We start from the raw sequence: 288,358 nt of genomic DNA, 5'->3' as shown, positions 1-288,358 counted from the left end.
CCACAAATTGTGTTAAATCATGTTTAATGAAAAGGTAGCTCCGCAAGGCAGTCAAGTTAGATTACATAATTACAGGAAACTAGGGCATCAGCACAGCAGTGGCAACGCACACGGCATACACCAGGAGACAAACACCTCAGGGGATGAAAGGCCCAGAAAACAAACAATGATTTATCATCCTTTCTCAATATTGCTTTTCTTCTCTTGCCTTTGCAGATTTTCATTAATAATCAACATGAAGTCAAAACTGACCCTATTTACTGTCTTAATAAATGTCTCCAGTCTCATTGTGTGCAATTTGTCTGTTAAAAAAAAAAAAAACTATGTTCATGATCTTTCATCTAAATGCAATTGCTTCAGCCTCTGCAACATGTGGATGACATCAAGAAGCCTTTTTCTTTGCCGCCTCCAACCACCTGTCTCAATTCTGGTGGTTAGCGTCTACTTTCCCATGATCCAATGAATTCTCAATGGGTAAAATCACCCTACAATATTTCTATCTTTTTCTGTTTCAATCAAAAGTACTTATAGGGTTAGTTCACCCAAAAATGAAAGTTCTGTCATTAATTACTCACTCACGTCGTTCCACACCCGCAAGACCTTCGTTCATCTTCGGAACACAATTTAAGATATTTTCGATGAAATCCGAGAGGTTTCTGATTCCCAAGAGAAAGCAATGTAATTACCACATTAGAGGTCCAGAAAAGTCATAAAGACATCGTTAAAATAGTCCACGTGACTACAGAGGTTCAAACTGAATGTTATGAAGCGACGAGAATACTTTTTGTTCACAAAAACAAAGATAACGACTTTATTCAACAATTTCTTCTCTTTCCTATCAGTCTTCTACGCTGTTTACGTTGTAAACACAGTGCAGCACTTCCGAGTTCTACGTCAGAATGCCGACTCACTATTGGCCGGCTCCTGTTTCAGCATCACATGTGTTGTGCTGCTCACAATGTACAGCTTTGGCCAATACTGAGTCGGCGTTCTGACTGGGAAGAGAATAAATTGTTGACTAGTCGTTATTTTTGTTTTTGTGCACAAATAGTATTGTTGCTTCATAACATTAAGGTTGAACCACTGTACACTGTAAAAAAAAATAAAAATAATAATAATAAATTTTACAAAATAATTATGGCAGCTGTGGTTGCCAGAATAATTTTATAAAAAATACAGAAAAACTGTAAACACATTTACAGAACAAACTGTAAATTTTACAATATAAAACTGTAATTTACAAACAAGAAAATTTGAATGCAAACCAGTAAATTCAACAATGCACACTAGTACTAAAATCTGTTTTGTACCTTTAACATATACTGACAACCACCATAATAATGCAGGTGGTAAAAGAGAAAGCCACATGAAGAATCAGAGTTCATCACAAGTAGATTTTCCACAAGCTGAAGTATATATACTAATATAAAGAAGGTGCAAAGAGTAATTCACGCAAACGCAAAACACCATCATGGTAACCCACAACACTTACATAATGCAATAAACATTCATTAAACAACAGAAGATGTAACATAAAACCCTAATGTACATAACTCATAACAAAAACTATTAAGAAACATGATTATTTAAGCAAATTACTTTCAAATGTGGAGGGAATTGTGGGAATATCAGTTTACAGTTTTTGACTGTAAATTATATATTGATTTGTTCTTTTTATAAAAATTGTAAAACTTACAGCATTTTACTGTGAAAATTACATAAAATGTCTGGTTAGAGCTTTTACAGTTTTTCCCTGTATATAACTTACTGTTAACCTATTTACAACTTTTTTTCGTAGCGTTTTTACAATATTTTACCATTAAAATCACATTCATTTTTTACAGTATAGTCACATGGACTATTTTAACAATGTCTTTATTACTTTTCTGGACCTTGAATATGGTAATTAGCTCAGAAACATAAAAATGGCACTTCATGACAAAAGGTTGCCGAAGGTTTTATAATAAATGAAAAAAAAAATGCATAAAGAGTGTTACTTTTTATTTCATCTTTAACTGGCTACTCAGACTGACCCATTTCAACAACAGTCTGACGGTTTTACATTACATTACATTGTGCTGGACATGTCATACCTAAGCATGCCTATAGGCATATGCAGGCTCTGTTTCACAGGAACTGCAGATCAAGGCTTTTATTTTAAAAGCACTCCGTTAGATTGAGCTTTCCAATCCTCTGTGAAATTGGCAACATGAAGGTGGGCAGGTGCTCTCAAATCAACCTCCCTGCTGCTTATACCAGCTTAGACCCCATAATGAGCTGATGATAGACATGTCCAACTACTCAGAGGGGTATAATCCCAGTTAGAATTGGATAAATTAAGCTCTCACAACGGTCTCTCTTCCATTGCCCACTGTTCCCATCAGGTTTTCCTCGGCTCAGGTTTTCTACAATCTACACTTGCCTGTCATAATAACATGATTAGTCTTTTTTTAGCAAGTCGTAGGTGTTCTTTGATAGTTATGTGCTTTTCTACTGCCTCTTTGGTCTTCGAATAAACAATTTTCACAAAAATGAATATAATTTACTCACCCTCATGTTGTTGCAAAACATGTTAAACCAAATGTCAGTGCTGCTCTTTCATACAACGAAAGCCACAAAATATCCTGAGTATTCAAAGGTTCAATGACCAATGCATTGCAGTATTTGTAGCACGCTTCCTATCCAATAATTGCAATGCACTATGAGCTTTGTTATTTTTGATAATAAACAATAGCCACTTTTCCGGCTAAACCATTCTCATTGCTTAACCGTTCCATTCCGTACCGATCTAGCCCAGCCAGTACGTTTTCCAAAGCTGGTATGTTTACTAATTTTACACTGTGGGACTCATAACAGAGCTTTTTAGAATGTAATGCAAATGCGTCAGCCGTTGCCTTGGTAATGCAAGAGTCTGAGATGTAAGTAGCGATCGTGTTATGGAGGATGATCAGATATTTCTATTATTAAATTGTTTACTAAGATCAAAGGGGCAGTTGTGGCCTAATGGTTAGAGAGTCAGACTTGTAACACAAAGGTCACAGGTTCAAGTCTCAGTACTTGCAGGAAATGTAGGTGGGGGGAGTGAGTGAATGAAAAGCGCTCTCTTCCATTCTCATTACCCACAACTGAGGTGACCTTGAGCAAGGCACCTAACCCCCAATCGCCACAGCAAAAAATGGTTGCCCACTGCTCCGGGTGTGTGTTCACGGTGTGTGTTCAATACTCACTGCTGTGTGTGTGCACTTGGATGCAGAGCACAAATTCCGAGTATGGGACACCATACTTGGCCACGTCACTTTACTTCACTTCAAATAGCACGCTTATCCAGTTACAGAGAAACTGGTAAGTGACAAATCTTGAGTGGTGACGTCACTACACGTATTCTACCAGCACAGTTCACAGTTCACAGCCCAGTACAGACTGCACGATTTTAGCAATTCTATAAGATCATTACAACTCAAATTGTGTGACATGAATCTATTAAACTTGGGTACGACATGCATGTAGACTGTACGATGATGACATCTGTTGACTCGTAGGCTACGATGCAAGTCTCTAATAAAATGTCATCAGTATGCACTTATGGTAAACAAAAAGACCATGATGAATCGCACTTCGGAAGTTGTGGTTTTTATGTGTGCTGAAAAAAAGCGGCGAATGAGGTAGGGAAAAGAGCTTGAGGTAAGCAGTTTTAAGTTGTAGCGCCGTGTCGCGTTGATTTCATATCGCATTTTTATTGGCTGGTTAGTAGACGTAGGTCGTAGCAGCAAACACACTATGCGCTGATCATGCTGAAATTTTGGACACTGTCAGAAAATTATCATAGGCTGTCTTTGGTCGCAAGACTGTGACAATGGCCGTCATTGAACCTCTCTCACTGTGCAACATAGGACCACCGATTAGAGCCACAATCACAGAAATTGCCACGATTGCTTCATGATGCAATCTTTCGTCTGGGATAGCCAAAAATCATGCAGTGTGTCCCGGGCTTTAGCCAACCATGCTGGGAATTCCAAACCAAGCTCTAGTGGAAATACAGCTGTAAAAGTTCCTTACCGTTCTTAGAACTGTTCGGCCCGATGGTGGAAAAGTGGTCAAAATTCTCCAGATTTTAAATTCTGTCAAATGTATCATCAAATTTGTTTGAATTTGACAGAATTTGATAAATGCTGTTTTGACGTTCTTTAGTGTTGCATGACAGATCGCTGTAGCTGCCGGAGCGCCAATAAACTGATCATCTCTCCTTCTTTACTACTAGTTATAGTACAAAATAAACAGGAATGAACATCAGCAGGTATGTTAAAACAGCTTGTGAATAATCAAAAAAATGGCCATAGTTCGTTAGTTAGAAAAAAAATCTAGAGAGGAGCATTTTGCTAAATATGTACTAAATTTTATTCATTATTTATTTATTTATTTATTTATTTTTGAATAAATTTGTCATAAGTACAAGTTTTTAAGAAACCCACCTTTTGTATAATTTTAATGTTTGTATACAAGCAATGTTGATTATGTCTGAAGTATAGCAAGTGAATTTAAAGGTGCCATCGAACGTTTTTTTACAAGATGTAATATAAGTCTAAGATGTCCCCTGAATGTGTCTGTGAAGTTTCAGCTCAAAATACCCCATAGATTTTTTTTTTATTCATTTTTTTAACTGCCTATTTTGGGGTATAATTACAAATGCGCCAATTCAGGCTGCGGCCCCTTTAATTGCTCACGCTCTCCGCCCCCTCCCGAGCTCTCGACTCTATCACTGCATAAACAAAGTTCACACAGCTAATATAACCCTCAAAATGGATCTTTACAAGATGTTCGTCATGCATGCTGCATGCATACATCGGATTATGTGAGTATTGTATTTATTTGGATGTTTACATTTGATTCTGAATGAGTTTGAGGTTATGCTCCGTGGCTAATGGCTAATGCTACACTGTTGGAGAGATTTATAAAGAATAAAGTTGTGTTTATGCATTATACAGACTGCAAGTGTTTAAAAATGAAAATAGCAACGGCTCTTGTCTCCACGAATACAGTAAGAAACGACGGTAACTTTAACCACATTTAACAGTACATTAGCAACATGCTAACGAAACATTTATAAAGACAATTTACAAATATCACTAAAAATATTATGTAATCATGGATCATGTCAATTATTATCGCTCCATCTGCCATTTTTCGCTATTGTTCTTGCTTGCTTACCTAGTCTGATGATTCAGCTGTGCACAGATACAGACGTTAATACTGCCTTGTCTAATGCCTTGAACATGGGCTGGCATATGCAAATATTGGGGGCGTACATATTAATGATCCCGACTGTTACGTAACAGTCGATGTTATGTTGAGATTCGCCTGTTCTTCTGAGGTCTTTTAAACAAATGAGATTTACATAAGAAGGAGGAAGCAATGGAGTTTGAGACTCACTGTATGTCATTTCCATGTACTGAACTCTTGTTATTCAACTATGCCGAGCTAAATTCAATTTTCAATTCTAAGGCACCTTTAATAGTTTGGGGAAAAGAAAAAAATGTTCCTGAAATATTAACAAATAAGTCAACGTCGAATTGAGAGCTTGTGGATCAGAATTGAATTGTGAAATCTGCATCAAAACCCAGCCCTTGGCCTACTAATTATCATTATGATTATTGTTATTATTAGCTTACTTTCACTGTTTATTTGCAATTGATGTGATTCACATCCAATATTAATCAATGACTGATTATTTTATTTTGCACGATTTGAACCACATGGACCACATGATGTCTTCTTTGGGACTCGACCCTCTTCTGATCTCAGTCTTGCCTCAGACTCGACCAACTCAGGTCTTGGGCTGGACTCGAATAAGCTGATCTTGACTATACAACAGTGTTCAAAAAGCTGCTGTTTCCTGAATTTAATTAAAATATCTTCTAAATGTCGGCTTGTTCCACCCACAGATTCACCTCCTACTGCTTCACTTCATCATGTCCTCTGTTCATTTAGAAAGAAGAGAAGCACACAGAGTAGAGGCAGACTTCTAAACAAGCATTGGTATTCAGTTCAGATAGCAGCTGCATCCCCTCTGGTCCAATCGCCCACTATTCAATTTATACAAACACTAGGTTGCAGGGGTTACAAAAATTGTCAGATCTCCTGCTTCTCAAACACAGCTTTGTCAGATGTAAATGACAGACCGGCATTAGATGTCTGCCTCGCAGCATCACGCATCCAGTAGCACCTCTTTCAGATGCTGTGATGTTTAATGGAGTGTAGAACATCTCAACAGGTCACTCAAAGCAAAGCATTGTGAGCTAAATATTAGGGTGTGTTTAATCTCACATACAGTGGATACAGACAGTATTCAGACCCCCTCAAATTTTTCACTCTTTGTTATATTGCAGCCATTTGCTAAAATCATTTGTTCATTTTTTTTTCCTCATTAATGTACACACAGCACCCCATATTGACAAACACAAAATTGTTGACATTTTTGCAGATTTATTAAAAAAGAAAAACTGAAATATCACATAGTCCTAAGTATTCAGACCCTTTGCTGTGACACTCATATATTTAACTCAGGTGCTGTCCATTTCTTCTGATCATCCTTGAGATGGTTCTACACCTTCATTTGAGTCCAGCTGTGTTTGATTATACTGATTGGACTTGATTAGGAAAGCCACACACCTGTCTATATAAAGACCTTACAGCTCACAGTGCATGTCAGAGCAAATGAGAATCATGAGGTCAAAGGAACTGCCTGAAGAGCTCAGAGACAGAATTGTGGCAAGGCACAGATCTGGCCAAGGTTACAAAAAAAAATCTGCTGCACTTAAGGTTCCTAAGAGCACAGTGGCCTCCATAATCCTTAAATGGAAGACATTTGGGACGACCAGAATGGACACCATACTTGGCCACGTCACTTTACTTCACTTCAAATAGCACGCTTATCCAGTTACAGAGAAACTGGTAAGTGACAAATCTTGAGTGGTGACGTCACTACACGTATTCTACCAGCACAGTTCACAGTTCACAGCCCAGTACAGACTGCACGATTTTAGCAATTCTATAAGATCATTACAACTCAAATTGTGTGACATGAATCTATTAAACTTGGGTACGACATGCATGTAGACTGTACGATGATGACATCTGTTGACTCGTAGGCTACGATGCAAGTCTCTAATAAAATGTCATCAGTATGCACTTATGGTAAACAAAAAGACCATGATGAATCGCACTTCGGAAGTTGTGGTTTTTATGTGTGCTGAAAAAAAACGGCGAAAGAGGAAGGGAAAAGAGCTTGAGGTAAGCAGTTTTAAGTTGTAGCGCCGTGTCGCGTTGATTTCATATCGCATTTTTATTGGCTGGTTAGTAGACGTAGGTCGTAGCAGCAAACACACTATGCGCTGATCATGCTGAAATTTTGGACACTGTCAGAAAATTATCATAGGCTGTCTTTGGTCGCAAGACTGTGACAATGGCCGTCATTGAACCTCTCTCACTGTGCAACATAGGACCACCGATTAGAGCCACAATCACAGAAATTGCCACGATTGCTTCATGATGCAATCTTTCGTCTGGGATAGCCAAAAATCATGCAGTGTGTCCCGGGCTTTAGCCAACCATGCTGGGAATTCCAAACCAAGCTCTAGTGGAAATACAGCTGTAAAAGTTCCTTACCGTTCTTAGAACTGTTCGGCCCGATGGTGGAAAAGTGGTCAAAATTCTCCAGATTTCAAATTCTGTCAAATGTATCATCAAATTTGTTTGAATTTGACAGAATTTGATAAATGCTGTTTTGACGTTCTTTAGTGTTGCATGACAGATCGCTGTAGCTGCCGGAGCGCCAATAAACCCATTGGGTTGATCATCTCTCCTTCTTTACTACTAGTTATAGTACAAAATAAACAGGAATGAACATCAGCAGGTATGTTAAAACAGATGTTTAATGGAGTGTAGAACATCTCAACAGGTCACTCAAAGCAAAGCATTGTGAGCTAAATATTAGGGTGTGTTTAATCTCACATACAGTGGATACAGACAGTATTCAGACCCCCTCAAATTTTTCACTCTTTGTTATATTGCAGCCATTTGCTAAAATCATTTGTTCATTTTTTTTCCCTCATTAATGTACACACAGCACCCCATATTGACAAACACAAAATTGTTGACATTTTTGCAGATTTATTAAAAAAGAAAAACTGAAATATCACATAGTCCTAAGTATTCAGACCCTTTGCTGTGACACTCATATATTTAACTCAGGTGCTGTCCATTTCTTCTGATCATCCTTGAGATGGTTCTACGCCTTCATTTGAGTCCAGCTGTGTTTGATTATACTGATTGGACTTGATTAGGAAAGCCACACACCTGTCTATATAAAGACCTTACAGCTCACAGTGCATGTCAGAGCAAATGAGAATCATGAGGTCAAAGGAACTGCCTGAAGAGCTCAGAGACAGAATTGTGGCAAGGCACAGATCTGGCCAAGGTTACAAAAAAAAATCTGCTGCACTTAAGGTTCCTAAGAGCACAGTGGCCTCCATAATCCTTAAATGGAAGACATTTGGGACGACCAGAACCCTTCCTAGAGCTGGCCGTCCAGCCAAACTGAGCTATCGGGAGAGAAGAGCCTTGGTGAGAGAGGTAAAGAAGAACCCAAAGATCACTGTGGCTGAGCTCCAGAGATGCAGTCGGGAGATTGATAAAGTTGTAGAAAGTCAACCATCATTGCAGCCCTCCACCAGTCGGGGCTTTATGGCAGAGTGGCCCGACGGAAGCCTCTCCTCGGTGCAAAACACATGAAAGCCCGCATGCTAACTTGAGGTAATTTTTAAATATAAAGTCCAAATATTTTTATTCAACCACCTAGTTAAATTACATTTGATGGAAAATAAACAACATATTTGATGTTCAGAACATGGTACTGTAACTACAGTAATTATGATGGGGGTTTGAAAATAAAAATTCTGTCATTCTGAAAATATAATTATATTTTCCTTAAATAACATGTTCTCCCTAACTGCAGGCCTTACTATTCTCATATTGTACACTCAAAAAAAGGATTTGTTGATGCTGTTCACTTTATTTAAACAACTTATTTTGATTCAACACCATTGTATTAGGTTTCTGGTTCAAATTTAATTGCTTCATGTTAAACTGACTTAAAACGATTACTTTTTTACTTAACTTACTGTTTTCATATTAAAATAACATGTTTCAATCAAGTAACCTCAACCAGGACTCAATCAAACAGGACTTTCACTTCTCATCATGCTTTGCAAAGGGGCTGATCTGGGAGAGTAAATGTTGAAATAAAGTGTTATTTTAAGCAGTTTTTAGAAACATGAGAAAATGGAGGGACTTTTTAATGTTTACTTTCTATTATGTTGGTATTTAAAAGTTTCTGTTATGTTAATAGTTTTGGGGTTACCATTGTGGTGAAGTGTAGAACATGTGCTTGGGTTATCTAACAATAACTAAAGTTGTTTAATAATAATAACAACTATATTGGGTATCCCACAGATGGAATAAACCCATCTTCTGGCTAACACTTAACAATAAGAGTCTGTACAGAGTAAAGATTTGTGAAAATTGTTCTTGAATGCATCCACTAAATAAACTAATCCATTAAACTGGGTTACTTTTTTAAATTTCTGTTTGATATTCATTTTAGGATAATTAAACTTAATGGTTTTGGACAAAATTAAGAATGTTAACCTGATTCAACTAAATGGCATTGAGTTAACCTTATGTAATAAATTTAAGTTAACTGAAATAAATAATGTTAATTAAATTCAACATAACCAAATTATGTGGAACCTGTTGACATAAAAAAATTAAGTAAATCCAACGTATCATTTTTTTGAGTGTATATAACTGTGATATTCTGCAAAACAGCAAACTTTAAAACACTTTTTTTTCTTGCTGTTTAAAATTCTATCACTTAAAAATCTGTGAAAACCGTTTTCTCTCAGGTACGTCGCCAGTGTAAGCTTCAAAGTGAATACTTCGACATCACTCTCATCAACGCAGTCCATAGCAACAACAGAAACGTATCTTGACTTTATGGTTATTTTGGGAAAAACAGAAGGGGGTGTTTTAGCACACTCTACCCTACTAGGCAATATAAATATAAATATAAAGTAAGAGTATAAAGTACTTATGTCAACAACATGCATCAGACAGTCACTGAACGGACGGAGACTATGTTTTATGCGGCTCTTTCGATTCAGAGCCGAGAGGTACTTTTCATGGAACGCCAGGAGCATGTCGATCAGTTACTCTGTTGGCTCTGGGAACCCTAGAGAACCGTTCACTGGGATGAAAACCAACAATTGCATTGTGTATCATGCCATTTACTTACTTTTGAGAGCTCATCTCTCCCAAAGGCTCACCGTGGCTTTGTTCCAAAACCTACTGAGCTGCCTTGCTATCTACTGCCTGTTTAAACAGCTGCTGTTTAAGGAAACATCCTGACTTAAACAGAACCTCAGAAGTGACTGATTTGGAGCACTCTACATAGGGAACAACACATACAATTAGGACACAGGACATTAACATGTTGCTAAGTTAATGAAGTAACACTCTCTAAGCATAAAACATATAAGTAAAATAGCCTTTTTTTTTTTTTTTTATTAAACTTTACCATAATTTCCCAGTAGTGGGACATTTATGATTTTTTATTTTTAAGATATGTCAGTGCCAGTTGCTTTCAGTTAAAGGTGCTAAAGAGGATGTTTTGTTTTATACATTTTTGCAATATTACTTGAAACTGTCTTTACTAACTGATAAAAGACTATTTATTAGGTGCACTGAAAGGAATAATATTAATATACGTCATCTGTGCACGAGGTAAGGCCTTAAAAACATCAGCCAATCGTTTACGCGATCATCGCGTAAACGATTGGCCCTCTGGCTTGTCAATCACTGCCGTGACGTTCCTTGTGAGAGACGTGCGCGGATTGGCCCTCTGGCTTGTCAATCACTGCCATGACGTTCCTTGTGAGAGACGAGCGCGGCTGCGCGCTGCAGTAACTTTCCACACTCCACAGGCGCTGCATGCAATGTTTTTGTCCGGAGACAGGAGTAACAACTGCAGATTATGAGTTACCTGCGGTGAGTCCGACATAATGAATCCACTAACACAACACAGCGAATGCCGGTGGTAAACACTCGTGTTCCAATACGAATGTTTACGAGTTTTGGGAGGCGTTCCTTCGAAGGAGGGGAGTTGTTCTTACGCATGCGCTCATTTCAAAAACTCAGTAACAGTCTTTGGATTCTCAGTCGACGAAAAAATCCTCTCTATCACCTTTAAGATAGCTCAAACATGCATTTAGTCTGGGACTAGGCTTAAGCCTTGTCTGTGATACCAGGCATTGGTTTTAGAGGCTCTTTCTGACAGTCAAGCTCTTCTCTGTTCTCTCTATACTGCGATATCCTCTTGTTATCCTTCCTGTCTCCTGTGGTGAAACCAATACGAGGCCTCTTTGATTTCACATTCAAACATATAAAAATCCGAGCTGCGATAACCTACCCTCTAAACAATATTGTGTCTCATAACATCATGGCAGGACTGCGGTAATGGCTTGAACCTGTGTCAGTTAAACCTATTAGTCACACTTAATGGAACAGAAAGGAGATAAAACAGGGGAATCGTTTATTCATATCCTCTGCGGACTATATGAAAAAAATCCAAGCTCTTTTTTTATTTGATTTGACTATGTGATATTGCATTTAGAAAGCAGCCAACCCTTTCTTTTTTTAATATCCATCTCCTATCTATGTTTGCAGTGCTGTGAAAGCATTTCTGCAAACATCCTGTGGATATTTGTTCTGGGTCACATTTTGTGACTTCAGATATTGTGTCTACGTGGTGTGCTGTAAACTGTGAAGTCACTGGTGGATAGGCGTGAGTATACAATTTTGAATCTGTTAAGGCTGTGTCATAATGTTTCTGCCTTTATCTAGACTGCAAGTATTTGCTTGGCTATAATATTTTGTGTATTTTCATTTTTATACTAAAAAACTGCTTTGACTTTTTAAAAGGATTTAGTACATTAGCATTGCATTTCTTCACAGAAATTTGGCAACTGAGCACTTTCCATCCAAATTCATTATCCTGCTCTAATGTGTCTGAATGTTTTACTTTTTGAAAGAGAATTAGGTGCATAAGGGCATGTTTAGACTACCAAAATGTACTAAAAATGAAAAAGTTGTTCCTTTGCGTTTTTCTCATACAGATGGCAATGTTGTCAAAACTATCCCGGTTCACACGGATCCGCAAAAACTTAAAAACGATATATTATGCTGCCAGGCCAGTAGTTGGCGATGTCACTTTGTAAAGAAACACTATACGCCTAGAAAATGAATGCGCATGACATAACCATTTTCACAAATTTGCATTTTTGTAGTATCAAGTCAATAAAGGCGCTTTTCCACTGCATGGTACGGTTCGGTATGGCTCACTTTTTGACGCTTTTCCACTGCATGGGATGGCTCGGTACGGAAAGGTACGGCTCGGTTAAATAGTACCACCTCGGTTGAGGTTCCAACTGAGTCGTACCGATACTAAATGTGATGTTTAAACACTGCTTGAGCCCCTGCCCCTTTGATCGCGAAAGTGAAAGTACCCTTTGCCGTTGCATCACGGTGTCCCCGCGTTCCCATTTCTCCCGCGATTTCTACCGTGGGAGGACAATCTGTTCTCCCCCCCCCCAAAAAAAAACAAAACCAAAAACGATTTCGGCCGATGGAGAAACCCAAATTTGTGAAAATGGTAACGCCATAAGCATGCGTTTTACCTGTTCAGTTTATAGCAGCGTAGGTTTTATTTACAAAGTGACATCGCCATCTGCTGGCCTGACAGCATAGTACAGCTTTTTGAATCGTTTTTGCAGATCAGTGTTAACGGGGATCGTTTTGACAATGCTTTTGTCTGTACAAAGAAAAACTTTTAAGTTTTTAGTACATCATTGTCATGTAAACATGCCCTAATTCTGTAAATCAAAATACACCACCGTTCAAAAGGTTGTGGGCCGGTAAGATTTTTTAAGTGTTTTTGAAAGAAGTCTATCACACCAAGGATGCTTTTATTTGATCAAAAATACAGTGAAACAGTAATACTGGAAAATATTATTACAATTTAAAAGAACTGTTTTCTATTTTAATATATTAAAATGTCATTTATTTCTGTGATGCAAGGCTGAATTTTCAGCATCATTACACAGTCAAGTGTCACATGATCTTTCAGAAATCATTCTGATATGCTGATTTGGTGCTCAAGAAATATTTATTATTATTATTATTATTATTATTATTATCAATGTTGAATATAGTTGTACTGCTTAATATCTTTGTGGAAACGGTGATTTATTTTTTATGATTCTTTAATGAACAGAAAGTTAAAAAGAACACAATTTTTTGTAACATTATAAATGTCAAATTGAATCAACTTAATGCATCACTTTCTTTCTTAAAAAAAGGACTGACCACTTTTGAATGGTGGTGGAAGTTCTTTTCTTTTTTCTTTTTCTTTTTTGATTGCTCAGTGTATAAGCAATGAAATTTATATTTAATACTTGTTTTTGCTCTCCAGTCGATTCAAGTATATTTCTCAAAATACATTCAATGCACTTTATGCAATGGTAAAATGTAGCAGATCAGCTCTTTATGGAGATACATTAAAGAAACCTACATTATGTTGTTTATCCAGTAGTTCACATTCAACAGCACTTAAGGAACATTAAATGTGATGTAACTTGTATTGCAAGTTCAGCAGGAGCTTTAATCTTTGTCTGCTGCAGTGAGCAGCTCTGTGCCTGCTGCTTCTGATGCCTCTCGATAGAATGAACAGTCTTTGCAGTGGCACATGTTAAGCATAATATGACACAAAGTGAGGCAGCCTGTTCAGGGTCAATGACAGGATACTCATTTGACCTACTGAGTTATTTAAATTACATTAAAATACAAGACAATGACTTGGATGCTTCTTTTCAGTATTGAATGTTTTCAACTGATTAAACTGATGTCTTGATGTTTGTTGATTTTTGAAAGCTAATTTATAAAATCTATAATAGAGAAACATTTTCAATATAGGAAAAAAAAAAATTACCTTTTACTGTTACACCACTTTATTTTATTTTAAAACTTTAGTAACAATACAAAGATTACACTTCAGTTAAACTGGATTTTTAAACAGAATCAAATCTTTAGCTCTCTAGAGCCTTATCAGGTGTTTTGAACATTTTCAGTTAAAGTTCATTTTTACAGTACGTATTGTTTTAAAGCAGCTTCACAGAAAATGCATGTTTCAGTGTTACAATCAGGAAGCCTACTGTAGGCTAATGTCCATATATGGCAGTAATATGCAGCTATAAGATATAAGATACATCATGTATTCAGTTATTCATTGTGTATTGAATACTGTTGTTTTAATATTTTAATTGTTTAAATACATTGTTTCTGCTCTAATTTTGAATGAGATGTATGAAGTCGAGTCAATGAATTGTTTGAAGTACCAGTGGAGGGCAGTATTGTCTTTCTAATCGGAGATTCAGTTCATGTGTATATGAAAAGAGAGGGAAATATTTGACCTCACATTGGTTTTAACTCACTTTAAATAATGAAAACAGTTTACAATAATACCAAATTGAGACTAATAGTGAAAATGCTTCTATTTTGCATTCTTTTTTAATTTAATACAAAAAAAAAAATGTCTTTACAAATTTGTATTATCATCAGCATAATAATTTGAGTGAAAATTTATTTGAAAATGTTAACATTATGAAAAATAACATTATATGAAAGCAAGACCATATATGTAAATATTTAATAAATTTCTATATCTGTTGTCCAAATAATGGTTTGTTACATTTTTACCTATCAGTTTACTCAAATTATTATGTTGATCATGATTTTTTTTTATTTTTATCAATTTCTAGGACAGGAAGTGTTAGAGAGAGAGAGATGGGGGGAGGGGATCGGGAAAGGTCCGCGAGTGGGACTCCAACTCGGGTCACCCGAAGCACAACTATATGTCGGCACGCTGCCCACGAGGCTATCGACACTGACAAATGTTAATATTTGTTGATTAGAAGCAAGACTTCAATTAGTGTAAATCATTAATAAATAGTATATGTGTCGAAAAGAATGGTTTGAGATTTTTGGTGTATTTTTACTTGTTACATATTAGCCTTTACCTATTATTGTTATGTGATCAATTATTTTGTGCTTCATAATTGTTTTACTCTATACATTTTACCAAAAAAAAAAAAAAAGTGTGACTATTCCCTACAGCAGTCTTCTATGTCCTCTCCCACACTTCATTCTGAAATGTTCAGTCTCGAGTAGCCTGAAGCCTGGCACAGATATTTTATGTCCCTTGACATTCACGCTTTTGCAGACTAAGTGCTTTGAGAGAGTCAGAGGTGGAAATAACAACAGCAGCAGGGAGGCAGTTCAGGTCACTTCACAACGGACGTGTCGTTTCGGTTAAAGAAAATGTCACATAAGCCCTTAAACAAAAAAATGAGGGAAAATAAACCCCCTCTGGGACGAAATAATATTTAAACAAAACCACTGTCTTAACCTTTACTACACAAGAGCTGGATGGGTCAGGAATGCTTCACATGTGGTTGTTGAATGTTTATGAATAGTTTTTCTTTGTCATTATATTATGTGCAGACAAATGCAGCTTGTTTACAGTGTCAAACACATGGTTTGAAACCAGGTATTTTTAAAAGCACAAGCTATTCATGACTCATGCAGTGTGAGCGGAATGATGCTTCTAGGAAAACACACAGTCTGTGCAAACTGACTGTCAATAAACACACGAATTTGTAAAGTAATGCAACCTTTTCAATGATTCATATAAACAATTAGATTAGATTAGATTCAACTTTATTGTTATTGTGCAGAGTATATAATTACAGAGCCTGTGGAAAATATGAGCATTGTGTCATGGTCTATAACAAAATTACACTTTCTCTTCATGGATATACACAGCATTTGTTCTGTTTTGCTCAAGGGACTTTTTCATGTGCCTTTATGATGAGAGAAAGGAAATTAACCAGGTCAGTGATGTATCTGTGGGAAAGCTCTTCCTGATGTGACCTACAAAAATAGAACTGAAAAGGGCATTTTATAGGATAAATTCTTCACTGCTATTTATGCATAATAGCTTAAGCTTCAGATGCATTTATTATTCATTTACAATGGAGAACAACATATTCATGTTTTCTTTGTACTTCAAAAAAAAAAAAAAAAAAAAAAAAAGGACAAAAAGGAACATCAGTTAATGTGAATAATGTTCATAATGTATGTGATTTGTCAATTAGACGATTTTAAAGGAAATAATTTCAAAAGTTTCAAATCATAAATTATAATAGTCAATTATTGTCCCTTTTTTAAAGGCATTTAAATTTCTTTGTTTTGGGATTGTGCTCTAACCTACTTTTAAACCCCCCATAATAAATGGATACAAATTGTAAAATAAAAAAGGAAATTCTAATTTTTTATCTATTTTTTTTGCCAAGTAAGCGGAGGGACCAATTATAGATTAGAAATAATATTCACTTCACAATCAGTTTTGCATCAAATAATTAATTAATGGATTTAAAAAAAGAAGAAGCTCCACACTACACACTTAAGAATTACACCAAAAATAAATAAATAAATAAATAAAATACTCATTTGAAGGCTGAAGGCTCTAAGATGTTTGATTAAAAAAATAAATTCTGATTTTTTTATGTTTTTATTTTTATTCACTTCACAATCGGTTTAGCATCAAATAATTAATTAATTGATTTTTTAAGAAACTCCACACTAACATATTAGCCTACACAAAAAAAAAAAAAAAAAATTAAAAATAAAATAAATAAATAAATAAATTTTCTAAAATGTTTGATAAATAAATAAAAAAGGAAATTCTGATTTTTATTTTATTTTATTTTTTTGCCAAGTAAGCAGAGGGGACAATTATAGATTAGAAATAATATTCATTTCATGATCGGATTAGCATCAAATAATTAATTAATTGATTTTTTTAAGAAACTCCACACTACACACTTACATATTACACCAAAACAAACAAACAAACAAACAAATAAATAAATAAAATACTCGTTTGAAGGCTGTTCTAAGATTTGTGATAAATAAATAAAAAAAAGGAAATTCTGATTTTTATTTTATTTTATTTTATTTTATTTTTATTCCCTTCACAATCGGTTTAGCATCAAATAATTAATTAATTGATTTTTTTTAAGAAACTCCACACTAACATATTAGCCTACACAAAAAAATAAATAAATAAAAAAAATAAAAGTAAATACATAAAATACTCGTTTGAAGGCTGTTCTAAGATGTTTGATAAATAAATAAAAAAGTAAATTCTGATTTTTTATTTTATTTTATTTTATTTTATTTTTATTCACTTCACAATCGGTTTAGCATCAAATAGTTAATTAATTGATTTTTTAAAGAAACTCCACACTAACATATTAGCCTACACACACACACACAAAATTCTGATTTTTATTTTTTATTTTATTTTATTTTATTTTATTTTATTTTTATTCACTTCACTATCGGTTTAGCATCAAATAATTAATTAATTGATTTTTTTAAGAAACTCCACACTACACACTTACATATTACACGTAAATAAATAAATAAATAAAAATAAATAAATAAAATACTTGTTTGAAGGCTGTTCTAAGATGTGATAAATGAATAAAAAAGGAAATTCTGATTTTTATTTTTTATTTTATTTTATTTTATTTTTATTCACTTCACAATTGGTTTAGCATCAAATAGTTAATTAATTGATTTTTTAAAGAAACTCCACACTAACATATTAGCCTACACACACACACACACACACACACACACACACACACACAAATAAATAAAAAAATAAATAAAAATAAATAAACCTCCTTTGAAGGCTGTTCTAAGATGTTTGATAAATGTTAACACAGTTGAAATAGACACCAGTGCCACTAACTGAGAAATCTGACATATACATCTGTGATTCCTGGAAACAATAAGTCTTTTTTTTTCTCACTAATCATTACATTTCAGTTACTTTTCCCTGGCCTGGACAAAACATTAAATTAGCCTCAAGACATTAATATAATGTAAAAATAATATCAAGACATCTGTTTCCTGGAGCTTAGTAGTTTTTTTTTCCATCAGTGATGATCATCCAGCATATGCTCAGTAATGCAGTGTGACTGTTGACGGAAAGCGCGTTTCGCTCCTCTTTGGAACCTCGCGGGCATCCGTAGCATCACTTCCGGAAGACGGCGGGAAAGATGGCAGCCGAGTCAAACGAGTCCGAGACGGCATTGAATATGAGTCCTACAACCAGAGATGAGGTAGGAACATCATCTTTCTACCCGCGTTAAAACACTAGTATGTATGTTTGACTGCGCAGGACAGTTTAAAGCGGGTTATGGATGTCTTTGGCTGGGTTTTACGAGGAAGGCCTGCACACATGGAGCAGATGGCGCTGCTTTAGTCTGTTTGAGATCAGTTGTGTGTAACATGGATATAAACACTTACATAAACCAATAATAAACTCTTGTGTTGTTTCGTACAGTCATTTTTGAGTCTCTTCATTCTCTCTAAAGTGAAATTAGGTTTCCTAGACTAACGTTAGTTATTAAAAGGACAAGGTTAAAAACAATAACATGTGGTCAAGTCACAAAAATAAATAATTATAGACATGTTCTGTGTTTTCTAGAAAATGTTAAGCAATGTATAGCCAGCTTATTTATTAAGCAGATCTAATTATTTCATATATAGTGGAAATACATTTGAAAACAATCAGATTACAAGTATAGACCATTATGGAAGGATAATTGGTCTTTTTAAATTATTGTTCTCATAATGCAGGTTAAATTTCATTATGAGTAGATCCTTGTATGCATTATTATATTTATGCATGCATACGTCGTTATATTTTCCTGGCACTTCTCAGTGCAGTGTTTCATTTAGTTATTGTTCATAACTTCATTCATGTCGTTTCAAAGCCTTTTGACTAGACAAAACTTACTGTTTGCATGTAAATAATTACAAATTTTGACTGAATTGTCCTTATGTGATCAACATATTTACAGAATACCCTTAATTTATTAGCTTGGCACAAACTATGTTAGTGTTTTATTGTTGATTATGCTTGTTTGTACTCTATTTTTTCAGGGCTCTTAAAAACATCAAGCTAGGGGTCCACAGTGAGACCATCTTATGTCACATCACCACTATGTTTGTGCCACAGTAATGGTACACTACAGTGCAAAAGATTAAAGGGTTAGTTTACCCAAAAATTAAAATTCTGACATTTATTACTCACCCTCATGCCATTCCATACCCGTAAGACCTTTGTTAATCTTCGCAACACAAATTAAGATATTTTAGTTGAAATCCAATGGCTCCGTGAGGCCTGCATAGGGAGCAATGACTTTTCCTCTCTCAAGATCCATAAAGGTAATAAAAACATATTTAAATCGGATCATGTGAGTACAGTGGCTCAATATTAATATTATAAAGCGAGAATATTTTTGGTGTGCCAAAAAAAACAAAATAACGACTTGTTTAGTGATGGCCGATTTCAAAACACTGCTTCAGGAAGCTTCGGAGCATAATGAATCAGCGTGTCGAATCAGCTGTTCAGCATGAATGGAGAATATCTCGTGTTTTTCTGCGGCTGCTCGAGCCCTCAGGATCGGCGCTTAAGGTTTTTTTAAGCAAGGCCCAGTTCCACACTGGATTTACAGATCATTTGAAACTGAAAGATGGAACGGTCACAGCGGTAAAAGATCTCGGTCATGAGTCAGAACCGCAGGTGGTAAGTAAAACTCATCAAATGTCTGTTTTGTTGGCAGTATGCGCGTAAGTGCATATAATGTAAACAACAGGAATGTATAATGAATCAGAAGTTATCCAGGGATAATATGATGGTGTATTATGTGTGTGTTTAAATACATTTGTTTGGCTGACCATTGATGGCTTTGCTACGCAAAAGCTGCGCATGCTCGTCACTCTTTAGCTCCGCTCATACGGCACGCCTCCAGGAGCTCAGCTGTTTTCGGAAAGACTTGGTACAGCTTATCTATCTTTTATAAATCTGATAAAACTAAAGACTTTTTGGAGATATGAAGGATGCTATACTACTCTATAGGCACTCAAGTCGTGAGATTGGCCGAAACTGTGTGTGTTATGTACACTTTAATTACAGGAAAAACTAAATAATGTAAAATATAATTGCAATTTAAAATAACAAGTAATATTTTTTTTTAAGTGTAATTTATTCCTGTGATGCAAAGCTGAATTTTCAGCAGAATCATCACTTTAGTCATCACATGATCCTTTAGAAATCATTCTAATATGCTGATTAGCTGCTCAAGAAACATTTTATTATTATTATAATCATCAATGTTGAAAACTGCTTAATAGTTTTTGTGGAGACTGTGATACATAGTGGCCCTTCAGGAGCAGGTTTGGACACCTCTGATATAAACCATGATCCAGCTTTTGATTATTTGCTATAATATTTATTGTTTACTCCTGCAATAATATCATTGGCTACGTTTACATGAAGTCATGCACCCAAATAATCCATTTGTAATCAGATTGACTGCTCAGTTGGATTGAAAAACGTTCATGTAAACACCATAATCGATCCAATTGAGCTCGATCCGAATTACATTTCGGTCGGATTGGAAGGGGTGGTTTATTCCTTTTCTAATCTGATCCAACAGGAAAAAAAAATGGTAAACGCTTGAATGCGACTACTTTCTTAATCATATTCAGAAGTCTCTGGGACACATGTGCAGTGCAGTGTTGACACGCATTACACAGTGCGCAAGTTCACGTTCACGTCTTTAGTTGTAAAGATTTACGAACGTGTATGCCAACAGGGCAAAAATAACGATGAGCTCTGTTGGTGTCACGTCCATGGTTGTCTCCGCAAGTGTGATTGATATGACGTCACACGCAGAGCGTGTGCGCAGAAGTTTTAATCGGAATGTATATAAAACGCATATAAACGGATATTTGAATCAGAATACAATGAGTATATGTAAACAGATCTGCTGTCAGATTCAATTCATTCGGATTGACGAAAATTGGTGCATGTAAACATAGCCATTGGCATTTAAAGAAACTCCAGTCTAGCTTTTATGGGTTTATGTAAAGTGCTGATATGGCTCTCGTTCCCCTCTCTCCCTTATCCTTTCTTGTTGTCGGACAGGCACTGTGTTTCTGAATGATTTATTCCTCGAGCGCTCAGCATTCTCAGTGTATGAGTAACTCTGAAATACCAGCCTACCTGCTGAATGGCAGATCCGTGTTTGAAAGACCAGTTTCCCATAAGCTTGCAGAAATCTCTCGAGTCGCCCACTGCGTACGGCCTGGGATTAGGCTCAGTGGGCACAGATAGGATGTCGAGAGGGGGAGACTGTTTTTTATATGGAGGAAAGCAAGCTCATGGCTATTCTTTGAGTGTCTGCGACCGATGCAGGAACAGCATGAAGAGTTTCGCATTATCAACACCCTAGAAAACGCACATCTGCTTCGTGCCTGTCCTGCTGAAACAGCAAATTGAATTTTGATTGAAACGGTGGCAGTGGCAGCTGTGAGTGGCATATTCAGGGAAATCGAATTGAGAGAGGGATGCTTTACGACTGCTGAGAGAGAATCAGGCCGTTCCTGCAGCTCCAGATGTTAATTCACTGATAGTTCGTCTGCTGTTCGTAATTGAAGTTTACCTCTGTACTGCGGAATGCTGTATAACTGTCTGAAGTGTTTTGCATCTCCTCCAATTCTGCAGTAAATGCTGTCATTTTGGCTTGGTTATTTTGTAAAACAATGCTTGTGATTGCATGATATTTACATTTAAGCTATTCTGGTCACGACTGGACAGTTCTTAAAGGGATAATTCATCCAAGAAAGAAAATTCTGTCATCATTTACTCACCCTCATGTTATTCCAAACCGGTATGTATTTCTTTCTTCTGTTTACACAAAAGAAGAATGCTGGGAACCATATAACATAGGAGCCCATTAACTTCCATTGTATGGACAAAAACTACTTATACATTTCTCAAAATATCTTCTTTTATGTTTCACAGAGGAAAGAAAGTAATAAGGTTTGGAATAATCTGAAGGTGAGTAAATGACAGACTTTTCATTTTTGAACTATTCTTATAAATATATATATATTTCAATATAGGCCTAGCATTTTGTAATAAGCACTTAGGAAAAATAACAAAAAAGCAAATGGCTATGTAAAAAAAACATCATTACAGACTGAGAACAATTAACCACAAAGTGCGTAGACATATTAGTCAAACCAAAATTTATTCAGACACCTTGAACATTTCAATCATTATTACAGTTTATTCAATATAGCTAAAAAAAAAAAAAGGTAATTAAATATGACAAGGTCTCAGAGATAAACTGTGTCAGAAAAATTAATCTTAATTATGTCAGATAACACTTAAGCAAAACCTGGTCAGTTCAGAGTGTCTGAATAATTTTTGGTTCCAAATTTTTATCAGTTTTACTCGTAGTAGAAGAAGAATTTTTGGGTATAATATGTCACAGTTTACTTTATTTTTGCTATCCTCACTTACATAAATGAACTATAGTGTCCTGCACCCACTAATAAAAATATATCCAAAATGTCTGAATAATTTTTGGTTTGACTGTAAATATAAATAGTAGACATGCATTATGATAATACAAAAATAAAATTTACTAAATTATGTTATATAAAACCATACTGGTCCAATAGATAGTAAAATCTATTGGCTAGAAGATTGTTCGATATTTTAAAGATGCAGTTGAGGTGTTATTTTTGTATTATTTATATGGTTGTAGTATTTATTAATATTTTGAATTAGCTTTTATTTGTGTACTAGAAGAGATTTACTAGGGCTGGGTAAAAAATATTGATTTCTCGATTTTAAACTATTCTTATTTTTATGGACCGATATCGATTCTTAAATCCCAAGAATCAATTAGTCTAGTCTGTTTTCAGTTGATGAATGAACAGAATATGTAGTGCCTCCCATCCAATAAATCGCAATAATCTTTGTGCTTTGTTACTTTTGATATGAAGCAAAGTCTCCGATTTCAAATCACGTCCATCTTATTATGAAATTCAAAAAATGAATTGTTTTGGCGCTGTTTACTGTGGCGTAACAGATCGCTGTAGCACCTCAGTTAAAGAGAAACAGCAGCACGGAGCGCATGTCAACATCCTCTCCGCTTTAATATCAGTTACAGCGTGAAATAAACATCTGAAGGTATGTTAAAAGATACAGTACAACTTAGGGCTGGACGATTATGGCCTAAAATCAAAACCTCGATTAATTGAACATTTTACCTCGATTACGATTAATGAACGATTATTTTATTTCTGATTTTTTTTTTTTTTTTTGCCCTCATAGTTCACTGACAAGATTTGTACTGTAAATAGCCTATGATTGACTATTAAGGTGGGATATTTTTTTTCCTGTTGAAAGAGTGATCTGACATCATAGCTCACTATCAGCAGTTATTTTATCTATGGTTTGTAACATTTCTTACAGGTTTCTGCTCGTTGTAAATCAGATAAAGATAAATTAGCACAGTACCAGTAGTGATTGCGTGTGTGAATTAGTCATACCGTCTCTCTATTAATTGTGAAGCTGTGGGTTGTAAATAGTTCCTTCAAAAGTAGAAAAAATAGATGCTATAACTTTTGAGTTTCTAATAGTGTTGTCACGATACCAAAATTTTGACTTCGATACGATACCCAACTTAAATATCACGATACCGATACTTAAACGATACTATGGCAAAAACCTAAAACAGCAGGAAAAGTAAATAAATAACATATGACAGAACTTCTTTCTTCACCAGTGTGCAGGCTGATACTTCTGGATTTGAGCTTCATTGCCATGAAGATAGAGTTAGATTTAATATAATTTTTAATGTTTATTATTTTCACGCTCAATACAATTGTAAATTATTTGCTGTTATGCTTTTTTATACATTTAAGTGTTTTTGACAGTAAGATTATTGTAAAAATTATATTACTGTAAATAAGTCAAGCAATGTTATTAAAGCATAAATTGGTTTAAAATAACTGTATATACCCTTCAAATATTTATGTATTTTTAAATTAAATTTTTTTTTGCAACCAGATATCACTTATTAAACTTAGAATCAATAATACACCTCTTTGCGAGAGTTCTGCTTGCACGAGTAAAATAAATAAATAACACTCATTTAATGTTTGAGAGCATAAACATAATGCTGGTATCACATTCACTAACCTGTCGCTCTTTAAATTCTTTGTACAAATCGGGATGTTTGACGGCAAGATGCTTTTGACTCCCTTCGCTTGCGTTATTTTGTAACATCTTTTGCAGTCGGGCTTTGTGGTGTCCGTGGGCTTGCCCTGACTGTCGGCAATGTAAGCAAAATAATGCCATATATTGCTTCGTGCATCTGCTTTTTTTGAGAAAGCAGATGCACAAAGTGATATATGGCATTATTTTGCATTGTTTCGTCACCATAAAAGCCGTTGCGCAGTTGAGAGGAATAAATGTTTAAAGCCCACTGCCCCCTGCTGTCGCACATTAGGAAATACAGCTGGCACTCAAAGTACCGGTACTAATAAAATGAAGAACCGGACCGTTTTTAAAAGCAGGGTATCGCGATACCTTTCTAGTATCGGTATATCGTGCAACTAGTTTCTAAGCTATTTTAGTGATAAATCACAGGACAGCGCTGACAACAAGTTTCTGCGTTCCTCTGTGTGCGCGCGATCTTCACGTTTTGCGCAGCTGTTTGTATGAGTGTTCGTGCCACATGCAGCTGCGCGAGCGCGGCATAGATATATGTATATATCTATGCGAGCGCGGTAGCTCGATATAATACACATCCGATCGTCTAATCGCTTGAATGTCCAAACCATAAAACAAATACAACTGACAAAGTTTAGTCAAGACGCAAGGCTGACCGCTCGCGCGCCATCACTATGTGTTGAACCGGCGTTCACCTCCGTGTTTTGCTTTTATGCCACTGACTGGAGGGGGCGGAGTCACGTGGCTACACACGCAGTTATGTTTTTAAGGGGGAAGTATTAACAGGATTAAAAAACCGAAATAACCGACATGGGAAAATTACGTCGGTTTCGATTACTTTTCGGTTAACCGTAGCCCTAGTAAGTTACAACTTACCGAAATCCGTATCATGTCTCGTGTAATCGCTCAATCAGTGTTTCAGCTGCGGAAATACGTCATTAAAACAGCTTGTAAACAATGTCATGTAACGTCACATTTACCTCATTTACCACATTATATACCTCATAAACTCATTAGTCAGCTAGAAAAGTGAACTCTAGAGAGTAGCATTCTCATAAATATAGCTATGCACCGTTACATATTTATTATAATTTTTAATGTTCCTCAATATTTAGTGCATGTTTGTATAAATCAGTTATGACAGCCACGATTTAAATGTTTGAGTAGAAATATGATTATGTAATTCTAAACTTTATTTATTATAAAAAAAACATCATTGAGTGTAATTTAAGTGTTTATATATAAAGTTAATTTTAACCTTCAATATTATTATAGTAGTACCAACTGACTCCCATGTGTAGTTTACAGCATTAGTTGAGAGATTTTTTTTCTCTAGAAAATATGCATTGAATCTGATGTACATCCAAAATAATCGAATCGGAATTGAATCGAATCGCGAACAAGCAACAATTTCTAATAGTTTTAGTTAGCAATAACAATCATGAAGAAAAATAAAAAAAAATTTTGGTTTAAAAAATTACATTTTTTATAACCAATTTTATTTTCATTTTCCATTATTAATCAACTTTCCACAATATCCCATTTAATAATCAGTTGAATAATCGTTTGTGCTATAATTATGTAGATATTCTTCATAAATAGAGGTTTAAATTGAGTCCAAAATGATTTCCCAATAGCTCAAACCACATTCGGAGGTCATCAGAGACCCTCGACTCAAAATCCAAACACGAGTGGTCACTGGAGACACATGCATGTTAATACAAGATATAAATAGCAATATTTTTCGCTTCTTGTCCGATCACCTGAGACAAATGTACACGGTATAATCAGGGTTGTACAGTGACACACAGATTTTGGGCTTTATTTAGAAATCCATTCCTCTGCCAGTGGCCTTCTTTTCTAGCACACTGCTCTTACTGCACACCCACATACGCTTACACCTACTGTACATGTACTTTACAGCACTAGTTCTTACACCATGTCCTCTCTCTGTCTTCCAGCCTCCCAGCCCAGGAGAAATGGAGCAGCGACAGAGGAAGGCCAGCACAAGTTCATCTGAGGATGGAGACAGTGATGGTGATGAACGCAGGGGAGTTGTTGGTAAGCTTGTGCTTTTGATCTTGTTAGTCAATAGTCACATACTAAGGATTTCAGCATCACGCTTTATAATGTTTGAAAAGGCTCTAATCGTGAATCAATTTCTCATACATTGTTAAAGGGATAGTTTACCCAAAAATGAAATTTCTGTTATGTATTCATCTTTATTATTCTGTAAAAGACAAAAGAAGATATTTTTAAGAATGTTTTAAATGTTTTTGTTCTTACAATAAAAGCCAATGGGGTCCAAAACAACATTAGGCCCCATATTGACTTTCATTATATGGACAAAAAACACATTTCATACAAGTCATACTGGTTTGGAACGACATAAAGGTAAGTAAATGATGACAGAATGTTAATTTTTGGCTGAACTGTCCCTTTAAATCATAATGTCACTGAACCTATATCCTCTGAATATTATAGTTAAAAATAATCTAAAGTTTAGCTCCGGTAGAACAAACTGTACAGGAATACTGTTGGCTCAGCACTAAATTGGTACATAAGCTTGCTTGTTTCTTCACAGCTGAGACCTACTTCCAACATTTTCTAAGTCAGCACAAGGACAAACACGGTGACAAAGTAATGCTTCACTGTAGATGCACCTGTTGTGGGTGAATGTGTGGTTTGTGTAGCTAGAACGTTTCGGTTGATGTGAAAAATTACCTCAAACAAAAGGCTCATTTATACCAACTATGTGGAATTTTTTTTTTTTTTCTGTAAAATTGAGATTCAGTATGATGCTTTTCAAGTTCTAGGGGACTATTTAATAAAACATAATTTTATTTTTATTTTTTTTTTGTTTTGTTTTTGGATACTGGGCTCTATGGGTCTTGCTGGTAATGAATAGGCAGAAATGAATAGGAAAATTATCCTAGGAAATTATTTGTATTATATTCAATCTACCCTGTGTGATATTAGTTTTAAGTGTCAAAGGAAAGAAAACAGTGAATTGCCAGGCAAAATGTCATAATTGTGGCAGTGTTGGAAGCGAGCCTTTCCTTTTTGTGATGGATAAAATTCAGAAATTGTAAAGATATTTATTATGAAATTTATCACATTACATCCTGGCATTGCATGTTAGTGTGGAAAACAATGCAGCTGTTAAATGACTTCATGTTAGAACTTTTGAACTACTGTTTGTATGATTTTTTTTAAAGAAGTCACTAAGGCTGCATATTTCATCAAATTCATTAAAAACATTACAAAATACATTAAAAATGGTTATGTTTTGGATAGGGATGTCAATATATTAAAATGTTTAATCAACGCATTTAAAGGGATAGTTCACCCAAAAATGAAAATTTGATGTTTATCTGCTTACCCCCAGAGCATCCAAGATGTAGGTGTCTTTGTTTCTTCAGTAGAACACAAATGATGATTTTTAACTCCAACCGTTGCTGTCTGTCAGTCAAATAATGCTAGTGGATGGGAACTTCTACAATAAGAGTAAATAAAACTTGCTTAGACAAGTCCAAATTAAACCCTGCAGCTCGTGACGACACATTGATGTCCTAAGACAAGAAACGATCGGTTTGTGTGAGAAACCGAACATTATTTATATCATTTTTTACCTCTAATACACCACTATGTCCAACGGAATTCATCACTCGATTCGTTTGGTCTGATCGCGCTCTGACAACGGTGATGTCTCGCTCTCATTGAAGTATATGCGCGAGACATCACTGCCGCTGTCAGAGCGCGATCAGACCAAACGAATCGAGTGATGAATGCAGTTGGACATAGTGGTGTATTAGAGGTAAAAAAATGATATAAATACTGTTCGGTTTCTCACACAAACCGATCGTTTCGTGTCTTAAAACATCAATGTGTCGTCACGAGCCGCAGGGTTTAATTTGGATTTGTCTGTCGTGTTTTATTTACTCTTATAGTCCAAGTTCCCGCTGACTTGCATTATACCACTGACAGACCGCAACGGTTGCAGTTAAAAATCATCATTTGTGTTCTACTGAAGAAACAAAGACACCTACATCTTGGATGCGCTGGGGGTAAGCAGATAAACATCAAATTTTCATTTTTGGGTGAACTATCCCTTTAATCGCACCCTTATGGTGAAATTAAGCATACACCATTCATCTTGTTTAACATGTTTATTTTATCATCATTTGCTATATCCAGCAAAGAAAATCATCAATTTGAAGGTTGATTCACACAAAACTGTATTTTCTATAAGCTTTTTTCAAAGTAAATGTTTGTGTCTTTCCAAAAACACTTGGATACTCCAAAAGGACACCAAATAACCAAATGATAAAAGGAGTCCATATAATTCATAAATTTATGCACACCAAAGCACCAATGGAGAGAGAGAAAAAAAACATTCAGAACTTACAGTGCTACAGCAATTATTATTATTAATTAGCAATTACTATTTATTATTTTATCAATGCTGAAAACAGTTGTGCTGCTTAATATTTATGTGGAAAAGGTCACTGACTCTAAACCTTTGAACTGTAGTGTTAATATTATGTGTTAATATTATGCTACTATTTGCCTCGGGTGGCTCCAAAATCAGCCTTGTCCGACAATGTCAAGTCAATAATCTTGTTTTCCCATAGAGGTTTTTTTCTCAGGGCTCCTCTGCATCCGGCCTCGGTGTAGCGCTGCGGACGTGTGTAACCTCGCTGCTCCTGCCTGTTTATCTGATCTATTGCGCCCTAGTCTCTAGAGCTCATCACTAACAGTCTCACTTCACTAGCGCTCATAGTCCACGTTATCATCCATAAAATGCTTTCAATCATCCCTTCTGCTGAGCTGTTGCACATCCAAAATCTGCCCGAGTGAAAGCAACACGAGTATCCTCCAGGCTCCTGCACAAGGATACTTTCCCACATATAAGTCTGATTTTTATAATTTGCGCAAAAAAGCCCAGAGGCACGTCACATATTAGGAAGCTGTGTTATTCAGTGGTCAATATGTATATCACTACATCACATTTTATATTTGGCATGAAATTGAGGCACATCTATTCACTAGTGTGTTCTTTTTTTCAATGTAATATTGAAAAACAAAACGGCAAGAATGTCATGAGCGAGAATGGCACATCTGACTTATCTCCAATAGGAAAAGCAGTTTTCTAATAGCATCTCTCACTTCAGCCTGTACTGTTGTGACTTGTTAAAAGTCAGTGCAGTAAAGGCATGTATAATGTTACATAAGATTTCTATTTCAAACTGAAATTTCTATACATTAAAGATTCTGGAAAAAAATGTATCACAGTTTCAATAAAAATATTAAGCATCATATTTGTTTTCAACTTTCATAATAATAGTAATAATAAAAAAATGTTTCTTGAGCACCAGATCATCATATTAGATTTAGTCTTGCGTAGCCAGACCTTCAGATTGATGGCAGAAGGTCTGGACTCTATCGCAGCTTTCATTGGCCAAGGACTGCCCAAAAGGACTTTTGACTGATATGTAAATCAACCAATCACAGTTCATTTTGTTTCGCATCATCTTTAAGGGCGTAAAAAATATAAAGTCACTGTCCCTACAATAACAGACCGGCATGCATCAAAAAATTATTCATTCAAGAACCAAGAACATTGTGCAAGTTTACTGCAACAATGGAGCCACGAACTTGACATAATTTTGAAAATCCTACGTTTAGTTGATCCTGGTAAGTGCTTATTGTCACAGTTGTAAACACGACGAAGTTCTTCTTCCACAATGGGGTTAGGCGTCATGGCATTTGTTTCCAGGCGGACCATTAAAGAATGCAACGCACACGTCGCCCAGACATCCAGTTGAATTCAACCAACCAGATGACGACTTTGAAAATCCCGAAGTGTTTCCAGTTAAGTGTGCCATATGCATCAGACGTTCAGCCAACGGTCCGTGGGCGTGACGTATGTGCCTGAGACTATATTAGAGTGATTTCTGAAGGGTCACATGACACTGGAGTAATGGCTGCTGAAAATGTAGCTTTGCCATCACAGGAATAAAGGATATTTTAAAATGTTAAATTTAGTGCTGCTAATAGATTTTAATTTTTTTTAATCATGATTAATCGCACCTTTTTTTTTTTGCTCGACGTTAAAAGAGAAGCTGCTGCAGAGATTGAGCTCCTTATTGGGAAATGATACCAGCTGTCTGGGAGCCGCTTCACACTGTGACTGCAGCAATTACGCATTTCAAGATCATTTAACAATAATCGTCCCATCATGCATTTTTTAAACCTCTGCACTGTTGTGTACGTGTTGTGATAAGTCATTATCGTAAATGCCTTCGAAGAAAGAGTGAAAACTGCATTGATAAAGGCTTCAATGTTTTTGTTCTCTTTATTTGGTGCATGTGTTTGAACTGACAAAAGGATCTGCAGGAAAACAGCAGGTGTTGAGTCACAGGCCCAATCGTGAGCTCGGCAGAATGATCTGCTCTTTATGATTATTTCATGGGCTTTTATGCTCCCTGGCAGCTTTGGCTTCTGTTGGTTTGAATGTCACTTCAGGTTTGAGAGAATCATCGTATGAATCATTCTTAAATATAAATGTAAATCAGCATTTGACTCCAAGCATTAACCAGCTTTGGTACGATGCATCATTGGAGAAACTGTAGCAACTCTGTTGTTCAAACCACATCAGTTCAACAATATAGTTAATGACGTCACACAGGTGGAGGAGTAGTAACGTCTGCTAATTAATTCGTTCAGATAATTAATCGTAATGTCAGATTATTGCTGTTAATAACGAACGTGGCATCTGAGGACCACTATTTTTGTTCTCGGTTGTTTTGCTTTGTTTCCAGATATTTAATTCAATCACAGGTTCCCTATTAAGTCACTCCGGGTTCCCCTGGCGTACCAGAATGGAGCATGTATGCACATGCATGCTCTTCAAAAATTCAGAAAACACTGAATCATTAAACTATGCTGGTAATGTCAGAACTTGCAACCATAAATGGCTAACAATGCTTTTAGGAAACATACCCTTGGGCGGTTTGATGTGTACCTTGAAACAGTAACAGAATACTTAATTGCTAGCACTGACAGTCCTCTAAATGTGTGGTGTTCTCCTATCTGACATTCTTTTTAAAAGTAAAGGAAGACCCTCTTTTCTGTTAACATCTTTGTTCATTCATTACTGTGGTTTATTTTGAATGGTGGCAGCTGTCTGAAAACCTTGTCTTAATGTTTCATTTTTCAGATGGCCGGTGTAACCCTGAAGCAGGTAGAGATGAGGGTCGCTCTGGTTCAGCTCAACCTGAGGGCTCTGGGAGTCCACGTGCAGGCAGCCCCGTGGTGAGGGCATCGTCCAGGACCAGCGGTTCAGACAGTGACAGCAGTGAAGACGACAGTGATGACGGTGTAATGCACAAAATAAAGAGCAGTGTCACACATATCAAGGTGAGTTACAGTCGTAAAGCATTTTCCTGATGTTAATTCCTTAAATCCGTACTTGTAAATTTTGGATGTGCTGGTTATATTAGGGGCATTCATATAATTTAGAGCTAGGGTGGGTGGTTTTCATAAACACTTTTTGTTATACTTGTTGAAACTCTCTTCACATCCTGATAGCAATTAATAATAGAAGTGGTCTAAATATTTAAAGCTGATGACCAAAAAACGTTCGTCCATTCAACATGTTTGGTCCGAATGCAGTAATAGGATTTCCTACCTGCTTGTCAACCTATGTATACACCATGTCGTAATTACCATAATTAAGAGATGGCAACCCGTCACGTACTACCTGGAGCTGTTCACATCCTCTTTCTCGAATTTATGCGCGTCTATGGCAGCACTGTCAACACTGAACTTAATCTGCAGCAGTCAGGTGGTACAGAGCTCTTTTTAAGTTTTTTAGTTTACATTCATTATTATTGTAATGTTATGTTCTTTGAGACATGAGGTAATTTAACACCATCTCTTGCCATGAAGCTTTGAAGACTCAGCTCTGGCTGTTGTGTGTTCATGTGTTTTAGAGGAGGTGTGGCTTTGAAGAGGTTTTTGTTTGCTTTTTTCATCAATGAAATAAACTTGAATAAAGTTAGAAATGCTGCCTTGGAAACTTTAAATTTAAAGGTGGGGTAAGCCAATTTAAAAAGCACTGTTGGACATTGTTGATATTTGAAAATCAACCCAAACAAACACACCCCTCTCTTCATTGCTCCGCCTCCAAAACTCACACTTGGCATAGTTAAATAACAAGAGTTCAATACATGTAAATGACATACAGTGAGTCTCAAACACCATTGTTTCCTCCTCCTTATATAAATCTCTTACCATCGTTTCTTACTGTATTCACGGAGACAAGACTGTTGTTATTTTCATTTTTTAAACTCTTGCAGTCTGTATAATTCATAAACACAACTTCATTCTTTATAAATCTCTCCAACAGTGTAGCATTAGCCATTAGCCACGGAGCACTATCAAACTCATTCAGAATCAAATGTAAACATCCAAATAAATACCACACTTGCGCGATTAGACATGCTGCATGACGAACACTTTGTAAAGATCCATTTTGAGGGTTACATTAGCTGTGTGAACTTTGTTTATGCTGTTTAAGGCAAGCGCAAGCTCCGGGGGCGGGGAGCACGAGAATTTAAAGGGGCCGCAGCCTGAATCAGCGCATATTTAATGATGCCCCAAAATAGGCAGTTAAAAAAAATTAATAAAAAAAAATTTGTGAGGTATTTTGAGCTGAAACTTGAGACACATTCAGGGGACACCTTAGACTTATATTACATCTTTTGAAAACACGTTCTGCGGCATCTAAACATCCTATTTAGGCCACCCTGCTCCGAGTCAGTCTTGAACCCCGATCGCTACTGGCAGGCGAAGGAAGCACAAAAAATCAACGTACAGTACACAAGAGTAAATAAAAACAAGAGTTTGTTGTTAGTCGCCAACAGCACAGCAGCTCCAATCAATCAATGACACTCAAACCCAGTGTTACTCACGTGTGGAGTGAAATCAAAGCAGCCTCCGTGTCTGTTTTCAGGCCATACCGCTTTAGCTCTCTCCAGCGCTGGAAAGCTTTTCTAATATTAACACAGGTCCTAAAGTGCTTGCCCAGTCGTAACTCTTTATTCCAGTGATATTCTTTTGAGCTCTTTTGTATTGTCTCATCATCTCTCTTTCTGCGGTCTTTCTTCAAATCTCCCTCTTGCTCGTTCTGTCTCCTCGACCGTCATACGGACTATGCTGATTGGCTACACATTGTTGGTGTTGGTCTGACTAACTTCCAAACAGTGTTTTTTTTTTTAAATATGGCTTTTAAGTTGGACTAAAATGACTAAAATTGAAATAAAAATACATCAAAGCTAAATAGAAATATTGAAAATAAACTAATACAAATGACAGAAACGGCATAACAAAATTACTAAAATTAAAATGAAAACTGAAAATCTAAAAATAAAAGCTAATTCAAATGATAACTATAATAGTATATAAATAATACTAAAATAACACACTATCATCACCCAGAGCTTGTGTGCTGCATGTAGTTTCAATTAAATTATTTAAATTGTTGCTTGAAATTATGATATAAATTTATCAGTTTAATTCATTTAATTAAATGATTGATTGACTAATAATTTCAATGACAAATAATTACGAAAATTCCTTGTTTATATGTACCTTAAACATTGCTATCCAATAAAAAAGTCTGTGTGAATCAAATATATGCCATTATAATTTATTATAAAACAATTGTCATGCAGCTACACTGTCGCAGTTTATGCTGTCGACATGCATAAAACAAATGCTATTGAATGTATCATGTGACTCATGACTAACATCTTCTGCTATGCTTTGCTAATGTGATTGTTTGTTTCAGCGTGCTTCTGATGATGAGAGCAAAAACAGACAAAGAAGTTCCTCCCCTGAGAGGTAAGTGTTGTGTTAGTCTTGATTTAACAAAATCTATGAAGAATTAAGACTTTTCTTTAAAACTTTGCTGTTTGTCTCTATTTCAGGGACGAAAAGAGGTCACAGTCAAGATCCCGCTCTAGATCTCACTCCAGATCTCGCTCTCCTCGAGAACGTTACGGAAGAGGTCGAAGGTGAGGGAAACGGGTGTTTATGCTCTTGACAGATTTGCTGTTGTCTTTTTCGTCCTGATGTAAAAAATTGCACCTTTCAGTTCTGACATTTTCTCCTTGGATCAGATCCAGGGAGCGTGAGCGTGATCGAGACCGCTATGGCGATCGGGATCGTTACGAGCGGCGCTTCCAGCAGAGAGAGGGATTGGGAACACAGGAGGAGGGGAAGGTCAGGCTCCCCAGACAAAAATGATAAACCTCCCACCGAGGAGCCTCCAGTGAAGAAGAGGAAGGAAGCGCTGGACCCCATCCTGACCCGCACCGGTGGGGCCTACATCCCACCGGCCAAACTGCGAATGATGCAGGCTCAGATCACTGACAAGAGCAGGTTGGTTTCACTTTACACAGCAGTTCTACATTTTGTAGATTTAAATTAAATTACATTTATTTCAAACTGTCCATTGCAATGAATCAATTCAAAACTCTAAAAGAGAAATACGATAATTTTATGGAAATTATTTTGAATCAGTGCTCAAAAAAAAAAGTCTCAGTGCATAATTTTTTTTTTTTTTTTTTTTAAATAATAACTAATACACAGTATTAGTCAAAAGTTTGGCATGAGTGTGTGTGTGTGTGTGTGTATAATATATATATATATATATATATATATATATATATATATATATATATATATATATATATATATATATATATATATAAAAAATACTTTTATTTAGCAAGGATGCAGTAAATTGATCAAAAGTGACAGTAAAGACATTTAAATGTTAACAAAATATTTTTATTTTAAATAAATGTTGGTCATTGAGCTTCTTATTCATCAAAGAACTTTGTGTTGTTATTTTGGTGGTTATAAATAATTCATTCAATTTAACTTTTGTTCTTGTGGAAAATTGTGGGAGAATATGAATTTATTAGAAAATTTGGCTGTATTTGATTTCTTGCGTCTTTTTAAAAAAAAAATCTAAATTGACTTCAAATGCTTAAAAATGATCAGCTCTTCAAGCCATTTTTAGAGCAAATGGATAAATACTATAAGTATTTACTGAATACTGTCAAAAGGCTGAAAAATACAGAAATGTAATTTTTAGATTTATTGCCCAGCTCTAATAAGCAGTGATCATCAGTTAAGATAGGTGGTCTGTGTTGATCCATCTTGAATTATATTGATTTTGAAGTCTTTTCAGACATTGTGATAAGAATAGATTGTGATTTATTGATGGTGGGAAACGCATCCACATGAATTCAATGAAGGGGTCGATTAAATTTCCTCATGCAGAGGAATAGAGGTCACCAGCCAGGAAATATAGAGGTGTCCCTGAGGGATGTGGGATATCTATAGCTGTAGTAGAGCGCTGCCCTGTGCTTGAGGCCAGACACTGGAGGACAGGTGATAGAGACAATACATCAGAGATCAGTCTCAAGAGCAGCTAAGGGCAGGAAATTAGATTGAGTCTCCAAGAGGACTCCACAACTCCTTACCATCAGCATTTTCCAGGCTGTTTCGTGTTGAAGTACAGACTGGAAAGCAAACAGCGTTGAAGATTTTGTCCTGCTATTACAGTTGTGCAAACTGTGACCTTTTAAAATGATCTATTATGGGGCATGAAAGTCAAGATTACTACTGTGTTAACAGACTGAAAGTGTCTCCTTCAAGAGACACAGAATCATGGGATCAGTGGAGTTGGTTTTTCATTCATTCTCCTCTTTTTAATTCCACAGTTTGGAGTATCAGAGGATGAGCTGGGAAGCCCTGAAGAAGTCCATCAATGGTCTGATCAACAAAGTGAACGTTTCCAACATTGCCAACATTATTCAAGAGCTGCTGCAGGAGAATATTGTGAGGGGAAGGTAAAGACTACAGATCTTGTGCTTTACTGACCTATGGCTTGCTTTGTTCCTAGTGTGCTGTCTGCATAGGCAGTGTTTAAAGACATAATAGGCACAATCCCAGTTTGACGTCTAAGCATTATGCTACCTCCTAAGAAATCTTCATTTGGCAATGGACAAAAATCCATCCAAAATGACAAATGTATAAAGAAAGTCTCGATTATAGGTATTATATGGCCAAAAAAAGTCACTGTTTGGATTTAAATGGGCAAATACTTAAGACTCTATGACTGGATCATTATTGCAGTGATTATTATGTTTCTATCATGTTAAATGTTTGGCAACGGTTCTTCTAACCCTAATTGATGGAGAGTGTAGATTTTCATTTCTTAAACAACCATGTAGGAAGACACATCATGGCCATATTCCAGGATGACAATGTCAAAGATTCATCAGGCTCAAATTGTGATTGGTTGAGAGAGGGAGCATGAAGAATCATTTTCACACATGAATGGACACCTCTGAGTCCAGACCTTAAATTCATTGAAAGTCGTTGGGATGTACTGGAGGAGACTATACAGAGTGCTCGACTTAACATTTATTTCCATCAAGAGGTGCATCAATTTTTGGTCAAGATGTTGTATTGACAATGCAAGAGTCGAGCACTTTGTAAATATGGCCATGATGTGTCTTCCTGCATGGTGGTTTAAGAAATGAAAAGCTACACACTCCATCAATTAGGGTTAGAAGAACTATTCCCAAACATATAACATGCTAGAAACATGATAATCACTGCAATAATGATCCAGTCATGGACTCTTAAGTATTTGCCTTGGATTTAAATCCAAACAGGGACTTTTTTTTGGCCAGGCACCGTATTATTAAATACAGAAAAGTATCAAATATAAATTCTTCAATTTAATTACTATTACTGACTTTTTACACTCTATGTGTAACTCATTCAGTAGTGAAAAATATTGATGATAAACAATTCAGTGCAATTCAAATGGTTTATTTTACACAACATGCACTATTTTTCAAAAGAGTGGGGTTGGTAAGATTTTTGAATGTTTTTGAAGCATGTCGCTTATGCTCATTTGATCAAACATACTGGAAAAACTGTAATATTTTTGAAAAATATTAAAATTTAAAATAGCTGTTTTCTATTTTAATATATTTTAAAAAGTTCCCTGCCTACACAGGGATGCTCACTACGCTTTTAAACAGCACATATGTTTGACATTGATAATGGACCTGGTGTGTCTCTCTCCAGGGGTCTTCTGGCCAGGTCTACACTTCAGGCCCAAGCTGCCTCTCCCATCTTCACCCATGTGTACGCTGCTGTGGTGGCCATCATCAACTCCAAGTTTCCTCAGATCGGAGAACTTATCCTCAAGAGACTTATCCTCAATTTCCGGAAAGGTTACAGGAGGAATGATAAAGTAAGCCTTTAGGAAGCTGGCTATTGGTTTCTAAGTGGAGCACTGATTTAAATAATAGTCTAATTTTTCTTGTACCTTTTCAGCAACAATGTCTCACAGCATCCAAATTCGTGGCTCATCTCATCAACCAGAATGTGGTATGTGCTTCTGGAACTTTAACAAGATTTTGTTTAGACTGTAGAGTAGTGGTGTTTAAATGTACTGTATTATTGTACTGTCTTTGTCCAAAAGGCACATGAAGTCCTGTGCCTGGAGATGTTAACCCTGCTGTTGGAAAGACCCACTGATGACAGTGTGGAGGTTGCCATCAGCTTTCTAAAAGAGTGTGGTCTCAAATTGACAGAGGTCTCTCCCAGAGGCATCAATGGTACATTCTTAACTATTTTTCTTAGTTATCATTATTAAATGGATGATTTTTATCTTGCGTTACATCTACACTCTCATTTTTTTTCCAGCCATCTTTGAACGTCTGAGGAACATCTTGCATGAGTCAGAGATAGATAAGCGTGTACAGTACATGATTGAGGTGATGTTTGCCAATCAGGAAGGATGGGTTTAAGGACCACCCCATCGTCCCAGACGGGCTTGACCTAGTGGAGGAAGAGGACCAGTTCACACACATGCTTCCTCTAGGAGGATGATTACAACACAGAGGACATCCTAAGTAAGATCAGCTGCACTTATTCATGCCATTTTAGAGTGTTTAAACCTTTTCGCTTTCTTCATATAAGGAGTGGGAATGAATTGGATGACTAATTTGAGAATTTTATATTTCAGTAAAAACTGATTTAAGATTTTTAAATTCTGCTGATTGGATATATTTGAGCATTGTTTGTTAAATAAATATCATAATTGTATAAATATTAAAGAAAAAAATATGAGATTTCCAATAAAGTACTTATTTGAAAATTCTGCAAACTGTAAATTTAACATTTTTAGCTACCACTGATTTGAGATTGCAATAAGCTACTGATTTTTGATTTCAATAAAGTATCAATTTGAAGTTTAAGGAATAGGAATTCTGTTACTGCTGTTCAAAAGTTTGGGGTTGGTAAGATTTTTTCAGGATTCTTTGATGAATAGAAAGTTCAAAAGAACAGCATTTATTTGAAATGGAAATTTTTTTGTAACATTATAAATGTCTTTACTGTCACTTTTGATCAATTTAATGCATCCTTTCTGAATAAAAGTAATAAATTCTTATAAAAAGATCTTACTGATCCCAAACTTTTAGTTGTTAATTCTTAACCGTGTCAGTCATGATGAAACATGCTTTAAGCTTTTTAATTCAAAATTGTTCCTGCTTTCATCATTGCCACTGAAGGTGTTGAGTGAATACGATTCACTACCTCACTCACCTTACCTGCCAGGCCTTAATTTCTCATGTTTAGCAGCTAATTACCTTGATACAATCATAATGGATGACTTCCTTCTCTCTAAAGCCACCCACAAGGGAACTCAACCTCTCAAACCAGAGGCTGCAGTCCCTGCTCTGTCTGTGTGTAATTGAGGGTTTTGCTTTCTCAGTTCTCATATTTAGCCGCTGTCTGTACTGATGTTTACGGATAAGCATCTTTTCTGAGGCTTCTGAGACAAAGTGTGCTAATTGAAAATCCATACAAGCAGGCCTTCGGGGAGCATGAACAGCTATTATCACATTAAGCTCTTTTTATGTAATACGACTAATACACAGCAAATTTTTCTTTATGGGTAATTGCCTCTGATTACATCTCATTGGCACTGACTTAATTGCTGCAAAACGTGTAATTGCAAACGAATGTCTGCTTTACATCAACAATATTCCTTTTGCAGATGTCTTCAAGTTGGATCCCAACTTCCTGGAGAATGAGGAGAAGTACAAAACAATAAAACGGGGTAAGTTAATGACACGTTTGCTATATGCATATTCCGTTCTTCTAATTACCGCCTATTAAAAGAGATGCCCTCTGATGCACCATCTCTGCTAGTGCATTTGAATTTTAATTGTGTACTAATTGTACAATGGACTGGAGACAGCCATATGGTACAGGAAGCTGAAATGGTGGCCCTTGATTGCAACAATTGGAGATGCTTGTTCTCTGATGCGGAGATGATTACTCCATTTATGGCTTGAGAAGTAAAGCTAATGGAATCCTTCAGCAGTGGAGAAAGTGACAGAACATAGTTGTGACCTAAGATGCCAACAGGGGACCTGGGCAAAGACAAGAGTGCTTTTGTTACGCTTGTCACTTTTTCCTAAAGTCAAATTCAAATGAATCCCAAGTAGGATGAAATTTTAATTGATAGAGACTTATACAGCACTGGAGTTTTCTACAGTATAATGCAACTTCTGGCTCTGTATTAAAGACAAATAAACTGTGATGAAGTCTGATCAACTTTACAGCTTATTGTTGCCCAGAACCATTCAGTTGGTTAGGAAGACCAAGGTTTTAAAAATAAAGTTGTTTGCAAAAACGAACTATACTGAGCTGTAAATGTGCAGTCAGTTTGATTGTAATTAAGTTTTTGTAGTTTCAATGCTTGATAATCTGATTTAATTCATATATGTAGTGTAGTGTAGTGTAGGAACAGTTTGTGGTGCCAAAACCATATTCAAACTAAATACAAATATAAAAAATAGCCATTTTCAAAATTACCAATGAAATTAAAGCTATTTAAGCACCATTAAAATGAATTAATACTCAATTGAATTTGTAAACCAAAATACAATGCAAAATGAAACTGTAGTAGTAATCCTGCATCTGACCACATATGAAGTTACCAACCACAAGTTTTTTTTTGTGTTTTTGTGTGTTGTTTAATAATTAAAAGTATTTAAATTATTTTAAAGATAGCAAGTTAAAATAATAAAAAAAAAAAAAAAAAAACTGTAATTGATCTGTCTTGTTTTCATACTTCAGAAATTCTTGACGAAGGAAGCAGCGATTCTGGCGATGACGCTGGCGGGAGTGGAGATGAAGACGATGATGAGGAAGATGAAGAGGAGGCAGCTGGGGAAGGTATTTATTTGAAATATTCATAATGTGTCACATGCTTTACTGTATACTTAGAGAAAAATGGGCACTTTTGAATTAATATTGAGTTACAATATGACTGAGTGTTGGTGGCGCTATCCTCATTCTTGAGCCTTGTTCTTATGCGAGTGTGGGTGTTTGGGGACAATGCTTTGCATTAGTTCCCCTAGATAATCCTGCTCATATGGGGCCAGATTTACTCTTTTTGCGTCAAAAAAAATACTGAGCTCTGCTTATTTGCGTCCATTTGCACTAATTTGCACTGCTCTTGTTAGATTGCGTTGGTCATTATGTAAATTATTTGACTTCGTCTGTGTTCTTTAATTAGCGCGTCAGTAGTAGATCGCGCACAAAACTTGCCACTCCCATTGGCGCATTTGTGGAATTGCGCTCTCACTTTAATCTGCCCCCTTTAGTAAATCTGGCCCATGGTCTCTTGGGTCCTTGTGTTGAGGAAGACCGTATAAAACACTATGGCCATCAGGAAACTGCCTGTTCCAGAGTGTAGCACATTGTGTTTCAGGCATTAAAGAGATCATATCTTTTTCCCTCCCTAAGGTCCACTAACAATTTTTCTTGCACTTAAAACAGTCGTAATTTAGTTTTAGGCCCGAAAAATACTCTACGGAAGAATGCAAATGCAGATGATTGGGCAATCCAGTGTCCTAATAGCCTATTTTGGGAGTTTTCAGATATTAAAATTAGAGAAAAAGGTTTCATCTAACTTTCTTGTTTTTTTTGGGGGATGTTGGTGATGATTTTAGTATCTATAGCCCTAACCTTAACGGGACTAGTTTTTATGGAGGATGTTAAAGAAATTTGTTTCACAGGTGCAAATTACCTAGTTTTTCGGCAAACTCAACAGTCCTCTAAGAAATCTAATCCCATCCGAATGTCTGTGATTGCCAGTATTGTATTATACTTGCGCTTTTCTTCAGGTTTTTTTTAACCTACCTGAGCTACCGTTTGTGCAGCAATCTTTCACAAGTATTTCATTAAAAAACATATCCATCATACATGGTGCACGCAAACACAGCAGATGACCTTCTGTTACACCCATGTCTAGAAACTCACTCCCACCTCTGTAATAAACATAGAGGTGTTAGTCCCGTCCAAATCGGTAAATGAAAAATCGGATGTTGAATTAATAAGAATTGTAACTGAATTGTTTAGGAAACTAGTCCCAAGCAAATAGGGCTATTGATATACTATTGCCCTGTTCGGACGGTAATTGTTTCTCATCGGGAGGTAAGGGACACCGTATGATAACTGTTGTGGTTCACTCTAATTTGCATGCATTTCAGATATTTACATTTTCATTACTGAAATGCTGGGAAGTATTTACAAGAACATTATTTCATCACTGAAAGGAGCAAGAGGGAAAAAAATCCTTATAATATTTGAAATGGGCCGTTACAGCAATACCATTTTAAAATGTATTATGTACAATTATATACATTAAAAATGTAAACCAAGCTGCTTTGTTTACCTCATGTAAATAAGAAGACTGCATTAACTTATTTCTGCTAATTTCCATATTTTTAAAATTACATCCATCATTTTGAAATAAAATGCAATAGCTTGTCTATCTTCCTATTTTTAAACAGGAGATTAAAATAATCATAATAAATAGGATATTATTTTCCTATTATTAAATTAAATATGAATTTATTCGTATTATTACAAGCATATGACTTTTTATTTACAGCAGACAATCATGTGAACACGTGAGCAGCGCGTTCCTGGGTCTTAGGATCACTAAACTCGCTCTTCCACTGTGAATAAATTGCCATTGAATGCATGAGTTTTATCACATTTTTTTTTTTTTTTTTTTTAATGTCTATATAGTATTTATAAATTATTAGTTGTGAGTTATTTTAGTATTTCAACTTAAAAATGTGAAATGTTGCCTTTGTAACTAGCTGAAATAAAATAAGTTTAATATTTTATTTCAGTTAAGGTTGGCAAAAAATGTTTTGTCATTTGTTTTTATTTTAGATAACCCATATATATATATATATATATATATATACACATACATATATATATATATACATATATATTAATAATTTAAATGTATTTATTAAAGTGCTGCCTACAATATTTGTTACTTTGGGGTGTGTAGTATTTCAGTTTAAATTTTCCATGTTTTTTTGTCCCCCAAAAAATTTTAAAAAATTTAATAAAAAAATAAGACTTCTTTGCACCAAACACATCATCGACCACTCTTCTGTTTTTATATGTCACTTCTATAGGATGTCTCATTGACTATAATGTAAGGGTTCAAGTACTCTGTTATTGAGGGCAGACGCTGTAATCTGTGTGTCTCTCTGCTGTTCATTTGTTTCGTTCCTCTGATCAGATGTGCTTAGCTCTGTTAATTGCTTCATCAAAAAGGCTGTGAGCCTGTGAATTAAAATAACTCTGCAAAGAACAAGTACTATTGACCTCTGGAGGGAGACATATCATATGACAAAAACTTCAGCCAGCCTGTTTTATCTTTTTGGCCTTCTTTCCTGTTGAACTTTACTATGTTTTTCTTCTCTTTATTTAGAACAAGAGAAAGTCACCATTTTCGACCAGACAGAGGTGAACTTGGTTGCGTTCCGTCGAACGATTTACCTCGCCATCCAGTCAAGGTGAGTGTGTGCGGTGCGTCATGTGATCTAGTGCTACTCTGTCGTCTTCCTTGCTTCCGTCAGCAGAATGGGAGCAGCTCTAAAAGCCACCAGAAATAGTCTGTGCTTGTTTTGGCTGGAATTGAAAAACAACCTACATTTGAGATCCCATGTGCGAGAGATGAGGCTGTTTTTTCTTGTTTTTTGAGACCAAAGCTCCTGAAGGCCCTGAGGGCCCCAGCATGCAGATTGAATTAATAACATCTCAGATTAGTTGTTATTAATTGAATTTCGCTGGCACGGAGCAGCAGAAGTGCCATCACAGATCAGCTGTGGTGAAAGACTTCAAAATTAGTTATCCTTTAAAATCAAGAGTGTTTGAAAACTGTTTAAACAACAATTCAGGGGCTGTTTGATGAGAGTAGGAGGAAGGCAGAGTCTATTTCCCCTGGCATCATAGGACCGTTTCACAGTATTACTGTCCTCATGGACATGGAGCTGGAGTTTTAAGCTTTTTGATGATATTTAATATATATATCTCTTTGGTATTTGGGTTGTTGATGCATAACATGCCCATGAGCATTTTTTAATCATCAAAAATCTATTTTTAATATTAATTTAAGGTATTTTATATATATACCTTAGGATGCACTGATATGATTTTTTTTGGGTCCGATACCAATTTTAACAAACAATTATTGGCCGATACTGATATTTGTCACTTCCTCTCTTATGTGAAATTTTGTCATCAAAATAGATAGTATTTTGATCATTTTTTAAATAAGCAAAGTTCAAAAACACCTGCATTAAAATATACTATCAGGTTTATTACTGCATCATCAAATAATTTTAAATGAACATGGATTGGATCCATTTAACATTCAGCAGGCCTACATATAGACAACAGAACAAAGATACATATGAAATAATCTGTACTTTTTAGGTAGGTTTAGTAGTTCTGAGGTGAAGAAATAAAGTAAACAAATATAAAATAACACTGCATATTCTTCACTGTATAAATTGTATACATATTAATCCTTCTTTATTGTAACAGACTTTTTGATTGATCTTCTAATTTGTTTTGGTACACATTTTAATATTTTTTTTGTAAGTTTAAATATGTATGAGATCTCCTTTACTAAGGCGGGACCTCTTATTTTGACGGGTTTTCTCGTCTTCGGAGCTATAAGGGTAATGGAGAGCACGCAGTTCTTCACAGATATTTTGTAGATTTAAAGTTTGTCAGTTTATTAAGCACCCACCGAAAAGGCATAGAGATCTGTATGTATTTGTTTACTGTTAGTTGTATTAAGTGTTTTGTGTAATTCGCTGTATGTGGATGATAATGTGATGGAGAGAGAGTTTAATGTGCCCTTCTTGTGCTCTGTATTGTTTAGCTTTTGTAGTGATTGTTTTTTGTAGTGAAAATAAACTTAATAAAACATCAGTAAAGTTTTAGTCATCATTCGGATGGGGTCCGCTACACTTGTGAAAGTTACAGAAGTTATTTAGTCAAGAATTTAGTCAAGCCTTTTTCCTCCTACAGCCGATATGCAGATCGGAATACATCGGTGCATCCTTAATAAATATAAATATATATATATATATATTTGTTCTCTGAGTTATATTATTAACCTTACTTTGATGTTATAAGTTAACAGATGTTATATAAAACTTAGTCTTGTCAACATTTTGAGAATTGTTTTTGTGTTCATTGAGATATTGTTTAAAATGTTACTTTTCAAAGGGGGAATACTCATTTATGCTGAGCACTGTATATGTGAGCATTTATACAATGCGAATCAGAGTTCAGTTCACTCACATGGACCGTTTAAACTGATTGATGTAAATGAATTGAACTTACAAACTTCACCTCTGAGTGCTATTTTGGCTACTGAAGTTTAAATTAGTGACGCTATTACAACATCTGACTTCACTCTCTCTAAATGGTGAGTCTTGAGACAGGGAACATTTGTGAAGCTAGCTTAATGAGCCTTAAGGAAAAGTAATGGTTGAATAAAAAGTCGAATTCAACATGAATATTCATGTATCCTCAGCAGGCACCAGGTCACACTCCGCTGTGAGTGTGTTTATGGCACTGGACTCCCAGGCAGCCTCACAGCTTCCCTTTTTCACTTTTATTGACCTGAAGCTTTAAAAAAGCTTCCATCGTGGAGAATGCTTGAAAGCACAAAACCTTTCAGCTCCTCAGGGCTGACGAGCACTCACACGTCAAAGATACAGCAGAGGTTTATTTTATGTATTTAGAACTTAGCGGTCAAAAACAGGCTTTGCATGCATACTAGCTTAATTTAACCTGTTTTCATTAAGTGCATGCACATGCGTGTGACGACACTTCATTCATTCAGTTGCTGTATATGTAACAAGTCTTTAAATATTTCACCAGCTGGGAGTCAACTGGCTTCCTTAATGTCTTTAAACTTGCCTGCTGGCAGCTGGATTCACCTCTTAAAACAAACCTGGTGTCTCACAGCGCTCTACTGCAACTTGGTGTGGGGTCGCCCGGTGCTGCCCTCTCTCTGAGTGCAGAAAGAGGGCAGAGATGAAAGAGAGAGGCACTACAATGCTTCTCTCTTTCCCTTTCTACAAACTGCCTTTGAGGTCAGGATGAAACTGATTTGGCCCACAAATCCCCCGCCCGGAGGCAAGGCGAGGCTCGTGTATGGACAGGAAAAAGTATGACCCAGTAGGAAATTAGATTAACCCAGCTATTTTTCTGTTGAAATCAAGTGTGTTCGTTTTGTGGCACAAGCCTGTGATTCCCGTAGTGGGGTTTTCTTTCTTTTTATATAAAGAGGAGAGGAAATGATGGGGAGAGAGTAGAAAACAACCTCTGTAAGTTTGGCCATTTTGACGCTATATAATCTACTGTTGAAACAATTTTTTTTTTTTAGGAAATTACTTTTATTTAACTTGGAAGCATTAAATTGATCCAAATATTTGGTGTGCAAGAAACATTTCTTATCAATGCTGAAAATGGTGCCTAATATTTTTGTGGAAACCTACTTTTTTCCACAATGTTTTGATGAATAGAAAGTTCAAAAGAACAGCATTTATTTAAAGGGGACATATCATTAAAATCTGACTTTTTCCGTGTTTAAGTACTATAATCCGGTCCCCGGTGCATCTACCATGCCAGAAAAAGGACAACCCAGTAACTTTGTTTTGGCAAAGCTTTCTCTGCAAGCATGTGAACAAACGAGCTGCTCAGATTTCGCTACCCTAGTGACGTAAGATGGGGACCTTATTATAATATTATTGCCCCTAACTTCTACCTGAGTCTCTCAAATTAGTGTCCGACTCCAGTTTGAACAACGTAAGGCTGAACACCGTTACTGACAATCCTCATTTTGGCTGCGTGAGATTCTCCAGCTTTGTTGTTGAGCAACCGAAGTGCGAGCTGTTAAAGCTCCGCCCTCTTCTGGAAAGGGGGCCGGGAGCAGCAGCTCATTTGCATTTAAAGGGACAAACAAAAATGGTGTGTTTTTGCTCACACCCAAATAGGGGCAAATTTGACAAGCTATAAAGCTATAATAAATCTAAAATAATCTGTGGGGTATTTTTAGCCGAAACTTCACAGACATTCTGGACACCAGAGATATATATATAATATATTATATATATAATTTTTTTTTTTTTTTTTTTTTTTTTTTTTATAAAGTATGTATATTTATAACACTATTCTTAGTATTATATTACCTTTGCATCAAATTACAAAAAATTAGTTAATGCTGCTGTGAGGGTGTTTCTAATACGGTGGCTATGGGAGTGATGGTAAAGTTGACATCTTTCTCTCTTCTGACTGCCGTTATCAATCGCTCTTTTTTTTTTTTTTTTTTTTTTTTTGAAAGTTGTGAAAACACTCTGGTTTGAGCAAATGGGAACACAAAAAATATATTTAATGTATTCTCTCATTCACCGCTATTCAGTTTTACCCAGCTATGATTACTTCCGCTTCTGAGAACCCCGGAAATGTGAAAAGGGTCTATTATTACATCATGTGAAAAGGGGCATAATAGGTTCTCTTTTAAAATAGAAATCTGTCACTTTTGATCAATTACATCCTTGCTGAAATAAAAGTATTAATTTTCATAAAAAAAAAAAAAAATTAAAAAAAAATCGTACTGATCTCAAATTATTTGTACAATAGTGTATGACCAGGAAGTAATGTTCCATTAACTGGTCTTTTTTTTTTTAAGAGATAGTTAACACAAAAACGAAATTTCTGTCATCCTTTACTCAATTTAATACATCTTTGCTGAATAAAAATATTAATTGAATTTTTTTCAAAAAATAAAATCTTACTGATCTCAAGCTTTTGAATAGTGTATGACCAGGAATAGTCATTAGTTAAGTCATTTTTTTTTAAAAGGGTAGTTCACCTAAAAATGAAGTTTGTGTCATCATTCAATTACCCTCATGTCGTTCCAAATCTGTAAGACTTATTTTCTTCAATAAAATACAAAAGATATTTTGAAGAACATTGGTAACCAAACAGTGTTGGTTATAGGGCTGCACGATTAATCATACGATTTGAAAAAACCCATTGAAATCGCACTTAAACGATTTGTCTTAGTGCGATTTATGAAATCGCATGGCTGCAATAATTTTTTTATGCGTGGCTTGTCAATGAATTATGGCTCCAAATGCTAATCCATCTGAAAGTTTGAATCGCTTATAATGTGCATTTGAAAAAACAACACGCGTCAAACATCTTTCCAGACATGAGAAGCATTTATTAACATCTTGTCCAACAAAAGAAAACATTTAATATGTTTTACTCCAAACTCACTTCATAACAACAGTTGAGCATCCTTCTGTCAGATAAAGTGGCTTCTTACACAGAATATGGCAGTCGTGTGTTTATTAATCATGTTTAATCAATCAAAACGTTTCAATCTTCTGTTTATTTAGCTACAGCGATTGTATAGGATTTCCTGGAATGACGCGTGTTTTACTTCGGCAGCAAGGCATATTTGCATTTTCTGTCCGAGAGCGCCCTCTGGCTTTCAGATGGAGAAGCATTTACTTACTGATCACAGAGCCGTACAACTCTGACAAGCTGCGCCTAAAAAATCACAGCCTTTGCCAAATCGCGTGCGATAAATTTGCGATAAATCGTGCAGCCCTAGTTGGTTACCACTGACATCCATTGTATGGACCAACAAAAAAAAAAAACATGCCATTTCTCAAAATATCCATAGAAGACTGTCATAGTTTTGGAACGACATGAGGGTGACAGTGTTGACAGTGTTGATTTAGTGGTGCGCAGTGTAGAGTGCTGTACTCACTGTGTACTGCTGAACTGTCCTGTCTTTCGGTTGATGTGAATAGGGACTGTGTTGAGTGACATTTATATGGATTTTATCCTAGGGGCTCACTGTGCACCATGGGACCTGTAGTGTCAAAACTAGCCACCACGTCTCTCTTTTTGGCTGCCCTTGCCCTTTGAAGTGGGCATGGCACAGCATTCAAACAGTAAAGAAGTAGAGCAGACTGAACTTTATTTAGAACAGAAATAAAGTAGTCACAGAGATTCTAGTTTGGTCAGACTTAACCACACTTCCACTCTGTAAACTAAAGCAATCAGCTGAGTTTGTTTCTCATTCTGTTTTAGTTAATGAGCAGGAGAGATTAGTATCTGCGGGCGTCACATGACTGTGTTAGTCAGCAGTTTGTGAAACTAACTGATAGATGCTGAATTGTGGCAGAAATGTCTGAAAGAGGTGTGAGGCTCATGACCAGTGCTTTAGTTTGCTTTCCACTGACAGCGTTGAACGACTCTGGTCTAAACGAACCCTATTTAATTAAAATGCCAGTACTGAGTTAAACATAATGTGTATAGCACATATCGTTTATCGTTCGATTTCAATTCAATACTGATTCAGTTACATTCTATTCGGTATTGATTCATCTCCATTTCATTTTAATGTAAACATTTAAATGGTGGATGTCAGAAGAACTTGACAGATTTATTCAAACATACATTAAATATTGAAGAATGGTAAAAACAATATAATGAATATATAATTGTGCATATTTTTTTAGCAAAATGCTCCCCTCTGGAGTTTATTTTTCTAGCTGACTATCGAGTTTATGGTCACTGAATGGCTTTGACATTGATTACAAGCTGTTTCATTGACTTCTTTTCGTGGTTGAAACACTGATTGAGCGATCATATGTGACATGAGACAGATTTCAGTAAGTTGTACTGTATCTTTTAACATACCTTCTGATATTCATTCTTGTTTATTTCGTGCTGTAACTAGTAGTAAAGTGGAAGAGATGATCCATTCATGTGCCGGTTCCCGCGATCTGTCTCGCCATATTAAAGAACGCCAAAACGGAATTTGTTTGAATTTCATAATAAAATGGACAGAATTTGAAATCTGAGACTGTTTTATATCAAAAGTAACAAACCACAAAAAGCTTACTGCAATTTATTGGATGAACTGCAATGTTATGTTCATCAACTGAAAACAGACTAGACTAAAAGATCGATTCTTGGGATTTAAGAATTGATATTGGTTCATAAAAATGAGAATTATTAAAATCGAGACTCTTATAATGATTTTTAAACCATATAAATCTCTTCCTATTTATTGTATTAGTTTGAGACCTGTTTCTCAAGTCATCTTGACTGGTTCATTTATATAGAGCTTTTCGTGTAAATCGCAATACCCTGCTGGACACAATAGAAACACCTTTCTATTTATTTTCTTTGTATTGTTTGATGGTACCCAGTTGTTCTCATCACATTCAATTTAGATTGCAAATTCACAGTTCAGCTATAATATGTCTTTGTCCATGCTGCTACAGATCCAGCAGCTCCACAGTAACTTTTGCCCAAAATGTGTCCAAATATGCTTCAAAGCGAGAGAATCTTGAGCTGACCTTAAATGAAGCACTGGAGAGCCAACGCAATCCCAGGACAGGCAAAAGCGTCAGCCTGATTAAGATAGAAAGTCATTTCTCCTTAGAGTGACATGTTTCGTAATTTCTTTTGAGTTTTAGGGCTGTATTATTATTCTGATCATGGTGTTAACCTCGTTAACCTTCAACAGATGATGCCTCCTGGTGCTGTGATAGTTTTGCTTAATTTTAATGGAGTCTGGTTCATATTTAATAAATTGCATTTGATTTATTATATGGTGCAGATGCATGTAATGTATTAAAATGATATGCATATCATGGGATCTGGTTAAACTCAATGTGTTAAATTTCATTAGCACATGAAATGCAGAAGGTGACGTTTTCATGTTTTTTCTTCACAGCTTGGACTTCGAAGAATGCGCCCACAAGTTGATAAAAATGGATTTCCCAGAGAGCCAGACGGTACGTAAATAAACGCTGTTCTCTCTAAAATCCTGCAGATCTGTGTTGCGTTTCGTGTCCCTGCACACAGCTGTTTATCGGAAGCTTTTAACTTCATCTAAATATTTGTTTTCAGTCTCAGAGGTAATTTGTGCCTTTGTGGTCACTTGGGAAGCATTTGTCATCTTAATATCCTTGTTTTGCAGTTTCACAGTGGGGAAAAATGGGCTGTTTTGGTTAATGACAACTGGGTGTTCCCTCCTGTTTTAACTGATCAAATGCCTTTCTCCAGAAATGGCCCGTTTGTGATTGTCACCCTGCTGTTTCACGAATCAAACTGGAATTCGGTGCCAGCAGCTCATCAGTTTGATGGAAAGTCCTGTATTTGTCAGCACCTGAGCTTTGCTTCACAAGTCTGACGTTATTGTATTTGTGGCATAAGTGCTGGACTAGGGCCTGGCAGTATGTTGAAAATTCACGATCGTGACACCGTGTCACCTTTTTTGCATTTTAGCATTGGTGTCTGGAATTACAGTTTTAGCAATTGCAGCTCTTTCATGGATGTTGGCTTTCTGAAGGTTTCTGTGGTCTGGTTTTGTTGAAACGTGGTCTTCAAGGGGCTCTCTCTTTTTTTGTTCACAACTTATACTATACTGCTATACAACCTAGAGAATAAAAAGGTAATTGTTTTTTCCTCTGTATTATTTTATATACAGTGCTTAACAAATTATTAGACCACCACCTAATGTAAGGTTTGTGCACAGCTGCCCTAAACTAACAGTATTGGTGATTACCAAAATCATTTTTATCTTTCTAATGGTTAATCCACACCAGTATGTGTAAGCTCTTTAGTCACAGTAGTGTTTCTAATGCTAAAATATAATTATTGTTGGGATTTAATGGTTTCAAAGATAGATCACACAGACATTTCATAAAAAGAAGTCTTTGGGAACAACTAGAAACTATTTGGAAGTCAATAACAACAGAGACTGGAAAAGTACATAAAAACGATGCCAGCAAGATTGCAAGCTGTTATCAAGGCCAAAGGAGGCCATACAAAATAATTTAACCGATTACACAGTTGTGCACAGCCGTGAGCGCTCTTCACAAAGGACATGTGAGCATTTAAAAGCAGCCGTCTGTCAGTGAGTGAGTTTTGTGAATTAAATATATAGGCCTGTTGCATTCCAAATAGATGATTGATTTTTTTATTTTTTTTCCTCCCACCCCTATCTGCAATGGAGCAAAATTATGTTCCTTCTGTTTAATGAAAAAATCACTCCTTTAAGCTGTTTCAGATCAAATATCGAGCTATATATCAAATGGCTGATGAATATTGAGATAGATGTGTTTTTAGCCATTTCTTCAAGCCCTATTTTGAACACATTGGTTTTCTTGGCTCTGTTAATCAGTCCGTTTGACCTTTTAAGAGAGATGAGGGTGATAACCGGATTCAATCCCATGGGTCCTCTCTGCCTTCTTATTCCAAATATGGACTGTCTTGTTTAGCTGGTACGGTACAGATAAGTCTGTATGTTGTCCCTGGAGCATATATGTAATGTCAACAACATTCACAGCGGGGTTCATTATATTTTTGCCGCTTTTGAAATGACTTCCACTAAGACGAACTGTATCAAATAAGATGGGATTGTAAAAAGTCCCGAAATAGAATAGAGCCCCCTAACCCCCACCGCCACATCTGCTGCTTTTGGCCATTTGAGAAAAGAGCCACTGAGGTGCACAAGATGGAAACATTGTGTTTGCAGGCCTGAGGGAGATTGTGTAACAAGGGTAGCATCCTACAAATGTCTTCTTTATCGCTTCGCTCCAGTCCTCCGCACAGGCTCAGGAGCAGGTCAGGAAGGGAAAGAGGCATCTACTTGCTCCCCAGCATACAAACATATGTCAGCTGTGCTGTAGGTGACATCACTACAGCCTATTATCACCTCCAAATTAATCTGGGATGTCTGGCTCAAAAATAAGTGTTTTTTTTTTTTGTTTTTTGTTTTTTGTTTTTTTTTCCCTTCCTGTTGGTGCCAGTAGTTAAGTTTTGCACTTCCCTTGCCAATATTTTAACTTGCCCCACATCAAAGGTTGTAAATGTATTTAATTTTGTAAATTAAAAATAAATATTTATTTTAATTATATATATATATTTATGCAATTAGAATATTGTACTCATACTACAGTATATAATTCTTATTTTACTATTTTTCTGTATTGTATATTATATATATTTAGACTGTTGTTTAAAATTCAGATTTTTATTTTTTTTTTTGCTGGTTTCTATTCATTGTTTACACAGAAACAAACATTAAGCAAACTGACAATGCTGTTTCATTGAGTTAATAATGCAGCCTATAAATGATTTAAATCAAGAATCAATACATGTATAAATGATTACCTCATTGCAAGGAAGTGCTCGTGTTTGCCAGTTTGTTGGTGGTGGGTCGTTCTCAGATCTCTCTCTGAAGCCAGAACTGGCAGAACATGGCTCACATCCAGACCTACCACAGTCCTCTGCGTCATCACACACATGCGCACACACACCTGAGCCTGCTTCAAACCCCCCAGTGTCTGTGCAACATGAGGAAACACGTCAACTACTCTGGTTTCCTTAACATCACTGTTTGATAAATAAGTTATTATTGGAACTAGACATCTGAAACTGGGAATCTGAAAGTTTGGCCGGGGTATCATTTAGCCAATTAAGTGTACACTTTTATAGGCATCTCAACGACATTAACATATAATGTAACATAAAACGTATAATTTTGGACTGATTTGATATGTCAGCCTGATTTCTTTTTAGTTGTATGATTGATGTACTGTGGGGCATTTATCTTTAAAGGCCTTTAATGAGAAACAATAAAAGCAGTCCCTCGTGTAGAGCTTGTTTTAACATTGCAGTATGCGCTGTTTCTTTCACACATATGGGTTCACGTCCTTGGAACCCACTGCGTTTTGTCCCTCTTGAGTTGTCGTACCAGAATAAACTGTCCTTGAGTCTTTGGTTATTGCTGTTTCTGCCCAGTGATCTGGCTTTGCTCCTAAATGCAGGGTTCTTACAGTCATGGAAAACTTGGAATTGTAAGGGAATTTTAAAATGGTTTTCCAGGCCTGCAAAAGTCATTGGGTAATCAAGTCTTGAAAGGCCTGGAAATGTATGCAGTAAAAATAAATAAGTAAAAAAAATAAATAAATATAATTTTTTTTTTGTAGTTTTCTAGATTTCCTTTTTTAAAATATTGTACAGGTGTGAGCGAATCATTCTTTTGAGTATCTTGAAGTGGTCCTAAGTCCATCTGAAAGATTAATTAGTGATTTTCATCTTTGATTTTTGATCTTTGAATTTTTAGTTATTTTTTATTCATTCATTCAAGTTGACATTCATTCGTTCATTCAAGTTGACATTCATTTGTTTGTTCAAGTTGACATTCATTCATTTGTTCAAGTTGATGTTCATTTGTTTGTTTGAGTTGACATTCATTCGTTTGTTCAAGTTGACATTCATTCGTTTGTTCAAGTTGACATTCATTCGTTTGTTCAAGTTGACATTTGTTCATTCAAGTTGACATTCATTCGTTTGTTCAAGTTGACATTCATTCGTTTGTTCAAGTTGACATTTGTTCATTCAAGTTGACATTCATTCGTTCAAGTTGACGTTCATTTGTTTGTTCAAGTTGACATTCTTTCGTTCGTTCAAGTTGACATATGTACGTTCGTTCGTTCGTTCAAGTTGAGATTTGTTCATTCAAGATGACATTCGTTTGTTCAAGATTAGTCAAAAGTACCGACTTCGGTACCTAGTCGGTACTGAAATTTAAAAAATGTGACGCTTTGAGCGCTGTTTAGTGGATTCGTAAACATCTCTGATTGGCCGTTGTTTTCACGGCTCATCGGATATGTCTGTGATAGGCTTCAATGATCAACGCTGTAAAAACGTTGTAAATAGTCATCAATTAATCTCTTCACTAAGCGCTTACACAGATACACACGGGAGCGTTTGAAAGCAGGCGTCTATCGCGGATCGGTCCACTGTTAGACGCCTGCTTTCAATCGCTCCCGTGTGTATCTGTGTAAGCGCTTAGTGAAGAGATTAATTGATGACTATTTATGTGCTTTCAAATGCTCCCACGCGTTGATCATTGTAGCCAATCACAGGCATATCCGATGAGCGCGTCAACACAATGGCCAATCAGAGATGTTTACGAATCCGCTCAACAGCGCTCAAAGCGTCACGTTTTTAAAATTTCAGTACCGATAGGTACCGAAGTCGGTACTTTTGACAACACTATTCAAGATGACATTTGTTTGTTTATTCAAGATGACGTTCATTTGTTCAAGTTGACGTTCGTTCAAGCTGACGTTTGTTCGTTCAATTTGACATTTGTTCATTCAAGTTGACATTCATTGATGTGGGAACTTTAAACAAAACACCCCATTTGCCCAACCTTCATAGCTGTAATTCCAAGCTGAACATGTGTGGTGAACGTTTTCTGTCATTAATAAGATAAGGAAGAACTGTTCTGTTTTATGAAAATCCCTCTGGATGGGTCATTAGCTGTTGCATCTTTTAAAGATGGCTATAAAAAGGTGGAATGTTGCTTTAAATTCCGTACAGCTGCTGCTGATTGGCAGGTGTTTCTGTTAGGGTGGAGATTGTTTATAGCCTGCAACAAGTAATCTACCATGTGTTTGGTTTCCAGTTTCCACACAAGACATTGACAACAGCATTACAGAGCCAAAGGCCGACATAGAACTCATTTGGAATTGGAACTCCCATCATTCTCAAAGTTCTACACATCCTTTGACCATTGTGCATTTATTAACTGTTTGTCCAATTTGTTGGTTGTATGTATCAGTTATCACTGAGATTGTATAGTACCCACAGCTTCATTTAACATATTTACATATGTTACATATGTTATGTTTTCTATTTGCAATATTTCCCCTAAAATCAGAGCAAAATGGGTCTAGACATTAGTCAAAGACACCATACTTAATTTAACACAATTGTAAATGAGGCTGTGAGTATTAAGTGGTTCGAACTGTTGTTTAAAAATATTGAACATACACTACACTTCAAAATGTTAGGGTTGGTAGGACTTTACTTCTCTTGTGCTCACCAAATCTGCATTTATTTAATCAAAAATACAGTAAAAAAGTAATTTTAAAATGTTATTTATTCCTATATTGACAAAGCTGAATTTTCAGCATCATTACTCCAGTCTTCAGTGTCACATGATCCTTCAGAAATCATTCTAATATGCTGGTTTGCTGCTCAAGAAACATTTCCCATTATTATCAATGTTGAAAACAGTTGTGCTGCTTAATTTTTGTGGAAATCATGTTCCCTTTCGATACTTCACTCGTACTGCGTATGGGGAAAGGTCTCCCTTTTTCCCCGCTGCTGAAGCCTTTTTCAATAACGCAGTGTAACTGCACCGTCATTGGTTCACTCATAGACAAGTTGTTGAACCAATGACGGCGCGGCATAGCTGCGCGGCCTATGGCGACAAAGCGCGCGAATATTCCCGCCGAAATGGGCGGGGTTAAGGGCTATATAAGCCGGCGTTTCGCCATAGGATTTCAGTGTTTTCTCCTTCAGCGACGACCTCATCATCTCCTCGCTGATCTCCGCCTGAAGCCGAGAAGCTCGCCGCCTTCCTGACTGCTCTCGCCGCCGTCTGAAGAGGCTCCCGCAGCGGACTCGCCTGGACTCGCCGGACTGAGGACAGCGCCGGCGCCCTCTCCGACTGCAGCGTCAGCGCCGTCGCCGAGTCGCCGCCTCCCGCTTCCCGCTCCCGGCCGCTTCCTGTGTGTCCCCTGCCGCCATCCGGCGCGCCGTCTTGAGAGCTTCACCGCGGCTTAACGCCGCTCTAAAAGAGCGTATTTCAGCGGTTTTCACCGCTTCTAGAGCTTCCGCGGCCCTCGCCGCTCTAAAAGAGCCACCCAAGTGCCGTTTTCACGGCAACGGCGTCTTCTCAGATGCCCCGCCACTCGTGTGGCACGTGCAGGGCCCCCCTGCACGACGGTGATGGTCACAGCGAGTGCGTCGCTTGCCTGGGCAAGCCCCATGCAGACGGCGCGCTCGCTGGGGACTCATGCCCGCACTGCGAGTGCATGAGTCTCAGTTCCCTGCGCTCGCGGGTCGCCTTCTTCACGGAGGGTGATCTCGCCGCTCGCGCCCTCCCGTCTACTTCCTCCCGCGAGCCGGCTAGGAAGAGACAGCGGGGCAGAGCGACTCAGCGCCAGGAGATAGGCGAGCTCACGCCGGCCCAGCTCCCGCGTGCCTCGCCCTCTCCTCCGAGGGAACCCTCTCCTGTCCTGTTCTCTCGGCCTGAGCAGCGTCCCTCTGCGGAAGCGAGTGACCTCGTCTCATTCGGTGGAACAGACGACGAGCAGGACGACTCCATGTCTCTTGCGGCTTCCGAAGCAGAAGTGTGGGCTGGCGAATCGGACGATCCCGCCCCCCCGCCTCCCTTGGAGCCCATTGAACATGGCCAGGGCATGGATGCCGAGCTCTTCCGCATCCTATCCAGAGCCGTAGAAGAGCTGGACCTCGACTGGGCCCCACCAGAGGAGCCGTCGCGCAGTCGCCTCGACGAGTGGTTCCTGCCTGGCCGCCGCCAAGCCCCTCGCCAGCGAGCAGCGCCCTTTTTTCCCGAGGTCCACGAGGAGCTGACGAAGTCGTGGCGCGCCCCGTACTCCGCCCGCCTTCATACCACGCACCGCTCCGCCCTCACTGCCGTCGACGGCGCCGAGGAAAAGGGATATGAGCACCTGCCACCCCTTGATGAAGCAGTGGCCGCTCACCTCTGCCCTCCCGCGGCTGTGGGATGGAAAACTAAGAGGTCACTCCCTTCCAAGCCCTGCCGGACTACTTCCACCTTAGCTGGTCGAGCTTACACTTCGGCAGGACAGGCCGCCTCTGCGCTACACTCCATGGCCATATTCCAAGTCTTCCAGGCCAAACTCCTCCGCTCTCTGGACGAGTCTGGGATTGACGCGCCGGCTTTCAAGGACCTTCGCAGCGCCACTGACCTTGCCCTGCGAGCCACGAAGGCTACGGCTCAGGCCATCGGCCGTTCCATGGCCAGCCTGGTAGTGTTGGAGCGCCACCTGTGGCTTAACTTGACGGAGATCAAGGACAATGACAAGACGGCCTTCTTAGACGCCCCGGTCTCTCCCTCTGGTCTCTTCGGCCCTGCAGTGGATGGCTTCACTGAGCGCTTCACAGCGGCACAGAAATCGTCTCAGGCCATGAGACATTTCCTGCCAAAGCGCTCCAGCTCTGCTTCCAGCCGCCCCAGGACTGCGCCGGCTCAGCAGCACAAGCCCGCTCCACCCGCAGCACCGAAACAGTCAGCGCCACCCAAGGAGCAACGCCAGCGCTCGCGCTCTGCCAAGCGCTATCCCTTCCCGAGACGCCAGGGACCCCGGCCCAGGATTGTGCTGGACCCGGTGCCTCCGAAGTCATCCTGATCTGCCAGGAAGGAAGAGGATGGGGAATCGTCCCGTCGCGACCGGACCACCCCAAAAGCTCCCACGAACATTTTCCCCTCCGCCTCGTTTAAATCCGGGCGTGGGAAACATGTTTCAAGTGACAGCTGGGCCCACAACTGTTGCGCCCACTCCAAACGCCGTTTTCACGGCGAACAAATTTTTATATCATCAAAAAGAGAGCAAATTTCCTCTTCCGCTACTCTCGGTGTACAACCCCCTCAGCGGCGGTCTGTCACACGATATCATTCAACCCCTTGCCACTCGGGCCGAGGCTTGGCAGGCCATCCCCGATGTGTCAAATTGGGTCATGGGGATCGTAACTCAGGGTTACTCGCTCCAGTTTGCACGCCGGCCCCCTCGCTTCGGCGGGGTGCTTCAAACTTTGGTCAATCCGGACGACGCCCATGTCCTCCGAGCCGAAGTCATGACGTTGCTAAGAAAAGGGGCTGTGGAAATAGTTCCCCCCGCGGAAAGCGAGTCAGGCTTCTACAGCCGCTATTTTCTGGTCCCCAAGAAAGATGGTGGTCTCAGACCCATCCTGGATCTCAGACTTTTGAATCATTCCCTCATGAGACGGAAGTTCAAAATGCTGACGCTGAAACAGATCCTCGCGCACATCTGCCCCGAGGACTGGTTCTGCTCGCTGGACCTGAAGGATGCGTATTTTCACATCCAGATAGCCCCTCGTCACAGACGATTCTTGAGATTCGCATACGAGGGAGTGGCATACCAATATACGGTCCTGCCCTTCGGGCTGTCTCTGGCTCCTCGCACTTTCACCAAGTGCATGGACGCGGCACTTTCCCCTCTCAGACAGGCGGGAATCCGAGTCCTGAATTATCTCGACGACTGGCTCATTCTAGCCCGTTCGCGAGTCGAGTTGGAACACCACAGATCCGTGCTCCTCAGCCATTTACAATGCCTGGGTCTCAGGGTCAACGCAACCAAGAGCTTGCTGTGCCCCACTCAACGAATCTCGTTTCTGGGAGCAGTTTTCGACTCAGTCCATATGACGGCAGTAGTCTCGCCAGAGCGCGCTCTGACGATTCAGCAGCTCACAGCCTCAGTCAAGAACAGAGCCTGCCTCCCTCTGAAGTTTTTTCAGAGGCTGCTAGGGCTAATGGCTTCCGCCTCTCCGGTACTACAGCTCGGCCTTCTTCGGATGCGGCCTCTTCAGTACTGGTTGAAGTTCCGGGTTCCTCCCAGCGCTTGGCGGCACGGCCGCCTTCGCCTCAAGGTCAATCAGGCCTGTCTTCTAGCCCTGAAACCTTGGACGAACCCTGTATGGTTCAAGCGCGGAGTGCCCTTACAGGCGGTCTCACGAAGGACGGTGCTAGCAACAGACGCCTCCAACTCGGGTTGGGGCGCTGTGTGCGACGGCAGACCGGCCTTCGGCTCATGGAGCCAAGAGGAAAGCCATCTGCACATCAACTGTCTAGAGATGCTAGCAGTGATGAAGGCCCTTCAGTTCTTTCAGGCTCATTTGACAGGGCGTCACGTTCTAGTCCAATCGGACAGTATGACAGTGGTGTCATATTTAAACCGCCAGGGCGGTCTCTCGTCCAGCCGCTTATGCGCTCTGGCGAAACGTCTACTGGAATGGGCTCTTCCAAGGCTTCAGTCGCTCAGAGCGACTCATGTCCCTGGCAGGAACAATCTGGGTGCAGACATGCTGTCACGGAGCAACGTCCCCTCCGACGAGTGGACGCTCCATCCCCAGGTTGTCCTCAGGATTTGGGAGCTCTTCGGGAAGGCAAAGATAGACCTCTTCGCCTCAGAAGACAACTCTCATTGCCCAACATTTTTCTCGAAGGAGGTCGACGCTCTGGCCCATTCATGGCCCAGCACGCTCCTTTACGCTTTTCCTCCGATCGCCCTGATCCCTCAGGTCATCAGGCGCATCAGAGAAGACCAGCACAGAGTCCTTCTAGTGGCCCCGCTCTGGAGGAACCAGATTTGGTCCTCGGAGCTGTTCAAGCTCTCTCTGAGAGCCCCGTGGCCGATCCCCCTGAGACGGGACCTCCTCTCTCAGGCGAACAGGACAATCTGGCACCCACAGCCGGAGCTCTGGGCTCTGCACCTCTGGTCCCTCGATGGGAGCCTACTAACCTCCCCAGGGACGTCCTAAATACCATTTCTCAGGCTAGAGCGCCGTCCACGAGACGCCTCTACGACCAGAAATGGTCGGTCTTTGCTGACTGGTGTTCGTCACGCAACATAGACCCAATGGAGAGTGACGTATCTTCTATACTGTCTTTCCTCCAAGAACGCTTGGAAATGGGGCGCACCCCTTCCACGCTCAAGGTTTACGTAGCAGCCATTGCAGCGTTCCATGCTCCTATTGCTGGCCAATCAGTGGGACGAAACGGACTTGTCATCCGTTTCCTGAGGGGCGCTAGGCGATTGAATCCTCCTCGCCCCCTCACCGTTCCCTCCTGGGACCTGTCTTTGGTCCTCAGGGCCTTAAAAGGAGCCCCATTTGAACCAATGGGCTCAGCCGACCTCAGGCCATTGACGCTAAAAACTGCCTTGCTGTTAGCACTGGCCTCGGTTAAGCGTGTTGGCGATTTGCAGGCCCTCTCTGTGAGCCCTGCATGCCTCGAATTCGGGCCTGGAGACTCTAAGGTCGTTCTGAAACCCAGGCATGGCTACGTCCCTAAAGTGCTCTCAACTCCGTTTAGAGCTCAGGTCATCTCGCTCTCTGCTCTGCCCCCTTCGACGGAAGAGCAAGGGCTGGAGTTACTCTGCCCTGTCAGGGCATTGAGGACCTACATAGAGCGATCGCAGTCTTTCAGACAGTCAGATCAGCTCTTTGTCTGTTTTGGAGGCCGCACCAAGGGATCTCCGGTCTCAAAACAGCGCATTTCTCGTTGGATAGTGGACGCTATTACGCTGTGCTACTCCTCACTGGGAGCCAAATGCCCCATAGGAGTCAGAGCCCACTCCACTAGAGGGATGGCCTCCTCATGGGCTTGGTCCAACGGAGTTTCCATCCAAGACATCTGTAAGGCGGCCGGCTGGTCTTCGCCGTCCACCTTTGTCAGGTTTTATCATCTCGATGTCCCGACCTTACAGGCTCGAGTCCTTTCAGTGTGATTAGCGGCCTCAGATGAGCTCCGCTTCACGCTATCATGGAAATAAATTTCCTCTAAGTGTAACGCAAGGGTTCGGTAAGGGCTTGCCCTCTCGCTTGTCTTTTTGGCCCCCTCTCAGGTGTCCAAACTTCAAGCTATATCGTTCCCAGCCGTGGCACGGCGTGGTTGAATTCGTTCCCCATACGCAGTACGAGTGAAGTATCGAAAGGGAACGTACTCGGTTACTAACGTAACCTCGGTTCCCTGAGATACGGAACGAGTACTGCGATACTTGCCGTGCCACGAGGCTGCGGCTTCAGGGTCGTCGCTTCAGTCGAATGACACTGAAATCCTATGGCGAAACGCCGGCTTATATAGCCCTTAACCCCGCCCATTTCGGCGGGAATATTCGCGCGCTTTGTCGCCATAGGCCGCGCAGCTATGCCGCGCCGTCATTGGTTCAACAACTTGTCTATGAGTGAACCAATGACGGTGCAGTTACACTGCGTTATTGAAAAAGGCTTCAGCAGCGGGGAAAAAGGGAGACCTTTCCCCATACGCAGTACTCGTTCCGTATCTCAGGGAACCGAGGTTACGTTAGTAACCGAGTACGTTTTTTCACTAGTCTTTTAAGAATAGAAAGTTCAAAAGAACAGCATTTATTTGAAATAGAAATATTTTGCAACATGATTAATGTCTTTATTGTCACTTTTGATCAATTTAAACCTTCACCCCAAACTTTTCAGCAGTAGTGTATGTCTTTCCCGTTAACTTCTAGAAAACATGGGTTGTTAAAACTAGGAAGCCTCATTATTATTCACATCACATTAAATATGCTGTCTACTCTGACTGAGGTCCCTGAAGCTGAGATGATTCACTGTTATTCAGCCTTCAGTTTATAGGGATCATTTAATACTTCACCCTCAGAAAAGTGAAGGCCAAAGCCTGGCGTGTGAAAATATAAATAGTTTAACTTGCTGTGCTGATGTTTACATTGAAATGTCGAGGGCAGAAAGGATTGAAAATATTACAGCCAGGCTCATAATTTCCGTGTCGACACATCAAAGTTTCCCCTTCAGAACAGGATTGTAAAATGTTTCATAGTGCGCACTTTCAACAAGGTTCAAGCGAAATTTAGCAAAGGCAATGACAATTGATGCGGAGCAGCCGCTGTCTGGCAGTGGAGTTGATGGCGCGATTATTAGTCTTGTGAGCAATAAACACATCACAAGTGCGGAATGAATCATGGGACTTCACAGATGGGCCTGTTCATTATTCAGCCACATTTCTGCCTCCGCCCGCCTCAGCCACATGGAGTACAAACGTATGGATTGAGTGCATTGGACTGAATCACAACTGCGCTCAGTTAGCGGATAGATAATTCAGCTGCTTGAAACACTAATCGAAAGATGATTCATCTCACAGAGCTTCTGCTGCCGTTGTCTTTGTCGCTGAGTGAGAATGCATTAAGTGCAGAGAGGGATATGGATGACTGTTCATTTTGATTATTCGGTGTGTCTTGTAGCATTTATAACTAGCTTTCCTCTGTCTGTTTTCATTTAGTATAATTGCCTTGGATTATCTCTACATGAAGAAAGTCCTTTCTTTTTTTTTTCTTTTTAAAATCAGAACAGTGTTGAATCTCCTGATACTCATGAGAGAACTAAATTCTTTACACATTAGTTAACGTTAGTTAGCCTAATGCATCACATTTCTTACAGTATCTTTGTTGATGTTAGTTTTAAAAATTGTTTATTGTTATTGTTATCTCGGGTCCATCAGATAATATTAACAAAGTTAGATTTTAATAATTTATCATTTAATGTTAAAGGTAATAAATGTTTACCAGAATCGTGGGCTAATGTAGTTAACTAATGTTAGCAAACGGAACCTTATTGTAAAGTGTTGCCAAATTCTTATGTTTTCATAAAAATAAATAAAAATAAATAAATAAAAAAACAGGATATAGGTGTTTGCCAGGTCATTGCTATGTGGTTGATGGGCTGTTGTAGGTGGTTGCTTACTAGTTAAAAGAGTCCATCCTCAAATGTCTGTGGTGTTCTGTTACCCATTTTATTTTACCTCTGGTGGAAATACTAAGTCTAGTCACTTAGAGAAGTGATAGAACACCTCAACTTTAAAGGGATAGTTGACCCAAAAATGAAAATTCTGTTATTTACTCAAGTTGTTTCAAACCTGTATGAATTTCATTCTGCTGAACACAATATTTTGAAGAATGCCAGCTGAATGCACATTGACTTCCATAGTATTTTTTTTTCTTTTTTTCTTTTTCTTTCTATACTATGGAAGTCAATGGGGTCCATCAACTGTTTAGTGACCCATATTCTTCAAAATATATGGCAAACAGGACATTTTTTAGCAGGCATTACTCTAGTCTACTCTAGTCTAATGTGCTGAATTGGTGCTCAAGAAACATTTCTTATTAATGTTGAAAACAGTTGTACTGCTTAATATTTATTGTGGAAACAGTGACACATTCGTTTCGTTGGAAGTTCAAGGACAGCATTTATTTAGAAATAGAAATCTTTTGTCACATTATAAACGTCTTTACTCTCACCTTTGATCAATTTAACACACCCTTGCTGAGTAAAAGTATTTATTTATTTATTTCCAAAAAAAGTAAAATGAACTGACTCCGAACCAATAGCTATAGTTAAGGCCCCGATATACTTCGAACAGAATCGAAGGACGAACTGATGTGACGTCATTTTGAACAAAATCAGGCCGAAACAAAGTTCGTTTAGAGTTTGTTTTGGAAGTTCGAAACAGCTTGCCAAAGTGAACTTTATGGAAAAACACTGCTAAACACCTTCAAACTACCATTGGTCCGTGGCCATTACGTAAGGTAGGTGTGCGCTGAGGCCCCGCCTTCTTTCACTCTGAAAATCTTTTCCAGTTCATTTCTCCTCTCGAGTCCGTAGAAGTCAGATGTCCCAGAGTGAAAACATGAACACTGGAGAGCTGCTTTATAGTAGAAAACAAAAGTTGTACTTCTGATGAAATGAGAGACTATTTTTCATGTTTAATAAGGTAAAGCTTCTTGATTTTAAGCAATCTATTTTTTAAAGTGTTATAAATGCGATGTGGCTTTACTGGAGTGCCATGTTACAGAGCTTGTGCAAACAAACTTATGATCAGATGCTTTTCTTATGCTTTATTAAACAAATCCTTGCTAGTTTCTCAATTTTGTTGTTTATTTTGTTACTGAGAGGAAAGCACGCAACATTTTTACATATTCATCTAACCGTCACTATCAGCAGTGTGGGTGGCGTCAGATGTTCGATTACAGTATATCGCTGCTCACGTATTTCGAACTTCGTTTAACCCCTAATTGAAGAACGAAAAAGAACTTTGCTTGAAGTATATCAGGGCCTTTAGGGGATGTCTTCCGCAGATTCGAAGTATAAGCACTAATGAAACCAAAACCAATTTCACAATTTTCAATACCACACCAAAAGCAAATAACATGCAGCTGCAAAGCAGAAATTCTTTTGAAAGATACATTTGTGCAGATATGCATGAGAGTGTTTAAAAGAAGTTGCGGGTACCAAATTGTGATGATGTTACTGATACCATTGGGGAAAAACTGGTATCATTTTTTCGACATGGTATCGGTGTGCCTGTGCTTTTGGCATCCTTATGAGATTGCATGCCATATTTATTCAGCATGTGCAGAGTATATTCCACACCCGATATACTGGGGGGTAATGGAAAATACATTTCTCTTGCACAGTGCTCTTCACCTGAACTTTCACTCCTTGGAGTTATTGATTGAATCTTCCAGCGTGTTCTTTACATGGCAGATCTTCAGCATGACTTTCTTTGCCTGTCCCACAGAGGTTATATGCGTAAAACTTGGGTCCGTACTCATCCACGTAGAAAGAAGGTTGTCATGCTGAACCCAGTGCACTTAGCAAATGCTGTTCTGTGTCTGACCGAGTTCACTTCAATGTCCCACTGGTGCTAGTGATTCAGTGGAGCCGGGCTGTTTGTGAGGTTTCAGCTTCTAATTTTTTGATAGTTGGGTTTTAGCAAAAGAAGTGATTTTAAAAGTTTAATTTTTTCTCTCTCTCAATATAGAAGTTTTATTGTGTTGTGGATATACTGGAGGTAAGTGGTTATTGATTGTCTGGGTGTGAGTCTGGGTTTCAGTCCTTGTGCTGTTTGTTCGATCTGACAGCGCTGCCAATTTTTCTTCAAAGGAAATGAAATAGACTAGCATGGATTTGAAGTTTCTTCAAATGGTTAAAGCCCTTCATTTGTTTCTTTATGTTCTTCATGTTCTGCTGCTTTAATAAAAGTTAATGGCGTTTCATCATTTCTTTTTCATCAGTCTTTGCTGAGCAGATGGCTGGTCATCTGTGGCAACAGTCTTGCTGTGCACGATTACAGATTTCACATCACGGACGCTCTCCTGCACTCTCTTCATCTCATGTTGGCTTTTTAAAAATTACTAGTCTGCAGCTTCATGTCGATCACAATCCGTCCATCATTCTGTAGTTCCTCTAGCTATAATGTATCCAAGCAGTCAAAGCAGAGTGGAGTGGGATGAGATGTTGCACTTACAGTGAGGGTATGCGGGAGCTCGACTGGACCGCAGGTGCAAAGAGGGAAGTGCTAAAATGGCTGTTTTGAGCATGTAATCCCTCTGGTTTGCTCTGTCGGTAGGCTCGCCGCAAAGGGTCGCTATGGGATTCCAGCCCTTTGGGCTGAAGAGATTTACCTGATATCTCCCTTGATAGAATCTCTCAAGCTCCACCATGGTTTTTCAGCTTGAGGCAACAGGGATAATGCTAATGAGTGAATCAGTAAGTGATTCACCAATGCCGAAGCCTGGATTTCTGCACCTGCTTGGTCTGCTGTGCAGTAATGCTGCTGGTGTCATAGAGCAGTTTAATTAACAGGGATTTCCCTGTTCATACATGAGGAACAGGTATTAGCCGAGTCAGAGAACCGTAGTCGGATTTCCTCTAGGAACTGAAAGCTTTTCTGACAACTTTATTACCAATTTTTGAGATACACAGGCTTAAAGAAAGAGTTTACTAAAAAAAAATCATTGTTTACTATTTCTCTGGTTGTAAGTTTGGGGTCAGTAAGATGATGATTTATTATTATTTTAAGAAATTAATACGTTAAGCAATGGTGCTTTAAATTGATCAAATGTGACAGTAAAGGCTTTTGCACTAGGGCTGCACAACGATTAATCGCGATTAATCGTTTGCAAAATAAAAGTCTGTGTTACGTAATATATGTGTGTTCTGTGTATAATAATTATGTATATATAAATACATGCACATGTATATATTTAAGGAAAATTATATTTATATATAAAATATTTATATTTAATATTAATTTTCAACACTGATAATAATAATAAATGTTTCTTGAACAACAAATCAGCATTTTAACATGATTTCTGAAGGATCATGTGATGCTGTAGTCTGGAGTAATGATGCTGAAAATTCAGCTTTGCATCACAGGAATAAATTACAATTTAAAATATATTGAAATAGAAAATGGTTATCTTAAATTGTAATAATATTTCAGAATATTACAGTTTTTACTGTATTTTTAATCAAACAAATGCAGCCTTGGTGAATGAGAACTTTTTTATAGGTTTAAAGGGTTAGTTCACCCAAAAATGAAAATTCTGTCATTAATTACTCACCCTTATGTCGTTCCAAACCCATAAGACCTTCGTTCATCTTCAGAACACAGTGCAGCCCTTCTGTGTTCTACGTCAGAACGCCGACTCATTATTGGCCAACACTATTCACGTGAGCTCTATGTCAGCTGCGTATGACAACAGTTCAAACTGTTAAATAAAGTCGTTTTTTTTTTTTTGTTTTGTACACAAAAAGTATTCTCGTTGCTTCATAACATTTAAGGTTGAACCACTGTAGTCACATATACTATTTTATCGATGACTTTAATACCTTTCTGGACCTCAAAAGGTGCAATGATGTTGATGTCTATGTGTGGTTCAGAAACCCTCAGATTTCATCAAAAATATCTTAATTTGTGTTCCTAAGATGAAAGGTCTTATGGGTTTGGGACGACATGAGGGTGAGTAATTAATGACAGAATTTTCATTTTTGGGTGAACTAACTTGTTAATATGAGATCCCAAACTTTTGAACGTTTTTTTTTTTTTTTTTTTCCCTGCAGGATATGTAGTGTGATCTTTGCCATACAACAAATATAAATTGGGGTCTTTGTCAAGGTCCAAAAATGACAAAATGCAACCTGAAAGTACAAAAAAAATGAAGTCATGATTTGTAAAAAATCATCCCATTTACTGTAATTCACATCACATTCGCGTTTCTCGAAAGTGAAGTTTCGTCACATTAGGTTTGACTTTTGACTGAACTTTTCCTTTACTCTAATTATATTGCCTGAAAAAGAGAATAGGTGATCAGTAATTGAGCACAGCCTGTAGGATTTCAGCTCCCTGAAATATATAAATGAGAGACTAGTGCTGTAGGGCTGAGCCACCTATCTGCTACGCACCTTTTTGCAAACTGTCCTTTGATCAGAACACCTTACCGTCACACCTGGCACATCAGGCTCGCTGCCTGCAGGCACCTGTTAGAAGAGTCAGAAATGATCTCATCAGGGCTTAACACCATCTCAACTGTTCCTCAAGTGCTCAGTACTTTCTCTGCCCGGACACTGTTCATGATATCCAGTGGAGGTGAATTTTAGACCTCTACGTTTTCAGCTTCAGCTCTAATTTGGTGCCAGACTGCAGCCTGTTGCGGGGTTTAATTTGTAAATTGCATGAAAAAAATAAATTGCAAAAAGCATGTCTGTCTTCCTCATAATCTTGAGCTTCCTGGTGAATATATGAGGTAGATCATGAAATCAATAGGCTTATGCAGTGTTATGGGGTATAAGTAGAGAAGTGCTGTAGCTCTTGGAGCTATATCCATGCAGTAAGATGAGATGTTACACCTACTGTGTGTGAGGGGCCGTGGAGCTCAGCTGAGCCGCAGGTGTGAAGTAGGAAATGCTAAATGGTTGTTTGAAGCATAGAATCTTGCCTGTTTCCTGTGAGGGGAGGAATGGGCATCTGTAGGTAGGATCACAGCAAGGCCAGGCATGAGGAAGGGCTCGCTAAGAGATTTCAGAGAATTACCTGACATCACCTCTACTGAATCTGTAAACGCAGATATCGGATACGAGTTGTGTCTTAAAGGGTTAGTTCACCCAAAAATGAAAATTCTGTCATGAATTACTCACCCTCATATCGCTCCACACCCGTAAGACCTTTGTTCATCTTCGGAACACAAATTGAGATATTTTTGATGAAATCTGATGGCTCAGTGAGGCCTCCATTGACAGCAAGATAATTAACAAATGCCCCAAAATGGACTAAAGACATGTTTAAAACAGGTCATGTGACTACAGTGGTTCAACCTTAATGTTATGAAGTGATGAGAATATGTTTTGTGCTCCAGAACAAACAAACAAACAAAAAAATATCCAGCAATATCCAGTGATGGGCGATTTCAAAACACTGCTTCATGAAGCTTCGAAGCTTTACGAATCTTTTGTTTTGAATCAGTGGTTTGGAGCGTGTATCAAACTGCCAAAGTCACACCCCCCAGTGGTGAACCATTGAAATTTCGAAACACTTATGACGTAACGAAGACTCGTTTACTGAAATCACATGACTTTAGCAGTTTGATTCGAAACAAAAGATTCATTAAAGCTTTGCAGCTTCATGAAGCAGTGTTTTGGTAGCTTTATTATTAAATAGTTTTTCTTTTCAGTTCACAAAACTTCTTAATGATTAATCTGTATCTCAAGTGCCCAATACAATAGGGGTGTCCAATCCTGCTCCTGGAGGGTCACTGTCCTGCAGAGTTTAGCTCCAACCCCAATTAAACACACTTGAACCAGCTGATCAAGGTCTCACTAAGCATACTAGAAACATCCAGGCAGATGTGTTAGGCAAGCTGGAGCTAAACTCTGCAGGACAGTGGCCTTCCAGGCCCGAGTTTGGACACCCCTGGCCTAGATTGAAGTCCGCTGTTTCAGATATCCAGCGCGCTGAAGGAAAGAGCCATGAGATTTTATCAGGTCTGTTTTTAGATCATCACATCTAATGCATTGAGGTTTAATTTGTCAAATTGATCGTGAGCTTGTCTGTCGCTCTGTCTGTCTCAGAATCTTAGGCTCCTTGGTGAAGATATGAGGTTATGAATCAATACACATTAGTGGAGAAGTGCTGGGAATGGATGATCAGCTCCACACCTTAATTTTGTTTCTTTAAAGTGCAAAAAGCTGATGCTCAGTCTGTGTTTGAGATTTTTTTTTTTCTCATGTGCATCTGTTTCTCTCCACAGAAAGAGTTGTGCAACATGATCCTGGACTGTTGTGCCCAGCAAAGAACATACGAGAAGTTTTTCGGTCTCCTAGCTGGGGTGAGCATGTCTTTCCCTCTGTCACTGTTCACGTTCACGTCATCTTTTTATTCAGCTTTGTTCTATTTTATTGTTTTGTTTTTTTATTGTAGGTTCATTTTTAAATTATTTATTGGTTTGTTTGTTTTGATTTTGTTTTTAATAAATATATTTATAGATTCCAACATGAAGCATTATTCTCTCTTGATTTATGAATATTTAAAATGACATGCACCTCATTGGCAATATTGGTGCGAAAATTGCAACAGTTGTTTTTGTTTCTCCATCTGATATTTTCATAATTTATGCAGAGGTTTTGCCTGCTGAAGAAAGAATACATGGAGAGTTTTGAGGCCATCTTCCAGGAGCAGTATGAAACCATCCACCGGCTTGAAACCAACAAACTTCGTAACGTTGCTCGAATGTTTGCTCATCTCCTCTACACAGACTCTGTTCCATGGAGTGTGAGTTACTTTTATTGCTTCCTTCTTTACATTCACCACATCAGCATTTAGACATGGTTTATAAACTAATGCATCCTGCAAGCTGTAATTACATTTTAGGCAACAACACATCAATACGGCTGGACACATTATTGGTTTCCTGATGCAGTAAAACAGTGTTTTCTCTCAGGTCCTTGAATGCGTTAAAATGAGCGAAGACACAACGACATCCTCCAGTCGAATCTTTGTGAAGATTTTGTTCCAGGAACTTTGCGCTTACATGGGTTTGCCAAAACTGAACGAGAGACTGAAAGACATGTAAGTGCTTTTCTTTGTGTACTGTGCTGTTTTATTGAATAACATGAATCGATGATAAACTTTATAATGAAGCTGTTTAATGGACCATTTCATTTATTTATTCCTCAGGACTCTTCAGCCTTTCTTCGAGGGTCTGTTCCCACGTGACAACCCGAGGAACACAAGATTTGCCATTAATTTCTTCACATCTATCGGTCTCGGAGGACTGACGTAAGAACCTGTGAAACCTCTCTTGTTGGGTCGGCTTCAGTTATCATGAACTAATGCTCATCAAACCGTTTTTTCTTTCAGGGATGAGCTGAGAGAACATCTGAAGAACGCTCCTAAGATGATCATGACCCAGAATCAGGACGTGGAGTCATCTGATTCTTCCTCCTCTTCCTCTTCCTCTTCAGACTCCTCCTCATCTTCAGATTCTTCATCTGACAGTGACAGCAGCGACAGCGACTCGGGCTCATCCAGCGACTCGGACTCCTCCTCCAGCAGTGACAGCTCTTCAGGTATCAAAACACTATATATAAAAATGATTTGGATTGTCAGCTTAGTTTAAAAAGGAGCTTTTCTCCCTCAAATCATTTATGAAACCTATTTGTTCTGAAGTACTAAAGGAATCATTTTTGGAATAATTGAGGTAAAAGAGTCATTAAAGGTGCCCTAGAACGTTCTTTCACAAGATGTAATATAAGTCTAAGGTGTCCCCTGAATGTGTCTGTGAAGTTTCAGCTCAAAATACCCCATAGATTTATTTTTTATTAATTTTTTTAACTGCCTATTTTGAGGCATCATTAACTGTGCACCGATTCAGCGCGCAGCCCCTTTAAATCCTCGCGCTCCCCCGCCCCCGAGCTCTCGACTATGATACAGTGCATAAAGTTCACACAGCTAATATAACCCTCAAATGGATCTTTACAAAATGTTCGTCATGCATGCTGTATGCATGCATCGGATCATGTGAGTATAGTATTTATTTGGTTGTTTACATTTGATTCTGAATGAGTTTGAGGCTGTGCTACATGGCTAACGGGCTAATGCTACACTGTTGGAGAGATTTATAAAGAATGAAGTTGTGTTTATGAATTATACAGACTGCAAGTGTTTAATAATGAAAATAGCGACGGCTCTTGTCTCCGTGAATACAGTAAGAAACGATGGTAACTTTAACCACATTTAACAGTACATTAGCAACATGCTAACGAAACATTTAGAAAGACAATTTACAAATATCACTAAAAATATCATGTAATCATGGATCATGTCAGTTATTATTGCTCCATCTGCCATTTTTCGCTATTGTTCTTGCTTGCTTACCTAGTGTGATGATTCAGCTGTGCACAGATCCAGACGTTAATACTGGCTGCCCTTGTGTAATGCCTTGAATGGCTGGCATATGCAAATATTGGGGGCGTACATATTAATGATCCTGACTGTTACGTAACAGTAGGTGTTAAGTTCGAGATTCGCCTGTTCTTCGGAGGTCTTTTAAACAAATGAGATTTACATAAGAAGGAGGAAACAATGGTGTTTCAGACTCAATATATGTCATTTCCATGTACTGAACTCTTGTTATTTAACTATGCCAAGGTAAATTCAATTTTGCATTCTATGGCACCTTTAAATGGAATCAGAAATCATAATAGGTTAATCTAGTTAAATGTTCCTTACAAATAGGGCGGGCTCATATATTGTGATATGAAAAAAGAGGACTTTTCTCAAGATGACAAAAATAGCTATTAGGAAAGAATTAATCTTTCTAGCATTAAGTGATTAGGTTAAGGAGTACATCTGCATAGAAAATAAAATTCATTTTAAAAATCTAAAAAATTACTTTTTACTCTGAAGACTTTTTTCCTAGTACATATCCTTTTAGGGTTGGAATATTATAAACTACAAAAATGTGGGTATTCACACTTGACTCTATCTAAGAACTCAAAACTCCAACCTCAAATAAATATGCATTGCCGGCTTTGGCGTGAAGTACAGAGCTGTTTTACATGCATGCATCTCATGATACAGTGAATCTGGCAGAGCATATATTATAATTAATGTGCAATTTCACTATTAAATTAAGCCATATTGTGATATAAATTGTTATATTGATATATCATACATCCCTACTTACAATTCCCACCTGAATTGCATTTTTTTATGGTTTAGATTTAGAGTTACAGTGGGTTTGCTTAGTAGGCAAAATTCTCATAATGAACAAGAGCAGGGACAATCCAGTTTTCTGTTGCAAGTTTAAAAACTTGATGAAATATGAAAGAAATTCTGGCTATTGGCCCGGTGCCTAATTATTCATGCCTTTCGTGTCTGGACTTGACTTGCGATCTGTTTTTTGTTTGTGTTTGTTTTTCTCCCTTAATTATTCTGCTTGTTATGGAGTGTTTCCCCCCTCCCTTCCTGAGCCCTGATGATCACCAGCCTGTACTTCAGGACTTTAGGAGTGTCCACTTCACTTTGTAGATCCCATCACATAAATTCTAAAATTTTGCAAAAATGTCTCTCAAATTCTGTTGTTTATAAATGACAAGAATCCTTCAAGTTTCAGCTATTTAATATCCCTGTGGTTATGGAAAACCTAGGGAAATCAGAGCATTTTAAAGTTTCCAGGCCAGAATTTTTTTTTTTTTTTTAATTGCTATTTTTCTAGTTTTGCTTAGCTTAAAATATTTCATATGAGTGCAATTTTTATAAAATAAAAGTGATAACATCTTTAATCAAAAGGTTAAAATCCCTCACCTTTATCCCAGCCAAGAATTGCTCATAAATGGTTTCTTTTGAATTACAGCATGATGACAAACACTGTTATAAACACTTCCCCTCCCAATCTGCATGCAAATAGCCGCTTTTTATGGCTTCAGCACTGTGTAAAAAGTGATTATAATTAGATTAGAGAACATGCAGATTCTGACAGGAGTCTGTGATTCGCAGCCATTCGACTGCAGTAATTTGTTCTTGAGGCTGTTAATGAAGTTACATTTTTAGACGAGATGTGATGTCAGGCCTCTCTCATCTCCTCTGTTACCGTTTAGAGAATGTTAATTGATGTTTATTGCTGCCTTTAAAGGAAGACATACTTTCAGTTCTCCAGCAGTTCCCTCAAACCTATACATACACATATACATTTGAAAGTCGCAATGAAATCGTAATTTATAATTCTTTTTTCTTTTCTTTTTTTTTTACAGAATGTTGCAGTGCTTATTTATGCAAGCCCGTTTCCGCCACTAAATAAAAAATAAAAACAGTAATTGCAATTTATCTCAGAATTCAGATTTTTTTTTTTTTCACAATCGCGAGTTATGAAGTCTGTGATATAAAGTCACAATTCTGACTTTTTTCTCACAATTCTGACTTTTTTTCTCAATTGTGAAATATAATCTCACAATTGTGTGAAACTTTTTTCTCACAATTCTAAAAATTTTTCTCGCAATTGCAAGTTTATATCTCAGAATTGTGATTTCATAACATGCGATTGTGAGAAAAAAAGTCATAATTGTGAGATAAAAAGTCACAATTACTGTTATTATTTTTTATTTAGTGGCGGAAACAGGCTTCCATACTTATTATAAATGATTTATCTGTGCACATCAGTTTTTTTTTTTAATTCATATGCCCTTGTAATCTTTAATCAAAAACGCTAACCTCCCCTCCCCCTTAAAATGGCATCAGTTTTCTTCATGATGTGTCTCGGCGGAGAGTGGGGTTAAATATCTTCCACAACTTACTGCAAACTGGCATTCAGATCTGCCTATGATCCAATCAATTTCAAAAAGACTGAAATCCCGCCCTACATTTTTCTCATTCCAGAATCCGTTTCACTCGGATTTTTACTTCCGTTACATCACAACATTAAGGCTAGCGTATAATTGTAGTGGAACCGAACTGGAATTCCTTTTGACTCCTTCGCTTTTCATGTGTTACTGAATGAACAACTCCTCCAAACTAAACACATCACTTTTGATTTGATCCTTGAAATACTTAGAAAATTCTTCTCTCCCTTCACAGACTCTGACTCGAGGCGCAAGAAGGCCTCAGGCAAGAAAAAGGACAAGATCAAGGAGAAGAGGTCCAGCAAGGCAGCAAACCAGCGATCTCCTCTGGAGGAGCGGCCCAGCAAAAAGCACGAGAACCGGCGGCAAGATGGCAACAACGAGGACCGACGTGGACCCGACAAACACCAGAGAGATTCTCGCCGCCGGGAACACAGGGACGAGTCGCCCCCTGCTCGACAACGAGGAGAACCGGAGCGTGGAAGAGGACACAAGGAGCAGCAGCAGCACAGGCACGCTCAGGACTATGAGGACAGACAGCTGGATTCACGCAGACGCAAGGACGATGGCAAAAACGACTCCCGAGCAGACAAGGACAAAGATAGACGTCAGAGCCGAGAGAGGGAGCCTCTGCGGCGGAGCCGGGACAGGTCAAAGTCACGAGAGAGGAGCCGCAAAGAGATCGACTCCAGGGACTCGTACAGAAACGGCTTGGAGAGGGCGGACAAAGAGAACAGGCATTCTGACAGGAGGAAAGACGAGAGGAGCAGGGATGGCTCACCGAGGAGACGCAGATAGCCGCCTGAAGGAAGACGGAATAAAATGATGATAGTCGTGTACCGATTTTGAGGCCGTTCCTCGTTCACTGTGGCTTTCACCTGTGTGCTTTTGCTTAGCCTTTATGTTGTCATACAGTGAAGCATAGAGTTTTCAGCAGTCGTTGAAAGGGCTCATGTGGAAAAAATATACCGTACCTGAAACAATTTTAGCGGTTAACAGGGCTGTTCAAAAATATTTTGTATCCTTTGTCCAGTTGTATTTTTGATGTTCTTTTGGAAGTATTTGGGAAAAAGCAAGATTAAAGATAACATTTGCTATACATTTAAAAGGTTTACTGTGCTTATTGAAGCTGCATATGGTTTAAAATCAATTAAGAATATATCAATAAATATCGTGAATGATTTTGCTAAAAATATATACACTACTGCTTAAAAGTTTGAGGTCATAAGATTCTTTAATGTGTTTGAAAGAAATATCATGCTCACCACCAAGGTACTATTTATTTGAAAAATACAGTAAAAACAATCATATTGTGAAATATTCAATTTAAAAGAACGTTTTCTATTTTAATTTACTTCCAATGTAATTTATTCCTATGATGGCAAAGTTGTAATTTTTTTTGTGATCAGAAATCATTCTAATATGCTGATTTGCTGCTCAATGAACATTTGTGCTGCTTAATATTTGGAATATTTTTTATATTAAAATTTTAATATCTGTGCATCCCTAAGCAAATATGAGGTTTTTAAGGTTTCAGTTAATTGATTCATATGAGTCAGAAATGTTGTAAATGTTGCAATAACTTGACAGAAGGAAAATACTGAAAATGTTAATGAAATGTTACATTTATATTTGTTATATCTTGGTGACTATTTAATGTTAGTTCCTTTAATTGAAAAATTCAGACCAAACACCTAACTAAAAATATATTTTAGTTTGGTGTTTGGGCTGTTCTGATTTTCATTTAAATATCACAAATGAAAAATTGTGGGGGTTTTATGTCTCAATAGGTTTTCCATCTCAGTTCCTTGCTCATGTCAGTGATAGAGCTTAAGTAACATTTCTGTGGTACACGTGATGTTCGGTGTTACACCTAGTGTAATACACCGCATATGATCTGTCACATCTCATTTCACTGAAATGCATGCATTTCAAACAGCATGCCCAGCATTGGACATGGAGCTACTTTGCTTTCGCTGATTTCTGCCGTGCTGCCCAACAGGATTCACATCTGCCGTGACCTTCAGGGGTAACTGAGCCTAGACTGCATAAGTGAAGCCTGATATAGAAACAGCCCTTTTCTTTGTAGCTGATGTTAATAGGACGCAGGACAAGCCCACTGGGATTGTAAAGCAGCGGAACGCATATGAATTAAAGGTCATCAGTTGAGAGCTGGCAGTCAATTTAAAGAGGAAGGATCCCAGGTTTGCTTTTAAGTAAGATGGGTAGAATGGATGGACTGCTATTCTTTTTAAAGTCCCCCTGTGGTGAGAATCAAGTTTTTAATGTTGTGTTATATGTCTATGTGGAGTTTTTAATATGCTTTAAGACAAACCATGTGCAAATTCAGAAGTCCAGCACCATTGCGGAGTATTTTCTATTTAAAACTGCAGTGAAACCAAAGACAGTCTCAAACCTAAAGTTTGAAATCGCTGGTATTTCTGACGTCACAAACTACCTTGTAACCAATCACGGTCAACGTGCTGGCGGGCTTTAGCATATCATTAACCATGAGCGCTCTGAAGCAGGAGAGTCTCAAGAAGCCATCCTGGTATATTTTTCTGTTGATATGAAAAATCGTGTAGATTTAACAATATAGTGGGTGTATGATGTATATAACGATGTTAAGATTAATTATATATTGATGTTATGATGAACTATATGCCTTTCTCCACTGACATTAAGGTGTTCAAAGCATTTCTAAGGATGCTGATTGTTAGAAGACAGCTCTCTGACTCGTGAATGTGAACATGGTTTGTGTATCATTAGCAACACATTATTAGCTGTTTGATAACATAGTCAAGCAAAAAGCTAATCATAATTACCGTCATGTGTCTGACGTTGTAAAGCGATGCCATTGTGCAGCCTTTACCTCAGTAAGTTGACCAAGTGGATCGCTTGAGCTTGTGCGAGTGAGTGGAGGCGGGGCTATTTAGCATATTCATAGACTGTTTAATAAATGAAGCTAGTGTAGAGTTACACTATATTGCCAAAAGTATTGGGACACCCCTCCAAATCATTGAATTCAGGTGTTCCAATCACTTCCATGGCCACAGGTGTATAAAATCAAGCACCTAGGCATGCAGACTGCTTCTACAAACATGTGTGAAGAATGGGTCGCTCTCAGGAGCTCAGTGAATTCAAGCATGGTACTGTGATAGGTTGCCACCTGTGCAATAAGTCGTGAAATTTCCTCACTACTAAATATTCCACGTTCAACAACAGCAACTCAGCCACGAAGTGGTAGGCCACGTAAAAAAAAAAACAGGGGGGTCAGCGCATGCTGTGGCACACAGGTGTGCAGAAGTCGCCAAGAAGATAGCTAGAGACCTCCAAACTCCGTGTGGCCTTCGAATTAGCTCAGATTAGCTCAAGAACAGTGCGTAGAGAGCTTCATGGAATGGGTTTCCATGGCCGAGCAGCTGCATCCAAGCCTTATATCACCAAGTGCAATGCAAAGCGTCGGATGCAGTGGTGTAAAGCACGCTGCCACTGGACTCTAGAGCAGTGGAAACATGTTCTCTGGAGTGACGAATCATGCTTCTCTGTCTGGCAATCCGATGGACGAGTCTGGGTTTGGCGGTTGCCAGGAGAACGGTACTTGCCTGACTGCATTGTGCCGAGTGTAAATTTTGGAGGAGGGGGGATTATGGTGTGGGGTTGTTTTTCAGGGGTTGGGCTTGGCCCCTTAGTTTCAGTGAAAGGAACTCTTAATGCTTCAGCATACCAAGATATTTTGGACAATTTCATGCTCCCAACTTTGTGGGAACAGTTTGAGGATGGCCTCTTCCTGCTCCAACATGACTGCGGACCAGTGCACAAAGCAAGGTCCATAAAGACATGGATGAGTGAGTTTGGTATGGAGGAACTTGACTGGCCTGCACAGAGTCCTGACCTCAACCCGATAGAACACCTTTGGGATGAATTAGAGTGGAGACTGTGAGCCACGCCTTCTTGCCAACATCAGTGCCTGACCTCATAAAGGCACTTCTAGAAGAATGGTCAAAAATTTCCATAAACACACTCCTAAACCTTGTGGAAAGCCTTCCCAAAACTTTTTGCAATATAGTGTACGTTCAAGCTATTTAAGGCATTATGATTTTTTTATTTTATTTTTTTTTTCCCCCACAGGAATTTTTTTTAAATGTCTTATTTTGGTAATCAATCATTTTTAAGGAATAAAATTATTGACTGCAGGGGGACTTTAACATTTTATTCACCATTGAATCCTGAAAAAAATATCACAGGTTTCAAAAATATATTAAACAGCACAGCTGTTTCCAGTATCAAATTCAATGAATTTCTGAAGGATCATGTGACACTGAAGACTTGAGTAATGATGCTTGGGTATTCAGTTTTGCATCACATAAATTAAATTTTATTTTAAAATATATTAAAATAATAATAAAAAAACATTATTTTGAATTTTAATATTATTTCACAATATTACTGTTTTTTTTTCTGTATTTTTGATGAGCAGTCTTCTTTCAAAGAGTCTTCATTCAAAAACATTAAACATAGTAATGTGTCCAAACTTGATCTCATTCTTGATGCCATAATGCATCTTATTTTTCATTTGATATATTTTGATTTTGATAGTATATGAAATACACATATTTTTGAGTGAAGATTTGGTAACACTTTATTTTACAGTGTCATTGTTACATATGTTACATGTAGTTACTAATAATAACTATAAATTATGCATAATTACATGCAACCAACCCTAATCCTAACCATAAAGTAGTTAATTAATATTACTTAAATGTATAATTACAGTGTAACAAAGACACCTTGAAATAAAGTGTAACCAAAGATTTTTTTTAGCATTGCTGTAATGAGAGTTGGGGGAACTTAATTTGCATTAAAAAATAAATGTAATAAAATAAAATAAGCTTTATTTTATTTAAGCAAAGTATAATTTCTTATGTCTGTTTTAAATTTGGTGTGAATTAAGACCCAGACATATTGTTGACAGGTTTTGTGAGATCTTTTTATTATAAAGAGAATAACATTGAGCGTTAATATTCAAGTGCCTCAATGACATTAATGACTACAGAGTTTTTTGTTTGTTTGTTAAATGTCTTGTTTATCATTGGCTCCTGCTCGAGACAGGCTCTTGACAGTATCTGCGTAAAAGAACTTCATTCTCTGTCCAAGAGAAGCAGAAGTGCACTGTGGAGGGAAAATCTTTCCCGTTTCATTATCAGTGAGGCAAGAGATAGACCTGTTATTTCCAACTCCTTCGACACCACACTGTCACAGTCCCTTCTGGAAGAGCTCCTTCTTCGTCACCAGCATCTCTGCAGGAATTTTACACTTTGCTATCACAAGACGTTTTTGGAAGCAAACCCCGTTCATTCACAGCTAACTGCCAATTTGCATGCCTGACTCAGGAATCACTTTTTTTTTTTTTTTTGCTCCATGTGGTTCTTTTTCACATTTATGCATTTACCAGATGCTTTTATCCAAAGTGACTTGCATTTAATGTATACATCTGATCAGTTCATGCATTCCCTGGGAATCAAACCCATGACCTTGGTGTTGCGAACACCATGCTCAACTGTACATGAATGCTGTGGTTTCAGAATTTTTCATTTAGTGGTATTAAGCAAGACTATGCCTCTGATCTTCTTCTGTTCTGTCGACATTATAGCATGTATTCCTAGACTGAGAGATGAGGTGAGATAGTCAAGCACATTCAGGGATGTGCAGCAGCTTTCATCAGACCCGACTCATTCCTGGGACACACGGGACAGACTTGACTTCAACATCTGATGCACTTAAAATGGCTGCATCCATCTCCATTAATATCTCTGCATGCATGTTTGTATTTGGGATTATTAATGTGGAAACTGATTTAGACCCACCACTCTTCCTGCTACGGACGTCCTGTGCGGCTCATGCGTTTCATGCTGATGGCTGTTGGTGTGAGAATGGGCAGTTCTGTGAATTCCTGGAAAGAAAATACCCCGTGAATGGAAGCTCTGCCCAACATCACCGCAGGAAGTGAATGAACGGGTGGAGTTCCGTGTGGGTGCTTCCTCAAACCCTGTTTTTAAATTCTAAAATAGATTTTTTGTAGATCACTATTACTGTAGCGTGCAATTAGGGGTCTATACATTCTGGCGGGCCGTCTCACCACAGCAGACATCTTGAACATTATTCAAACCTTGTGTACCGAAGTCAAATTTGGCTCAAGCTACCCCCCGCTTAAAGAATGAGAGGCTCTGGTTTTATTAGTGAATTCTTGGGTTGCTGTTACATTCTAGTGCACAAATTTGATAAGTGATGTCATTTCATATCAGAAATTTCATATGGAACTCAGTGGGACCCATCAACTATTTGGTTACCGACATTCTTCAAAATATCTTCTTTAGTGTTCAGCAGAAGAAAGAAATTTATACAGGTTTGGAACAACTTTAGGTAGAGTAAATGATGACAAAATTTTCATTTTTGGGTGAACTATCCCTTTAAAGTCATTCTTTATCTGATCGAGTGTTTTAAAGGTGCCATAGAACACTTTTTCACAAGATGTAATATAAGTCTAAGGTGTCCCCTGAATGTGTCTGGGAAGTTTCAGCTCAAAATACCTCATAGATTTTTTTTTTTATTCAGTTTTTTAACTGCCTATTTTGGGGCATAATTATAAATGCGCCGATTCAGCACGCGTCCCATTTAAATACTCGCGCTCCCCGCCCCCAAGCTCGCAACTCTATAATACATTGCATAAACAAAGTTCACACAGCTAATATAACCCTCAAAATGGATCTTAACAAAGTGTTCGTCATGCAGCCTATCAGATCATGTAAGTATAGTATTTATTTGGATGTTTACATTTGATTCTGAATGAGTTTGATAGTAGCCTATGTGTGGCTAACGGGCTAAAGCTAACATTACACACTGTTGGAGAGATTTATAAAGAATGAAGATGTTTATGAATTATACAGACTGCAAGTGTATACTAATGAAAATAACAACGGCTCTTGTCTCCGTGAATACAGTAAGAAACCAAGGTTAACTTTAACCACATTTAACAGTACATTAGCAACATGCTAACGAAACATTTAGAAAGACAATTTACAAATATCACTAAAAATATCATGGATCATGTCAGTTATTATTGCTCCATCTGCCTTTTTTCGCTATTGTCCTTCCTTGCTTACCTAGTCTGATGATTCACCTGTGCATGGATCCAGACGTTAATACTGGCTGCCCTTGTGTAATGCCTTCAACATGGGATGTCATATGCAAAATTTGGGGGCGTACATATTAATGATCCTGACTGTTGCATCACAGTCGGTGTTATGTTGAGATTCGCCTGTTCTTCAGAGGTCTTTTGCACAAATCAAATTTACATAAGAAGGAGGAAACAACGGTGTTTGAGACTTACTGTATGTCATTTCCATGTACAGAACTCTAATTATTTAACTATGCCAAGGTAAATTCAATTTTCAATTCTAGGACACCTTTAAAATCTTCTTGAAATGTACTTAAAATATTATTTTGTTTTCTATCTTGCTTGCTAATCTAGTTGTCTAATAAACCTAAACCACAATGCATTACTGTTGACTCTGAGGAATTTGTTGTTCTTCTTTTGTAAGTCGTTTTGGATAAAAGCATCTGCTAAGTGCATTCATGTAAATATAAAACAAAATTAAAACGTTTCACATATTCCAGTGTTTTTTTTTTTTTTTTTAAATTCCCCTGAGGAGAAAAATGAACAACATGCTTAGTAAAGACTTCCTATGCAAGAACAGAAAACTTTCAGGGGTATTTTTATTGGCATATAATTGCAAAGTGATTTCTTCCCAAGTTCCCATAGGGAGAAAGAGAGGGAGGGAGTGTACAGGCAGTGAAAATAGGGCATACAGTATGTGCTCTCAGGTAGCGTTGCCCCTGAGGTATCGGGATGAGCATGCGTGGAGATTTCCAACGCGAAAAATTACGAATTCTATACATATACTATGGCGACGTCAGTTTATAAATATTACTTGCACAGTGCTGACGTCGCGTGGTTACCATCCAATAGCAAATGCTCCGCATATGAATATTAAGTACATCACGCCGACGTTCTATTTAACTCTCCAATGGCGAAATGTCGGTGGCGAATATTAATTAGTTCCAGTTGACGTTGCTTAGTAACCTGCCAATGGCGAAGGCTTGTGTAATGAATATTACTCACGTAGCCATCGCCATAGTAGGATTCGTAAACTTCAGTCAGGACGCGGCTCATCGCCTCACAGTCCGTTCGAGTCGAGCAACCTGCAACCCGGAGTGACGCCAAGTCTGTTCAACTTTACCGGTAAACATCAGCTGTTCAGGTAAGTCAACCTCAGGAGAATTCATATGCAAATGCGTTTTTGACAGCCGGAGCGGAGTTATCCTACACAACTTCATTTTAGTGAATGAAAAACAACTTGAAGCATCAAGCCAGTATTTGCTATTTTAACTCGTGTGTGAGATTGTATGGATGTTTTAGGCAGAAATCTTGCGTATTTGCTCCCAAAGTGCGTCTTTCTTCAATTTTTCAGTAATCAGGGTATGTTTAATTATCAACTTTGGCAAACACTTTCACCTTACCTGTTCGCACCGCTTTCTAAGCGTTAAAGTAGTTAACGGTCATTCTGTCCTGCAAGGCGTCATATCTCAACTGACGCGCTAGTAATGGCCAAAAATGCTGTTTAAGTTGGTCGTTAGCTAACTAGGTTTCACCAACAGATATTTATAAAGGTATAGTTCACTCAGAAATTAAAGCTCATCCTCATACAGTATCAAACATATGGCTTTACTTTCTTTGAATGTCCTGCACTGTATTATGTTTTCCGTAAGCTTTTTACAAAGGACTTGAAATCATAAAAGTGTCATAACAGCAGTCCAAATGACTCGTATAATATATTACAAGTTTTTGGAAGCCATATGACAGCTTTGTGAACGAACAGTTTAAATTGATAATCTTGAAATGAACACTTGTCATTTGAGAAATAGAAGTGTCCGATTTACGAAAGAACGATTCTTTTGAGTCGGATCTTCTCAATTACTCACCAATTGATAAAACCAATACGAAGGATTTGTTCACGAATCAAACCGATGTGGTTCATGATTTCTACTCACTATCTCAATCTCATCTGGTCTCATCTGCTGATTTTGCGTCCATTTTGAGGCTTGGCATCTTTGATTTTGAGTGAAACATTCCATTAAATAACAGAAAAAAAAGAAGAAAAACAATATATATTATTATTATTATTATTACATATACATATTATACATATACAATTATACAATATTGTTTCATTGTCAGTATGTATCAAGTAGTTCTTGAGTGTTCTCAGGTGTTCAACATCAGACATCTTCATTGCTTTAGCTATATGAATTATAGCTATTTCTATATATATTGATGTAAATGCATGCAAAACAACACACAAATGATGGTGACAGTGGAGTGGAAGTGCATGTAGGTATACCAGTAGTACGGGATTGCAGTGAGCGTCTTTCACAGTTTGATATTATATTTTTGCATTTGTCCTTGGACTAAATAATCCTCTCGTATTTGTAATTCTACAGTAAGCCTCATAATATATGCAACCTAAATGGCTTTATACTGACTTTAAGCTCTGGCCTTTGTGTCTTCGAGCAACCTTTGTTCATCCATAATTGTAAAAATAGAAATGTTCTTAATGGAAATATAAAACAGTTGAATATGATTGCTCTGGTCCATAATCCAGTGTTGGTCTAAAAGTGTTAGTGCATTACCCTATTTCAAACAAATTTACCTGGTTAAATCTAGCCAGAGCTTTTGGAAATTTGACCTTTTATGTCAGTTTCTGTGTATTGGGTTCTTCTCTCTCTCTCTCTCTCTCTCTCTCTCTCTCTCTCTCTCTGTGTGTGTAATGTGAACATAAGGCAGTAGGTGTGGCTTCTCAGATATTCTCAGTGAAGTGTGGTCTAATATACATAATTAATAGAGCACTTATGTCCTTTACTCATCTTTACTCATCAGGACTAATTTGTTCAGCAGTGTTGCGTCATGCTTTCAAGAGCAAAACACATTGTAGACTTAAGGCATCTTGGGAATTAGGTTGGTTTGAAACTTCTTTTCTTAAACATATATTAGTCCACCTTTGTTCTAGGTGTCCGTAAGATTAATGTACCCATAGTGACAATAAGCAAGCATATGCAGGCATAGAACAGAGCACATGTTAGTTTTTCACTTCCTTCTTACCTCCTTCCTTCCTTCCTTCCTTCCTTCCTTCCTTCTGCATTTCATTATTCCCAGTGTTGTGGCTGACACATTACAAGTTATGTAATCAGATTACTTTTTCAAGTAACTACTAGTAAAGTAATGCATTACTTTTTCAATTTACAACAAAATATTATAAAAATATTATATATTTTGACTTTTGACTATGACTTTTGACTTTGACTCATAAAATATTATAAAATTTCAAATAAATAAGTAATGCAAGTTACTTTTTCACATTTACTGACTGACAGCTCCCCTGTCCCCATGTTGAGAGAAATAAAGTGCAGAGGTGTTGTGTGCGCTGTGTAAACATGATGGTTATTGTAGTTCTTTAACTAAATGTGAACATGCATTTACTCATCTCACTTGCACAAAAACATTCAGTATTCCTCAAAATGAATAAAAACAGTGAAATGAAATCTCAGAATTTTATGCAAACCTGTAATAATTAACTGTATTAACTGTATTAAATTACACAAATATACTTTATGTATTTAATCTAACTTTATTAACCAGTGTCTTTGCTGCTGACCTTCAATGATCTAATTCAACCATTCTAATTATCAAAAATTACTTTAGATTAGATTTAGAAATAAAAGTTTTGAACTTCCTTCTCCTGTATCCTATTCTTCTTTAATCCAGAATGGCAGCACAGCTGAAAGGTTTGTTTTGAGCTGTGCCCTCTACTGTACAGGTGTAAATATGCATTCCTTCAGCCTGAGGCTTATTCATTTCACTTTAGATGAGAAAGGGCCTTAAAGGTGCTACAGAGGATGTTTTGTTTTATTCATTTTTGCAATATTACTTGAAACTGTCTTTACTAATTGATAAAAGACTATTTATTAGGTGCACTGAAAGGAATAATATTAATATACATCATCTGTGCACGAGGTAGGGCCTTAAAAACATCAGCCAATCGTTTACGCGATCATGGCGTAAACGATTGGCCCTCTGGCTTGTCAATCACTGCCATGACGTTCCTTGTGAGAGACGTGCGCGGATTGGCCCTCTGGCTTGTCAATCACTGCCATGACGTTCCTTGTGAGAGACGTGCGCGGCTGCGCGCTCCAGTAACTTTCCACACTCCACAGGCGCCGCATGCAATGTTTTTGTCAGGAGACAGGAGTAACAACTGCAGATTATGAGTCACCTGCGGTGAGTCCGACATAATAAATCCACTAACACGACACAGCGAATGCCGGTGGTGTTCCAATACTCGTGCATGAGTTTTGGGAGGCGTTCCCTCGAAATGAGCTGTGAAGGAGGGGCGTTGTTCTTACGCATGCACTCATTTCAAAAACTCAGTAACAGTCTTTGGTTTCTCAGTCGACGAAAAGATCCTCTGTAATACCTTTAACATTTGCCAAAAATATAACTGTTTTGTTGTTATTAAAAAAACAAACAAGCAAGTCCAGCCCAGGTGAGAAAAAGTAATGTAATGCATTACTTTTCATAAAAAGTAACTAAGTAATGCAATTAGTTACTTTTTTAGGGAGTAACGCAATATTGTAATGCATTACTTTTAAAAGTAACTTTCCCCAACACTGATTCTTCCCACATATCCATTCTTCTTGGAAGAGTTTCTTGACTGTTTAATAAGTCTGAAACATTGTATTATGGAACTCTGATCTATGCATATTTTGAAAGTAAAGAGAGCTGCCTAATTCATCTTTGAGATTGTACTTTAGCTCAGCACAAAATTGTAACCCAGAACTCTCAAATGTTCACAGGGCTGTTATTATACCTGCTGTCTCTGTCAGGAATATAGGAGCTGGTGATGTGCACTTGCTATCTCAATAAGTATGGAGAAGCACTTGTGGAGAGTACAATCAAAGAGTTTCCCTTCTGTATGGCAGTTACACGTCTTGTTGCCACTATTTAATATCACTGTTAATTGCACTCATAAAATCTCAATCAACAGCATGCTGCTGCTAGTTGTACAGAAGACCTGCTGTAAAATCCAGGGAGAAAATGATTATCTGCACAGTGTTAAACCTCCCCACCTCTGCTAATGGTTATACAAGGTTAACAAGAACATTTTGGCAATTTCATCGATGTCTTTAAAGGAAATGCCGGAGCAGTTTTGGGATTATTCAAGGTCAACAAGAATAAGTCTTTTGCTTAAAGGTGAAATGTGTAAATTCTGCGCCACTGGAATCCCTCAATGGAATTGCAAAAATGAGGTTTGTTTTCAAGCATGTTTACAGATTGCTTCTCCTTTCTGTCATTGGTTGGTTTGATGAAATATGATGTCTCTAGTTGCCATCATTCTTTTTTTGGATCCATTTGAAAAGAAGTTGATACCCTGGAGATTTGGAGATAGTGTGAGAAGTCACAGGTTTATATCAGGAATCAAGCTTCTTGGTGAGAACTGAGTGTCATCTTGTAGTATGATATCTGTCTGCATATAAATATGTCTGCTTAAACTTAAAAAAAATATTAAGCAGCACAACTGTTTTCAACATTGATAATAGTAAGAATGATTAGTATCTTGATTATGATTAAAGAATGATTTCTGAAGGATCATGTGACACTGATGCTGAAAATTCTGCTTTTCCATCACAGAAATACATTACATTTTAAAATATAGCCTATTCAAATAGAAAAGATCTATTTGACATCTACAATCGTAACACAAATTAAGATATTTTTGTTGAAATCCAAGAGGTTTTCATAATTAAAATAGTCAACGTGACTACAAATTTGTTGAAAAAAAAGTTGTTGTTTTTGTTTTTGCACACAAAAAGTATTCTCATCACTTCATATAATTAAGGTTGAACCACCGTAGTCATGTGGACTATTTTAACCATGTTATACTTTTCTGGACCTTGAATGTGGTAATTTCGTTGCTTTGTATTGAAGATTAAAAAAATCCTTTTGGATTTCATAAAAAATATCTTAATTTGTGTTCCGAAGATGAACGAAGGTCTTACGGGTGTGGAACGACATGAGGCTCAGTACTTAATGACAGAAATTTCATTTTTGGGTGAATTACCCCTTTAATATCTGTTAACACTTTATTTTGATCCCACAACAGACCTTCTACTGACTATAAGTAACTTTGCAAGTATGTCATATTCTTTTAATAACACTAACCCTAACCCAACAGTCTACAACATGTAGTTGCAAATTAATGACAGTTAGTTGACCTGCAAAGTTACTTATAGTTAGTAGACTGTCTAAAGTGGACCATCAAAATAAAGCGTAACCAAAAATCTTACTAACCCCACATTTTTGAACGGCAGAGTACATCAACTAGTTTACACGATCCAATCAATTCCTAATGGATAAAATCAAGTCCTGTCCTACATTGTTTTTCCACTGAATGTCCTGTTTTTTACTCTGACATACATCAGATTATGTCAATAAAATGGCTTGCAAATGGCAACATGTTGTCATGATCACTGGAAAATGAGTTACAGAGTTCGCCCACGGACAATTCCAGAAAATTGTTATGTTTCCCTTATATTTACCCAATATTGGTTGCAGACCATACATTGCCCATTATTTACAGTAAACAGACTCACATGGACCATTCTTAGTAATTTGTTTCATACTCCAAAACGTGCATGTTATTGTTTACCTCCTGATATTTATTTTATTCTTTCTCTGGACATAAACACTATTGTGGTTTTCTATCTTTTCCTTGTGTTGCACAAAAGCCTTGCTGCCATGCTACAATAAAGGCTGGTTTTGTGGTATAGCATGTCCCCCTGCAGCTAGGAGATGCCTGTATAGGTGACTGGTAATTAGTCCCATTCTGTCTGCCGTGATTTATGGAGCTCACCGTCATGCATGAAAGTGATCCATGAGCCAAAGAGGCAGTCGTTCTACACAAGCAAGCTTACGTAGTTATAATTTCATATTTTAGTAAAATTATTTGAGTTAACAGTACAAACCATTAATTTGCATGTTTAAATTTGAATATCCTATACTGTATTTTTGTGGCCTGTTTGGTTCCACATTGTCACTACCATAATAATATCTCAGTAATAGATCTTAATAAAATCTAAGGATGGGCAATATGGTCAAAAGCTCTTCCTCAAATTTTTGGGACACATCTGCCTCTGTTTTTGACATTATTCCATGTTTTTCCATTGCAAATATTCTACCGCGCAGCAAAAACTGACACATTTCTACTGTCACACTGTATATACCGTCACCTCGCCGCTTCCCAGTAACGTCTATTAACATATGTCTCAGTTGGTCTAATAGTCATTTGTCATTGTTGCACTACTACTGAGAGTCTTTTACCAGCTGAATTATATAAAACTCATTTGCTGTTAAGGTCACAACTGCTGTGGAGTGACGTGCAATTGTGACGTGACATCTAACGTGACCTGAATTAGCATGCATATTACTGCCAATATACACACACACGCATGTACATATATTTTCGTCATTGTGTGCGTAGCTCCTTTGACCTTACATTTATTTTTACTGACGGAAAAGCCCGGGAGGGGGCTGCTGCTCCTGGCTGGGTATGGAATGGGGCAGAAATAAATTGCCTCCACATCTCCTGTGTCTCTGCGGAGTTTAACGAATGATAACGTAGCTGGGAAACTAGGATATTGGGAAGGTCAGCTAGTTCTAGTAATTAGCAGGAGGGATGAAGATGGAAGGTGAAAGAGGGAGAGGGAGTAATGAATCACTCTTACTGTATTTTTTCCTGACAGGACTGGGGATATTTTGAGGGACTTAAAAAAATATATAATTTCTCCACAGAGAATTTGTTTTAACAATTACATATAAACCTTTGAAGGTTAATATATATATTAGGGGTGTAACGGTACATGTAGCTAATTGTCCCAAAACCGTCACAGTTTGGTGCATACAGTCAGACAATGAATAGTCAGTCACAGGCGATCCACACGCCAATCCAGAAGGGGGCACATGTGGTAATGCAATGCTGTTTGCTAACTGCTACAACAGGAAAAAGCGCAGAAGAACAGCAGACGATCTATGCATAGATATGTTTACGTGTAATTTCTCAACCAATGTTTCAACCGCGGAAAGACATCAATATAACATCTTGAGAATAATATCTCATGTAGCATTACATTTACCTCAGGCAAGTCATTTAGTGTCCACGGCATGTTAGTTCACTAGAGAAATTAACTCTAGAGGGGAGCTTTTAACTAAATATATGCACTAAATTAGATTATATATTACATTTACTTTACCTGTTCGTAATGTCTTATAATTATTTAATATATGTTTAAATAAATTTGTCATGATACAAGTTATGACAGTAACTGTGTAAATGATCATAATTATTTCAAAAATAAATGTGAGTAAGTGAATAAGTGAATTTAGGTACACAGTCTGTCATGTACCATTTTTAAATGCTATATTGCTTCTGTAATTGTAATTAGAGCTGACTGGTTTGGTTCATGGTTTAGAGAAGAAAAAAAAAACCCTAGAGAGAAAATGAACAGGCAAAATACTTCCGGAAACCAAGGTCTCAGAAAGAGTGGGCATCACTGTAGTGCTACGTATATAAACCACATACTCTCTAAATATTTCATTCCCTTTACTTGTGACACTGTAGCCTCTTCTCCTTAACCTCCATGTGGATGTCCCTGTGTTCATCCAGGCCTATTTTTTAACATTATTAAAGTCTTCTGATTCGTGAGTTTTTTATTTTTATTTTTGTAATATATATTTTTTTTGTTTCCAAAGTCAATTGCTGCTCTACTGTAGAGGTCCTGCTGAGCTGATGCTAATTTTGCCAGTTCCTACTTATTAAAGCCCCTGTTTGTCACGTGCCTTTATATTTGTAACGTAACTGTGACAATTCACACCGTGTGCCGATGCCAAGAGACGGATGTGACGGGTGTCATGAGAGAGAGCAACACTGGGATTGTGGTGACATTACGTTCCCCAAAGAGAGGCAACACTTACAGTGTCTTTTGCATTATGAAATGCTGCACAACACACATGTGATTTGACAAGCTCAGTGGCAGTTTTTGCCTGGCAGGTGCATAATAAATAATGTCTATCATGTCTTCACTACCGATGACCTATGGATGCTGCCAAAATGTATGTAGTTAAACAGCGAAACGGATATTCACTGAGAAAATATGCAGAGTGAGACTTGACTTCATGCAGAGGAACTAATTGGATTGTAAAAAGTGACTGATATGTACCAGGGTGAAGCCAGGTGTTTGTTGGGAAGGGGCCGAACAATAAGAGGGATTCATGACATCACCCGAAAAGGATAGTTGTTTCAGATGTGGAGAAAGTTCCGTCCATTTAGATAAAATTGTAACAAAAAATTTTCTTTGTAATTGGTGTATCTATAAATTATGTACAAAAAGACTGTGAACATTCATTTAAAAAAGTAATGATTGACTTCTAATCCAGTTTGCAGCTTTTCGCAGTTGTGTTGCCCATTGTTTTCTGTCCTCTATCATAAAAAAGCAAAAAATTAAATAATATAAAGTTCAAATTTAAAGGTAAAGGAGTCAGCAATTTCAAACGATCCCTCTACGGCACCCAATTAGATTTTCTTACTCTGCATCAGCAAAATGAGGTGCAGTTTTCTTACCTTGGTGCATGCTGAAATCAATTAACCCTCCAAATCGTACCACTTTGACTGACAGTAACTGAATTCATTCAAACAGTTTACACCGCAGTTAAACTGTTGATGTCAGTGCTAATGATGTCAGTTATTATGAGGTCATCTTTTTATATTTTCCCAATATCTGGGATGTGATTCTTGTAACCCTGATGTCAAAATGGCTTACATCAGTAGCTCCTACAGGCCGTGTGATTGGTCCTAGTCTGGAAGCGAGGACAGAGTGGCCAAAAAACGCTTCGAGCTTGATAATGGGTGACAAATGCTGAGTCCCACTGTTTAGCTGCATTCTGATTCACAGGGTCCCGACACAGCATTCACTGCTCCTAACATACTGAGCAGAGGATCTGTATAAGTTCTCTTCAGTTGACAACGAGCTCATTTAAAATTGCCTGCAATGTCATCAAAAACATATAGCATTTAAGATGGAAATGTCAGGAGTTTCTTGTATATATAATATATTCTTGTTTATACACATGTACTACTACTGTTCAAGATTTTAGGGTTGGTAAGATTTTTTTCATACTTTTATGTAGCAAGGATTAGTTCATTTCAGAATTAAAGTTTCCTGATAATTTGCTCACCCTCATGTCATCCAAGATGTTTATGTCTTTCTTTCTTCAGTCGAAAAGAAATTATGGTTTTTGAGGAAAGCATTCCAGGATTGTTCTCCATATAGTGGATTTCAACGAATATCAACAGGTTGAAGGTCCAAATTGCAGTTTCAAGGCAGCTTCAAAGAGCTCTACACGATCCCAGCCAAAGAATAAGGTTCTTGTCTAGCGAAACGATCGGTCACTTTCTAAAAAACAATAATTTATATACTTTTTAACCACAAATGCTCATCTTGGACTATCTCTGCGATGCTGCACACTTTACTTAATCAAGTTGGAAAGGTCATGTGTGTATTTTAAAGTGTATTAAAGGTGCCCTAGAATTGAGAATTGAATTTACCTTGGCGTAGTTGAATAACAAGAGTTCAGTACATGGAAATGACATACAGTGAGTCTCAAACACCATTGTTTTCCCTTCTTATATAAATCTCATTTGTTTAAAAGACCTCCGAAGAACAGGCGAATCTCAACATAACACAGACTGTTACGTAACAGTCGGGATCATTAATATGTACGCCCCCAATATTTGCATATGCCAGCATGAGAATTTAAAGGGGCCGCAGCCTGAATCGCCGCATATTTAATGATGCCCCAAAATAGGCAGTTAAAAAAATGTATTAAAAAAAATTCTATGGGGTATTTTGAGCTGAAACTTCACAGACACATTCAGGGGACACCTTAGACTTATATTACATCTTTTGAAAACACGTTCTATGGCACCTTTTAAAATAGAAAGTTATTTGTAAATGCAGTCTTGGTAAACATAACATCATATTGACCCCAAACCTGTGAACGTTAGTGTATATACAATACAATAATTATTTATTTTTTATTTATGATGTCATAATGTTGGTCCTGCTGATTTGTGTTTTTTTATTTTTCCTTAGTACATAGGATATGATATGAATGTGAAATAAAATATAATTTATATTCTTTCGTTTCAGAACGTTTAGAAAGCAGTTCAAGTAAAATGCTGAGTCTGCACCCGCTAATTCGGTTCCACTATAATCAGGTTGCGCAAAACTCTCGGCTCAACTGGGCTTTCGCTGATCTCCTTTTGATTGGCTACTGGCACGAGGTATCTGTCCTCACCTAGGCTTCTAAGTTCTTCAGATTTCCCGTCAATCATCTGTGGTTAGTGGGATGGAACTTTCCTCTCACCGCTGAAATCCAGGACTGAGTAATGGACCTAAGAGAGAAACTGCAACAGCTGCCCCGACTGTAGTGTTTTATTTAGCATCGCCTCAGGTTATATGTAACCCTGCAAAAATCTGATAAAAGCCCCTCTTCTTAGTATATATATTTCAACATGTGAATTAATGATTTAAGTGTAGCTCATGTTGGAATTTCACCATCTACCTAATCCCAGATAATTGCATGCATGTAACTCAATCAGAGCGGATCCAGCAACAGACTGGCTGCCTATGGTCTACAATATTTAATTAATTATATTTATAATCAACAATTCTCTGTCTTTTTTTAACTGAGCTTTTTGTTATGCATTGTAGGAATGCCTTCTCTGTGAAGGACACATGCTGCCTTTGAATTGTGCCAAATTAATTTATCTTACAAGGCAGCATAATCATGTCAGCAGTGTGCCCATGATGCCTTAAAATGCTGCCTACGTAGGTTTTGGAACAGAGCTGTTGTGTCTTTTTATAGGTCTGCACAGGTGGTATATGCATATGTGGCCCAAAAAGTGTAAAAAAAAAAAAACATAACTATAACAGAACCGAAAGTTAGATTACGAAGTATTGAGAATACGGACTGTGGATTAAAAAAGATCTAGACTTTAATCAGAGAGCGAGGAATCATTTGTTAAATGTGATTTTGAGGAAGGAAGCAGCTTGCGGATCAGATGAGCCGAGGGATGGTTTGGCTCAGTGACAGATGGGAAACATTAGGGCTCCTCTAATCCTTTCAACATTGACACCAGAGTGTGAGAGAGGTAACTCACACCCACAGCGTCTGAAACCAACACACAAAGCAGAAGAACTTGCGCCGAATATCTCTTAAAGCTAGCAAAGGAGCAGAACTGTTGCATGGGTCAGTGACTTTCTCTGTTTGAATAGAGAGCATTCAGTGCAGCTTTATATACACACTGGAGGCAGAGTTAATGCATTTCTATCAAGGGGTCAAGGTTTGATGGTTAGCATGACCCAGTTAAGCCCTGCTGGTAGATGTTATAACTGCACTATAAGATGGGCAAAAAGCATCTTTCTCTATTGACTGCCATTGAGAAGTTGTTAAACTTATGAAGTTGATTGTTATGAAATGAAATGAAATGAATAGAGGGGGAGGGGGGGTTATGCAATAAATAATTTTTTTGGTAATATTTTTCCCCGTCTGCTGTGCCTGTCTGATGTCACAGCTCAAGATCATCAATACTGAAGTGTTTGGGACTGTGCACATTCCTGTGGTGCCATCAAACAATCAGCTTCAGGACATCATATTCCTGTGGCTACAGCATGATTACTCTTTTTTTTGTGTGAAATTAAGAATTGAGCTGGAATTTGTATCAAATTGCTCACACCCTACAGGAAGCTGAATTTCAATTTAAAGTGGAATATAATGTATTCAAGCAAATGAAGTGTTCTTAAACATGAATTAATTTAATAAATATGATTAAAATATATAAAGTAAATATAAATTTATATGCAGGAGGTGGCATTTGAACTATCTGTCCATCCTTCCGACCGATCTGTCTGTCCGTCCGTCTGCCATTCGTCTATTGCGGAGCTCCCTTCAGTCCGTGCTTGGCAAAAGTTGGACAAATTGCACACCCTACGGTCTTGTGGACTTAACGGACACAAGCACACAGCGGCCGTTGTAAGTCCACAAGATCATAAGTGCATATGAAGTGTGCCTTTTGGAACAGGGCTTATCTGTCTGCATCAGTTGCTGTTTCCAACCACCTATTTTTAGGACCATCCATCCATCCCAAAATTCAAGCTCAAAAATTAAGCAACTGATAATGCTAATGGCCTGTTATGTTGAAATGCTAATGGAAGTTTTGTAGGTATTGTACAGCACCTTTATTACTACCTACAGAGGAAGCCTTTAATGTGATCAACCGCAGTAGCTTCTGGACTGACCCTGGGTTACTTTCACTGTCAGGTGTTGGTGGATGTGATTTAAGGATTTTCTTGTTAATTTTTCATTAACCGTCTCCTATAAATCATAATGGACAAAAAATATTTGCTGCAGTTTCCTTTTAATTTTAATTTTGAAACTTCTGCTGCTGAAATGAAGGGGCCATACGGATTCCCTTTCCGGAATCCCGCCTGATTGTATTTGTGATGGTTTGGATGCCGTTGTCATAAATGTATTTTTTCATGAAGCATCTTCAAATTATTATTACTACTGTAAGATATTTTATGAATGCAAGTAAAGAATGAAATGCTTGCATTGTTTCATTTATCTTCTGCCATGCTTATTTATATGTGGAGTGCCATGTTTACTCATTCTTGGAACATGAAGCTTAAAGATTATCTGTCCAGTGAGGATGCAAGTCATTTAGATTTAGAGTAATCTGATTGCATAGTAGGTACAAATTATAGCATAAAGGGCCACACAAGTAGGGTAACAGCCGGCCTTTGTAAGCCCCATCTCTCAGATGATTGGTCAGCAATGGATTACTAACTCGGAGATAATTATGCTGGTAAATCCCAAATCCCGAATGTGCAGCAGCTGTACGGACAAACATGGCCTTTTTTCGTGTGCTGTTATGATAGTGAAAATACTTCCAGCCCATTTTTTTCCCTCTCCTGTTGTGTGGTATGATTGTAAATCGCTTATGACTGCTAATCCAGTTGCATTTTCAGTACACAAATATGAATGATATTGCACTACAGTTCATCCCATAATTGAATGCCCTATTCCTGACCCCCCAGTAAAATATTGGGAAAACAAAGTTGAGGGGATTTGGCCGTGTATTATCTAACAGAGAAAGTATTTATTTATTTATTTATACAAAGTTGAATACTCTTATAATTAAATTGAGGATAAAATTTGTCCCCTTTTTTTCCATTTTCACCCCTCAGATTTCTCTGTACTTTGATTTTCCATTGTTTACATTGCAGAATGCTTTGTCTTATTAACATACTGTCCACAGTCCAACCAGTATCGACATAGCGTGACTTACATCAAGTCATTGTTGTTCTTTTCTAGACAAACTTTGAATATTGTCTACCTGCCTCTTAGCTCTTTACATTGCAGCAACGAAAGTCTATTGATGAAATGTCCACCTTGTCCTGTCTTTGGACCCTTTTTAATAATTCATCTGTCATCTTGGTTTACGGCACGTATATAGTCAGGCCAGGTTCATTAGGATGTCCCACAGCAAGGTGAGTCGAACCTTCTCATTTCACCTGAAATCTTTCACTCCTTCGGAAAGACTGTCTTCTTCCTCGCTTCTCCAGATCACTCCCTTAAAGGGATAGTTCACCCAAAAATGTAAATTTGCTGTTAATTAACTCTCAGGCCATCCAAGATGTAGGTGACTTTTTTCTTTAGTAGAACAGAAGGTTTTTTTTGTTTTTTTGAAGCTGAAACCGTGGTCCTTGGTGATTCATATAATGCAAGTCAATGGCTACCGTCACTTTGGAAGTCAAATAATACAGGCAAAACAAAATTAATACCTGTGGCTCCTGATGATACATTGAGGTCTTATGAAGTGAAATCATCCGACTGTGCAAGAAACTGAACATTATTTACAGTCCTGAGCATGTTCATGACAGTCTGGAGCGCAAGCTTCCTGTCGCATAGTGACGTAAAACAAGTAAAATCTTTTGCAATCATGCTTCAAGTAAAGTCTTTTTTTTTTTTTTTTGCAACTACCAGCTAAACCAGCATAAACGAAACCAGACCAGCATGGAAATTCCATACTGAGAACAACATGCTTGTAAGCCAGTATGATCCGATTTGTGAGTCATGTGAATCATTTAAGTCTGTTCATTTCATTGAATCATTCAGACTCATTAACAGATTTGTTGAACGATTCATTAGCAAATCAATTTTAAATTGTCTTTTAGAAATTTTTTGGAGTTGGAAATTTTGGACGATTTGGACGATTTTTGCTGTTGTACGAGCTCGCAGGTGTTATCACGTGGAAGTCATAGATGGTCGTATGGTCACAGTAGTGGTTGTGTGAGAGGAATTACGAGCCGAACCGAGTACATTACGGCATCTCCCGATTTTAAACATTTTTAAAAATTAGGGGAGTTGCCCGATTTTGACCAGTGTATAAGCTGTACCCCATGGACCCTTTTCACGTACTGTAATGACGCGTTTCCACAGTTAACAGCGCAAAGTTTTTAATATTTTAATTGTTTTTTTTAAATTTTATGACATAAAAGAAATTATTGCTGCCTCGAGGGTGTTTCTAATACTGCTTGCGGAGTGACAGCAAATTTGACTAAAATGTCAATTTTGTTTCTTTGGTTATTAAAAATATTATTACTAAAATTTTGTTTATTTGATGTTTACTAGTTTGCTGGTGACCAGTTTTGCTATCCATGCATAGCATCTAGCTAATTAAATATGTTTGAGCAGAAAAGCAGAAAAAAATATATTACATGAAAGCAGAAAAATATATTTAATAATACCAATTTCATTGACTTTTACTTTACACAATATAAAAATCTGATATTTCCAGGTTTTCCGTGACTGTGCTGTGCGTTCTGTATTGTGTGTTTTGTATCTGTGTTGATGCATGTGTGCAAGTGTGTGTGTCTTCCCTCTTTGCTTTACCCCCCGGCTCTCCAATCCCAGTGACAGGATGTGCCATTAATGTTCCTCAGAGCCGTCTCCTTGCGTGCTTTCAGAGATGGGGTGGTTTTTCTTCACACAGAAGGGCAAAAGGAGACATTTTTCTCCTCCTTTGGCTTAGTGAGAGAGTTGACAGCCTGGTTCTGTCAGGCGATGAACTGTCAGGTAGAGTCTTTTCTCGTTTTTCTTGCTCATAGAGCATATGTGGCTCTTATTCATCTGTAACGGCATCACGTTCTTCTCCTGTCTTAAGCAGACTGTGAGCTTCTGGGCTAAATACAATAACCTTGACCTGTGTCTGGCACTTTGGCAGAGGAGCCACACTACTATACTCTGATGTGTGGCCAAATAAACATGAGTAAGCTATTAGCATATCTGTTATTTACTTTTCATCCTTTACTTTTTCATTACAGTGCTCGCAAGGACTCAAACATTACAATTTTGCAAACATTACAAATACAATTTCATTACAGAAAATGCAGATCTAGCCTCTGTAATACAATGCAGCTTTCAGCTCCAAGTGTTTCTTCTTAGCTTGCTCATATACTATTGCATTTTCATCATCATCACCTTATGCTCTAAATAGCTCAGCAATATTGACGTTCATAACTAGTCAACGGATGCTGTCGTCAAGGTGATGCTCAGCCTATGAAACAGAACTCATTGGACACGTATACCATTACACACTTTGGCAGACGTGACCGCAATTGCAAGGGCATGCATGCTCGCAGTGGCTCCCTGTAATGGTACACTCTGACTGTTTGCATGCTGCTACAGCACATGTGATTGCCGTGGAGACTATAAGGGTGGAAATGTTTGTATCCCACTGCTCTGGTTTCGAGGTCTGAGGTGTGGTTGTTTTGTTGCACTGGTGCTGGATGGGGAATCTGGTTTCAGGGGATTTTTTTTTTTTTCAAGTTCATCTTAATCCCCATCTACTGTAGTTCACACAGGATGCGTCCTTGCATTAAAACAATTAGATTAATTTCTGCATTGTTTTAATTCACATGTACATTTGCATCTCAAGGTTTATGATTCTGGATGAACTGGGAATCACAATTTCTTTTTGTTTATATGTTGTTTATATGTTTCAAACAGAGATCACAATTCTCCCATTATTCTGAAGAGACAACTAAAAAAAAATAATGTAATTTACTTGAGGTTCTGCCAAAATGTGTCAGAACATATTTAAGTCGATTTAAAATGTTAAAATGTTTAATTAATCTAAGTGAATTATTTAAAAAGAACTGCTTGAATGAATAATTCAATGACTCATAAATACTTGACTCGTTTCATTACAGGATGAATCTGCGTTTCTGAGCGAATCTCTGGAATGAATGATTCAATGACAAATACATTTTTTAACGTGACTTATGGCCACCTACTGGCGTGATGTAATTAATTCAATCTTTATTTGAAGCGCCAAGTTACTTTCAAAAGTTGATTTGCTCCATTTTGATCGCTTCCGTAGACATCAGTGTTTATATCTGAACTATAAACTTTTATCCCAGTACTTCTGTGATAATATGAACATTTGTAACAGAAATAACGATACTGTGTGGTTGAAAAGATATCTGTGAAGATGTCTGTGAAGCTGTTTCATATCTATACATACAGCACCAACGCAGGTTTGGATGTTCTTATGTGATTTTGTCAAAGGTTTAATAGACGAAGTCTATTAAAGTCGAATCGTTGTCTTTTAAGAATGAGATCACGTGATTAAGTTCTGGTCTTCAAATTGGTTGAGAGGCGATCAGCACTGTTCGATATTGGACCTGTACTAGGACTGTTTAATATTTTTATCACTCCTCATGTCTCTTTGCATTCTAGACAGGCATCATTTCTCCCAGCATGTGGCAATGGTGGAGGTGAAAACCCACTATAATTTTCAAAATACTGTTGTTGTTGCTGTGTCACGGAATGTAGTTTAAGAGTTTTCAGATGAGAATGTAGTTCCCTAAACCTCAGATCAGTCAATTTTTCAGAGAAAAAAAGTTTTCGGAGTTGTGAGGTCCAGGCGATCTCCGTGCATTCAGTGCTCATGTACCCTGGTGAGAACAGCCTTGCCTCTGCAGGTTCTTCTGATATTTGCTGCAGGCGTTGATGTCTCTCTAACTGTTAAACATGAGATATAAATCATTTAGGGTATGTCTAAAAAGCAATCTTTGGTCTCATGAATCTATTATTTGTTCATGGGCAAATTGTTTTGACTGAGGGCAAAATAAAGTTAACCTTATATTTTTATTTAACTTTAATGCTGTACTAAAGTGGTGCCTTTGTACATTTGACTGTATTGTTTGCTTGTCTGTTTCCTATTGTACAAACTTCCTATTGTAAAAACAGTAATATTGTGAAATGTTTTTACAATTTAAAAGAGCTGTTTTCTATTTTTATATATTTTAAAATGTAATTCAAAGCTTCAATCAGCATCATTACTCCAGTCTTCAGTACCACATGATCCTTCAGAAATCATGCTGATATTTAGATATTTATTTTATTCCAGAAACATTTCTTATTATTATCAATGTTGAAAACATTATTCTGCTTTTTTTTTTGTTTTTTTTGTGGAAATTGTGATATTCCCCCCCAGAAGGGTCGTTGTAAGCTAGTTCACCCTGTTAGAGGTCAACTTGTTCATTCTGTGTACAGTCAAGCAATAACTCCTGGAATTGAATTTGGTTCTGTGTGAGTTTATGAATGCAGCTAATGTGTGGGGAGAGCTGGCACACGATGAGGTCTGAATAGAAAGTTGGACATGAGGTTTGATCTGACAGAATAAATAAAACTGTTTAAAAAACAACTTTCAACAGGATTATTTCACTTCATTTTCAGTTTTTTTCAATGAGAATTTTTGTCTGTAATATTCTGTTTATTACTTTATACTCTATACTTTAATACTTCTATACAAAATATGTGTTATTTGAGCTGTAAAGTTGTCTAAATCACCATTTTATTGGTGAGACTGCTACTTATGTTCTGTCGATTTGCTCCATGTAAGCATTAATTTCATGGATGTTTGCTCTTTCTGGTATCTTATGATGTAACAGCTTGAGAGCAAGGCAAAGGCAAGGTTAGTATAATACGTGTATAATATTTTGTCTCTGTTGCAATATCTTGCTCCATAGACTTCCATTGCAAGTGCCTTACTATAAACACATTTTACCCCTGGTTTCACAGACAAGGCTTAAGCCTAGTCCTAGACTAAATGGATGTTTGTGCTGTCTTAACTGAAAGTAACTTGCACTGACCTATCTTAAAATATGTCAGTGCCATTTTTTTTTATAATTTTTATTTTTTTTTATTTTGTCTCAAGATGCACACGGTTATGTTTTTGTTTGTTTTTTCTAAGGCATGTTTATAAAATGCTACTTAAATGTTCTAATTGAACTAAGGTCTAATCCTGGCTTAATCTAAGCCCCATCTATGAAACCAGGCCTACATTTTTTTCAAACTGAGTGTTAAATCAAAACAATTTTCTATGGTGATCCACAGTGTTTGTATTTAACCTGGAACATTCCTTTAACTTGATACACTCATCTCTGGCTGATAACAGAATACTTACTAAATTAAAACACCGAAACAAGCATTTTATTTAAAGTTGCTTTAAAACATGTATTGTGATAAGCGCTATACAAATTCAGTCTGAATGTTGCCTTGAAATCAAGGTCATAGAATCGAATCATTCAAATCTCCCCTGTTTTCTCATGAATTTCGTTTGTACTTTCCCCTTGAACATCCTGAATGCATTTCTACCTCCTCTGGTTTGGAGAGACAGTCTTTTGCTGTTGAGTCTAACCATGCTCTGTTCCAAATGTCAGAAATGTCACACTTTCCCATTCAGATTGCCTTCTGAGAAAGCACCCACACATGTTGTTGTTTTTCTTAGACGTGCCAGCTGAACCAGGAGAAAGGTTTATTGAAGTCTGGACTATTTAAGAGCATTCCTTTCAGACGGTGAAACATGTGCATGACAAATGACAGTACGTGTCCAAAGCGGTAGTGTCCTTTCCTCTTGTTTGCTCTCTCTCCTTAGATTTTATTGCATGAATCAGCCACAAATGTTGTTGTTTTTCTCAGACATGCCAGCTACAGCAGGAGAACGAAGTCCAAATTAGTCAAACGCACCAGACACATTTTCAGACGGCCCAATGCATCGGTACTTAGTCACAAAATAGTGGAAACATGATTACTCCACTTTACCATCAAGCATACTCCCTGAGTTCCAGTATGTGACAGAGACATGAAATACATGCTTTGGACCAAGATGAAGTCTTTAGAGTAAGTCTGCAGTGAGAGGGTGAGATTACATGGAAATGGTGTGTGTGATGGTTTTTGTAAGCGGTGCCTAAGCTGTGTTACCGAGTTGGCAGCGTGGTGCCCAAAGTCCTGCTGTGTGCTTCAGCCACCCATTTCACATTTCAGTCAAGGGTTGGGAAACTAGTTTCTTTTCTTTTTATTGAAAAAATACTGTAACCAAAATGATTTTAAGTTCAGTTCTATTAATAGTTAGTGTTAATAGTGTTAGTTTAGTAAACAGTAACTCTTGATTATGTGTGATGCATTGAATCATTCTTTTAACCAACCCATTTAAAAACACTGATTCATTCTGGAATGAAACCACTTACTGTCTGAGTGAGTCAGTGACTCATTTAAAAACACTAAATTGTAAATAGTTAACTGGAATAGTTATGTGAAATCAGAATCAGATTAAATTCCCTTATAGTTCCCATCCATAGTCATTTGTTAACTTGTATTCATTTCTTCAGTAAGCTCATTGTTTCTGCTTTAAATTAATACATTGTTTAAATTAATACATTGTTAGCTAACTGCGTGATCTGTTTATGTACTTTTCTGAAATTGCATAACTTGGACACAGTCACCTCTGATAACAGATCACTCTAAATTGTTGACATTTTCTGTCAAACTGCTTTGAAACAATATGTTTTGTGAAAAGTGCTATACGTAAGCAATAAGGTACGAGAGGCTGTCCTTTATCGTGAAAAAGTCATGACTGAAGGTGTGTTGTTAGGCACTACGCGAAGCGGAGTTGTTGTTACCGACTTATTCATGATACAGCACTAGCCTCAAGTACCAAATTGCTTTTATAAAACGGTTACCACACAATACAAATATTAAAGCCAAAAATATGTGTCAGTGCAAATTTCATGAAGTAAACTTTCAGTAAAAGCCTTCCTTCTGCCGGAAAAAAATAGTCCCTGACCGTGAACAGCAACAGAAGTTACATTATTACGCCATTAGATGGCGGTACAGACTGTCTTTATGAGTGTGTTAGTCAGTAGCGAAGACTTTTACATTGAAAAGACTGAATTGTTGTGAACACGAAACAAGACGCAACTGACAAATGCTTTGACTAGCGACGTCAGTCACGGGAAAACCCCTTAACTGTTAAAAGGACAAGATAATACATTGGACATTTAAACAGGTTTTTTATTATGAACATAGGACTGGCCTGAAGGAAAATGCTAAATCTGAATGCAGGTAATAAACTCGCTCACTCGATCTCTTTCTCACAACACTCTTCTAGTTCTACAAAATACAGTAAACTTCAATTCATTTTACGTTGCTAAGAGTGGTTAATAAGGGTGTTGTGTAGTGATATACAGAATCGTTGGGTGAAGTGGTCATAGCCGTGTTTTATCGTGAATAAAACACCGCTATTGACCAATCAGAATCAAAGACAGGAACTAACCGTTTTATAAAAATAAATATGAATTCAAAATGTGAATTGAATATTCAAGACTGCATTTATTTGATTAAAGATGCAGTAAAACGGTAATATTGTGAAATATGATTACAATTTAAAATAATAGTTTTCTATTTTAATATATTAAAATGTAATTTATTCTTGTGATGACAAAGCTGAAATCAGACATTACTCCAGTCTTCAGTGATCCTTTATAAATCATTTTAATATTCTAATATTTGATGTTGAAGAAACATTTCTTCTTATTATCAATATTGAAAACAATTGTTCTGCTTAATAATTTTGTAGGTTTTTTCAGGATTCTTTGATGAATAGAACAACACTTATTTGAAATAATTTTCTTTTTTGTAACATTATAAATACCTTTACTGTCACATTTGATCAATTTAATGCATCTTTGCTGAATAAAAGTATTAATTTCTTTAAAATACGATTTAATGAAATCTTACTGACCCCAAACGCTTGAATGGTAATGTAGATCTGGGAACAGCTGTGCAGACATGCATGGGCCTGTACTCTTTCATAAGTGATTATCTCTTTCTCTAATTCTGTTTCTTGTTCTCAATCTGTCTTTCCTCTTCTGATCTTCCTCTCACTTACCCTCTTTCTTCATCTCCTTCACTCCTCTTTTACATCTTTTCTTCAATTTCCTCTTCACTCTCCCTGTCTGTCTTTTATCAGCTTGTTTCTCTATGGATCTCTTTTATAATAAGTGGTAAATACAGTCATGTCTCATCACTGTTATTTATAGTCTGTCTGAGAAAGCGTGTGTGTTCCTGTGAGTGTCCATTCTATAGCCTGTTTTATTTTGTTTTTCTTCAATTGTATGTTGTCTGTTTTTAGGTCTGAATTAGGTCTGATTTTAGTCTTAAGTGAATATCATTACATGTGTTTGCTATAGCAAGAATATTACTATTGCTCGACACACTAGCTATGTTTCCATCAGCCCTGTTTTTATGCACATTTTGAAGTATCGCATTGGAAAGGAGTAATGAAGATGCCAAATTTCTGAAAAAAATCCCTTAATTTGCAAAAAAGTTTTTGCGCTCGCTTGAGGTGATTTTTGACTTGTGCAAAAAAGAGTTAATGTTTACCGAATAAATTCTGATGTAACGAACATTAAACCCACATGACCCACATTACTGTTGGTTACTTGGTTACCAATACCACCGTCATCCGCTCGAACTGCTTGAAGGAAATGCACCTAATTTCCAAAAAAAAAAAAAGTGTTTTATGCACAGACCCACTGTTTTTAATATATTCTGACTGTTTACATGAATAATTACATTAAAACTTAATGCAATGTTTAAATCACTAATAAATACTGAGAAGACTGTGTGCTGTTGTTTTAAATAAATCTGTTATTTATAGCCTTTTTTCAGCAAAGATGCATTAAATTGATCAAAAGTTACAGTAAAGACATTTATAATTTTACATAAGATCACAGGAATAAATTACATTTTAAAATACATTAAAATAGAAAACAGTCATTTTAAATGATAATATTTTACAATATTACTGTTTTTTTTTTTACTATATTTTTGATCAAATAAATGCAGCCTTGGTGAGCAGAAGAGATTTCTTTCAAACGCATGAAAAACTTGCCGAAAGTTTGGCACTTCAACAACCCTCCAAGGCAAATTATGACATTTCTCCATTTATTAGGTTAAAACAGATATTGTAACATAGGAAATATTTCTTCACTGGTAGATAGGCTAGTTAGTTTGTGCTCAAACACAATTGACATTTCTTGTAGAAAAAAAGTCTAGTTTCTGCTGCTCTTTCATAACACCATCTTTCATTACAACACTTCTTGGAGAGGAAAAATGCAATATATGTGGTGAATTATGAATTTTCACACACTGTTCATGCTCAGTTTCAAATTAGAGAAGTTGAAAGTACCGTTGCCAAGTTAAAAATAAAAAGTACTAAAATAAAAAAGAATCAGTGGCACCGTCTCTCATTACAACGCTTTTTGGGTAGAAACATCCAATATAAGAGGTTAATTATGAATGTTCTGCTTTGAGATATTGCTGAGATGGATAATGTAGCAGGAAATGTTCCATCCATCATAGTTAGTTTCCCTGCGTGCTGTGCTGAATCTGAGTGGTCACTTATCGGGAACGCGGCTGTATGTAACCGGCGGAGCAGGTGCAGTGATATCAGACCCCTTTGTAAGCAGATTTCCCTCTTGTATTTCCACACACTTCAGCATTGTCAAAGACCTCCATCAACACAACTAATGCCGATCCAATGCTCCACTTACTGTAACTGCCCGTATGTCAGTTCTTTCAGCTTTCAAGGGCCAGTGAATATTCTTTTGACAACATCGGATCACGTCACAAGGTCAGACGCATGCCAACATATGTCTGCTCAGCGCACAGTCTTATCACAAGTATTTTCTGTACAAAACTGCTTATATAGTGGATTGGTGTAAATGGCTATATAATATCCACATGCCCTGGTCAAAGGCACATTGAGGACATCTGTGAACAGCTTAGCAATTGAGACTCCAGTCCTCACCTGACACTGCTGTAAGCTGCCGACCCTCCATTAACAGACCGCTTCCTGTCCAGATGTTACGTATGTGCGTGCCAAGCCCTCCCTGCGTGTGACAGACGCACACGGAGTGGAAAACTTTCACATTCATTTTCTTTTTCTGTGTTTCTGCTAAGAGCTTCCAGTGAAAAGCATTAGCGTGGAATTAGACTGCAGAAACACGTTCCTGGCCTTTCCATCTGTGAGATTTTAGCTGTGGGTTTCGTAATGGGCCGTAAGTTTGAAATAGGCACGGTTGACCGGGTGCAACATGAGTATCTCTCCATCTTTACGATTCCAAGGAGAGCTTTGAAGTAATTCCTTACTTTTCTGATGTACTTTCTATCATTTATACTGTGTCCTAACCAAGGCACAATGTGAAAAGGTGATTGGCTGAATGAAAGTAATTTGTCTGTTCATGCTGAAAGTGAAAATGCTATGTAATTTTCAAGGATTCAATGATTTAAATAGGATTAATAATCAATTAAATACAGTTAACCCAGCCTGCAAAGACAGAGTGTTTCTGTTTATAAACCCTATTGCCTTCACTTCTGAAATGTGATGCGATCAGAAATCCTGTTGTGTGGCGGGAACCCCGAAACATGCATGCACTCTGTAGATTGTCACGTGGAATGAAACGATACCAAATCAGAAAGCGAGCTGACAGAAGCATAACGCGACTTCATCCAAACCTTTTCCGCAAATTTTGTGTAAAAAGAAGTCCAAACACTATTATCGCTATTTCTTCTAGCCCGTCGTCCACCGTGTTTGTTTACTCTAAAGTCATGTTTGATGCAAGAGATTTTGTAAGATTTCCTGCGTTCACAGGTGGGACTCTGGTTGTTTGTGAATGGAATCTGTTAGTGTGTGGTGTGCTGTCTTTGTCACTTTGCCAGTGTTTGGGAATGTCACTTTTCAAATGTAATGCATTACAATATTGCGTTACTCCCTAAAAAGTAACTAATTGCGTTACTTAGTTACTTTTTATGAAAAGTAATGCATTACATTACTTTTTCTCACCTGGGCTTGCTTGTTTTGTTTTTTAATAACAACAAAATGTTAAGGCCCTTTCACACCAAAAGTGAAATAAATAAGCCTCAGGCTGAAGGAAATGCATATTTACGCAGCTCAAACAATCCTTTCAGCAGTGCTGCCATTCTGGATTAAAGAAGAACAGGATACAGGAGAAGGAAGTTCAACACACTTAAAGGGTTAGTTCACCCAAAAATGAAAATAATGTCATTTATTACTCACCCTCATGCCGTTCCACACCCGTAAGACCTTCGTTCATCTTCGAAAGCAAATTAAGATATTTTTGTTGAAATCCACCCAGTTAGGCCTTCATAGCCAGCAATGACATTTCCTCTCTCAAGATCCATTAATGTACTAAAAACATATTTAAATTAGTTCATGTGAGTACAGTGGTTCAATATTAATATTATAAAGCAACAAGAATATTTTTGGTGCTCCAAAAAAACAAAATAACGACTTATAAAGTGATGGCCGATTTCAAAACACTGCTTCATGAAGCTTCGGAGCGTTATGAATCAGCGAGTCGAATCATGATTTGGATCGCGTGTCAAACCGCCAAACTGCTGAAATCACGTGACACTGGCGCTCAGAACCGCTGACTCAATTTCAGTTTCAGACATAGCATGCAAACAATGTCAGACACCTTGGTCCACGCATAATTTTTTCTTATTTATGCCCCTGTACGCAAACAGGGACACACGTTGTATATTATTGGGAAACCTGCCACTGCAATTATCCACATCTCCTCCATTTTGCTTGGGAACTAATGTTTGGTCGGAGCCAAAGTTTACATGACTGCCTTCTCTGGAATCCTCTCAAGTGGAGGACCTCTACATTCCGATTGGTTGCGGCCAAAACGCGTCATAGCTCATTACCATAAAGTTGACCTGACTTCAACTCTCCTCTACACCCACACCGTCCAAGACGCACTGCGCCGCTGCTCACCGGAGCTTGTTGCCGGCTCACATTGAAAATGAATGACTTCCTGTCACTTTGACGCTCTCACTGGCGATGGTGTGAAAACATAGTAACGCACCTGATTCAATTCATCAGCTCATTAGTAGAGACTGCAAGACCTGAAGTAGGTGTGTCAAATAAGGGCGACATGCAAAATGTGCAGTGCTGGGGGACCACTGGTCTAGAACTACAATAACCATCATGTTTACACAGCGCACACAACACCTCTGGACTTTATTTCTCTCAACATGGGGACAGGAGAGCTGTCAGTCAATAAATGGGAAAAAGTAACTATTTTTTTGTGAATTGAAAAAGTAATGTGTTACTTTACTAGTTACTTAAAAAAGTAATCTGATTACATAACTCAAGTTACTGTGTTACCCCCAACACTGCTCCACACACTATAGGAACAAAACTGTTAAATCTAAGATTTTTTGATATTCTGATATGATTTAAAAATCTTTTAATGTGGGTCAGCCTTGAGACAGCACTTAAAATGGCCCACTCCCTGATCAGTGCATGACTACTGAACTAGGGAGCTGACTGAGACGCTCCATAGATGCAGTTGTGATTTCATATCCTTCTCTATTTTTCACCTTCCATCCTCTCTCTCTCGTCTCTCGTCTCTAGATGAACAGTGATTTTTAGTTACTGTTGCTATTTTTATTCTACTCCCACAACCTGGCATAGAACTCAATATCTGGATAAAGCTGGTAATTAAGCCCAAACTGTTATAGAAGCTAAGGGTGCCAAAGCATTAACATTTACCTTTTACGGCTCTTAAATATTGCCTGTAGTGTATTCATCAGCACCTGCCCACACAGAGGTCACCCATACAAGCTCTTTGCCAAGGGCCACAAACCATTACACTTGAGACATGTGTTTTGTGCTGAATCCTCATTCACTGTTGAACCACAGACATGCCTGTATTTGGGTATTAGCATCTCTCGACAGAGTAGATGTATATTCTCACTCTTTTTTCTCTGATTCTTTCTCTCTTTTTTTTTTTTTAGATGAGTTTTTTCTGTGTACATTCAGTGAGTGCAGTGCATTGCAAAAAACTAGATCGTCCCCATTATAATCAGCAAAGCTGTCTAGACTGGAAGCACCAATTCTGTCGTATCATGTCACAATGTGAAGCGCCTTCAGTTGGTGAATGGACTCTAGCTACTCTACATAGATACTGCTCTGAATATGAATATATACATAAAATGTATATAAATACATAGTGTGAATTCAGGTTGATTGAATTCAGATAGATAGATAGATAGTTAATATAAAGAAGAATTATACTCTTTCATTCTCTTCCTCTTAATTTCCTTTTCCTCCTTTTTTTTGCATGCATCATACGTCTCCCTGCATTACCACTTACTTGACTGGATTGACCTGTGAGCACCTGATTAACTTCCTGTTGTCTGACCTCAGAATCTCACCATTGATTGCACATGACATGCCTGAGCGCACAGCTCTCCCATCTTAAAGCTGGAGGAGGAAAGGAGTTGGGGGTTGTAGCTGGGAGAACATTTCATTCACTCGAACATGAAAACAAGGGTTTCCTGAGCCGACAGTCTCACCTTTGCTCTCAGGCATACAGCTGACATGACCACAGCTTGACACTTATCATTTCACATTTGTTTTAATGCAGTAATCACCTGACCTTTAAGAGATAGATCGTGAGTGGAAGGTAGAGCGAGAGTGAGAAATAGAGACAGGTTAATAGCATGTGGATGTGTTAGGAATGAACTGAGGGGACGGAATGTTCGAGAACAGTTAACTACTAAGAATTTGCAATGAAATGAACATGTAAATCAGTCAAAGATCTGTCGGCATCACACTCAGCTTCTACATTCTGCATGCTAATGTAGTGAATTTGCACTGAAGGTTCTCAAGCTATTTTAAACCTCTCAGTGTGTCATATCTTTTAGTAAAATTTGCATTTGCTCTCCTACAAAGTGAAACTTTGCTTTTTGGACAGACACATATGGACAGTTTCAGGCAAAGGTAAATTTGATCATATCAAATGTTTGCTTAAGAAACAAAGCCTTGTGGCCTCTTTTAAATTGTCCACTTCAGTCTATATTTCTATGTACTTAAGTGCTGATGTTTTCTGGAAATTGCTACACAGCACATGAGGTATCAGGGTCAAAGCACTCTTTATTTTTGCTGTATGGTATCAATATCCATTTTCCAGGAAGACCTTCAGAAAATGTCTGAGAAATGTTTGCACTTGTCACAAAGTAGAACTGCTTCGTAAATTTCAAAAGGCCAATTTCATAAAGTCACTGCGTTCCACTGATCAGTCACGTTAATAATGTTTTATAGTTCTTGGGCTACTGCTTTGATCTGCGATCTGCTTCAAGATTACTGCATTTATGGCCTTTCTATTATAGCAAGGACATGAACAGTAGAGTTTAGTACTTAATTCTTTTCAATTTCTAGTGCTGAATTATATGTTGTCTTGATTACATTGTCTGTTTGATTGGAAATACATTGTCTGTGTGATTCAGTTCAGGTGATTAAAAAAAAAATCAAAATAATAGATTCACATCACTATTGTTATTTTGTACAGGTTTGTTACAAAAAAATGTCATATCTAATTGTATATCTTTTTATACTTAAAGGCAGGCCATTTTGCAAAAACTTTCCAGTCATTCCCTGGATTATGCAATCTTAAAAAAATAAAACCACATTGGCCTGAAGTTATATTTACATTTTTTAAAGCTATGAAGCTATAAAGCTTTGTTTAAATTACACTAACCTGGATTGTGTAAACACCAAAATTTCATTATGTTTATTTCTTATTTCTTATGTTTGAAATACTAGCATACTACTATGTTTTTTCAGTGTATAGCATGTGTATTGTGCAAAAAAAAATCATATTTGTATGCATGTACAGTAATACCATGATGACCTACTATATTTGCCCTGATATAGAGCACATTGCATGGAATAGCCTAATATATCTCACAATGCAATACGTTGACATATACAGTGACATTCAACCAGAATGAATATCAGCAGTCATTTTCATACTATTTTTTTTTCTATGTTTATTGTGTGGAATAATGCCTATGCCTTTACATGCTTTTTTTAGCAGTATGTAATAGAGCTGCACAATAAATTGTTAAATGATTGCTATTTCGATTCAAACACCCATACGATCTTATTCCTAAATGACGATTCACCTGTGCCTTTTAAACCTTTGGCAAGATCACAGCGGAACATTCAGATCTGTGTTGGTGCTGCCACTGAGCCAGAGAGAGCAGGTGTCATGTTTGAAACAGCTTCACAAACAGTATTTTCAACCACACAGTATCGTTATTTCTATTACAATGATTTAAATTATCACAGAAGTACTGGCATAAATGTTTATAGTTCGGATATAAACACTGATGTCTACTGTAGTGATCAAAATAGTGTAAAACACCTTTTGAAAGTAGCTTGAGGCTTAAAATAAAATTGTATCAATTACATTGTTACGCCAGTAGGTGGCGACACATTTTTTTATCATTAAATCATTCGTTCAAGAGATTCATTAAACACTGATTCATCCAGTAATGAAACAAGTGAATCTTTATGAGTGAGTCATTGAATCATTCATTCAAACCAATTAATTTTAAATAGTCTGCGGCAATTAACATGTCAGAACCTCTAGTAAATTTACATGTTATTTAGTTTACTTGTCTATTCAGAACTACTTCACGATTCTGGATAAATTCAGAGTCGCATTTTTTATGTAAGCTTGCATTCCAAGTGTTTGCACATTGATGACACAGGAGTGTTGGAGGTGGCACTGGGGGAAAGTAGAGGACCCTGAGTGGTTGATTAGTTGACCACTAAATGAACAGATGTGATGTGAACATCCGCAAACTGAGCATCACAGTCGGTTTACTTCCTCCAAACCCCAGGGCGCGGACTGCACCACATATCTGGAAATCCTGCCTGTGAATACAGGTCACCAAAACCACTGCAGCTTCAATTTTTTTTTCTCACTGGCCTCATTTCCACCGCGAAGTAGAGCAAAGCTCAAGCTTAAGTAATAGCTAGGAGTTAGAGAAATAGATTCACAACACTGAAAGAAAGTGATTAACATCAGGGATTTCCACTTACAGTTTTTCTTTCTCTGAATACAATAGATTCCTGAGAAAGTGTTAAGGAATGGAGAAGAGCTGAATGGCCCGAGAGACAGGGGAAGTTAGAGTAAGTTTATCTGCAGGGATTAGAGTGTGCAGCTGCCCACAGAGATTACTGAGACAGTGTGAGGAGGATTACTGGACAGGGACCAAAACATGCTCGATGTGTGCAGCCTTTATACTCACATATATGTCTGGGTCATTTCACCCTAAAATGAAAACAAAGAAATGGGAAATTTTATTTTGCTTAAAGAAAATCGCACACGTCAATTCTCACACGCATGTGAACACATGTATGATATTTCATTCAAAGCATGCTCTTGAAAGTACAGCTGACTCAGTTGGTATCTTTATGCTCCTTTATCCTCTATCATCCAGCCCAGGAAGCCTGCAGCCATGGCATTAGTGCGGACTGACTACAAATACAATTTTTGCAATTTTCAGATTAAAAAGATCACTGTTTCCCTGAGCGCATCATTCCCCTTTTGCAGCCATCCATTACGCCATTCAGTTGTAGTGCTTAAGAAGTCGTGGCTTGGGTGGGGGGCTTTATGTAATTTATTCGCTCTCGCAGACCCCCAGACACACAATAGTGGTTTTGCCGTCTGCTGCCGCTGACAGGCATAAGTCCCTCCTAGCTTCTCGTGCCCCCCTGGGCCGACTGTCTTCCTCCCAACCATGTTGGTTGTGTAAGACCCGTGGGCACGAGGTATGCGAGTCAGGTCTCTTCGGAAAGGCAACAGATGGGCACAGGAGGTCAGTCCGTAGCTCTGTGCCCGCTCCACAAGTGGGGAAGCTTGGCTTGAGTGTGCCGATGGGAGGAGTCAGAGCTTAGGGAGAAGAGAATTCAGCCACCCGTGTAGCCCACACAAGCGCTCCAGACATCCGCACTCACACACGTTCCTACTTCTCTACCTTGGTGGTTTTAGGATGTAAACTCTCCCCACCTGGTGTTCAAAAAGCTCTGTGTGGGGTGATGTTGAATTCAGAAGGTGAGTCATCACCAATCCTGGTTTGTATTAAACTCTTTCCACGCTTCTAACCCTCGTCCCTTTGCTCTCCCACAGGTATGAAGACCCCCTTGAGCCCCACCCAGCTCATAGAAAATGGACAGCTGTGCTTCGCCATCCCAGGCTGCATGGAGGTAAAGGAGCCTAGCAATGCCAACGCAGACATGCAGCTCCAACAGGAGAAGAAGAAGCTGCTCTACTCGCTTTGTGAAGTCTGCAACATCCAGCTGCACTCCGCCACACAGGCCCAGGTTCACTACAATGGCAAGTCTCACCTCAAGAGGGTCAAACAGTTGAATAAAGGAGAGCTGCCCACGGCAAGCGTCGGCTCGGCTCCCACTCCGCTACACTCTCTCAGCAGCAGTGGCAGTCAAGGTAAGACTTCCTTAACCCAGGGGAGTGTGTCCTCCGATGCTGCGAAGGCGTAAACAGCTCTGATGTTGATGCACCCTGAGTTAGCATTTGACTCAGAGGGCCCAACTTGTCATTCCTTGTGGCATTTTTAAAGAGTTGTTTTTATTAAAGCCATATAGTTCACCCAGAATTGAATATTCTGTCATCATTTACTCCTCTTCATGTCGTTTCCAAACCTGTATGACTTTTTATCTTTTGTCAAACACAAAAGAACCCAATTTTGGGTCTGTCAAGCTCCAAAATTACAAAAAGATGTCATTAATGTACCACAAAAACAGACTATATCAACATATTCACTCTTATTTCCAGATGTCTGAAGTCATATGATTCCTTTGTGTAAGGAACAGAATGAAATTTAAGTCATTATTCATTGGAAATTCGATTTAAAAAGTATAAATGGCCAATTTTGAGTTTACAGAGAAGAATGTGTGTTTCCCATAAAAAAACATAACTCGCTGGCATAACTACCATAATAGGATGCATTGCGTTGGTGAAATCAACTAGCAAGTTAAGAATGTTTCCTGAAACCGCAATAATCTTGTTGCACATGCCATGTTGGTTCGGCAATATAGAATTATTGATAATGATGTCACACAGCTGCTGGATTAAAAGCTGACAAGTAAAAAGTCGAGAGTTGTAGTTCCAACCACACAAGTTTGCGATGCTGTTTGCGAATGTTCATTGGAACTATGGTTTCTAGAAATGCAGAATCAAACTATGTTGGTAAGACTCGCAATTAAGCGCACAAGTCGTGATTTTATGATGCTTTTCTGTAATTTTGCAGCCCCAGTCCTTGTCATTTTCATTATATTGAAAATAGTGGCCAGTAGGGCTGTGTATCTCCAACAATGTCACGATACGATACGCATCACGATACTAAAGCCACGATACGATACGTATCACGATATGGTTCAATTTAGAATTTAAATTTATTTTGAGCAGAGTTTAGTAACAGTAATATGTGTTTATTGAATAACCAGTGTTATAACAGTCGTGATAACTGAAAAACTATTTTGTTTTTGTCATTAAAAAAAAACAATGATTTAAATTAAATATAAAAAAATTGTCACAAAAAAGCTTCTTTTAAAAGCTTGCTTTTAAAGTCACTCCCTCAGTAACTGAATTGACAATTATAGTGACACTGAAGCATATCAACAAAACTCAATGACTAATTTCACTTGCAACAGTAAGTTGACTGTAAGAAAACTAAGTTGGTTAATTATATCGGCTATAATATTATAATAATGTCTATACTGCCTGTTTTTTTCCATCTGTAAAAATGATTTTTTTGGATATCAACTCAAAATATGTTCTAGAACAACATTTTTTTTATTAACGTGGTCTACAAAATATGGGCTACATGAGTTTACAATACACACTCAACAATAAGGTTCATTTATTAAACATCAGATAATGTATTAACATGAACTAACCATGAGCAATACATACTGTATTAGTTCATCTTTGTTAATGTTAGTTATTAAAAAATACAGTTGTTGATTGTTTGTTCATGTTGGTTTACAGTGCATTAACTAATGTTAACAAGATGATGCGATGTGACTGCAAAGGGCACTTTCACTTTCACGATCAAAGTGCACGCCACTGATAAGCATTGTAAATGCAGTATTACAGTATACACATACCAATGAAATGCGCAGGTCTCCTCTCGTGCGTCCTCCCCACTGGACGAGGCCAATATCACTTTCGTTTCACTTTCAGATATCTCTATTATATATGTCATCACTGCTTTTACCTTTCTAGATGTAATTACCGAAATCAAAACAATCCATAAACTATATCCTCACGAAAACTTAAGTCAAGCCAGCTCGCGCGTCAACCTGAGAGATCGGCCTCCAAATTTCTCGGTTTCTAAATGGACGGTTTGGCTTGATTGACAAACGCTAACGTTCGGGCATGATTTATATACCATCGACCTGTCCTAAAACGTTAGCAAGCTTTGATCGATGATTTGGAGATCGCGTGTTTCTCCGTTCGAGAGCGCATTTCCTGTTCACATTCGCGACAAAACAGCTGATTATTTACGAATGAAAGCTCACAGAAACGTGAATGTCTGCTTGCATTGCTTGCTAGCGTCAATTGACATCACGTGATTGGCTAGATTTAAAAGCAAGACAGACTCGATACGGCAGCTGCTGTATCGATACGCGCATCGTCAGGAGTTCATGACGATGTATCGTTGTATCGATATTCTGAGCACAGCCCTAGTGGCCAGGATACTGTTTTTATTTTACAAAAGAAACCAAGAAACCATACCGGTTTGGAACAACAATAAATGATGATGACAACCAATTTCTGAGTGAACTATTACTTCAATTTTTTTTTTTTCACATGCAAGCTACCAATTAGCAAAGCAAAAAGCACACTTATTCAAGGCTCAATCTCCCTTCCACTATCAGGTCCTGTAGTTTAGACACTACAGAGACCACTCACACCACTTTGGCAAGCAAGCTTTGCTCCGAGTTCTTGCAAATGGTGAGAGTGTGCATGAAATCCAGAGTCAGAATTATTATTTATTTATTTTTTTAATTAAGAGGCTATATTTGCCCCCTGGAATTGATTATCAGGGGCGTATTTTCATTAATTTCTTTCATATAAAAATACATAATTCATCTATTTAAGTCAAATACTTTTACAAATACTTTTAATTGAATATTTTTTACTTAAAGGGATAGTTCACCCAAACATGACAATTATCCCATGATTTTTATATTTATGATAGATTATGATAGATTCCATTAAAAAAAAAATTGTAAGAGCCAGGATATTTTTAAATATATTTCCAACTATGTTCGTCTGAAAGAAGATAGTCATATACACCTAGGATGGCTTGAGGGTGAGTAAATAATGGGATAATTTTTATTTTTAGGTGAACTATCCCTTTAAATACATTCTAATTCTGAACAATGTTATCAATGCTATCAATGTTACCTACATCATACACAAAATGCATTTCTGTAGCATTTAGTCCTGATTAATTTCTGGCCCTAGTAGGAGCAGAACTGAGGATGTTGCATCATTTTGGTAACCTCTTGGGTGTCTGACTGAGACTTGAGTGTCTCTACCCTGCATTTCACATGGACTTTCCAGGATAATGTGTCTTTAACAGGCCTGTGGTGGTTCTGGCATGTGTAACTGGTGCAAATGGCAGCAACTGCACTTGACCAGTAAGTGACAGTTTATCAGTGTGTTCACAGTCTGGTTGGTGGGTGGAACTGTTGAGACTAAAAGATGAACCTGTATTAATGGCTCATTCAGTTTATGAGTAGGATCCAGATGCATACCAGGTTACCTTCATATTTAAACAAACACGCTCTTGTTTTGCATGTTACCTGGGAAACATTTTGGGTTGCATTGATGCAAGATGGGCAGAGGATGTGTGAGAAGTTAGTGCTGGACTGGCAGGCGAGACTGTGGCTTCCAGTGCAGTGTCAGAGCGGTGGTGTCCAAACTTTCATTAGATTGGTGGAAAAGTAGCATACAGGCTACAGACATTAGACAGACTGTGTTGGACTCCATGGGAAAACTTTTGCTTCTTTTGAAGGGGCGGCCAAAGCAAAATGGAAATTTTTATTCGGTTTGAGGAGCTTATTGCACTATTAGAAGGTCTACTATGTCATAGCGAATTTCATGACTTTATGAATGCTGGTAAAATAATCTGTGTGCTTTCACTTATGAAGAATCGCAGATATGATTTTTTCCCACCATGACGTTTTACTCATTAAACGTAAGAGATGTATGCCATAATTCTTGGCCACAGACGGTTTGAGGAGTTGAAGAATTGATATTCATTGCAACACCGTGGCATCTTGCAGCTGTAAATTAGAAACATGAATGTCTGTTTGATATTAGCTATACATTTTTTGATGCAAGAAATTAGAGACCGATAGGGATGGGAACCTGGACACATGATATTATATTGAAATCTCAAAGACGCAATGTGATATTATCGTAATTGTTTATATGTACACTACACATAAGTTTGGAGGAACTTTAATTATTTTCTTTAGCAAGGATGCATTAATTGATCAAATATTAATAATTTTATTTAAAATAAATATGAGGTTCATGAGGTGAAATATCGCAATATTTAAACCCCCCAATCCTAATATTAATATTGGTCAACTGTTGGTAAATCGACATAGGCAACGTATTTTGTTTATGCTTTTTAAGCTCAACTCTGTCAACTATGTACAACAATGTATGAATTGCCTATGAGAACCTATGGTGAAAAGAGTCTGATTTTAAAAATTGTGAATAAGACGCATACCTCTGTTTCTGTGATTTTCTAGAAACTTCAATAAGCTGTCAGTGTCCATAAGAGAGTGAGATCAATGCATTTGCAAGTAGCTGTTTAGTTTAGTTCTGCTCGGATGCAGTTGTCAGTGCCTGAATTATTCTGTAGTAAATTTGTTTATCAAATGTGGTTTCCACTCCTGCAAATAACCAAACTCAGTGTGAACAGAACAAGATTAAGCACTCAGAAGGGGTTTGACAAGCCTGTTTAGCAGCATCGTGGATGTGGCCACCATGTTTCTCTTGAAATAAGGAGATTGTCATGTATAACGTGATGCAAGTACGTAGTTTACCTGTGTTTATAAGTGTGTCATCAAGTTTTGTCTGTCAGCTAATATGTTTAGCTGGTGTTATGTGCTGTACGTCAGTCCACATGTGCGTGTGAATGTAATAGTGATTTATTTCGATTTTTTTTGTAACTATATGAGTGTGTGAAAAGCAGAGGTGATGTTTGATCTGCCCCAAACAGCTGCTGCTCCTGCAGGGATGTCTGGGAGTGAGAGCTCACGTGTTTTCATCTCTTTGTGGGAGCGTCTCTAGTGCTTCATGGAGCTTCAATAAACAGCAATAAGAGCTGCAGGGGCTGGTGCATTTAAAGCAGTCATCTGTAAATGCCTCAACTGCTATTTAAAATAATAGGTTAGCTAGCACCGTGCCAAAGAACCTTGATGTTTTTCAATTTTTCATTTTTTTTAATTTTTATTATTATTATTTTAATGATATTGAATGCTTATTTTGATAATAAGCGCAATTTTTCTGACTGGAAAGCATTAATTTGGACAAAACATTAATTGTTGTGAAGCATATTTAAAATAATTAAAACATTTTTTACATTTTTATATTGCACACAAATCATATTGAATGTATTTTGAATATTTGAAAAGACTGTACATGTTGCATAAAGAAAATGAAGCATTTTTTAGGGCAATTGCTATTAGCATTAGCATTATTTGGACATTATTTATACATTATTATACATTATTTTATGACAACTGAGCACTCTCTTGAGTCCCCCCCAATATGACATTTTCCCCATTAAAGGTAAATACAAAATATAAAAATAAAAGCCTATTTTTTGCTTTATGCTAATAAGAACGTAGAGGAAAATGTTTTTCATTGTCATAAAAACAATGTACAATTTATTTATGTACTGTATCATTTATATATTTTATATTATTTTTGATCTTACTAACATAACACAAACAGGGTTCCTATGCAGTTTGGATAAGTATGGAATTTGATTTGAGTAATTTCCAGGTCTGGATAAGTATGGAACAAAATATTTTTTTAGACTATTGCCCATATTAAGGTTTCTAAAATATAAAATTAAGAATTTCTAAAAAAATATATTTATCATGCAAGTAAAGTGTTTTCATGGCAAAAGTTTACAAGTTTAGTAATTGCATTTATGTTATATATTTATAATTTGAGTCTGGAAAAATATGGAATTTTGAAATGGAAAATGTGTCGGAACCCTGCATAAATCTCTCTTAGTCACTTTATCTGTTGTATAGATTCTGTGTTTGTGATTGATTGAGTCCGTTTGAGTTGGACACTGCGTCGCGCTGCAGGCGGTGTCAGTGGCTCTGAATCTTTAAGCAGGCTGCTCATTATTTGCTGTAGTCTGAGCCGGACATATGTAATTACAGCAGGGAGGATGTGCTGCGCTTTACTGCGGTGTCCTGTTGACTGACAGTAGATCAGGTCTGCTCAATGCGCTCAGACTGTTGTAGAAATAAGCTTGGCTCGCTCCTCACATCTGTGCGCTGACTTTGATGGATTGTTGAGAGCATTTCTGCCAACACGGCACCACATTTACTCACTATATACTGAGTACATTTCTGTGCGTGTGAAAGTGCATGTGTGTGATCATGTATCACGCTCTTGTTGTGGTCAGAGCAGTAGTGACCACTAGATGGCAGTGCTATCATCTTGAAAAGGGACATTTTCACCATTATGGCCTGCAGAGTTCATTGCAGGTGAAGATGATCGAATTTTTAATTAAGATTAATAATATTTGTAAACATAATATAAAATGTCAGACTTCAAGTCCAAGTCTTGCTGACTCATATTTCCTATTTCTGTTCCCTTTCACCATCATTTCCTTTTCTACTCTTGACACTCCTACTGATAAAGTGGCCAAAAAACATAATGACTAATGACATGAATAAGCCAGACAAATTCCCTCTTCCTGTTCTTTGAATCATCATAGCTCATGCCTGTCTACTCCGTTTCTGTCAGAACTACCTCAGATTAAAACAAACATAAGCTAGTACGTTCACAGCGCAGCTGAGTGTGGTTCAAATGTGTTTTTTCCCCATAATATGCATCACAGATCTTTTTTTTCTTTTTTTCTCAAAGATATTGTGAATCACTGTCAGAAAAAATGTGCACAGTTTGTTCCTTTAGGGGTACTAGCTTGTCACTGGTTATTTGTCATCTTTGTACGTTATTTCCCGCTTAAAGGTGCATATTAGTACCTTATGTACCATTATTAAGGTGCTACTATGAAGCTTTTAGGAGTAAATACGGTACAAAGATGTCCTTTAAGATTACTGCCCTAGAAGGCACATGTTTTTCCTTCAGTCTGACCTTTTCAATTCTGATCTAGGTCACTGTCATGAAATAAATTGAATATGCATCTGTTTTTCTGCAATGTGAACAATCAGAAGGTTCAATTCCATCACACAATTTCAATCAAACTTGACATTCATCATAACTGCATGTTTGATTTACCCATGGCAGAAATCAAAAAATATTGTATGACTTGCTCTCAATATGTAGCATTAGACAGAATGGAGCTAAATATACAGTAGTTGTTATAAATGTAGTTGTTGATAACTTTATGATGAAAATTCAATAATTTAACTTATATACGTTACTGTTTAAAAGTTTGAGAACATGAAAATTTTAAAATGTTTTTGAAAATCTCACCAAGCCTGCATATATTTGATCATATTTATTTGAAAATCTAGTAAACATAGTAATAATATGAAATATTTTTACAATTTCAAATGACTGTTTTCTATTTTTATATATTTTAAAAGTGCAGTGTGTAAACTTTAGTGGCATCTAGCAGTGAGATTGTGAATTGCAATATAGAGAAGCAACGGTGGCCAACACAGGACAAAAATGTCATCGACTGAGATAGCAGAGAGTAGCCAGGCAAGCAAACGCGTTATGTAGAGCAGTTTGTCCGTTTAGGGCTACTGTAGAAACATGCCGGCCCCGGCGTAAAATGGTACTTAACGGTGTATGTAGATTATGGCTCAGTCCCAAATGGCACCCTAAACCCTCACGGTCTTCCTCTGAGTCCTCACTTTTGTGGCGTAATGCTGCGTAGCTCACAGACTTGCGGGCTCAGCTAAAGTGCGCATCAAGGGCGCATAGCAGCCACAAAGGGGGCGCTCGCGAGCACCCTTCTGAAACCTAAAATGATAAATGGGACACCCTAAGACCGAAAGTGCATAGAAGTGTGCCATTTGGGATTCAGACAGAAATGGCTCATTCTAAGGTAATAAAAACATTATGTAAGGTCTTTATACATCACTGAAAACGTTTAAAGTGTAACATTTAAAGTGTAATTTATTCCTGTGATGAAAAAGCTATATTTTCAGCATCATTACTCCAGTCTTCAGTGTTACATGATCCTTCAGAAATCATTCTAATATCATGATTTGGAGCTCAAGAAACATTTTTTTTTTATTATTATCAATGTTGAAAACAGTGATGCTGCTTAATATTTTTTGTGGAACCTGTGAATGTTTTTTTAGGATTCTTTGATGAATAGGAAGTCCTAAAGAACAATATTTATCTGAAATAGAAGCCTTCTGTAACCATATTGTCTTTACTGTCACTTATGATCAATTTAATGTATCCTATGCTAAATACATTTTATTTTTATTTTTTTTAAAAGACCTGAACTGACCTCAAACCTTTCACCAGGTGCTATAACCTTTAACACAGTAGAAGTGTTGCTTGTTTAGATTATAAACGTTCAGGCTGGAATTTGTTTGCATTTATGTCATTTTAAATTTAAATTTGTCATTATTCATTAGCCTTGCAGACAGATGCTGACATACATAGTCAAATTGTAAAATTCATTGTGTGTGAAGGCTTTTACGTTGTCCCACCTTTCCTGGTTCTGATCACGCTTCCATCTGTTCTGTACTATTGAGGCCACATATGACTCCACTGAATGCATTATTAAAATTTTGCCCCTTTTTTGCCTCCCGCCCTCATAATTAATCAACATGCAGGTTGACACCAGCATCCACCACACATAAGCTTCACAGGCATTGCCTCACTTTATTTGTTTACTACTGAGAGTGTCAGTGTAAGGTCTTTTATGCAGGCGGGTCAGTTTAGGAATGTCATCTGTTCAAACCGGTGATATGGGCCACATTTAAAAGGTAATGTCAACAACCTCACAAAAAAAACAAAAAAAACATCAGATTTTAGACTAAAATTTAATATTTATTTATTTATTTGCTCAGGAGAGCTTTTTTTGTAAATAAACTCATTAGTGAAACTGCTTGAATTATGCAGCATGTTGATGAATAAATGTCATAAATCATTTGGCGAGTCGTCTGCCGTCTGGTGAAATGCGGTCGCCTCGCATTGATGTAGTCTCAGTTGATGAGTCATGATGTGTGCATGAGGTACGACCATCACCAGAATGAAACTTTAATGGTCCCTGCTGAAAGATTTATACTATTTAGAGCGGCAGGGGTGTGAGGCAGCGTTCTCACATGATGTTTTGAATGAGAGCCTAATTTTCTGAGGTTGAGATGAGGGCCACAGAGTCGAGTTGAGAGAGCATGTTGCCCTGGGGTCTTCCCTCATGACCATAGGCCACCTTTACACATACCATTAACATGCATCTCATATCCGGATAATAAAGTATGTGGATTTTCTTTGTCTGGATTGCATTTATACCTTAGAATACAATGCATCTCCAATGTGATTACCTTCTCCACCTTCTTCACCTCCTCCTCCTTCTTCTTCTTCTTCTTCTTCACCTCCTCCTTCTTCTTCTCCTCCTCCTTTTTCACCTCCTCCTTCTTCTTCTTCACCTTCTCCTCCTTCACCTCCTCCTCCTTCTACTTTTTCTTCTTTACCTCCTCCTCCTTCTCCTCCTCCTCCTTTTTCACCTCCTTCTTCTTCTTCACCTCCTCCTCCTTCTTCTCCTCCTCCTCCTCCTTCTTCTTCACCACCTCACCCTTTTCTCCTTCTTCTTCTTCATCTTCGTCGTCACCTCCTCTCTCTTCTCCTCCTTCACCTCCTCTTCCTCCTTCTCTTCATACTTTTTCTTCTTCTTCACCTCTTCCTCCTTCTCCTCCTCCTCCTCCTTCTTCTTCTCCACCTCACTCTTTTCTCCTTCTTTTTCTTCTTCATCTTCTTCACCTCCTCTCTCTTCTTCTCCTTCACCTCCTCTTCCTCCTTCTCCTCCTACTTTTTCTTCTTCTTCACCTCCTCCTTCACCTTTTTGTTGTTCTTCTCCTTTTTCTTCTTCACCTTTTTGTTCTTAACCTTCTCTTTTTAATCTTATTAACCTTCTTCTCCTCCTCCCCCATTCTTCACTTCCGCTTCCTCCTCCTCCTTCTTTTTTTCTTCTTCACCTCCTTCTTACCTTCTCCTCCTCCACCACCTCCTCCTTCTCCTTCTTCTTCTTCACCACCTCCTCCTTCTTCACCTTTTTGTTTTATTCCTTCTCCTTCTTTTCTTCACCTTTTTGTTTTTAACCTTCTACACCACCTCCTCCTCCTTCACCTCTTTTTTATTCACCTCCTTCTTCTACTACTTCTTCACTGCCTTCTTCTTCTTCTTCACCTCTTCCTCCTCCTTTCTTCTTAACCTTCTTCTCTTAACCTTCTTCTTCATTGAATGTAGAATGCATCACTGAGCACATTTGAATTCAGTGGTCATATAGCAATGCATCTCACTGAAGGTGCATTTACACCTGGCTTTAATGTGGTCAAGCGCTATCTGATTGTGAAGCATGCATAATATTGCCAGGTGTAAAGTAGGCCATACATGTGAGAAATGGAGAAAAGAAAAAATGCCTCCCAAAACAAAACAAAAAATCATCATCAGTTTGAGCAAGAAAAATTATGCAAATGTTCAGATCCAATTTTCCATGTGAGTGCAACACTGCACGGACGATTTGCTATTCAAACGCCATCAAACGTGTTTCTGTCGAATAGACAGAGGGTGAGACAACCCACCCAACAGGCTTTTGATGAGTCTAGGGCGGCCAGTGCTCGCCTCCCAGCAGATGGCCTGTCCTTCCCGTCGGCCTGTTTTCCATGTGGGTTTACATTTGTCTGTGTGTCCGTGAATGAACTTGTCTGCCCCGTCCAGCTCCTTTAGATTAACCTTCAAAATATATCCTGGAGAGAAATTGTTCCGGTCACACAAAAGTTATTCATGGCTGTGAGGTTGTTGAGAGCGTGCGTGCTGCATGAATTTCTTGCTTTCTGTTTGTTTATATGCAGCGGGCACCTTATCTTCATTTTCCTCCCTGACCTGATGCTCTGCATTGTAAAATAAGTAGCCTGGAATTAGTTTGGTGGGGGTTTTTCTTTGAATATGGTGTGCCTTGTTCTTGAAAACAGCCTTTACTCTCCCTTTGAAGTTGAAAAATGGGCCCATATGTTTGGAGGTAAACAAAAGATATTTGAATTATTTTCACTGCTGTTTATGCTATTCAGATGCATGCTCATCATTATGCTGAAACATGTTTTGCAGAGAGATGCTGCTTTTCTCTAAACGTATAAAAGCACCATTTCATAAACTGGAGCAAGAGCAAGAGGGACCTCTATTATACTTTAACTTTGCAAGATAGTTCATCCAAAAATGAAAAAAAATTATCATCAATTACTCACCCTCATAACGTTCCAAACTTGTAAGACTTTCATTCATCTTCAAACCACAAATGAAGATATTTTCAATTAAATCTGTGAGATTTCTGTCCCTCCATTGAAAGTCAATGCAACTACCACTTTGTCACTTCAAAAAGTTCATAAAGAGATCCATACAACTAACCCATATGTGGTTTAGTCCAAATTTTCTGAAGAGACATGATCGCTTTATATGATGAACAGATTGAATTAAAGCTTTTATTCACACATAAACATTGATCGACGAACATAAACAGAAGCTCAGTTGTACTCATTTGCCACGCAAGAACAAACCTCATTGGTTTTCTAGTGGAAGTCACACATTGCGTAACACATGAGAACATACCGTATTGGTAGCAAGCAACATGCTTGCGTTTCCGTTTACCATAATTGATGTGTGGGTTGATGAATGTTTATATGTGAATAAAAGCCTAAATTAAATCTGTTTATCCTATAAAGCATATGAAGAATCATATGAATTAGTTTTATGATCTCTTTATGAACTTTTTGAAGCGTCAAAGTGGTAGTTGAATAGCTGTCAGTGGAGGGACAGAAATCTCTTAGATTTCATTAAAATATCTTCATTTGTGTTTCGAAGATGACTGAAAGTCTTACGGGTTTGGAACGACATGAGGGTAAGTAAATGATGACAGAATTTAAATTTTTGGGTGAAAAAAACTTTTAAAGCATTCAAAACAACAGCTCAATCTGACATGATAAAATTAAATACCTTCCATTATAATCAACTAAACTGTCTGCAGTGCCCAATGTGGATACATCAGTTGACAGACACCTGGTTCCTGTTTTTTTTTTTTTTCTTCTCGCTTCACTTTCACTGTCCCAATAAAATAAGAAAGTCGGGCGGTCATTATCGGAAAAGGAACCCTGACGGTGATCGGGTCTTCCAGAAGGGGTTTATTTGGCGATAATGACCAGCTGACTGTACTTTTTCTTACTTATTATATAGCTCATTGCCAAATAGATAAATAAATGGATATGAAATATTGATTTGACCTAAAAGGACTTTATGTGAGGAGAAAGAGATTGTGGAGTGATACATGAGACATGAAACCAGCTGAACTTTTTTTTTTTAAAAATGGTTACCTGGGAAAATAAAGTTTTAAAAATCAATGATTAATCAAAATCAAGGATTCCAGAGAGCAGTGACATGAAAGTATTGTTATTTTAATGTCATATATGATATTAGAATGATTCCTTGAGTGAATTGAATCATTATTTCTCATGGGGTTTCCATTGCATTGTAAACAACACGACTGGCCCTTTCAGTATTCCTGTCTGACTCCTGTCACACAGAAACCCACTGAGCTGGTCTGACCAGAGCACAGATACAGAAGAGATGGTGAGGAACGTAAATGAGGAACACAGCAGGACTCCACTCCAGAGGTGTGACATTTCATTAACAATGGATTTAAGCCTAATGGCTTTACCCTCGGCATTTCACCGGATGATTGCATGAATAATTTCCTCTCATGCGCCGGCAGATTTGTCTATGAGCAGTTGTTAGGCAGTTCATTGTTTAGATTATGTGGAGCTCTTGAGCTGTAGTGTGTGCAGTTCCGGTCTAAGGCCAGAAATATACTCTATGGAAGTCTTTTGGCACAAATGCTAATGCGACTTCGCATGTATTTTTGAAGGTGGACCTTTAATTTTCCCAAGCTTATTGCTCACTAAAAACCCCCCACAGTCATCATGTTTTCAGGCCATTTTAAGTTTGATTTATTTTTTTGACGTGATATAAAGCGGTGATATCTAAGTTGTTTGTTTACTTTGTGAAATAGTCTTAACATTAACAGCATCATTGTCTTCATTTAAGCCGATTCGAGAATGCGCACAAAATTAGGAGGTGGGATTTATCGCATGAACCATATTCAATCATAACCAATCACATCCAATCATAGCGCAATGGAGCCATTGCCTCTTCTCACCTGACTTTCCCCCATTCATTCTCATTTACCTCCGTCAAACCCAGAGCACACTTTAGGGGGTCTGTTTAAAGTCAATGGGCTCAGGGGAGGGTGCGGTGTCGCTGTTGGACAGTGTTACTTTATAAAAACGAGTAACCGTTTTTTTTGTGTTTATTAGTATACCACATAATTTGCTCAACTTACTAGTGAAATGGTAAGTCGAGTCCCCCTGGTGCTGAGGAGCGCTATTTGTATGGTCCACAGAGTTATTTCCATTTCAGTTATAGTAGTATACATCAATGCAGTGCACTACGTTTTGAAACAAATCCTACATGTATATTTCATGTTCACGCACTTAATATGTTTTGCATCACATTCTCTGTAGTTGTGCGGCTTAAATAAAGATTATTTTCACATCAGTCTCATTCAGCCAGCGGTCATCGGTAGAACACACAGTCACTGTTCTGTAATTAACACACACACAAACAGGTGATGCTAGCCTTTGGAAACGATGACTAGATGTAACCGTGATAGCCCAGTGTGACATTACTGGTGGCTCGTGTACCAGGACTGAAATATTCAGTTACACGCTGTGTTAGTATGTCGTTTGGCAGCTGCTTGAAGCTTTCTGAGCCGTGGGGTAACGGGGCTCATCCGGTGACATATACTCACACATTTATCTTAGCCAGCATGGCCGTTTACTTACGAGTGTCAGGTTGTGCAAGCCACTTCTCCATTCATTTTGTCACCTCCGATGGCAGGGCCTGTCCATCTGATTCCCTCTCTCTCACGTCCCAGGTCCTTTCAGATCGCCAATCATTCTGATTTGTGACAAGTCCCCTTCTGAGGGACAGAGATGCGATGAATGTGTCATTTGGTTTAGTACAGTCATCAGCAGAGGCATGTCATTGCTTCTTAGATACTTTCAGCACTGTGACATTGTTTCAATTGTTGTTTTGATTTTTGTTTTGTTTTTATGTATTCATATAATATAAAGCATGGTCTGTGGAATGTCATGCATTGCACACTGGATTAGAAGCACCACATCTTTAAATCTATGAAATTACGATCACACCGGAATATTTAATAGACATTGCGGATTCAATGTGTGGCACGCCCCCCTGGGGAGGTCAGAGGAACATGTCAGGGGAGGCGCGGAGTAGGGCTGGGTGATATGACGATGTCAACTGATAGAGATTTATCTGTATTTAAATGTATCCTTGCAGTGCAGGACTGCTTAAGCATGATAGAGCACCAAAGAAACATGTATGAATGAGAAGAAAGAGTGGGACTTGCTTGATTTATGAGCTATTAAAAGCACAATAAACCATGACAGAGAATCCATGAATTCGTTACTGAAGTTGTGTATGTTGTGTTAGAAGGGATGCACACTGTCTTAGACTTTGAAAACCTCTGCTATAATGTTGTCAAAAGTACCGACCGCGATACCAAGTCAGTACTGAAAATACTTAAAAAGCACTTAAAAATGTGACACTTTGAGCACTGTTGAACGGATTCGTAAACCCCTTTGATTGGCCTTTGTGTTGACGCCCTCATCAGATATGTCTGTGATTGGCTATAATGATCAAGGCACGGCAGCGTTTGAAAGCACACGGTCCACTGATAGACGCCTACTTTCAAGCGCTCCCATGTGTATCTGTGTAAGCGCTCGGTGAGTGCCATTAATATCTATTTGCAATATATTTTTGAAGTGTTGATCATTGTAGCCAATCAGACATACAGTATCTGATGAGCGCGTGAACACAATTGCCGATCAGAGGTGTTTACGAATCCACTCAACAGTGCTCAAAGTGTCACATTTTTAAAATTTCAGTACTTACTTGGTATCGCGGTCGGTACCATTGACAACACTACTCTGCAATAAAGTGTATATATTTATTAGTTCAAAAGAAAAGCCATATAACAGGAAATTATATCACAAATGATAGGATGTCAAAATGTCAGATATTTTGATTTGGTGACATTTTATATATATATATATATATATATATATATATATATATATATATATATATATATATATATATATATATATATATATATTATTTATATATTTATATACATATATATATACATATATATAATAGAGAGAGAGAGAGACATGACAAGGTTAATGTGAAGTTTTTTGAGAAATGTAATAACTTCTATTTCATACTTAACAGTATTCATGATTCAAAAACTTTGTGAGCTATTAATATTATTATTTTATTTATTTATTTTAAAAAAAAAATACACTTGGTGCCTTTTTAACCAGTTTTTTTTTTCTGTCATTGACCCATGTAAATTAGTTACTTATTCATTACATTTATGAAGAAATAGTCATTCATCATTCATACTGCTGCCTCTGCTATTATAGTCTATAGGAAGGAGAGAGATTGAAAAATTTTGTGTTTTCTCACTGAGTTATGCCTTATGGTGCAAAATATGTGGTCTGCGCATTACAATGAATGAACATCAATGACCCGAGGTAATTAGCCGGCTGACACAGTTTTTCCTCTCTCTCCCTCCTCATACAAATGGGAGTATGAACCTGTGTGTGTGTGTGTGTGTGTTGTGTGCCAGAGACTCTGGGATTCCACTGAGAGGGGAAATGAAGCGGTGGCTGAGGAGATGCATTGATCTTAAAGACTATTGTCATACAGATTATAAGACACGAGACTGAGACGCTGTAGCACTGCTCAAAGCACCGAGCAAACTGGGATTCACGGTTTTGATTTTTTTGACTGTCGTCATTTGAATACATTACTGTTTGTGAAAATGTGGACCAGCTTTCTCAACAGAGGTGAGCAATCCAGTTTGCGTTACAAATTTGCAGTGTTTTTACAACATTCTTATCACTTGCAGAATAAATAAATTGTTTTCTGGAATTAAAAAAATGACATTGTGGTCACACTTGGAAGCTGTTTGTAGACAGTGTGCTTAGAAGAAATATCTTAATGATTTCTAGCAGCAGTATGCATAGCAAAGAAAAATGCTAATGAGATCTCTCTAATATCGAAATTGTTTCTCCTAGACCGCAGTGAGTGCTCAGATTTGTCACCAAAGACACTAACGTCTTCAATATAAGTTAAGGGATCTCGATTTGAACTCAAATTTTTCTCAGTAAATTGTTCTAAGACCGTATTATCTGAGCTGTGATATCTGTTAATTTTAGTTTTTTAGTTTTCTGACACTCTTAAAAATGAAGGTTTCAAAAGGGGGTTTTCGCAGTGGTGCCATAGAAGAACCATTTTTGGTTTCTCAAATAACCTTTCAGTGAACAGTTCTAAAAAAATAACCATTTTTTTCTTACTGTGAACATTTTAACATTTCATCTATTGAGCCCAAAGTATGCTTCTTTTTTTTTTTTTTTTTTTTTTTTTTTTTTTTTTTAACGCGCATGCTAACATATGTGTACAGTTGAATGTTTAGCCTTTCAAAGTATACTCCAGTTAATAGCAAGCACAAATACAGGCAGTCAACACATGCACTCTAGAAAGTTTCATCTTTGTCAAGTGTCTGCACTATTTTTCTCCAGAAGTTATGACTGATAAAAATGTCTTTTGTTTCTTTTAAACTAAAGTTGTGGCTATCTCATCATAACCCCCTCACACAAGCTCTTGTCAATCTGGGCATCTGTTGTTCTTCCAGTCTCTGGTATTTTGTTGTTATTCCATCTCTACAGTTTTGTTCTCTGTTTTTAAACAATGGACTGGCCCAGTGTTGCCACCTTGTGGAACAACTGATTAGTGCAAAACAAATTCAATGCGGTATGTGTGACTTGTCATACAAAGTATGCATGGTTACAAAAATCGGGCGGCACACGTACTATTCTGGTTATGAAATTTGGGCTTAAAGATTCTTTTTTTTTTTTTTTTTTTACAATGGAAAGGTTACATAGATGTTAAAGGTGCCCTAGAACCATTTTTTACAAGATGTAATATAAGTCTAAGGTGTCCACTGAATGTGTCTATGAAGTTTCAGCTCAAAATACCTCATAGATTTTTTTTAATTAAGTTTTTTAACTGTCTATTTTGGGGCATCATTAACTATGCACTGATTCAGCGCGCGGCCCCTTTAAATCGCACGGTCCCTGCCCCCCCGAGCTCTCGACTATAATACAGTGCATTTACAAAGTTCACACAGCTAATATAACTCTCAAATGGATCTTTACAAGATGTTCGTCATTCATACTGCATGCATGCGTCGGATCATGTGAGTATAGTATTTATTTGGATGTTTACATTTGATTCTGAATGAGTTTGATAGTGCTCCGTGGCTAAAGCTAACATTACACACTGTTTGAGAGATTTATAAAGAATGAAGTTGTGTTTGTGCATTATACAGACTGCAAGTGTTTAATAATGAAAATAGCGACGGCTCTTGTCTCCGTGAATACAGTAATAAACGATGGTAATTTTAACCACATTTAACAGTACATTAGCAACATGCTAACGAAACATTTAGAAAGACAATTTACAAATATCACTAAAAATATCATGTTATCATGGATCATGTTAGTTATTATTGCTCCATCTGCCATTTTTCGCTATTGTTCTTGCTTGCTTACCTAGTCTGATGATTCAGCTGTGCACAGATCCAGACGTTAATACTGCCTGCCCTTGTCTAATGCCTTGAACACGGGCTGGCATATGCAAATATTGGGGGCGTACATATTAATGATCCCGACTGTTACGTAACAGTCGGTGTTATGTTGAGATTCGCCTGTTTTTCTGAGGTCTTTTAAACAAATGAGATTTACATAAGAAGGAGAAAGCATTGGAGTTTGAAACTCAATGTATGTCATTTCCATGTACTGAACTCTTGTTATTCAACTATGTCAAGGTAAATTAAATGTTTGATTCCAGGGGCACCTTTAAAGGTTCTTCATGGAACCGTCAATGCCAATAAAAAACATATTTAATGTACTGTACAACAGCTATTGTCTTTACTTTTGCTGGAATTTATAGGCGAAACATCTGAGACAAAGTTGATGCCTAAATGAAACCTAAACATGGGTAAGCGACAGTGTAACATGTTATTTCTTCTCTTGATTTTTGGTTGTGGCAGTTTTAAAGTAGTAAATCATTTCTAAGGCAAGTTGGTTACATTTAATCTGAAGCCCCATTTTTAACCCAGCGTCGTGACAGAGTTGTGGGTGCGTGTATTCATCCATAAGTTATCTCCAGCCTTCAGGTCAGTGGCAGGGCAGTGTGGGGACTACACGAGGGAGGGGGAAGGAGTTTTCCATGTCTATGTCTGCATCCGGGGGGCATAGCAGACACACTTTCCTGTGTGTGTGTGTGTATGTATATGTGAGGCAGTGGAGTGTGACATAGAGTGGAGAGAAGGATGCTGGGATCAGGTGAAATGGGAGAGGGAGAATTCAGCTTGTTTTGCTCACTATAAAGTGAAACATATATTTGAGGCAGATTATAGTACCATTCAATGCATGCAGATGATGAGGTATATAATGTCTGGAGGAAGATTCCAGTTAGCATTGCCATCTCGGTGGAATCTTTGAGACAATCACCTTTTGCTTCTTTGAATGACAAGAGAAAGTGGTGTTTCAAGACTTTTTATCTGAAGTGGTGCATGTTTAGCACATACTCCTTCATTGTGGCATGAAGCTCAGCCCGACTTCCCTGATAATATTATATTGTACAACATAACATGATGACAAACAACAAATCTGTAAGCATTGACATGGTTGCAGTTTATTTGACTCCTTAATTATTTATTTATTTATTTTCATACAAGTCTTCAATTGTTGCATTGCTTCTTATGTTTGTACGTTCTAATGTCTCGAGCATCACATTTCAGATGGCTAGTGTTTAGTTAAATCATGTTTAACTATTCAAAACATTCAGTTGTGCTTTATATACCTGCTTTTGAAAGGATAAGAGCTGACGACCACCAAAAATTGACTTGGGAAAATCAAAGTGGGAAGAAAAGGTTATATATGGGTTTTATTGAAGCTCCCACCTCCGAATTAAAAGATGGCCAATTGTAGGTTACATTTGTTGTGGTCAATCAAATTTCAGGCTGCTTATGTGGACACGCAGATGGCTGGTGCAAAATCAGAATCTCTTTCAAAAGGTTAGTTTATTGATGGCACGATCAAACGAGTATCACAGAAATAAATAAGTTTTCCCTATCAGACTCTGGAACTCCAAACAGCTCTTCTTGATTTCTGAAGTGTGCTTTGAAGGCATGAAATTGCATTTGATCCCTGCGCTTTTTCCCCTGTTTACAGGCTCTTTTATTGCAACGGTCAGTTTGTGGTTCACTGCCAGGATTGGCCGCTTTCTGTCTCTAGCCCTGATGCGGTATCAGGACAGCCAAGGTGTCTGTGTGAGATAAAACACCACAATGACACACCAGAGAGCGGGCTAACCATCCAACCGAGACGCCAAGGGCGTTATTGCATTAATTCAGTGGGATCACTGTCAGTGCTGGGAAATGCACGATTCATTACCGCCATCTAATTTCATATAATGGCTTTTCGTGCACAGTTTTGTATTTATGTGGGAAACACAGCATGAATGTATGTGTACTTGTCTCTGAAATGCAATGCTGTGATGTGTGTGTTTTACAACCATCACATGAGTGTGTGTGGCTGACAATGCACATGAAGTTTAACTTCCTTGGCAGATCAATAATCACTCCGCGTAAAGGAGCTGTATGTCAGCAGAGCCGCGGTGAGTCGGCCGGCTTTTAGAGCATGATTTTATTAGCTCCACTAATCGATTTCTCCCTTCAGACCACACAGCCGCCGCAAACCGATCTCTGCCTCTTTTCCTCCGTAATGGCTTGGCACGCTGAGTCTTTTTGTTTTTCCCCTTCACAAGAACTCTGATCCCCAGCTGATTGAAGTGAGGACACTTTCAAGAAATGAAAATCCTGTCACTAATTTCTTTCACCCTCATATTGTTCCAACCTTGTATGTTGTTATATTTTGTATAACACAAAAAGAGAATAAAAAAAAATAAAAAATTATAGTCATTACAGCTGTCGAAGAGAGCTTGTTCTTGGAACATACCGCAAAAACTAGCCCGAAAGACGCTCACCAACGGCCAACCATCGGCTTGGTGTTTCTAGGCCCTTACTTATTTGATAGACTTTTAACATTAATTACTCGACTTTTTGTCATGTGTTTATGCTTACAAGGCTGCATTTATTTGATCAAAAATGCATTAAAAACACTAATATTGTGAAATGTTATTACAGTTTTAAATAATTTCAGTTAATTTCAGTTTCAATATATTCTAAAATGTAATTGTCATGTCAAAGCTGATTTTTCAGCAGCCATTACGCCAGTCTTCAGTGTCACATGATCCTTCAGAAATCGTTAATATGCTGATTTGGTGCTCAAGAAACATTTCTTGTTATTATCAGTGTTGAACAGTTGTTCTTGTTAGGGCTGTCAAAATGGCTGAAAAGCTAAATTCGAAATTCTTTCTGAAATATTTGCAAAATTCGAATTATATTCGAATTCTAAAGGCAAAAAAAAGGGAAAAAAATGCTTTATTGTCTATGCCCACAAGAGAGCGCAAGCGAGCGCAATAAGCAAAATACACCAAATGAAGCATCACATCTTTTATTGAAATGAAATGACATTCACTTTTTTTTTTCAAACAACTGTTTTTAAATAAAAGATGTCATTAATGTGCATGCAAGGTAACAAAAAGTGCATAAAAACTATAAGTACATCACGACACTAACCTGAGAAAACACGCTTCAACAGACAGCGTAATGTTTGTACTACATGAACACAAAATAGCGACCTGCCATTCAGAAACAATCCGCTCACTACGCATATTGCTCGTCAAAACACCTGAAGATGTTTTTTTTTTTTTTCTTGGACAATGTTTCCAGCTGATGAAAACACGCGCTCAGCTCTGGGGGTGTGTTTCCCGAAAGCATCGTTAGTCAACTATGGCCGTAAGTCCCACTGAACTCTCTTGGTAACGACGGAATTTGCGACCATAGTTCGCTTTCGGAAACGCACCCCTGACCGATGTGGCAGGTATGGTCAAATATGTCTTTGCCAGCTGCGCAATGTGTGGAAACAAACATACTGCACGGTTTTTGCCACCAACTATGATGGTTTTCGTCAGCAGGTAGCGTAGCTTCTCTTTCATACATATCCATCTGCTCCAAAGGCCTGGTGCCTTCTTCAGCACTGCTTAGGGTCTGACTGCATATGCCGTCGAACTGGTTGGCCATAGCAGACAGCGCAGTCTTTTTTTCTTGCGTCAACATCAGCGCGCTCACTTTTTGACTCCTCCATTATATTTATCACATTAATGCACCCTGCACCGCGCTGTACTGGGTAACATAAACAAGCCGCGTCAGTTACGTCATCATGGCTTGCGCTCCTCTTGACACTGCAAAAATTCGAATGCACGGGTTTTACATTCGAATGTGCCTTTTTTTTTTAAATTCGACGAATATTCGAAATTCGAATTTTTTTGACAGCCCTAGTTCTTGTTAATAATTTTTGAAAGCAATTATACTTTTTTTTTCATCCAGGGCTGAATTATAAATATCTTTACTGTTTTTGAACGGTAGTGTAACTCAAAACAAAGACGACAATAAACTTGCGACCATTATGTATAATTGCACTAATATTAATATACACTGCCCAGCCAAAAGTCGCTTTTTGGATTTAAATAGGCAAATGCAGAGTCTATGACTGGATCATTATTGCAGTGATTATTATGTTTCTAGCATGTTATATGTTTGGCAACAGTTCTTCTAACCCTAATTCATGGAGTGTGTAGCTTTTGATTTCTAAAAAATTGCTCAAATTGTGAAAGAATGGTTGGGAGGGAGCATGAAGAATCATTTTCACACATAAATTGGCAACTCTGAGTCCAGACCTTAAATTCATTGAAAGTCTTTGGGATGTGCTGAAGGAGACTTTACAGAGTGCTCGACTCTTGCATTGTCAATACTCTCAGGTTTATGTTCAGTTTTGTCATTCAAAGTTGACCCAGTTTCCCAGTGTGTGTCAGTTTGTGCCTTTGATTGATGTATTCAGTTCACATGTTTTCTAATGAATTAACTCAGTAGTTCTTGTGTATTTATTTATCCCTGCTCCATGTGCTTCCTTGTTATAGCCACCCGTGACAAATACAAGATCGTGCCAAAAAAATAATGCACCTCTTGATGGAAATAAATTATGTGATGTTATTTCCATCAAGTGGTGCATCAATTTTTGGTCAAGATCTTGTACTAACAACGCAAGAGTCGAGCACTCTGTAAGTCTACTTCAGCACATCCCAAAGACTTTCAATGAATTTTAAGGTCTGGACTCAGAGGTGCCAATTCATGTGTGAAAATGATTCTTCATGCTCCCTCCCAACCATTCTTTCACAATTTGAGTCTGATTAATCTTAACATTGTCATCATGGAATATGGCCATGATGTGGTTCTTTATATCCAAACAGCAATTTATTTATTTTTTGGCCGGGCAGTGTATAATAATGATAATAATAATTTGTTAAATAATATGTTGTTTATGGATATTGGTTATCAGCTATTTAAACAAAAATATTGGTCCATAAAAGTAAAACTAAAAATAATATAGTCTGAATGGCTTCTGTTCTATATTCATAGTCTTGTGAAATACAAACAAGATGTGGTTCACCCAGGATGCCGCTTTTGGAGAGAATTGCTCTTTTTAAAGGTTCAGAGAGATTGGTTTTAAAAGGACAATGACAGGTGTTTTTATCCCTTTTTGTTCTTCTTTAATTTGTTTTCTGTCTGGCCCATGAATCTTCAAGAGAAAAGTACTCATTACCAGTAGATATGGAGGACTGTTTTCTTGACTTAATCTGCGGGGAAAAGGAATATAGAGTGAGCTGATAGAGATGAATTTCAGCTGTTTTGTGTGAAGCAAATTCAAATGTTCTAGCTTCAAGCTGGGCAGTTTTTTCCCATGACCTTTTCGTAGACTCATTCATATGATTTATTTCCACTATAATTGCTTCTTTTCATCTTATCAGCAGTTGTAAGAAGAAATATCATAAAAAGCACACTGGCCATGAGATAAAATGTGAGTCAATAGCCATTAATGTTGCAGGGAAAAAAAGTAAATATGCAGTAGTTAAGAAGCATCATGAAAGCAGTGTTCATTTAACGCCCCCCATCCAATATCGGCTCAAGTAAAAATGTTCCTTTGATTTTTTCACTTCAAGTTTCTATTTCCATTTATTTTCCCAGCAGCTTTCATCCACCTTTTCATTAAATTGGATTAGCCTCATCAATTGAAGTCACTTGATTTCACATATCCTCAATTTAAAAAATAATGGCGAGATATGGTTTTCCCAGCATGTCGAATTGCTACAAGGCTCTTCTGTTTTCGCTGTGTTCTGTTTGCCACACAGTCCTACGAGGCCCCTGTCAGCGCATATCTCTGTCCTTTCATCTGCAGAGTCTCTGGAGAAAACTATTTCTAATGTTGTTACTTCATCACCTTCAAGTAGTGCTGCAGCAATTAAGATTTCATCATTGATAGTCGGCAAACACAGATGCCGCACCAGTATTACTGCTGCATTACTCTGAGCCGCTCTGCATGCAATGTCAGTTGTCTCAAATCACAGCTGATGTTAATTGATTTGGACACTTGCACACATGCACATAACCCTTGGAGTACCGATCTAGATTTCCACCATTCATTATAAAAGTGAGCAAATATAGTGGTCTTTTGATTATTACGAATTTACAGATATGTTTGATGATCACAGATTCTTTTCTGGTCGTGTATAAAGCAATAAGCCACTTGAGGCCATACATTATAGTGATTTTTACCACAAATACACCAAAATCCACTTAACTGTGGTAAAATCACTGTACTAAATGGTGGCATGGCGGCAACAGCAATGTGGTAAAAGACACTGTTGGTTAACCAGAGGTTATTATAAGGTGTCAGAATAAACCGGTTTGATTTTCTGTATGTGAATCAGATTGCAGAACCAGAACTATTAGTTTTATAATTCAATATCTCTATTTAGTTTGACTGAGAAAGACATTTAAAGTCGGCATGAAACAGAAGTTTCAGTAGTCTTTTATTCCCTATATCTGGGTGAAACGGCTCCTTGAACAAAAAAAAAAAAAAATTGTTTTTTCCATCAGGAATTGATTGGATCATTGGATCATGGTGGTTTGCTATTGCTGTGATCTCATGACAGGTTGTCCTGCACTCGTGCCGAGACAAGTCGAGAAGAGAAGAGACGACGCTCCAAGAGGGAGTTCATTTGTTTTATGTGGGCACATGAATTTAAAAAAGAATTCTGCCATGTTTAAAGTTTATGGCATGTCCGACTTGGGAACTTGGGTATCAAAATGATCCCCAAGCTTCCTAGTGTAAATACGACTTCATTCACGTCTGATTTTTAACCAGAATAATTCTGATAGCATGTGAGGGCAGCATATATCACAGTGACACTGCAATGTTGGTTTTGTGCTATTTGAAGACTTAATAAACTGTTAAATCTGACATGACTCTTTCCACCACAGCATGGAGGTTGAGACCTGCTTGTGATGAACATCCTCTCTGCATTTTATTATGGGCATTATGGCTTCATCCTCACCACAAATGTCTTCTCTTGATGCCCGATAGTGGAATTATGGTGAGAAACAGCTGGTGGTTCATTCACATGCACTTTGCCAAGCTTTTGTGTGGTTTGTTTTCGGTCAAAAAGGACCTCCGCCATATGCGAGCCATTACTGTGTCAGTTTTTACTGTACGAGATGCCTGAAAGAGCTTGTGATGCCCTTGGATTAGAGAAACACATTTGATTCATGTCATTTCAAAGCCTGTGTTAGCATGGCGTTCAGCTTGTCTCCTTTGTGAAGAGGCTACAGTGGCCATGATAAATAAAATCCTTGACGTTGTCTGAAAGCTCCTCGCAGTAGTCTAGTTTTGTGACGTCAGTGTTCTTGAAACGATGCTTTAAAGAAACACTTCAACATTTACTGAAATCTTAGAGTTTCAGATGTTGCTTCAGGTAAACACGATTTGTAAATCGTCTCTCCTTGAGTGCTATACTGATGCATAAGCATATAATGGATAAGGCAAGTTCAAATCAGTAGCAAGGCTGGCAAATCTACTTTTATTATGTATATATATTCATATTAATTTCAAATGTTATTTCAGTCACTTTGAATGGGTGATTGAACTAGCTGTGATTATGTGTGTATTTGTCATATTTGCCCTTATGGCTTCAGTCCTACTTGACACGTTTCAAGCTGTTTCCGCAGTGCCCTGCAGTGTCACATGCTATAATTTCAGTTCTTGCATGATTAATTAACATGCAATTTGTATGACTTCATGTATGACTTGTATTTTTTATTTTTTTTTTTCTAAACATTTTCACAAGATTTCTCTGATTTGTGGGGATTTTCAGTAGTTGTGTTGGCTTGCTGAACTAATTAAGCTCTCAGCAATTGTCTGCATCCCTTTCAGGAGTCAAAATGTGTGTTATGATCATGGAGAGCTCATTCTCTCTCATTTAGCATGCTGTTATGTAAGTCTTGGCTCATGTAATTCATTTTCCTCTCTAAAGCATTGTTCAAGTGTGCTTTGATGACGCACTGCTTACCCCTGCAATCCTATTATGCTTAAAACCTTTGTTTAGAATCCAAAACCTGGAACTGAAATCTGAGATACGTTCCAAGTTAAACAGTTTTCACTACTGGACTAGTTAATCTTATGAAAGTCAAACTTTAGTCGTAATCCTCCAACAAAAGTTTAGGATGAATATTGGATTGGTGCCGCAGCAGTAATGGTTCCTGTTAAAATCACTGTGAGAAATGAACCTCTTTTGTTAATGAGTTTCTTTCACTTTCATCCTCAAGAGACAGTGATAAAACTCAGATGCAAAGAAAGGATATTCATGTTCTTAAATTGGATGCATTCAATTTGAAAGGCTTAATTTCAGAAATAGATGTGAATGGATGATAATGTCTTTTTTGTGTTAAGTTAATAAAGGATTTTGCTGCCTGACCAGCTGCTTTGAATAATGGGCAGCTCAGCTGTTAAGGATTGACAGCCTTTATCTTCAGCTGATCAGACACAATAGAGTGAGTCTATTCATAAAACTTACTGTCTCTTTATATAACCTCTGTTATCATATTATTATTAAGATATATTTAGTGTTGGAACTGATATTTGTTTTTTTTATATATATGTGCTCAGGGATTTTCCTGGCTCAAAATTAGGCGGAGGTGGTAAAATCCTGATTAAGAGAAAAAGATTTATATTTTGAGAAAACTATCATGCAGTGGTGGTTGTATCTGTGGTGGGGCATGCTCCCCTGTAAGAAAATGTGTACATTTTAAAGATAAATTCATTAATCTTGTGCACTTTGAGAGTTCAAAATTAAAAGTTCCAACCCATGTTCAGTGTGCAAACTGAACAAAGAAAGAATCTTGTACCTGAACTTTAAAGGGGACTCTATAGGGCTTGTGCGCTAGAGATGTGCGGATCAGCTCTAACATCACCAAAATCCGCTGTTAAAAATAAATCATCCACCTGCCAACTTCCCAAACCTATGATATTCCCTGATTTAGAACCTGATCATCACAAATAATTATTCAAATTCTCAGTGTTAAGCGTGATGATATAATAACATATGACACTTAAGAAGGCTTCTTTTAAATAAATATCTAAAATAAAAGTTCTTCTTTGGCACACAGATAAACACAGATTTAACTCTATAAACTATCCCTTTAATATCCTGGCTTTTCTCAGTTTTCTAATGACATTGAATTTTTGACGCTCCGAAAAGCACGTGCATCTAACATAAAAGTAATCCATACAACTCCAGTGGGTTAATGAATGCCTTCTGAAGTGAAGCGATTGTTTTTTGTAGGAAAAATATCTGTATTCCGGCAACAGCCATACGCACGTTCATGAGAGAGTTGAGTTTGGAAGGGTGACCTCTGTCTCGAAGTAGGACGTAGCTCCTCTTCTCATATCAAAATCCTCCAACATTTTTCTTTAAAACTTATTGTTTTAAACTTCTAATTTGTGACCTTCATCTTGCTCTCTCCTCTGCGCTACCACATTCGTCAATTCTCACCCAATTCTCACGTCATACGTCCTATGTCATACGTTGGGTCAGAGGTCACTCTTCTGCCGTAACTCGACTCATAAACGTACATACACCCAGTGATTATAGTTTATAAAGTTATAAATATGGATATTTTTCTTACAAAAACCCATTCGCTTCATCTATATGTGTGTATATATATAATTCATAATTCATAATTCATTTTCTGACTTAATCATGTATATGCAGACTGTAATGTATGCAAACATTTTAAGTTCCTCTGTGTAGTGCGTGTTGAATGCATGAAGACTGGAGGCAGGAAGAGAGGATATTTATAACCTGCAAAATTACTGTATAAATGTCTATTGAGACCATCTCAATTCATATGAGAACTTGCATATTCTGCTTCTTTTTGATACTGCTTACCAGGAGTGGCCATCCAAAATGAGTTAAGCGCCATCTGAGCATCTAGAGTCTCTCGCTGTCAGACTGTGTCGACTTCAGATTCCCTATGGTGAATTTGAATGTAGCCTGAAGTTGCAGTTCAGTGAACCAGAGCTTGAGTTCTTCCAGAGTAATACCATTTTGCATGAGCTTTCTGCATGATAGCCAGTCTTGCAAATGTAGATACATGACTAGTTTTTTTTGGATGGCATATAAAACCTCATCAGCCTAAACAGAAGAGTTATGTCCATTCAAACTTAGGACGCATGACTAGACTAGGCTTCTTCTCAAAGGGATAGTTCACAATGAGGTCCAAACAATTGACTTTCATTGTTATTTTTTGAAATATAATCTTTGTGTTCCACAGAAGAAAGACATTTAAAAAGGATTGGAACTACATCACGTATATCAGTCACAGATGGTGACAGGAATAAACTGCAAGGATATTAAAAAGTGTTAGTAAAGTCTTTAGTTTTGTCTAGGGAACCAAGTGAGCTAGGTTTGCCACTGGTAAACCCCTCAAAAAGAGTTGCCTGACCCTTAATCCAGTTTTAAATTCTCTGGAAATCCTGAATGTTTCTGAGAATAAGTGGTTGACTCTTTGGAATGCTGGAGAGGTGTATAATAAATTCTTGGATGTAAATTCCAATCAAAGTCCACAAGAGAAAGTCAATAGTTGTGGTTTCCCTTGGAAACTCACTCCAAGGGTTATCTGGAATCAATTTTCCTAAAACGATGTTATTTGGAGATGATGTCATGGTGAAAACCTGCAGCTGGACTCTGGAGTTCAGAGAATTGTACCTTTTGGCTCTGGATCACATTTCCAAGCCTCACGTCAAACCTCATTTTCATCCTTCCAATAAGTGTTACACATGGATTGGGTTAGCTGAAGAATTGGGAGATGGTAATAGAAAAAGAAGACAAAAGCCCACCAAATCGGCACCTGTTTTCCATCTCTTGCTTTTTGGTCTCCAAACCTTCCTGCAACTTGCTGGATTCAAGTGGGAAGTAATTATTGGACCATTAGTCTAATGAAACATCTGACTCTCCTGGGAATGTGTCCGTCCACTGCGATTGATTTTTTTTTTTTTTTTGTGGCTCTGCAACATAAACATGAATTCACTTAGTGTATGATTATGCTTTTGTGGTGTATCATTAACGTTCCCATGATTTGCTGTTATAAAGGCACAATAGTGTCAGGTCTTAAAGGGATAGTTTAGCCAAAAATGAAACTATTGTCACCATTTCAGAAGTCATAGACTTTTATGATACTTCAAAATGCCCCAATTGTGCTATTTTAAAGGCTCCTTATTTTATTTTGGAGGTCTCATACGATAGGTTTACATGCATCCAAGGTCAAAAAACTTAATATTCTCAATTAATTTTCTCCTAATATACATTGCAGCATCACCTCTTTCCTCACAATGTCCAAAACGGTTCAATAAAGTATTTGGTCTCTCTAAACCCCTCGTTTCCGAGAGCCTACTCTGCTCTGATTGGTCAAATGGCCCAGTCTGTTATGAAATGAAACTCCCATTACCATATCTAAATTTCAGGTGTCGGTTTTACAGTATCAATTCGAGACTGATTGCTCATCCTTTGGAAGTGCATGCAAAGTGGATTTGCTTTTGCAGCGCAGAAAACAGTGTCTTCTCACCATTTCAACATGAACTCTTCCAGGCGACAGCTACAACTGCAGTGTTTGAGGGCAGGTCAAACTAAACGTTGTTCTTGGGCAGCCAATAAATAGGCTGGCATTATGCAAATTTGTGTTATTGACCACTCGTTTCAGGCAGTTCTGAATAGTTTCTTTCTTTTGGCAGACAATAACTCCATTTATCATGAACTTTGCAGACCTTTTACATTCACAAACAGCTATATTACACACTACATAAAAAGTAATATCCGAAAAAAGCATAATGGGGGCACTTTAATGCTTTTTTTTTAACCTCTTTGAATATAAGCATGAACAAAACATTTCCCTTTTGTGCTCCACAGAAGAAAGAAAGTCATACAGATTTGGAGTAAATGATGACAAAATGTTCATTTTTGGCTGTTCCTTTTAATGAGAGTTACATTACTGCTGTTAAAATGTGCATACTGCATATTTCCTCTCTTAGCACAGCATCATGCAGCCCCCAGACTGTCATTTCTATTGCTCTTTAAATAACAGATACGCTCCATATGCAAGTCCTCTCTCAGAGCCACGTAGCAAGTCAGAGTTTGTCTGTGCACATATTTTCTTTCTCAGCACAGAGCATCAAAGGTAATTGCCTCTGAACTGCCTCACAGTTTGTCTGCTTTTGTGTCATTATGATTTGACATCTCTTTAATGTTTAGGATTGTGTCTGTGCGCATATCCCACTGAGACATGAGTTTTCCAACTGTGACAGGTTGGAGATGTTACAATTTTTTAGATGATGCCAATGGGGTACAACAATAAAGATGCTCTGGGGCACATTGTGAAAGTTTCAGGTCAATTTGCTTGCTCTTTCAGACCAGATTGTGTGTTTTTACATTCCAATTTGTTGATCATGCATGTATTTCTTTACTCAAATATTTTTGTCAGAATTACAGAAGTGACTAGTGAGGTAGTCTTGGAAGCATTAGTTGAAATGCATAACACATGGAAAATGTAAATATGATTATTTTGGCAGTGAGCAAAAAGATAAACACAAATGGTTATAGTCAAAGTCACCTGCAGCTGAGAAGATGCACAACATATTTTTCTCTGAAATGATCCAGATACTGTCGAAAACAGCTAATAAAAAGAGCTCCTAAAATATATATATATATATATATATATATATATATATGTATGTGTGTGTGTGTGTGTATATATATATATATATATATATATATATATATATATATATAATATTTATATAATGTTATGCAAGGTGAATAGCTCCCCGTGTTTTGTAGTATGTATTTACTGATAAAAATAGTGCAAATGTGATTTTTGAAATATTATGCAATTTAAATTTAGATTTTAATGATTGTGGAGAAGTTATTCCTTGTGTAAACACATTAATCATCTTGTTTCCCCCCTAAATGTAATTTTATTTAATGACACTTTGCATATAAATAAATATGAATATAAGTAATAACTATAATTAATATGTAAACAGTTTCTTAATTTTTAATATATAATATGCATGTCTGTATTTACACATGTATATGTATTTATATTTTTATTACTTTCTGAACATTTAATAATGTAAAAAAATTTGTAAGCAAGAAAAAATGATTGCATTGGAAAAGGTTTTAGGAAATCATGTTGTCGTCATTATTGTAAATTGATCTTGGGAGCTCCTTTTACTAGCTCTTTTAATGGGCTCCCTGTTCATTACAGGTTGCAATTTAGCCTTTATTGCTTTGCGGTCACTAAAACTGGGAATTGCATGTAGTTTTATAAGAGGTCAGTGGAAGTCCTTTGTAGGTTGGCTCAGTCATTGTACTTTTAAGTTCTAAAGAGTCCGACTCTCGTCCTCATTGCCAAACTAATTCATTCTGACGCAACGCTGACAGTATTTCACTAAGTGTCCCTTTAAGGATGTGATTTAGCTGTTAGATCTTCGAAGCGAAGAGGACACAAATCAAGAAAACCAAGAGACATCAGGACTTCTTCCTCTATAAAAACCTGTAAACATGAGCTTATGAACTTTTATGAACCTGCCAGCGGTAGCCATTACAGAGCTCCAGCAGGGGAATGGCGTAAGGGCTGTAATGGGGTGGTCGAGTCGAGGAGGAGTTTGGAAGGATAGAGGATTAGCATGAAGGACATCTTGCTGGAAGCTTCAGCAGAAGGAAAGTCCAGATGGAAAACGACAGCTTGGCCTGTCCATTGTGCAATGAAGTACACAGTTCTTCACAAGCAGAAGGTAAATCCTTGACTTTGATTGGCTGGCCTCGTATGCTCCTCTAGACTGGCCACATACGCCACTCATTACCAGTACCTCAATGCTGTGAGCGAAGATAAGTATATGCAAATTCCCCTGAGAGTTGCAACCTAATTTTTGAAACGGGCAATGCGGAATAAGACATGATTCTACTCTGAGGGAATCACTGTGCCAGACTCTTCAAGGCATACTTGAGCCTTTATTTGGAAAAGACTTGATATCAAGCCACTGTAATCTATTTTTGATGAGCTTCCTCTGATGGTGTGATGGTGTCGCCCTTCCAACACTAGATGGAATTCTCCCTGAGAAGCCTCTAGGTAGCAGCTGGGTAGACTGACATTTTTGAGAGGCAATTATTGAATAAGTTAATTCTACAAGCATAATAAAATGCAGTCAGATGGGTAAATTGCGGTGAGCTGAGCACCATTCACTCTTGATGTGTTTTAGTGGTGTATCAGTAGGGGCCTGTAGCTACTGTTCTTCAGAGAATTTCCCAGCAGGCCTCTGGTGCACCACAGCAGTGATGTAGCGAGACGTTTAAAAGTATTTGATATGCTTACTTCAAAAGCTTCAAATGTGTACACTATTAGAGCTGTATGATTCCGTTTTCAGCTATTGAAGAATGTTCCGGGTGCAATACAAGCTAAGCTATATTTAATCCAGCAAATGATTTCAACTCATTCCTCAATTTGCAAAAACAAACAAAAAATGTGTTCAGAGTAATGAACTTAAAATTGAGGGCTGTGGGGCACAAGGATGAATGAATGAAATGTATTGTTTAAAAAAGACATTACACATGAAATGAATGTAATTAAAATGTCTTTAAATCACTTTATAACCTTTACTGTGAAAAGGTATGTCCAATCTATCAATTCTTGCAACTATTTAAAGCGGTTTAACCCAGTAACTTTCACACTATATGCACAATGATACGAGAAAAGAACATAACGTAACTCAGCTCACTGGAATGACTTCTGTAACACAGATGTTCATCCTCCTAGAATAGTAGTCTTACTGCTAAAGGATGATTTAAACCAGGTCAAATGTAGCAGTGCATTTCTTCATTTAAACTCTCTTGAAAACTTGCCACTAAGACTTACATTGAAGATGCATTACTTGTGTACTAACATACTAACACAAGAAAAAAAATCTTGCTGACCTCAGACTGTTGAATGGTAGTGTATGCCACAGATGCTTTCAATAAAGCTTAACTTGTATTGAACTCGGAGACTTATCCTTAACCTCATTCGAATTTTGACAGGCGGTGTTCAATATGAATACAAATATACTTGAATTGCAGCAGGTCATTATTTTCAAAACGCCACAAATAATTTATTTTGGAGCTCAGAAATCAGATGAGAATCTATTAGGGGTCATATCACAAGAGATCAAATTTCCCTTGATCTATTGAGATAAAAGAGTTCATTGTATTACGAAAACATACTGAAACTTGACCTCAAAACTTTCTCCACAGTGAGAAATGTTGTATAACTTGGTGAAGTTATATATAGGAAGTGGTATAGATAACTAATTAATGTCAAAGTGTATAAAGTTTGGCAAACCTTGTGATATTCCTGACTGTCTTTCATCACCTGTCAATATTCGTATTTGTTAAAGTGAGAAGCCAAGGGACTGATAATTTCATGTCTTAGATTTTTCACTATGTAATTCAGGCTTTGCAAAGAGGCTAATATTGAAAGATGAGGCTGTTGGAACCAGCCTGCTCTTTTTGTGATTGAATGCAGCATAAAGCGTCTCAATTCACATGCGAATAGAGTGTTTACATCTTAAAGGCACAGCAGCAAAAAAAAACTGTTTAATGCTTAGGTTCAGAAATAGGGTGAAACATAGTCATTAAAAACTAAAAAGACTGTTTTTTGGCAGGGGGGGAAAAGGGGGTGGAAATGAAAAGAAATATTATTTATTTATTTATTCATTATACAGAGGTGGTTTATCAAGACTTAAACTATAATAACAAGACTATTATTTATTTATTTATTTATTTATGACTTTGAAATCTTTTTGTGAGTCTTGATTAATGTTGTCACAATATTGGAATTTCTAACTTTGATATGATACCTTGAAAAGTATCGATATTCGGTACCATTTTCGATATCATGGAGGAAAAAGCGCTGCATGTACTGTCATATAGATATTTTTGTCCATCTATTGAAAGTCTAGGCAATCAAAAATTTCTTCTGAAGAGATCACTTTATAAGATAAAGCTTTTAAACTTTTTCCTATATAAACGGTGATCAATTACCATTACAATTATCTCACAAATATTTGCTAACTCAATTGTATTTGTTTTTACAATGGAGAAATTTTGTTGAATAGCTTAGACACAGCACAAGGAAGCTTGATTTCAAATGGTAAATTGAATTTTAAAAGACAAGTAAACAGTAATAAAATAAGAACAAATAGACAAATTATTAGCACAAATAAATACAATAGAATAAAGATACAAATGAAATGGACTGCTTTATTTTTTTTCAAGTAGGTCTAACAGTAGTATTCAGGTAAGAAACTGAATAAAGATACAAAGTAATCAAATGTAAAGTAATGTTGGATAATCTTCATTGTAAAAATTAAATACAGATTAATCAATTAAAGGTCCCGTTCTTCGTGATCCCATGTTTCAAACTTAAGTTAGTGTGTAATGTTGTTAGAGTATAAATAAAATCTGTAAAATTTTAAAGCTCAAAGTTCAATGCCAAGCGAGATATTTTTTTTAACAGAAGTCGCCTACATCGAACGGCCAGTTTGGACTACATCCCTCTACTTCCTTCTTTAATGCTTGGATAACATGCCTACATCTCTTTTGATTACAAATAATGGCTAGTGCAGTGGCTCAGATATACGTAAACCTACCAACATCCGTTGCCATGATTTTTGGAATGACTTATTGCGAGAAGAAAAAAAGACATTTTAGTCACTTAACATCGGTTAATGGAAACGCCGTTATTTCGTAATAGTTTTTTAATCGATATTTAGAAAATATCGCAAAAGTTTTGCGCTAATCTGTTAAGGAAGCGCGGCTATAGAGAGTGGCACGATTATTAGGCTGCTGTCCCTTTAAGACCTGACGCTAGCACGGATCCAAAATACCATTACATGTTCTTCCTGAACTGTTTACAGCTGTGTTTACGTTAATACTCATCAAGATGGGCATTGTGGCATTGTTTCTGAGTGTAATAAGCCATGAAAAAGCTCATTTTGGCACTTGTATGTCAGAGGCGGCTCTTCGGATGTGAGCGCGAAATCTGTGGGAATGAGTAGAATTATGGGCAATCCTGTGCGAAATTCACAGAGGAGAGCAAGAAAGCTCATCTGGTATCTGTGTATCGTTACTGCAGAAAGGAATATTCAAAATCGTTTCAGATATTTCAGTATCGATACATATTGAAATATTGATATTTTTGACAACACTAGTCTTGATCTTTTGTTATTTGACTTGATTCTTTGACTTGTAGACTTAAATCTTGGCAGTCAGTGCACAGTTTGAGACATTGTTGAGATCTCTTCTTGTAAGTATTATTGTAAGTTTACAGTATTTCAGGGGGGGAAATTAATGATTAAAAATGCATGATATGACCCCCTTGAAATGTCAGTGAACACCCAAATCTTGCACACACACAAAAAAGAATATTCATCAATAGACAATTTCACACAGCCATGGCAATTCCGCAAACTGTCGATTTCTCCTTGTATGCCTTTTCTATTCTCATGCCCCATGTTTCCACAGCCTGAGGGGTATGATTGGGATTGTATTTCGCCCTGGCCCTAGCCTGAAGAAATCACAGCAGGATTAAGCAGTTGTGCCACACCTGACACGAGTGATCATTCCAGTCCTGCAGCTCAGATGGCGATGACAAACATCCAGTACCCGGGCGGTAATTCAATCAGTACTCTACTGGCATGAGAAGGAGCTCTCACAGCGAGATTGGCCCTGGCTTTGATAAGGTCCTCCTCGGAAGTCCTAGCATAAAAGACATTTAAGAAGAAACAAAGGAAGGTGAAGGACTTGGAAGGGTCAAATGAACAGGATAGTGAGAGATAAAGATAGCTAGAGAGACAGACCCGAGGGGAGGGCTGAAAGAAATTAAAGAGGACCGGGTTTGAGACAGAACAGGCGGTTCACATTCCAACGTGTTTTGATGTCTAATGTGCAGAAGAATCCTGTTAGAGCCAGCGACAGAACCGAGTGATCCTGGGATTGGGCTCTCCTGTTGAGGTACACAATCCACACTGGAGTTCATTAGTGCAATGTGTCTAATATCTTTCATTTGGACTCTCTAAAGCAGGTTTTATATTGTCTCGTGAGCTTATTTGATTTACGATCTAGTAGAGGAGGCCAGCCATGTTGAGTGAAATATTTGTGTCCCGCTCCAGAGATTCCCAGCGTGTAATGTGTCCAAGAGTGTGAAGACAGCAGTGAATAAATCTACAAATTGGGTAAAAGTGAACTTCCACAAGTGGAATCTTTGTAATGGTTGTCAACCTGATCTAATGCCCGGAGAGCAAACAATAAAATATTGTTTAATTCTGAACAGTGTGAAATCGGAAAGCCTAAAGGGTTTTCCCCGAGTGTTCCAGAAACGTGACATGTCAGACACCAGATCGCCTCTGATTTTGCTAGTTTGTTGACTCGCAGGGCAGCGTGAGTTTTACATTGTCTCTACAGCTGTTCTTTTAATGAGAACAACCTCATACTCGATTACAGCCCTCCATAAAGTTGACATTAAATCATGATTGAATCTGTTTACTAACTTAACATGCTTTGTCTTAATGTGCATAATTCTTATGTGCAAATTGTTATTATTTTTTAACATTTCTAATAATAATAATAATAATAATAATATTTATGTATTTATTACTTTTTCCTCCTCTGTTAATTATAATTAATAATAATAATAATCTTTTAGCATTCATCATTATTATGTAAACATTTAAAATAATAATGATACATTTATATATTTATTACTTTCTTCTCATCTGTTAAATAATAATAAATTAGAATGAATTAGAATAATATTTTTAGCATTTATTGTTATTATTATTATTTAGAACATGCACTAAAGAATTATGCTCTCTGGAGAGAAGAGTTTTCACTGCAGAAACAAAATAACTGCACTTCCATAAAAATGCCATTGCTCTGGCTTTTTGGGTGAATTTGGTAATATGAGAAATATTTGACTTAATTTGATTGTGATTAAAACATTTTGATTTTGGAAAATCAGAGCACTGTTTGAGATTTTTGTAGTATGTATATTTGTTGAGATCTCTTCTTGTGAGATTATAGGGGTCTTTTTCTCAGGAGAAAAAAAAGAGAAGCAAGAAGCAAGAGACTCGAGCCAAGTCGCCATTGCTCTCCATTTAATCCGATTGCTGTGTAGGAAAAACAGTGATATTAAATACATTTTATTTGTGATTTTTCTTATTGGATACATCCTCCATTGAGGCAAGATCTATTAGGTTCATTCAAGTTGATCTGTTAAATTTAAGTGTACGATGAATGCCTGCGTTTTTTTATCATTTACGAGCTGAAGTCATTATTTACTCATCCCTATATATTTCCAAACTCTTTTGCCAATACTGTTTTCAGTAGAGTAAAAAAGAAATATATTGCAGCATCTTCATACAACCATTTTCCATACAATCCATTGCTTTGTACTAAATAATTACAGAATTGTAATTTTTGAGTGAAGTGAACCTTTAATTTTCATGTCGGCTACATGAAAAAAAAAGCTACATGCATTCATCATCACACTCAATACCTGGGTTTGTCCTTGTGTGCTTGTCTGGCATCTGCTGCACACAAACCCTCTTTTAGTCTATTAACTTGCACTGTGTGCCATCTTCTCAAGGCTCGATGCACTCTGTACCTAATCTAACACTAATGTTCCTCTGACTGACTCAATTCCACCCCTCATCTGTGCTCTGCCTTTACAGTAGTAACAAACTGGAGATCTCTACAACACGTCCTCATCCAAATCATTAGCAAACCGTTACCACAGGCTCTATTTGTTTGTGTTTTTCACCACCTATAAAGGTCTGGCACCCTCCAGTCTGCTTAATGATATCTTAATGAAATACAGACACCCTGTATGGCTCTTACAGCTGTATATAATGTTTTATTAATTATGCTCTGGAGCATTGTGGGTAAACTTGCATTATACCATATATATAATTTCAGTCTTTCTTCTTGTTTAATTCAATGTGGTACTTGTCCTTTCTTTGTAATTTTTTTGTGAAATTTGCTAGCAATTTCTAAGTGAAAAGGTTTTGGTTCAGGCTAAAACTAAATGTAACAATTTAGTTTTATGGCTGCTGATTCTATTTATCGCATTCAAAAAATCTCTTGTGCATGAGTGAAAAAAATTCCCTGATACTTCTGAGAGACTCTTTTATTTTGCCTGGCTTGCATTTTTCCATTTCATTTCATAAGATGTATGTTCTTTTTTTGAAAGCATATTGATTTGTCTCCTGAGAAATGGCCACTGATATCTGGATATTATAAAACAGTTTGTGTCTATCTGAAGTACTTGACTCCCTGCTAGAAGACACAAACTGCTCCGTGCTCTGTGCCTTTAACTTTCGCATTCGCCATTGTCCAGAAAAAAATAAAAATAAAATGTACAACTCTTTGAGTCTGACAGCGTCCTTATAGAGGAAGCCATTATTTACTGCAATTCCTAACCGTTCACACATGCTATATTACCCTAGACAATGACAACAGGCCAAACAAGCGCTTAGGGCAGCAGTTCTCAAATGAATGTCTTTGACAGCACCAAGGTGAAATGGAGCAGTTTACCAAATGTCCCAAATGGCACCCTCAGCGTTCACAATCCTATATTTTGCCGCATGGGCTGTTGGGTAATAGTCCCCCGTAAAGTCCGCAACAGTGTGTGCTGGGAAAAAAGCACAATGCGTGCCATGCACATTGTGACCACAAGCTTTGTTTGCGAGCACTCTGAATCGTAAAATGAGAAACGGGACACATGGTCTTCCAACGCTGTATGTATTTCTGTCTTCTGTGGAACACAAAAGCAATGTTTTAACAGTTTTTGTCAATACAATTAAAGTTAAGGGGGTCCGAAACAACTTTGAGCACCACTTACATTTTTCACATATTTTTCTCGGTCCCCCCCCCACCCAATTTCTCTTGCTAACTCTCTCTCCTCCCCCATCATGAGTGGACACAACCTCTACTGCTGATTGGCTAAAAGTGTGTTGTGGTGCTTGGTCTGATCCACTTTCAACAGCATTTCTCAGAATTTGCTAGTGCACCTTTAACAGTGGTGTCATTTTTTTTAAACCATCTGTGAGTGTGAGTTGACTGATATGCCATCTTTTGCTCATTCCAAACCCATAAGACTTTGGTTTACACAAATTCAAAACACAGATTAAGATGAAAGTTTTAATGAAACCTGAGAAGGTTTTGTCCCTCCATTGAAAGTCCAGGTAGCCAAAAATCCAAAAGGTCCAGATCCTGGATCCTTTTATGATGCTTTTATGTCCAAAAGGTCATAAAGACGTCCTAAAACGAATCCATATGAATCGAACAGTTTAATCCAAGTCTTGAGAGGAAATATGATCACATTATATAATAAACAGATTTAATTTAGACTTTTTTTTTTGTTGACACAAACACACATAACTAGAGCACATCACATATGGTAAACATGGAAGCTTGTGCTTGAGCATATTCAAGCTTCCATGTTTACCATATGTGATGAGCTCTAAGTACATGTGGTGCACATTGTTTAGATTAAATCTAAATGAAATCTGTTGTTCATATAAAGTGATTGTATCTCTTCACAAGACTTGGAATATATAACCGCTCGATTCATATGGATTCATTTTACGACGCATTTATGACATTTTTAAAGTCTGGTTACTTGGACTTTCAATGGAGTGACAGAAAACATTTTGTATATTTTTAATATTTGAGTTTCAAAGTCTTATTGTTTTGGAATGGCGTGAGGCACAAAAATTACGAAAGCATTTTTATTTTTGAGTGAACGATTCTTTAAATAATTACATTTTTGGGGCAGAATCGGCGCACTTCGCCTTTAACACTGCACAGGGCTTCAAATTCAAGACGGCATTGTTTTGTCAATGGAAAGAATCCTTGATATGCTTGATATATTTATAGTTCCCCCTTAGCTTTGCATGTTGTTGTAAACAGAGAAAGGTTAGAGTAGTATTCGGCATGTAATGGAGGCACTCTGCTAAGTGATCAGCGTTTGTAAGGCCTCTCTATCTAGCACTGTAACCAGAGAAGGAGACAAACTTTCAGTTGCTGAAATGTTGCAAACAGATGCCGCTGTCCCTGTCCCTGTAAATCACATCAGCACCTCCTAGGGGGGGAGGGTGCGATAACCCTCATAACCTCCTGGGCTCCGCGGGCACCGACTGGCCGCTGGAATATTTGTCGAGATGATCGGGACTGCGGCGCTGAGAAAAGCGCGAAGCGTTGTTATGCAAACCGTTGTTCTCCGAAGCAGGTTTCTGCAGAAAAGGAGATGGAAATTGCCTCTGCTGTGACAGGTTTGTCATCTCATTGTAACTTTTATGGACTCTGCAACCTAATCTAAGACACTAAAATAATACTTCTGGTATGTCCAATTGGGCCGTGATTATGAGTTTCCATTCAGGTCGAATGTGTAGGTTGGAAACCAGATCTAGGCGTTAGATGGACACTTCAAAAAGGAGGTTGTGCGAAAGTAGGAGTGGTTGAATTTAATCGCATTTTGCCGTTTTGTTCTCTGCCCTTCCTCAACTGCACCCATGACGCATTGCCTGTCTATCTCTCCTTTGTAAGCCCTCGGATTTACATGTCATGAACCGTTGTATTCTTGGATGTGGGGTCTTGCACTCATCGCTAGCCAGAAGAGTAACTTGATCCTAAGAGCATTCTGTGTAATTTCTTTCAAAATGTTCCATGGGAAACTCGACACCAGATGAAGGGCTTTGAGACCTGAAAAAAGCCCACGCACAGATGTTTCACCCCTAGATTTGCACCTTCTTTCCACCTGTGTATATATATATATATATATATATATATATACACTTTCAGAGAGTTTCCTTCATGAAGTCACTGTGCGGTCAGTTGTTTTCTCAGAAAGCGGATCTGGTTTTGTTAGCGCTCCTGGCATATTTGCACACGCAGGGTCTGCTGTGACAGAATCACATTATGACTTCTCTGCATATGCGGCACATCACTGCAGCTCAGTCACGATTTTTGTTTTGTTTTCATTGTTGGCACTGTCGCTTATCTTGGTGGATGACATGCAGATCTGTTCAGAGGTTTCTGCTGTTTGGTTTTTATTTACTGGGTCTATTTTACCGGTACTTTGGCAAGGTTGCTAGTTTTCTTTTAGACAAAGAGGACAGGTGTTCTGCCACAGTATATCTTAGAATCTTGTAGCATTATAAATCATCTGTAAAATTCTTGCAAATAATTAAATAATGATAATTTTCATTAACTTCTATGACTGATTCAGTGAGTTAGTTTGGTGAAGAACTCAGATTCAAACTGATTCAGACTGATTCAAACTTGAATGAGTTATTACAAGAACCGACTCATACGAGTCATATATTCATGAATCGAACTACACTGGTCACACTATGGGCCCTATTTTAATGATCTAAGCGCATGGTCTGAAGTGCACGGTGCAGATGCACTTAGGGCATGTCCGGATCCTCTTTTGCATGTTTAACGACGGAAAAAATGGGTGGTGCGCCAGGTGCGTGGTCCAATAGGGTTGTACCTAGTCTCTTAATGAGTCATGGGTTTGTTTTGGGCGTAACGTGCAATAAACCAATCAGAGTCTCATCTCCCTTTCCCTTTAAAAGCCAGTTGCGCTTGCACCATAACGGATTCCCTATTTACATGGCGGAATTTGAAAGCTGTAAGACTGAACACTTCTCCACAGAGGAATCCTTTTATTTTTAATATTTGAAAATGTTTTTGTGCTGCGCATTTGTGTCTGTAACAAGCAGAGTGTACACGTGTTGTGTACCCGCCTATATTACTAATGCACCCTTCAAATAAAAAAAATTAATAAATATTGCGCCATTGACTCTAGACCAGGTTTTTCTCGGTCAACGGCACAGTTGTTTTCTGTTCCCTCAAAATAGCAACACGCCAACAATGCATCTGAACACACCTTGTTTTCAGACCAGCACACCCATGGGTGAACAAATGGGGGCGAGTGCATTTTCTATTTAAAAAAACGTCGCGCTTGACGTGAAAATGAAAACTGCGCTGAGCTGAAACTAGCAAAAAAACACTTGTCGCGTCAGGCGTCGCATTGTACCGGGTGTATGATAGGGCCCTATTTTTTTTTTTTTCACTTTCAATCCACTTGGACCACTCAATAGACAGTTGTTTATTTTAATGGTACTTTTACAAGACAACAATGTACTAAAAACAGAAAAGTTTTTCCTTTTGCGTTTTTCGTGTACAAATGATAGCGTTGTCAAATGATCCCTGTTCATGCGGATCTGCAAAAAAGACTAAAAAACAATGTAATACGCATGTGCATGATGTTGCCATTTTCACAAATTCATGTTTTTTCAGTTGACACAGCGATGATAACTGTATTGTTTTAAAAAACTTGACCTTTGAAACCGTTTCAATAGTTTGTATGTAAATGAACAGCCAAAATGCATAAAAAGCTTCCTGTTTTTAGTTGAAAATGGTGTCTTTTTATGTCATTTCAGACTGAAAAAAACTCATATTATGATATATTATATTATATTAATATGCAATAGAAACATGTTTAATAAAATAGGATTTTTTAGCCACACACATTTAGAAATTTCTTGACTTAGTGCACCCCTCACCATACTTTTGTAAAGGACATTTTGCATAACATTTCATTCAAGTCTTAACTGTAAACTTTGTAGGACTCGCTCTCCAACGCTGAATCTTTCTATATTATTTGAGTGACCAGTCTGTGTTCCTGCGTTCACAAAGTAAGCCTGGGATTGCCCCTGATTTACGAGATCCAGATTCCTACGAGCTGAATCACAGCCAGGTGCACGATTTCCAAAGCAGATCATCCAAAAACCCGTCTGATCAGCTGCTTCGCTGATTTTACACAGATTCTCGTGCCACATCCACAGCGCAGCGACCCAGATTTTCCCTTATTCTCCACGCTCAGAGGGACTGTGGGAGCCGCATCTGCCGATTCCGTCTCTGGGTAGACTCTCTCTCTCTCTCTCTCTCTCTTTCTCTCTCTCTCTCTCTCTCTCTCTCTCTCTGTCTCTCTCTCTCTCTCTCTCTCTTCGCTTCGTCTCAGCTGAGAGCAGCACGCGTTCAGAGTGCATTCTCTCTCTGTCAGCGCTGTAACGCACGGACTGCTCCTGCACGAGTGTTTCATTCCTGAGCTTGACCGGCACAGAAATCCTCACCAGAAGCACCTAAAGCCCTAAACATACAGCACGCTTCAGCCATGCTCTTAGGTGAGTACGGGTTACGCACAGGGTAGCAGCATCGATTCGTCTGCATGCTTCTTTTCCCATGCAATACAGCGGTGAACATCTAAAGAGAATGTGTCAGACTGGACATGCCGTCAATCCAGACATATACTTGAAAGCAGCTTGTGATTCGTTCTGTTTCACTTTCCTCTGTGTGTTTGCCAGGGGAGCTGAGCTTTGAAATATGATTGTGCTCTGGATTTATGTAAGAGATCCTGTCAGCACCATTGTTTTGTTTATGTGGGTTAAGTTTGTGCCATTACTAATACAGTGTGACACGCTATCTCAGCTGACACTAACTTCACTGAACAGACTGACTGCATCCTTATAGCATTAAAGACAATCGAGAGCTCATTTAAAGATTAGACATATGATATTATACCTGATGGCTTACAGCATGACCAGATGTTTCTATTAATAGTTTTGTCTTTGACTAAGGGCGTTTAATTATCTCTCTTTTTTTATTTTAAACTCTTGAATTGTTACTAAACAGTTAGTTTAAGCACTTGACTTGAGTATGTTTTTCCTCAATTATTTTCACCCTGAACATATTTTATCCAGAATTTGCTCACGTAATCCACACCTACACACTTAGAATGGGTGCTGATCGCCCTCGTAGCGTGACATTGCGGCTTACACGCTCAACCACTGACGTGTGGGTGTTCGTGAGCAATCGGGCTCCTTCAAAAGCTCATTGATACGAGCGCGATGGAAAGCCTCTCTCAGGAGCGTCTCGTTCGATGAAGTACTAATGCAGTGTCAGATTCAAGAGAAGTGCGACTTGGAATAATCAGGCATGTCTGTGGGGAACGAAGGCTTGAAATTGCTGTTGATGGTTGCTGCGTGGCTGTCTGCCAGTCTCACGAAGCCCCCCGTGGAGAAGACCTGGGGGGCTCAGCCCTTTGCCAGAACTTTAGCAGCTTCGTTAAGCTTGCAGCTCCTTTCCACTAATGGACTGACTTAAGGAAACAAGTTCATTGCAAGCTTTTTTTTCCGCCCCAGTTTAAAAAGCAGAGGCTATAAGTAAGCCGTTTGTGGGGTGATTTGACTGAAAAGAGTAAACACTGTGTTTTTTTGTGGGTATATCAAGACATTGTTCCTTTTATGTATCTCAACATAGCTTGGCATGAGATTGATTACGTTCTGTTTGATTACGAAGTGCTCAGGGAAACCTGTTTAATAACAAAATGGTGACAATAGTGACACAAAAAAATCACATATTTTATAGTTTGACTGGTTTAATGTTAGTTACCACAGAAAATCATTATGACTCCTCCCTCAGAAAATAAATAAATAAATGTTTGGCTTTATTTTTTAATTCGAATTAATTTTATTTTATTTTAATGAAAAAATAAATGTAATAAATTGTTTATTTATTCTGGTAATTATTTCTATCACTGATGTTGTTGTTCTTTTTTTTCTCTCTTTCAAACAAGAGCATGATGTTCTGTTCACAGTGTGGAGGTGTAGTACATGACTTCTGAACTCGTCCGAAGCTCAATACAGAATACTAATCGATAACTGTTTTAGAAATGTTCTTCATCGCCCACTACAACCATTTTTAGTAGTATTTCTGCCCACACAGATATATTTAAACATTCACGACATTCCACACGCCCAAAATAATGTTCCAAAGCAGATTCTACATCATTTGATTTCAGAAAGTAATATGTCTCATTCAGGATGCATTTGCATAATTTTGTTTCCTAAATTGGTGTATATGTGATTAAATATTTAAGCACTGTATTTGAGCATCATCCCCTGTGAGCAAAGGAGGTTTTGTTGATATAGGGAGAAGCTAGAAGCGCTCTCTCTCTCTCTCTCTCTCTCTCTCTCCCTTGGTCTCTTTCTCTCTCTCACTGTTTTCTCTTTCTGTCAGAGGAATCTGATAGTTGAGTTTAGAAAGAAGCTGAGCTTAAGGAATGCTCTTTGGCTTTCTATACTTGCCTTCACGACACCTTAATTATGATTCATACTCTCCAATCCTGTTGTGCTTCCCCTTTGACAAGTTGCACAATTATGTTATGCTTTAAAAATCATAAAAACATGTGCCTGTCCTGACTCACACGTATTTTGAAAGTGAAAAGACTGATTCATTGGTTCACAGTGAAAAAAAATGTTTTCATAATCGCGTATCAAGATTATTTTATCTGTAAAAGTCTTTACTGTCACTTTTGATATATTTTCTTTTAGTTACATTTTATGGGCTCTTTGTGCCTTTATTCAGACAGGACAGCATTGGGCAGGGAGAGGGGGGCAGGATCGACAAAGGACCTCGAGACGGGAATCGAACTTGGGTCACCGTGAATGCATTTGTGCCATATGTTGGCACACTAACCACTAGGCTATCAGCACTGACTCTTTTGATCAATTTAATCCAAGCCAAGTATAAAACTTCTTTTTTTTTTTGAGCAGGGAAGTAACTGAAAATTGACAAATCAAAATTAAGTGGACAATAATTGAACAATAACCATAAATAAAGGCTAATGACAAGTGTTTAGTTTCGTCCATCCCGACGAACTATTGCTGTGAGAATTATGTTGTTTTCTTTTGACCGATATTCAAAACTATTTTAACTTGAATACTTGATTCTGCAGCAGGCGCAATGATATTACGCAGTGGCTGTGACCCCCTGCTTGCCTTGCAACCATGGAGACATTTGTGAGAGGCGCTGCGTAATATCATTGCGCCTGCTGCACCCATGGTACGGCAGCAAAGCTCCTTGATTATTACGCCGGAATGAGAGTATAGTTCCTAGCCATAGAAAATCGCAACTTCTCATTTTCCTTCGGTCTTCCTAATGTAACTACAGAAGAGTCAAGTTTTAAATAGGAAAAATATGGAAACTCTTTGGTTCTTTTTTTGAGCGAGATGCTATTGGTCTCATCAGATTCAATGAGTTATGCTAAGCTGAATGGATTCGAAAACGGTAAAACTCAACTGTTTAACTCTAGGGGAGTTGGAAAATAAGTTCCTTTAAAAACTACTAAAAAAATATTTTGTGTAATATTGTTATCATAATTTTTTTAAGTAAACAGCACACATTTTTTTACAGTGTAAGAACAGAAATGTAAAAAAATCATACTCCATATTTAGCACTGTACACATTGCAAAAACGCAAAAGAAGATATTTTGAAAAATGTCATACAATGAAAGTCAATGAGGTCCAATGTACGTATAGCCCCAAAATATATCTTCCTTTGCGTCATACAGTTTTAAAACAACATGAGATTTAGTAAATGATGACAGAATCTTCATTTTTGGGTGCAATATCCCTTTAAGCTCAGATCTATCAGTATGCAAAACGATTGAGACTCTGAGGTTCATTGTTTTAAAATACTTCCAAATCATTAAGGGAAATAAGTTTGCAGGTACCGTATGCCTTGTGTTGCCATGGTAGACTGCCCTGATATGCATGACAATTACCCTGGTCACCATTTGTGGACCTGATCTCTCGTCTCTTATCTGTAATTAGAGTCGAAGCGCTCTTCCATGCTTCACTGCGAAGTAATCGTAATTGCAAACATTTGTTATAGCAAACAACTCTGTCAGCAGTAACAGTGATGAATCTACAGGCCTCTCTCATTGACCTTAGGTTAATACAGCGCAGTTTTGATTTTAACTGACGCAAAACGTAACTCCTGCCCAAGAGGAACAGCACGGCAGACGTACATAGCAAATATGTCAGCCGTGGCTTTGAGCGATGCAATAATCCCTCGACAGGATTTGATTTGCATGCACTCGTATGCTTCTCACTGCACTGAATATTAATGCCCAATATTGTTTGATAAAGTAAAATCAGAGAATACATTGGGGAGAGGGAGTGAAGTCACTTAGAGCATCAGCCCACGCGTCGCGAGAGCAAACCTACCGGGGCCGACGCAAGGTACGTTTTAAACCAGCCCTGGGGGGTTTGGAGCGGCTTGCCGAGTTGACAACGCTCAGAGCTGGCTTTTAGCAGACATTTGAGATTCTTTGACCAAAAAAAGCCTAGAGCACATTAGCACGGGTGGCCGGAGGGGGCGGCCTGTCTGTCTATGTGTCTGTCTGCTCAAGGGATGTTGTTACCAGAGAGAGCCTCGCTTGGAAACAAGCATTAGGGACGGAGTTTGGGCTCAAGCGTGACAAGAGGTTCTCCTGTTCCTACTGTTCCTTAGTCTCCATGGAAACCACAGAGCTGAAACAACAAGTACTGCCGCTGGTAAAATCACTTTATGAAAGTAATTTGCACAGCAAGAGTGTTGCGTTCGGATACCAGCACGTTGATGGCTGCAAACACGGGCGTACTCTTAAGAGGGTGATATTTACATTTCCTATTTTTGACCATTCTTGTGTGTTAAATACAAAAACAGCCCACTCGGATATCGCATTATCTTATGCCAAAGCCACATGAAAAGCACAAATGTGTGTCATTTAATCCCAGCTTGCTGATGCTTTTATATGGCAATTAGGTGAACATGTATCCCTCGCACTCTACGTGAGATTTGTATCGGTTTCCAACTGGGGGTCTTGTGTCACTTTGCACACTGAATGTAACATGGTTTGTTCTTAGTGTGAATAATGAAACAAGCTCCCCCTGTCATGTGCCAGTGATCCCGTGACAGCTCGCTTTAATGATCTTGTTATTGTTCTTTGCAGAACAGATGTTGGTGACTTAACGATTGTTTGCGTTTTTTGATCCCCCTTTTTCCAAGCATTACCGTCCCCGTAAATCTCTGTGTTTGATTTGCTCTGCATCTATTTGCATTCTTGTAAGCTTTTAATTATCAGTTTTGCTTGCTAAGCCAAAAATACTATTATTGTTGCTCATACTTAGGGTGTGATTTTAGTTTTTTTTTTTTTTTTTTTTTTTTTTTTTTTTTTTTTAATTCAGGTTGTAACTATATAGGATATATAGGATAATAGGATAATCCCATAGAATTTTGCTGGGTCATTCTGGGTTTATAAATCACTTGGTGTCCAAAGTAAGCTTCTGTTCTGTTCTGTTGTTGTTTAGATCCTCTTTTGATAAAAAAAAAAAAAAAATGTCTTTGAGCTTTGTGAATTCAGAGGTCAACTTTGGTATGGAAGATAAAACATCCAGTATACCCTATACATATGCATATGATATGAATGAAAGTGAATGGAGTAAGGTCTTGTGTGACCATGGCTTTAAATTGAAAGCAGGTCCTGGGCTCTTATAACACCTTTGAACACCCTAGCGAACACTCAACCATTCCCATTTAGAACACTCAACCATGTTATATTCCACTCAGTGCACTTTAGCAACAAACAACAAGAAGACTGTAGGATGCAGCATCAAATTTTGCAAAGGCAAAATCACTCACATTTTCTTTTGGAAGTAAATATTCAGTTTGGTTTTACTCTTCCCCTTTCTACATCACAGCTTTTAACAGTTTACTGCGATATTTGGAGGAATTAAAGTTTGAGACAAAAAACATAATTTACCACTTTATTCACTATAGGACTGCCTTCGAGATTTTTCTTGTCGACTTGTAGTCATTCATTTAAATGATTAGTCGACTAATCATGCGTTTATATTAATAAGCCATAAATCATAATAATGAGCCTTTAATTGCCTATATAGATAGCCTAATAAGCGCTCAAACGCACACATAACACCACAGAGCACCGGAAAACGTAATAATTATGAGTGTGTTGCAAAAAAACATATTTCAAGTGATAAGCCATATTTTAGGTCGATGTATGATAGGCGAATGTTTGGATTTTCTTGCCGTTAACAATCTGTCCCTCATAGATGGTGTGACTTCGCCACATCCTGTGGATTTTTTTTTTTCTGCGACTAATCGACTAATAAACTCTTGGTCGACCAAGCCTCTTCTACTCGACTAATGGCTAGTTGGCTATTAGGGGGCCCCCCTATTATTTACAAAATAATATTATCCATAGCGTGTTCACGCAACAGTGTTACAAAACACAAAGCGCATGTGTCGTGATGCTAAATAAAGTGTTTTTTTGTTTTTTTTTGCGCAAACAAAGCACTCACATCGCTTCATAAAATTGGGGTTAAACCACTCGAGTCACATGGATTACTTTAACTCCCTGAGGTCTGAAAACGTGCCGGCGCGTTTTCAGGTTTTTTTCACATTGCAGCAAAACAGACTTAAAATACTCTGTCATTTTTTGTCATAGAGACATAAGTAATACATCAATTGAAACTATAGAATATCTTCTTTTATTTGTATACACTCAGAGTAAAAACAAAATTGTGCTTTTTGCTAAATAAAGAAAACTAAAATGATGTATGATCTGTCCTCTCCCTCTGAACAAAGTTAAATCTGATAGTTCTCAGAAAATGAACTATAACTTAGTGACTACTAATCACAAAAAAAATAGACTTAGGTCTAAAGACACGTTGAAATGTCAGGTTTTAAATCATATAAGTCATATCGAAAACAAATATTCTGTGTTTATTTAATCTGTATGAAAAGAGACACATGTCAGAAATCCGTGATTCAGCTCATTATCCGCTAATGCGGCCACGCCCACGGAGCCAGCGCTATTTAGACGCAAATTATGAGTCAATACAGACATACATCATCTCGATCGTGTATTTATTGCCTTGAAAAGTGTTTATCTGTATGTAAAAGCCTGTATGTTAGCGACCTCTGGAAGACATGCCGTTAGTTCCTGGTTGTTCTTCTTCTTTAGAATAATTTGTGGACTAAATGTGCACAGAGAGCGCCCTCCGGCTGCAAGAATTAATTGAAAACACCATTTCTGAAATGTCCTCTTTTTCTTTGGAATAAATTGTGGACTAAAGGTGTACAGAGCGCCCTCCGGCTACAAGTATGAATTGAAAACACCAGCGCTCATAGTGATAACAATGAATATAGAATAAATATAACTCTTCTGTATAGAAAATGACATAAACATATGAGAATCCATCAATTTCTTTTGTCTTCTCAGGTGTAAATGAGCCATTATTCATGATGATTCACGCCTCCACGCATACTGTGTTTCTTGACAAAAAAGTGTCTTACAAAAACTAAATCAATATATTGTGTTATATGAACAAGTAGCCATTATAAGTTTTACATAATTTTGAAGCAAAAACTCTAGCCTACAACCTCCAATACCCAGAAGTCTTGTAAACACAGATTTAATATATATTTTTGGCCTTATTTCAGTGACTTATTTTTTTTGTTTTTTCAATAACCAAGCATAAACGTTATTCCTTCAAAAACACAAACATGTGCATACATGTTCCTCACATATTATTGTAGCCTAGATTGTGCTGAATACAGTGTAATGACACCTTTGTCATTAATATGTTTATGAACAAATGAAAAGGGCACAAATGTCAGGGTATGTCAAAACTTCTCCAGGCCCCAAATCAGCCTCAGACTCCAGAGGGTTAATGAGCTCTTTCCTACCTTTCTAAACCTTGAAAGTGGTAGTTGTGTTGGATCTCTATGGAGGGACAGAAAGCTGTGTTATGAAGATGAACAAAGGTCTTACTGATGTGAAACGACATGAGTGTGAGTAATTAATGACAGAATTTTCATTTTTGGGTGAAGTAACCCTTTAATGTTTTTCGTCTGGATACAGTCTTCTGAGGATGCCTAGAAGATTACTAGAAACCTAGTAATCATATTATTGACAAGCTGCCAACATGTCAGACATTCTCTGCTGAACTGTCATAGCTGAATAACTGTACGCAGTCTCCTTTCTTTCTTTCTTTCTTTCTTTCTTTCTTGTGGTTTTGATTTGGTGTGCCATATTGTTCTGTGAAGTGCAGACCTTGGGACTGATAATGTTGGTGGTATTTCTTTCATGCTGTTTTCGCCAACATTACGTAGCTGATTCATGTCGCTGCACCGGGCTGAATGTTCCCCAGAGTGGACACAGATTTAGCTGCGGCCCCTTTGCCGGCACGTGAGTTCACAGGTGCCCAGAAAGCAGGTGATAGATCTCTTGAACGTTCCCAGTGTATTGTCTCCAGTCATTATCCTCCCGAGAACCTCTAATCCTACTGTCAACACAAGAGTATATCTCACTGAACGATCCAACCCTGGACATGCAGATCTCCTCTGACAGTGAGGGTCTGACAGCTGTGGATTCTGGCGGTGGGATGCAATGCATCTTCTAAGCATCCAAACACAAGAATTTGCCTTCAGATTTTGCCCTTTGATTCCACCTTCTTCCTCCTCCTCCTCCTCCTCCTCCGTTTCTTCTAGACTTTATCTCTCTTTCCATCCCTCATCTCTTGCAGGTGGATTGAGTCAATCTCGATGAGTCACTCCAGTGTACATATATAGAGTAAAATAAGAGTAAAAGATTCACCACCCACTATTCCACGGGGTGATTGAGAGAGCGAGAGTAACCTTTCTCGCTATAGCTGAAATGCATCTGCTCATTTGCACTTTCACTCAAGGACCTTACTTCCATTTGCACACTCACTTTTAGTGTACGTATGTCCACCCCCTCTCAGGAGAACAAACACCAAGCTTTTTCTCGCATGCAAATGCACACTTACACCTGAGGGTGGGGGTGAAACATTACCTCACAGCTGTGTTACAAAACAATCTGTAGCGAACTGGCTCTCGAGTTTGTATTACTCAAAAACTAGTATTTGAGATAAGTGAACCCATTTAATTGTTAAGTACCATTTGAGTGCACTGAACAGACAGAGGGTAGACAGCAGCGATGCTTCGAGAATAGGTTTTGTAACATTATCTTTGTTTTCATTAAACTAAAGCCGAATATAATTTTAGTATGCAAAGACCAACGTGACTGAGTGGGCAAATCATTGCAAACAAGGTCCTGTTATACTTAACATATGTTGTTGTGTTATTGTGATAGTAATAAACCTCAAGACTCAAGGGGGTGATACAGTCACCTTCGAATTTTAATATATTTTAAGCTTTTATGTATGAATATGTTAGCCTTAAGTTGTTCCAAAACAATGACAAAATTTGCATTTAGGAGATATAAGCATTCAAAACGTACAGTCTCTCACTTCCGCTAAAATGGATCATTGGATTTTCATGACATCACATCACACTTCAGTTTCTCGTCAAATCTTCGGTCCAATCAAATGTTCTCTAGAATCTGAAGTCCCGCCTCCTCCTACACTCTTACAGACGCTGAAGCCTTGGCTGAAATCGGTCATTTGCTCACACGTTTATTACATGGTGAATGGCACAAGTGCACTATAAAGAGAATAGGGAACGATTCAGACTGTGTAAATATACTTTCCTTTAACGCGAATGAAGTCCGTTTTCACGTTAGTGTCACATGAACCGCCGCAACGCGAGCACATTCTGCTCCGGTCCAGAGACACGAGAGCTCAAAGCAGATCATATGCGCAAGTCGGCACAGAACAGAAAAGATATCGGATCCATTTGAATTCTGCACAGAATGCTGTATATAAGCAATATAAAGAACATTTTGAGGAGAAACGGTTAGAGATTAGAAGAAGACAGAGGTTTTACAGAGTCTAATGGCTCTGGCGAGCTGTAACATAAACTAAACGCTATTGGCTAAAAAAAGGAGCGGGGCTGTTCGATATATTGCCCTGTCTTCCTGTTTCAGTTGAAATTACGTCAACACATTGAATAATGTTGCGCTTTCCAACACTCTTCAGTGGGCCTTTAAAGAGGTCATGAAATATTTTTTATTATTATTATTTTATGTTTCCTGAGGTGCACTTATAATGTTAATATGATTTTTATATCAAATTTTTTTTTTATAATTTAGAAATAAATGGCTATTTTCTACCCTGATTTTAGTTCTCTGATTTGAACCTTCACTTGTTTGAAGGGTCATGTCTGTTGTGAGACTTCAGTGTAAACACCCACTGCTGTGATTGGCTGACATCTTTGCAATTGAAATAAGTATTACATGTGGAATCTTTTCAAATACTTTCAACACATTTTTAATATTAAAGCTGCCAAGATAAGTCACACTTAAGTCACAAAAATAAATGACATGTGACTTGACTTGGACTCGTGAATACTAACCCGAGACTTGACTCGAGACTTGACTTGGACCTGAAGACAGAGACTTGTGAAAAATACAAGTCTTTTGGCGTGACATTCCCGATTACGTTCTCTATTTACTACCCCACACGATGGCACGAAACACCACATTTTACTATCCATTCATTCCCAAATATGTGCTGCAGCAGCGAATATCACAAATCAGCTCTAAACACACCAAGCCATCGAGCGCGTGACGCATCTGAAGGCACGCGAATTCATCACCCATTAGAAAACTTGTTAAATTAGCAACAAATAATAACAACATAGCCAAGCCTTACCTTGTGATAAACTTTGTCATTTCATTTGAAAAGCAATCAATTAATCTGAAGTGAAGCTGCGGTGTTGCACAGCTGCAGAGGCTTGCTTGTGGTCCATTTTCAAGAAGTACATGTCCTTTTCATTTTTTTACTTTATTTTTGCCAAAGTATTTGATAATGCATTTAATATCCAGATTTACCATGTTAAATTGTATTTGGATTGAACGAGCACTTCCATGCGCAATTTATGACCCTGTCCGTCCGACTCATTTCCACAGATCGGGTTGTTAAGTCGCAGTGCGTTATTATTGTTGTTCGTTGTGTTGTTTACTGTAACGCTCGTCTATTCATAGGTTTTGTTACCGCCAGCGCTCACTGGAAGACCACATTTTCCAGCATTGCTTGAGATCTACAGCAAACTACGGCAACTCATATAGCTCAAAATACACAGCACTTTTTTCCTTGCGGTGGTTCTAAATGGTATAATTTTGTATAAAGTTGTAAGTTTGGTATAAGTTTGTATAAAGAAAGTAATAAAAATGATTGAAGTAGTATTTTGTGTGCTTTATTAGACAATTTTAAAGTAAAAGTAATCTGTTTTGATATTTAACTACACTGTTAATTACAGTTACAACTAGCTGAAAAAATATAAAATAGAACAAAGACTTGACTTGAGACTTCACTTGGACTTGGACCTCAAAGACTTGAGACTTCACTTGGACTTGGACCTCAAAGACTTGAGACTTGACTTGGACTTGACCGCAGGGACTTGTGAACATCTCTGGTCTGTTGATCGCGTGAATGCAGTGATCTCGTCATTGCAACGCAATTTCTGCAATCTCACAAAGTGCTTTCACCTTAACTAACAATGCACAAATTATTTAAATACAGTAAGAGATTTATTGTGTAGTGTAAGAGTGTCACTATAACGGTAGTTTTGGCGAGTGTCCAGATAAACTCGCACTGCGTGATTGAAAGCTTCAGCCATTATAAAGAGAGCGTTCTATGAAGTAAAAAATACTAGGATTATTCATTATGAATTTAACTGTCATTACCAGTTTAAACATGAAATTCATTACTTACAGTTTGTGGGGTCCTTGCTGATTCCAAAATGGTTGATTCCTGATCTTTGAGCAAAATGTTTTGGGCAAAGCCAGTATCGTATCGCGACTTATTCTCAGAGATGTATAAAGTACTAGAGACCCAGACTTGAGTAAAAGTACAAGTGCTCTATCAAAAAAGTGACTTGAGTAAAAGTTGAAGTGCTCTTTAAGCACCACACTTAAGTAGAAGTACTAAAGATGCAGACAAGTTGAGATGCTTTGTTTGTTGTCAGCACTTTGATTTCATTACCAAAAAGTTTATTTTGACTAATAGTTCTACCATATACAATTGAATAAAATTAACAGCTAGCTAACAACAACTTGCTTTGCACTTTTTTTCTGTTTTCACCTCACTCCAGTCTAAACTAGGCTAAACTACCACTCTTACTAAAAAAAAAAAAAATGGGGTAAGCACACTTATATTCTCATTTCAAGAGGTGTTCTAAGTAAATGATTTGTTTGTAACACTTTATAATATGGTTTGATTCGTTAACATTACATTAGTTAATGTATTAGACTAATAACCAACATGAACTAACCATGATCAATACATTTGTTACTGTATTTATTAATCTTTGTTAATCTTAGTTAATAAAAATACAGCTGTTCATTGTTTGTATATGTTACTTCACAGTGCACATTAACTATGTAAACAAATAGAGAGCAATTTGAGAGCAAGACAGCGCTCGTGTTGTTTTAAGACGGTGAATGCGCGCGCGCGCGCGGCCGGGACTCGCTCGCTCGTATATGCGCCCTGACAAGGGTTGGTCTCCTTCCTCACTCTCACAGCCACGATCACTTGAAGTTGAAGGGGTGGAAGGTAGTGTTTTTGGTTCGTCTTTGGTTGATCTTTTTAGCTGATCAAAAGGCAGAATGGGAGCATGCGCAGCTTCTTAATCACTTGATTCGCTCATTGATGCGTCAGCTTCATCAACATTTTTATAATTGTAACGAGTAACGATGCAGCACATAAAAAAAAATATCGGAGTAAAAGTATTAAACTCATCGAAAATATGTACTGAAGTAAAAGTGGAAGTAGGAGAAAAAAATAATACTCTAGTAAAGTACAGATACCGCCTTTTAGTACTTAAGTACAGTAGTGAAGTAGTTCTACTTCGTTACTATACATCTCTGCTTATTCTTAATGGTAAAATGTATGGTACAAAAATGCAAGTCAGCGCTGACGTGACTAGGGCATGAATCCATTTTTCTCTGACATCAGGATCCTTCAGCAGATTATGCAAAGATGATGCTTTTCCACAGCCAGGAACATCACAACATCTGCGTGGAATCGCAATCTTGTTATCATCTTATCATAAACATCTAGGCCTACTTTAGATCCACCCGCTGCTATGTGACGTCATGTGAAAAGGGCCTATTATCACAGTTATCACTTTCTTTTCATCAAAGTGTACTGAAAAAAAAATTCATGGTTAATATTTCTTCAGATTAATAGAAGAAATAACTGACAAATGAATCAATTATCATATAAAAGTGGTTGCAGGCCAAATGCCGATTGACAAAAAACAGATTAGTTAAACTGGATGAGTTGTCATTACGGTAAGTGGTTAAAAACTCTTCTGTCTATTTCCAAAGCCGTTCATTCTGTATTCATGGAAAGATGGTGAGAAAAACAGTGCAGTGTGAGAATGCTGCATTGTGACCTGTGGATGTTCTTGTAATTCCAAGCTGTTCATTGCATCACCTGGCAATTTCTGGCAATCTAATCATTCCCTGTAGCACAAGGACACACGCTCATAGTGAGGCATGATTTCATTTACCCTGTTGTCAGGAGATTTTTATTAGAAGCCACACCAACTTCGTTTTCACAAATTGTGTTTAAAGGCACAGACTGAGCCCGTTCTGTCTCGCTCTGATGCGGACCTGAAGCGCTGGCTTGTAAATCTGCATTTAAATTGAATTTAGGACATTATTAGATTTGCCTGAAATAGTGATGGCTTTGCGTGCATTGTCTACATGCGAACGGCTCCACAGAAGAAAAAAAACAAAACACATTTGAGCAGCTGTGTCACATTAAGTAGTTTCATCCGAATGTGGTCAACTATGCCTTCTAAAGAGACTGTCTCATTATAACTGCATCTAGCTGCGATGGACAGCCGATATCACCCTTTGTGTCATCTAGCCTGACAGAATGTGCCAGAATTATGGCCTCAGTTTACTTTTCAGCACCACTTATGATCTATGACTGACTTCATAAAGCCATGTAAGCTGGCTAATAGTTAGTCTATTCTAGTATAATATCAATTTACACTAGACAGTCAGTTAATAGCAAGGCCAGACTTAATAAATCCAAAAATATCTTTTAAAGTTAACGTGAAACCAAAATTGATACTATTTACTTTTTTCTTTATATAGCACCATTGCAACTTTGTCATAATGTAATTTAAATCTCACACAATTGTAACTTTATGTCACAATGTGACTTTATATCTCAAAATTGTTACTCTGTGTCACAATGTGACTATATACTGTTGTAGTGTGCTTTTATATCTGTGTCATAATATGACTTTATGTAGTTGTGACTATATACTACCATTCAAAAGTTTGAGGTCTGTAAGATTTGGTATCTTATAAGTATCTTATGCTCACCAAGACTGCATTTGTTTGATGATAAATCCATAGTAACTGTTTTCTATTTGAATGTATTTTAAAATGTAATTTATTCCTTTGATGGCAAAGCTGAATTTTCAGCTTCATTACTCCAGTCTTCAGTGTCACATGACCCTTTGGAAATTATTCTAATATGCTGATTTGCTGCTCAAGAAATATTTTTATTATTATTATTATTATTATCACTGTTGCAGACAGTTGTGCTACTTTATATTTTTGTGTATTCTTTGTTTTTTCAAAAGAACGTTAGAAAGAACAGTATTTATTTGAAATATAAATCTTTTGTAACATTATAAATGTTGTTACTGTCACTTTTGATCAAATGCATCCTTGCTTAATAACATTTTAATTTCTTTAAAAAAAACCTTTTGAATGGTAGTGCATTTTTAAAATCGAGACAAAAAATTAAAATTAAAATTGACAATTGTGACTTTAAATGTCAAAGTGTGCCTTTTCTCAAATCTCAGAATGAATTTATAAATATATATTTTACTCAGTGTCCTTACCATTATTTATTTATTTTTTATTTTTTTCGTATTGTATGTACTTACATTTAGAAATATCAGATTATGGAAGTAAACAGGTTGCATTTTATGTTAACTCTGAAATATTTGTGATTGTTGAAGCTATTACATATGCTCTGACACATTGAGCTGTGTGTTTGTGTATGTGATCTCAGGGCATCTCATTGATTTAAACCTGAGAATTACCATAGCCAATTATAAAATTAAAATCTGTTTTTGCATCAGTGAGCAGTAAATAATTCATTTAAACAGCTTTTATAGTGCAGTGCTCTAACACATAATTCTCTTTTAATATAATTACTATAAAAAAGTGTCCTAGACACTCAGCTAGTTTCTAAACATGTAAACTTGGTGTGTGGGTGGTAGATCAAGAGCTGAACGCAGGTATTACAATAGCATTGTGTCTATGCTCTTATGTTTCAGCTTAGTACTGTACATTTCACACTGTGATGTTGCTGTCGCTCTCTTAGACTTTCCTCTGCATGGATTCACATCAGCTGAAGCTAACATCATTGACCTGCTGTCGCCTTTCTAATGAATATCTTTGTGATGGAAGGAAGTTTCTCGCCCTTAGCAGACACTTTCCATCCATAGTGACTTACGGTGCACTAATTACACGGACAATCCCTCTGGAGGAACCCAGAGTTAAGTGCTGTCCTCAAAAGGCTCATTGATGACTGAACAGGAGTGTGTGCTCAGTAACTCTTCTCAGTAACCTTGATGTTAGCAAGCCCGGTCCTAATTTCATGATAATTTAAATAATTTAACGTGTTAGTCTTAAAGGTATAGTAGCAGCTTTAAAATAAACAAGAAAATAACAGTATTAAGTTCTTCAGTTATGAAACTAATACAGTTACAGCTCTAAAAAGACAATAGTGTTATTAATCAGCTCAGTTTAGTTCAATGTTGATTTAGTTTATTTCAGTAACAGTGTGAATATTGCCAAATTCATTAGTTATGAAGTAAAGTTGGCGATTGGCTTTTTTATTTAGAAGGTGGGACTTATTACGCCATATTGCGCATTACACTTTCTCCCATTTATAGTAATATGGGTGCACTCTCTTTGTTTATCTAAAGTTTTTGCTATAAAGCAGCTCTACAGAAGATAATAATGTCGTTATTCAGCTCAAGTCAGTTCAGTGTTGATTCAGTTTAGTTCAATAACAGTGTCGATGTTGCTGAAAAATTTGATTCAGCTCTAAAGCAGCTCTAGAGAATACAATTGTCATTGTTAATTTCAAATTAGTTCAAGTTTTGTTCTCATCCAATAGTGTCAGTGCCATCAAATTGATAATATTACTGAATATTAAAAGGTTAGTTCACCCAAAAATGAAAATTCTGTCATTAATTACTCACCCTCATGTTGTTCCACACCCTTAAGACCTTCGTTCATCTTCAGAACACAAATTAAGATATTTTTTGATAAAATCTGATGGCTCAGTGCATTGCCAGCAAGATTATTTTCTATTTCAATGGCCAGAAAGCTACTAAAGACATATTTAAAACAGTTCATGTGAGTACAGTGGTTCAACCGTAATGTTATAAAGCGGCGAGAATACTTTTTGAGCGCCAAAACCCCCCCCAAAATAACGACTTTATTCAACAATATCTAGTGATGGGCGATTTCAAAACACTGCTTCATGTTTTGCGAGTCTTTACGAGTATTTTGTTTTGAATCAGTGGTTCAGAGTGCCAAAATCACGTGATTTCAGTAAACGAGGCTTCGTTACATCACAAGTGTTTCAAAATTTCAATAGTTCACGTGACTTTGGTAGTTTGATACATGCTCCAAACCACTGATTCGAAACAAAAGGAGAATATTTAAGTGAATCATTCAAGGTGATTTACTAAGGTTTGCGCTAGTCAATTTACTGTTATTTCCGCCATTATTTAATAGCAAAAAAAAAAAAAACATGTCTTAAACCAGGCGCTAATTTGTGCTGCTCTTGGTAGATTGTGCTGGTCATTATGGAAATGGTACGGCCGCGTCTGTGTTCTTTCATTTGCGCGTCGTCAGTAGATCACACGCAGAACTTTCCACTCCCATCTGTGATTTTTTGGAATTGCGCTCTCATGCTAATTTACCCTGCTTAGTAAATCCGGCGCTAAGTGTCTTTTAAACCTCAACTTAACCAGCCAAATGCCACAGTGGCAAGGAACCAAAACTCAGGTGACAGTAATGGAGGGAAAAAAAAAACCTTGGGAAAAACCTGGTAACTTTGGCACCAGTACATATAAAGTGTCAGACATGTCCATCACAAAATATTAAAGGAGTAGTTCACCCAGAAATGAAAACATCATTATTTTATGTTGTTCCAAACACAAAGGATTTATTTTCTTATGTGAAATGCAAAAAAAAAAAAAAAAGGAGGTGCTAGGCTGAGCTTTTCCATACAATGAAAGTGAACTGGGACTGTCAAGTTCCAAAAAGGAAAATAGCACTATAAAAATATACCATAAAGTGTGGCTTGTGCGTTAAATTCCAAGGCTTCTGAAGTTATATATTTTTGTGAGAAACAGACTGAAATTTAAGCCATAACTCCACTGTAGCTCTCAAATTTCATTTTCTCTTGCATTCAGTTAAAAAAAAAAAAGCTATAGTGCGGGGTCGTATATGGACCACTTTTATATCTATTCTCTCTTACTGTATGGAAAAGAACCCCTTTGATATTCTGATGAATACTTTTGTAACTCCATGGTTGAAATAAAGTCATACAGGTTTGGAATGACATGAAGGTGGGTAGATGATGACAGGATTTTCATTTCTGTCTGAATTACTTTAAACAGCAGAAGCAAACTTCCGTTGAGTTTAATCGTGCACCTGCTCGAAGATATTCCAAACATTGTAGATCACAGAGACAGTCTGCTGTTGGGCTGAATTATTTTCACTCCTCGGAGATCTTCTTTATATGAGAAGAATCAAATTCAGATGTGTGGGTTTGGGGCTGCGCTCTGCGAAAATGAATGTTCATCGTTTATGGCAAGAATGAAAAAGCCCCTCTATACCAGGCCTGATGTGTGCTCATTTAATCCCAAACATTTTCCTTTGTTGGCGTAGGAAATTGTCCTCAAACTGTCAGCAATGAGTGTTTCTGCGATTCACAGCGTTCTCCTGTTGTTTAATTCTGAAAGCTGCATCTCACCGCAGCCTTTTTTCAGTTTCCCGTTCAGTGGGTTTCTATGCTTCCAATAGTAACAGCCAGAAAAAATATGAAGTCATAACCACAGTATCTGTTTTCCCCTGTACAAAAGCTTAAGAAACATTACCCCAGTCTAATAACGTACACTCTTTGGAAAGGCCTTTTTTAGGAATTAGTGATGAAATCATTCTCTGAGGGCCATTTAAAAGGAAAAGTCACTCTCACAGTTGGGTTTGGAATGCCATCAAAATTTGGGAGGGCTTAATTTACTCAAAGTACTGGTCTTGCTTGTTTTTCCAGCTAGATCTGAAAAGCTTCGCCACCACCCTCATTTACTGTACTCCGCTATTATTGCGTAAAAATTCAGCTGCTATTTTGTCTTGTGGATGTAAATATCTGCCAAATCACGGCAGTAATAAGTAGAAAAACAGATGCTATGTTTATGATCCCTAGAAATGCCCCTGCTGTAGTGTTTACTGAAGTGAAAAGATGTGGTTTTTCATTGCAGCTTGGTTTAGATTAGGTTTCAAATGACATCTGAGCCGGTGCAGGTTCAGTATGATTTCTCTTTGCTGCTCGTTTGTTGCAGCAGGTGGCTAGAGACCTGCAGGGTGCAAGTGAGTGACCACATCTCAAGATCTCCCTCGCTTTCTCTATCTCTCTTTCTCAGCTTGGTTTCTTGCTTCCAGTACAAGGATTAAACAGATTAAATCCCACCTGCAACAGATGCACCCCATCCCCGAGGAGACTACCCCCTTCCACGTAACCTACCTCAACTTTTCCATTCCCGCCTGGGAGAGATGGAGCGAAAACCTAGACCTGACAAACAGCCTGAACTCGGAGACCACACGTTATTGTGAATGAATCATTCTTTTGAATTGGATCTTTTCAGTGAAATGGTTTAATCGGTTTGTGGTTTTCAATAATTCGTTCATGAATCATTTGCATATCGCATTATTTTACAAATAAAAATGTATAGGAAATATTACCTGACTGATGAACTTAAAGGGTTAGTTCACCCAACAATGAAATTTCTGTCATTAATTTCTCACCCTCATGTCGTTCTAAACCCGTAAGACCTCCATTCATCGGAACACAAATTAAGATATTTTTGATGAAATCCGAGTGTTTTTTTTTATCTCCCATAGAAAGCAACGAAATTACTACATTCAAGGTCCAGAGAAGTAGTAAAGATATGGTTAAAATAGTCCATGTGACTACAGTGGTTCAACCTTAATGTTATGAAGTGATGAGAATACTTTTTTGTGGGCAAAAACAAACAAAAATAATGACTTTATTCAATAATTTTCCCTCTTCCCTGTCAGTCTCCTTCGCAGTTGACACAGTGAACGCAGTGCAGAGCTTTCGTGTTTACGTCCGAACGCCGATAGAATGACAGAAATTTAATTTTTGGGTGAACTAACCCTTTAAGCAACAGAGCTGGTTTTTATAAATTATTATTTAAATTTATATATATATATATATATATATATATATATATATATATATATATATATATATATATATATATAATATTGGTATTTATTTATTAATTTGCATTAAAGGTACAATATGTAATAATTTTGGCCGCTAGAGACTGCTAGAAGCCTATTCAAAACAAAGGCGTAGCTTGATGACGGCAAGTTTTAGAGCGGAATCTTGGGACATGTGGTCTCCACCTCAATGGACGGTGCAAAAGAATAGGGATAGGACTCGGGAACAAATCATGTTCATGGATGAGGTTATTTAGTATGAAGCAGAGCAGGAACGAGGCCGCTGGGGCGATTGCGCAACACACGCCTCACAAGCAGAACTTTTATCATGACACAGTCGCCAGCGCCGCTTCCGCTTTTCCGGTCATGAGTATGAGGTAACGCAGCTCTTTTTATTAATAGATACATTTGAGTGTGTTGAAAATGATGTTATAACGTTACTCTGTGTGTTCACTCGGCGACTGCTGTGAAACACTGTTGCACACTGCAGTAAGACAGATTGATTTTAGAATATCATATTAAATATTGGATGGCTTGTGTTGATAAATGGCATAGAATTAATTTTAAAACATATTGTATGATGGAGAAAATTATGTATTACTGTTAATACAAATAATTATGTCTATTAAAATGTGTAATATATTAAAGCGTCTTTGGTGTTTCCATGGTTTCTACAAAATGAAACCGGAAACCGAGTGTTAACGCGGGTATGACGCAATTGACAGGCGACTCTTCAGCATTGGTTAAAATTGCAATTTTCTCAAGATTTACAAATAGTTGAAAACATTTGGGATATTGTAAGTACTCAAGTGAACAAAATATATAACACTGGCCTAGTGGTTTTTGGATATTTTACTGCAATAATATTACATATTGCACCTTTAAATTTACTTTCTTTAATGTGCTAAAGTGTTTTTTTTTTATGTTTTTGAAAGAAGTGCCTTATGCATTTATTTGATCATAAATACAGCAAAAAAAAAATCTATATTGTGAAATATTGCGATTTAAAATAACTGTTCCCTATTGTAAAATATTTAAAAATGTAATTTATTCCTGTGATGAAAAGCTGAATTTTCAGCATCGTTACTCCAATCTTTAGTGTCACATGATCCTCCAGAAATCATTTTAATGCTGATTTTGTGCTCACAAAACATTTCTTATTATAATATGTAGAAAACAGATGTGCTGCTTAATATTTCTGTGCACACTGACCCCAGTCTTTTCAACAGTAGTGAACATGCAAATTATGTTTGGGCTATAAATTACTTTGTTTCTACAAGCAGAATCAAATCTGGCATTAACTGAACTAGGAAATATGAAATTACTTTATTGTTTAAAGTAACATTTTAGAGCATGCAATATACCATGCCAAGATAGGGACCGTGTGATGACATGAAAGAATAATTTTTTTGAACCAGTTAACTGAAACACTGTTCAAAAGAACTGATTTGCATTGAGTCAGATTTCCCATAACTATGCCAACGGATGTTCGTGTATAGCTGTGACATTATTCACAAAGTTGTCTAGTAGGCTCCAAATAAGACATGCAGAACAGTTACCCAAACTTAGACTTTTGACTCCAGAAGCTCTGCTTGATTCCATGAGTTGTTCCAAAGTGTTACAATTCAGTCATCGTGATTAATGGAGAGTGAATTTTTGGCAGTTATTGTTCTGTGTGGACTGAATTAATGTTAGGACTTCATTCAGGACACACATCCTGTGTTTTGTGCCGCAGACTTCTTTACGCTGTCACATTTCTTTGATTCATCAGAAGGTATTTGTATCTTGCATTGTGTGCTTTGGAGGACCATTTGGATTTGGATTTGGTTCACCAGTGAATTGAAGGTGAAATATTTAAGATTTGTGTGTGGAAAACTTTGTGTGTTAATCTTTGCATGCATTGCTTCTCAAGTTAATCATTCCTCTGTAAATACATTTTCATGAAAAGTGAAAAGTTTTTTTGAGACTTTTTTTTTACGTTTTAAAGAGAGCATGCAACACTTTTTCCCTTTGTCAAACTCTTAAGATGGGTAAATTCAGAATGAAGTCCCTATAAATATAGTTTTCTTCTCTTATTTTTATGTCCTAGAATACCCCTGTGAAATAAGGTGCATGTTGGCTAACCTTTGGGAAAAGAGCAGCCTTACACAGCGCACCATTTGATATGTCGTTGTCAAATACAATCAGGTGGAGGGACTCAAAATTGCGAAAGGGTGAAGGTGAGCCAAGGGGCTCTCGCCAGCTCTCGTTCCTGCTCTGCAGGAGGGTCCAACCTCTCACTCCATCAACACTTGAAATGTCACGGCATCCCATCCGACAAGGCAAAGTACTGATAAGCACTCCTGTCCTGACCTATGGTCGCTCCAAAAAGGATTTGGACACTTAAGGCACGCTTATAATTGTACAAATGTCACTGTGTTAGATAACAAAATAGGAAAGAAAGTATCTGCAAACAACTTTTCTTAGAACTAACTTTTGTTTCTGACTTCGTTTGACTTTTAACTGGTTTGAAGATATTTGAATATATTCACACAGGTGTCATTTTCTACTGGAAAGTGTTGTGTCTTTTTTTATATGTTTAAAGGTGCTCTAAGCGATCCTGGGTGGAGTAACTTCCTGTTGACGTTCGAAGTGTTGTCAAACAAAACAGAGGCTAGCTAGACCCTCCCTCCTCCTCCTCCTCCCCCTCCCCTCCGTGCTTCCTGAAACAGTCATGAACGCGCATTTAAAATCATTCTTGTCGGTTATTGGCTGGAGCATGTTTATTATGTTTCGTGGTCCAGGCTGCACCAGGTAGTTTTTGTTGCCGTTTTTGGAGCTTGTGGCGACTACAGAGACCGCGTTTTTTTTACAGTGTGTTCAGGGGACAGGCAGCTAGCGGATAGTGAGGAGATGTTTGCTGTATGTGACAAAAAATGTTTTGGCCTAAAAATGCGTGACATCGCTTAGAGCACCTTTAATGCAATGCAGTGATGTTCAAATATTTTTTTTGAGCTTTGCTGATGTGTCCAAATGTTTTTTTGGCCAGTGTATGTTGCTATTTTATTAATGCCGCTACAGTCTGCTGGCTGTTTGCTCAAAAAGGAAACCTCTGAGAGACAAGTGCCACTGCCAGCTGTTTCTCAGGCGTTTCATTTCTCCAATCGGACTTGGAAGCACATGGCTGGATGATGAAAAGGAGTTGAAAGAGAAACTTGGGTCAAGGCTGATTTGAGTATCATTTTTAGCTTCTCAATTTCAGACTTCATTCTCTATGAAAAAGCAGACGACTTTGAGTGCATATACACTATTATTTTCCTCAGAAGATCTTTGACTGGTTCTGTGAACTTTTATTACATACTCTTCAATAACTCTAAAATGGAAATCATCCACCTAGACTGACTTTTGAACTCGTTTTCATGGCTGTACACCTTTGTCTGCCTTGGTCACCTTGGACTTGAACTTGCTGTTTTTTCACAATCAGAAGTGGCCTGTGATCGTTTGTTTCTTTGTGCTTCTGTGGCTTAGTTGAGACAGATACAGTCTCACACCCATGGGCTGCTCACACTCCTCTCACTGACCGTCTGATGCATATTGCAAACACAAAATGGAAAGAGCTAGAAAAAATCACAAGATATTCTGATAGCTGGAAATCAGGAGTGCAACAATCCATCTGGAAACAAAGTCATGTTTACAAGGTGCGGTGATACAGTAAGCACTTTTGAGGTAGAAAAGTTGAAATACAAGAACAGAACTAGGCTGCGTTTCTCATAAGCATCGTGAGCTAAGTTGATCGTAGAGACCATTGGTGCCAAGAACAATAACTATAATGATAATAATAAAGATATAGTTCCAAAAACTGTTCTAAATATAGAAAAATAGCAGAGTCCACACCACAACTATAACGATAATGGCACAGAGAAATCATATTGTTGGAATTGCTATCAGAATTATTTTTTTCCAGCTGATGAACAATAAAAACATTGGCAGCCAATCAGAATCCATCTTGCTTTAAGAGCTCGAGCATTTAAAGCGGCAGACAACAAAACTGCATCACGCTTAGAATAAACAGAACAATATCGTCCGTTGGTTTGTACGCTCATATAGTTATCATTATAGTTATTGTCATAGTTATCGTTCTTCTTGTGAATGGGCATTTAGGCTTACAGTGTTTTTGAAAAAAGCAGCCCTGTATATTCCGATTTTCTTTTTAATGCTCATATAATCTGTACTTATTATTTTTGGATACGCGCATATTCTGATCACAAAGTCTATTTTTGCGAATGTCTTTGGTGTTTTCAAAATATTTTTTATAATACATTTTTCTATTGTGATTTTCTATTGTTGTATTTACTATTTTGGATAAACCTGCTGCTAAACAGCAAGTAAAGAAAACTGCAACACCCAATTTTACAACAAATTTCCACAATGCAGTATTTTTAAACGTGTTTGAAAGAAGTCTGTGGAAGCTTGTTTCCACCACTGAATCAAAAATAAAAAAGGTAATTGTGACTTTTTTTCTCAGAATTGAGTGATATAAACTTTGAAATGCAAGTTATAAAGTCAGGATTGCAAAATATAAAGTCACAGTTGTGTGTTATAAAGTCAGAATTGCGAGATAAAAGTTAAAATTGGGACTTATAAAGTCAGAATTGCGAGTTATAAAGTCAGTATGGCGTGATTCGCAATTGCATGTTATAAAGTCTGAATTGTGAGATAATTATTCGCAATTGTTAGAAATAGAACTGCAAGATATAAACTAAAAAAAATAAGTTTAAAATACTTTTCTATTTTAGTATATTTTCATATGTAATTTATTCCTGTGATGGCAAAGCTGAATTTTCAGCATCATTACTTTAGTCTTCAGTCACATGATCCTTCAGAAAGCATTCTAATACGCTGATTTTGGACTCCAGAGAAATGTCTTATTATTAATGTTGAAATCAGTTTTTGTGGTTACTGTGATACATGCTTTGATGAATAGAAAGTTCAAAAGTACAGCATTTTTTAAATAGAAATTCTTTGTAACATTAGAAATGTCATATTTGAGCAATATATAATGCAAAAAATAAATAAATAAAATACCAAATAAAAAAGAAGGAAATGTTTTCTGTGGAACCTGAAGACTACCTGTGGAAACATTTTCAGCTTTGCTAACAAGCCGCAAGGCAGGAGGCTGAAAACAAGAGAGGGTCTTTGTGTGGTTGTTTAAAAACCACCTGTTGTTTACCTGGCTGTGGTATTTCAGCTCTGGATTATGTGCTAAATTAGATTTTAACCTTTCATTTACCTTTACTAATGACATGCAGCTCGCAAACTTTCAGGTTTGCAGCTGATTTCTTCAGCGTTGTTAGGAGGAGCTAACCTTGGAAACAGTATGATCATTACCTGCATCAACAACTGAATGCAGTAGATGTTGGAGTGCTCCATGTGAGTGTTCAAGGCTCTACAGCCTGTTGGTGGTTGATTGGAGAGCATTTGGTGATGTTTTTCCCTTTTAAGAGGTTAATTATATGACCAGATATGAACAGAGCTGGATGTGAAATAAACATTTTTGATAGCTTTTACCCCATTTTATCTGTTTTTGAACCTCTAAATGAAAACATACCCCATGTTCAGATTGAATTACTGTCAACATGAGCAAAAACAAGATGGATTTAAAAAGGGAAATTTATTTTTACCCTCTCCATTATTAGGCTAAATGCAAATCCTGATTCTGCCTTGTTCAAATCACATACCCAGAATCCACGTAAATTACACAGAACTCCATCTCCCCTCACATCATGCTCTCTGGCTGTCACCACCGTTTCCCAGGTAACAGTCATTACTTTCATTGGTTTCATTCTCGGGATGCTGATGTTGTTTAAGAGATGGTGCTTTTGAATCTATTTGAATGACAACATACATTCAGTGCTTTGATACACCTTATAACTGTGACTCTGAGAGAAACAAAATGAATATCACAGCAGAAGCTCACTGTCGATTCATGTTCATTAGTCTGTAATCTTCTTGAACAGAATAAAGAGAATGAATATTTTTGTCTTTTCGCCTTCAAATAACTACCAAAGTGTTTTTGGACATCGTAATATCAGTATGGTCATGTTTCATATTCATTATTCATTTCTATATTTATGTATTTATGGCCCTTTTTGTTTTTTTGAGACATACTGTCATCTATGTGAGGACTTTTTCTGCGACAGATTACTATGTTTACCAGTAACCGATTCAATCATTCAATCAACCGATTCATTCAAATACACTGATTCATTCATGAACGAAACACGTGACGACTGTTGGCTACTGCCTTAACAAGTGAGTCTTAGAATCATTCACTCATGAGATTCATTCTAATATCACCATTTCATTAAGGAAGTAAACATCTCTACTGTGTCGCACTGAGATGCGCAATGCCTTAGTATCGGGTTTGTTTTCGTTGACAGAGCAAAACTACACAAAGTAACCATATACAATGTATGTTACTGAATATGATCTTGGTTTATTGTGTTGTTTTATAAAAGCAATATCACCTTATATCAATACAGAGTGTGCAGAATATTCAGAGCAACAACGCTTGCTCGTGTTGCTTTTTGTTTGAATCATAAATATGTGGTTTATATTAGATAACAATAGGGTAATGCTTATATTGGATATTCCAGTGAATTTTAAATGTAAGTCACCTCATCCCATTATATTGTTTTGTCTTTTTATTTTTTTTTAAAAAATGTTCTGTTTAGATTGTTTACAGTACACATCATAAATCATCACTAACTCTCATGCTGCTGTTTTCTCCTATGCTCTGTATGTGCTGGTCTGCTTCAAACACCTGTTCTGGCCAAACACGGCTCTTTGGCTGCAGAGCGCACAATGAAGAACAGTAATTACTGTTGCCCATTTCACACACACACTTTATTCTGTCATCGGTTTTAATGATTGGCCCTGACCACACTCTTCAAACCACTGGCATGTCTGCCCTGCAACACAGCTCCTTGTCTTTTTGTAATGGTCCTCTAGTATTGTTCCCTGCAATTTAGCCTGCCGTCTAGGTAGAGAGTAAGAGTGGTAAAATAAATAGAGAGAAAAAGAGAAACTGGTAGGGAAATATGTTTGCGAGTTTTAAAATGGAGTTTTAAAATGAAAACTATCCTCGTCTATACAGCGTTTCAGAAACAATCTCCGTCTACACTACATGACCGAAAACGCATGTCACATGACCATTCATGCACACTGGGCATACGCTTACAAGTGTAAACAGTTGCCTCTTGCGCATGTAGGCAGCTGCAGTATTAAAAAAATGCAGAGTTTAACTGCACAGTGGCTGCTAAAAATTACAACAAAGCCAGCAAAGATTCCAGTTCAGTCTCCATGTCATTGTTACACAAGGATATACGCAGAGCGAACGTGGGCAGCCACGCCATCGTTTTCAAAAGCCTCCGTTTATACTGAAATGCAACCCCAGCATTTTCAAACTAAGGGGCCGTTTACACGACACCGTTTTCAACTAAAAATGGAAAACTTTTTATGCGTTTTGGGCGTTGATTTACACGACAACAATGTTTTGGTGGCCTGAAAAGCGAATTTTCGAAAACAGGCACATGCGTATTACATGTTCGGTCTATAGTGTTTCATCGCCATCTGATGACCTGCCAGCAGAATACAGCGTTTTTAGTCATTTTCACAGATTCGTATGAATGGGGATCGTTTTGACAGCTGTGTCGTCTGTACGCAGGAAACTCAGGAAAAACTTCTCAGTTTCAAGCATATCGTTGTCGTGTAAATGTACCTTAAAATGGGGTCTGCAGCATTCTCGAAAGTCTCCATTTTTGAGTTTCGAAAACGCCGCCGTAGTATAAATGACAGGTGTAACCGTGCCAATCTTAAAACGAAAACACACTAGTGTAAATTGGGCCTTAACCATCCACGTGAAATAATGCTGCCTTCATGTGCTATCAGAATTATCGTAAATATGAGTTTCCTAGTTAAAAGTTGGACATGAATGCCCTCTTAAGTTGTTATTAGCACTGGGAAGCTCTGGAATAATTTTGATACCTGAGTTCCCGACATGGCGGAGGGGAGAACAGTTGCTGCTGTGGCTGGTATTCTTTATTAGTTTTTTCCACAACAGCTACATCACCTTGTGTTGTTGTTAAAGTAGTGCATATTTACATAATGAACAATCATTTTAAGCATAATGTATGTTTTATATACAGTGAATATAGCCTGTATTTGACCGAAATTCCAGAATCGCCAGCATGCTGATTATCTAGATAGTGTAGTGATTGTTCATAGAGTTGTCAATGAATGGAACACTAAATATTATTTTGGCTTTAAAAAGATTTCCCAATAAATAGGCAAGAATAAACTTGGTGACCTCCATGATTCCTGTTTTTTCCAACAACTAAGTACTTGAATGCGACAAGCTCATAATCACAGCTTGAGAAGCGGGAAATAAGAAATTTCTGATAGCACATGAAGGCAGATTAATATTACTTCCTAACCACCATGGATGTTGACCTTTGACCCTTACCCATAATTCTATGACTGTTGTCATAATATGCCAAGATGCACAAGATGTTTGAATGAGAGAAAGTGCAACGCACAATATGGCGGAATAAGTCACCTCTTCTAAATAAGAGCCAATCGCCAATTGGTAAAGTCATTGTGTCGCTGATGTGGCCGTTAGAAGCTCCGGTTCCTATAGAAACAGTCAGGTGCGAGCTTCCTACAGAGGCATGCACTTAGGACTGCACATGCGCATTAGCTTGATCCAGCCTGAAAGATACAGATTTTTTTTTCATCATTCGAGCGTTTAGAATCAAAATTTATGAGAGAGTTGTTGTCAGATTTCATCAAATATGAAATTTAATCAAAAGCTTGGCAAACAGCTTTTAAGGATTTGATGTTTCCCCATTCAAAGAGATAGGAGCTGCACTTGCATCAGATAATCCCTTCAGAATCTTTTTGCCTTCTGTTTCAACGAATACTGTGAATTTGGACATACTACTCTTTTCACATACAGTGAAAGTAGGAAAGTATGCGATTTCCAATGCAGCCTATGTTTTTTTATTGTATGACAACATAGAAATGGCTGAAAAAAGTGATTATACACAAAGTACTGTACCTCTGAAATATATTATTGCTATTATTGTCTATTATTGCAGTGGCCAGATGTATAACTGCCTTAAAATGAATAATTTTGGCAGAAAAAAAAAACATACTGCTAATGTTTATAGCCTTGTTTTGAAATAAAAAAAAAATCACTGAGAATATTTTCCTTTGTGATTAGACAATTCATGCATCAAAGCGGTTAAACTAATACAGTGAGTCAAAACCTAAATGATGAGGACAATCATTACCCATCTGAATTTGCACATCTCTGATGGTTTCATTAAGCTTTGAAATATGCAGTGTTTTGCCTCATCTGAACCATGAAAACGCAGTTGTTTTATTGAAACTGAATGTTCTGGTCGGGCCACAGAGCTTCAAATCACGGCTATGAATTTTGATGCCAGTCGGAGGGCCAAGTTCAGTTATTGCATGTGGTTCTCATTAAACTCAGCAAATGGGAATAAAATAAGTCTGTTTCAGTGCTCAGATGTACAGGTGGAGAGGGAGACATCTGTCTAGCGATGGAGTGTGTGCATTTGTAATAAAGCGAAGTGGACTTGTTCTGGCCTGTGCATTGCAGTCAGTGATGTTTTGAAAAAAAAAAAAAAACATCTTTTACACATAAATTAGAAGAGATATTCTTGAAAATGTTGACCATCTGAAAAAAATGTTTTTAAACACTGTAACCATAACATTTTTTTTTTCATTTCCATAATTTGTTTTTGTTTTACAGCCACAAATGCAGTTTTATATAACCAACCAATGTTTGTAAGGCAGCCACAAAATATACTACAAGACGCCTCATTGAGCTTGTCTAGTCAGCCTTGACTTGTTGAATGGCATCTCAAAAGAAAGCCAAAAGCATTCCTCATACTCTGTCTTACTCCTTTTGCCGTTTAGCTCAAACTGACAGCCATTGATTCCTTGTTTATTTTTCATACTTTTGTTCAGACAGACCAAATGACGAGAGAAAAAGCACATTTGCAGCTTATTTTTTTCTGCAAAGAGCCACGCTAGCTTATGATTAAAGCAGCTTTAGTGTGCATTATACCTCCCGGGGTGCTGTGCAGTAGCTTTAGATGTTCCTCTGCCATGCTAAAAGCATGTTTGCTTTACTGTTGTCATCATTTTTACCAGCATTACAAGGATTTGTTAACCATTACATAAAGAAATTCAAGACTAAGACGACCATGGTCTGCAGTTTTTTTGGCCACACAGGCTGATTACGTTTCACAGCTTGACCTCCGATTCGTACAATAAAGGATCTCGGATCTCTTTTAATTGTGCAACGAACTGGAAATGACCCTTTTCCTTTCGTCACATACATGATTAGATATCTCCATGGCACATTACACGATATCCTTCTTCATTACTCGTCCGATTGGAGCTGTCATTGTGTCATATAAATGGACATGGTACTGCTCACGCTTATCAAATTGTATTAGGGGCCAATTTATTCAGCAATGTCGCGCTAGAATTACGACTTGGTTCTATTATAGTGGAAGTATGTGATCCAGATCTCCAGTCAGGATGAATAACTGTGAGTAAATGAAAAGAGACTAAGTTAAGGCAGGCGTACACCGTGCGAGTTCCGACACTCGGGAGGTCGTGAGCCATTGCACACGTTACGAGTCAGTTAACCTGGTAATCATGTCAAAGCAGCTGGTACACGGCACAACTCACGGCGGGAATCACATGAGCTTTCAAGCTAAGCACAGAGACTAGAGCTTTCAATGTTGCTGCTATAGCTTTGGATAGAAAAAAGAAAGAAAATAAAAAGAGAAGAGTGCAAATGATTTGGTGAAAAGACAACTAGAGAGTGTATTTGTATGTGTCACTCAATGTATGCGCACACTGTAGGGTTGCAACCACTGGGCTGTAAAAATATTCATAATATTCATAGACAGCGTTGGGGAAAGGTACTTTTAAAAGTAATGCATTACAATATTGCGTTACTCCCTTAAAACGTAACTAATTAGTTACTTTTTATGGAAAGTAATGCGTTACATTACTTTTGCGTTACTTTTTATCATCTGGGCTGGGGACTTACGCTGCATACACACGGGGTGTCAGGGTTAATGCTTCTCATTTACTTTGAATGGGTGACGTCATGCGTTGCCGAACTGAATTGTGGGTCGAGTCACTTCACTCGCGTTGCTCACGGCAGAAGTTGAAGATTTCTCAACTTTTCTAGGCGTCAGCCAATCAGATCACAGACGCTAGCCAATTATGTTCATGCAACACTGGAAAGTAATGTGATTGGCTGTTATACTATGACGGTCGCGTCAGTGCATGCTTTAGACACGCCCTCTGTCAAGCGTTGACACTGACGCCACGTGTGAATGTCAGTCAGTAAATTGAAAAAACGAAGTAACTTGCATTACTTATTTGAAAAAATAACTCATATATTTTGTTGTAAATTTAAAAGCAATGCATTACTTTACTAGTTACTTGAAAAAAGCAATCTGATTATGTAACTCGCATTACTTGTAACACGTTACCCCAACACTGTTCATAGATCTTGTCTATGTGATGTGGTTGCACTCAAAAAAATAACTTGTTGGTCTAACTTAATTTAATTATGACACCTATTTCCACACAGTTGAACTGATTTATTTGAACTTAAGCTAGGTTAATTGTACTGATGAGTGAAATTCATCCTAATTGAATGAGCTCACACCAGTTTCATTTGACATATTCTGTGTATGTTTCCTGAACATAATTCATTCTTGTTGATCCAACCAGTGCTTTTTTTTTTTTTTTTTTTTTTTGTTACCATCATGGTGAAGATGTGCGCTTGTGCTTAGGTTTTGAGTAGCTGTTGTACACAGACATACATGTTTCATGACCATTGAGAGGGATAAAGCTGATGACCATATGTAGACTGTGTAAATTATGTGCTAGCCCTCAAACTAATTTATTTATATTTCTATAAAAACTAAACTAAAATAACACTTTTTCATATGCTAAGTAACATTTATAGCATGCAAGTAATGATCAGATAAAGAACTTCTCATCACTGGCTTTAGCACAGTTAATGCTCCCTGAAAACAATATAAATTTATTCTACGTAGCCACCTAAAGCCTAACCACAAGGTCTACACTTCAGCATAATGGTAACCTCAAAAAAATCGACATAACATAAACTCTTTTAAATGTCAAATATAACTGAACATCAAACTTTAAAAGGTATTTCCCTTTACTAAAAACTTAAACTAAAAACTTTGCAAATTTAATTTCATTTAACATAATACAATTGAGTGCAAATGCCAATTAAGTAAAAAACTAAAGATTTGTGTTGGTTCAGCTTATTTTATTTAAATAAACTGAACAAGCAGCTAGAATCATTTTTTTGAGTGTGTGTATGATATGGCAATATCATACACATTTTTTAAACATATTTAAAAGTAGTCGGGAGGTGCTTATAACCTACTTGGCTTTGCTCAATTTCCACACAATTTCACTCGAGAGAAGCTTGTGCGACAGCAAAAATAGCACTGTGTACACAGGGCTTTAGTGATTGTAAAGAATTAAAAATGAATGATCTTACTTGTAACAAATTTGCATGCTTAAATGACTAGTCATTTAGCAGATGCATTTTATTCAAAGCCACTTACTCTAGACTTACTATAGGAACCATGCCCCTGAAGTAACATGGGGTTACACTTTATTTTAAGGTGTCCTTGTTACAGTGTAATTATACATTTATTGTAAGTACTGAGTAATAATAAGGTTAGGGGTTGGATTAGGGTTAGTTGCATCTAATAATGCATTTGTATTTGTATTTGTATTCTTACAATACTACATGTAACATGTGTAACAAGGACACTGTAAAATAGTGTTACCACATGTGGTTAGGCGTCTTGTCAATGACGCAATAGTAAAAATTCATGGATTGTCCCTGACTGGGCTCAAACCTACAACTGTCAGTGTTTGAGCCAAGATCATTATCCACTATGTCACCACAACCTATTGTACAAATAGTGCTCCTTACATGAGGAAAAAGAATCATAATTAATGTTAATTGAGTTTGGTAAAGTGTTATTTTTATCTATATACTATTATAGTATTTATTAATATTTCAAATTAACTTTTATTTTTAAATCTTATGTTCTGTCATTTTAATTGTTTGTTTCGTATATTTATATTTACGTTTTTTAAAAATTTGTTTTAGTAATCTTAATGCTTCAACTAATTTTATTTCAGCTTTATTTGAATGAACAAAAACGTATTTTTAATAGTTTTTTTTATTATTGTACAATAATAACACTGTTTTGGAGTTAGCATACTCTAATAAACAAATGCTTAGCACACACGAATATTGGGTAAAATATTAATTTTAAATAATTTTTTATCAATACAATGTTGTATAGAATTAAAAAGGTATGTTATATTTTAAGCATTTTTATAATCCAATTTTATAATATATTAGATGCATTTTTGCATTAAGCTTGTTGGTGTTTCTCCTCGAATAATATGTGCCTTTGATGTCCTAAAGGGATAGTTCAGCCAAAAATGAGGGAATGAGTCAATGATGACAGAATTTTCATTTTTAGGTGAACTTACTCGGTTCAGAACTTGGTATATCCTGTTATATTTTTCATCGCCCGTCAACCTCTCACTCATTTCTATCTCTTTTGTGCCAGTCTTCCTCCCCAGAGTGCTCAAGTATTCTGCTTCTTTGGCCGACAATGATGAGTTGGTTTCCTCTTATCACTGCCTGCTCTCTAATGTACCTTCTCTTGCTCTCCTCGTCTATGCACATATGAGTATGAGTATTTTGTCCCTAGAGCTTTGGAAGTTTTATCTCTTCTTTGTCTTGACTGTCTGCCTCTTTTTCCACTCCAGGAAGTTCCTGTCATAGCAACACACTCCCCGCGTTGGTTCGGACTCCTTCTCTAATGATGCAGTCCGGTCTGGACATGAAGCCTTTCATGACCTTCCCTGTGGAGAGCTCCTCTCCGGTCGGCCTGTTCCCTAATTTCAATACGGTAAGCAGGCCTGCTTTCATCTCCCTTCTCTTGGCCGTATGCCCCTTTAATGTTGGCCTCGTTCCTGTGTGGGTTGACACTGATGGAATTAAAACCTTCTCTGAAGGTTCAGAAAAAACATAGTGTGTGGATAGATAATGTTCTTCATGTTAAGTGTATATCGTCCTTCACAAACTGCAGCTTGTGCGGTTGTTTGGAAGAGTGTCCAATAATTGTGTGCTAGCGGCTATTTAGAATGGCATACTACACTGGAGCCTCCGCCAAAAATGAGACATTAGGTTAGCAGACAGCAGGGAAAAATCGATGCTGAATGCAAATTACAACATTCAAATTGTAATATAAACCATGCATATTTAGGACAGCAAAACAAAACTAGCTTTTCAATGTTTAAAAGGTATTTTACAATTTTGTATTTTGTGGCTTGCAGAAACCTAGAAACTTGCCAATTTAGGCAGATGCCAAAATGGACAGGTGGCATGACATGCTCTCATCTTCAAACACGTTTTTGACCCAAACTATTTTGAATACACTAATGTTCAAAAGTTTGTGGCCAGTCATTTTTTTTTGAATGAATATTTTTTTTATTCCGATTTCTATTTCAAATAGAACTGATGCACAACGGTTTAACTGTGATAATAAGACATGTTTCTTAAGCACTAAATCAGCATATTAAAATTATATTTGAAGGACCATGTGACACTGAAGACTGGAGTAATGGAGTAATATGAATATTTTATGTTTTATTAATATTACTGTTTTTACTTTGCACAGAGCACAGAACACTGTTTAGAGTCTCGTTAGCTTGGATAGCCTGCAAGTTGACCCTGGCAAGCTAAGGAATGTTTCTGTCTGAGTGATATTGGACAATTCACAGCATTTGATAGCAATCATAAACGTTAGCCTGGTGTGTATGGCTCTGTTTGGCAGGTACGCTATGTACTGTATAGTGGGCGTCCATATGGGTTTTGCACAAAAGATTAACATGACGGCACATGCTAGTCGATGAGTTGAATCAACTCAACAGCAACTACATAAATTTATCCACTAACCGTTCAGAAATGTCCATTTGCATTATGAAACTTGTAACTTCTTCCTGAGTCTCTCCATCAGTGTCGACTCCGGTTTGAACAATGTAAGGCTGAACACCGTAACTGACAATCATCATTTTGGCTGTGTGAGATTCTCCAGTTTTGTTGTTGTTGAGCAACCGAAGCATGAGCTGTTAAAGCTCCGCCCTCTTCTGGAAAGCGTGGTGGGGGCAGCAGCTTTTTTGCATTTAAAGGGACACACGCAAAAACGGCTTGTTTTTGCTCACACCCAAACAGGGGCAAATTTGGGTGAAAAAAGCTATAATAAATGGTCTGTGGGGTATTTTCAGCTGAAACTTCACAGACACATTCTGGGGACAGCAGAGAATTATATTACATCTTGTGAAAAGGGGCGTAATAGGCCCCCTTTAATACATTTCTGTGTGAATTCAATTATATTATATTCAGTGTGAATTCCATTATAATCAGTGATGCTGTCTACACTGGATGGTGTTAGTGGTCTATGTTTGTTTAAACATCATCATTGACTCTCACTCCTAGCAGAGCGTAGGCAAAAATGACAGAAAAGCATTGCAGGCAAGTTGCTCAATCTATTCAACATGAGATCTGCTTCTTCAGGTTATTCTGCTTCTACAATTATTTACTATCTGCCTTTTGTTCTTGTAACCTTGATATTAAAAAGTAACAATATCAGTTAATGTCATAATATCATACCAGTTAATGCCAGTATGATTTTTTTTTTTTTTTTTTTAAATTAAATCAAAGTATGCAGCCCTAGTATGTGTTATATATTCCGTTCGAAATGTCCACAGTGTGTTTGCGGGAAATTCTGCAGACGTGTCGACCCCTCACGCATTGATTCCAGCCCCTGATCCAACCCCCAAAATGAGGGAGCAAAATCGATTTGTGCTTTTATCTCCCCAAACCCAGTCTGCTGTGGTGACGGCAATGAAGGGAGACAGAGAGAGAGGCTGATGGGATCTGAAATAGAAAGAAAGTCAGTCTGAATTTGGGGCTTATTTAACCACCGCTGTTTTATTATGCCGCTCAAAACCTTCTTCTTTCTTTTCACTCTCTCTCTCTCTTTCACTTTCTTGTCACTCTTCTCACTCTCCCCAATGCACTGTCCTGCCGTGATTCAAAGTGACAGTGCTCTTTAAAGTGGTTAGTGGAGGCCAAGCCTTGGGTCAGTATGACATGAGGGTGGTGTGCCATTCAAAATTAAATTACAATTACAATGTCTTTTAAATGTCAGTTCAATTCTTGAATTCTGTTTGAATTCAGTTTCATTTGAGATACCAAACAGGATCAAACAGAATCAACAGGATGCAGTATATGTGTGTGTGTGTGTGTGTGTGTGTGTGTGTGTGTGTGTGTGTGTGTGTGTGTGTGTGTGTGTATACAGTACAGTCCAAAAGTTTGGAACCACTAAGATGTTTAATGTTTTTAAAAGAAGTTTCGTCTGCTCACCAAGGCTACATTTATTTAATTAAAAATACAGTAAAAAACAGTAATATTGTGAAATATTATTACAATTTAAAATAACTGTGTACTATTTAAATATATTTGACAAAGTAATTTATTCCTGTGATGCAAAGCTGAATTTTCAGCATCGTTACTCCAGTCTTCAGTGTCACATGATCCTTCAGAAATCATTCTAATATGCTGATCTGCTGCTTAGTAAACATTTATGATTATTTTCAATGTTGAAAACAGTTGTGTACTTTTTTTTTCAGGATTCCTTGATGAATAGAAAGTTCAAAAGAACAGCATTTATCTGAAATACAAAGCTTCTGTAGCATTATACACTACCGTTCAAAAGTTTGGGGTCAGTAAGAATTTTTATTTTTATTTTTTTGAAAAGAAATTAAAGAAATGAATACTTTTATTCAGCAAGGATGCATTAAATCAATCAAAATTGGCAGTAAAGACATTTATAATGTTACAAAAGATTAGATTTCAGATAAACACTGTTCTTTTTAACTTTCTATTCATCAAATAATCCTGAAAAAAAAATATTGTACACAAATATTTTGTACAATTGTACACATTAAATGTTTATTGAGCAGCAGATCAGCATATTAGAATGATTTCTGAAGGATCATGTGACACTGAAGACTGGAGTAATGATGCTGAAAATTCAGCTTTGCCATCACAGGAATAAATTACTTTGTGAAATATATTCAAAGAGAAAACAGTTATTTTAAATTGTAATAATATTTCACAATATTACTGTTTTTTACTGTATTTTTAATTAAATAAATGTAGCCTTGGTGAGCAGAGATGAGGCGAAACCACAATCAGACAATCTTTGAAAAACATTAAAAATCTTAATATATGTGGACAAAGGAGTGCAGGTCAGGTGATGAGTGATGATGAGGAGCAAAAGTGAGTGCTGACGAAACAGGAGGATTGGAAATGGTCCAGGGAAACACGGGATGTACTGTAGCAGACGGAACTATATATATATTTGTATATGTATATGTATATATACTGTAATTATATATTATTGAATACTGAAGTCAGCAAATTCCTCTTCCTGTCATTGCAGCCTGGATAACTTCCTGTGTGGTGTTGCTAATTCAATTCTAATTCCAGCCTTGAGCTAAAGAAAAGTAAATTCTCACCAATCTGTCTACAGTTGACCGCACTGTTTTTATGGCCGAGCACCCAATGGATTGCACCAAAACTAAACAAATAAACACGGTAGAAGCTGTCATAATTACTGCTTGACTGTTGGTGCAAATCAAGAGGTTCTCCAGGCTGCAATCACGCCACCACAAAATTAGCGTAATTATACCGTCTCCCTACAAGGCCATCAAATGAATTATTTTCTCCTAATGAAGCTAATCACAGTAGTCTCTGTTGAGCTTCCCAGGAATGGCATAGGCTAATGATAGTTAGTGGTGCACGTGATTTGCGGGTATTTTCAGAGGTATCACTTGATCAGTGCTGTTGTTTGTTTATCTCTTATACTGAACTCAACTCTCCTACCTCTCTTGTCATGGTAACTCCCCTCCAATCAACATTCTCAGCTGGGTCATTCCTACTATGCAGTACATTTTCATGTGCACATCTCTTAATATATTGAATAAAACATTAAACTATTTTTTTAATAAAATCATAGTAGTTTATATTTGTAGTAATATCAATTTACAAAATTCACTTCCTTAAAGACTTCATCCCCCAGGAAGTAACATAATTTTGGAGGGAAAACAACAGCACAAGCTTCAGTGAGTATTAACAATGGCCATGTACACACTACAGTTAATTTGGCTGTCAGTTCACTTTTTAGTGTTTAATCCCTTTCTGTACACACACAGTTCAGTAATTTACTGGAGTGACAACTGCATTCTACAACCGAATTAACTACAACTGAAAAATACTACTGACAACCGCATTTACAAAAATTATACACAGTGAGTACGGAACCGAACTAAACAATTAGTTGTTAATGACGTATTTAAATGCAAGATGTGTCTCTCTTCTATATGTGTGGAGCAAGAAAACCACAGGAAAAAACACATGTGGTGTGAGCGTTGATTTATTTGTGTTTCCAGATCTTGTTAGAAAAAAACAGTAAATAAGCCCATAATAAGCCCAGATAAATCCAAATGCTTTATATAAAAAAAAAAGACCAAAATATTGCAATCCACACCTGCCCACTTTATTATCCCCATAAACTTGATCTCTTTATGAACCAAACCCAAACTACAAGCCCAAAGACACTTATAATAAGTGGACATGGCAACACTTCACGGCTGTGCAGCCTTCCAAACAGAAACAAAATATAACGCCTATAGGCGTTTACAGTTTACAGAGCTGTAAACAGTGGTTTAATTAAAATTGCAGAACATAAGTCTTTCGTCGCTGTAATATTACTTTTGTCAAAAATAGCAGAAACCAAACACTTAAGATGCCAGAACTTTTCAATGGTTACCATGGTGTCGATCATTGCAATTTCGGGAATGAATTACGTTCCGTACACACACGGAACAATAATTTAGGGGATTCACTCCCGTATTTAAATGCGGTTGTCACTTCTTAAACTTTACAGTACGTGGCCAATGTGATGCATTCTTTGATATTTTGTGAGATTAGTTGTTTTATCAAAAGCATTTTATCCTTTTTGATAAAATCACAGAAATTGGTATGATATCATCATTTTGAAAGTTGAAAAATATCAAAATTATCTTCAAGTTGAGTCTTTCAGTTTTATCCCAACTTTAGCTCTTTATTTATGTCTTGTTAGGAAGTACTGCATAACAGGAATGACTCAACAGAGAGATTTAGAGAAAAGAGAACTGCCATTGTGTCAAAGAGTTATGCATGTGTGCCCTGACATATGCCTCTCCTGGCACACCGTCAGAGCCGACTGTTTGTGGAACATTATGAGCAGGTGTCCTTATGTATAATTAGTGCTTCCTCCACTCCACATGCAGAGAAGCCTGCAAGTCCTCCCAAGCTGCTATTAAGCACCTTCTTACTGAACACGATATCTATAAAAAAAACTTTGTCTTTTGGAGATAACAATATTATGTACACTAGAGATGGGAATCATGAAGAATTTAAACATTGTATTTTCATACATACATTCCATATATACACTTAATGATTCTATTTACAATTCAAAGCACACATAAAAATAAATAAATAAATAAAATAAAATCATTATTATTATTCAATTTACTATATTTTGTTTATATACAATTTTGTTCAAATGTTTGGTGTCAGTAAGATTTTTTATTCAGTAAGAATCCTATTAAATAAATACCACTGTTTCCACAAAAATATTAAGCAGCTCAACCATTATGAACTGTAATAATAAGAAGAAATAAGAAAGTTTCTGAAGGATCATGTGAGATTGAAAACTGGAGCAATGGCTGCTGAAAATTCAGCTTTGCATCACAGGAATACATTGCTGTTTAAAATATATTAAAATAGAAAACCGTTATTTTTGATTGTAATAATATTTCACAATATTACTGTTTTTACTGTTTTTTTTTTTTTATCAAATAAATGCAACCTTGGTGTGCATAAGACTTTTTTCAAAAACATTAAAAAATCGACCCCAAACTTTTGAACTGTAGTGTATATTATATAAAAAAGGTAAACAAGAATTAGCATCCATCTTCACCTAAAAAAAAGTTGCTGCCTTCCATTTTTAAGTATCAACTTAGCCATATAAGTCATTTCAACTTACATTATATTTATCTGACTTAAATCTTGTCTTGTATAACTCATAAAAAGAGTTTAAAAAAATATTATTTTGATGAGTTAAAGTAATGTAAAAACATACGTTGTCATAACCTATTGAACTTATTTTTTACATTGTAGTATGACCAAACATTTTCTGTAACTGTGACTTAAATGTGAGTTGTTTTGATCAGTTTTTTGAACAGACCCGGCTCATAGGAGCCATTCAGTTCATTTTTGCATGCAAGATGTACTGATGTGTTGTACTAGCTATTATTTTTTTTCATTTTCATTTTATTTCATTAAACTAAAAAATCTTGGTGTTATCTTTGACTCCACTTTGTCATTCGAGCCTTTTGTACAGAACACGGTGAAGACCTCATTTTCTCATCTTAGAAATATTGCATGTATTCAGCCTATGTTGTCCTTTTCTGTTGCTGAAAAATTGATTAATTCTTTTGTTTTCTCACAAATTGATTATTGCAATGCTCTCCTTGTTGGAGTGTCCTCTCTTAACAAATTGCAATACTTGCAGAATTCAGCAGCTACAATTTTAACTGGGGCTAGGGCTGGCGACCATATAATTCCTGTTTTGAAGATGTTGCACTGGCTCCCTGTTAAATACCATATAGATTTTAAAATCCTAATGCTTACATACAAGGCACCGCATGGTCTCGCTCCACAGTATTTGGCAGATCTTACATGCCAACTCGCAATTTACGATCTTCTCAGCACGGTCTAGCTGTTCCCAAAACACAGTTACGATCCAGGGGTGACAGGGCCTTTTCAATGTATGCTCCAAAACTGTGGAACTCTCTCCCAACTGACATTAGGGATGCTATTTATTTAGCTGTTTTTAAAACTTTGCTCAAAACATTCTTTGCCAGGAAAGCTTTTATTTGATTCCTTTTTTTATTGTATTGTTTTGTGATTTACAAAAATCATACGGTTTAGCTACTGAAACCAGTTCAGAATAAGAACCGATTCTCAGTTTGCAACCATAATGAACACAAATGAAAACAACAGAAAGTGGAAACGGACTAATTTGTCTCATAATTTGTGAAATATATTGAACAAGTCTCTGCGATGGAGGCAGTTGAGGCAGTGTTGGATAAAGAGGAGTTAGTCATCAGTGTGATTGTGTTTATGTGCTTGAGAGGACTGCGCCCGACGAAGGATCCCAGCGTGATTACAGCGGGGCATAGTCACGGCTCTCTCTCTCTCTCTATGACTGAAATCAATGCTGCCAGAGTCACAACAGACTGAGGCCGGTTTGTGCTCAGCCAGGTGTTCTCAGCCATGAAGAGAAGCACCACATTATCCATCTGCTGTTCTTTCTGTGCTTCAGAGACAGTCTCTGGCCTTGGCAAGGTCACAGCTATCGACTCGCTTTAAGATATTCTTGCTATTACAGAGCTACAGATATCATTGTGGGAGCTCGTAAATAGGTTCAGAGACAGTGAAAGAGAAAGATTTAAAGAAAGAAAGAAGAGAGATTGTTGATTTCTCAGTGTTGTCCCGAGAGATGCCATAGTGGATGTTAGAGTAAACTCTTTGCTTCTCGGGCTGTTTTCTCTTTCAGGTCAACTAATGTCATGGCTTAGCAACAGTTTGAAGAGAATTACACAAGATTTGCATGATTATATAATGTCAGTAATTCAAGTTAATTGCGTCATAATCTGCTTTTGCATTAGTTTGCTTTGCTGACATTGCAGGTGTGTGAGTGCTGTCAAATTTAATGTGTTTACTTGATAGATTTTTAATTATGTTAGAATGGAGGTGAATGACAGTGAAGTGTAATTTAAATTGATTTGACAGTGATGACTGGTGTCTCTTCCACTCGAGCTAATGTGAATAACAATGCCTGATTGAAAGGTAACCCTCATGAGATGGGGCTCCTCCCACAAATTGTGATGTCATTGTGTATGTTTGTATAGGAGGTAAACTGTTACTGATGGAAACGGTCATGTTGAGTTCATTTGAAGAGTGCTCATGTCTGCCCCCTTTGCAGCCTCTATTTAATGTAGTCTCAGCCTCAGACGTTCACAGATCGCTCACAGACCGCTGGCTTAACGTCTGATATATATAGCACATGTGTGTCGCGTTCTTTAACGGTCCACCTGGAAACAAAGATGCCTTGAGGCCAAACCCCCTCATGGAACTGTGACAATGAGTGCTTTATCAGGATCAACTAACTGTTGGATTTTCAAAAGTATTATGGACATAGACTCTTTAAAATACTCCCAAGAGTTTTACACGCTGGTCTGTTATTGTAGGGACATCGACTTTATATTTTTACGCCCCTAAACATGACGCTGAACAAAGCGAACTGTGATTGGTTACTTTACATGTCAGTCAGATGGCCTCTGGGCAGTCCTTATCCAATGAAGTCAGAAGTTCTAGCTATGCAAGACTATATGCAGTGTGGCCTTAAAATATTTACTCAACCTCTCTTGTCTCAGAATAAAAGCACATTTCTGAAATAGGCTGTTATTTGTTAGCTGATATTTGCTCTTGTTTAAGTATCTGATTTTATTTCAAACAGTTAAAGTTGCCTTTTTACTCATGCATGAAGAAAAAAAAAATGCAGATGGAAAATCAAAACAACAAAATGTGTTGAATCTTGACAGATCAAACATAAGACAGCAAACTTTACATTTGAATTTGCGTAAAAAAAAAACCCAACTACTTAAAGTAAAATTCACGTTCTCTTGCATTGAGCAAAAAGACTGAATTAATTCAGAAGCAATTCAGTTTACAGTTCTGATGGTTTAACATTTATTTACATTTATTCATTTCTGATTTTATATGTTATTTCTGGTCTCATAGTATTTTGACGTTTGACATTTAAAAACTGATTGACCATTTAATGTGAAATCATATTGTTGACATTTCAGTGTTGAAATCTCTGAGCAATGTCAGAGCAAAATGATTAATATTCATGAGCTCATTTTTTTTTGCCACAAAGGGACATTGCAACCCATCCATCTTCAGTTTTCCCCTTTGTAAAACTTGCTCCAGCACCACAGATTGAGCTACGTCCCATACGCCAGGTTTTGATTACACATCAGGACGCTCTAGCCACATGCTGAGGAGGAGCACAGCAATCCCACCAGCTGTATCTTCTCTCCTGACCCCTCCATCTCCCACAGTCATTACATCTTTAGCCTGTAACTTCCCTGCACTGATTGCTGTTGTGCTTGTTGTGGTGGGAGAGCGAGATTTTAATTACAGATTACCGCTTTCATGCACAACAGGTAGCGTGTCAGAGAACTGACAGACTGCAACTATGGACTTTGGATTCTTTAAAAAATCGACATGGGAGGTTTCTGTACTGTGGTTTGTAGACAGCAGAGCGGTGAGGAACTGCATTAGTGACCCACAGAGGTCATGAATGGATGGCTGCTAGTCCACTTTACCATCCCCTAATCAAATAGAGAGCACTGTACTCTTATCCAAGGATAAAATGGCATCAGCAAAAAGCACCCAAGTCTGCTTGAAAAGGTAGTCTGGGGTCATATGAACTCACAATTAGTGCAAAAGCAACCTGGCCTAACTCACAGAAGTGCTACTGATGACATAATTTTTATATATGTTTATATATAATTTACATGTATATGTGTGTGTATATATATATATATATATATATATATATATATATATATATATATATATATATATATATTATTTATATATATTAGAGGTGTAACAGTACACGTATTCATACCGAACCGTTTCGGTACAGGGCTTTCAGTTCGGTGCATGTGTGTACCGAAGCATTACATTGCAACATTGTAGCCTAACCACCATTAACCACCAATAATTGCAATAAGCTCTGTGTTTTGTTACTTTCGATAAGAAACAAAGTGTCATCCTTCAAATTCTGTCCACGAAATTTCAACAGAAAATGCCGTTTAGACACGCTTTGATGCGGCGTGATCACTGTACAGGCTCCTCAGTTCAACTGGCAGCGCGAGCGCGGAGCGCGAGTGAATGCGATCATCTCTTCCTCTTTAATACTAGTTACAGAATAAAAATGTAAGAACGTCTGAAGGTATGTTGAAAAGCCATTCAGTGTCCAAAGTTTGTTAGTTCGCTAGAGAAATGAACTCTTTTGCTTAAAGGTGCCCTAGAACTTTTTTTTTAAAGATGTAATATAAGTCTAAGGTGTCCCCTGAATGTGTCTGTGAAGTCAAAATACCCCATAGATTTTTTTTTTTTATTCATTTTTTTAACTGCCTATTTTGGGGCATAATTAGAAATGAGCCGATTCAGGGTGTGTGGCCCTTTAATTCTCGTGCTCCACGCCCCAAGAGCTCGCGCTTGCCTTAAACAACATTAAAAAAAAGTTCACATAGCTAATATAACCCTCAAAATGGATCTTTACAAAGTGTTCGTCATGCAGCATGTCTAATCGCGTAAGTACAGTGTTTATTTGGATGTTTACATTGATTCTGAATGAGTTTGAGGCTGTGCTCCGTGGCTAATGGCTAATGCTACACTGTTGGAGAGATTTATAAAGAATGAAGTTGTGTTTATGAATTATACAGACTGCAAGTGTTTAAAAATGAAAATAGCGACGGCTCTCTTGTCTCCGTGAATACAGTAATAAACGATGGTAACTTTAACCACATTTAACAGTACATTAGCAACATGCTAACGAAACATTAAGAAAGACAATTTACAAATATCACTAAAAATATCATGTAATCATGGATCATGTCAGTTATTATTGCTCCATCTGCCATTTTTTGCTATTGTTCTTGCTTGCTTAACTAGTCTGTTGATTCAGCTGTGCACATCCAGACGTTCTGCCCTTGTCTAATGGCTTGAACATGGGCTGGCATATGCAAATATTGAGGGCGTACACCCCCAACTGTTACGTAACAGTCCTTCTGAGGTCAGTTCTTCGGAGGTCTTTTAAACAAATGAGATTTATATAAGAAGGAGGAAACAATGGAGTTTGAGACTCACTGTATGTCTTTTCCATGTACTGAACTCTTGTTATTTAACTATGCCGAGGTAAATTCAATTTTTGAATCTAGGGCACCTTTAATACTGTATTAGCCTATATAATCATTATATTTTACTTAACCTTTTAGTGATGCCCTGATTAGGCTATTTAATGTATGTTTAAATAAATCTGTTGTGAATATGACAGCCACTTTGTAGAAATTATTATATTTCAATAACGAATTGGAGTAAAAACATTTAGAAGTTAATGCAAAAACTGCCTTAGGTGCAGCTTACATGTTTGCATACAATTTGTTATTTGAGTGTTGATAATTTTATCTAAAAATAAAAAGCAGTTGAATTAAAGAAGCAATTGCAAGCAATTGAAATTAATAGTTTGAGCTCAGTTGTTAACCTTTAGTAATATAGTAGCATAATATTCAAGTAATGGCTCCCAACATAGTTTAAAGCATTAGCAGAGATAATTTTTTTTATCCTTAAGAAACTTTTAGTTATAATTTAATTTAACATATTTAAAGACAAAAACACAATTTGTTCAGTAAACCACTGTTTAACAAAAAAAAAAAAAAAGCAATTTTATGCTTAGTTTTCTCCCCACCTGCTGTACTGAAAACTGTACCGAACAGTGTGTATATATATATATATATATATATATATATATATATATATATATATATATGTGTGTTAAAGGGTTAGTTTGGGTACATTTTAGTACCCAAAAATGAAATTTCTGTCATTAACTCAAATTTATTTTTAATAAATAAATTAAAAATAAAACTAACGTTAATTTGTGTTTCAATTAACGGAACACAAATTAAGATATTTTTTATGAAATCCGAGAGGTGTATGACTTGTCCATAGACAGCAATATAATCAACACGTTCAAGGTCCACAAAGGTACTAAAGACATTGTTAAAACTGTCGATGTGACTGCAGTGGTTCAACCTTCATTTTATGAAGCAACGAGAATACTTTTTGTATTGAAAAATCAAAACAAAAATAACTTTACTCAACAATTTCTTATCTTCCCTGTCATTATCCGTACGCAGGTGACGCAGTAAGTGCAGTGAAGGTTTCCATGTTTACGTCCGAATGCCAGCTCAGTATTGGCCAAAGCTGCACATGTGAGCAGCAAGACGCATGCGTGTGATGCTGACACAGGAGCCAGTCAATAATGAGTCGGCATTCTGACGTAGAACCTGGAAGCGCTGAACGTAAACAACATATGAGAATGACACAGAAGAGAAGCTATTGTTGAATGAAGTCGTTATTTTTGTTTTGTTTTTGCGCACAAAAAGTATTCACAAGTTCACATTTACATATAATTAAATATATATATTATGCGTATTTGCCGTGCTGTCCGGGGGGAGAGCTCGGAATTTTGGCCCGAACCCAGAATACTCCCCCCAGTTGTGGTAAAATTTGATAGAACTAGAAGTGAGGAGAGATGCTGATCAACTGTCAAATGGTAAAAAGGTAAGTCTGCTTTATTTATATCTCTTGTCGTTGGTTGAGTTGATTAACTGAATGCTATCCACTTGTGCTAATTAGGTTAATTATCTGAACCTGCTCCTCCCAAACCTTGTTAATGAAACCTCATTTCTCATTGCTTCAAAACATTAAGGTTGAACAATTGCAGTCACATCGACTGTTTTAACAATGTCTTTAGTACCTTTCTGGACCTTGAAAGTGTTGTTTATATTGCTGTAGATGAAAAAGTCATATACCTATATCTTAATTTGTGTTCCGAAGATGAACAAAGGTCTTATGGGTGTGGAACAGCATGAGGGTGAGTAATAAATGACAGAATTTTCATTTTTTGTTGAACTAACCCTTTAATATTTTAATATGTATGTTAATAATTTAATGACAGCAAATAAGTTGTACACAAACTTTGTGGGGGAAAACTGCAGAAATGCAGAAATTGATTTCTATACATTGGCAAAGCTTTCAATACTAGAAACCAGTAGCACAGGCACGTGCAGACCTCGAATGATTCAGTAATTTAACTGCTGTCGCTGTAAACGGGGCTTGAGACGTCATTAAGTGAAACATCTTAGTTAATGTGAAATTCCAAACATACATTTAAGTTAAATAAAGTCAAGACTTTGGGTGTAATCCATCCGACCTGAAGGGTGATTGATGTAAATTCTTAATGGACCGAGTTCATACGAACTCTTATCAGGAGTGAACAGAATTCGCTGTGTAGAGTTGACTCCTGTTTACCCAAGCTCATCAGTTATTCAGAGCTAATCAGCCTGAGATGCGAGGATCAGCAGGCAGGCAGGGTGACAGCGAGCGAGCGTGCGTGTGTGTTTTTAAGAGATGGGGAGAGAGAGAGAGAGAGAGAGAGAGAGAGAGAGAGAGGTGTTGCCGTGAGAACAAACCTCCAGTGCATTGTTGCCGGAGCACAAGCTACACCACGTTTCTGTCTGTCTCTCTCTCCACTGGACTCCTCTCTCAGTTGTGATTTCACACAAAAGTGCGCTATGGACACTCTCCATTTGCTCCAGGTAAAATATGCCAGAATTGTGTTGAATATACAATTTTTTTTTATTTATTTTTTTGTATTGTATTTCAGGTGAGCTATGAAATGCCTTCCTGCTAAGAGAGACGGCTGTAGTGAGTGTGTGAAATGGTTAAATTACTTGGAGGCAAACTCAGAAGTCAGCTCTCTCGTGCCAGGTTTTCATGCATGGCTTCGAGAAGTAGTGAAACACTGTGCGTAATCCTATTGGATGCTGCACAGCACATTTTTCGGAGCTTGTTAAATTTTGTCCGTTTATTTTCTTGTCTCATTAAATTCTCAGATCCATGAGCATAGATTTGGGACAGAACGGGAACGTGTCCCTACCACAGTTAGAAACTACTGAATAATCCTTACCAATATTTCTGATTATTTCTGCTGCAACTTTAAGAATTGCAATTTTTTGGCATATTTTTATTTGTTAAATTAAAGTATTTTATGTATAAATTAATTGAACAGGGACACTATTTTGCTGTTACAGTTGTTATTCACTGAAAATCTTTTATTTCTGTCCAGCTCTCAAATCTCATCTATTCTACTTACAATACTGTTTGAAAGTTTGGGTCATTAATTAATTTAATTTAATTAATTAACATTAATTTTTTTAAGAAATTCATGTTTTTATTCAGAAAGTACACATTAAATTAATTACAAATGGCAGTATATACATTTATAATGGCAGCTGTGGTTGCCAGAACTTTACCGTAAAAAATACAGTAGCAACGTAAAAAAAAAAAAAAAAAGTGTTAAATTTACGGTAAAATAACGTATTTCATTAACTGATATAATGTTAATTTACCAACCTAATGAAGTACTAATATCTGTTTTGTACCTTTATAATACACTGACAGTCACCAAACACAGTGGTGATAAGAGTCACATGATGAATCAAAGTTCATCACAAGCAGCTTTTCCACAAGCTGAGAAGGACAACACTAACATATAGAAGGTGCACACATTCACACACACACTAAACACCATCATGGTAACATGCATGAAATTTTAAAAATGCAATAAACATTAATTTAACAACATTAGATGTAACATAAAACCCTAATGTGCATAACTGATTAGAAAAAAATGAGAAAAACTAAGAAGAAACAGAGTTATTTCAACGAAAATATATCAAATGTGAAGTGTCACGCAGGGAATTGTGGGAATGTCAATTTACGGTTTTTCACTGTAAATTTTACAATGAATTGTTATTTTTCACTTCCAAAAACTGTGAATTTAACGGTATGTTACCGTAAAATTACATTAAATGTACCGTTAGATCTATTACAGTTATTCACCATATATAGTACGGAAACTTTCTGTAAACCAATTGACAATTTTTCACCGCAGCATTTTTAAAGTCTTTTACTGTTAAAATCACGGTCATTTTTTACAGTGTACAAAAGATTTCTGTTTCAAATAAATTCTTTTAAACTTTCTATTCATCCAAGTATTCTGAAAAAAAAAACAAAAAAAACATGTCACAGTTTCCATAGAAATATTAAGCAGCACAACTGTTTTCAGCATAGATAATAAGATTTTTTTTCTTGACCACCATATAGGCATATACTATAAAAACAATATAGGCATATTAGAATGATTTCAGAAGGATCATGTGACACTGAAGACCCTGAAATCATGATGCTGAAAATGTAGCTTTGCCATCAAATAATAATACATTTAAATAAGGAATAAAGAATAAATTTAAAATATATCAAAAAGGAAAACTATTCTTTTAAATAATAATAATAATATTTCACAATATTACTGTTTTACTGCATCAAATAAATGCAGGCTTGTTGAGCATAAGAGATTTTTAAGACAGCATAAGAAATCTTACCGACCCCAAACTGCAACTTCACATTCAGTTGTGGCAAGTGGAAACATTCACTGTGAACTATATGGAAATTAGATGCATAAAGATTCTTTAAAATGATCCTTTTGTGCTTTACAGAAAAAAGCTATTGTTTTTTTAACGTGTGCTTTTTTCAAATCATCAAAAAGTAGCAGCTCCTGACCGTGAATTTAGGTAGAGCAGATTCTGGGTTTTAGCTCCAGATTATGTTAAACGTTTTGTAAACTTCATATTCTAATCTCTGAAGACACAGACACACTTTTGTCAGAGGTCTAGAGTCCTTGCGTTATTCAGCCTGAGGGTGGTGCTCTAATTTTGATTGACAGGCTTTAAGTACACACGACACACGCATAGAAAGCGATCTAATAATTGCCATAATGTAGTATTTATTGCCTCAGAATGTTGTTTTATGGAGGAATTCTGGTGAGGAAAAGAAAGTCATGTCTATTCTCAGAACAAACATAAAACAAACACAAAAGAACTATATTCACAAGAGTATGTTTAAAGTAAAGGATTAATACTTTCATTAATTTGATACGCTAGTCCGCATTGGAAGAACAGACATTTTTACTGACCTGATACAAACTAATACATGCATAGCTGGAGCGGAGCGAGGTTTATGTAAGGTAACATGAAAACAAGCCCCAAATCTGCCCCAAAGGGTCTCAATTAGAGCGTGCTGCAGTTCCATTTTTTACCACAGATTTACATTGGAAAACTGGGGGACGCTGTAGAGCTGGAGAGGGCTTAGGCACCCGCTGTCCGGCTTAGCATCATTATACATACCTGCCAAAGCCATACGTTAAATTTTAAGATATCCCACTTACTTTACCACTTAATCTAGAAAATCTGAATCTTTTTTTTTTTTTTTTTGCATAATGCTGAGCTCATTTACAATTTATTATTGATTCAGTTTATATAGGGCAGTTGTGGCCTAATGGTTAGAGAGTCAGACTGGTTACCCAAAGGTTGTGGGTTCAATTCTCAATACCAGCAGAAACCATACTTGGCCTTCACATGTCACTTTACTTTACTTTACTTATAGAAGTCTATGTTTTTGGCACTGCCCCATCTGCGCTTACAGACAAGCCATGGATGTTATAAAATAGAAGCCTTTTGTTTGGAGGTTTTTATTCAGCACACAAGAGACAGAAGACAAAATCTTCATTTGATTTTAAAACATGCCTGTGAATGTTGAAAACCAAGCTATTCTTGGGGTTGCAGTAATAAAGTGTATTTGTTGTCATTTTCCTGTCATATTATGAGCATTCAGGACTTAATTGGAGAAAATGAGTGCATATTTGTAAAAGGTTTATAAAAGGCTTTTGTTTGCTTGGATTTCAAATTATTTGTTTGATTAAAGGATAACAAGCTGGCATAACTTCAGAATTTATCAAGCTGGCATAACTTCAGAATTTATCAAATCCACATTGTTTATGTGGCAGTGTTCATATTTTGCTTTCCTGTCTTCATCCTCCTTGGTTCAGTAATCAGAGTATCTATTTCTATCAGGTTGAGCCCAGGAGACCAGCAAGGCTGCCATTGATTCTCACCATTAAACAGCTGTCTTGCCTGCAGCTTGGGATCCTTATTGCTCTCATTTCCACCTAGTGTTCAGGGTTGTGGAGACTGACTAATGCAGAGGACACTCTGTGTGTGTCTGATTCATGTCTCTCTAACTCTCATTCTAATGATATTTTCATACTTAGTTCAGTGTCTCCTTGCAAATTATACTTTTTGGTCCAAAGCGTGGTGCGTTCATCAGTGTAACTGCATTGCGAGTACTAGCAGCAGCTGTGTACCACTGTAACAAGGCTTCACTGTTTTATTCATGTTTGTGTCACTTTGAATGTACCAAACTTTACGTGCAAAGAACACAGGCGCTTGCATCCTGTGGATGTATTGAAATAGAAGCAGCTGTTAAGCAGAGTTGGAAAGTCAAATCTATTGCCACAAAATCGACATGAAATCGAGTCTTTAGGTTTACATGATACAAATCTAATTTTTTTTATGCAGTCGATTGCTTCTGTATTCCTCAGTTATCTTGTACTAGTAATAAAACATTTTTAATAATCTGAAATCTAAAATTAATTGTCATGAAACAGAACTAACCTGAAGCATATATAAAAATGATGATTATTGTTGTTGTTGTTGTTGTTGTTGTTGTTACATTTTGGGGTTGGTAATATTTTGAAATGTTTTAAAGGTCTCTTGTACTCACCAAGTCTGCTTTGATCAAAAATACAGTAAAAACTGAATTTTTAAAAATTTTTATTACAATTTATAACAACCAAATCTATTTGAATATTTTTGAAAATGTAATTTATTTATGTGATGGCAAATCTGTATTTTTCAGAAACATTTCTTATTATCAATGTTGAAAACGGTTGTTCTCCTTAATAATTTTGTGTAAACAATTTTGTGAGACATTTTTTCAGGATTCCTTGAAAAGTTTAAAAGAACAGCGTTTATATGAAATAGATATTTTTTTGTAACATTATGAATGTATTGCTGTCACTTTTGATAAATTTATTGTATCCTTGCTAGTTATGAGCAGTGCTTTGTATGACAGTTTGACCAGACGCATGAAAACATGCAAATTAAACATTATTAATAGCATTTAATGTCCACAAATTGGACATATTACCTTTATACCAATTGCAAACTGTACCCCAAACCAATTTTTTTTTTTTAAGTAGACTATGTACAGCCGAGTCTAGAAAACCCCTTTGACATCAGCCAAACGATTCACACTCTGACGACAAACAGACTCTGGTCCACACCAAAATCTCTAGTGTGAAAGCACCCTAAATGTTCCTCTGCTCTTTGTCTTCCAGATGGACCCCGTCCAGAAAGCGGTAATCAACCACACGTTTGGAGTCTCCATTCCTCCCAAGAAAAAGCTAGTTATTTCTTGCAACATCTGTCAGCTTCGCTTTAATTCAGATGTGAGTACAAAAAACCAACTCTCTCTGGTTATTCGTGTGTGTTTATATGTGGGTGTGTAAATGTTTGTCTTTGGTTTGTGCATGTGCTGCATCTCCTTCTAGTGTACCCTTTTCTCTTAAATATGGAAAGAGAAGTGATCTTAGCCCATGCCAGCCCTGCTTGTGTAAAAGTGGCTGTTATAGTTCTGTGTTTCGCTCTGCACGCCGATGGCTGATTAAAACTAGCCCCAGTACAGCCGTTTAGAGTGCAAGTGCCAACGCTCTTCATTAATCATACAAAACAAGGTAAGTGCGCTAATGTATGGTAATTTTATCAGACGTGATGCTGCCAGTTCACTCAGCCAGCTTTTAATGAACACTTCTCAGCCATTTTCGACAAGACGCATACTGGATCATTTAAATCGTTTCATTAAATCAATTGTTATGTTTGCTGTTTTTCAGTGCTCTATCTCATTCCCTTCTTTAAGCACTGTATAATTCAGCACAGATACTAAAATACACCTTTACAATACATTTTTTATATTGTTAGTTGTATACAAAATCCTAAAGGTGATGATAAACGGGGCAACTTTTTGAGCAATGTTGCCGGGCAATGTTGCTTGGGCACTTTCCCATTGAGAGTGAGCAACAAATTTCTATCTGGATACTTCAGATCCATCGTGGGCAATTTTTTGAGATCCTCCTATCAGAATGCTAGCAGCTGATCACGTGACCTGCTTGGAGATTTAAAAAAAAAATAAATTCAAACATGATGGCGGCCTCTCAGCAGCAGTGGAGCGAAGAAAAAGGAGAGTGAGCTTATATCTTTTTATGCTGGTAAGTTGTCATGTGTCAACCCAAAACAGGGAATCCAATTTAATGTGTGTAAGCTGTAATTTAGCCATCGAATGTTTTCAGTTAAATACTAAAAAAGACGTGTTTTGTTTAACATCTGTAGTGGCATAGGCTGTAGGGCGTATGGCACGTGAAAGTAGCTTTTGACACGATCGACCCGAGTTCGAATCTGCCTTTTGCCAAACTCGCTCTTCTGCCTTTTCCCATTTCAAATCAGATCGGAAAGGCATTTATATGTAATAAAAATGAAGAAAATATTTGAAATGATGAAGTAAAGTCCCTAACAAGTGTTTAATAATAAAGTATTTATTGGGTTGGCAATAGATTTACTCCTCTCTGATTAGTTGCTGCCAGCTGTTGCCGTTGCCCTAATTAGTTGCCCTGTGTCTCACCAGGTTGCCCATTGATGGCAACATTGTCCAGTAAAATTGCTCAAAAAGTTGCCCCGTGTATCATCACCTTAAGGGTTTACATAGGGTTGGGAATCAAGAGTCTTTCTTATTCAGAACCGATTCGTTTTATAAAAATGCTGGAATGAATGAAAATGAAAATCCTAATTATTTTCATGATGTTCGGTCCTATGAACTCTTCTTGATTTCTGCATCAAGAATTGTGGCCAAATAAAAAAAAAAAAACATGTTTGTTTGTTGTGAACAGGGTTGTGTCTCCGATTCCAATTCAGTTCCTTAATTTTAATTAAAGTACCAAATAGAATTCAGAATTTCAATTTGGAATTGAATGCGAGTAAATTAATTGATGAATTGAAATTCAAAAGAATTCATAAAACTAATTTTTGACTAGAGTTTTAAGTTGAATGTTTGTTTGACAAAGCCTTGTTTGACAAGTATAAAAAGTCTTAAAGGTCCCGTTTTTCGTGGTTTTTTGAAGCTTTGATTGTGTTTATAGTGTGCAATATAACATGTGTTCATGTTTCGCGTGTAAAAAAACCAAGTATTTTTCACATAATTTACTTATCTGTATACCGCTGTTTCCACTGTCATAAAAACGGGCTGATGACTTCCTTGTTCTATGAAGTCCCTCCTTCAGAAATACGTAACGAGTTCTGATTGTGCCAGCGGTTCCTGTGTTGTGATTCGACAGCAGCTTAGCGCTCCTTGCCCGGAAAGGTCACGCCTCTTACCATAACGTGGAGATGCACGCGCTCAGTGTTCTTGTAAACATGTCTTTAATTTTACCCTATCAATTTGAGCCAGAATCAGACCCGGTGATTGGACTGCGGGATGAAAATAACAGCGTTTCGACGACATGGCGACAAACACACTCTACAAACGCAACTCTTGTATATTCCTGTGGGCGGAGGTTAGTCAAAAAACTGTTTTAGTGACGTCATTAAAGAAGGAAGTAGAGGGATGTAGTCCAAACTGGCCGTTCGATGTAGGCGACTTCTGTTAAATAAAATATCTCGCTTGGCATTGAACTTTGAGCTTTAAAATTTTACAGATTTTATTTATACTCTAACAACAACATTACACACTAACTAAAGTTTGAAACATGGGATCACGAAGAACGGGACCTTTAAAGTTTGAAGCTTTATTGACCTTACTGAGAGAATTTCAATTTATGTCATTCCAGTTCAACTCCCTTTGGGTCATGACATTTTCAATTCAAATTCACACTAATGAATTTTCAAAGTCAGCCAATGCTCTTCATTCAGAATTTTGCACAACCCTGGCTGTGAGCTTTCAGTATATTGAATATTTTAAAAGAGAAAGACTCTGCGGAAGACAATAAATTGACAACACATCTTTATTTTGCATTGCCATCACTGTTACACACTGTAGTAACATTGTAGTCCATTTCATGAATGAAAATTTCCATGAAGGACTCTTTTGAACAGATTATTTTTGATTATATATCAAATTAAGACTCACAATTCAGTCTTAAACTACTTAAATGGATAGGTCACCAAAAATTAAAATTGTCATAATTTGCTCACCCTCATTTACAAAAAAAAAAAAGGATAAATATAAAAACACACAACAGTTAGTTCTGGTCTTTGAATCTGATTGGCTGACAGACGATCAGCACCAAGCGATATTCCACCAGTATCAGCGCTGTTTACAATTTGTATTACTCTATTTTGTATATACTGTAGCAATATTACTGTTTTTACTGTATTTATAATCCAAAAAATTGGTGTGAGTAAAAAGCTGTTTATTAATATAGTCATGGCCTAATGGTTGCGGATGTGATTCTCAATACCGGCATGAAATTACTGAGATGCCTTGACTGAGGTGCCACTTAACCCTCAATCGCTTTGGTACATCACTTAGCTGCTAGTAGAGTTGTCAAAAGTACCGACTTTGGTACCTAGTCGGTATCGACATTTTAAAAATGTGACGCTTTGTGCGTTGTTGAGCGCATTCGTAAACACCTCTGTTTGACCATTGTGTTCACGGCTCATCAGATATGTCTGTGATTGCCTTCAGTGATCAACACTGTAAACACATGTTGTAAAAAGTCATCATTGAACACAGATACACTCGGGAGCGATTGAAAGCAGGCGTCTATCGCGGATCAGTCCTCTGATATACGCCTTTTTTTTAAACGCTCCCACTTTCAAATTCAAACACTTCCGTGTGCTTTCAAACGCTGCCGTGCGTCGATCATTGTAGCCAATCACAGACATATCCGATGAGCACGTCAACACAATTGCCAATCAGAAACGTTTACGAATCGCTCAACAACGCTCAAATGAAAAAGTTAGTACTTTTGACAACTCTAGCTGCTAGTTATGTTTTCCCTTACAGTTTGTAATCTGTAGTAATAGATTTTCATGCATAATGTCCAAAATAAAATGTGGCATTGTTTACTCACTGGCAGAGCCGTAGAATCCCAGAGGTTACACTAAACAGTACAGTTGTATTTACGAGTGTGCACACAGGTGTGGGGTTTTGCACGGAGTTAGCTGGCAGAGGCTTGTGTTGTGTTGTTCTCTATGGGAGAGGGGTAATTACTTACTGTACTGCCATGTTGTTCCACTCTGTCTTGGCATTGATTAAGCCATTTAATTTAAGATGAATGGCACAGGGTGGCAATAAGCCCTGGCTGACGGAGAGCTCCCACTGCGAGCGGTAATTGAGAAAAGGTTTCTCTCAGAGTGGAAAACAGACGCAGGAGCACCATTGTGCATCTGTTTTGTCTCCTCCAGGTCTTTTTCATCTTTATCATGACAAACAGGCAGGAATGCAGCACAGGAACCCGGGGAACCCCTTTGGACTTCTGAGCAAAGGCAGACATGGTCCTGTTGTCTCAGTGGGGTGGCCGCTGGGTGTCCCAGCTATCCTGTTGTTCCCTCCTGCGGTGCATAATTGCTTGATTGCTATCGAGTTTGAAACCCTCGTTTTCCAACACAGCCTATGTGCTTCTGAATTGAAGCGACTGCTAGAGATTAACTTGTCTTGGCTTCCTGTTATCTTCTCCCCCCCCCCCCCCCTCTCTCTCTCTCTCTCTCTCTCTCTCTCGCATGCTACAAACAAGCACAATAAACGCGGAAAGTGAAATGACTGTTCTCCTTGCGATAATTTAAAACAGTTTCCTCTCACATTCGCCCATTTGAACAATGCTTTTAAGATTAAGCGGCGTATCTGAGCTAGCGTGGGGCGAGCAGAAGTGTCAACGGATGTTCTCCAGACTGCCAAGCTCTTTGATGCTAATTCTGGGTGCATGTGTTGCCACATTGTGGTCTCCATCGATAGAGCTGTCTCTCCTGCTCTCCCTACTCCCTGGAGATGCTCATCTGCAGGCCCAGTCCAAAGCACATCTTGCTTAAGTGGAAGTGATGCTCTGGTTGGCGTGTCAGAACGAATCAGCCAGCGTCCCGTGTTTACCTTCGTTCTCCGCAGGCCTGAAGATGTTGTGTTTGTCAAGCGCTGTGCTGTTACCATTTCATGTTCCGGGGCACAGGGCAAAATGGCTCGTATTGGTCTCGCAGCTTGCTCATGTAGATTAGCCTTCACCCTCGGAAACTACAAACTTTATCCTTGACTTTATTAAAGCTCAAACGCCTTTTCATTTTGCCACAGTCCTGAGATGTAATTTAATCCCATACTTTAGCGCACGCTTTGGACTCACTGTGTCATCCAATCCTGTTGCCAGAGGGGAAAAAACATTGTGCAACTAAAGGTTGAACACATCCCTGGCCAAGCTCGAATGAAGTTTTGAGTTTTTGAAGTTTTTAGTTCCACTCAGTGCGTTTCTTTCCATAATTAGTCTGTGTGCCGCTGTAAAATAAAACACCATAAACAGATGAGATAAATAGGGTGTGATATTCCTCTCTTCTTGTACTGTAAAATATTCCCATAGTAGCGTGAAATAACAATGATATTCAGATTCATTCAGATCAGTGGTTTTCAAAAAAAATGCTGTCTGGTGACTTGTTTTTTTGTTTTGTTTTTTCAACAGAATGCATTTTTATGTAATTCTGTACACCATTTCTAGCATAGTATGTCTTTATATTTAGTTGTACATTTCTGCTAGCATTTATTTTTTACATATGAAGGCATGTTATGAAAAAAAAAATTGCTAGGAAATTCTAGATGGTTGCCAGGTTGTTGCTATGTGGCTAATCGGTATTTGCCAATCTTTAATTTTTTAATTAATTGTAAATTTAAAGGGGGACTATGCTCTTTTATACAAGATGTAATTTAAGTCCCAGGTGTCCCCATAATGTGTCTGTGCATAATAAGTCCCCTTTAAAAGAATCACAAACCATTTACACCATCATTCAAAAGATTAGGGTCATTTAAAAAAATGATACTCATACTTTTATTCATCAAATTGATCAGAACTTATTCATCAAAGAATCCTGGAATTAAAATGTATTACCGTTTCCACAAAGAATATTACGAAGCATGACTGCCAGCTTTGCCATCACAGTAATTACATTTTTAAATATATTAAAATATAAAACAGTTCTTTTAAATTGTAATAATTTCACTGTTTTACTGTATTTTTGATTAAATAAACGCAGCCCTAATGAGCAGAAGATATTTTTAAACAGTCGTGTAACTGCTATCACACTAAGCATTTGACTTGCTAGTTGCGTCACCAATGCTTTTGGGCTAATGTGTACAAATGGACACACTGATCACATGCAGTACATGTTCCCTGAATCACTATAGATTAGTTCTAATTAATGGTTTAGATCAAAGTGTGTAAAAGCCAAACCTTAAATGGCATTTATGTCCATTATGAAACTCTGCCAGGCATATAATTACGGTCTTTAACAATTCAAATACGCCACGCAATTTACTGACCCCGTGCGACATTATAATGCCTCTGAAATGCCCCATATAAATAACCTTACCATTAATGTGTTCTGCATTATATTTTATGTTCTTTCCACAAACTAAACATGCTCCCATTTTCTGTAGAATGCAACTTTTTTAATGCCGTAATTACACTTCAGGCAAAGCCTACAGGCAGCTGACAGTTCTATAAACTGTTTTTGGTTTGATATGGCTTTTTATTTCATATTTTTTTCTCAGAAATCTTGGCCCTCGGTTTAGCTGTTAAAATAAATTTTTGCAGATGTGGCCTGAATAAACTCTGGGATTGTGGGAAAATCGCAGCTGAATTTCTAAGCTTTTCACTCCACTGGCTTTTTCAAATACATAACTGTTTATACTATAATTTTTTTCCCCCGTCGGCTTTGTCTTTTGTCAGCTACATTACATTGTCTGTTTTTTTTGTTGTTGTTTTTTTTTTTCCTTTGCCTTCATAAGGTGTTTTGTTTTGAAGGTTAAAACAGCCGTGGTGTGTTCTTTTGAAGACTGCATTAAAGAAATGAGAATAATGGCTGGAGTACGCTCTTAGGTTTCCCTTATCTTCTGTAAATGAGCTGTTTTATCTCCATTTGCGCTCAGCGTAACAGAGAAGCCCTGGCCATTTCATTTGATGTTACCTGATCTAAAGGTGTGTGTCCTGCTGTGATGTGACATTAGGTGAAGTGGAGGCTTCCCTCCAGAGACCTACAGCCCTTATGTGAGAACAAGCCAATACGGCAGATAACCAGCACATCTCATTAAAGCTTTATAGTCTCTTATACATGCTGTGTCATTACAGCCGTCACACCCCCGCAACACAACTTAGATCCAATTTACACCTAATATTAAGATGGTGGACAGTGCTAATTCTAAACACTGTGCAATTTATTTTCACTGTTTATCTATCTATCTATCTATCTATCTATCTATCTATCTATCTATCTATCTATCTATCTATCTATCTATCTATCTAATTTCTTAAGCAATAGTTTCAACACACTAACGTTCAAAGGTTTGGGATCAGTTATTATTTTAATTATTATTTTAGTTGTTTGTTTTTACTTTAATTCAACAAGAATACATTGCATTGATTAAAAGTAACCAAAAAATATTAAGCAGCACAACTGTTTTCAACATTGATGATAATAAGAAATGTTTTTGAGCAGCAAATCAGCATATTAGAATGATTTCTGAAGGATCATGTGACGGAGACTGGAGTAATGATGCAGAAAATTCAGTTTTGCCATCACAGGAAAAGAATGTATTCTCAAATATATTTCTATCATATCTAGGGCATCAGATTGCCTGCCAGATTTTAGGGTTTCTCCACCTTCAAAACCTCAATTTAAACCGTGCTAACAGTTGTACACGGTGATATTTCACGGATTACTACTTGTGATCAGATCACTGAGACAGATCTTAATACCTGGTGTGTACGGGCCTTACATGTGAGGAGATAAGAAAAAAGCTGGAAATAGGAATGTTTCACTACTTTGAGATCCGCAGCAGTTCTTGTGAACTTTATGTGTAGGTCAGAGAATCAGTTCCATTGTTCCAATTAGTTGTTAACGGTTCTTGACCATCTGCGTTCTACTTCTGAGTTAAAAAAACAGGGATGAATTCAATTCAATTCACATTTATTAGTATAGCGCTTTTCACAGTACATCATTTCAAAGCAGCTTTACAGAAAATGTATGTTTATACATTACAATTTAAACTAATTTGTTATCAGACTCCAAATAATGTCCATATGTTCAGAAATGTACAGTTCAAAGATAATACAAATCACACAGTTAGCTAACATCATTTATTCATTTAGGCAGAAACAATGATCTCATTAAAGCAGTTATTACAAGTTTTGATCGTAATGATTACAGTATATATATAAAAACAAATTGGCAGTTGTGTATGTTGATTCAGAGTCGGTGTCATCTGAAGAACACGCAGGGGTCAAAGTTGGATATAAATCAGAAACATTAAAACACATTGCCAAAAAAGTATCTTTTTTTGTTTGTTTTTTTGTATTTTTGTTTAAGTTTTATAGTTAAGGATGGGTGTACTAAAAGAATCGATAATGGAATCGTTAAGGAGCAGAAATCAAGTCCTTGCAATCCAATCCTTATTTAAGAGCTAATTATTGTGTCTTTTTAAAGTAGTTATTTGGAAGATGGATTACCAGAGGGAGTTCAGATCAAGGTATGCTGTGCTGAAAGACTAATCTGGAGCTTTAAGTAGGAATTAAATATCTTTGTTAAAAATGTACATTTATTATAGACTCAAAAAAACACTTTTATCTGTGCTATGAGATTAAAAAAAATGTAGTCTGGAAACTGGCTAATAATCAGGCCATAACATTTGGCATGTTTTTTTCATCAAATTAAGGTTGTTATTGTGCTTAAAAATTGTTTTAAAGGCTGAAGTGAGGGGTGAGGGAAAAGAGTAGGTCATAATTGCTATATGACTTCATGCATTGAGGGAGTTTGTGAGCAGATGTTTTTGTGGCAGGGACCTGTGGCCTCAGAAAAACAACAGAAGCTGGCACTAATAACGCTTGTATTGCATAATTGGCTAAATCATTTGAGACTGTCATTGCAAGACTACATTTGTTGCATGCACAACTACAAGCACACACGTTTAAAGGTGGAGTGTGTCATGTATGTGCATTTAGCAGCAACCAAACCAAGAATATCAGATATAATGACTGTTTCCAGACAGGTTTTCTGAACCCTCCACCTATCTGCAGTTGTTAACAGGTAGTCCTGCTACAAGAGGAGCTGTGTTTAAAAAGTGTTGCAGATGGCTCGCTTATAGCCACTTCGGCAACTAGGATTTCCTAGAAGAAAACACTTTATAGTGGGATAACAAAAAAAAAAAAAAAAATGAAAGAAAATTCATTTCTGACAGTGATGCCCCATCTGAGGCCAGTCTGTGTATTGCATCAGCCAGGCCTATGAAAAAGTCAAAGCATGTGCATGAGAAAATAGACTCCCTAAAAGTTCAACTGTGTACTTTCATACAACAAGCTGTTACAATGTGTAGGTGTGTATGTCTTTGACAGGTTTCTTGTACAGTACATGAGCGCTGAACGGGAGGATACAGAGACAGCTGTAGGGTAATGCACTGATATTGCTGGCAGCTCCTATTTGCAAATATCAGCAGAAAGGCTTACTGGTGCTTATTGCCTATGCAAGCCTTTTTATGTTTGCTCGTTCGTGTCCTGCTCTTGTTGCAAAGACATTTTTGCAACATAGCTTTTAATACAGCGTGTATGTGTCTGACTGTTCGCTGAAGAATGCCATATACGCTTAATGGGCCTCGTTCATGATACACAAACTGAATGAATTTCTGAGTAAAATGTTTGTAAAAGTGTTCACAAATAAATTGCAGCATTGTGGCAGTTCATTAGCACAAGCAGAATGAATTTGTATATAAATCGTTCTGCAAACCATTCTCGCATAAATTGAGGATTAATTTCGATAATCTGTGTACACTACTGTTCAAGTTTAGGGTCATTAAATTTTTTTTTAAATAGAAATACTTTTATTCAGCAAGGATGCATTTGTATTTGTAAACGTATTGTTGTTTACACAAGAATATGAAGCAGCACAACAGTTTTCGGCATAGATAATAATAAGAAAATTTTCTTGAGCACCAAATCAGGATATTATTATTTCTGAAGGATCATGTGACACTGAAAATTCAGCTTTGCTATCACAAGAATAAATTACATTTTCAAATATATTAAAGTATAAGAACAATATTAATTGTAAGAACATTTCACAATATTACTGATATACTATATATTTGATTAATTGTTGTTAAATACAGCTTTGGTGATCATAAGAGACAAAAAAATCGTACTGACCCTAAACTTTTGAATGGTAGACTAAATTAAAGGGCTGTTTGATTCCAGAATTTCTTTCCAATTCCAGATTTTTTAAATCAGTGGAGCTAATTTCAAAGTTGCAATTCTAAAATAATTTATTCAGTTCTTAGAGAGGTGAAATGAGAACTTAAAATAAACAGTGAAATATATACGTATGATACACTTATGATTGATATGGATATAGCTTCTGTGCTTTTAAAATCTGGAATTTTAAAATTATTGGTGACTTTCTTCTGTGGAACACAAAAGAAGATCATTTGAAAAATGCCTCAGTGTTTTGTTTTTGTTTTTTCATACAGTTCCAAACAGTTATAGTCAATGAGTCCAATGTTGTTTGGACCCCACCATTCTTCAAAATATCCTTTGTGTTTTGCAGAAGAAAGAAATATGCGTACAGGTTTGGAACAACATGAGGGTGAGTAAATGATGACAAAACTTTAATTTCTGGGTGAACTATCCCTTTAATGTTCACAAAATGTAAACAGGTTTGAAAGCCCGTTCTTTGTTTAGAGAAATTTGTGCTGCTCGTGTTCCACGAATGAGGCCCTGTGATTGCTAGAACTAAGCTGAAAGACACTTGATGTTATAATGACTTAAATTATGGTCTGGTTGTGAATGTTTTTGTAAATATTGAAATGGGCTCACACTTAGCTTGGGAGAAAGTCAATTTATAAATGTCAAGTGCACTTAATCCAGGTCACAAGATCTGCTAACATTTGCACAGTGCAGAGAAGACAAAACGCCCCAGGTCGTCACATCATTCTCCCCTGTCACTGTCTGCAGCAGTGTCCTGTGTGTCATTATGACTCTCATGCCTGTCACTTGAACAAGCAATCTGTGCTGTTGGTGCGATGGATGTTACGCACCTCATTTTCGCTTGGTCTGTCTCTGTCTTTCTTCTCTCTTATCATATTTCATGTTTTTTCAGCTCTGACTCAGATGGTTCAACACACATTCACAAGATCACAAGTGAACGGCAGCCATTTTGTCTTTATGACAGAAAAACAAAACAAAAGAACTTTGACCTTTCTTTAATCCCAGCACCTTTACAACATGGTGTTAGCCGCATGCTTTGTAATAGATATTCTTTTGTCTGTCTGTTTGTGTGTTTGTTTTGATCAAATGTATATATGTATTAACTAGCAAAGTTAATATGTTTCTTTCAATAGAGGCACATCCAATACTGTTCTGTAACCACTGAACTTACAAAACTCGTCCCTATATCCATGTCCCCCACATACAGCTTCAATGAAGGTTCACACTGAGAGATATATATATATATATATATATATATATATATATATATATATATATACACACACACACAGTCAAACCAAAATTTATTCAGACACCTTGAACTTTTCATTCATTAATTCAGTTTATTCACTATAGTTAAAAAAAAAAAGGGTAATAAAATATGACAAGATCTCAAACTGTGTCAGAAAAAAATAATCTTATGTCAGATAACACTTAAAAATGGTCAGGTCAAAGTGTCTGAATAATTTTTGATTCCAAATTTTTATCAATTTTACTGGTAGTCCACTGTATGAAGAATGTTTGCGTATATTTGCTATCCTCAATTACATAAATGAACTATAGTGTCCTGCACGTACTAGTAAAAATATATCAAAAATGTCTGATTAATTTTTGGTTTGACTGTATAATATATTATATAACATACAGTACAGTCCAAAAGTTTGGAACCACTAAGATTTTTAATGTTTTTAAAAGAAGTTTCGTCTGCTCACCAAGGCTACATTTATTTAATTAAAAATACAGTAAAAAACAGTAATATTGTGAAATATTATTACAATTTAAAATAACTGTGTACTATTTAAATATATTTGACAAAGTAATTTATTCCTGTGATGCAAAGCTGAATTTTCAGCATCGTCTTCAGTGTCACATGATCCTTCAGAAATCATTCTAATATGCTGATCTGCTGCTCAGTAAACATTTATGATTATTTTCAATGTTGAAAACAGTTGTGTACTTTTTTTTTCAGGATTCCTTGATGAATAGAAAGTTCAAAAGAACAGCATTTATCTGAAATACAAAGCTTCTGTAGCATTATACACTACCGTTCAAAAGTTTGGGGTCAGTAAGAATTTTTATTTTTATTTTTTTGAAAAGAAATGAAAGAAATGAATACTTTTATTCAGCAAGGATGCATTAAATCAATCAAAAGTGGCAGTAAAGACATTTATAATGTTACAAAAGATTAGATTTCAGATAAACACTGTTCTTTTTAACTTTCTATTCATCAAATAATCCTGAAAAAAAATATTGTACATAAATATTTTGTACAATTGTACACATTAAATGTTTCTTGAGCAGCAGATCAGCATATTAGAATGATTTCTGAAGGATCATGTGACACTGAAGACTGGAGTAATGATGACTGGAGTAAAAATTCAGCTTTGCATCACAGGAATAAATTACTTTGTCAAATATATTTAAATAGTACACAGTTATTTTAAATTGTAATAATATTTCACAATATTACTGTTTTTACTGTATTTTTAATTAAATAAATGTAGCCTTGGTGAGCAGACGAAACTTCTTTTAAAAACATTAAAAATCTTAGTGGTTCCAAACTTTTGGACTGTACTGTAAATATACAATATGACCACCAGCTCTTTTTGAGAACAGTCTCTGTCAGTGTGAATGGCCCTTACCTGACATGCTTGTTCTCTGATTTGTGAAGCAAATCCTAATGATTTAAATGTAATGCTGTTGCTTATATCTCATTACGGAGGGACAATAATGAATACAACAAAGCAGTGACTTGTCATTCCATTCCTGTAATTGCCATTTCAACACCATGAAAACTGCAAACTGCAGGCTTCCTCTTTGAATAATCTGCAGGAAATACATCCGTGAGCGGTGCTGTCTGGCTTCTCCCAGCACTGCCAGAAATCCCTTAAACTTTCAGTTAGTGAATGTGACAGAGTATCAGCATTTGGAGAGAAAATCCATCTGCAGGTCTTTTGGGACTTTGTCACGTTTGATGTCATAAAAATGAAAAATTGAGCTCCTAATTCTCAGCAGTCAGATATTCAAAGGGATCCTAATCCCTCATAAGCACTTTCTCTCTCACTCACTCACTCCCTTTCGTTCTATTTAAGTGTGAAGTAGTCGTTTTCCCTTTAAATCTTCACTTTGAGCAAATACAGATATGAGTAAACTCTCCATTAGCGGCCTCAATGAGTGCCAGCTATCGATGCCCATTTAGCGTTCTCCATTGAGAATCAATTCCCTCTAAACACACTATGTCCAGCTCTTTCTTAGCCTTTGGCCATAAAATTTGGCCATCCCGATCTCATCCTTACCTTGATTGGAACAGTGCCTGCTATTGAAAGCATGTTTGAAATGAATGTGTGTGTGTGTTTGTGTGATTGCAGTCCATGATGGTAGATGCTATAGTTGTAAGAAATGAGCCTGATTGGATGGTTCATTTGTTCTCCTTTGTAGAGCCAAGCCGAGGCCCACTACAAAGGCAGTAAACATGCCAAGAAGCTCAAATCACAGGAGTCCACGAAAAATAAGCAGAAAAGTGCAGCCGCCCAGGACAGCGGCCCTAAGACAATCACCACCACCACCACCACCACCACTTCCTCCTGCACTGCAGTCACTGCCAGCTGCTCTGACCAACCAGGTTAATAGCTCCTTTTGTACTTGCTCCACATCACCTGTCCCATCCTCTTTCTCCTATCCTTCCCTCTCCATGTGTGTTTACTTCTATGCTTTTCTTCCCGCCGCTCTAACCCCGAACCCTCGCCGCTGTTTACACTCCGTGTGCTTGTGTGTGCTGCACGTAAAAGCATCTAGACCACTTTAGGGTGACCAAGGGCATCCGTCAAGCTCAAAAACGTGCCGCTTGTTCATGTGCCGAGGTAAGGAGCAGCCCTGCTGCGGCAGTAATCAGCCATATGCTTTATCATGCCAACAGCAGATCATTTTTCCTGCAGCTCTGTTTGCTTGTTTCATCATTACCTGCATATTAAGTTTCCTGCACATGATCTTTTTGTCTCTTTTTGTGTTGCGTTTAAATGTTTAATTATGGAAAACACATACAGAATTCGAACAGGCGGTAGGATGCGTGCTGGGATGCTGTTATTTTCTTTTTTTTTCTCTTCCTCCCTGGCCTTTGATTTGACTGAATTAGATTTGTGTTACATTTCAAAGAACATAATCATCTGATCTTTGCTTCACGCTGTGACCCACTCAATTTCAGGCCCTTGTGTCTGATTAAGAATCAAGACTGGGATGTACCAAGACGCATGCCCTACGGGGTGCAAATCCGAGCCAGTGCATACTTTCCGAATTCGCTCGTTCTCTAGCTACAGACTCTGAGACAGATTTGGGTGCGCCTCATTTATTAGGCAGTGGTGGTCCTCATTGATATGCAGTGTCTTTGTACAAATCAGGCCAAATGAATGTCAGCCTGATTCACAGATGGCTTATGGGTCCTCGCTGTCATGCCGTCGTATTAGCGTGGTGTTGAGCTCGGACCGAGACTCGGGAGGGGGGCTGCTGTTGCCGTCTCTCCCCGAACCCTGGCAACACACAATGCAGTCAGATTTAGTTTACATGGGAAAACTTCAAGCACTAAATCATTAAAATTGCTAGCTCCAGTGCTTTACGTAAGAGTCTGCTTTATGTAATTTTTCAGAACTCCGTGTGTTGGATTATTCTGGGATGTGTGCGCACGGTAATTGCTCTGTTTTTTTCTTCTTTTTTTTAAGATCCAAGAAATGTTCCACACTCACTGAGTTTTTCAGAAAGGATAAAGCAAGGTCGTTTCAACATTGCGGTCACTATTTGATCTGCATCTAAACAACAAATGCCAATTGTTATCACTGTGGCTCTGTGCCAAAACTCCAACACACAGAGTTTTGAAAAATTACATAAAGTTTGGGGTCAGTAAGATTTTTTTTTTTTTTTTTTTTTTTTTAAGAAATTAAAGGTGCAATAGGTGATTCTCTACAGAAACATTTTTTGTTATACTGCTTCAAAGTCTCCTCATATCCTGATAGCAATCACTATGTTAAATGGTCTTAATGTATTTTTATTATTATATATACTGTCTGTGGAAGGCATAGGACCCTAAAATGTTCATCCAATCTTTATATTCGGTCCGGATGAAATAATATGATACACAGTTTATACAACACCTTGACGAAAGAGCCCCGCAAAACAAACAGCAGCCACCTTTTACAGTTCCTAATCAAAACAATTGACAGACTTGAAATTATGCATTTCCATGTCATCAGTATCAACACCGAAATGAATCTGCAGCAGTCAGAGACGAGCTTTCTAATGTGTTTACATTCATTATTATTGTAATGTTATGTGCTTTGAGACATCAGTAGTTTAACGCCGTCTCTTGTGACGCTTTGCTGAGAGCAGCTGTATGTGTGCGTGTTCATGTGTTTTGGAGGAGCCGTGGCTTTGGACCGCGATTTGCAGGGAGGGTGGGATTGTATGCTTACAATGCTAGCAGGCTAACGTTAGCATTTCCCAGATCACCTACTGCACCTTTAATACTTTTACTTTTCAGCAAGATGCATTCAAATGATCAAAATGCTGTTCTTTTAAACTTTCTATTCATCAATCTATTCTATTGATTGATTGTCCGAGCTCTATTTCTATTCTATCATCCTGTAAAAATGTATCACGGTTTCCACATAAACATTAAGCTACTGTTTTCAACAGTTATGTTAGAAATGCTTCTTGAACACCAAATCAGCATATCAGAATGATTTCTGAAGGATCTTGTGACACTGAAGACTGGAGTAATGATGCTGAAAGTTCAGCTTTGCTATCACGTGAATAAATTATATTTTACAATATATATTAAAAAGGCAAATTATTTTAAATTGTAATAATATTTTGCAATATTACCGATTTACTGTAATTTTTTTTTTTACTGAAAATAAATGCAGCCTTGCCGACCCCAAACTTTGCAACTATAGTGTTGTTTCCATCCTTCATAAAGTAGACAATCCCATAATGCACTGCATTGCAAATATATTTTATATTATATTTTCAAAGTACATATTTTTATTAGTTTATGCATTCCCTGGGAATCAAACCCTTTACCTTGGCACCACATTCTGCTGTTTGAGCTACAGTAGAACTTTATTATAAATATTCTTATAACTCATTCAATACCAAAAACTTTGATTATAAAAGTTTACTTTAATAAAAAAATGGCCTAATATTTAAGTGTGCTGCATGTTTAATGCTTATTAAAGTATCACACTGTTAGCTTGGCAACAACTGTAATTCGAATCTCTGTGTGCTTTTGATTTTTTTTTACTGCCTATGATGCGAATTTTTAAATTAGCAGCTGCTTATGTAGACAGCTTACTAGGTTTTCATACAGAGCCTATGATTTCTGTTAGTTTTGAAAAGTCTTCCAAATAGTTGTACTTTATCTCTGATCTGTTTTCTTATTTGGTTACAATATGTTCCTTATGACTCACCACATATAATAGTGAGAACAAAAACAAAGAGGCATACTGTATGTTTCCACATCTACCTACCACGCTTTGGAAGATTTGAAATATAAACTGAAACAGAGAGAGAAAAAAAAAATGCAAAAGAGCAGAAGTTCCATCCTAGAGGTTCAGGTTAGTGTCAGCGGGTGTAATGTCACTGTATAGGGGAACATCAGACTGTTCTGGCTGCTTTGAGTCCTCGGGGAGAAAAAAAAAAAAAAAGCACGAGCAGAAAGTGACATTCATATAAACCAGCAGAATATTCCCTCAGAAGCCTGGTAGAGAGTGGGCGGAGAGTACAGGCATCCGACATCAAGTGCTTCTAGGGCCTCCCGCAGCATGTAACGCTATGACAAGGGCGCAAGGGTGGTGAGCGATCCAGGGGTCACGTCCTATCACATTACAGCACGTGGGACCCGAACAGTCATTGGTGTTAGAAGCCTGACCCTACCCAGTGCTGTTGTAACCACACTCTAAAAAATGCTGGGTTAAAAACAACCCAAGTTGGGTTGAAAATGGACAAACCCAAAGATTGGGATGTTTTAACCCAACGGTTGGGTTAAATGTTTGCCCAACATGCTGGGCAGTTTTATTTAACCCAACTGTTGTTTAAAAATAACTATGTGGCTGGCCAAAATAGGTTGGAAAATAAAAATCAGACAATTTATGAGAGGCAACAATAATAATCAAAAGGTAAACATTTATTAATAAGCAATTTAATAAACGTTTATTGTTTATTCATTAAACTTTTTTAAATAAATATTCATTTATCAAACATATTAATAAATATTAATTTCCAACATATTTTGGGTTCATTTTAAGCAAGCAATAGTCATTTTTAAACAATAGTTGAGTTAAATAAAACTACCCATCAGGTTGGGCAAACATTTAACTGCTGGGTTTGTCCATTTTCAACCCAACTTGGGTTGTTTTTAACCCAGCATATTTTAGACTGCAGTACTAGGTATAATCTGGTTATGTAATCAGATTCCATACATCCATATCAAAGTAATCAAAATTACTTTTTTATTGATTAAATAATATCATATTATTCACAAAATGCCAGTAAATTATTCATAATTTATTGATTCTCTGATGTCAGTTAATGGTCATATTACATGCAGCTAAACAAATATTTGTTTGTGTGTGTGTTCAAGTGTTTTATTTTATTTATGTAAAAAAAATGTTTATTAATTATTTTCTTTTATTTATTTTTTTTACATTTTTATGATATTAATTATTAGTATTATCACAAACCCCCAGTAGTTCCTTCATAAACCCCAGTTTGGGGTTATTCATGTTGTTGTTAAAAATGGAATTTATTATTATATATTTTCAGTTTTTGTATACATTTTTATATTATTTTCTAGTAATCCTATTCAAATCTATATGATTAACAGTTTAGGTCAGTCTTAGGAATCTAAAGGTAATCACAAAGTAGTCAAAATGCATTACCTGAAATATGTAATCTAATAGATTATGTTATTAACTACAATTTTTGTCGTGGAATTTGTGTAACAGACTACAATTTTTGACATAGAAACTAGAGAGCTTGCCTGCAGCAAAGACCTTATATCAAACCCTAACACACAAAATAGAGGAAAAAAACAGACAGGAAGGAGTTGAAAAATGTGGCAGCACATAATACAACATGCTGAGCCCTTCACCACTAACTGTCAAATTTGCTCTGTCCTTGTTTCTTTCTCTCTCTCTCTTATGTTCCCAGTGAAGAGTGCAGAGCCGTTGGCTGCGCACAAAGTCCCTGCCTCCCCGCAAGCCTTTGTGCCAGCTCCCGCTGCGCCCGTGGTGGCATTAGTGCCCAGCCCTTGCAAGACGGCACCCGCGCATGCCAGCCCGCCCACCGAGCCGACAGGGCACGTGGCAGCCCTGAAGAACACCTCCAAACCAGCAGCGGTGCCAACGGCCCCGTCAGAGCCCAGCGTGGAGTCTGAGGAGGAGAAAGCCAAGAAGCTCCTGTACTGTTCGCTGTGTAAAGTGGCTGTCAACTCCCTCTCACAGCTGGAGGCGCACAATACAGGTGTGGCGAACATCTGCCTCTGCATCGCAATGTCTTTCCCACGGCTTTCTCGCCGTTATACGTTCTTCTTTATCGTAAATGTTTCATGAAGTGACCCTCTGAGGCTTGGGAGTGTGGAAATGTACGTGCAGTTAAAACATAAATCAAAACCAGCGAAGCAATGTGAGGCTCATCATTGATAATGTATGAAGAACTGGAAAATGTAGACGGGTTTCCCACAGTCATGGAAAACCTGGACATATTGCGGAATTTTAAAAAAGCTGATTTCTAAGCCTGGAAAAGTCATTGGGACTAATCAAATATTAAAAAGTCATGGACATTTATGTAGTCGATGTATGTTTTTTTCTAGTTATGCTCAGCCTTAAAATATTTAATGTGCAAGAAATTGCTTTTTTATGCTTGGAAAACATTATCCAGACACACTATAGAAGAATTTCTTCAGATCTGAAGGCTGCAATAAGACTAGGGCGGTTGATATAGCTACAAAAATATCTTGGTATTTTTCAGCCTTTTGAATATTCAGTATATAAACTACCGTTAAAAAGTTTACTCCAGTCTTCAGTGTCACATGATCCTTCAGAAATCATTCTAATATGCTGATTTGTTTCTCAAGAAACAAATTATTATCAGTGCTGAAAACATTTGAAAATTTGTGGAAACTGATGCTTTTTTGTTTTGTTATGTTTTTTTCAGGATTCTTTGATGAATAGAAAGTTCAAAAGAACAGCATTCATTTAAAATAGAATGTTTAGAATGTTTTTACTGTAACATTTGATTAGTTTAATTTATAGAATAAAAGTATTAATTTATTATTATTAATTTCTTAAAAAAAAAATCTTACTGATCCCAAATTTTTACTTAAAGAGAGTTTGAACTGATTCATGAAAATGGGGGAAAAAAAGAATAAAAAAACAGTATTTCTTTTCCCTTTTTTGCATCTGACATTTCAATCAGAGACTGTCTGAATGAACATTTGCATACTTGTTCATACATTCTCATACTTCTCATACTACACAGAAGTTGTGAGACAAGGGCCTGACAAAATTAGTCTAGTGAGTGTTTAGGAAACTTAATGGCCAAAAACAATACTCATACTGTGTTGCTTAAAGGCACAATATGTCATTTTTCGCCACTAGAGGTCGCTTATTCAAAACGCTTATTCAAGTCGTAGCTTAATGACGCCTTATTTTCGCGGAATCAAGGGAAGTGTTGTCTTCGCGTCTACAGCCGGTGGATAAGAATCCCATGGGACTCAGGAAGAAATCATATTTATTTTGTAAATATTTAACATTACTGTAGTATGAAGCACGGTGTGGCTGAAAGCCGTTTGAGCGGAACGAGGCCGCTGGAGCAATTGATAATGCTAATGAGAGACGAGTGCGACAGACGGCTCAAGAGCAGCAGAACTTTTATTATGCCACAGACGACCACTTCCGCTTCTTCCGGTCATGCATATGTGGGGTAACACAGCGCTGTTTTATTATATTAGATACATTTGTGTGTTGAAAGTTGTTATAGTGCTACTCTGCGTTCGCTTGGTGGCTGCTATGAGACACTGCAGTAAGCTAGTGTCTTTACTGTAAAAAAGATTTACTGTAAAAAAAAATATACAGCAAATCAGTAATATTGCAAAATATTATTACAATTTAAAATAATTTTGATATTAGGCATGGTAAAACATGGTACTCGCGTAAAATCAAGAAAACGAGATTTAAACAATAAGACTTACTGTGTTGAGCTATAGAACAGTGATTAGTTTTGTCAGTGAATGTGTCCATCCAAACAGCTGCTCACCTGTCTAATAAAACACATAATATATTAAAGCGTCTTTGGTGTTTCCATGGTTTCTAAAAAATTAATTCGGAAATCGAGGGTAATGCGGATACAATGTCATTGATAGGCGACGCACATACACGGTCTGTGTCCTGGATAAAATGGCTTATTTCTCTGGATTTAAACATTCTTAGAAAGATGTGGGATAATGTAAGTACACAAGTCAACAAAACACATAATATTGTTCTAGTGACTTTGAGATATTTTAATCCAAAAATCTTACATATTGTGCCTTTAATATTTTACCTTCAATAAAATCACTGTGTAGTAGATTCCACAGCCTTAGGCTATAAAAAATAAACAGCTAAATTCAAACTCTTGTCTGACTTAATTGAAATATTCAATCTTAGAAATTGTGCTAAGCTAGATCAATGCAGCCAAAAGTCTGAATAAACAGATTTGTTTCTTTTTTTCCCCCTGTTAAGCCAGAGAAAACATTCTACATTGTCTGTTTCATCAGGTTCGAAGCACAAAACCATGCTGGAGGCACGAAATGGAGCTGGTCCCATTAAAGCCTACCCCAGACCCGGGTCCAAACTCAAAGTTCAAGCCACACAGCTCAACAAAGGCTCAGGCTTACAGAACAAGACGTTTCATTGTGAAATCTGTGACGTTCACGTCAACTCAGAAATCCAGCTTAAACAGGTATTCAGTTCAGTTTCAGTGTAAGAGGATGTATTCTTGTTAGCATGTGTCTTTGGTTGCATTTGGCATGATCCTTATTTATGCAGTTTACAACAAAACGTAACGTGTGCAGTGATGAATAATGAAAGCTCTATGAATAGTAATGGGATTCTGTGGCTTGATCTTGCCAAATTTGCATGCGGACAAAATGAAGTTGTACTTCCTCTTATGCTGTTTTGATAGTTCGGTTCAGTGTTATGTTTGGTCACTTGCATAACAATGTTAATTAAGTCCGTTTTCTTCCCAGCATATCTCCAGTAGGCGGCACAAGGACAGAGTGGCAGGGAAACCCACCAAACCCAAATACAGCCCTTACAACAAGCAGCAGCGGAGCTCCAGCTCTCTGGCAGTAATACATTATTTATGCTCTTTATAATCAAGCGCTTTCATCAAGTGTTACTCAAGTATCAGTGCTGTGAGGAGTTTGTTCCACACTTTCTAGGCTGACAAATGCCTCTTTTGGGATGCTAATGCATCATAAGGGCTTAATGCTCACTTGTCATTTTTCAAATGATATGCAAAATATACTTGATACAACTTTCTGTTTATAGTACAGTTGGCCCTTTACTAAGCTCCACCTCCCTGGGTTACTGTTGCTAGCTCAGACGAGCTTTACAGAGTGTCAGAGCTTTACATAAGAATGAATTACTTTTTTATGTTCTCTGTTAACAATATTTGAGGATCATTTCTGTAAATCCCATTAGAAAGTATCCAAATGCACAGATCCTCTATAGACTTGCATTAGAAAATAACTAATATTTTAATAATTACTAATAACAACAAAATAATTATTGAATCAATTATTATTATCAATTATTATTGAATAGTAAAAAAAAATATTTTATTTTTATTATTTTTACTATTATTATTATTATAAGTAAAGCATTAAAATATTTTAAATCATTATTATCATTATAATAAATTAATATTATTTATAAAGTATTAAATATTATTATTATTATTATTATTAAATTATTGTTGTTGTTGTTGTTGTTGTTATATCATCATCATCATCATCATCAATAAAGTATTATTATTATTATTATTATTATTATTATTATTAATAGTAATAATTATAATAAAAATAATTATTATTATTTGTAAAGAATTAAACTAATAAAGTATTGTTTTTATTATTACTACTACCAGTAAAGCATTAAATATTTTAAATTATTATTGTTATTATTAGTAGTAGTAGTAGTAGTAGTAGTAATAATTATAACAATAAAAACAATATCATTATTATTGTTATTTGTAAAGTGTTAAATATTATTAATTCAGTAATTCTTCTTTTATATTGTTGTTATTATTATTATAAAGTATTAAACGTAATAATAATTATTATTGTTGTTGTATCATAAACATCAATAAAGTATTATTATTATTATTATTATTATTAATAATAATAATAATTCTAATAATAAAATAATAATAATATTAAAACATTACACTAATTATTATTATTGCTACTACTACCACCAGTAAAGCATTAAAATATCTTAAATAATTATTGCTAGTAATAATTATAATAACAAAAATATTATTATTATTATTATTATTATTTGTAAAGTGTTAAATATTAATATGAATAATAATAATAACATCTTTTTATAATATTATTATCATCATTACCAGTAAAGCATTAAAATATTTTAAATTATTATTATTATTATTTTTTTTTATAACAATAATATTTTATTAATAATAATAATAATAATACAAATATTATTATTATTATTATTATTATTATTATTATTGTAAAATAATAATTATTTGTAAAGTATTAAACTAATGAAGTATTATTATTATTATTATTATTATTATTATTATTATTATTATTATTATTATCATATGCATTCCCTCAGTCTGATTGGTGAACTGGAAGATGTTTTAGCTTCTGCTTATAGTTGACTATTTTTAAAGGGTTAGTTCATCCAAAAATGAAAATTCTGTCATTTATTACTCACCCTCATGCCGTTCCACACCTGTAAGACCTTCGTTAATCTTCGAAACACAAATTAAGATATTTTAGTTGAAATCCGATAGCTCCGTGAGGCCTCCATGGGGAGCAATGACATTTCCTCTCTCAAGATCCATAAAGGTACTAAAAACATATTTAAATCAGTTCATGTGAGTACAGTGGTTCAATATTAATATTATAAAGCGACGAGAATATTTTTGGTGCGCCAAAAAAAACAAAATTACTTATTTAGTGATGGCCGATTTCAAAACACTGCTTCATGAAGCATCGGAGCACAAATGAATCAGTGTGTCGAATCATGATTCAGATCGCGTGTCAAACTGCCAACGGCTGAAATCACATGACTTTGGCTCTCCGAACAGCAGATTCGATACACTGATTCATTTATGATCCGAAGCTTCCTGAAGCAGTGTTTTGAAATCGGCCATCACTAAATAAGTCGCACCAAAAATATTCTCGTCGCTTTATAATATTAATATTGAACCACTGTACTCACATGAACTGATTTAAATATGTTTTTAGTACCTTTTTAGCAGACTATATATTTAATTACATCACAGGCTTTTTAGGTTAAATAATCCCACTAGGCCATATAATCAATGTCCTTTGGATTAATTGTGGAGTCCTAATTTCTTTATTGACATAGACACTGTCCTTTCTCCTTCCCCAAAGTGATTCGGTGTTCAATTTTTTCTTTTTCCTCCAGGCCAAACTCGCCCTGCAGAAGGACTTGGCGAAGCCCATTTCACCAGCTTTCCTCCACACACCGTTCGCCCCCACCACAGTCCCGTCCATCTCCCTCCACCCTCGTCCCAACACCTCCATCTTTCAGACGGCCTCACTTCCGCACTCCTTTCTCCGCGCCGCTCCGGGACCGATCCGACATACCGCGGGCTCCATCCTATTTGCGCCTTACTGAGCGAGCGCCCAAGACGAAGCGGACGTTTCTCGAACTATGCCACACTGCGGCTGCGTGCCGAAGTTCAGTGGTGTATTTATTGAAACTTTATCCTCAACCGTCCTCACCATCGCAAAACCCAGGAAGGATCTGCCGTCTTAGTGAGGACTTTTGCATTTGAAAACACTAAAAATAAACAAGAAAAGTGTTGAACTGCTTCCTGAAAGACTTGAATTATCATGGTCTTCCTTTTCAACTCAACCAACCCCGGACAAAGCACATGCCTCGCAACGCTGTCAGAAACAATCCCAAATCTTACCGTAGGACAGTACGTGTTCAGTCAACGGCTTGATGTTGTCAGGGAGCCTGTGATGCAGTTTTTGGCCTGTGTGCTGTCTTGTATCGTGTAGTCAATAAGCTCAATCACCAGTTCCACTCTTATCCTTTTTATCTGACAGGAAACACAGCATTTCTCTTCTCCACATGTGTTCGGGTTCCTCTTTTTTGTCATAGAAGTAGATTCAACCTGTTTTCATCATGAAACAAACTCTCTTTTGTGTAAAAGGACAACCGTGGGCCTTTCATCTCTCTGTGATATCCTTATTTGTCACGAGACTGTACTCGTCTGCAGCTCTCTGATGATGCAATAATGTATAGATCATTAATAATATTGATATTCTCCATTGTGTATTTAATGTTTACCTTCCAGGTTGCAATACTAGTTGTATTTTATGAGCTGGAGGAGAACTAGGTACGTTATTTGGTACATTTATTTTTAGAGATCGAGAGAAAACAGTTTCCATTCACTGAGAATTCTTTATTTGGCTGTGGAATTTCATAGTCCATAGTATATATGTATGTATGAGAGACTGTACATAAAGATACTACATTTTCAATAAAATAATATATTTAAATGATTTCTTCATTAATTTATACTGTATATTTCTTTTTATGAATCATTATTAAATGTTTAGTGAAGCATACTATAATATGAATCAATAACACATGAATTATTTTATTTATTTTCAGGTATTTTTTTAATTATGCTGTTTCTACTGTACATTTCTCTTGAGTTCATTCATTTGTGCAGGAGATTTGTTTGCTAAATTTCATTAAATCCTTCAGTTCAGTGTTGTGTAATTTGATTATTAGTTTTTTTCATAGTCTCTAGTCTTTTTTATGTTCATTCATCTCTGATGAATGACTCATTCAAATCTTGTTTGCTAATATAAACAACATGATCATATCTCAGCTCTCTGTTTGCACAGTATGATTAATGGGTCTACAAGTAATGAATTTAACTTGATTGACTACATGATTTAAATATATATAAATACAATTATATTCATTTATGTATTTTTTATTTATCAATAATTTAATCTGTCAGTGTGGGCCTTTCATATTATGGGCTTCAGAAGTGTGAAACCACTAGTGAAAATGCTTCTGTTTTACGTATTTATTAATAATTTTTCATCACAAATTATTTTATTGTCAAAATTTCAGTGCAAAAATTGGCCATGAACAAGGAGTATTGTATGCACTGTTGGGGAAAGTTACTTTTAAAAGTAATGCAATACAATATTGCTTTACTCTCTAAAAAAGTAACTAATTGCATTACTTAGTTACTTTTTATGAAAAGTAATGCATTACATTACTTTTGCGTTACTTTTTTTCACCTGGGCTGGGCTTGCTTGTTTGTTTTTTAACAACAAAAAAGTTCTATTTCAGGCCCTTTCACACCAAAAGTGAAATGAATAAACCTCATGGTCAAGTCAAGTCAAGTCATCTTCATTTATATAGCGCTTTTCACAATACATATTGTTTCAAAGCAGCTTCACAGTGACAATAGGTAAATTCTTATCGAGCTAAAGTAGGTTTTTGATTGAATCACTTCCGTTGTAAAAATTAATTATTACTTTAGGGGCCGCTTAAATGACACCTTTCCTACTGAAAACCGAATACCATTAATGCATTCTTGCCGTTCATTTACGTGTTTAGTGTAAACGTTTGCGTGTTTGAGTGTGTATGTGCGCAGAAGCTTGGTCTTTTTTAAAAAAGTGATATTTGCCAAATTACTTGTCTGGTCCGCATAATACAGAAAAATTAGTTGTGTCTGCGGATCTATGCGAACTGGAATAATTTTGATAATGTTTTATCTGTACATAGAGAAAGGAAAGGGAAATGGGCCTTTGTAGAGGATAGATTAGTTGAAATGTCAGGGCTGTGTTATCGTCATGTCTAGATGCAGGTCCTTCATCTCATCTGGATACGGCCTGGATCTGGCAGGCTGCGGCACACTTCGGGATAAACAGAGAGAGACTAATATTAGCGTAGACGCCATTCTTCTTATGATGTAGCGAGTACATCAGGTGTTATGGGAAGAGTTCCCGGTTCCGGCTGACCTAATCTATGCATCCTAACAATTTGCATGATTTTAAAGGTTCCCTAGATTATGTTTTTAAAAGATGTAATATAAGTCTAAGGTGTCCCCTGAATGTGTCTGTGAAGTTTCAGCTCAAAATACCCCATAGATTTTTTTAAATTAATTTTTTTAACTGCCTATTTTGGGGCATCATTATAAACGCGCCGATTTTATGCTGCGGCCCCTTTAAATCCCGTGCTCTCCGCCCACAGAGCTCGCGCTTGCCTTGAACAGTGCCTTAACAAAGTTCACACAGCTAATATAACCCTCAAAATGGATCTTTACAAAGTGTTCGTCATGCATGCGGCATGCATGCGTCGGATTATGTGAGTATTGTATACTGTTATATTGTTTACTTCTGATTTTGAATGAGTTTGATAGTGCTCCGTGGCTAACGGCTAATGCTACTCTGTTGGAGAGATTTATAAAGAATGAAGTTGTGTTTGTGCATTATACAGACTGCAAGTGTTTAAAAATGAAAATAGTGACGGCTCTCTTGTCTCCGTGAATACAGTAATAATCGATGGTAACTTTAACCACATTTAACAGTACATTAGCAACATGCTAACGAAACATTTAGAAAGACAGTTTACAAATATCACTAAAAATATCATGTTATCATGGATCATGTCAGTTATTATTGCTCCATCTGCCATTTTTCGCTATTGTTCTTGCTTGCTTACCTAGTCTGATGATGTGGTTTTGCACATCCAGACGGTAATACTGGCTGCCCTTGTCTAATGCCTTCTATAATGTTGGAAACGTGGGCTGGCATATGCAAATATTGGGGGCGTACACCCCGACTGTTACGTAACAGTCGGTGTTATGTTGAGATTCGCCTGTTCTTCGGAGGTCTTTTAAATAAATGAAATTTATATAAAAAGGAGGAAACAATGGAGTTTGAGACTCACTGTATGTCATTTCCATGTACTGAACTCTTGTTATTTAACAATGTCAAGATAAATTAAATTTTTCATTCGAGGTCACCTTTAATTATAGAAGTAGATAATGGTTTTTGTGTATGTGAGTTTAAACAGATGTGTTTTTAGTCTAGACTTAAACTGACAGAGTGTGTCTCCTTCCCGAACTGTAACAGGAAGACTGTTCCAAAGTTTAGGTGCTAAATAGGAAAAGCATCTACTGCCTGCGGTTGACTTTGATATTCTAGGTATTATCAACTGGCCTGAGTTCTGAGATTGCAATAGACGTGAAGGACTATAATACATTAAGAGCTCGCTCAGGTACGGGGAAGCTAAACCATTTAGTGCTTTGTAAGTAAGTAGCAAGATTTTAAAATCTATACGATGTTTAATAGGGAGCCAATGCAGTGTTGACAGAACCGGGCTAATATGGTCATACTTCCTGGTTCTAGTAATAACTCTAGCTGCTGCGTTTTGGACCAGCTGTAGTTTGTTTATCAGGCGAGCAGAACAACCACTCAGTAGAGCGTTACAGTAATGTAGCCTTGAGGTCATGAACACATTAACTAACTGTTCTGCATTCGTCATTGAGAGCATATGTCGTAGTTTAGATCTGCAAAGGATGCAGAATGTGCTGTGCTGGCCTTCAGATTCAGAGCGATTTGCGCTACGTTGGCCAGATCAAAACTTTTAGGGGGAGTTCTATATGTCTAGTCATCTTATGCCCCGTTTCTATTGGCCGCGCATGTAATCGTCACAGAGCGCAGCGGCTAAAGTTGAACTATTTTGAACTTTGACCGCGGCATGCATGCGGGCTTACCAATGGTGCACTCTGCTGCGCGTGTGCTTTGGTCAACTCAGCAACAAACCATCCTTGTGTGGTGCAAGCCATTGAAATAAATAGGTTTCATAGTGCAGTGGTGCCCTTGTCGCTTCCTGTGTGAAAAGGCCTTCAGGCTGAAGGAAATGCATATTTACACCTGTACAGTAGAGGGCGCAGCTCAAACTAACCTTTCAGCTGTGCTGCCATTCTGGATTAAAGAAGAATAGGATACAGGAGAAGAAAGTTCAACACACTTATTTCTAAATCTAAAGTAATTTTTGATAATTAGTATGGTTGAATTAGATCACTGAAGGTCAGCAGCAAAGACACTGGTTAATAAAGTGAGATTAAATACATAAAGTATATTTGTGTAATTTAATACTGTCAATTAATACAGGTTTGTGTAAAATTCTGAGATTGCATTTCACTGTTTTTATTCATTTTGAGGAATACTGAATGTTTTTGTGCAAGTGAGATGAGTAAATGCATGTTCACATTAGTCTAGAACTAGAATACCCATCATGTTCACACAGCGCACACAACACCTCTGCACTTTATTTCTCTCAACATGGGGACAGGAGAGCTGTCAGTGAGTAAATGTGAAAAATGTGTATGTGTCTTAATATTTTAATAAGCCTCACTTGTTTGATTATAGAGAAGTATTCTAAATATTATTTATTTTTTTCCTAAATTATATATTTTTTAGTATCCTAAATTATTATTTAAAAGATTATTTCTCGGTTTAAATGAAAAACATCCCAATCAAAGTGGTTTCAGATTTTTGCACTCCACTGTACATACACTCACCGGCCACTTTATTAGGTACACTGGATTGGACCCACTTTTGCCTTCAAAACTGCCTTAATTCTTCATGCCACAGATTCAGCAAGGTGCTGGAAACATTCCTCAGAGATTTTGGTCCATATTTACATGAGAGCATCACACAGTTGCTGCAGATTTGTCGGTTGCACATCAATGATGAGAATCTCCCGTTCCACCACGTCCCAAAGCTGCTCTATTGGAATGAGATCTGGTAACTGTAGAGGCTGTTTGAGTTTAGTGAAGTCATTTCCATGTTCAGGAAACTAGTTTGAGATTATTTGAGCTTCATGACATGGTGCATTATCCTGCTGGAAGAAGCCATCAGAGGATACTGGCACACTGTGGTCATAAAGAGATGGACATGATCATCAGTAACAATACTCAGGTAGGCTGTGGCATTTAAACGATGCTCTTGGTATTCTTGGAACTGGTACTAAGAGGCCCAAAGTGTGCCAAGAAAACATCTGCCACACCATTACACCACCAGCAGCAGCCTGAACCATTGATATAAGACAGGATGGATCCATGCTTTCATGTAGTTTACGCCAAATTCTGACCCTACCATCTGAATGTTGCAGCAGAAATTGAGACTCATCAGACCAGGCAACATTTTTCCAATTGTTTGCCCAATTTTGGTGAGCCCGTGCGAATTGTAGCCTCAGTTTCCTGTTCTTAGGTGACAGGAGTGACACCCGGTGTGATCTTCTGCTGCTGTAGACCATCTGCTGCAAGGTTCGACGTGTTGTGTGTTCAGAGATGCTCTTCTGTAGACCTCTGTCGTAACAAATGGTTATTTGAGTTAATATATCGAGTTACTGTTGCCTTTCTATCTTCTCCAACCAGTCTGGCCATTCTCATCAACAAGGCATTTTCACCAACAGAACTGCCACTCACTGGACTCACTTTTCTGGAACATTCTCTGTAAACCCTAGAGATGGTTGTGTGTGAAAATTCCAGTAGGTCAGCAGTTTCTGAAATACTCAGACCAGCCCGTCTTGGCACCAATAATCATGCCACATTCAAAGTCACTTAAATCACCTTTGCATTCATAAGCAGTTGAACAGGTGAACCTAATAAAGTGGCTGGTGAGTGTGTGATTATATTTGTGTAGTAAATGCCAAGAACAGTGTGTCATCACTATTTATTTGTTTTGGCATTTTGATTCACCACCTCACTATTTCTACCATATTGTGACTTCATTTGTCATGATAATTTGCCTGTGATTATGTATGCAATGACAACTGCAATAAGACACAGATCAGGATGTCTAGCTAGTGATTGTTGATATAATGAGACTGCCCTTCACCTCTGCTTTTCATTAGGATTGTGATAGTAATACTGGCTGACAGATGTCCAGCTCTCAGTGAGAGCAGCTTAGAGACGCTGAATCCTTTCTGACATACTCACTTCAAAACACCCAGATGAGTCAATCAAAATGACCGGTTCACTGGGTACAGAACACCCCACTGACCCATTGAAATGTCACCCCCGGCATTAATAAAATGAAGGTGGTAAATTCCATGTACAGAAGGCTACTTTTAGAGAGGTAAGTCGTAGCTTGTATTTCGGGATGGCTAAAAGAAAACCAGTCTCAGATGACCAGGATAAGTAACCAGGACATGAATGTCGCCGAAAATGCATTTCAATAGTACATTCCTCTCTTTTATCTAACATCTGATATGTTTCATTATATTCTGTTCTAGTAGGCATATTTGATATGAGTTCAGTGCCACAGCAGACTGTATAATGACCTGTAGCTTTCAGATTTCTGTATTCACTATCTCAGAGGTGAGTATTTTGATAAAATAAATAAATAAATAAATAAAAATTAGCTCTGAAGACCAGGAACTTGATGAAAATTTGCCACACATTTCAAGTGCGGCAAATGAGGCCAAAACTGAGAAAAAATATGCAATTTGGTGTAGAAACTGATATTTATTTGGCCAAAAAGATGAAATTCTGCTTGTAATGTAAATCAATGAAATCTTTATAAAAGTATAACAGACTAAAATGCATATAAGTATCAGTTATCACTCTACATCTCCAAATAATGTCTTAGTTAGATGATATTTAAAGTTTTATGTTCAAAGCTCTGCAGTTTCTATTTTGGGGCAAAACATATCATGCAAAACAATACAACATAATTAAAATATAAATGTTCAAATAAACATTCCTCAAAAGCCTTTATTTTTCTAAAAAAATGATGTATGGATAATCAAGTTGTTACATAACGTGATGTGTAGAAACTCTCACGACAAGGAATACTACTAGAAGGCAGACTTTAGTAACAAAATACTCAGGAGCCAGGAGAAACACAGGAGAAAACCTCATTACAATCAAATAAGAACTGACAGAGACTGAGGGAGAACGCAGGGTATATATACACGAGAGACAAACAAAGGACCTTAACAAGATAATTAACAAGACACACCTGAACTGAAACTCAAATCAATCAGTTACTATGACAACTAAAGAGTGGCGGGAAAAACTGAACAAAGGAAGACATGTGACTAATGATAACAAACTTTGAACATTTACAAATAAATCAAACATGTGAAATTACCCCCCCCCCCTCTCCCTGAAAGGCGCATCCTCACGCCACAAACTGGGGTGGAAGGGTGGGCACCATGGAGGCTGACTAGGAGTGTCTTTGGCAGGACAGGAAGCCTCCAGGTCGGTGTCGGCAGCTCAGGAGTCCTAGGAGGATGCGCCTTTGTGGCCTTCTCCTGGACCCCAGGCTTAGCCACTAAGCCACGGGCATATAGCCCCCCACCAAAATTTTCTTAGGCGGAGCTAGGCATTTGTAGGCCAGGAGGGATTCTGGAGCAGACTCTGGACTCAGGAGCTGGAGCCGACACCGGAGCGGACTCAGGGGCTGGAGCACGGTGGCCATTTTGGCTGAGGGCTCAGGCGCAGCAGCCATGATAGGACAAGACTCTGGAATGGCAGCCATGAAGGGACAAGACTCTGGATCAGAGATTTCACACATAGGAGCGGGTCTGAGAACATCGCTTGCGGGAAGCATTGTGACCATTGGCATTGACAATGCTGTATTAATTGGAGTGGGAATTTCTCTCACCGCTCCGATGGTGACGTTGAAGCCTCTCTCGAACAGGACCTTCATGAGGTAGTCAGTCAGGTCATGGCCAGCCAAGTCCATATTTACCTCTGCCATCATAGATTCTGGGATCACTGTGACCATTGTAATTGGCAGTGACGTGAGATCCATCTTTCGGTACAGTTTGGTTCTTCTGTTACATAACGTGGTGTGTAGAAATTCTCACGATGAGGTAGAAAGCAGACTTTAATAACAAAACACTCAGGAACCAGGAGAAACACAGGAGAAAACAAACTTTAAACATGTACAAATAAACCAAACATGTGACACAAGTTAACCTAAGTTGCTCCAGTCCAGTAAATGTTCACCTTAAAATATTACTTACAATATAACAGCTATTCTCATGTTTACTTTTACAAACCCGATTCCAAAAAAGTTGGGACACTGTACAAATTGTGAATAAAAAAGGAATGCAATAATTTACAAATCTCATAAACTTATATTTTATTCACAATAGAATATAGATAACATATCAAATGTTGAAAGTGAGACATTCTGAAATGTCATGCCAAATATTGGCTCATTTAAGATTTCATGAGAGCTACACATTCCAAAAAGGTTGGGACAGGTAGCAATAAGAGGCCGGAAAAGTTAAATGTACATATAAGGAACAGCTGGAGGACCAATTTGCAACTTATTAGATCAATTGGCAACATGATTGGGTATAAAAAGAGCCTCTCAGAGTGGCAGTGTCTCTCAGAAGTCAAGATGGGCAGAGGATCACCAATTCCCCCAATGCTGCGGCGAAAAATAGTGGAGCAATATCAGAAAGGAGTTTCACAGAGAAAAATTGCAAAGAGTTTGAAGTTATCATCATCTACAGTGCATAATATCATCCAAAGATTCAGAGAATCTGGGACAATCTCTGTGAGTAAGGGTCAAGGCCAGAAAACCATACTGGATGCCTTTGATCTTCGAGCCCTTAGACGGCACTGCATCACATACAGGAATGCTACTGTAATGGAAATCACAATATGGGCTCAGGAATACTTCCAGAATACATTGTCGGTGAACACAATCCACCGTGCCATTCGCCGTTGCCGGCCATATGATCCAGAAGCGCAGGCGTTTTCTCTTGGCCAAGGCTCATTTAAAATGGACTGTGATAAAGTGGAAAACTGTTCTGTGGTCAGACAAATCAAAATTTGAAGATCTTTTTGGAAAACTGGGACGCCATGTCATCCGGACTAAAGAGGACAAGGACAACCCAAGTTGTTATCAGCACTCAGTTCAGAAGCCTGCATCTCTGATGGTATGGGGTTGCATGAGTGCGTGTGGCATGGGCAGCTTACACATCTGGAAAGGCACCATCAATGCTGAAAGGTATATCCAAGTTCTAGAACAACATATGTTCCCATCCAGACATCATCTCTTTCAGGGAAGACTTTGCATTTTCCAACATGACAATGCCAGACCACATACTGCATCAATTACAACATCATGGCTGCGTAGAAGAAGGATCCGGGTACTGAAATACCCGTTTGGCGCATCATAAAGAGGAAAATGCGACAAAGAAGACCTAAGACAGTTAAGCAACTAGAAGCCTGTATTAGACAAGAATGGGACAACATTCCTATTCCTAAACTTGAACAACTTGTCTCCTCAGTCCCCAGACGTTTGCAGACTGTTATAAAAAGAAGAGGGGATGCCACACAGTGGTAAACATGGCCTTGTCCCAACTTTTTTGAGATGTGTTGATGCCATGAAATTTAAAATCAACTTATTTTTCCCTTAAAATGATAGATTTTCTCAGTTTAAACATTTGATATGTCATCTATGTTGTATTCTGAATAAAATATTGAAATTTGAAACTTCCACATCATTGCATTCTGTTTTTATTCACAATTTGTACAATGTCCCAACTTTTTTGGAATCTGGTTTGTACTAAAAATCAGTAAAGATTTCACAGATCAAAAGATGACCTGAAGGGGGACGTTTTTAGAATTATACTAAACGGCCTTTAACTTGCTAAAAAAGTATAAACTATCAGAGGGTTTATCTTATTGATCATTTAGAGGCCTTAGAAATTTGTTCATCAAAAATGATTCATTTAGTTTTATAATGAACATAATTGTTCGCACATCAAATTTTTCTTTCAGTTTATTCTATTTGACACAAACACACACTGAAAACAAATATTCCTACATAAAAGCCAGAGAATCAATTCTAGAGTCTAACTACTGTAATAAAAAAGGTCATTTCTGTCATTGCTATTGACTTTGTCAGACATTGACAATAATTTATTTGGGTTTATTATTGTATGCTGTAATTTCGATGCCCAAGAAAGTGCACAAATGAATCCCAATAGCGCAGGAGAGTCGTTTTGAGAAGAATGGGCTCTGCGTGGAGTGGGTGATTGGTAGGCTCAATAGCTTGTTGTTGTTTTTTTGAAGGTTTTTCATATTATTTTTTCCTGTAGGCAGAAAGGTACTGTGACTGCTGATCCAAAAAGAGGGTTTGATGAAAGGATTGAAGATTTTCCAAATGTTTCATCCACAAAAACAATCTATAGGCCTCCATCCAAAAACATATTTGCCTGTTAGATTATGATATGTTAAACAATGTACATGATGTTCTGCATTGACTCATACAGCACTTTTGATGCAGTAGCCAGATCAGTTAAAGTGCCGCAATTATTGGTGCCATTTGCTCATTTTCAAAGTACTCAGAGAGCATTTTGCGTCAGTCGTTGAGTCCAGGTTGAGCTGATATAGTGAGTCATTTTGGTAAACAAGATTATGAAAGTGTAGGATAGACTGTTCTAGATGCTTAACATACATCGTTCTTGTGTCTATGTATAGGTTCTGTAATCGGTGTAAAAAAAGAACAGGAATTATTGTCAGAGGATATGACTACAGCGTCCTGTTCACTCCAGCCTTATCCGAAAATACATAAAGAGCTGCTGGCAGTGAACTAATGAAATATAATACGTGACCACTAATGCAGGCTGACTGTAAATCCTCCTGATGGACAGTGGGGGGATATTTGATCGGCTAGTGAATGTCCAGCTCATGTTTTGCTCTCTTGTGTTGGAACTGGACAGAGACAAGTACTGTATAAATCAGCTGTAGAGATCATTACTTGGAGACAACATTGTGCCTTGGGGACTAAATAAGTGGAGCTTTGTCACTCAGCTCAAATGAAAGGGCGGCTAATCCTCAATGTTTGCTCAGCATTTCAATAAGAACTGAAATCACTTTCCATCTGGGAAAGTATTACTCGCCATCTCCTGTGGCCCTCTCTGACATACAATGTTATTACACATTCAGGTTGCGCATATAGGAGTTTATTAATTGCTTTTAAATATCTTTTTTTTCTAAAATGTTTCTCTTAAAATTCTTTAAATGACAAAACACAAATGAGTCAATCGTTGACATACAAAAAGCATACAGAATGAAGCTCCAAACCTAGGTTCGGGAAGAGCCTAAACATTCAGTCTTGTCAAATATTATTATGAGCATAGCAGTCACTGTGCCATCCCAGTAACAATTCTTCCAGCATCACTTCTCCTTCCCAATCTCCTTCTCTATTTGTCTTATTCTTCCTCTGTGCAGTGCTGTCAAGCCGAGCCTCGGGTTCGAGCCTCCTTCGAGGACAGTAAGCCAAGCTCGTTTACCATTAATGTTAAGACTGAAGGGGCAGCAAAGTAAAGAAATATACAGTATATAGTTATTATATAGTTATTTATTATAATATATATATATATATTGAGCTCCAGGCCTTCAGCAGCCGTTCAGTGCTCGTGTACCCGCCGAGAACAGCTTCATCTCGGCCAGTGCTTTGGGGATTTGCCGCTGTCTCTTATTGTGGTTAAAATATCCAAAAACCACTAGAACAATGTTATATATTTTGTAGACTTGTGTACTTGAGCAACTGTTTGGATGGATACATTTATCATTCACAGTTTGAGACATGTGAGAATACTGGAGTCTTTTTCTCAGGAAAAGCATCTGAGAAACTTTAATCTCATTGCTTACTAGGAGAAAAAAGAGGTATTAAAGATATTTTGTTTGTGATTATTAATTCCTGTTTGTGGGTAAACAACTGCTCCTTAGCTCGTTTTACAATTCCGCTCTGCTCATAAGCGCACAGCCTACACAACTTGAAATTGCTTGTATTCAGCTCTTCTCTGACAAGCACTCTTGAAATCTTTGTGTGCCGACATGTTAACTAACTCAAGTACACTGACTGTAAGGCTGTTAGTGTAAATCAAGCTCACTGTCACCTACTGCAATAAGACAGTTTAACATTTTCACAAGGGCTCTTTACTAATAAACATCAGTCAACTCCTCTTCAGATCACAGAAATGTGCAGCAATACAGCATATAAGATGTATATAAGTGTTAGGAAAATATATTTTGTGGGTAGAAGTTACATTTTATGACGTTTATTTTATGTAGGCTAGCTACAATCCAGCCAGTATTCCAGTTCTATTGACCATGCTGAGTTAATGTACAATCCCTATAAATCAAAGACTCTCTCATCTCATGTGGAAAAACAAAAAATGACTGCATTGGCTTCTCACAATAGCTTTAATGTAATTAATTTCAATTTTTAAGACTGATCAATGCTGTTTTTCTTCCTAAAATGACCTATAATCCAGAGCTAACCTACAAAATTACATTGAATTTCCCAACAGACCATTTACAAGGATGAATTGATTCCATTCAGATTTGTTTCTTCCCATTTATTCTGTAAATTAGATTTGTAAGATAAATTGGAATCTCATGAGACCTGTAAACTGCAGAAACCTTTTCTGTAATCATAAGACTTTACATGCTACATTTAGGCCTATAGAAAGGCTTACAAGTGTTGTAAACAAATGATTTTCATCTGCATTTCTGCATACAAGATGAATTTTGAGTCTCGTCAAGTCAGTTCACTTGGTGACCATCTCTGTAACGACCAGGAAGCGATTTTCCACACCATTTAGCAACAAACTACTTAAATGGGGAAATAAAACATGATGAAATAAAACGCTACGACGTATGGTAGGCTACACTACTACAACAATGTCTCTATGAAAAATGCGATTGGCATTTTTAACTGTATGAGGCGAGACTTGCAGTTATCTAACAAAATGGGGTTGGCGTTTTTAACTCATTTCTCACAACACAGTCTCCGTCTCTTTAAAATGTTTTAACGCAAGAGCGCGCGTATGGACATTGCACTCGCACCCCTAATATAATTAATTAAGTTACCTATTAGCCTATTAATTGACAACTCACTGAAAATACTAAAATTTGCTTCTGATATGGTGATGACCGAGCAGTATAAATGTCATTTAAAGTCGCCAGACCTTCCTCAGAGAATGAGGCTCAAGCGCGCCCTCTGTTGACTCTCTGATTTAGCTTGCTGTTATTTAGGTAGTTTCAAACTTCTTTCAACCTTTACTGACAAATTTACAATACTGTCTACACAACAGAGAGACAGACAGAGAGATTAGTGGATGTGTGAAGTTTGTTCACACAGGTTACTCATCCACAGACATAACTTTGACTCCCAGAAAGTGTCACAATACATTTTGTTTTCACTTTGAACAGGCCTATACTCGTTTTCTCGTTTCAAAACTAAATGGGAAGTTCGTTTTATGAAATATTTTGCAAAAGTACTGGCACATCATTCACCCAAAAGAGGATGAGATCCAATTTAGCTGATGCCTGAGGAAAACAGGAACAGCACTAAAAGTGGCTGGACACACTGTCCTTGCAATGTGAGTTCCAGTAGAAACCCCTGTGTGGGGAACACAGATGCACTGCCATTCTGCTCTTGTCAAACTGTCCCCAGGGGTGACAGGCAGTAATTACATATCAGCACAATTACTGCACACTGGCACGAGAACAATACGCTGAGCTGGTCGTATCTTTGCATCTGCTCATTACCGCAGAAAGCTCATTGTGTAATCCGGCGGCAACTGTCTCACTATGGTGACTGCATACAGTTTCCTCCTCCAGTCCATTCAGCCCAACAGTTTTATTTGACCAACAACTATATCTGGTCAAATGATTTAAATTCTTGGTTCATAAGCAGCATTACAACCTTTTCAAATTGTAACAAAATTTCTAAAGAGCTGTTTAGTCTTGATGAACATTTGTAGGCTGACTTAAAAAGCTTCCCATTAAATCTGGGAGTCAAGGCCAAAAAGAATCGATTCTTCAATTCCACTGCATTGGAGTCAATTCTACTCAGGAGATTCGACTCAGCTGAAGAGCTGTGAAAGATTTCATAAAAACTCCACTGTGGATGATGGTAAATGTCATTGTATGTTTTTCTGAAAATGTAATAAAAAAGAAAACTCCACTTGGGATTTGATTCATCCCATTGGCCAAAAAGAAGCGTTCAGATTCGTTCATTGATTCATTCTGCGATTCTTTCTCTAACTTCCATCATTACACACAGGCTGCGTACAAAATCTTCAAAATGCTGCCAAGGTAGGAAGGCATCAAGGCATGTACAAATTCAGTGTTAGCTTCACTTCCTGTCTCCTGAGATACCTTCATCTGATCACATAAATTTGATCGAAATATTGTTTACATGAGGTAAATTTTAATCGTAATATTGCCTAAATTTAATTATAATCGCAGTTGATGCCATTTACTTGCATACAGTGTTGGGGAAGTTACTTTTAAAAAGTAGTGTTTGCTCGTTACTCGTTACTTTATTAAAAAGTAATCCGTTACTTTACTTAGTTACCCCCTTTGGAAAGTAACTTTTTATGTTACTCGTTACTTTTACGTTACTTTTATGTTGCTTGACTTTGGGCAGAACCCAATATCTGTTCCTAAATGTGTAAGCCTACATAAAGTTATACTATGGAGGACATAACAGGTATTTCTTTTGTGCTCTTTATTATAAAAAAAATAGCATCAATAAGCTCCTTAGGAACAACATGGTAACCTCAAAATGGGTCATATGTCTCAAAATAAAACATGCATGCCTCATCTAAATCCAACAGAAAAAATAATAACTTAAAAATGGCTTGATGTCGATGGCTTGTGTAAATAAAATAAAATGGCACAATACAGTTTAGAGGCAAAGACATTTTAGCCAAAATAAAATCAAGCACAACTTAAAGCATGACTAGCCTCAGAATTAAAAAGGCTATGTTAACTGAATATGCTGGCCCTACTTCACAGTATGATGGGCAGATAGAAAAGAGGATATTAGGCATAGGCTTGAGTTGTCTATAGCATGGGTGGCAGGCAACCTATTCCACATCAGCACAAAATGGGTTATTATACCTCATCAGGAGCAGTCTTTCAAAACGTTTATCTGAAAGTCTGTTTCTTCTGGGGGTAAGCACAAGACCTCCCAGGCTGAACAGCCTTTCCACCGGGGCACTGGATGGTGTGGCAGTGTTGTATTTCATGAACACAGCTTTCACTCGGGGGAAACGGTTGAGAACTTCTAACTCTGAGCCCGATCTCATGTACTCAAGTACCTCTGAGTCTGCACTAAAGGCCATTTCGTCTTCCTCCTCCTCACCAAAAGAAAAAAAGGATTAGGCTGCTGTCACTTTAAGAGCTAATGCACGGATCCAGTATACTGTTACACGTGTTTTATTTCTCAACTTTTTATGTTCAGTTAAGACATAACTGAATAAGGATACTTGTCAAGATGAGCATTTCGACATAATTTTGTTTGAATATGTCTGTTCAAGTGCAAGAAGATGTGAAAGAGAGCTCACTTCAGTATTCGTGTATTGAGACGCAGATTCTGGGAATGAATTTTGGGTAATGAGTTGAGTTCCCTTTTGCATCTTCTTGAGCTTAAATATTTAAATTGGAAGGATTAAACTTTCATGACGATGGAGCACTGCCCCGTCAATTGTCCCGAGCATGGTTCACGTTCGTTCGCATTCATGTTCTCAAAATTTTGCATCATAAGAATTCATAAAAATGTTACCGGCCGAATGCCGATTGACACCGTTTCATATACTTTCCAACACCGAGTGTTTGCATTTACTCACATTTGGTGCTTGGCGAGTGTTAATTTTAGGCCCTGGGACAACTTGAAGGTGAGTAAATGATGACAGAATTTTCATTTTTGGGTGAACTATCCCTTTAACATATGTATAATGGCTTGGAAATGCATTTTTGACAACAATTTAAATAATGAAATGTTTTGAAACTGATAAGAAACATGCTATTTTAGGTGACTTGCGCAACTATAGCTCAGTTTTGAAGCACATCTTCATAATTTATCTTTTTGTTTTAATGCTTTTTTAATGTTTTTTTCTGTTTTTATTATTTTGCACTGAAGTGCGAATACAAGTTAATTTTTAAAAAATGCAATATTTATTTACTTTCGGCCAATAGCCCTCAATCAAAAGTGATCTTTGGCCCTTTGTAGTGAAAAGTTTTGCATTTCCACATTAAAGCAATCCATACTCAATGTACTCTACAAGGACTGTATAGAGTAGACAAAGCATGAAATTATTCATCACTGACTCAAGTGACAACCCAGAACAGCACTAGAAATAGCTTCCAGTATAATGACTCAATGGGCAAACAGAGACATCTAGTGGCATCTTTTTATGCCTTTTTTCAGATAATTAGGCTACTCTGAGCTAATATTATTATTACCATAGCAACTGAATCTATCTATGCTCTTCTATTTTTGGAACCCATACAACATAAGACAGGCCTACTTATCTTAATTTCCCTTTCGTGCATCTAAAAGGGAATTTACATGAGTAAATCATATATATTTGTTAGCTCCATTGAATTATATGTTTATTAAAACAGTGCCAGTGACACAGTAGTATTCTATGCAAATTAGCACATTTCCCATATTCACCACAATATGTATGTAGTTTACAAATGCCTATTATATTACTGTTTACAATCCACAACATCATGTTTTCATTTTGAGCTAAAATTGTTGAGAATTACATATCTTTATAACAGCATTCAGCAGAGGGATTTTCGACTGTTTGTCATAGTCCCTCTAAGCGGTTGTCACTTATACTATTCATTTACATTTAATCATTTAGCAGACGATTTTAGTTAAATCTAACTTACAAATGAGGAGAGCAATAGAAGCAATCAAACCAACAATAGGAAACAATATGCAAGTGCTGTGACTAGTTCCAGTTAGTCTAGCATATTACACATAGCTATATATATATATATATATATATATATATATATATATATATATATATATATATATATATATATATATATAAAAAACCCTCACCCAGGTCCTACTTGCCCCACTCTGCACGGGTCTCTAACCTGGGTCTCCAGCGTGGGAGTTGGACGCTCTAACAAGGGGGCTAAAGGCTGCAACCTCTAGTGTCAGTCGCTAGAGCATCTCTTAGATCAGAGGAGTGAGGTTTCTTGCACAGCAACTACTAGCTGGCCTCCATTACACTCACCCCCCTAAACTTCACTACCATCCAGGTCACAGCACCAATGTAACCCCTCACCCAGGTCCTACTTGCCCCGCTCTGCACAGGCCTCAAACCTGGGTCTCCAGCATGGGAGTTGGACGCTCTAACAAGGGGGCTAAAGGCTGCAGCCTCTAGTGTCAGTCGCTAGAGCATCTCTTGAGATCAGAGGAGTGAGGTTTACTCGCACAGCAACTACTAGCTGGACCCCGCTACATATATATACATATAAGTGTGTCTGTGTGTGTGTGTGTGTGTGTGTGTGTGTGTGTGTCTGTGTGTGTGATGTGTGTGTGTGTGTGTGTGTATGTGTGTGTCTGTGTGTGTGTGTGTGTGTATGTATATATATATATATATATATCTGTAAAAATAGCGCACAATGTGCTGTATTCAATTAACGGAATTTCCCGTATTTTTTTTACAGGTGTTTTAGCTGAATTTAGAATTTTGCACTTCATTACGTCGTGTTTTAGGGTTAACGGAAATGTCCGTGAAATTACTGGATAATGGCCGGGTAATGAGCTGCCACTACTTTTTCTGTTATTTCACAGATTTATTTTTTACATAACATTATGAGCACTGACAGGTGAAGTGAATAACACTGATTATCTCTTCATCACGGCACCTGTTAGTGGGTTGGATATATTAGGCAGCAAGTGAACATTTTGTCCCGAAAGTTGATGTGTTAGAAGCAGGAAAATGGGAAAGCATAAGGATTAGAGTGAGTCTGACAAGGGCCAAATTGTGATGCTAGATGACTAGGTCAGAGCATCTTCAAAACTGCAGCTCTTGTGGGGTGTTCCCGGTCTGCAGTGGTCAGTATCTATCAAAAGTGGTCCAAGGAAGGAGCAGTGGTGAACCGGCGACAGGGTCATGGGCGGCCAAGGCTCATTGATGCACGTGAGGAGCAAAGGCTGGCCCGTGTGGTCCAATCCAACAGACAAGCTACTTTAGCTCAAATCGCTCAAGAAGTTAATGCTGGTTCTGATAGAAATGTGTCAGAATACACAGTGTATATGCAATTTTTTTTGCATATGGGGCTGCATAGCTGCAGATCAGTCAGACTGCCCATGCTGACCCCGTCCACCGCCGAAAGCACCAACAGTGGGCACGTGAGCATCAGAACTGGACCACAGAGCAATAGAAGAAGGTGGGCTGGTCTGATGAATCATGTTTTCTTTTACATCGCGTGGATGGCCAGGTACGTGTGCGTCGCTTACCTGGGGAACACATGGCACCAGGATGCACTATGGGAAGAAGGCAAGCCAGCGGAGGCAGAGTGATGCTTTGGGCAATGTTCTGCTGGGAAACCTTGGGTCCTCCAATTCATGTGGATGTTACTCTGAAACGTACCACCTACCTAAGCACTGTTGCAGACCATGTACACCCTTTCATGGAAATGGTAACACAAAGCAAAAATGGTTCAGGAATGGTTTGAGGAGCACAGCAATGAGTTTGAGGTGTTGACTTGGCCTCCAAAATCCCCAGATCTCAATCCAATCGAGCATCTGTGGGATGTGTTGAACAAACAAGTCCGATCCATGGAGGCTCCACGTCACAACTTACAGGACTTAAAGGATCTGCTGCTAACATCTTGGTGCAGATACCACAGCATACCTTCAGGGGAGTCCATGCCTCGATGGGTCAGGGCTGTTTTGGCAGCAAAAGAGGGACCAACACAATATTAGGAAGGTGGTCATAATGTTATGCCTGATTCTGTGTGTATGTGTGTGTGTATGTATATAAAATAGTAAATGTTAGTATTAATGGGTCAAGTGTTGACAAAAAAATTATGTGTTTTCAGCCGTTTCTTGAAAATGGCTAAAGACTCAGCAGCTCGGGTTGAGATAGAAGATAGAGGGTAATGAACAGCATGTGATAGTGATTGTCAGGGTAAACTCAATGAACTTTTGAGACTGACAGTGGTCAGCGAGATTTTAATGTTCTTTATCAATATTCAAAGTAAATAATGCAGAACCATTCAAGTTAGCTGTGTACAGCATCTGTGTGGAGTGGCAGAATCAATTTTGTCTTTGTTTAGAAAAATAGTATACAGATGCAGTTTTGTTTAAACTTTGAGTTGAGCAGAAATAAAACAAAATATTACATACAAATAAAACTAAATTTACTTGTAGGCCTGTATAAGCACTTTATACTGCATACATGTTATTAAATGTTTCCACTGTTATTAGCTACCAATGAAAAAATAAATTCTTTGAACACATGTTGACCTACATGTAGGAAATTCCTCTTATGCAGTACCTCTGTACTAACTAATGTAACGTTTAAAGTAACGTTTAATTTAAGGATATATTTCTATATTTAGTGTAGTCTACATTGGACTTCAGAAATATAGTCCACTCAATGTTATTAACTGTCTGATACAATATTTTGTAACTTTCAACTGATTCTTAAAAATGTTTAGTTTGAAACATTTTGATTAGAGAAAGGAAAAAAAAGACACCTGGGTTTTGTTTTCATTTTAGAAATCACCTTTCTATTCACCTTTATGTTCAGTTGATGTTCTGACCATTTTTGCATGGTCCATTTGATATCAGAGTTCCTCTCAATCCATCCACAAATATCAGATATCATTATTTGAATGATGCACTGTGTGTTTAAAGAAGCTCTAGACCCCGCCCACTACAGTAAGAGGCACGCCCTGCGCCACCATGTGGGAGGAGCCATGTGAGCAGGACCAGCCCCTTTCTAACAAAACATAACGCCGAGCGTCTTCTCAGTATCAAAGGCGATTATCAATAACATAGATCGACTCCGGGGCTCAAAACGGAGAAAGGTAATTTTTCTTTTTATAATTATCCCTCAGTATGATTAAAAATGGAGTGACTTTGTGAGCGAAAGCACATGGATCATGCATTCGCGTCTTTAGCAGTGCTAACAATCACAGCATTATTATCGACGTTCATCTAAGGTAAGTTAGTCAGGGACCGTCCTTATATTCAACCCTGAAATACACCGCATATATGTTAGTCATACATTAACCTCCATAGAATGAAATATAGGTCATTGCATGCTGTTGTGCGGCTCGCGCGTGCCAGTAGCTATGCACGCTGCCAGAAAATATGGTTCATGGTCATGTAAAATGAATGCCAAACTGCATTTAAATGTGTTTTCACGTGGCACCCAGCTTCATGCCTTGTTGTGAGTAGTGGCGATTGTTTTACTGCGCAGATGACCTATAATCATAATATTATGTAGGCCATATAGGTGGATCCCCGTCTTTGTCTCGCGCCTGAGCAGCAGCAAGAGCACGAGCGAGTCATTCCTGCAACTCTCAGCCAGCTGTTGGTTTGATTCCAGACACTGATTCCCAGGACTGGCCAACTGTTGTCCTTATGTGGCCAGAAATGACTCTCAAAGACCACAGTTTGAATCTTAATTCTTAAATTTCCTAAGTTTATGTGTTTATAGAGTTGCACTGACACGCACAGTGAATCCCATGAGTCCTGACAAGAACATGCCCAAGTCCTTTTTCACTACTTAATCAAAGGAAATGAAAACAACAGTTTTGTTTTGCTTAAAGAAAAAAAAAAAAAAGAAAAAAATACATATTGATGTTTATGACTTGTAAGCACATTTATTGCAATTATCAGTGTAATCCAAAAGCAGTCTCACATTCATTAGTATAACATCATGGTGGTATTTGTTGTTCTGCCTTTCATTTATTCTGATACTTTATTACACAGTATCGGTTGTACTGTAATACTGTAAAATTACTGTATTACAGTCATGAGAATCCAATGAATGTGAATTGCAGTGTGAATTTTGATGAAAAAATATGCTATTTGTCATTAAAATGTTACAATTGACAAACATCTAAACATATGTCCAAAAATCAAAAGAAAAAGAATACTATTAGGACCATTTCATTGCGTTGACATTTTCATGACAACTTGCTTTAAAGGGTTGGTTCACCCAAAAATGAAAATTCTGTCAAACTCGCCCTCATGTCATTCCACATCCGTAAGACCTTCGTTCATCTTCGGAACACAAATTAAGATATTTTTCATAAAATCCGATGGTTCGGTGAGGCCTGCATTAACAGCAAGACAATTAACACTTTCAGTGGCCAGAAAGCTACTAAAGACATGTTTAAAACAGTTCATGTGACTACAGTGGTTCAACCTTAATGTTATGAAGCGACGAGAATACTTTTTGTGTGCCAAAAACAAAATAACAACTTTATTCAACAATATCTAGTGATGGACGATTTCAAAACACTGCTTCATGAAGCTTTACAAATCTTTTGTATCGAATCAGTGGTTCGGAGCGCGTGTCAAACTGCCGAAGTCACGTGAACCATTGAAATTTCGAAACGTTTCAAAACGCTTATGATGTAACGAAGCCTCGTTTACTGAAATCACGTGACTTTGGCACTTTCTTTGCACTGAGGCTCATTTAAATTAAGAGTTTATCCATAATGTTGTTGTATTTACTTTAGTTTAAATATCTAAATAGATGAAAGTTTTGAAGCCAGTTACTGTAAAGAAAAAAATACTTGAGACTGAGACTTGAGTTTGGTGATGCAATGAGAATTCGGGGGAAAAGTCATGAAAATACTAGCACAATGCAAAAATTGCTAATGGTCCTAAAATGAGTAATTTTTTGTTTCTTTTGATTCCTGGGTTGATTGTAATTGTTGGTTATTCTTTTAGTAACTCAATTCATTCTTTGTAAATGCAAAATATGCCACTCCTTTGAAGCTGAAATTGGTTTTGAAATCAGTTTTGCATATACAATGACAATGCAGAATGATTATTATGTCCTAGAACTCCTACCATTTGGAGAGATTTGCACAAACATTGGCATTGCCTGAAATTTGCATTGGGATGGGCCAGTGGGTTGCATGGTAAATCATTGTGCAGCAGTGTAATACTTCTAAAGGTCCAAAAGCCATATTTTTTTTTTGCAAGCACTCATTCCTGTCTTGCAGACTATCAGCAAACTGTGTAATCACTGCTGAGCTGTCCTTTTCTAAATGATGTGGCGCTTTTCTGCGCATCAGCTTATGTTAAGATCAGTTTGCCTAGCTGTGCCTCCTTTTGCAATCCTCCCTAAATCCATTATAGCAGTTGAGTAAGTTTTTGATAATCTTTTTGGGGTGGCATTTAATTTTTATGATTTATAGTTGGGGTAATGCCAATAGAGTGTTGCTGTTTGATAATCGGATGCTTACGTGACCACTTCCATTCTCTGTAGTTTATGAGGAGGTCTTTACCACTCTGATTAATTCTGATGTATTCAGATTGGTTGAACTGTAAGCTGGATGCCAAAAAAGGTCTTAAAGCAGATTTTGTTCCTTTACTCTCTCTCTCCCTGTAACTCTTCCACATGTCCTGTTTTTCCTCTTTCTCCTCCTCCTCTGCTCACTTTGCTCCTCTTATGTATCTTTCTGCATCTTTGCAGAACATGGACCAGGAGGGAATTGCATGAGATGGAATGTACTTGATGTGCTGCATCACTGTTGAAGGTGAGTTAGACTGTCAGCTTTTTGAAATCTAGATCAGCCTGCATTCAGATCACTATGTAATTGAAGCACACTGTGAACATTCTAGTGTTGCCTAATTATAGTGATTTAACCTACTTTTCGGTTTGTTTTGCCAGTTTGTTCTTTTTTGTATCGTTCTGGTATTTCTGGCATGGTGAAATCTTGCTTCTGGCGAAGGTTTTGTTGGAAGCCCTTCTTGTTTAACATTGTGCTTGTGTGGTTATCATAAAAACAGGAATGCGTTGTATGACTTGGCATTAAAGGAATAGTTCACCGGCTGTCAACGTCTGAAGTCAAATCGTAGCTTTTTGCATGAAGCACAGACTAGAATATAAAGGGAAAGTTCAGCCAAAAATAAACTCTTTACTCACCCTCATGTTGTTTCAATCCAGTATGACTTTCTTTCTTTTGTAGCACATCATGGAACATATTTTGGGAAATGTCTCAGTTTTTGGTTACCAACATTCTTCAAAATACCAGCTTTTGTGTTCCACAGAAAAGTCATACAAGTTTGGAACAAACGAATAAATGACCAGTCGTGGCAGGTTTGACATTCTGTGTCAAACTTTGGTTTGTTTCTCATGCAAAGCTGTTGTATTTTATGATTCTTTTATGGTATTTTTGGTTCTTTTTGGAGCTTGACGGCATTATTTTTGGATAAACCATTCCTTAACCTCTTTCCTGTAAATTAGTGTTTAATTTAAAATATCTCAAAGAACTGCTCTCTATATCTTATTTCTGTTGAAGTAGTCATCGGTTTTATATTCACTCTATGCCTATGGGACATTCGAGGCTATAATCATGAAAATGCATAGTCATTATTTCATAGTCATTTCATCCCCTTGGAATTATAAGGTTCTATTTGCATTCTGAGGAGTTTTGAGAGATTGAGCTTCAAAGATTTTGCATTCCATATAACAAAAATTATATGGGGAACAATACCTGAAAATTCATACATGAAAATGACAGTAATGTATTCTTTACTGTACAATATCAAAATCCTCTCAAATCTGTAAATGGGGATTTTTGGAATGGGTCAAATGCAGATAGAACCTTCTAATTCTAAAGAAAAAAATCACTTTTCACTTGGAATTATGAGGTTCTATCTTGCAAAACGTTAATTGAAGCAAGAATTTTCAAGAAACTTTTACTTAAACTTTACAGTTATTTGTTTTAAAACATAAAATTAGTGCTGTAACAATGTGTTGACATGCATGAGAAAGTTACATTTTAATGCTTTCTATGACATTTCATATTTTAGAATTAATTTTTTTTTCTTGTTCAAGTTGAGCATAAAAGGCAGTGCTAAATATTTTGTTGATTGCGGATATTAAATTTAGGTAGGAATATGTTAAGTTATTTAACACATTATTGCAGGAACCATTTAATTGTTGTAAGGCTTAATAATGTAAAATTTTAGACATTTTAAACAGAAAAGAAAACCGACAATGCTTCAGCAAAGGTGTTTAACAGAGTTTAATAAACATTGAAAATGTTTCACTGACTATATATAATTAAGAATATTTCACATTTAAAATATTTAAATTATTTAAACTATGCAACAACTATGCAAACGTTTTTACCAATAATGTAAAATTTTACAGTTCATCTTACTTAATGTAGTTTATACACTTTAATCCAGTATGCCATATAGCGTAGAGCTTTATAGCTACATACAGCTCAATACATGTACACAGGATGGATCAAGGTTAAAACATAACCTAATATATACATAACATTCCCTCGTATGACAATGATGTGACTGGAATAAAGCAAATGGACTACAAATTTTGTAGTCCATTTGCTTTATTCCATTATTTTGTAGTACAAAACCCGAACCTGTCCTCTTTATAGCACTGCTGGCTAGCGTGGTGTCTAACTGAAAATAACTCCTCGGCAATAGCTACAGCAAAACACAAAAAGACTGAAATTCCCTGGAATTTTGGCTGCTGTCATTGACAAGATCATAAATAAAATAGTCGATCATGAGGTTTCTAATAAACATTGTGTTGCGTGGAACTGTTTAGTCTTCGCTGATTTAGTGTTTTCTGCACTCTTTTCCACTGTCACGGAGCAGTCCGGCGACATGCCAATGTGTTGTCATTTAAAGTGCTGATTGGCTCAGAGATAGAACCAAGATAGAGTTCGACTTTGTAGATAGAACATTTTTGTTTTCTAAAAAAAAGTCCCAAAATGTACCCAACTTAAAAAAAAAAAAGAAACATCAAAGAATGTAAATAAGTTGTCACAGAATAAGAATATGTGAATAACTCAATTTTGACAAAAATGTCAGATAAAACCTTATTCCAAGGGGCCGATGATGATTCTTCTATGAATCAATAATTAATTCTTAATGTGTTATCTAACAAGTTGTTCTTCAATTTTTTTGCAGCTGTGTAAGTAGACAATAGACTTGTTCCAGGATGGAGGCCTCCATCATACTGCCTGTGCTGAAGAAGAAGCTGGCTTTTCTGTCAGGTAAAGACTAGTAACATATTAAGATTTATAAAACGGTTAGTTCCTGTCCTTGATTCTGATGGGTCAGTAGCTGGGACTATGACTGCTTCACCCAACGGTTCTGTGTATCACTACACAACACCCTTAGCAACCACTCTTAGCAATGCAAACTGTTTGTTCTCAATTGATATTGGTCATTGAAGCTTACTGTATTATGTAGATGAGTATTGTGAGAAAGAGATCGAGTGAGCAATTTATTACCTGCATTCAGATTTAGCATTTTCCTTCAGGTCAGTCCTATGTTTATAATAAAAATCTGTTTAAATGTCCGCTGCAATATCTTGTCCTTTTAACAGTTAAGGGTTTTCCCTTGACTGACAGCGCTAGTCAAAGAATTTGTCAGTTGCGTCTTGTTCCGTGTTCACAACAGTTCAGTCTTTTCAATGTAAAAGTCTTCGCTACTGATGGACACACCCATAATATAAGTAATGTAACTTCTGTTGCTGATCGCAGTCAGGGACTATTTTTTCCGGCGGAAGGAAGATTTGAATGATTTTACTTCAGGAAAGTTGCAACATATTTTTGGCTTTAATATTTGCATTGTGTGGTAACCTTTTTATAAAGGCAAGGTACTCGAGGCTAGTGCTGTATCGTGAATAAGTCACGGCTGAAGGGATTGCAGGCTAACAATGTCCTTCAGCCGTGACTTATTCACGATACAGCACAGCCTTGAGTACCTTATTGCTTACTTAAAATATTTGAATTAATTGAATAAAAAACAAGTTATCAAATATTTTAGAGTAGCTTGGCCAAAAATAAGTTGAGTATCTCAATATTACAGCAATGCATTTGCTGCAGGCTTCTCTCCTCTCTACTCTAGGATGTGATGTGAATACTTTATTCGTGCTTCATGATTAGATGTGACTATAGCACTGAGCCAGAAATAAGCTGCTATCCAATAAAACGGACAGTGCCAAGTGATTATTTGAAACCTTTCACTTGCTTTCTTGTTTGCTTTGATGGATGTGAAAGATTGTGTCTCAGACAGCATCATCTTCATCTCAATATAATGTAGTCAGAGATCATTATGATCTGTTATTACTTTCTGCTTCAACTCGGTGAACCTGAACCCTGTATTGTAGAATGATATATTAGGTTTTTGCTTTTCAAATTTTCTTTAGTGAGTGTTGGCGCAAGGCATTTTGTTGAGGCAAATAATTGGTATTTTTATTTTATTTTATTAGTTATTTACTACTACTTGACGCAAGCTGGACTCATCTGTGCAAGCAATGCCACGTATGAATAATTGCTTTCACTCATATGTCCTTTAGCTTATGAGAGGCCATCCTTATGTCCACATATTACTTTTTAAATCCCTTCCAGAACTCGGTATATCAGAGTACGGGGCTCTTTTGTCCCATGTCATACACTGAAGGTTGTATACATGCCTCCTGCTTATGACACTTTCATGTTAACAAGAACATTGGCAAAATGGGGTCATACACTGAGGTGTTCTCTGATGAATTGATATTTCTATCATTTTGTAAAAATGCACTGTGCCTCAACATTATTTTGTATCAAGGTCTTTGCACAAAAATTGGATAATGAAAGCTTCTAGGAAAGGAATTACTGAAACGTCTGATGCCTGGCCTTGAAACTGCGCATGTTCCCATGCAGTTGTCTGTGAATTAATTACAGTTTGCAATGTCACAAGGCTCTACTCCTCCAAAAGGCTTTTTGTATAACCTCAGTACTGTTTTTTTTATGTCTTTTACTTGAAGCCTCACATTCTTACACTGTTTTTCCATTCCTTCATCATATTTCACTCTGTGCGGCCGGATTTTCTGCATATTTCCTGACTTGGCCCGTTTGGTTTTCCAGGAGGCAAGGACAGGCGCAGTGGTTTGATTCTGACCATCCCACTATGTACCGAACAGACCAGCATGGAGGAGCTCAGCGCCACTCTGGATTACCTACTGAGTATTCCTAGGTAAAAACACAGCTTTGGAAACCTCTCTTAAAGTTAATCTGTCACTCTGTTGCAAAAGCTGTACATCAAGCACATGTCAAAAGTATTCAGAGCAGAAATGGAACATTAATCTGATAATTGTAATTATAATGCACACTGTTACAGTATTCACACATGGAATAGAAAGTGGCCATAATTCATGGTCAGTCTGTGGTTAGAAGCTGAAAAATACTTTTATTGATTTCTCCAGACCTTTAAAGGTCTTTTAGGCTCCAAGGCTCTGGAAAGAATTTGCTGTATGTTTCTGTTAGTTTGTCCATTTTTATATTTGTGTTGGCTGTTACAGTATAAAGGTTTAACAAAAATTATTAAACGGATAGATATGATTTTGATTGGATGAGCCATGTTCAAAACCGCTAGATAACAATGTACAATTTGTATCCATGCATTGTTGCTGAACAGTTGCAACAGTTGTTACTTGTCAGAATAATTTGTATTCCAATCCATTATTAGGATTGATTATTTATTGAACATTGGTGTCTTATCACATTGCTCTTGCTGTAGTTTGATAAAATGAGATCAGATTGCTTTGTCGCTGCAAATTGTGAATGCCTCTATACATTAAATATTTTTGTTTTAACTAGGGATGCACCAATATTTATATTCATTCTGGGGCTGTTAAATTTACAATTAAATGTAGACATCAAAGCATTATAATGTACAGTATAAAAGATGGGTAATTTGCTAAAAAGGCAGAATATGTATATTTTTGCCGCTAGAGGTCGCCTATTCAAAACAAAGGTGTAGCTTGATGACGCCGAGTTTGAGCGTGGAATCATGGGAGATGTCATCTTCACCTAACAGCCAGGCGAAAGAATCTGACAGGACTCAGATGGAAATCAAGTTCATGGATGAGATTATTAACGTTGCTGTAGTATGAAGCAGAGCAGGGCGAGTGCTGTGGGAGCTGAACGAGGCCGCTGGAGCGATTGCTAATGAGAGACGAGCGTGACACAAGGCTCGAGAGCAGTGGAACTTTTATTATGCCACAGGCGCCGCTTCTGCTTCATTTGGTCAAGCATATGTAGGGTAACGCAGCGCTGTTTATCATATTAGATACATTTGAGTGTGTTGAAAATGTTATAGCGTGTGTTCGCTCGGTGGCTGCTATGAGACACTTGTTGCACACTGCAGTAAACTAGATCAATATTAGAATATCATATTAATATAATCAGACTAATAAGACTAAACGTGTTGAGCTATATAACAATGATTAGTTTTCTGTCTGTAAATGTATTCAAACAGTTGTTCCCTTTTTTCTAATATATCAGTCAAGAGAACAGAAATATACTAAAGCTTTTGGTGTTTGGAAACGCCAAAAGTTTTTGTTGTTTCCATGGTTTTTACAAAATAAAACCGGAAATCGAGGGTAATGCAGGTATGATGTCATTTATAGGCGACGCTCGGACACAGTCCGTGTCCTGGTTAAAATTGCTTATTTTTCTTGATTTAAATGTTGGAAATATCTGGGATAATGTAAGTACACAAAATATACAACACTAGTGGTTCTAGTGGTTTTTGGATATTTTAAAGGGGTAATTCACCCAAAAATGAAAATTCTGTCATTTATTACTCACCCTCATGCCGTTCCACACCCTTAAGACCTTCGTTAATCTTTGGAACACAAATTAAGATATTTTAGTTGAAATCCGATGGCTCCGTGAGGCCTCCATAGGGAGCAATGACACTTCCTCTCTCAAGATCCATAAAGGTACTAAAAACATATTTAAATCAGTTCATGTGAGTACAGTGGCTCAATATTAATATTATAAAGCGACGAGAATATTTTTGGTGCGCCAAAAACCCCCAAAATAACGACTTATTTAGTGATGGCCGATTTCAAAACACTGCTTCTGGAAGATTCGGAGAATAAATGAATCAGTGTATCGAATCATGATTCAGATCGCGTGTCAAACTGCTAAACGACTGAAATCACGTGACTTTGGTGCTCCGAACAGCAGATTCGATACACTGATTCATTTATGCTCCGATGCTTCCTGAAGCAGTGTTTTGAAATCGGCCATCACTAAATAAGTCGTTATTTATTTATTTTTTTTGGCGCTCCAAAAATATTCTCGTCACTTTATAATATTAATATTGAACCACTGTACTCACATGAACCGATTTAAATATGTTTTTAGTACCTTTATGGATCTTGAGAGAGGAAATGTCATTGCTCCCTATAGAGGCCTCACGGAGCCATCGGATTTCAACTAAAATATCTTAATTTGCGTTCCAAAGATGAACGAAGGTCTTACGGGTGTGGAACGGCATGAGGGTGAGTAATTAATGACAGAATTTTCATTTTTGGGTGAATTACCCCTTTAAAATATCCAAAAACCACTAGAACCACTAGTGTTGTATATTTTGTGTACTTACATTATCCCAGATATTTCCAACGTTTAAATCAAGAAAAATAATCAATTTTAACCAGGACACGGACTGTGTCCATGCGTCGCCTATAAATGACATCATACCTGCATTACCCTCGATTTCCGGTTTTATTTTGTAAAAACCATGGAAACAACAAAAACTTTTGTTAAGATCACTCTTGAGTAATAAATGACAGAATTTTCATTTTTGGGTGAAATAACCCTTTAAATTCAAAAATCTTACATATTGTGCCTTTAACAATGTAATTAGTGTTTTTAAACATGTAATGTAAGTGAGAACACTAATTTGCCATGGTAAAAATTAAGATCTTCCAATAAAACTTCCAGTCTTTTGTGGTTTATTGCTTTAATCTGAGTCCTATATGAAAGAGATAATCATACCCTGAGCTGCTGCGGTCAATTGAGTTTTGAATAATGTTAAAGTCTGCCAGTCGAGCCTCACATGACCACTGGCAGTAAGACCATCACTTGTTCTGTAGTCTCTTTTATTTTTCATCGCTTTCATAGTGACCTTCTCCAAATTACTTTTCTGCTGACATTTTTAGAGGCTTTTTATAGGGTGAGTTGGCTGTTCTTTTTCCTCAAAGAATGAAAAGAAAGGGTTTTTTTTTGTTTTACAAACCAAAATAGTAACTGTATTATTGAATACATGTTTCTTGGAATCTGTGAGTCATTTTAGCTCACACAAACATTTGCAGCTCATTTTAAAATGCCACCACAGAACAAACAAATTAGTTTGTTTAATGACACAGCCACAGAGGAGTCATGTAATTGATTCATTGTATCCAACTGTACTGACAACATGTATTGGCCTATCATTTGTGTTATGCAACCGAATAAATGTCATGTTTTTCTGTTATTTCTGCAGCGAGAAGTGCAAAGCTCGAGGTTTCACCGTCATCGTTGATGGCAGGAAGTCTCAGTGGAATATAGTGAAGACTGTTGTTCTGATGTTGCAGGTAGGATAAGATACTTTTTTTGTTTTATTTGCCCATTTTTGGATTTTGTTCAGTTTGGCAGAAAGAAACATTATGTGAAACACATGTCTGCTCTTGTTTTTTTGACATCTGGTGCTTACTTTTTCACTAATGAACCTATTAACATTTGTGGTGATTATTTAATGAGTGCTTAACTCCCCTCTAATACAGCTCATTTCTTAAGGAATACCTGTAAATAATGAGATTTCAGTGCTGTTATCAGAAGCCCATGCTGCTCATGTGTTGGCAGACTTCCCTGGTTTTGTAGAGCGTGTTGTTGGAAATCATTCACTTTGAGTTTTGTTGAATTGAATGGATGCTTGTTATTTTCCCCTCATAATAGCGGCACTGAATTGCTGCTGTAAGCTCAACTCAGAGTCAGGCTGCTAGTTATTTTTCTTTTGCTTTACGACTTATTCTTCGTTACATTAAAGTCCTAAAATGCAAGTCGGTTCACTCTGTGGCCATCTTGGCAATCTCTGGACAGCTATTTTCTAGGCAGTAACAATAAAATTTGACACAAGTGGCATCATAAATTGTGCTAAAACATTTTTCAGGCTTTACTAGCTAAGACATGTGTTTTGAAGGAAAAACAGGTGGTTGGCTCTTTTTCTTGGGATGTCCTTGTATTGAGTATTGCAACTTATTTTCTATGAGCAGTCTCCTTTATACTGAATCTAAGTCAGAATTTCTAATAGATTCTATTTAGCTTTAAGATGTCACTTAAAGCTAAACTTACAACTTTGGCATTTGTTTTGAGAAATAAGGTGTATGATGTTGCACAAAACATGATCAAAATGTAGCTGTGCCATCACAAATATAATGCATTTTCAAAAATATTAGAATATAAAACAATTTATTTTAAATTGTAATAATAGTTCACAGTATTACTTGTATTACTTGTATATACAGCCTTGGTGAGCAAAAGAGACTCCTTTCAAAAACATTAAAAAAAAGTTACCAAACCCCAAACTTTTGAACAGTAGTGTTTTACAGATCAGTTATTAGAAGGCCCCTATTGACATTTTTGCCCTTGCTATTTTGTTTCCTTATAAATTCACCGTCTTCTGCGCTCCAGGCAATGACATGCCTTCATGTTTGCAAGTAGAAGATTGAGTAAAACTAGATTTCCTGAAGGAAATAGCAGCTTAAAGGCACCGTAAAAATAGTGTTAGCTTCAGGCTTGACATGAATCGTTTTGTTGCATTCCTTATTTGTAAGTCGCTTTTGTATTTGTTGCAGATATTTTTGAAGAACAACAATGTTTGATAAAAATCAATACCCTATTACATCTGACTTTGAATGGAACAAAACATATGGATTGTTATTATAAATTGCAATATTTTTTTGCCAAAGAAAGCTCTTGATGTATAGAATATATTAATTATCAAAGCCTCACCCTGTTCTTTGCTTGACGTGTCCTCTGGATGACCTGCAGTTTTTAGTTAAGAGGGAGTGCTTTGTAAATTTGCGGTGTGCAGATAACTTAATTTCAGCAGCTTTAAAGATGGGATTTAAAAATAGTATCAAGTACTTTTATCTCTCAGCCTTTTCTCTATTTGAGCACTTTAAGAGGTATGACTGGAGTTTGTTCTGAAATCAAACTGTCCTTCAGACCAGTAGGTACAATAACATTGATCAGCCAATTTTAAATGGTTGATTTGGTGATTAAGTAAACCGAAAGATTTATGTTACCCCTGTCCCCTTTATATCTGTATAACATTCCATCCATCACTATTCGTCAATAAAAAGAGTGATCTTATTTGTAAATGTAAGTGGTGTGTGTAGCTGAGCTATCATGTTTTTGGAGCTGGATTGTGAACTTGGATGTTTTTCCTCCAGAATGTGATCCCAGCTGAGGTCTCTCTTGTGTGTGTGGTGAAACCTGACGAATTCTGGGATAAAAAAGTGACCCATTTCTGCTTCTGGAAGGAGAAGGACAGGCTTGGTTTTGAGGTAAGTGTACTAGAGATCTATTGTTTTATTGGACAAAGAGCTAAATTTTGACATGTTTGACATTAGGGATGGGCACCAGTACACAAGTACTTGGAAGTGACTGCAGTAATCAAACATGAGTATTTGTTTTCGTTTTGTAATTGTTTGCAGTGGCATATTGGGTGTGATCTGATTGGTTAAAGTTAGGACTGCAAATGTACAGACACTGTTGAGTCCGTTTTTGTATATTGACTTGCACAATACTGTTCAGAGCAGCTTGACCGGAAATGGTTCCTTTAAAAAAGGGCTACTTTGGTGTGTGTGACATAGGTTAGTTGTCATAACTAGTGAGAAAGGTTGAAACGGAGCACGCTAAATCTTGAACCTGTTTTTCGTGGTTTTTTTGAAGCTTTGATTGTGTTTATAGTGTGCAATATAACATGTGTTCATGTTTCGCGTGTAAAAAAACACAGTATTTTTGACATAATTTACTTATCTGTATACCGCTGTTTCCACTGTCATAAGATAAAAACGGGCTGATGACTTCCTTGTTCTATGAAGTCCCTCCTTCAGAAATACGTAACGAGTTCTGATTGTGCCAGCGGTTCCTGTGTTGTGATTCGACAGCAGTTTAGCGCATCTTGCCCGGAAAAGTCACGCCTCTTACCATAACGTGGAGATGCACGCGCTCAGTGTTATTGTAAACATGTCTTTAATTTTACCCTATCAATTTGAGCCGGAATCAGACCCGGTGATTGGACTGCGGGATGAAAATAACAGCGTTTCGACAACATGGCGACAAACACACTCTACAAACGCAACTCTTGTGTATTCCTGTGGGCGGAGGTTAGTCAAAAAACTGTTTTAGTGACGTTATTAAAGAAGGAAGTAGAGGGATGTAGTCCAAACTGGCCGTTCGATGTAGGCGACTTCTGTTAAATAAAATATCTCGCTTGGCATTGAACTTTGAGCTTTAAAATTTTACAGATTTTATTTATACTCTAACAACAACATTACACACTAACTAAAGTTTGAAACATGGGATCACGAAGAACGGGACCTTTAAAAAGTAGGGTCATGCAGTGATTCTTTCCATCTAAACTGATTATCCCTCAGTTTCACAGACAAGGCCTAAGCTAGTCTTAGACTAAAATGCATGTTGAGCTGTTTTAACTGAAAGCAACTTGTACTGACATATCCTAAAAAATATCAGTGCAATTGTTTTTTTCTCAAGATGCACACCAGTGATGTTTTTTTCTAGGGTACGTTTATAAAAGAGACTTAAATGCCCTATTTGAATTAAGGCTTAATCCTGACTTAGTCTAAGCCCTGTCTGTGAAACTGGGCCATTATCTCTTAAGCCTAGTAGTAAATGTGTTATGAGCAGTAGTATAAACACATTCATTTGCACAGTCACTCAGTCAAAGCACAACCAAAACAATGTTCTTCAGCAAAATGTATGCAGTTTTGTTCTGTTATAGTGTACCTTTTTAAAGGGTCATGAAACCCTAAAATTTTTGTTTGTTTTGAGATATTAACCGATATGTACAGGTAGGGAAAAGTGGTTAATTTTTTTTGTTTTTCTGAACCATTTCGTTCTTCTGGTTTAAAAAAGCAAAGTTGAAGCAACATCACAAAGTGAGGTGTATGCATTAATTCGGAGTGGTGATGGCTGCCGTGACTGAGGAGTATGTGTGTGTCTACATCATCAGTTTCTGAGCTTTTCTCTGCATCATTTATAACAATGAAGTCTTTTAATCCAATCACTGCACTGTATTATGCATGAGATCTCGTTACAGCGGAGAATTCAAACGTCACAATAGACCGTTTCAGTGCTGTTCGTTCACCTCTGCCTCTTCAACTTTGTGTTCTGTTATAAGTGTGAGTTTACACAGTACAGTAACACAAAAGTGTTGTTTGCATGTTCCCCATGATGCGGTCAGAGATGGAGTTTGACTACCAACACATATTAAATATTGTTACAGTCATGTTTTCCATGTAACAACACAGCACACATGAGAGTGGTTTCTGTGCAGAGCGCTGTGATGAGTTTAACAATGCTCGCAACTTGGATCATAGTTCATATCCGTACCGGAGCAAGCATGTGTCAAGTTTTTGTGAACATATTACATTTACTCTCCTGTTCCAAACTTGAACCAGCACCATGTATACGCACATCTTTCATCACATCTTCTTCAAATGAAATATATATGTGCAAATAATGACAGTGATCATGAACACATTATTATGATACACAGAAGACAATGATGTCGACTGAAAATTCTTCCCAATTCTTCAATATTTTTTTTTTTTTTAAACTGATTGTCAACAGCTTTTATTGTGTTCAACCTAAATATTTAGAAAGGTTCCACTGCAAGTGTTTTTCATACATCAGACCACGGCGTCATCATTTTACTCTTGATATAGCTACACATAATACAATCACACACAACAGTGTATTTAATTAGGCACACCCGAGGGATCTCATGCGTGTAAGTAGGTAATTTCCCGCATTTGCTGTGAATAATGAAACCCCATATACAGAAGTTGTGCATCCATATACAGTGGTCTGGGGCTTCACTGTAAGACAGTGCTTTTGTTATTGACACTAATGCAACGGCTTCATTTGTCAGGGCACAAAGGGCTGTGCTATGAGTGAAATAAGGTTTTCAGGGCTGTTTTAATGATTTAAAGGACATTGAACACACCTGGGCTTAATCATTCTGGGAAACTGACATGAAGTTCTTTCTTTGCTTTCAATGTTTTTACTTGGTCCGAGTTTTTACTTGGTACAAGAGTCCGACTAAATGTCATGATGGTTACCATCTATTTGCATTGGTTTATATAGCTGGTCACTTTTATGCAAAGTTCAGCACTATTTTACTTTTAGTGTCATGGTTGTTTTCATTCAGTATACAATTTAAAAACTATCGGTTGATTAATTGGTTATCAGCCAGTGGGCGTTGACGTGTGATGGAGGGTGTGTCTGAAGCTTGATGCTGACTCCACACAGCAAAATCCCCAGAGTTAAATCAGCTCTGCTCAGAGAACAAATGGTCACGCTCTACATAGAGTTAAAATATCACTGAAGCAGAGTTAAAGTTAATGAAATAATATGCTGTTTGTGGAGTTGTTTAATCAGATCTTGAGAGATTTAATGTCTTTTATCTTCATTTGATTTCATCTAAGGATGTAGCTGGAAGTCCTTTTTTGTTATTGTGTTTCTGTTCAGTGATTATGCTTGTTAACAGCAGGTGTTCATCACTAATGCTCAATCATAACTTCATCACTTAATTATCTCATTAACTTTAACTCTGCTTCAGTGTTACTTTAACACTATATAGAGAGGGACCGTATGTTATCTGAGCAGAGTTGATTTAACTCTGGGGATTTTGCTGTGCACCGTCATAGTGACAACAGCCAATCATATTACTTCCAGCTTACTTACATGCTATGCTATGCTAGCTGTCATTCAATGATAAATGGAGTACACAGCCTCTGCCACCTCCTTCTAGCATTGGTCCCTCCGGTATGAGTCCTGGTACGTATAGAAAGACTGATCGCAAAGAACCGGGCTATAAGCTTTTCCTCCATTTTGATGTTCCTCTATTTTCCGGTGTTGCATGACCGCAATTGGCTAGCGTCTGCGCTAGGGTATTTTCATAAGGCGTTATGATTGGCTGACGCCTGCGTAGACGCTTGAAAAGTTGAACATTTTTCAACTTCGGCCGCAAGCAACTCCTGTGACGCGACACAACGGAACCCACAATTCACCCGTTCAAAGTAACGCCGATGCCCCGTGTGAATGCACCGTAAGCGTTTAAATCGCTATACAAGAGAATATTTCATATGAGTTCGTCTGGATCTGTAACTTTCATGAATCTCTCCATTTCATTATCTCTACTGTAATATCACAAATTAGAGCAGATTGCAGTGTTTCCTTGTAATTGGGCCATGAAGAAAATGGGTGAAATTGGCAGGTGGTTGTTTGCATTGAAAGGGCAGCCCTCTGGCATTCACTTTAGGAGCAGGAAATGGGGCTATATGTGACTTTAACCGTAACATGATCGTGCAGATGTGCACTACAGTATGCAACCATGCTGTATGTGTGCTGATGAATCCTGGCCTCGAACCGCATGCTCATTTGTCTGGCTGTCTTGCTTCATGCCCTCTCTGGGCATTAACCAATAACGCCATGTTGCCTGGCAACCATCACATGGATCCAGCCAAGAGCCGAATGACGTGTTTAGAAGGACAGTCAAACCACTGTCTCCTAAATAGAAACCTCTGTATGTGTATGTTTGTTGGGGTCATTGTGTTGTTTGTCCTGTGATCTGGGCCAGCAGGCCCCTCTAGCTGCCTACAACTACCAGATGGCACAGTTTTGGCTGAATGGAGGTCAGTGTATCAGCATTAGGAAGTGTGGAGGCTTGAACACGGAGACCAGTGAAAACAGTCATTACCATACTCTTGACCTACTTGAAGATCCATACTTGAATGGGGGTTTTGTATCTGCGGCCGATCGCTGAGGTGCACGAGGACCGTGCGCTCTGCATTAATCATTCTGCCCAAGAACCTCTTCATCACAGATGCTTGGCCAGGCATAAGTGAGCATATGGGAAGGAAAAAACCCGGAGGCCTTATTAAATAAGTGGATCCTCTTTCACTGCCACTTAGGGTGCATAGGACCGTCTGTTACACGACTGCACATTTTTATGCTTATTATTGCTGATTTTTCTTTCCTTTATGGACTTCAAGTGAATGTACAAAATATGCTGATGATGAGAGAAGCTTTCCTTCAGATCAAAGAGAGTTCATAATAATATAATGATAATAAAGAGATCTATAATAATACCTAGAATAAGCTATCTCTTAGCATTTCATTTATATTTTTATACATAGATTTATATGTTGCTTGCATAAGAGCATGAACCATGCTAACCAGCAAAATCTTGACCATCTGAGTGATTTATCGGCCAGGTCTGTTAATTGTCTAATATTTAGGCATTTTAAAGCTGAAGTCTAACTTTTTTTTTTTTTTTTTTTTGGTTAAAAATGATCCAAAATCAATTATTGAGCAAGTACATAACCAGCCAGTGTTCTAAACTATCCTTACCTTGGTCTGATTCACAACCGTAAGCTTGTAATGTTTTATAATAAAATCGGTACTGGTGGGTTTCTGCGGGAAATTCGAGCATGCAGTTGTTCGTCTTTGCGTCATTATATCACGCCTGATTACATGAAGGAGTCCCAGCTAGTAGGCTATATGGCATGTGAGGATCCTGCAGGTGACTGATCCTTTATAGCCTTTTCTCACAGCAGCTGCAATAATTAAACTTATCATTTTGATGGCGGATTGTAATCCAGAAAGGTCCAAATGACAATCATCAGTGACAACTGGAGATTCACCCATAGTCAAAAGCAAAAGACTTCGGACTGCGGAGTGGCTACAGAAATTGAAATCTACAATTAACACTAATACACATAGTCACGCAATTCTGAGGTTGTCAACATTAAAAGTTTGAGAACAAAGTATAATAATAATAATAATTTGCATGACTTGATGTGAACCGAGCTAAGCGATCATTAGATTTAATCACCATTGGCAGCGCAACTTATTATGCTTTTTTTCTCAGTTGGTCAGAACAAAAGTGGCAGATTTGTTACTTAAAGGTACTCTAAGTGATCCTGGGTGGAGTAACTTCCTGTTGACGTTCGAAGTGTTGTCAAACAAAACAGAGGCTAGCTAGACCCTCCCTCCTCCTCCTCCTCCCCCTCCCCTCCGTGCTTCCTGAAACAGTCATGAACTCGCATTTAAAATCATTCTTGTCGGTTATTGGCTGGAGCATGTTTATTATGTTTTGTGGTCCAGGCTGCACCAGTTTGTTTTTATTGCCGTTTTTGGAGCTTGTGGCGACTACAGAGACCGCGTTTTTTTTACAGTGTGTTCAGGCGACAGGCAGCTAGCGGATAGTGAGGAGATGTTTGCTGTATGTGACAAAAAATGTTTTGGCCTAAAAACGCGTGACATCACTTAGCACCTTTAATTGTTCAGATGACATTTTCCGGTTAAAATTCTTATTTTGGTCATACTTCCAAGACGTAGAATCTGTGATTCTGAAGTACAGTATCCACACCGATGTGGTGACTAACAGCAAACATTAGATTCATCTGCGCTGAGGAGCCGTGCTGATGCACAACCCGCGTAAAGATGATAATTCCGCAAATAAAAGCAATTGCAGGTTTCAAACAGAGATGGCGACAAAGAGGCAAAACTTACAGAATGCAGCTTTAAATTGTATTGACAGCCATGGACTGTTGAACATGTAAAACTTTTTACTTTTTTTGGGATGATTTGTTCAAAGTCATTTTAAATCCAGTTTTTTGTTTTGTTTCGTCTTTTTGTCCATTTTTATTCACTAGTTTACAAATTGACACGTTTTCTGTTCCGTGCACCGGAAGCAATGCATGTGTAACTGAGCGCAGCATTTTATTTATTTATTTATTTTTTTTACATTTTGTTTAAATACTTGTAAGGTAACCAGAATGCAAGCTGCATTGAGGGGACTGTATTGACCAGAGAGCTTTAGCAGACGCTGTGTTTAATCTCCTCCAGCTAACCTTGCAGATGTGAGGGCACAGCTGGCACACGTCCAAGCTGTTGCGTTCCTGCTTCAGCACCAGGCCTGTGTTCAGGGTCACTGGAGGATTTCAAAGAGCACACATTACTTTGATTAAATGGATTTCACATTAAAAGTTTGGTGAGCAGATGGTTTTGAAAAGAGTTGTTCATCCTAAAATTAAAATTCTGTCATTTATTTACCTGCATGTCATTCCAAACATGTATGTTTTTGTTTATAGTGTCCATCACGGTTTATAGTGACCACTGATATCAAGCCGAAAAGGCTTGGTTTGTGTGATGGCAGATCATTATTCACAGAATTTCCTCTGCTGTAGCTCTTAATATCATTCTCCACACTATGTCCAGTTACTATGTATGCAAGAATCAATCATGTCATTGAGAACATGAGATTTGAGAGCTGTATTGTAGGGGAAGATTATTAGTGAATAGCTTAAATTTCAGATGTGTTTTTTTTTCAAATCCAGATTTTATTCAGATGGGGTTTCAAAAGTCTGAACAGCAAAAAACACATGAATTCTAATTCAAATCTCATATGGAGGTTGTTTGAAATGCGATTCCAACCTCCATTTTTCCTGCATCCATTTTGAAAACCTCATCACGTACGTACATGGGTACACCTACATTGTTACCAAAGCAACCCATTGAGATAGGTTGGGTATGTCTGGACACCCAAATCTTATTTGATCACTTGTTATTAATAGTACAGACAGTCTGCCTGGAAAGATCTGATTTGAGAAGAAATCCATTTTGCCTGCAGTCTGAACATAACCAAATAGAAATAATATTGACTGTTTTTCAGTGTCCTTCTCTGGCTCTTTCTTTTCTTTTTCTCTCTTACTTTCAGTTTTTTGTTTCATGGAATAAAAACCGCATGCATATTTGGAATGACATGAGATGTGACAGCGTTGTTATTTTGAGTCAACTTTTCCTTTCAAGGCTTCTGAGGAAGGTGTTGGGTTTGTTCTTTAGTTTTCTGTCTTTTTGTTTCTCTGCATGCCTTCCATCTCTGAATTTGCAAAGATATCATGACAGAAGGAGATAAGACAAAATCCAGTTCAAAAGCTTTTATGCTCAGACTGCATTTTACTATCTACCACAGAAACGGTCCAAAACAAGGCTTTTTAGATGCAAGAACATCCGTTAGAGAGAGTTTGTGAAACTGACATGAAACAAACCTCGCTGTGGCTCATCTTTTAGGCTTTTTTTCCTCCTCAAATTGTCCCAGGCAGACAGCCACGCAGCGGAGGCAAACGCCTCTGACATCCTGTGAGTAATGTACCCTAGATATTATGAATCCAAAATATTTTTCCTCATCTGCTCTCTGGTGACACTGGCTGGAACTCTGTTTGCAGCAAGGCCTTGTCCCTCTGTCCTGTGTGTTGACTCAGCTGAACATACTTGTAAAGACAGCTGTGCTGTCTCTCTTCCTGTCCACACACCAAAGTGCAACGGGGAGGGGTCTCCTCATTTTTGAGACGGCATACTTTTGAAAGCACAGACATAGTAATGATAAACATTTACACTTGAAGTATACTATAAATCAACGTCTGTGTATAATGTCACAGTAGTTTTTACGCTGCTTGGCAGCTGTAAACAGGTGTGTTTGCATTAACGACCAGCCGAATGTACATACATTCCACTTATTACTTGGCTACATAACAATGAAGTGAATAAATAGACATGAAATATTGATTTTGAGCTGAAATAATTTGATTATCTGAGAAGAAAGAAACCGCAGAGTAGTGCGAGGAACAGTCTCCAACAGTTTTATTTTGTCTAAGGAAAATAGTTCGTCATTATACAGCCTTTATTTATAATAAATAATAAAGTAGTAGTAGTAGTAGTAGTAGTAGTAGTAGTAGTAGTAGTAGTAGTTTTTTTAAAGCAAAAAGACAAGGATGTCTCTGTTTTGGTGATTTTTACCAAAAATAAGTAGTGTTCTTAGGCAAAACATGAGAAAAAATGTTAAAATCTTCATTACATTAATCATTATTAAATATTTGGCAGTTTAAACCCTTTTTATCATTGATTTTTCTCAAAGCTGACACTATATAAAAATCGTCACCCTGTTTTCTTATGTAAAAAGAGAGTTTTGGGTAATGAGTGTGCCTGACATTAAGTGACTGTTTGTGATTGTGGCCCGGCGGAAGGGCTGCTTCACCTGCAGAGTTTGTCCTATATGCCTTCAAATGTCAAATAAATTATTCATGGATATTAACCTTGCATGACATTTCTGCTGTAGAAGGTCTTCGGTGATTACAGATTATGCTACATTACACACACAGATGCCTGTTTAATTGGTAACATTAATAAATGGTGCACTTTCCCCTCTGTTACAACAAATAATTGTCACATGGCTGGGTTTTATTTTCTTGTCTTTTACATTCATAGCACAGATGTTGAAAAGCACAGCTTTGGTCCTCGGTCATACTTCAGGGTTATTTTTCTCTGTTTCAGGTGATTCTGGTGTCTGCCAATAAACTCACACGCTACATCGAGCCGTGCCAACTTACAGATGAATTTGGTGGGAGTCTGGTTTACGATCATTTGGACTGGGTCAACAAACGATTGGTGAGAACCAATTTGCTTTTGTTTTGAATCTACTTGACAATAGTGGGTGTTTAGTTGAAACTAGTGTTATTTTAGGATTGTAGTATTTAGTAACATTTTGAATTATTAATTCATTATATGTGACCTGATCCAGCAAAATGAGTCACAGTGACCCAAATTTCAAAATTGAGATTTTGGTATCAATGGAAAGATGAGACAATAAGCTTTAAAATGGCATCCTAGTCAAAGTCATACCTTGAATGGTTTTAAAGATATACCCATTTGAATTATGGTCATCTGCCCTCTTTTTCCAATTGAAAACCTGAGAAAATCGCTTTTAAAGTTTTTTTTTTTTTTTTTGCCCGTTTTTTTTGTTGATATCTTTCAAAATCCATTGCATTTAAAGGGATAAACTATTTATTTTACAGCTTAATTTGACCAAAGACATTTTTATATATATAAATGCTAAACCAGGCTGGGGGTGAATTATGACCACGGGCGATGCACGTGTGTATGCGCCGAACGCGTCTTTCAGCGCTCATGGCCAAAGGAGTTTCTTTAAAAGGCTCGTGGGAAATGAAGTATACCCGGGCCTTAACCGCTCTAAATTGTAATGGACTGGAGCTCCCATCGGGAGAAATGGGAACACGGGGGCACCGCGATGCGACCGCAAAGGGCACTTTCACTTTCACGAATCAAAGTGCATGCCACTGATACAGTATACACATACCAATTAAACACACAGTTCTCCTCTCATGCGTCCTCCTCACTGGACTTTCGTTTCACTGTCATATATCTCTTTTATAGATGCCATCATTGCTTTTACCTTTCTAGATGTAATTACCGAAATCAAAACAGTCCATAAACTATACATCCTCACGAAAACTTCAGTCTGAAGGACTGTCTGAAGCGCTAGTCTGACAGGAGGATGGCTGGACCAATCGTGTGCCTGTCAGTCGAAACGGGGCTTCCCATTGATAAAAATCAGTGTTTATGTCAGTGTGTTTACATTTCTAAGCTTTTTGATTGGTTCTACACAACTTGTAACACCATATTTGGAGAGCAGAGATAGTGACGTTTCAGGAGATACCAGGAAATGCTCATAAGTGACGAGAGGAGTTGAGAAGTTCATTTCCAGCGAATTTAGTAAAACCATGTCAAATTTAATAGCCATTTAAATACCTTTACTCAATTATCTGGACTACGAAACTTTGGGAGATTATTTTTGAAAGTCTGTTCTTTGAAATTAGCTTAAAAAAAAAAAACTTTTTCATTGTTTTTCCACATTATCAGCCCATATCTTAAAATAGAACGTTGCGACTTCCGACTCATTTCGCCAGAGCGGGTCACATTTTATGTACTTTTTAAATATGTCTATTTTAGCTCAGTTTTAGTAAGTGTACTACTTAAACTTTTACATCAGTTAGTTGCCAAAGCAACATTTCTAATTTTCGTTTAAATTCAAATTTGTTTCCCATCTAACTTGTATTTTATTTTACCTTGTTAGCTGCTTTGGTGCAAATACAGAAATATTGAGATGGATATTGAATATCATCAACAGGCGGAAAAATATTTTAGTGTGTAGCTACATCAATATATCGGTATGCTGTTTTTAACTGCAGGTCTTATTTGCCATTTATCCTTTGTTTAGGTCTTTGAAAAATTCACAAAGGAATCCACATCCCTTCTGGATGAACTTACCGTCATCAATGAAAATGAGAAAGGAAGCCAGGCAGAGAAGGACAGGTATTTTATGTCTCATTATCACCAGGCATGAGCTCCTAATTATGGCTGCCATTTCAAGGGCCACTGTTTTTCTCTTAGCTATTAGCAGTTCTTAAAGGTGTAATTTAAATGATTTTAAAGGCACTGAACAATCAATGAGCTTGTTTCATTAAATGGGCATAATTTTATAGAAAACATCAACAACATATTGTTATAATCATAGGTCTTCAGAGAGCAACATCCTGCCTTCATTTGACCCCGAAACTGTCCTTCAGACTGGTGAGTGTCGATCTGTGCTGTCTGTGATCATATGCATGAAGGCATTGCTTTGAAATTGCAAAACTGCCTTTAGATGTTTCTGAAATATTTTGGGTCCGTTTGAAAACTAGTTACAAAAGCAGATTTTGGTTTGGGAATTTTAACAGCTATGCTATAATCTAGCATGTGATGTCAGTGGTGAAGCTGTTTTTCCAGCTGGCCTGTGACTCCATTCAGTTTTATTGGTGGGGTAGAGCTAGGAACTCTGCTTTAGTGCTGTTATTTCACAGTTTTGTATTTGAAGCTAAAGCTGGTTTGTATAGTCAACTTTATAAAATATATTCAGCTATATAACAAAACATTCAACATGCATTGTTTCAAAGTAGAATTAAAATGCAATTAAATTCACGTTGCTGCTGTAGTCTTTGTTTTTTTTGTTTTTTTGTAGTTTTTATTAATGCTTTTTATATTTCTGTATGAACTAAACATGCTTAATTTAATTTATTTAATTATGAATTCATTTAATTTACATTGCTACTTAACAAAAATGAACTATATTTTGTTTATTTTATTGTTTTTTACAGAATTATATTATATTGATCTTGCATCTGCACTATCTTTCCTGTAATTCTGCTGCACATTTGATATAAGTAAAACCAAAAATACTGTCAAATGAATATGAACCACTGTAACTGGAGGCAGATTTGTGAAATGAAATGTAATGGTCCAAACATTACATGTGTAATGAAGATAGTATTTATATATGAATATTTTGGAATTGAACTTTATAATATTTATTATTGAATTTTTAATGCTGTTATGTGTGAAATGTTTTCAGTTAAAATATACACTAAAATACTAAAATATTTTACAGTGTCATTGTTACACGTTACATGTTGCTGTAGTAATAACTATAAAATATGCATAATAACATGCAATTAACCCTAAACCAAACCCTTACCCCAACCCTAAACCTATAGTAAGTACATGCAGTTAATTGTTATTACTGAGTACTTAAATGTATAATTACACTGTAATACTGACACCTTAAAATAAAGTGTAACCATATATATATATATATATATTAATATAATATAATATAATATAATATAATATAATATAATATATTATTGTTGCTGTATTGGGCTAATTTAATTTATCCTTGTTTCTGTTTTGCAACTTCAATCCAATTGCTAATGTAACATCATGTAGGGCCCATTTAATTCATATTCACGCTCATGAGTTGAAAGGCAACCTATTTTCAGTTAATTCTAAATTTTGCCTAATCTTGGTTAGAGGCACAAAGAAGTACACAACAATGGCACAAAATTACTTTTTCTTCTGTATTTGAGTCTGTCACTTTGTGGTGCTTAAATTAGTTGAAATATTGACTTAATGTATTCATACTATATTAAGTCAATCTGTACTTCTTTTGTAGTAGAGCACTTGACAGACGGGGAAATTTGCCATCACATTTGCATTCATCTCTTTCTTTCTGCTTGACATGTTGACTGTGAAACACTTTATTACCGTTTACTGTGTTCACTTTTCAAGGCTTAAACCTTGATTTTTCTCTCATAAATGTTTATTTCCCCTGTTGTCTTCCTCTCTCGCAGGGCACGAGTTGCTGTCTGAGCTCCAGCAGAGGCGTTTCAACGGCTCTGAGGGTGGAGGAAGTGGCACAGCCTGGTCGCCCATGGACGACGAGCTGCTGGCTCAGCCTCAGGTGATGAAGCTCCTGGACTCTCTGAGGGAGCAGTACACAAAATATCAGGAAGTTTGCAGACAGCGCAGCAAACGCTCCCAGCTAGAAGAAATCCAGACCAAGGTCATGCAGGTAAAACGCAGTAGTACACCAATAAAATGAAAGATCACCTCTAGATAGTCAGGTTGTGTTTAAGAACTGTCCTTAGGTTGCCTCTGGTGCTTTTCAGCCCTTTTTCGTAAGGGAGGACGTAGCCTTGTGTTCTGCCAAATACATTTCTTGGTTTTTGCACCGTCATCTTTCACAAACCCACCACATGATATTGTGGAGAGCGAGGTAGTTTCAGTGTCGTCTGTGAACTATTTTGCTTTTATTTCTATGTCTAAATACCACCAATGTTTGAAAGCGAAGACCTCTTACTTCCAGTTCAGACTGTGGCTGGGCTTTGATACGATGGTGAATCAGCAGTCTTTAGTCTACAAATAGAAGTTTTTGGTGGATCTCCGCACCATACAATCTGAGTTTTTCCACAGAAAAGATTTGTCACATAATTATCTGACAAACAGTGCTGCGCTGTCTTCTTGGAAGGCTTACAAAACACACTCCCACCAAATTCCCACTGAGAATCCGATTACCATAGAGAATCACTGTTCGAGAGCAGGACTGTCGGTGCAATCGTAACTGTATATTGTGCTTTTGCTTTCTTTTTTCACTACATTAATTGATATTGATTTATATTCTTGAAAGAAATAAATTACACATTTTTCTTCAAAAATGTGGGGTCAGTCAGATAAATATTTATTTGTAAAATGTAATGAAAAATGTCTAAAGAAATTAGTTACATTTAGAATCACCAAGTATGGGGTTCAGGTCATGTAAGGTTGATGCCAAGATCAGAAGTTGTGTAACCTATGAAAGGCTCTCAAAACCACTCCTGTCAGATGAAATGTCTGTTTCCATGGTGATCAGGATATTGGGAGGTGCACATCTTGTGTGTCGGAAAAAGGAGTTTGGCCTACTTCTTACCTTCTGTGAAAAATTGCACAGGGAAGGGGGGATCATTTGTACGCCACAATGCCTGAAGCAATTACAGTCAGGAAGCCTTGCAAACTAAGCAGCGATTCTTAAAAAGTTCAGGCATCTCAGCATTAGCCAAATTAATGACTTTCTTCACAAAGCAGGTTCTCTTGCTGCTGTTCCAGACTTTTCATTTGCTCCTCTAGTTCATTGAACAACGGAAATTAATTTTTTTTCCCTGCCATTTCAGTTGTAATTCCTGTTAACTCTCAGCTATCAAATTGAGACTGAAGTTAATTAATGGATTAGTTCAGTCATAAATGAAAATTGTCATTTATTTTTTACCTTCATGTTGTTCCAAACATGTATCCTTTTTTTCTGTGCAACACAAAGGGATGAATTTTGAAAAATCTTCACAAAGAGTCTTGAAAAGCACCATAAACGCATTTAATATTATGCAATATTTGTGTTGGGAAGACACTAAAATGTTAGTGCTAATCAGTGATGATCTTCCATTTAGCTGCAGCTCTGAGATGAAATCTCGGTTTACTCTAACACTGATTTTCATTCAAAATCTGACAGCCAAAGGATTGTGCAGCCCTCGAGACATGCAACCTACATTTGTCTTTTTGTAAACAAGTACATATCTAATTAAGTAAATCTTCAATTTGAGCTCTCATCGACCTGATCCTGTCATTTAGTTAATTAGATTTGCTCTTTGTTCCTCCTGATTTATTTCCGATTAGAGGCTGCTCAGTGGCTCATGGGTCAAATGTGGTAGTGATTCACTAATTAAAGGTGTCTTTGTCTGTGTTCATGTGTCTTGTGTGCGAGCAGGTTGTGAATTGGCTGGAGGGTCCTGGCACAGATCAGCTCCGCACGCAGTGGGGGATTGGAGACTCCATTCGCGCGTCTCAGGCCTTGCAGCAGAAGCATGAGGAGATCGAGAGTCAACACAGTGTAAGTACAGCTGTCATCTCTGGCTTGTTTATGTGTTTTTTGTGAAATGTATAGCCTCTCTGAAAAGCAAAAGAGGAATTTTCAATATTGGCTTGTTATATTCAAAGACAGTCCAAAATTAGTCCAAAATTGACAAAATAGCATGATCCATACGGCTCGTGAACTATATTCTAAGTGTTCTGAAATCATATGATATCATATGATATCTAATCTTCATCATCATCATCATCTTTTTTTTTTTTTTTTTTTTTTTTTTTTTTTTTTTTTTGAGCGATTAACAAAAGAATCAGTCAGTGAGCTGACCTCAAGAACCATAAGAGTGTGTGAATTGTTATTTTGGAGTCCGTTCGTTTCAATAAACCAATCAATCCAGTCTGTAAATCATAATTCACAAATCAGAAATAAAGTCTGTAAAGTCTGTTCAGTTCAGCAACTAACTCCGTCTAGACACAGGTTAACAGCTTATGGAGGTGAAGATTATCAGTATATGCCTTTTTAACATTTTAGAGCTTAACTGCTGTGTTCACTGGTTACAACATATTTGTTACTTGGGTTTACATGTAAGGTTCAATTTGTTTAACTGGTCCCACTTTATATTAAGTGGCCTTAACTACTATGTACTTACATTTAAATTAATCATTTGATACAATGCACTTATTGTGTACATACATGTTTTTACATTGCACTTATATTTTAAAAACACCTGCATGTAATTACATCTGTAATTAATTTCTGTAATTACATCTATAATTACACTGTTGACCCATCCCTTACACCTTACGCCTACCCTTAAACCTACCCATACCACCAAAGCTTTCCCTAACCTTACCCGTATCCCACCTCAATAGCAGCAAAAGTGTTTTGCAATTCAATATGAACCCAGTAAGTACATTGTACTTATTTTTTGATGTAAGTGCATAGTAGTTAAGGCCACTTAATATAAAGTGGAACCGTTTAACTTAAGTTAATATGAACTAACAATGGATACTTCTACAGCTTTTTTCTTAGTTAATGTTAACCTTTACAATAAATTAAGATCAAAAGTTGTATCTGTTAACATTAGTTTATGCATTCACTAACATATTTTTTATGCACTATCATTAAAGGTACCACAAAAATTAAAATTATGTCATTTATTACTCACCCTTATGTTGTTCTACACCCGTAAGACCTTATTTCATCTTCGGAACACAAATTAAGATGAAATCCGATGGCTCAGTGAGGCCTCTATTGCCAGCAATGTCACCGAACCTCTCAAGATCCAGAAAGATACAAAAAACATATTTAAAACCGTTCATGTGAGTACAGTGGTTCAACCTTAATATTATAAAGCGATGAGAATATTTTGTGCTCCAAAAAAGCTTGACTTTTCAACAATATCTAGTGATGACCAATTTCAAAACACTGCTTTGAAACTTTATGAATCTTTTGTTTCGAATCAGTGTTTCCGAACCACTGATTCGGAAAAAAAGGATTTCATCAAAAATATCTTCATTCGTGTTCCAATGATGAATGAAGGTCTTACGGGTGTAGAACAACATGAGGGTGAGTAAAACGATATTATTTTCATTTTTGGCTGAACTAACCCTTTAAGAATGGTTAATTAATGCTATAAAAATATACTGCTCATTTTAGTTCATGTTAATGTATTAACTAATGTTAACAAATGAAACCTTCTTGTAAAGTGTTACCATTACTTATCTTTCAAGTTGCCTAGTGAACGAAAATTGCAGTGAAATAAAGAATATTATTTATTTTTAGCATTTTGGAGCTTAACAGTCATTTTCACTGGTTATAACATGTTTGTTACTTAGTAATATCGCAGTAAACTTTTAAACTTTTAAGATTGGCAGCGACTTTGTGGTGCTCTGAAGTTCTGAGTTGGTACTTGGCCTGAAAAGTTTGAGAACCACTGTTGAGATCAGGCATTTCATTTAAAATGTCTTATGCCACAACCATGCAGTTTATGACCTGCCAGTAGGTGGCAGTATTGTTGTATTTTAGTTGAGGGAATCGCATGCCAATCTTCTTGAATATTTATGCTTCTGATTATGCAAACTTGTTTGAGGAAATAAAAATATGTTGTATTTATATTCATGTTGAATCTTTCAGAATGCTTCAGGCTACCTAGGATATTTTAGTACATACTTCATGTAGCAAAGCTTTGTCGTGTTTACAGTCTTGATAAAATGCATTTGATTTGCTTTAAAGATGTGGTTTTCACCCACAGTCAATTTTCCTGAAGGTCAGCTGTTTGGCTGTCTGTCTCAGGAGTGGTTTGTGGTATGCTCTTGGCTTGTCAGAAGTAGTTACTGCCTCTGTGTTCAGTGTGGTTTGTGGCTCAGTGAGATCACAATCAGCCTCTTTGATTTACAGGGAACTCTGTGATGTAGAGTGGTTGGTATTCATGTTTTGTTACAGGAAGGTGTTGTTTTGGAGCGTGAGACTCGGTGGCTTTATGGTTTGTTGAACAGTGACCTCTTTGTCACGTTGAGTCAGGATCTGAGCCAATTATAGACATGGTTCAAACCGAAGGTTATGTAAAAGTGATTTCATGTTAGTCTGCATGCAAAGTGTTGCCATGGTGAGGAGCTTTTTTGGAAGATGGTTTATCTGGTGTTATTTCAGCATTCCGTAAATAGGAATTTTGGAGACAAACAATAGTCATTTATCTAGATATTTTCTAAAGAACATGGTAGTCTTTGTCTGTGCAAAAGTAAAAAAAAATGGGAGGGTATGTGGTCGTGATTGGTTGCCAGGTGTTCAGCTTGTTTTCTATGTGGTTATTTACTGGCCTCTGTGCTGTTAAGTCAATATATACACTACTGTTCAAAAGTTTGGGGCCAGTAAGATACTGTAACAGTAATATTGTTAATATATAATTTGGTAACACTTTATTTTACAGTGTCATTGTTATATATGTGCATTTACTATAGTAATAACTATAAATTATGCATAATTACATGCAACTAACCCTAAACCAAACCCTAATCCTAACCCGTAATTACATGTAGTTACTCACCATTACTCAGTAATTACAGTGTAACAAAAGCCCTATTCGGACGGGACTAGTTTTCCAAACGACGTTTGAGTAACAATTCTTATCAACCTACGTCTGTGATTTTATGTACGGATTCGGACGGGACTAACATCTCCGTGTTTATTACCGAGGTTGGAGTGTCTGTGTTTTACATGTGGGCATTTCAGAAGACCACGTGTTCAGAATGCACTTTGAAATATAAAGTAAAACGTCCTAACACATTTAGTGTTTTGTAAACATTTTATAAAAATTGTAGTGTGAAAAAACTAAACATACATTTATCATCATGATTTAATAGAACTGGGTTCTTATAATAAACCCACTGGAATAAAAAGTTTTAACTTATATAATTTACACGTTATGTAATTAAGTGCAGAAATGAAAGTAATCTTACCTGAAACTGATATTACAGTAGCCAGTCTTAACAGTTTACGTGATTTGGCTCTTCTTGTTGATAATTTTTTTTTATTTCTTCGCAGTGTACCAAACACATCTACATCCATTATCGGTGCGCAAAAAGCAGACACTTGAATACCGGCGCGATAGCGAGAGATTTTACGGTAGTTCACGTTGACCAAAACACACAAGAAAAAGCGTTTTGGAAAAAACATTTTCGGAAATCGGACGGGATTAGATTTCTCTGAGGACCGCCGAGTTTGACGAAAAACAGTAGGTAATTTGCTCTGGAATTTTTACAGAGGTCGTGTGAGAAAAAGACAGACATGGCAGATTCGGACGGGATTAAAATCTCAAAGTACGTCTGTGAAACAGATATTTCTCTAACGTCCCCCTGTGAAACTAGTCCCGTCCGAATAGGGCTAAAGACACTTTAAAATGAAGCGTAAGCTATCATTTTAATTGTAATTTATTCCTGTTGGCAAAGCTGAGTTTTCGCCATTACGCCAGTCTTCAGTGTCACTCGATCCTTCAGAAATCATTTCGGTAGCACTTTATTTTATCGTCCTGTTCCCCATGTACTTACCATGTCCTTATTATTATAGCAATTCTAATTACAATAACTGGGTAATGACTACGTACTAAACCTGAACCTACCCCTAAACCTAACCTTAGGTAAGTGCACGTACTGTAAAATAAAGTGCAGCCATCATTCCAATATGCTGATTTGGTTTTTCGAGAAACTTTTTCTTGTTATTATCAATGTTGAACACAGTTGTGCTGCTTAATAGTTTTTTAGAAACAGTAATAATAGTTATCATTGTCCAAGCATTCACCACTAGTTAGTTTTAGAATAATGATAAGCTTTTATTACATTTTAACTTGTGAAAGCTAACATGGTGTTAATTTACAAACAAAGCAATGGCCTTTTCTTGTGATGTTTAGGGGTGTTTTGGACATTCATCAATCCATAAACCACAAATGTTCTACATTTTAGAGATTTTGTCATGTTTTAGTCTTTTGTTTATGTTACGTGGGAGCCATTGTAGCCATTGGCCTGCAGGATTGGTGTACTGTGTTTATGGATCTGTGATCTTAATGAGTGCTGGTGGTTTATTTAACTGTGTCTTAACAGTCAATGTCATGCTGTTTGCTGCAGGAGTGGTTTGCCGTTTACGTGGAGCTGAACCAGCAGATCGCAGCGTTGCTGAGCGCAGGAGATGAAGAGGACCTGGTGGAGCTCAAGGGTCTGCAGCAGCAGCTCAGTGATGTCTGTTACCGGCAGGCCAGCCAATTAGAGTTCAGACAGAACGTCCTGCAGTCTGCCCATGAGTTCCACATGACTGCACAAGATGTAAGATTCTATACTATCAGATGTTATCACTAGACTTTCATGGAATCTGCACAAACAGAGTTCTAATTTAAGCTCTACAGATTTCAACAGAACACAAACATCTTGTGAATATAGATTTAAGTAGATATTTTTGGATACTTAGATGCTTTCCGCTATCTCTAGATACAGTGTAATGGTATCAGTACTGTGTAAAGTCAACATGGAATCAAAATTGACATTACTTTTCCAACGTACAGTTCCGGTCTTGTTGTGCACAGTTCACCTGTGCATGTTATTCCAAATGAAATGCAATCAAAATGTAATAACTTGCTCATCCTCTGAAATCACTTTCCCTTTCGGTTAATGGCATGAATCCCTCTTATATTTTCATCCCATCTCCTCAAATCACCTGGCTTCACTGTGGTATTTATCACTCTCTTCACAAATCCAATCCAAATTCCAGATGGATAAAATCAAGTCTCAACCTACTTTCTATTTTCCGCTTGGATTTATGTCAAATTATAGAAATAAAATGTCTTGAAGTCAATAGAAAATGCTATTCACAAGCAATTTATGCATATTTAAAGTGCCCCTATAGTGCTTTTTCAGATATGACCTTTCATGTAGTGTATAATATAGCTGTTTGTTAATGTAAAAGGTCTGCAAAGATTTAAAGATCAGAGCACGATTAATGGAGCTATTGTCTCCAAAATGAAAGAACCAATTCTGGACTGCATGAAAAGAGTTGTCAGTAATTCCATTCTTTCTTACTGCACAAATCTACATAGGATTGTAACAAATTTGCAAAATGCTCTTCATTGGTTGCCCATGAACAACCTCTAGTTTGACCCATATTTTTAGACGAGGCCTGGAAGAGTTTGTTTGGTGTTATCAACATGTCAAGAAGACACCATTTTCTGTACTGCGAAAGCAAATCCACTTTGCATGCACTTCCAGAGGATGAGGACTTGGTCTCACTTGATGCGTTAAAACCGACTCCATTGTTACTGTTCAGATCACTGTGTGTACAAGTGCTGAGGAAGCCTCCGGAACTGAAATCCAGATATGGTAATGGCCGTTTCTTTTCCAACACGTGTTGTAAATGGCAGACCAATCTCAACAGACTGAGGCATCGGACTCTAGGCTCTTAGAAAGGATGGGTTTAGAGGGACTGAATCCTTGATTGAATCATTTCAGACACTCTGAGAAAAGATGTGATGCTGCAATGTTTATTATGAGAAAATTTGTGTTTTTTGACCTTGGATGTGTGTGTGTATGTATGTATGTATGTATGTGTGTGTGTGTATGTATGTATATATATATATATATATATATATATATATATATATATATATATATATATATATATAAATAAAATAAAATAAAATAAAATAAAATAAAATAAAATAAAATAAAATAAAATATAATATAATATAATATAATATAATATAATATATATGTGTGTGTATATATTACACTGCCCTTCAAAAGTTTGGAAACACCCTAGAAAAGTGGGATTTTGGACAATATTGGCATGAATCCTTTTTAATTTGTGATAATTTTACACTGATAAGGGACAACACAAACTACGAAAACATATTTTATTACATAAACAGTTTATACATAATACAAAGATTTTGTATTTTCGATTCATCAAAATATCCACCATTAGCAGCTATCTGACCTAAAGTGGGTTATAATTGGTTCCTTGTATTCTAAACTTAATTGGCAATCAACTTGTTGAAACCCAAAAATCTTTTACAAACCTGGACCAAGTTAAAACCAGTAACCACCAGGCATCACAGCTGGCAAAGGGGCATGTCTGACTTTGACATGTATATATTGCCATTATTATGTAATCAAAATGAAAATTATTATTGCTGGTCTTCAATGATAATGTCAAGTTACTTTTTGCACCAAAAAAATGATACGGATTTATGCTGATATCGTCCAAAACCACACTTTGCCAGGGGTGTTTCCAAACCTTTGGAGGGCAGTGTGTATATATATGGAAAGCTTCTTTCTGATGCCAGTGTATGTTTGTCTCAGTTGTCCCAGCAGTTAGATGGGCTGTTGGGAATGCTCTGTGCAGACGTCGCCCCTGCAGATGGAGCTGCAATCCAGCAAACTCTAAAACATCTGGAGGAGAAACTCAAGAGCGTAGGTTAGGAAGCCCTGTTGTTCTACTCATATGCCTGATCCTATTTCATGTAATTAAAGTTTGATAAATCGGATAAAAGTTTGTTAAAACTTCTGGTGCTTATTCATTACTCTTACATAACCAGATGTTTGATTTTCAAGAACCACCAAGACATAAGGTTATTGTTCATTTTGTTATTGTGTCTGTTAGAGCTGTGTTTTTACCTGAATTATATAGAATTTTAAATAAAAGTTTTATCTTAAATTAAATACTATATACTATCCACTGTGTACTCAGCTGTCTAATGTATGAATTTTATAAGGTTATTCTGTCAACCAACATCAAAGTCTGATAGTCCGATACGTAAGAAAAGCTGCGACAGTTGAATGCACAAATTGTCCAACATTCCACACTTGATTTTTTCGGTTAAATAAGTTTATCATCTGAGCATTTGAAGTACACTTTTTCTAGTTTTTCTAGTTTTCAGTGTGAACACTACTTGAACTATTTAAAAATGGAATAAAAATGTGAATAAGTACATGAATTGGGATGCTTTTTTTTTTTTCTTTTTTGATTGACAATTCCATTTACATTTAGCAGACGCCAAAGCAACTAATTACAAAAACAAAGTATCAACTCTGACATAATTCATGAAAAAAAAGCAGAATATGTATTACTGCTTGTAGATATCTAGTTAACTATCTAATTAGTGCTTCAAAAAAAAAAGAAAAAAAAAAGTTGCCATTTTTGTGCAATATGCATCAGGTAGTCAATGGGCTTGCCGTCCCTCTCTAAAACTACTTATGCATGAGCCTAAAACGGGAGAAATGTTAAATACTACATAGAGATGTTTCCTGTCTTTCGGTTTGAGTTTCTCTTACTGTCTTCCAGAGGGTGCCTTGCAAAGTTTAAGAGAAAAAGGCCAAGTACTGCTTGACCAGATGTCTACCCAGACATCTTTTTCCTACGGCAAGGATGTAGGCATTGAGAACAAAGAGAATATCGACCACATTCACAGCGTCATGGAAGACATGCAGCTCCGCAAACAGAGGTTCCTCTCCATTTTTTTTTTTTTTTTTTTTTTTTTTATGATTTTTCATCATGGGCACAGCACTCCTGGTGAACCAAAAGAAAGGGAAGAGGGTCTGATGTGTTTGATTGTGTTTTATAGGTGTGAGGACATGGTTGATGTCAGGAGACTTAAGATGCTGCAGATGGTTCAGCTCTTCAAGTGTGAGGAAGATGCTTCACAGGTCAGAGCTTGAAATTCAAATGGAAAGACTCTTTGAAGTGGGTCTATAGTTCCTGAGGGGCTATAAGGGCTGTTTCTTTTCTTCTCAGGCGGTGGAGTGGTTAGGAGAGTTGCTCGATGCTTTGTTGAAGACTCATATTCGACTGGGAGATGATTCACAAGAAACCAAAGTGCTGCTGGAGAAACACAAGAAGTTTGTGGATGTTGCACAGGTATTTGAAACTGAAACTTATCTTCTAATACACCTTGCTTTAATAAATTGGCACATTGAAACGTATTGAATCCGCTTCTCAAGACAATGTGAAATGCTCTGTTTTCTGCTATTATTATTGTTTTTTATTTTATTTATTAGTTTTGATCCAATATTAGTTTAATCCAATTAATAGATTCTCATAGATTCAATAAATTCTAGCCTTTTATTACCTTACGACATATTATGTTGTCTTAACTACTTTTCATCCCATTATAATTTTTTATAAAATGTTGTTGTTTTATTTAAAATAATTGCATTGATCTATAAATTATTACTCCTCATAAATTATCACGGATTAATTCAATTCC

The 288,358-nt window shown here is 37.3% G+C and overlaps 3 protein-coding genes and 1 long non-coding RNA gene across 12 annotated transcripts in view; all 4 read left to right on the top strand.

The window, feature by feature from the left end:
• Positions 1 to 11,039: 11,039 nt before the first annotated feature.
• Positions 11,040 to 15,133, top strand: LOC125270653. The gene is made up of 3 exons (XR_007185400.1): positions 11,040 to 11,100; positions 11,779 to 11,896; positions 14,928 to 15,133. It is a non-coding gene; the product is annotated as an uncharacterized LOC125270653 (long non-coding RNA).
• A 3,072-nt stretch (positions 15,134 to 18,205) lies between these two features.
• cwc22 (CWC22 spliceosome associated protein homolog) lies at positions 18,206 to 75,311 on the top strand. The gene is given in 24 exon segments (XM_048194499.1): positions 18,206 to 18,362; positions 26,305 to 26,404; positions 31,566 to 31,765; positions 34,200 to 34,252; positions 34,339 to 34,425; positions 34,531 to 34,593; positions 34,595 to 34,792; positions 36,145 to 36,273; positions 37,526 to 37,694; positions 37,778 to 37,831; positions 37,926 to 38,061; positions 38,150 to 38,232; positions 38,234 to 38,326; positions 38,328 to 38,358; positions 39,507 to 39,569; positions 40,595 to 40,693; positions 43,263 to 43,347; positions 50,622 to 50,682; positions 69,616 to 69,693; positions 69,984 to 70,136; positions 70,306 to 70,433; positions 70,542 to 70,643; positions 70,725 to 70,933; positions 74,439 to 75,311. Coding segments are annotated over 24 exon segments (3,000 nt in total). The 5' UTR covers positions 18,206 to 18,299; the 3' UTR covers positions 75,002 to 75,311.
• A 7,005-nt stretch (positions 75,312 to 82,316) lies between these two features.
• znf385b (zinc finger protein 385B) lies at positions 82,317 to 232,896 on the top strand. 7 transcript variants are annotated; one of them, XM_048194492.1, is made up of 10 exons: positions 82,317 to 82,527; positions 112,862 to 113,179; positions 189,346 to 189,488; positions 207,921 to 208,031; positions 218,416 to 218,454; positions 221,514 to 221,697; positions 226,272 to 226,583; positions 228,877 to 229,061; positions 229,348 to 229,449; positions 231,788 to 232,896. In XM_048194492.1, the coding sequence occupies exons 2-10, from the start codon at positions 112,864 to 112,866 to the stop codon at positions 231,998 to 232,000; spliced, it is 1,605 nt and encodes a 534-aa protein (XP_048050449.1). In that variant the 5' UTR covers positions 82,317 to 82,527; positions 112,862 to 112,863; the 3' UTR covers positions 232,001 to 232,896. The 7 variants fall into 7 exon arrangements, with proteins under 7 accessions (XP_048050449.1, XP_048050454.1, XP_048050448.1 ...); XM_048194491.1 differs by lacking the exon at positions 82,317 to 82,527 and adding an exon at positions 112,658 to 112,786; XM_048194497.1 differs by lacking the exons at positions 82,317 to 82,527; positions 226,272 to 226,583 and adding an exon at positions 112,656 to 112,786.
• Positions 232,897 to 252,138: 19,242 nt separating this feature from the next.
• Positions 252,139 to 288,358, top strand: part of sestd1 (SEC14 and spectrin domains 1) — a 43,344-nt gene continuing 7,124 nt past the window's right edge. For 2 of the 3 annotated variants that reach the window (XM_048194490.1, XM_048194488.1), the window contains exons 1-16: positions 252,139 to 252,275; positions 254,906 to 254,969; positions 257,380 to 257,465; positions 259,326 to 259,434; positions 262,735 to 262,825; positions 264,686 to 264,799; positions 273,879 to 273,992; positions 275,623 to 275,717; positions 275,920 to 275,975; positions 277,571 to 277,791; positions 279,514 to 279,636; positions 284,232 to 284,426; positions 286,455 to 286,569; positions 287,437 to 287,596; positions 287,717 to 287,798; positions 287,887 to 288,009. In XM_048194490.1, the coding sequence (XP_048050447.1) occupies positions 257,411 to 257,465; positions 259,326 to 259,434; positions 262,735 to 262,825; positions 264,686 to 264,799; positions 273,879 to 273,992; positions 275,623 to 275,717; positions 275,920 to 275,975; positions 277,571 to 277,791; positions 279,514 to 279,636; positions 284,232 to 284,426; positions 286,455 to 286,569; positions 287,437 to 287,596; positions 287,717 to 287,798; positions 287,887 to 288,009 (1,653 nt within the window). In that variant the 5' untranslated portion in view covers positions 252,139 to 252,275; positions 254,906 to 254,969; positions 257,380 to 257,410. Of the gene's footprint in view, positions 252,276 to 252,303; positions 252,411 to 254,905; positions 254,970 to 257,379; positions 257,466 to 259,325; positions 259,435 to 262,734; positions 262,826 to 264,685; positions 264,800 to 273,878; positions 273,993 to 275,622; positions 275,718 to 275,919; positions 275,976 to 277,570; positions 277,792 to 279,513; positions 279,637 to 284,231; positions 284,427 to 286,454; positions 286,570 to 287,436; positions 287,597 to 287,716; positions 287,799 to 287,886; positions 288,010 to 288,358 lie in introns of those variants that run through there. The other variant, XM_048194489.1, reaches the window with a different exon arrangement.

Source organism: Megalobrama amblycephala, linkage group LG6 (assembly GCF_018812025.1).
Source record: "Megalobrama amblycephala isolate DHTTF-2021 linkage group LG6, ASM1881202v1, whole genome shotgun sequence".
Classification (NCBI taxonomy): domain Eukaryota; kingdom Metazoa; phylum Chordata; class Actinopteri; order Cypriniformes; family Xenocyprididae; genus Megalobrama; species Megalobrama amblycephala.
Note: the sequence above shows the minus strand (reverse complement) of the source record. Positions and strands in the feature narration are given on the sequence as shown.

What these genes read in the sequence shown, in the direction of transcription:
- znf385b (XM_048194491.1), top strand. An exon ending in CAGCTGCTCTGACCAACCAG is followed by an intron (nt 221,698 to 226,271) that starts GTTAATAGCTCC and finishes TTATGTTCCCAG; the next exon opens with TGAAGAGTGCAGAGCCGTTG. An exon ending in GGAGCTCCAGCTCTCTGGCA is followed by an intron (nt 229,450 to 231,787) that starts GTAATACATTAT and finishes TTTTTCCTCCAG; the next exon opens with GCCAAACTCGCCCTGCAGAA.